General features: G+C 33.8%; 30 protein-coding genes, 1 long non-coding RNA gene and 2 other non-coding genes across 65 annotated transcripts; 18 read left to right on the top strand and 15 right to left on the bottom strand.

Moving 5' to 3' along the window:
* Window positions 1-5,615: 5,615 nt before the first annotated feature.
* On the top strand, window positions 5,616-7,006 carry LOC148209303 (AP2/ERF and B3 domain-containing transcription repressor RAV2-like). The gene has a single exon (XM_088128346.1). The coding sequence runs from the start codon at window positions 5,690-5,692 to the stop codon at window positions 6,755-6,757; it is 1,068 nt and encodes a 355-aa protein (XP_087984472.1). The 5' UTR covers window positions 5,616-5,689; the 3' UTR covers window positions 6,758-7,006.
* A 4,323-nt stretch (window positions 7,007-11,329) lies between these two features.
* LOC111018624 (transcription factor HHO2) lies at window positions 11,330-13,389 on the top strand. The gene is made up of 5 exons (XM_022294796.2): window positions 11,330-11,927; window positions 12,007-12,233; window positions 12,345-12,660; window positions 12,773-12,849; window positions 12,958-13,389. Exons 1-5 carry the CDS (start codon window positions 11,789-11,791, stop codon window positions 13,261-13,263), a joined length of 1,065 nt encoding a protein of 354 aa, XP_022150488.1. The 5' UTR covers window positions 11,330-11,788; the 3' UTR covers window positions 13,264-13,389.
* An 8,384-nt stretch (window positions 13,390-21,773) lies between these two features.
* Window positions 21,774-24,975, bottom strand: LOC111018763 (Metallo-hydrolase/oxidoreductase superfamily protein). 2 transcript variants are annotated; one of them, XM_022295001.2, is made up of 8 exons: window positions 24,714-24,975; window positions 24,543-24,636; window positions 24,318-24,443; window positions 24,073-24,231; window positions 23,100-23,218; window positions 22,792-22,983; window positions 22,437-22,494; window positions 21,774-21,957 (listed from the first exon to the last, which is right to left on the bottom strand). In XM_022295001.2, the coding sequence occupies exons 1-8, from the start codon at window positions 24,866-24,868 to the stop codon at window positions 21,877-21,879; spliced, it is 984 nt and encodes a 327-aa protein (XP_022150693.1). In that variant the 5' UTR covers window positions 24,869-24,975; the 3' UTR covers window positions 21,774-21,876. The 2 variants fall into 2 exon arrangements, with proteins under 2 accessions (XP_022150693.1, XP_022150692.1); XM_022295000.2 differs by having other exon boundaries at window positions 22,404-22,494; window positions 24,714-24,970.
* A 1,430-nt stretch (window positions 24,976-26,405) lies between these two features.
* On the bottom strand, window positions 26,406-29,874 carry LOC111018769 (Endosomal targeting BRO1-like domain-containing protein). Its single transcript, XM_022295015.2, has 6 exons — window positions 29,406-29,874; window positions 28,523-28,690; window positions 27,781-28,039; window positions 27,532-27,698; window positions 27,176-27,325; window positions 26,406-27,043 (listed from the first exon to the last, which is right to left on the bottom strand). Exons 1-6 carry the CDS (start codon window positions 29,448-29,450, stop codon window positions 26,696-26,698), a joined length of 1,137 nt encoding a protein of 378 aa, XP_022150707.1. The 5' UTR covers window positions 29,451-29,874; the 3' UTR covers window positions 26,406-26,695.
* Window positions 29,875-32,338: 2,464 nt separating this feature from the next.
* On the top strand, window positions 32,339-45,417 carry PFT1 (phytochrome and flowering time regulatory protein (PFT1)). 3 transcript variants are annotated; one of them, XM_088117295.1, is made up of 16 exons: window positions 32,574-32,676; window positions 34,291-34,321; window positions 34,440-34,519; window positions 35,593-35,656; window positions 35,918-36,048; window positions 37,380-37,589; window positions 37,681-37,746; window positions 38,313-38,523; window positions 39,053-39,123; window positions 39,226-40,050; window positions 40,667-40,720; window positions 40,956-40,984; window positions 41,703-41,771; window positions 41,876-41,960; window positions 42,829-42,915; window positions 44,560-45,417. In XM_088117295.1, the coding sequence occupies exons 3-16, from the start codon at window positions 34,499-34,501 to the stop codon at window positions 45,121-45,123; spliced, it is 2,487 nt and encodes an 828-aa protein (XP_087973421.1). In that variant the 5' UTR covers window positions 32,574-32,676; window positions 34,291-34,321; window positions 34,440-34,498; the 3' UTR covers window positions 45,124-45,417. The 3 variants fall into 3 exon arrangements, with proteins under 3 accessions (XP_022150501.1, XP_087973421.1, XP_087973422.1); XM_088117296.1 differs by having other exon boundaries at window positions 32,582-32,676; window positions 34,463-34,519; XM_022294809.2 differs by lacking the exon at window positions 34,440-34,519 and having other exon boundaries at window positions 32,339-32,676.
* Window positions 45,418-47,628: 2,211 nt separating this feature from the next.
* On the top strand, window positions 47,629-52,641 carry LOC111018623 (Transmembrane amino acid transporter family protein). Of its 2 annotated transcripts, XM_022294794.2 has the most exons (9): window positions 47,629-47,787; window positions 47,924-48,066; window positions 48,578-48,792; window positions 48,914-49,082; window positions 50,968-51,361; window positions 51,587-51,692; window positions 52,041-52,132; window positions 52,223-52,291; window positions 52,393-52,641. In XM_022294794.2, the coding sequence occupies exons 1-9, from the start codon at window positions 47,761-47,763 to the stop codon at window positions 52,489-52,491; spliced, it is 1,314 nt and encodes a 437-aa protein (XP_022150486.1). In that variant the 5' UTR covers window positions 47,629-47,760; the 3' UTR covers window positions 52,492-52,641. The 2 variants fall into 2 exon arrangements, with proteins under 2 accessions (XP_022150486.1, XP_022150487.1); XM_022294795.2 differs by lacking the exon at window positions 52,041-52,132.
* Window positions 52,642-54,354: 1,713 nt separating this feature from the next.
* Window positions 54,355-56,883, top strand: LOC111018609 (ATP-dependent Clp protease adapter protein CLPS1, chloroplastic). Its single transcript, XM_022294779.2, has 3 exons — window positions 54,355-54,560; window positions 55,499-55,649; window positions 56,388-56,883. Exons 1-3 carry the CDS (start codon window positions 54,497-54,499, stop codon window positions 56,650-56,652), a joined length of 480 nt encoding a protein of 159 aa, XP_022150471.1. The 5' UTR covers window positions 54,355-54,496; the 3' UTR covers window positions 56,653-56,883.
* Window positions 56,884-57,254: 371 nt separating this feature from the next.
* Window positions 57,255-59,206, top strand: LOC111018656 (Eukaryotic aspartyl protease family protein). Its single transcript, XM_088117876.1, has one exon. The coding sequence runs from the start codon at window positions 57,686-57,688 to the stop codon at window positions 59,141-59,143; it is 1,458 nt and encodes a 485-aa protein (XP_087974002.1). The 5' UTR covers window positions 57,255-57,685; the 3' UTR covers window positions 59,144-59,206.
* Window positions 59,207-62,593: 3,387 nt separating this feature from the next.
* On the top strand, window positions 62,594-65,497 carry LOC111018653 (Plasma-membrane choline transporter family protein). Its single transcript, XM_022294842.2, has 7 exons — window positions 62,594-62,974; window positions 63,138-63,598; window positions 63,853-64,036; window positions 64,154-64,378; window positions 64,471-64,587; window positions 64,734-64,967; window positions 65,117-65,497. Exons 1-7 carry the CDS (start codon window positions 62,903-62,905, stop codon window positions 65,330-65,332), a joined length of 1,509 nt encoding a protein of 502 aa, XP_022150534.1. The 5' UTR covers window positions 62,594-62,902; the 3' UTR covers window positions 65,333-65,497.
* Window positions 65,498-65,625: 128 nt separating this feature from the next.
* LOC148209302 (uncharacterized) lies at window positions 65,626-66,454 on the bottom strand. The gene is made up of 2 exons (XR_015793403.1): window positions 65,860-66,454; window positions 65,626-65,788 (listed from the first exon to the last, which is right to left on the bottom strand). It is a non-coding gene; the product is annotated as an uncharacterized LOC148209302 (long non-coding RNA).
* Window positions 66,455-66,615: 161 nt separating this feature from the next.
* On the top strand, window positions 66,616-67,909 carry PCR11 (PLANT CADMIUM RESISTANCE 11). Its single transcript, XM_022294804.2, has 4 exons — window positions 66,616-67,077; window positions 67,142-67,213; window positions 67,304-67,516; window positions 67,719-67,909. Exons 1-4 carry the CDS (start codon window positions 66,894-66,896, stop codon window positions 67,805-67,807), a joined length of 558 nt encoding a protein of 185 aa, XP_022150496.1. The 5' UTR covers window positions 66,616-66,893; the 3' UTR covers window positions 67,808-67,909.
* Window positions 67,910-71,798: 3,889 nt separating this feature from the next.
* LOC111018654 (alpha/beta-Hydrolases superfamily protein) lies at window positions 71,799-77,486 on the top strand. 5 transcript variants are annotated; one of them, XR_002602426.2, is made up of 3 exons: window positions 71,799-72,372; window positions 72,662-72,847; window positions 76,001-77,486. XR_002602426.2 is itself a non-coding variant. In XM_022294845.2 (3 exons), the coding sequence occupies exon 3, from the start codon at window positions 73,518-73,520 to the stop codon at window positions 74,658-74,660; it is 1,143 nt and encodes a 380-aa protein (XP_022150537.1). In that variant the 5' UTR covers window positions 71,799-72,166; window positions 72,265-72,372; window positions 72,662-73,517; the 3' UTR covers window positions 74,661-74,893. The 5 variants fall into 5 exon arrangements, 4 of the variants coding, with proteins under 4 accessions (XP_022150537.1, XP_022150536.1, XP_022150535.1 ...); XM_022294845.2 differs by lacking the exon at window positions 76,001-77,486 and having other exon boundaries at window positions 71,799-72,166; window positions 72,265-72,372; window positions 72,662-74,893; XM_022294844.2 differs by lacking the exon at window positions 76,001-77,486 and having other exon boundaries at window positions 71,799-72,166; window positions 72,254-72,372; window positions 72,662-74,893.
* Window positions 77,487-77,621: 135 nt separating this feature from the next.
* Window positions 77,622-85,774, bottom strand: LOC111018768 (uncharacterized). Of its 4 annotated transcripts, none has more exons than XM_022295011.2 (14): window positions 85,624-85,722; window positions 84,940-85,056; window positions 84,393-84,809; window positions 83,814-84,060; window positions 83,380-83,492; window positions 82,710-82,789; window positions 81,875-82,016; window positions 81,679-81,759; window positions 80,501-80,605; window positions 80,183-80,365; window positions 78,978-79,070; window positions 78,469-78,608; window positions 78,192-78,258; window positions 77,622-78,094 (listed from the first exon to the last, which is right to left on the bottom strand). In XM_022295011.2, exons 3-14 carry the CDS (start codon window positions 84,783-84,785, stop codon window positions 77,975-77,977), a joined length of 1,764 nt encoding a protein of 587 aa, XP_022150703.1. In that variant the 5' UTR covers window positions 84,786-84,809; window positions 84,940-85,056; window positions 85,624-85,722; the 3' UTR covers window positions 77,622-77,974. The 4 variants fall into 4 exon arrangements, with proteins under 4 accessions (XP_022150703.1, XP_022150705.1, XP_022150702.1 ...); XM_022295013.2 differs by having other exon boundaries at window positions 84,986-85,056; XM_022295010.2 differs by lacking the exon at window positions 84,940-85,056 and having other exon boundaries at window positions 85,624-85,774.
* Window positions 85,775-87,481: 1,707 nt separating this feature from the next.
* On the bottom strand, window positions 87,482-91,801 carry LOC111018731 (aluminum activated malate transporter family protein). The gene is given in 8 exon segments (XM_022294955.2): window positions 87,482-88,007; window positions 88,010-88,640; window positions 89,360-89,506; window positions 89,583-89,719; window positions 89,830-90,096; window positions 90,191-90,328; window positions 90,409-90,900; window positions 91,678-91,801. Coding segments are annotated over 7 exon segments (1,716 nt in total). The 5' UTR covers window positions 90,779-90,900; window positions 91,678-91,801; the 3' UTR covers window positions 87,482-87,981.
* Window positions 91,802-93,566: 1,765 nt separating this feature from the next.
* LOC111018732 (aluminum-activated malate transporter 4) lies at window positions 93,567-97,004 on the bottom strand. 3 transcript variants are annotated; one of them, XM_022294956.2, is made up of 6 exons: window positions 96,480-97,004; window positions 96,262-96,399; window positions 95,901-96,167; window positions 95,654-95,790; window positions 95,429-95,575; window positions 93,567-94,716 (listed from the first exon to the last, which is right to left on the bottom strand). In XM_022294956.2, exons 1-6 carry the CDS (start codon window positions 96,847-96,849, stop codon window positions 94,057-94,059), a joined length of 1,719 nt encoding a protein of 572 aa, XP_022150648.1. In that variant the 5' UTR covers window positions 96,850-97,004; the 3' UTR covers window positions 93,567-94,056. The 3 variants fall into 3 exon arrangements, with proteins under 3 accessions (XP_022150648.1, XP_022150649.1, XP_087973145.1); XM_022294957.2 differs by having other exon boundaries at window positions 95,901-95,960; window positions 96,480-97,003; XM_088117019.1 differs by lacking the exon at window positions 95,901-96,167 and having other exon boundaries at window positions 96,480-97,003.
* A 6,530-nt stretch (window positions 97,005-103,534) lies between these two features.
* Window positions 103,535-106,306, top strand: AHP2 (Tat-binding protein 1(Tbp-1)-interacting protein (TBPIP)). 2 transcript variants are annotated; one of them, XR_002602427.2, is made up of 7 exons: window positions 103,535-103,685; window positions 103,826-103,851; window positions 104,292-104,559; window positions 104,670-104,740; window positions 104,863-105,051; window positions 105,121-105,318; window positions 106,100-106,306. XR_002602427.2 is itself a non-coding variant. In XM_022294859.2 (6 exons), the coding sequence occupies exons 1-6, from the start codon at window positions 103,658-103,660 to the stop codon at window positions 105,217-105,219; spliced, it is 681 nt and encodes a 226-aa protein (XP_022150551.1). In that variant the 5' UTR covers window positions 103,535-103,657; the 3' UTR covers window positions 105,220-105,483. The 2 variants fall into 2 exon arrangements, 1 of the variants encoding a protein (XP_022150551.1); XM_022294859.2 differs by lacking the exon at window positions 106,100-106,306 and having other exon boundaries at window positions 105,121-105,483.
* Window positions 105,832-108,105, bottom strand: LOC111018665 (uncharacterized). The gene is made up of 5 exons (XM_022294858.2): window positions 107,503-108,105; window positions 107,314-107,417; window positions 107,052-107,223; window positions 106,811-106,933; window positions 105,832-106,712 (listed from the first exon to the last, which is right to left on the bottom strand). The coding sequence occupies exons 1-5, from the start codon at window positions 107,854-107,856 to the stop codon at window positions 105,987-105,989; spliced, it is 1,479 nt and encodes a 492-aa protein (XP_022150550.1). The 5' UTR covers window positions 107,857-108,105; the 3' UTR covers window positions 105,832-105,986.
* Window positions 108,106-109,284: 1,179 nt separating this feature from the next.
* Window positions 109,285-120,422, bottom strand: LOC111018688 (uncharacterized). Of its 7 annotated transcripts, none has more exons than XR_002602438.2 (17): window positions 119,969-120,422; window positions 117,932-119,433; window positions 117,665-117,843; window positions 116,777-116,967; window positions 116,528-116,596; window positions 116,379-116,451; window positions 115,504-115,660; window positions 115,117-115,408; window positions 114,929-115,043; window positions 114,625-114,788; window positions 114,427-114,501; window positions 113,928-114,108; window positions 113,715-113,826; window positions 113,225-113,289; window positions 112,672-112,724; window positions 112,524-112,554; window positions 109,285-109,605 (listed from the first exon to the last, which is right to left on the bottom strand). XR_002602438.2 is itself a non-coding variant. In XM_022294893.1 (13 exons), the coding sequence occupies exons 1-13, from the start codon at window positions 120,299-120,301 to the stop codon at window positions 113,807-113,809; spliced, it is 3,351 nt and encodes a 1,116-aa protein (XP_022150585.1). In that variant the 5' UTR covers window positions 120,302-120,422; the 3' UTR covers window positions 113,635-113,806. The 7 variants fall into 7 exon arrangements, 1 of the variants encoding a protein (XP_022150585.1); XR_015787293.1 differs by having other exon boundaries at window positions 112,672-112,709; XR_015787295.1 differs by lacking the exon at window positions 109,285-109,605 and having other exon boundaries at window positions 109,658-112,554; window positions 115,117-115,254; window positions 115,366-115,408.
* Window positions 120,423-124,154: 3,732 nt separating this feature from the next.
* Window positions 124,155-125,486, bottom strand: LOC111018707 (uncharacterized). The gene is made up of 3 exons (XM_022294920.2): window positions 125,109-125,486; window positions 124,910-124,991; window positions 124,155-124,655 (listed from the first exon to the last, which is right to left on the bottom strand). Exons 1-3 carry the CDS (start codon window positions 125,214-125,216, stop codon window positions 124,519-124,521), a joined length of 327 nt encoding a protein of 108 aa, XP_022150612.1. The 5' UTR covers window positions 125,217-125,486; the 3' UTR covers window positions 124,155-124,518.
* A 2,599-nt stretch (window positions 125,487-128,085) lies between these two features.
* On the top strand, window positions 128,086-132,299 carry LTA2 (2-oxoacid dehydrogenases acyltransferase family protein). The gene is made up of 6 exons (XM_022294850.2): window positions 128,086-129,163; window positions 129,257-129,448; window positions 129,551-129,638; window positions 129,761-129,831; window positions 129,927-130,010; window positions 131,857-132,299. The coding sequence occupies exons 1-6, from the start codon at window positions 128,231-128,233 to the stop codon at window positions 131,959-131,961; spliced, it is 1,473 nt and encodes a 490-aa protein (XP_022150542.1). The 5' UTR covers window positions 128,086-128,230; the 3' UTR covers window positions 131,962-132,299.
* Window positions 132,300-132,416: 117 nt separating this feature from the next.
* LOC111018661 (Glycolipid transfer protein (GLTP) family protein) lies at window positions 132,417-135,261 on the bottom strand. Its single transcript, XM_022294851.2, has 4 exons — window positions 134,638-135,261; window positions 134,168-134,340; window positions 132,929-133,074; window positions 132,417-132,833 (listed from the first exon to the last, which is right to left on the bottom strand). Exons 1-4 carry the CDS (start codon window positions 134,878-134,880, stop codon window positions 132,727-132,729), a joined length of 669 nt encoding a protein of 222 aa, XP_022150543.1. The 5' UTR covers window positions 134,881-135,261; the 3' UTR covers window positions 132,417-132,726.
* A 726-nt stretch (window positions 135,262-135,987) lies between these two features.
* On the bottom strand, window positions 135,988-141,814 carry LOC111018701 (ubiquitin receptor RAD23d). The gene is made up of 12 exons (XM_022294913.2): window positions 141,615-141,814; window positions 139,461-139,622; window positions 138,808-138,864; window positions 138,111-138,187; window positions 137,945-138,013; window positions 137,648-137,825; window positions 137,302-137,445; window positions 137,099-137,167; window positions 136,951-136,998; window positions 136,740-136,846; window positions 136,585-136,663; window positions 135,988-136,387 (listed from the first exon to the last, which is right to left on the bottom strand). The coding sequence occupies exons 1-12, from the start codon at window positions 141,678-141,680 to the stop codon at window positions 136,262-136,264; spliced, it is 1,182 nt and encodes a 393-aa protein (XP_022150605.1). The 5' UTR covers window positions 141,681-141,814; the 3' UTR covers window positions 135,988-136,261.
* Window positions 141,815-143,960: 2,146 nt separating this feature from the next.
* Window positions 143,961-144,811, bottom strand: LOC111018621 (uncharacterized). The gene has a single exon (XM_022294791.2). The coding sequence runs from the start codon at window positions 144,701-144,703 to the stop codon at window positions 144,140-144,142; it is 564 nt and encodes a 187-aa protein (XP_022150483.1). The 5' UTR covers window positions 144,704-144,811; the 3' UTR covers window positions 143,961-144,139.
* A 9,249-nt stretch (window positions 144,812-154,060) lies between these two features.
* Window positions 154,061-154,134, top strand: TRNAV-AAC (transfer RNA valine (anticodon AAC)). Its single transcript has one exon. It is a non-coding gene; the product is annotated as a tRNA-Val (tRNA).
* Window positions 154,135-159,058: 4,924 nt separating this feature from the next.
* NIMIN-2 (NIM1-interacting 2) lies at window positions 159,059-159,870 on the bottom strand. The gene has a single exon (XM_088117843.1). It carries the CDS (start codon window positions 159,801-159,803, stop codon window positions 159,372-159,374), a length of 432 nt encoding a protein of 143 aa, XP_087973969.1. The 5' UTR covers window positions 159,804-159,870; the 3' UTR covers window positions 159,059-159,371.
* Window positions 159,871-167,462: 7,592 nt separating this feature from the next.
* On the top strand, window positions 167,463-172,334 carry LOC111018729 (alpha-xylosidase 1). Its single transcript, XM_088118006.1, has 3 exons — window positions 167,463-167,754; window positions 167,833-168,512; window positions 170,261-172,334. Exons 1-3 carry the CDS (start codon window positions 167,546-167,548, stop codon window positions 172,135-172,137), a joined length of 2,766 nt encoding a protein of 921 aa, XP_087974132.1. The 5' UTR covers window positions 167,463-167,545; the 3' UTR covers window positions 172,138-172,334.
* A 6,775-nt stretch (window positions 172,335-179,109) lies between these two features.
* On the top strand, window positions 179,110-181,050 carry LOC111018612 (ethylene-responsive transcription factor ERF118). 3 transcript variants are annotated; one of them, XM_088116917.1, is made up of 3 exons: window positions 179,110-179,250; window positions 179,495-179,697; window positions 179,793-181,050. In XM_088116917.1, exon 3 carries the CDS (start codon window positions 179,966-179,968, stop codon window positions 180,839-180,841), a length of 876 nt encoding a protein of 291 aa, XP_087973043.1. In that variant the 5' UTR covers window positions 179,110-179,250; window positions 179,495-179,697; window positions 179,793-179,965; the 3' UTR covers window positions 180,842-181,050. The 3 variants fall into 3 exon arrangements, with proteins under 3 accessions (XP_087973043.1, XP_087973044.1, XP_022150475.1); XM_088116918.1 differs by having other exon boundaries at window positions 179,130-179,250; window positions 179,491-179,697; XM_022294783.2 differs by lacking the exon at window positions 179,110-179,250 and having other exon boundaries at window positions 179,259-179,697.
* Window positions 181,051-183,543: 2,493 nt separating this feature from the next.
* TKPR2 (NAD(P)-binding Rossmann-fold superfamily protein) lies at window positions 183,544-185,679 on the bottom strand. The gene is made up of 6 exons (XM_022294785.2): window positions 185,473-185,679; window positions 185,190-185,362; window positions 184,465-184,653; window positions 184,192-184,354; window positions 183,899-184,088; window positions 183,544-183,793 (listed from the first exon to the last, which is right to left on the bottom strand). Exons 1-6 carry the CDS (start codon window positions 185,576-185,578, stop codon window positions 183,652-183,654), a joined length of 963 nt encoding a protein of 320 aa, XP_022150477.1. The 5' UTR covers window positions 185,579-185,679; the 3' UTR covers window positions 183,544-183,651.
* A 922-nt stretch (window positions 185,680-186,601) lies between these two features.
* On the top strand, window positions 186,602-186,673 carry TRNAD-GUC (transfer RNA aspartic acid (anticodon GUC)). Its single transcript has one exon. It is a non-coding gene; the product is annotated as a tRNA-Asp (tRNA).
* Window positions 186,674-186,755: 82 nt separating this feature from the next.
* Window positions 186,756-195,939, top strand: LOC111018735 (DNA binding protein). Of its 2 annotated transcripts, XM_022294960.2 has the most exons (15): window positions 186,760-187,042; window positions 188,075-188,182; window positions 188,279-188,413; window positions 189,232-189,700; window positions 189,779-189,852; window positions 190,094-190,241; window positions 190,348-190,599; window positions 190,722-191,291; window positions 191,524-192,413; window positions 192,509-192,594; window positions 192,681-192,899; window positions 193,507-193,635; window positions 194,299-194,658; window positions 195,092-195,207; window positions 195,569-195,939. In XM_022294960.2, exons 1-15 carry the CDS (start codon window positions 186,935-186,937, stop codon window positions 195,676-195,678), a joined length of 3,774 nt encoding a protein of 1,257 aa, XP_022150652.1. In that variant the 5' UTR covers window positions 186,760-186,934; the 3' UTR covers window positions 195,679-195,939. The 2 variants fall into 2 exon arrangements, with proteins under 2 accessions (XP_022150653.1, XP_022150652.1); XM_022294961.2 differs by lacking the exons at window positions 195,092-195,207; window positions 195,569-195,939 and having other exon boundaries at window positions 186,756-187,042; window positions 194,424-194,578.
* A 1,731-nt stretch (window positions 195,940-197,670) lies between these two features.
* Window positions 197,671-203,016, top strand: LOC111018771 (Pentatricopeptide repeat (PPR) superfamily protein). Of its 7 annotated transcripts, none has more exons than XM_022295018.2 (5): window positions 197,671-199,862; window positions 200,672-200,758; window positions 201,657-201,733; window positions 202,177-202,287; window positions 202,629-203,016. In XM_022295018.2, exons 1-2 carry the CDS (start codon window positions 197,720-197,722, stop codon window positions 200,713-200,715), a joined length of 2,187 nt encoding a protein of 728 aa, XP_022150710.2. In that variant the 5' UTR covers window positions 197,671-197,719; the 3' UTR covers window positions 200,716-200,758; window positions 201,657-201,733; window positions 202,177-202,287; window positions 202,629-203,016. The 7 variants fall into 7 exon arrangements, with proteins under 7 accessions (XP_022150710.2, XP_022150709.2, XP_087974257.1 ...); XM_022295017.2 differs by having other exon boundaries at window positions 201,505-201,733; XM_088118131.1 differs by having other exon boundaries at window positions 197,671-200,359.
* Window positions 203,017-203,900: 884 nt separating this feature from the next.
* LOC111018761 (folate synthesis bifunctional protein, mitochondrial) lies at window positions 203,901-206,239 on the bottom strand. Of its 4 annotated transcripts, none has more exons than XM_022294996.2 (2): window positions 205,870-206,239; window positions 203,901-205,633 (listed from the first exon to the last, which is right to left on the bottom strand). In XM_022294996.2, exon 2 carries the CDS (start codon window positions 205,597-205,599, stop codon window positions 204,109-204,111), a length of 1,491 nt encoding a protein of 496 aa, XP_022150688.1. In that variant the 5' UTR covers window positions 205,600-205,633; window positions 205,870-206,239; the 3' UTR covers window positions 203,901-204,108. The 4 variants fall into 4 exon arrangements, with proteins under 4 accessions (XP_022150688.1, XP_022150689.1, XP_022150687.1 ...); XM_022294997.2 differs by having other exon boundaries at window positions 205,875-206,239; XM_022294995.2 differs by having other exon boundaries at window positions 203,901-205,577; window positions 205,875-206,239.
* A 10,819-nt stretch (window positions 206,240-217,058) lies between these two features.
* Window positions 217,059-219,068, top strand: KCS6 (3-ketoacyl-CoA synthase 6). The gene has a single exon (XM_088117747.1). The coding sequence runs from the start codon at window positions 217,186-217,188 to the stop codon at window positions 218,674-218,676; it is 1,491 nt and encodes a 496-aa protein (XP_087973873.1). The 5' UTR covers window positions 217,059-217,185; the 3' UTR covers window positions 218,677-219,068.
* Window positions 219,069-227,965: the final 8,897 nt, after the last annotated feature.

Here is a 227,965-nt window from a genome sequence, read left to right as displayed (position 1 = left end):
TAATAAAATAAATTCAAATGTTGAATTTGCGAATTGGAAGAATGGAACAAAAAAAATATATATATTGTATCTTATCCTCTCCGATCTCCACCAATGGGAGAGGCATGGTCTATGTGGTGTACAGGGTCCTTATGTGGGTCCCACTTGAATAAATAAATTATAATTAAAATATTTTTATAGTCAACAAAAGCAGCTACTCAATTTATCTCAAAAAAAAAAAAAAAAAAAAAAGCAGCTACTCATGCCTCATCTATTTGAATGACACCTCATCATTGGCTCCCTTTTTCACTGTTTTTTTTTCTTTTCCTTTTTTTCCACTTCGCTCCCTTCTCACTAAAATATTTTCACTTTCCTCCCATAACTTTTTAAAAATTTGAAATCACTTCTATTTTAAGAACTATTTAAATTTACAATTTTTTTTAAAGTAATTCAAATTGGTGTTAGTTAAGATAAAGGTAGAATTTGGTATGACTCACAACGTATAAAATAATAGTGTCTAGAGGAATTATTAGTTGATGAAGTGGCACATGAAAATAAAATAATAACATATTCCTCAAAAGGACGACAAGTTGGGCCAAATTGGTGCAGCATTAATTATTATTTTATGGTAAGATATTTTATTCAAAAGTTTAATATTTATTTACTATTAATATTGCATCGTGGAAAAAAAAGATAATAATAGAGGTTTTATTTATTTGTTTATAATTTGTTGTTATTGAGCTTAAGATGAGTGATGGGGATGTTTGTGAAAGTGATTGGACGATTTTATGTAGCCACTCAGGTAATTGAACAATTTTCATCCTTATTATAATTTTGGAATTAAAAGTCTTTTAAAAGAAATAAGAATTAATAAGTGTTTAGTTATCAATCCGCATGTCTTCACGCGCTTTGGACTCGAAACCCGCTTTTTTATTCAATGTCGTATTTTATTCTATTATTAATATCCTTGTACTTGGTATATTTTCTGTTTAGAATATTATAATTGGCACTTGCATGAAATTCAAAAATGATAAAATTATGAATATTGAAGACTCTAAAAATAAACTAGCTAGGTTTATTATTGTGGTGGAGAAATTTCAATACTCTCTCTATAAATCTATTTAATAACCACAATAATGATCCCATTTTAAATAGTTTTTGGACAAGATAGATTTATACGTAGAAAATTCATAAAGAATATGTTTTAAAAAGCGAGTACTTATTTTTCTTTTTGTATTTTCATGGATTGTTAAATAAAGTCAAAGATCTCGCTTAATTTCTAAAATAATGGCATTGTTGAGGTTTTCTTTTAGATATTTATAATTGCATTAATTACACGTTGAATATAGTTTGGAAGCAATTCATGGCTATATGTTCTATTAATGACTTATTTTTTCTTTAAAATTCTCACTAGGAAAAAATGATTTATTTTTTCTCTAATATATATTGATAATTTAAAAGAGTCAATCTTCATCAAACTACTATTCAGAAAAAGAAAAAAAAATCTATTAACTCCTATTTTTTTCCCATGTTGCTTAAATATACATCTAGTCCATATTTAGAAAGAAAAACAAAATTCAAAACTGAACTTATCAAGCAAGTTGAAAATTTTTAACAAAAATATATTTTTGGAACACTTGTTGTTATATATTATTGTGATATCATTTACACGATTTAAACGTACAGGGAAAAGTGTTTGGTAAAATCTGAGGTTTCAGAAGCTATTGGTCGAAAACAAGTTGGCCTCTCAACAAAATAAAGGCATCCAATAAAGTGTGCTGCTCGGGAAATCCCACTCAAAAGTTAGGCAATTGTGTTAAAAAAAAAAAAATTCCAAAGGAAAGAACGTACCTTTAAATGTGGGTTATATGTATTAATTGTTGGGGAATTAATGATCTAGTATAATTTTCCCTTTCACGGAATTATCCAAATATAAAAAAAAAATACAAATAGGAAGAAAATCGTAAAAGCACAAGAATAACGACACAGTTTCACTACTAAGGACTATGCGGTCTAGTCTTTCACTCAGATGTGGGTAATTCATGATTGAAATACAAAAGCCTCCAAAAAAATATCTCAAAGAGCTTCCAACAAAAGCCCCCTAATAACTTCTAAGTATTTTACACCATTAATACTCAGGAACAATAATGAAAAATTCACAAAAATCAAGATACAATTACCCCGATAATGTTGATGTGTTCATCAATCCCAAAGCCTCTGTCAATGCCCGAGTCGTTGCCATTGATTAGATGCCAAAACCCTCTGAAAAACGGCTGCTAAAAACCCCTTGTTCAGCTGGCAAACCCTAAAATCCGTAAAGCAGTATTTATAAACATCGAAACAGCGTCATGGTGCTACGGATGAAGAAACGTCCGCACACGCACAGCAGAACAATGTCGCAGCATTGCCTCCTTGGCTTGTGTGGCCTGCCGCGCCTCCTTCCCTATTTTCATCCCCGCTTCGACCCAGCATTAATTTTTAAAAAATAGACTTCTTAATGATAGTGCAATAAATTTTTTACAACTAAGAGAGGTAAATACAAAAACAAACACCTTTTTTTTTTTAATGAAATGAGTTGTTAAATTTTGTATGTTATCCTTGCCTTTGAGAAACAAAGTATTATTCTTCAACTTTTTACACTAATTATTAATTTATTTCTGAAATTTCAACTTTCTCGGCTTGAACACTACACTGAAACACGCTTCTACCTTCTAGTTAATTAGGCTCTTGGTCCAAAATAATTTTTAACAGCCATCCATTAATTTAAATTACTTTTTGGTCATTATATAGGAAAATATCAAATTTTCACAATAATATAATTAGCAACATGATTGATATATCAATAGATTTTTTTTTGGCACACATCATTATACTTTTAGAAAATGGTTAATTTTATCAACAGAGTAATTAAACTTATCTTAGTGCAAGAAGTGGAAATACATATTTTTACAATAACACAATTAATTAACTTTAACTATTTGTATATTAAGGAAGTACAGTTCATAATTTAACAGTAAAGATAACCTACTTTTTTCCCTCTCCGATCCCTCTCTCTCTCCTTTTTTTTTCCACTTTATATCAAAACACACAGAAAAGAAAAGTTTTATAAGTTTGATTATTAATTAAAAGAAACAAAATGCGCAAATAAAGACAATGATTCATGAGATGGAAAAAGTTGCAAGTAAAGTTACACCGAATCTTATTGATTTAGATTTAAGTGAGAGGCAGAATTGCTAATCGCGATTGGCTAATCAAGATAATTAATTTAATAAGCGCGGGTGGGATTATAGGACAAAGTGACGCAAATAAAAGTAATAAAAAGAAAAAGAGAAGATATTATAATTAAATAATCCAATGTTTATCTTGAAACTCAAAAGTAGTGAAAAGTATTGATCACAAAAGCCCAAAGATTGTAGGCAGACTTCAAAGTGATGTTCATCATTACTTTTTTGATTTCATTCAATCTCACTTGTTAGGTACATCCCAAGTTATCAATTACATTTTATTTTTCTTCCCTTCCGCTCAACAATATATTTTATTTCGACTTTTTTACTTCTCTATACATTATAAGATTTCGTTAACTATCTCAACACGCAACTTTTTTAATTAGATCCCGCTAAACCTACCTTTCGATCTTTATAAATCGTAGCTCACTTTAAAATATTTTAAACGAGTTTTATATTTAAGTGTAATATTTTAACATCAACATTTTAAAAGTTAATATATTTGTCGATAAGAAAATTTAAATTTGGGGTGTTGATGCCAAAATCTATCCAAGTCCTGCCAAACGACCTGTTTGGTCTGGGCAAGCTAGTTGGGAGTGTGCCTTTTCATGATATCTGTAAAGACAGGTAGGACACTCCGATGCTCAAGTTAATTAGGAATTCCGAGTTTAGATAAATCAACTTCAGACATATTCTCATGCCTGGTTTAATGGAGTGGGGTGTATTTATAATAGTAAAAATGGTAGCTATCCGTCCCATTAGGATATTGGACTGTTTCCGGGACCATCGGTCCGTAGCGATTCCCGAGTTTATCATTGTCTTTGGATGCAGCGTCTGAGGAATTCTTAGTCACATCCAAGTATTTGGAGCCGACTTGCCAGGTCGACCTAGTGATTTCTTAAGAACATGTCGGTGTTCGAGAGTTAGCTCCCAACATGGAGTTTGTTGATTGGTTCAACAAATTAATCTTGAACAGTTTTGGAAATAATATTGAGAGGAGTATTATCATAAAAAAGAGACAATCTATGAAGAAACAAAATATCAAATCAATACCTAAAAAAAAAATTAATAATAATAGGAGGTTAAATTTGGGTGAGAGACCCACCGGCCACCGTCAGTCACAACTCACAAGGGAGCCGGGATTTAATCAAAATTTCCAGGTGGGGCCCATTGGCAAACCCAGGACAATTTCCGTACATAAGTCGCCATATGTACATATTAAAACACTCGCGCGCCGGAGTGGGGCCCGCGAGACTCTATTGGGCCAAAACGGTGGAGGGCCGTCGATTGAGATCCACAATGGACGGCGGAGATTGGGAGGAGGGGGGGGGGGGGGGAATTATTGGACGCGATGCGAGAAATAAGAAAAAGGGGATAAGTTTAGTCGAGTCGAGCGCGATACATGTCAGCGTTGGTTGGGAAATAATAGAATCGTGATGTTTGGCTTTAGAGAAGAAAAAAATATATATAAATATAAATATTGTTTTTTGAGAAAAAAATAAATAAAAGAGGGAGGAATCTGGTGCGTGTGCAGAGATACTAAGGTGAACCTAGCCAATAAAGACAAACGAATCGAAGGATGCCACGGTGGAATTAGGGTTTAGTTTGGAGGTTAGTGCTTTTTTTAGGAGAGAGTCTATCCAAATCCAATCCCTGTGAAGCTCCAGGCCCACTTCCCCATCCTAGTGGGAACTAAATTTCTCAAATAAATAGTACCTTCCGGTACCGACACTTGGACACTTCTAATTTTTCTCTTTTTTCTTTACCAAAACAGGAAATTTTTAATTTAAAATAATATCACAAATTTTTGTATTTCAAAAACTCAATTGGCAACGAGTCCAGTACAATTTGGGTTGATTTTTTTGGGATAAGGTAATAAGTGGGAAAAATGGGTTAAAAGAGGTAAGATTCCGATTGGTTGATAATGATACCATGGTAAAGAAAAGCAAACACAACAAATAATAGAGCATATATTGATGAAAGAAGAAGAAGAAGAAGCAGGGCAGCAGTATCAGATAAGTTACATTCCACATGAAAAAAATATCATTTTTTTTTATTAGAAAAGAGAGAGAGAAGCAGCAAAATTCAGGGGGGATGAACTTAAAGAAAACACGGTCCAGGGTCATGTGAACCCCATCAACTTGCTTAAACCGTGGGGACCCACCTCACATACACAACCCACATCTCTCATCTCATCCTCGTAGAGTTGACCCATATTTTCTCTTTTCTTTTATATATATAATTATTTTCCAAAAATACGCATATTATTTTTATATATTCCATCATCTGCTAAATATGCGTTTCCGTGGATTCTTTTTTTATTAAAATTAAAATTAAAAAAAAAAAAACTCATAGACTTGGCCAAAACATAAGCTAAAGTCCACCCCCTCCTATATAAATCCATCCTGCCCTAACACGCCTTTCCAGTTCATTTCATACCCTCATTTTCTTTCTCTCTTTCAACCTTCTTTCTATTTTGCTCCATAATGGACGGAATTTGCATTGACGAAACCACTTCCACCGAGTCTCAATCCACCACCTCTAATAATGCTCCATTGGTTTTTCCGGCGGCGGTGCTGAAGTTATCTCCGCCGCCGCCGGAGACCAGCGTGGTTCTGGACTCGGAATCCAGCGGCGGATCAGTGGTGGAAGCGGAGTCACGAAAGCTTCCATCCTCTCGTTACAAAGGCGTGGTCCCACAGCCGAACGGCCGGTGGGGGGCGCAGATTTACGAGAAGCACCAGCGGGTGTGGCTGGGCACCTTCAACGAAGAGGACGAAGCCGCACGTGCCTACGACGTGGCCGCCCAGCGCTTCCGCGGACGCGACGCCGTAACTAATTTCAAACCCCTCTCACGCGCCCAACAAGACGATGTGGAATCCACCTTCCTCAATTCCCATTCCAAGGCCGAGATCGTCGACATGCTCCGTAAGCACACCTACCACGACGAGCTCCACCAGAGCAAGCGCAACGCCGGTTTACTACACCCCAACCGGAACCGGACCCTGACCGACCGCCACTCCGACCCGGCTCCGGCCCGAGAACTCCTTTTCGAAAAAGCCGTCACCCCGAGCGACGTCGGCAAACTCAACCGTCTCGTCATCCCGAAACAGCACGCCGAGAAGAACTTCCCTCTCCAGACCGGGTCCGCCTCGTCCAAAGGGCTGCTGCTCAACTTCGAAGACGGCGGAGGGAAAGTGTGGCGGTTCAGGTACTCGTACTGGAACAGTAGCCAGAGCTACGTGTTGACCAAAGGGTGGAGCCGGTTCGTGAAGGAAAAGAATCTGAAAGCCGGCGACATTGTCAGCTTCCTCAAGTCCACCGGACCGGACAAACAGCTCTACATCCAATGGAAGGCCAGGATGACCGGAACCAACCCCAACCCTGTTCAGACCGTCAGATTGTTCGGGGTCAACATTTTCAAGGTCTCCGCAACCGCTGCGGGAGGTGCGGAGAGTATAAATGGGTGCAGTGAGAAGAGGAGGACAGAAATGGAATTACTCTCATTACAATGCACCAAGAAGCAAAGAATAGTCGGAGTCGGAGCATTGTAACGTACATATTCCTTTTTTTTTTTCCTTTTTTACCCTTTTTTTTTGCTGGAATTTGTTCGAGGTGTTTTGGGAAAATTGACTGGAAATCAAATATTTAAGGAGGAGAATTGTATAAAAGAGGGGAAAAAATGCAGAAGAATGATAAAGAAAGGCTGAATTTTTAGATTGAAATTGAGCCTACAATTATATATACAAAACCAACTCAAGTTGTATGATCAAATTTTATTTTTTATTTTGTGTAATTTCCGAGATGTTATCTTATTCGGAAAGATCAAGCGATTTGGCCAAGCAATGACAAATCTATAAATTAGTTTATTTAAATAAAAACAAAGTTGTAGTTGGCCGGGTGTGACAATGATGAACTCAATGAATGTTATCTATCAATATTGAGTTGTCGTTAATGGACAAATATAAATCATAATTTATTGACCTATGCAAATTATAAAGCTACTTGTTTATCTTCTTCGTACGACTTTTAAGATTTTTTTTTTCTTTTTTGGGGTAGAATTAGTAGAATTGCAATATCATAGTTTGCGAAGATATACTCTAATTACTTCCATAGAAATTGATGGTTTGGAATCTTAATAAACTTCAAATCACCTTTTTTTTTGTTTTTGTTTTTATTTGTCGTTATCCTCTACAATACAAGGATTTGAAATCAACTATAGTTGTAAATCCTATTCAAATAGGCTGGCTTTTATTAAGATCTCTATTCGAGGGTATCAATCAATTTTGATTCTTCCTCTTCTTTATAATGAATTTTAGGGTTTTACTGCTAATTATCTTTCCAACTTGATGAAATTTTAGAAATATCATCTTATTTGATTCGTTTGAAATTTTCAAATCACATATATACTTAGGTTGAGAATAACTATCGATTAATACTTGAAATCATTATTTACGGGTTCATAACTTTCGAATAAATTGTAACATATTAGACACAAAATATCATCAAATGTTTAAAATCTAGTCAGCCTTTTCTATTAGCTGGTTGAATCAAATTTACTTTATTTGTCTAAGAAAAATATTGAGTCTAAATGGAGTAACTTTTCAAAAACTGAGAAAACATAGGAGTAAAAATAACATAGTACTTGGATCAAAATGATGAACAAGTTGAAAGAAGAATCATATATATAGCTTTAAATTTGTAAAGCAAATATGCAACATATATAAAAGAGTTCAAGTGGATAGCAAACTGACAAGGTCACTCTCAATCACAACTTTGCCCTTCCTTCAAAACGCGTTTGTCTTCGTCAAAATGGACCACTTCTCCACAACCCTTGATTTTTTCCATTTTTATTGCTACATTTTTTTCCTTCCCATCTTCATCTTTTGTTTTTGTTTTGTTTTTCGGGTCACCAGCAGTATAGTTAAATAGATAAGACATTTATTAACATTTAAAAAGTCGATATTTTGATTCGTTAAACTCAAAATAAGAGTCCGCTTTGAACATGTATAATATTATAAAGTTTTTTTCTCTTAGTAATTTTACTATGACAATTAAATGAGATGCATATCTCGTGAGCTATTTTTATGAGAATGACACATTCCAACCATTATCCTACATGAATTGATAAATATATCTAGTTGCGACTGAGAAGAGAACAAAATCACCAACAAGAAAAAAATTAAGAATACCCAGATTTTTTAGATCTAAACATCACTTAGTAGATAAAAACACTAGTTACCTTTCTTGAGGTACAAAATTTAAGCTCTCATCACAACATTTATTATTAATAAAAAAGAAAAAAGAAAAAAACACCTCAAATTTATAATGATATTGAATGGCAGCTTCTTTTTTTTTTTTTTCGAGAAAGCTTTTCCTTCTCTTTTTACCAAATGCATTATTTAATCTCTAATACATACTAGGTTTCAATTTTTGGTCTCCCTGTTTTAAACCCTTTTCCATTGAGACTCTCCTACTCTTGAAATCAACTTTACAATTATTATATGCTATATAAAAAAAAACTATAAAATTATTATGTGGCATTAAAAGTTATTAAGTAAAAAACTTCTCTTCATTTGCAATGTTTAAAATATTTTTAAATTTTTAAATGATGTTTTGGTCATGAGGTTAAAATCTCATTTTATGTAATATTATTATTTAAAAGAAAAAAAATGTTTAAAAAATTATTAGATTTTTAAATGATGTTTTAGTCATGAGTTTTAAATCTCATTTTATGTAACATTATTATTTAAAAAAAAAAAAAAACAAGTCTTCCCTTATCTTGTTTGACTGAAACATAGTAAAAGAAAAAGAGGAAGAAAATTGGTAGACGACTTTCAATGATGTTGATAGAACGAAACTTTACACTACATTCTTGTACTATCATAACCAATCAGAACTCTTTCATTAAGAAATTATAATAAATAAATAAAACCAGAATCCTAGCCTATCATAGGTTTTCTATTGGGCCGGCCGCTTTTATTAAAACATAACAATTTGAAATTAAATTTATTGTCAAAATGTTGAAGTAGATAATAGTATATATTGAGAAAATCAATTATTAAACATAGTAAATTGTTAATTTAACTATGCCAATTTTTTTATAAGTAAATTATAGACTTATTGACTGAATATTTTTAACCGTTCCTTGGCTATTCTAGATTACCATGTCACTTTATAATCAGCCACTAATTTATGATGTTAATTTACCTTGAAGTAGTAAGCTATTGGTTGCTTATGAAAATTTTAAAATCTCCAACGTCCATTTGCAAAATTTGTTTTATAATTGCCAACATTGGAAATCAAAATCAAAATTTAGATATGATTTGGTTTTTTTTCAAAGAGATGTTATTGGGCCAGCATAAATAAAGCCGAAATGGGCCTAACGCAAACCCATTTGGAGGTCGGCAATGGGCAATTCTCTGTAACCGTTACTGGGCCAGCAGAAAATTGACGCCAAGACCAGCTGATGATTTCTTGGGATATTAAAGGAGCCCAAAGTAATTTGGAAATTAAGGGCTCATTTGGTAACGTTACTATTTTTGTTTCAAGAATCAAGAAAAATGAATTGTATGGTCCCAATATTCATGAATTGAAGTGTGATAAAATAATTTTATTATTTATGTTTTGGAACAGATTGGAAATGGAAACAAGAAAAAAAAAACTTGTTTCGGTTGTTTCTAAAATTTCTATATAATTTTGAGAATGTTTCGGAACTCACAACCTCCTGGTTAGAGATATATGTCAATTACCACTGAACTATTTTTGTTTTGGCAAAATTCTTCAATTAAATCTACAACCAATCACATTTTGAAATTAAATGATAAAATAATTACGTGATACATACATACATGTGTGTATGTATGTGTAGGTTTTACATAAAATAACGTGGAGGCAGGTGTTATTCGCATATTGCATATATTTTTTAGCTTTATATATATATATTAAAAATTATATAATGGTAATGAGTGGTATTCTGCATTCATAGTGATATGGTATGCAGTACAAAGTGTGTGAAATTTGTACTACAACATACTTTGGATAAATTTCTTGCAAGTACATTAATGAAGTACTCCATACTTTATTCTTCATTATTTATGACATATCCATGCTCGAAGATTAAATAAAAAAAAATGATTAACTGGAGAAACATAATCTAACCATTCGATTCTATGTCGGATTCCATTTTAAAATTTAAAATAAAATATTATTATATATTATCTTCTCCCAATATATACTTCTAGATGCATTAAAGTACAATAAATTGCTTCGAATCACTCAACCAAACCAACATATTTTTATATCACTATCCAATTCACTAAGATGTCGATTTTTCATTATGTAAATTTAAAATCTGAACAACCATCATCTGGTACTTGGTCAATTTTAATGGATTTCCTCGGTTATTGAAAATAGTTAAAATAAAAAATCTTAATTCCAAACATTTTAATGGCTCAATTTAAAATTTAAAATGAGCTCTTTCATTTTAATTTTATGAAAATTTTTGGGACAATAGTTTAGGGAGATTCAAGCTCAATTTCTTTTAGTAAAAGATGAATATCTTAATAATTGAGGTATGATATTAATTTTATGAACTATTTTAATTTACTTAGTAAAATGTATTTTGACCCATCACTATTTTGTCAATCAATATGATAATTAGAAAATGCTTTAATTTTTCTTTTAATTACAAAACGAACTTAAAATTTTAAAAGATCAGAATAAGGAATGGATTATTTTATTTATCCCATTCTTTAAGAACCGTGTAACCAGGTTAGTTGGAGTAGCTATATCCCACCGCCATTGTTTTATTATTATTATTATTATTATTCAGTAAATTACTCTATTTATAAATAACAGAATCCATTCACCCATCACCAATTATATCTAAAAATTGTTTTACGATGTAAAATGAATACAAATACAAGTTTGGTTGGTCAATGGAGTCTTCGATCTTATCTACAAGTAACAAAAAGCTGTGAAGGTGACGTCATTGACAGACAGCCCACGGATAGCCAAAGAAAAGGGCAAAAAAGGAAAAAAGGAGAATCAAATTCCTCGAATATTCATTTTCATATTCTCTCTCTAAATTTCTGAATCTATTTACAAATTACAACAGCCAGAGCCAGAAATATGGTTTCATAAAATCTCCCCTCTTTCTCTCTCTAGAAATTATTTACAAAAACAAAACAAATCTCCAATCAAAAGATTCGATGTTATATTATTATATGCGACGCCACGACTTCGACGACTCTCTCTCCGAATCGCCGATTATTTCCCAATCAATTTTTCTCTCTCTCTCTAGAAACTCCATTATCTTCGCCTGGCCAGCTTCATCTTCTGCTCTCACGTAAATCTCTTATCCCCACTACCAATTTCTATATTGTTATTTCCAAGTTTATTCCTTTTCTTGATTCTACAGATTCCCGTATTCTTCTTTCAGCCCCTTCTTTCTCATTGGCCCTCTTCGGATTTTTCTATGTTTCGAAACCCACCGACTCATCCATAAATAAACCCACCCCCTCTGATTCTGATTCACCTCAATTCGAAATCAATCTGGGTTTTTTTCGTTTTTGCTTTTTGCAATGGATTTCGTTGATAACATTTTGGATATTCGAGTGGGAATGGATTTGAGGCACTATGCCGATGCTTTGGATCAGGAACGCCGCAAAATTCAGGTCTTTCAGCGGGAACTTCCTCTCTGTTTGGATCTCGTTACCAGAGGTGAGACCATAAATTAGGGATTTCCAGTTTATTTTTCTCTTCTCTGTTTCGATTTTAATTTTGTTTTTCTAATTTGCAGCCATTGAATCTTGCCGGCAGCAGTTTTCTGGGTTGTCGACGGAGAGCTCCGAGCATACGTCCAGCGACGGCCCTGTTTTGGAGGAGTTTATTCCGATTAATAAAATTCCGGTTACTTCTCATTCTGAAGATGAACAATCGGAACCGGATAAGAATGACGTAGGTCGATCCGATTGGCTTAAATCCGCTCAGCTTTGGAATCAAACTCCCGATCCTCCAATCACAGAGGTAACATTTCATCGTTTTTGTTATTGCTCTGTTTTACTCTGTTTTGGCAGCGGGGCAAATGAACGGGAAATTTCCGAGAAAGTTGTGTAATTTTTTGTTCCCTTCTTGCAGGATGTTTCCAAGAAAACGACTTCGGTTGTTGGTGAGGTAAAAAATAATGGCGGTGGCGGTGCTTTTCAGCCATTCCAGAAGGAGAAATCTCCGTTGAAAACAGAGGCGGCGCCGGTCGTCGGTAAAACGCTCGGTTCTTCTTCGGTGCCGGAGGCGACGACGAGTTCGACTGCGGAAACCGCCTCCAAAGGCAGCGGTGGAACCAGTAAACGGGAAGATAAGGAATCTCAGACTCAGAGAAAACAGAGGCGGTGCTGGTCGTCGGAGTTACACCGGCGATTCTTACACGCCCTACAACAACTCGGCGGCCCTCACGGTACAATCCAAATTCATCTTTTTTTCTTTTTTATTTTTTTCAATGGATGATTTATTGATATTATGAATTAACCAACTGGGTTTATTTATTTATTTTTCATATTTAATTTCAGTTGCTACACCGAAACAAATCAGGGAGTTGATGAAGGTGGAGGGCCTCACTAATGATGAAGTCAAAAGCCATTTACAGGTTCACACCGCAATTAATTTAAGTGAATTTTTTTGGGGGGGGAATTAAATTAAATATTGTAAATTAAAACTAAAATTTTCTATTGTTGGGTGCTTAATTTAATTTCAGAAATACCGATTGCACGCCAGAAGGCCAACAAATTCTGCAATGCAAGACAGCGGCAACTCATCGGCGCCGCCGCAATTCGTGGTGGTCGGGAGCATATGGGTGCCGCAGCCACCGAAATCCGCGGCGGTGGCGACACCGGAAGTAAGAAATGGAATTTACGCCCCGGTGGCGACGCCGGTGCCGTCTTCCGGCAAAACCCAAAGGCCACGGCAGAGGGCGTCGGACCACAGCGCCGGAGTGGCTCATTCGAATTCTCCGGCGACTTCGTCATCCACCCACACCACCACAGCCTCCCCGTCGGCGTAGATTCCTCTTTTTTTCCCCCCTTTTTTTATGTGTTCAGTTATTATTAGTTTCGAGAGGAGAGAAATATAAAAGTTTTGTAACTAAATGATACAGCCATGTGATATAAACACAAAATTTTCACGTGAAGTTTCTTCTTCCAACAATTTCATCTTCGCCTTGTCTTATTCGAATGATCGTGGGAATGTGAATCCAAATTTTTTTTTTCTCTATTTTTAATCCTATCAAGTTTTAATAACAGTTGTCAACTATCCGCCAGTTTGGCATCCTTTCTATTTTCTTTTATTAATCTTTTTAAAAAAATAATTGTAAAATATTTAAATTTCTTAAAAAAAATGAAAAATTGAAACATCAAACGGCCCTACCCGACCAAAAATGTGTTGATGGTAATAAATGTGATTAAAACTTCGCAAATCAATCTAATTAAATTTTATGGTCTCAACAATAACAATTAAGAACCTTTGTAACCATAATCATATTTGTTTCTTTGTATTTCTATAACTCATTTTGGTTGTTTTATTTTCATAATATCAACTGCTTTCCATTTTTGCGTTCTCCCCCCCATAATGATTGAATTATAGAAAACTAATTTCAATTTTGGTATGCCCATTTTGTATACTCTTATAAATTGAGCATACTGGTCTATTTAATTATTATCTTCTTTTTATCTCTTTCATTTTTTAGAATAAAAGTACGGCGAATTTGCATTAGGATTTCAGGAGCAATTCTACATCAATCACTTAAGTATATGAATGAAAATAGACTAAAATAAATAAAATAAAATTGATAAAAGTAGGCAAAAACTAGAAGGGTGCGTAAATTTTTACCAAAAAGAGATTTGAGCTTTCTTAAAGAATTTTGTTATTTTATTTTTACTTTTTTTTTTAAAAAAAATTGTTGGCAACAAAAAAATTGATTTTTTTTTTCTAGAAAGCATATTAAAATAGGTCTACAAAGACAGTAAAACTCTCATGAAAACTATAATCTAGTTATTAAATTGGAATGAAATAATTTAGTCTTTTAATATGTAATGATTTAGTTCAAATACTTTAAAACTTACTATCTTTTGGTTTCTAAAGTTTTTTCAAAAATTTTATTTCGATATTCATTAAATCTTATGTTACATGGTTATTAATTATACTATATCTCATAGTGTGGCATATGATATAAATTCACGTGGTGCCATGTAAATGCACTATAGAAGTTAAATGATAAAGATCAACATGGATTTTCAATCAAAATGTATGGAAAAGAATAAAATAAAACGTATAAAAGTACTAAAATGAATTCACAATAAATAAAAATGTAAAAAAAAAAAAATAGTTGGATTGTTTTTCATATTGAATAAAATAATATTTTATAATTGACAACGTGGATGTGGTTTGGAGGGCAAAATTTGAGTAAAAGATGACTATCAGTCTACATGGAACTAATAAAAGTGGTTAGTTAAAAAGTCTGAATTTTCAAACTTATCGATCTTATCTTTTCTTTTAAGACAAGATTTCCAACTTATTAATTACTCCATCACAAAACAAAATTAACATCGCACTAAACTCACCAAAATAATAATAATAATAATAAAAACAAAAGAAAGAAAAAAGTCCTCAATAATAATCCATAGACCACAGAAAGAGAAAGTTGTTGTTGTTTTTTCCAACGAGAGGGAGAAATTAAAACTTAAAAATTTCTCTTTCTACGGGAGATAAGGGGTTTCTTGGTCAAAAACTACCGACTAATATTATGATTCTAAATATCCGTTGATATGTCGACATTTTCATCGATATATTCATGTTTCTATAGGTTCAACATCGACATGAGGGGTAAATCGATATTTCAATCATAGTACAAGAAAATCGATAAAATATAAAAACTATCAACAAAATGTCACTAATATATACATAATATTAATATTAATTATTTTTAACTAATTTAGAAATAGAAAAATGGTTATTTTATTCATTTAAATATTCTTTATGATTTTTTTTAAAATTTTCTAACTTTTAGAGAAATATCCGTCGACATCAATATTTTATTGATATTTCCACGAAATTGAGATATCGACATTCCCATCGCCATCGACATCGACATTTAAAATCTTGATTACTATTGAGTTAAACTTATGTTGTTAAGCTCAAAGATTTCTTAAAGCTCTACATTTTAGTCTCTAATTAATAAAATCAATGAGAATGAAATTAACCATATAAATTTATTAGACACAAAATTAAAAGTTTAGATATATAATTATCTTTTTTTTTTTTAAATTTTAGAGACTGAACAAACACAATCATCAAAATTTAGAGATTAAACATAAATTTATCGTCATATCAATTAAAAATAAATATTTATATATATAAATATGAATTTACTTACAAATATATGAGTATGATATATTACAAAGGGTAAGTTCCAACCTCCTCTCATATATTTATAAATTTATGTTTTTATAAGAATATGAGAAATGATGTCGCCATGGTAGTGTAATTTGACCTAATCTAATTTTTCTCAAAATGACTCTGGTCACCTTTTTTTTTGGTTAATTTTTTAAATACCACCTACTACTTTTTTCGGTACTGAATTTTTTTTTTCAATCTCCTTTTTTTTTAGGTGGCAAAGGTACATATTCTGAAATTTGATTCTCTCAACTTCCATTCATAATACACTTACCTCTCTCTCTCTCTCTCTCTCTCTCTCTCTATATATATATATATATATAATAAATAAAGAATATATATCCCAACCAATTACTCAATAATTGACTATTCGGCCTTCCTATTGGACTTTTCACATGTGTGGTCTACATGTTTTTAATACTCAAAACTAATCTCTTTTCTCATGTTTATCTAAAATTTACTTGCACTATAATACTACCTGGTTTGATAATATCCTATTTTTCTTTAGTTATTCTAATCCATTAATTGTTAATTCCATTAATAAGTGTCAACATGAACTAACATGAACTAAGCTTAACGGTAATTGATATCCATCTCTGATCAAGGGTCACGAGTTCGAATTTCCCACCCCTATTTGTTGTATAAAAAAACAACTAAACTGACAAGTTAATTAGGGATCATTCGCACTATAAATAATATATTTGTAAAAGAAAATAAAATAAGCAACAATAAATTATATCAAATTCACAATTGTCCCCCTTTTCTTAGTAATTTTGTTTTGTGATGGGAATGATGTGAATCTTGGGGTGGAAACAGTAGAACGTATTATTGGATTTCTTTTGAAATTTAAAACACAAAAAAAAATATATATATATATAAAACAGGGAACAATGTCGTTGGATTTTACATTTGAAGACTCTCCGAATTGAGACAACACTACTTGATATTCCTCGCTAAGTCTTTGGGTCGAGAAATTAGAAAACAAGATTTTTCAAACAAGAGAGAAAATTACCAAACGGGGAAGAGCATCTTACCTAAAAATTGGCCCACATTATTCATTTTGACTAATTATCATTTTGAAGAACAAAGGTACTTTGAGCCATTTTGTATCTACACATCCATGAAAGGTCACCTATATCTCAAATCAAAATTTCACTTTAATTATTATGAATTTATTTCTTTTATATAAACAAATATATTTCACAATTGTGATCTAGTAAAGTCTGATAATTTATGTGGACCGACCATAAATATATTTATGAAGCGTGGATTCTGCTAAATTTATTTGCACATAAGTCTTCTAATATTATTCATGTGAAGTAATGGATTGTATTGTATAATAAAATATTATACCTAAAAAATGTTGATTCACAGGTTAGAAATATAATCTTCTTGATTTTCTAAATAAATCGTTGTTATTTTTCATATTGTTATAGTTGGATCGATAACTATAACATGATTAGATGCTAATTACTAATTATGTTAACAGCCATTGTTAGAGAAATAATAATAAGGAAATCCCAGATGGATAGATTTGCTTTTATAGATGACCTGTTTTCTCATAATAATTGAAGTTATGCTTAATATGTAATGATTTTTAAATTTTACAAGTTAGAGGTTTCTCTTGGTATTCACATGAAACCTATATGATAATAATAATAATTAATATACATATATAGTAGGTGGTTCGGTAGATTTTTCTTTCTTTCTTTTTTTTTTTTTTTGAAAGATGTAGGTTAAAAAAATCTTTATTTTTCTATTTTGAAGTCTGAATAATTATTTTTTGTTAGGTAAGGTTACATCAACCTGGAATGATTTTAAAAATATAAAATAAAAGAGTATTGGTACATATAAATATAATTCTTGATAATGAATTTGTAATTAATAAATTAAATTTAAACGAAAATTCTTAGTCAATCTAAACATAACTCAATGGATTAAAATACGTATTTTTAATTAGAAGATTGTGAATTCGATAGTACTAGAGAGAAATTGTTGGGTGAGTCACTGAAGTCGTTGTCAAAAATTAACTTTTCATATTAAAAATAATAATGTGGGTAGAGGTTATTAATGATTTTATGCATGATTGATATAAGTGGAGTGAAAGAAAAAGGAGAGAAAAAGAAATAAAAGATGTGGTTTGGATTTGTTTAAATTTAGAACGTGGTGTCTTCTGATTTTGGTCCCAAAGCCAACGCCAAACGACCAAAAGCCAATATCCCAAAAAGCTGAAAATGGTCTCATGAGTCATAAGTCACAACTTTTCCCTTTTTCTCCCATAAAAAATATATATATTCTATATTTATTTTCATTTTTCTGTCATTTTTATGTATGTAAAATGTAATAATTTCATTTGTTTACCAACATGATGATATTAGATTTGAAACTGCAGCCCACGACAATATGCTCTAACAATTGCTTGAGTTGTATTCAAGAAAAAGAATTTGGTTAATTTAGTATTATAACCCATTAATTAATGAATTATTCTTCCCCCTTAGATATTATTGGTTTAAATTTCTCCCTGTCACACCTCTTATTTGAGAAGAAGAATCTTAACAAATTATTGAAAGAGATTAAGGAATATACCCTCCTTCTTGGGATGAATAAATAAAATCAAATTGACCAAAGAGATCAACTTGAAAAATTTTATAGGTAGAAGACGAGGGCCGGAGAAGTAGATATGATATTGTGATATGCATTACATTAGTTTTTTCCTAGAGATTTTTTGATCGAAGGATAGATATTTTCGTATTTATAAAACGATATGATGTTGTCTATTTCAACCGATATCGATTTTTAATTCTAACTATTTAATGTTAGAAACTAAAATAATTCATATTAGTATATCATTAAAATGTCAAGACTATACTGCAAATGATTAAAAAGGTATCTTTCAACAAAAGGAAAAGAAATTAAAATTTCATAATATCCTTTGGTATATTTAACTAATTTGGAATATTCTCTCTCTCTCTTTAATTTATTACCTTATCTTTTGAATTCTGACCTGGCCCACAACTAACCTCAAGAATCTTGCCTTGTCTAAGATTCCCCACAATCAGATCTATATTAATAATAATCTTGGTCCCCTGGCCCACGCTTGTAGAATATGCAAGTTCCATCTGCACCGTAGATTGTTCATCTGACGGTTGGCGTTGCACGACCATGATATAATTAATGTCTCACACACACAGAAGCATTGCCCAGTTTGGCGAGAGAGATAGTGACTCTTGGAGTGAATAAAAGGCCAAACGACTTTTCGTTTTGGCGAGAGAAACCCGAAACAAAACGTAGGCTAAACGACGACGTTTCGTATGTGCATGAGAAACTTTGTGTTTCGGGAAAATTCTTGGAATATTCTTCTCTTAGCTTCTGTGTTGGCCTAACTTAATAAAGATTAATGTTTATAAATGTTATCTTTTATTTCTCTCAATTTTATTAATTCCCATCTTATGGTATTGTATAAACGTGTCACATGCAGAATATGTATATAAAAGAAATACTTCATCGGAAGTATCAAACGTAGTCAAAACAAGCATAGTTCAAAGGTAATTGATATATATTTTCAATTAAGAGGTTGTGAATCTGATTCCTCATCTAACATATTGTACTTTAAAAAATACCAATTGTAAATACTATTTAATCATCCATTAATTTGATTTGTTTTAGTCTTTAAATATTCAACATAATTAAAGAGAGAGAGAAATAAAGGCCTTGGATGGGAAACACTAGCAGAACTTAAATTGTGTCTTTGTGAATTGTAAGAAGAAAAAATTCAAAATGGAGACAAATTTAGAATAACATTCCATTTGTCATCAAAATATTTACTCACATATGGTATGGTTTGACTAAAATGGTATGATATTTAAATATGTATGGTATGACTAAAATAGTAAAAATTGAATTGGAACAAATATTATTATTTAAATTTGGATCTACCTTTCCAATTTAACAATTACAAGGTGGGAATTGAATTATTGATATTTAGGATCGTAGTTGTTTTATTTACTAAATTATGCTAGGGTGTAGTATGAGATTAGTGCATAAATAAGAAATACCTTAGCTACACATTAAATTAAATATATATTTAGGCAGGGATAATATAATTAACTAAAATCATTAAGGTCCGCGACCCAGTCATTTGTAGATGAGACCTGATTTTATTTCAATTTTATTTTTATTTTTTATTTTATATTGATTAAATAAATCTAAGTTAGTTTATATATTTTTTTAATACATGTGTGGAAGTAAAAATTCGAATTTATTTTTTAAACTTAAGTTAGTTGGATGTTATTCATGACACTCATGTGAAAGATTACCGTATTGAAGATACATTAACTTCTATTCTTAATTTATTTTTTTTTAATTTCTATTCTTAATTTTATATTTTTAAATAATAAGTTGTTAGTCTCGCTAACATTCATCTCTAAAATAAAAAATTTTAAAACTGAATAAATATAATTTACAAGCATAAAAAACCACAACATAGGAAGTACATAAATATTTTTTTTGGGATTTTCTTTAATCGTTTTCGGTTGGTTTATTTATTTTAATCTAAAGTCACGTTTCAATACAAGTTTTCTAAAGCGGTAATATACACTAAATGGAGATAATGTATATCATATAGTTTTCCCTAAGAAACAACCTATCTCAAATGCACATATATATCCAACACACCTACATTCAAATTTCAAGTCTTCCAATCCTAAATAACAAACATCTCTTGAAGTAAACAACAAGTTTATCTAGAGAGTGACGTGTCATAAATGTATAATGAAATCAAATTTCATCCGATCCAATGAGTTGTCAATAATGTCTGACGTATCACTCATGTGTATATATGATAATATTAACAATAATAGTTTAATCACTCAAGGACTAAGGCTAAAAAGGCATCACTACTGATATGAATAAGTTGAGGATGAAAGCTAATAGCATTCACAAATCCGTCCAAGTACATCCACCTCTCAGTTTGTTTGCATCTCTAAGACTGTCATTAGCCACTAAACAGAGGTTCTTCAAACTTCATTAGTGACATTATTAAAACAAATTAACTAAGCCTTAAAAGACTAAGTCTTAAAATGTCCTCATCACGATTCATTGAGCCGATCAAATCGAACAAAAACACCTAATTAACACTTTGTTTATGACCTAAATGTCATGTACTACACTACTCCCACAACTGGAATATTTTGAATCATATAATAAATTATATCTTCTCTTGATTCCTTCTCTCTAATGTACATTATATCGTCCAAGTTCATCTGAAACTATTGTTTAGTTTGCTTCGGAAGTTTGGGTGCCTAAGTTGTTGTAATCTCAAAGGACAGTTTTTGAATTTAAAGATGTGCAAGACAAGTAGACTTTCCATTCGTGATACATAAATTAATCTAAGGACTGAATCTGACCAGCAGACTTTCTCTGGCTCAATAACTACTGGAAGATTCATGATGAATGAATGTAAAAAGTGAATGTAGGTGGTCCTAGTTTGGACATGTAAGAAGAAGATATATTGGGCAGAGTTTGCTTTGGACTATATTTTGTATTTTCAATACTGAGCCCAATGGGCCATCATGTTTTCTAAAACCAAAAGGTGGGTTATCTCACATACACAGTTGAGGGAGGAGTCTCACTTCTTGAAAGACTAAGAAGCTATATTTGACACCAAGTAGCACTAAAACATAGACTATGACAAACTGCAAATGATCTATAAGAAGAATATTGTTGAGTTATCCCATGTAAGTTATGGAGGGAAATGGATATTAGCTCAGAAATGTGAAAATGGCAGGAATTTGTCTATCGGGTAATTAGGATTATTAAAAGAATAATAAGGGTACGTTAGTAATTAGATAAGAAATTAGTTAGCATGGATTGGTTATAAATAGAGCGAAGCAGAAAGGAGGAAGGTAGACAACTATGTAGTGTGGTTTAAACTTGAGTAAGAATTACTCAAGGGTCTAAGTCATTTGAATTACTCGGGAGTTATTGTGTTATTCTTTTATATTTCACTATATTTTAGTTGTTTCAAGTTCTATCAGAAAAACAACCATACTTGGCTTGGTATGATTCGGATAGCATCTTTCCTTAGTTATGACAAATTTGGAGGGGGTTGTTTATGTACCTGAATGATGCTGAAGAACACAGGCTTCATTAGATTCCTTCATCAATATAATTTATACATTTAAAAAAATGAGTTCTTACGACAACAAACCAAGCGCTCACGCTAGATCTACGGTGGGGAAACATTAAGCGGGACACCGGGAGTAGGCTCCAGGACCACTGCCTCTGGCAGCTCCTTTGATAACAGTTCCTGCATTGAATTGATAAGCATTAAATGGAGCTTCTTAGTGTTTCTTGTCATTAGCAGACTAGAAAGCAAACAAATTTGGCAAGAACTGACTCCCAAATTATCATTGAAATTTGAAACGGTTCAGGAACCACAAATTAAACATGCTCTGATTCTAACGAAGAAAAAGTTCGTCCCATGACAATGGAGTACGCATTTTGACCTTCAAATTTACTTGACCGTGTTATAAAATTGTGAAACCTACGTTCAAAGAATATATTTAATTATTACACTACTTGACTCTCATTAAACTTATCAGCTTCCATTATTTATCACGACTACATGATAAAAAGAAAATAAGGCAATATCAACTCACAACCTAAAGCCCCATCATGTAAAGTTCAAGTATGAATATAACCATCAGTTCTGACTTAAGCAGCATAACGACTATGGTTTAAGTAGATGTTAACCTTGAATGATCCAATAGTCCCTTCAGCACTTACTAAATTTGCAAGAAACCCTTTGCTATCCATATCTCCATTATTCATTGCCACGATGAACCTGAAAGATGACAAGGAAAGATAATTTGTTAGAATAAGTTAGAAATATTTTTAACTTTTAAGATATATGGGCATATTATTTATTACCTAGGGAGTTTATTAGAGTAAAGATTAGAAGTTAGGCATATTATAGTAATCTTGGAAGACAGGCCTCTGGAACGCTTAATATCCTTTATAATACATTTCAGCACCAATTTTCTTGATTTTCAACCTTAAGTCTGGGGTTTTGTCGTAATTATATAGAAATGAATAAATGCCTCCACCAAGTATTGGATATAAGGTTTTGGAAGCATCTTACTTTGCATGCAGCAGCTTTGCAAGTTGAACTGCATCTTCTTGTCCCGAAACCAGAGTAAAATTAGGCAGAAGCTGCTTTATCACTGGTGTGATGACAATATCAGCCCTTTCTTTCTCCAAATATTCCTTGTTGTAAGAGCAGTGAGGTTCATAATAAAGAGTCAGTTGGCCTTGGGGAGAAATAACAAGATACCTGTATCAGATTTTGAGAATGGAATCTAAATAACCAGGTTACAAAATACGATGTTCATAATGTAAACTGTCAGACTATTTAGTGGGGGTAGGAATGTAGAAGATCAACATTTTTACCCATTCTCAGGACGTTGCCATGGAGGACCTAGAACTGGTCCAGCAGTGGCTCTAATGACTACTTGAGAACCATTTCTTGCTTCAATAACTGAACTCTGACGAGGTTCTAGATAAGTGACCTGGATATAACTAAAACTGGCCTTAGAACATTAACATATGAGCACAAAGTGGCATATAGAATCCTTGCACAGTAATAATCTAATCAAATTTGGCATTAAAAAAACATTGAATTGAAAAGAAAAGTGGATACGCAAAGGTGGATACGAAAGGAAAGTGCCTCTATATGCAGGGAGGTTCTCATTTAAACAATTTAAGCGAGGAGGAGGGAGATGCTCCTATGTTATCCTTTATCACTCTTGATCTCGCTGGCTTCATGCCTTGAATCTTAATAGTCTATCCAAACAACAATCAGTGAACAAAATATAGTGGGAGATTCAGATAGAGCATGGTCTAAGGAATTCCTTCTAAGTTCTAACTACAGTAACATTTCTCTGAGGGAAGCTTTCCTGATCATGTAAATTGGGGAAGACCATCTTCTACTTTATTCAGCGAATAATTTGCCCAACAATTGGTCGTTTATGCCTATTCAGACTATATGACTGTTGAAAATTATGTACATAACAATAACAAAATGCTGCACTATAATTCTCTGAGCGCCATATGTACAATGTTGCAACATTTCTGTACTTCTTTATCCAGGGAATCGAAATCATGGGGTCATATGAACCATTATAAAATAATTGATACAATGTCTAACGATGTTATGATTACCCGATGACATTATATCCACCACTCCACAGATAAATACTCCAAATTCAAAAATGAGAAAAATCTCAAACGCCATCAGCTGGTTTAACCAATTTTCTTGACAAAATAAATAACAGCACATCAGCAAATAGAAACCTGATTATCAATTTAGCCTTGAATGGCGGCAGAAAGAAAAGTAAGACAATTCACACCAGAGTCTGCTTACATTGCTGAAAAGTGGATCCAACAATGTCTTTGCATTTGGAGTTGCTACGACCTTTAGATTTGGAGACTTCTTAGAGAGAGGCCTCAAGGTCTTCAAATGGCAGTGATCATCAAGGCTTTGTGTAATTAGTAAGCAGTCAACCTCAGGAAGTTCACTCAGCTGCATTAAAGTTGCTCAAGTATCAGATTAGTTTATTAATTGCAGCATCATAGAAACTAAATACTTAATAATTATTCTAAAATAACCTGGAAATTCTTCAATATCTTCTTGGAGGCCTCATACAGCCATGAGATACCAAAATCAAGATTGCCAACCAAAACTGGATCTACCAAAATGGTCAATCCGCCCACTTCCCACAACCAACTATTTCCCTAAAACAAAAAGGGGAAAGCGTGGAGATAAATTCTAAGTACGCTATTCAAAATCAACGAATAATTATCGAACCCAACTAGATAAAACTAAGAACCCGCCTCCAGATAAGTTAGATTAAACGCATCAGCGGTAGAAACAGTCGCCCCATCGGCACTCTCTTCGGTAATCACAGCCGGAACTACCCTATTCGACCTGTAACGAAGGCGTTAGTGCAACTACAGCTTCTAGTCTCCAACATGAGAAAAATCGAGGGAGTGAGAATAAAATACCTAGAAATCGAGACCGTCGGTAATAAGCTGGAAGTTCTGTAAGTGGAAAAACTCGTAGGTGAGATTGAAAGGGCGAGTGAAGAAGGGGAGAGAGGCAATTTGGAGCAAAAGGGTTTACAAGAGCTGTGCAGAGATATACACTGAACAGCAGCCATGGCTTCTCCACGTACACTGCCACAAAATTTTCCTATTTTCGCGCGAAATAGAGAAGACGAGTGTCTATTTATCTATTTATTTTTATGGGTTTCCACTTTCCAGTACGTTCATCAAGATTATGAACAGTTCGATCCACTCGGGGAACGTTGATTTGGTGTTCCTGATTTGGCCACTTGCCCGTTGGCTATTACCTCACACACAACACGCTCTACCAGTAACCTGTACGGATTATTTTTTGCTTTTTGAAGATGAAAAATTAGTGAAGACACTTTTGAATCAACCGTTTTTAACAGATTATTTTTTGCTTTTTGAAGATAAAAAATTAGTGTGGACACTTTTGAATCAACCGTTTTTTAAAAGCTGAAAATTTTCTATCCTTCCTTTGGGTTGGGTTTTTTGTTCCTCTGTTCTTCAACAAAGTGGAGAGATTGAACTTCGTACTTTTAGAGAATTCGAACTCACGATCTCTTAATTAAAAATAGATGTCTTAAGCTATGTTAAGTTTGACGTCTTGTTTAAATAATGATATATTAATTTGAATAATTAACATAATTTTTCATTAGATTATTAATTTTAGTATATCTAGTAGTGAAACTTTGAACCCATGATCTTTAGATTGGAGGGCGATGTTTTAATCATTTGAGCTATAATTTAACAATTCTTTAGTATATTAATAATTATGAATCATATAAATTAAATAATGATTGACACAATCATATATATATATATATATATATAGGAAAACAATCATGTAATTTTTGAAAACTATTTAACAAAAAAATGTATCAAACATGATGGGTAAGTTGAACTTAGGAGTCTTCATGAACTGTCTCGAATGAGGGAGATTTTATGTTTTAAATGAAGATAAAATAAGATGCAAGTTTGTAAGGATTACAATAACATATCCTTTAACCATCATGGGTGGTTCGTTGGTCCAAATGGACTATGGTTAATTAAAATGGAATAAGTTCAAATCCTATGATGACCACAAATTAGTAATTCCTATGTATTTCTTGACATCAAAGCAATTTTCACCTTTTATTCTCTAATAAGTTTTTGTTTGAAAGCTTATTGAAAAAAGTATTTAATATACGTCAAATGAATTATAAATAAGAGTTTAAGGGTAAAAAATGATTTATTTCCTAAAGAAATGCAAACTTTTCCACTTACAAATTCCTGAAGTCTATTTGTATGGTTTGTTTAGGATAGGTTTGCTATTAAGATTAAGGATATTGTTAGGGTATATTGGTAATTGGGTTAGGAGGTTTAGTTATAAATAGAGAAGAGGGGTAAAGGGTGAGGCAGACAATTAATAGTATGGTTTAGGCTTGAGTAAGAATATCCGAGAGAAGAAGAGAGGGTCGAAGTACCTCGAATTACAATAGTTTGTTATTTATTTTCCCAAAAAAGTAGTTCATCAAAATTTGATACTGCAACTTCTACAATCCTTGATTCTGAACATTCAAAGTGTGAATGTGATCATAATTCAACAACTCCCTTTCTCTTTGACGAGTCTACTCAACGAGAAATTCTATATCGATCAATAAGTTAATCTTATCTTCTCTCCTGCACAAATTACATGAGTTTATGAACGAAAATGCATCTAGAGACATAGTAAAATCAATCTTATGTTCAAGCAAACTTTACACATCTCATGACCATCCTATACAAATGCTTCACATTGTCACCAAAATGTCACTCTAACCAGCAGCACCATAACCAACCAGTTAAGAAGATAATTTAAAAGAAGGAACTGAAACGAGCATCAGATTCCTTATGCTCTGATAAAATGGGGTTGGGGGCAAAGAGATACCTCGAGTTTCAATTCATATCTTAAATGCAAGTTCTCTCTCCCATTTTCTTGGACGATAAGGTATGGAATGAACGATTTGGCTACCTTTAGGTGTTGGTAACTCATATGTCGAAGGAATTTTCACATGCCATACAATTTCATTCTCGTGTTCGAACTTCCTGAGCGTTTCAGCCACGACATCGGTCTCTCTTCCAAAAACAAGTTTCCATGAATTATCTTTTGGTATTTCCTTTTTCGCATCAGTTAATCCACGTCTAAGAACTCCAATAGCATCTCCAACTCGGCCATTAGTCTTCAGATCTTCTGCAAGGTTCTTCTGGCTTTTCAACTCATGTAGAGCTCTGCAGGCTGATACAAATTCCTAAACCGATGAAAAAGGATAAAGGTTATAACCGAGGTCATGTGGCTGATACTTAAGCACTAGATAACACATCCAACTAGCTCGACGTATGAACATTTAAAACCAGCACGAACATGCAAGAAGCATTCTTACCAGAAAGCTCGAAGACATATCTTTACATTCACCAGCAATTATGCGTATATGATTAGCTGCTTCATTGAGTAAGTCAACAATACCATAGTGTAGCTTTGACAACAGACCTGCAGTTGTTCCCTTTTCTTCGGCCCTCCTCGTCGTGACAGCCTATTAAAATTTTTAGGCCACAAGATAAGATCAATATAGATAACAATTATCGGGAATTACATTTAATAAAAAAATGGAACCTCCCAAATTCCCAACCCTGATCAATACCAACTATACTATTTAGTCTCACGAATTGCAGAATCAGCCTAGAGCCCATTTTTTTCAGATGAAGATCCAAGGTAGTTTGAGATGGCCAGAAAACCAACCTGAGCCTCAGCTAGACAAACAAGACTCATGGCAATTGAAGTAGATGGATTAACTTCTGGTGGCCTTTCAGATGGCAAACTGTGTTGGATGGATGGAAAAATCTCCTTAGCTAGATATTGATAAACCCCAGCAGCTTCCCTAAGATTTTTTGTAGATTGCACTAGATCTGTACAAGTGAAGAGTAAGTGATCAAGTAGATATAAATCCACGACTTCTGCAGGAAACTAGTTCATTGTCAGTACCCCCACCTTGTGACATGACTTCTAATGCCCTCTGCCTCAGAACAGCGCCATATAGGAAAAGGGTCATCCCTACCTCAAACCTCATGTTATCTATTTGGTAAAATTTTGGACCACGGTGAAAGAATGAAGATGCACTCAGACTACTCGACCATCGTATCTTTAGGTCTGAAGTCCATCGAATAATCTTGAATTTACTATCGACCTGATCAACATGGGAAATAAAATTTTCCAACAAGGGTAGGTACTGCTCTAGTTTGTGAATGACCTGGAAGTTTTAGAAGTGGCACAGAACAAAAAAGAATGAGCACACAGCATTAGTCGCATTTTAAACAAGGTTGTAGGCCATGAAAAAAGAGAAGATTAAATCATTGGTTCAAAAAACAGTTCCCCAGATAACTCAGTTGAAACTTCGGGCTAAAGTGTGTGTGTGTTGGGTGGGGAATCAGAACCGCTAAAGCAGTTGGGAAAATACTGTTAGGGGAGTGAATGGGCAAAAAAGCAACAGCCTTTCAAATGAAAGAGGAGAGATAGAGAGGCCATCGGTTTAAATCAAGTTACATATATCGTATTGACTAAAGAAAGAATATAGCTGAAATTGAAAGAAAAAAATCAAGACACATCCATTGACATATAAGAAAGAGGCATTACCAATACAACAGAAAACACATATGTCAGTATATTAGATTCGCAAATAAGTATTAACCGGTGGGCGACGAGGTTGGAAGATGCTTAATTGTCGACATATTACCTGTTGAGAATGAGATGACAACCCCCCAGACATTTCTCTTGCAATAGCCTCTGTGATGGAGCTAGTTTCATTAATGGACTCCTCAATAACTCTACGCCTAGAAGTCATCTCCTTCATTTGTTCAAGTGTACCAGAATCTCGGGCAATGAATTTTTCCTCAAACACACACTGCACGTATAGACAAATTATCACTACAGCCTCAAATTTATAATAAGGTAAATCCGTGTATTAAATTTTGAATAATGGAATGATGGTTCGATCAAATTTAAAACTAACTTGTACTTTAAATTCATAGTAGACAAAATAGTTTGATGAGCAAATAGGCTTCAGCCAAAAACCATCATCGTGTAAGACTTTGTTGTATCGCAAAATCACAAGCTAACTTGAAAATCTATAATATTTAATTTTAACCCAACGAATTAAAGTTCTATAAAAGTCACTATAATCTAATTTTGATACCTTAGCTATTCATAAAACCTATTGTTGCATTACAAGTCAGTTATTTATAAAACCATGTTACTAACTGATCAATGGAAACCAATTTATTAGTAATCATAATAAAGACTGCTCTCTCTGTTTGGGTATTTCCTATTTTCTTTAATCTAAACCTTAATTTGGATGCTGAATTGAGAACAGTTAAACCCAAGTCTTTTATGATTTCTCTTAGCTTGCCCTTCATGGTCAGCTGGTTATAGGACCTCTTCCAGAACTCTCACTACAATTGCAGATACAATTATATTCTCTCCTCTTTTTAGTTTGCAGAACTCAATTACACACACAGATTTAGCTCTTGAAACCTCCACTGTATCGCTATTCTAGTATTCTACACTCTAAAAAACTCAAATAGCAATTCAGATAAATACCCAGAAGAAGAGAAACATACCATCTTGGTCTTAAGCTTAGCTGGGTCTGGAAATTGCAGCATCATCTTTGACAAAATCAAGACTGGATCACCGGGTAAGTGTTTCGAGTAGGAAATCCAGAAGTAAAATCAAATAAGAAGCAAATATGATCAGAGGAGATCAATTTCGCATTAAATTCGGCTCCACAAAAGGAATTCATCAACTCAAACGGAGATCAACGAACCCATTTGAGTCCAAGCCACCGGTCGCCCAATCCCTTAACGATGAATCCCTTGGTAGAGACTGTATTCGTGTTTAACTCTACACGCTGTGGCTGATTTATATACTCATGGCTGGGTCAATGTCTCGATATTATTTGCAAATTGTTGTCCTCTGGTTCGTACTCCTCGTTCCTTCGCTCCCAAGATTCCAACTCGTCGGGAGCGGATTATGAACAAAACGGAACCGTCGTGGGGCAGGGGCTCTGCTTATCCTCCTGGGCTATATCGATATCGGGCTTTTTTTTCTTGCGAAATTTGTGAAAATAAAATGTCCAACCTAAAACAAAAGCAAAACAGTTTAATGGATTATTGAATAGATCCAACTTGAACTAACTTGAAAATCGAATCCGTTAATGAATTTAAATCAATGTATCTGTTTGATGAAATGTTTTATTTATATGATATGTGATTTTATTTTAGGAAAATCAATAAGGACCGATATTTTATTGTTAATTTAGTTATTTTTAATTTATTAAAAAACTCAATCGAATATCAATACATATATACATATTTTAGAAATATCAATATGCATGTTCAACAAAACATATGAAAATATTAGTATTTATGTCGATTAATGTTTTAAATTATATATCATTCCTAAGTTAATTGGGATGAAATAAACGGTGGCCTGCAAATATGGTAAAAGTACAATTATTTTTATGATTTGCAAAATATAGCGAAAATGTGGAGGTCAAACTCAAATATAAAAAAAAAAGAGGAAAAAGTCGGTTATACCTTTCAATTGGTGGTTTCATAAACGTATAAAAAATCTCACTTCGATATACCTAAAATGAAGTATGTCATTGATATATAGTATGAATGATATATTTGATACATCATTAAGAAACTTACAATGTTATTTAAACTAAAACCTTAAACTCGAATAAGATTTATCTATGATATATCTAATATGAATTATATAATTCATATATTTAGTGTGGCTGATATACTTCATATTAGTTATATGAGTTATACAACTTATATACTTGATATATCAATAAAAAACCTACAATATATAAGATTTATTAGTCTGATATACTTCATATTAGATATATTAGTTATATACTCAATATTGTGTATATTAGTTATATGGTTGTTATACCTAATATGAGTCTATAACTAATATATATACTTATATATCGATAAGAAACAAATATTATTACTTAAACTACGATATTCAACTTGAATATCATTTAATAATGAAGCATATCATTCATGTACCTAGTACGACAAATACAGACTTCATATTTGATATATAAGTTATATCATTGACATATTTTGAATTTGATATACTAGTTATGCAGGCAGATATATGATATACATGATATATCAATATGATGCAAACAATTATTTAACCTAAATATTCAACTCTAAGAAGATTTACAATGACATGTGTAATATAGAGTATGTTATTCATGTATTTGGTGAAAATGATATCGTTCCAAGATCAGACGAATCTGAACTAAGTTTGATAGCGAAGGTGATTTATAGAAATACCGATGGAAAAATAAGAATAACAAAACAACAGAAAAAATCTTATTTAAATTTAGTTGCCATGTTTATAAAAAAAAAATTGATATATTTACGCACATGACAAATTTCTGCTCCCTATTCAAAATTCCTGAAAATAAACCTCATCTTGTGATTTAAAAAATTAACTATTTTCAACCGCTATTTTCAAACAATGACAATGATTTTATATTTTTTTTGGTATAAAAATTAGGTGGAGGAGAGTTTGATCCTCCAAAATAAAAATGAGTAAATGTCAATTGTCGCATAATTATACTCATTTCGATGAAAAATAGTGAACGTTTATAATGTTTTTTTGAGATAAAAAACTATTTTGTATATGTGTACACCTGTCTCAAAATCTAAGGTTAAAAAAATTTATCTTGAAAGTAGGGACATCCAAAGTAAAAGTATTTAGCAAAATTGGCTATGAAGATTGAACTTGAAAACGATGGAAAAAAGAAAAAAAAACTATGAAGGTTACTGGACCACTGGTCTAGATTTTGATTAATCCCTAAAGAAAATTTCCAGCGTCGTTGGTTTTTCGTTGGCCTAATTTTATACCTTTTCTTTGAGCATATGATTGTTGAAAAAGTAAAGTCAACGTCAAAATTAAGATATTAAACTTCAATAGGTTTATTAGAATTCATTTTTTTTTCTGTCAAAAAAAAAAAAGAAAGCTGGTTGAAATTCCCATAAATGAAAAATGTAAGTTAATATTGTATAATTTGCCATCGTCAAATCTACTTCATAGCTATTATTTACCAGAATAACTAATCAATTTTGAAAGTTTAAAGGTTAAATTATAAGGTAGTATATATATATATATATATATATTTTTGCAAAGTATAAGGATAATATATTAACCTTCATAATTATATTAAATACGTATTTATATTTAGATAAGGTTTGATGGGTCTCTGCTCTTTAAACTTTCAATATATTTTATTTTTAAATAAGTAATATATGGTTGAGAATATGATTTTTTTTTTGACACTTTAATCAATATTATAATGTTGGAGCTATATTAAGTTAACTAAATTTTGAAATTGCATCTTATAGATATATGATATTTATTAAAGTTTTAAAACTTACCGGATACTTACAGAAGTTTGTCGACTTTATTATAAAAATTTTCTTTTGGTATAATTGGGGTTGGAACATCTAACTTTTTTATCAAAAATTTCCGTACACAATAGAAGAAGGAGATTCAAACTCAGAACAAGAGAGACGAAAACAGCATTAACACGGTGGGAGCGTTGGCTACGGAAGCCAGTTCAGGACTTTCTGCATCAGCTTCCAATATTACCATTTTCGCTCCGGAATTCATCAGGGGAACGGGAAAAATCACAGATTTTGAGACCAGGAAACCCCACATTTGACTGCGCTCTTCTCACCGGAAGCGCAGTAGAGATAGCTACACGATGGCAGAGAAGCAGTTGATAGTAGTCGTTGAAGGTACCGCAGCCATGGGTCCCTTCTGGCAAACTGTCGTATCTGATTACATTGAGAAGATCGTTAGGTATTCCCGTTATCTATCAGTTTTTCAATCTTCTCCCTGTTTATTTTATATTTTATTGTTTTAATGGGATACGAAAGTAGAATTATGCAACTCCTGTGTTTTCTAATGTTCTTGATTGTTTCGAGCTCCCCTTAGTCGATTTTAGTTTGTCCTTTCGGATTTTCTGGAATTCTCGAAAATTTCATCTGTTTCTGGACTTGTCAATAGGTTATAATTGTGATCGCGAACGGGTTGTTATCCGAGCGATCATAATCAGTGTGTTGTTCTTTCCCCAAATTCGAAAATCAGACTTAGAGCCCATGCGGAGTCACGGGCTGATTCTCCATTTTAAACTGGAACCATATCATTCTTGATGCTATAACCTGATTGTCTCGTGATTTCGATAATATTTTGATTATTGCCACTCGAGTCGCCTATTTATTTCGTATAACTCATGATTTGTTACCATATTACCTGGTGTGGAGGCATCGTATTTCATTGTTATTTCTTTACAGTTGCTAAGTGTTATTCTTGAAATCGAAAGTTTTGCTGGAGGTTCCATAAAAATGTTTTTGTTCATTAACTAAGACATCTATCTGTTTCATAATTGACATGCAATTTTTCTTCCATATTTCATTCATAAGAACTATCTCTTCCCTTTTTTATTCACACCAGCCTCTCTGTCTCCCTGTAATCACGCTGTATGTTATTCTCAAAAATCTGTATATAGTATAACACCAGGATTCCTTTTATTACCACCGGTCTCTCTTCCTCTATTTAATCACACTGTATATTGTTCCCCATACACCATGCTGTATATTACTAGAGATATCACTGTTTCGCTAAAAAAAAAAAAACAAGAGATATCACTGCTACTGTCATGGGTTTGTCGAGCCAGCATATCAAGAGTTGGTAAGCTTCTATCCAAGAATCATGCTCATGGTTAGGCATGAGAACTCCTCCCATACTTGTTCCCTCCCAATTAGCTGTTGGGTCAATGATGGAAAGTTCTGGACATTAGTTCTTCTATCCAGTCAGGTCTCCTTCCAGTTTGTGCTTTTCAAAGTGGGTATGCAATAGAAGGAGGTTGTTCCCATCAATTTTGGTTGATGTGACTTGATACAGTAAGCTAGCAAGAGGTAGATTCCCAATTGAGTAGTTACCAATGTAGGTCTCCACTTATCTTGTTTTGTATTTATAGGAGTTGCACTGGCCATAGTGTTGCTGATATCAAATAAATGTAAGAGAGTGGAACAGATTTCACATGTTTAAGTTATTCTGTTGTATATGAGCTCAAGGGTTTGCTCGCTATGAATACAAACAGGAGTTTCCAGAAAAAAAACTGAACAAGAGTACTCTAATAACTATAGCATTCAGGGATATCATTGTCTGTGTAACATGTACAATGTAATAAGCCATGTCGGATGTTATAGATACATACCGTCTGACCATCTACCATTGATCCAAATAATGCTGAAGATTATATCTTACCAATTTCATATGAAAATTTGTATATATCTCCATGTTTTAAATTTCCGTCGTTACTTTTTTATGTTAGATGCAACTCATGGATAATCACTTTGATGGTATTTCATATTAAGGATGTGTTAAAATTTTGACTTTCTATTTATGTAGGTGTTTCTGTGGAAATGAACTAACTGGGCAGGTACGCCTCTTTCTTTTTCGGAGGAATAAAATATTTTATCCCTAACATTTCATGTCTGGAATGATTCTATTTGTTCAGGTTTTGAAATTTGAGAATATCCAATACTTTTTGAATTCAGTTGTCAATCCAACTTCACAGCAGGTGATACTGTTGTAGGAATACAAGTGCAATTGATATATGGCCCTTCCATTTAGATTGGTACATGGCACCTCCACGTCAAATACTGGATGAAACTCTTGGTTCTTCCCAAGAAGACTTCAAAATTTAGGCCTTTATCACTTACAGGATTTAGAGTTAAAGGCTTAAAGCTGATGTTTCTATTGGGATGTGTGATGATTGATAATATTATGTTTAGTTAGTCGGTGAAATTGTTCGTAAAGGATTAAAATAGAGAAAAGAAGTAAGGGGCCATTTGGAAATTGTATCAAAATAGTTCTGTTTTTCAGAGCAAAAGTTGTGTAAAAATATATTTCAATAATTGGTTTATTTTATTTTTGTTTCCTTCTGTCTGTTCTCGTTTGTGAATGTGAGGTTGTTTCTTTTCAGATTCATGTCTTTGTGAATAGTGATTCTGCATAATATTAACTTTTACAAGTCATTCAATTATAGTTTTCATAAACACTTTTGAAAGCAGAAACAAAAAAATTATTTTCAAAATAGTTTGCCACACAAATCTTGTCCTATCAACTTTTAAGAAATCTAGTTATTTCAATTTTTAAGGTTACAAATCTAGCATAATGAGTTTTTAAGGTTACTCATCTATTCATTTCAATCGTCATAAGATTACCAATCTATCAACTTTTAAGTTTTCATTGATAAAAATATTAGCGAAATATTCATTTTTTTCTTTCACTTCTATGACAAAATATTTAAACACGTTGATTTCAAACCAGTTTCTGAAAATACTTACAAGTATCAAACTGTTTCTAGTTCTTTTTTTTCTTTTTTCTTTCTTCTTCTTCTTCTTTTTTATTTTTTTATTTATTTTTTATATGAAACACATATTTCATTGATGGTATGAAATATACTAAAGGCCATAAGGGCAATTACAAGAACGCCTTCCAATCTGTGATAAGGACATTTAGGGAGTAGCTATTGAAAGGAGAATAGAAAACCGTTTCTGGTTCTTATAATCATGTTATTTAATATCATTTCTTACACTTAGTTTCAAACGGAGTATATTATTGTGAATTTTCTAGTATTGAAACTTGGTAATCTCATCTTTCATTCTACCTCACCATGTAATGCTTGACTCTACTTTTGGAATGCAGAAACCACCAACCTCTAATGTTGAGTTCTCTCTGGTCACGTACTATACTCATGGATCATATTGTGGTTCGTAAGGAGCTCATTTTTCTGATCCATTATTTTTATGCTTTGATGTGGAGTATATATTTTCCAGCACCAGCATGTTCCCATGTTTGTCATCGTCGTTTTCTCATGTAGCTAAATGTGATCACAAAATGGTTAGAAGAATGAAACTAGTCACTTCACTTCCAGTAAACAAACTGTCGTGTGGCATCTTGATTAGTTTTGGTGGAGATTTATGATGTTGAATATGCCAATTCTCTTTTATCTTGACTTTGCTCTTTTCAGGCTGTCTAGTTCAGCGGACTGGGTGGACAAGAGATGTTGATAATTTCATACAATGGCTTTCAGCCATACCCTTTTCTGGTGGTGGTTTCAGTGATGCAGCAATAGCTGAAGGGCTTGCTGAAGCGCTTATGGTACATATTTTCTTGCACTCTGTTCTTGTTCTTGTTCTTATGAACTAACTTTATACTCTTCTCATCATTTTGTAATGACTTAATTTGAATTGTTCGGTTTTGGAATCTTGCCTTCTTCTTTTGAATGATTATTTTTGCATTAGAGAGTCCCCATCTTCTTTCTACAATACTGATGGTGTTCCAGATTGTTCCGCCTTTTGCTCTCTTCCCTCAATTACTTCATGAACGTAATCCTTCACATTGTAATTATATAATGAGATTTTGTTGTGCTGAAGCTCTCTGCCTTCTTTTCTTTTCTTATTTTCTTAAATAAAAACTACAATTTCATTGAAGAAAATAAAATTAACTAGAACTCGAAAAGTGATTACAAGAAGATCCTTGGAGGATTTAAAGAAAGGTGAGTTATTATTGAATTCTTCAGAACAAGCAAAATAATTTAACTTCTGAAATGCAAGCAAAGGCCAATTATCAAGAGCTTTGAAAGCTCCAAATCCTTATGTTTTTATTCTAGAGGAGTTTGATGACATGAATATTTTATGTTTCTCTTTATAACTGAAAGTGGAAACTTTTGTGTTGGTTCAATGCTTCTATATAATTTATAATCACTAGTTTTCTTTTTACGTAGGTTTGATTTGAAGTTTGTTTATGGGTGAAGCCTTATGCTATGAACTTTAATTAGTTAGGGTCAGGTTAAATATTTTTGTGATCCCTTTGCATAGGCTAACCCATTTTTATTTTAACGGGATTGTTTTTTCCTTATAAATAGTGGTGCTTGGAAATGACATACAGGACGATGCAAAAGTATAAAACTAAGTTTTGGGGAGGGTTATCTCTATCTTTCGCCTTTAGGCAGTCTCCCTTTTTTGTGTCTATTTGGTTTTGAATATATTCCTTGGTTTCTTATATTAAAAGGAAAAAAAAAAAACTAAGTTTTGGATCTGCTATGGCCAAAAATTAGTTTACTTCGTTTTGCTTTGTTTTATTTGTAAACCATTTGGGATAGTTCCTGTAGAAATTTTTTTTTAATGACTTATGGCTGGTATGATATTGTGCCTCTCTTTATACTTTAATCTCTCTCAGTCTCGTGTAACTCAAAAAAATGCTTTCTTCTTGTTAATTCATCAATGGGTTGAAGTAAACTTTTGAAGTTGTGGAGGATTTATGTTTTCTGTTGTAATAATTTTTTGCTACCATAATTTCTTGTTCTCATGAAAAAAAAATAGCATGACTTCATATCCAAATTTATTTATTTATTTTTTGAAACAAGACTTCATATCCAATTAACTACACTTGTTCGCATATGGTTTCTCCTGCACGATACGTTCTTTTAGATGTTCCCAACTCAGCAAAATGGTGGCCAAAATCAACAAACTATGGATTTGCAGAAGCACTGTATTCTTGTTGCTGCAAGTAATCCTTATCCCCTGCCAACACCAGTCTATCGACCAACAGTGCAAAATTTGGAGCAACATGACAATGTTGAACCACAGCCCGGGAGTTCTCAATCATATGCTGAGACAGTTGCTAAATCATTTGCTCAGGTTCACATAACTTTGATTATTTCAAGACGATAAATTTATTTTCCCGCAAAGTTTGCAGATAATAAGGTAACTAGACCATCTTTCCATGCAGTGCTTCATATCTCTGTCGGTTATTTGTCCCAAACAGCTTCCAAAAATAAGAGCAATTTACAATGCTGTAAGTACGGATGTTTACTCAAGCTCTCTCCCCCATTACACGTGCACATAACAGGGAGGCCTGTCCCTTGCAACTTACCTGAGTCTACCATTTATGCACGTACTATCCTGAATCAGATGATTCTAATTTTCTTTGATTAATTTTATCATGGCAAAATCTGGAGTTACTCTGGCATCCTTCCATTGCCTTTTCAATTTCTAACCCCTCAAATATTCTGGATCTAGCCAATTTTTCTCATTGTTTTATTCCCCCATAGACTCAAATAGCAACTTTTGAACGGCTAAATGATATGATTTTTTTTTTAAAATTTTTTATAACATGGAATGGCTTAACTCTATCATGGTTTACATTTTCTAATTCTTTTCATTATTTGAGTTTTCACTGAGGAGAATTATTAGTAAGTAATTATAGATCAACATCATGGATTGCAAATATTGAGGAGGGGTGCTTTCAGTAGCTTCTTCAGCACCTTATATTGTTGCAGTATAGTTAGTTTTATTATTAAGTGTTAATGATCTCATTTTTAGGTATATGCATCTATCTAACTGCTCCACTTTTTAATGAAGGGGAAGCGCAACCCACGGGCAGCGGATCCACCTATTGATAATGTTAAAACACCCCAATATCTTGTTTTGGTCTCTGAAAATTTTATGGAAGCCCGTGTAGCTTTAAGTCGTCCTGGAATTACTAGTTTGCCTGCAAACCAGAGTCCTGTGAAGATGGACATCGCTCCTGTTGCGCCTGTTACAGGACCACCTCCAACCACTATTCAATCAGGTCCACGCATTAATAGTTTTTTCTTGTCTGATCCCGGATATGACATCAAGATGCATTGCTTATGGAATGTATTAAACTAATTATTATGTATGTCCTAGGCTTTTGAAAGAAATATCATATTCTTAAACAGTTAATTTGAGATGTCTTGCTAGTCTCCTACCAATCTTCATGCTAGTGATATGGTTATCTGACTGCAGAGACTGAAGCTTCCAATTGGCATTTAGATGTAGTATTTAAAGTATAATTTGAACCAGGTAAATTGGATTCATATGAAAGACACGGCATTAAAGTAGGTTCTCTTAGATAGGCAATCATTGAAGATTTAAGTCGATTGTTAAAGTCAGGGCTCTTTTGTGTAAATATTTGTCTTGTGGTAGCCCTCCTGTGTTTGGAACTGAGTTTTTCAAGGCTAAGATTGGAGAGATTTTCATGTTGTTGAGTTGGCTGATCTCTGGCTATAAAAAAATATTCATATCTGACATTTGAGAGAAGTGATTGACACTTGCATATCTCTTTTGTCTATTCCCAGTAAATGCACCACCTATCATTAACCGGCAGCCAGTTTCTGTTGCTAATGTGCCTCCTGCTATTGTGAAAGTTGTAAGAGTCATTTCTTTTTATACTTAAATTTCTATGGAAGAAACTTGGCTGTGTTACAATATCCTTACAACCTGAATTACGTTATGCTATACTTTTGTTCAGGAACCGAATACTGTTACATCTATGGCAAACGGAACTGCATATCCACCACATATGCAATCTGTTGCTTGTGCAGCTTCACAGGGAGTCCCGAGCTTGCAGACTTCTTCACCACTTTCTTCTCAGGAGATGATCACAAATAATGAGAATACACAAGATCTTAAACCACTAGTGAATGGCGTCCCACAGCCTCTACGACCTGTGGGTCCTGATAATGTTAGCATTTTGAATAATCTTTCTCAAGCACGAGGGATCAGTTCAGCTATAAATGCAGGACCATCCAAAGGACTTGGGACTATGGTCCAAACCCCAATGGTCATGCATGTATCCAACATGATATCCAGTGGAATGGGATCATCTGTACCTGCTGCACAAAATGTATTTTCGTCCGGTCAATCTGGTATGACATCAATAAATGGGTCTACAGCTATTACCCAGGTTACACCGCATGCAGGTCTAAGTTCACTTACTTCATCAAATAATAATTCCGGAAATTCAAACATTGCCACTTCACAAGCAGTTGGAACTCTCCAAGGTGGTGTTAGTGTGAGTCAATCAGTACCTGGGATTAGCCAAGGAAATCTTGCAGGGACACAAGTGGTGCAAAGTGGAATTGGCATGAACCAAAGTGTGATGAGTAGCTTAAACCAATCAGGTGTATCTTCTGGAAATGGTACGATGATTCCTACTCCAGGAATGCCCCAACAAGTTCAAGCTGGAATGCATTCACTTGGTGTGAGCAACAATGCAGCAGCTAACATGCCATTATCACAGCATACAGCAGGTGCTTTGCAACAAGCACAATCCAAATACGTGAAATTTTGGGAGGTATGTTGAGAATGTGTCTCTGTGTGTGTTTACATGATAGTATAGCCATTGAAAAGGTGAAAAGGTGAAAAGCTCTCTCTTCTCTTTGAAGCGTGTAAATGAAGATTTTGAATCTTTTCGCTGACATCTACATTCTTTTATCTATATAAAAAGCCCATTACACCTAATTATTTGATTATTTTCTTAAATAATGTGTGCATGTGGTGTAAATGAAGTTCTAAATGAAATAATGTTGCCTTATTTAGGCTCATTTAATTGTGATGACTTACATAGACTTAAAATAGCAACCATAAAGTTTGTTTTAACTGATCGTACTTCAGATTGATTTGAAAATTTTTCATATTTACATTGGTTCTTGGTTTCAAAGTCAGAGAAACTTTGGGGTATTCAATAATATAGTAGCTTAGAAACTATCTTACCTGAAAAGTAGGAGTTACATACTCCCGTCTCCCATTGTCTTCCCTGTTATCTTGCATCGATTTTTTATAAAAAGAATTTGCTTCCTATGAATAGTTACTTGCTTATTACTATTCTTTGTAGGTAGAATTCAGACCTTTAATTAAGTATCTAGTGGAATGAAAATGATTTCAAACATTGCTTGTGCATGCCAATGCAGGGAAATCTATCGGGGCAGAGACAAGGCCAGCCTGTTTTTATTACAAGGATGGAAGTATGATTCTGATCATCCACTTGATAATTTTAATCAAGATGGATTTTTATCTTCTTTCTTTTTCTCTGGTTGTAGAAAATATGAGCTTTTATTATAGTTAAACCCTTTTGATCAATCCAGTTATATCAATGGATTATACATTGAAAGCTTTTATGCTGATTAGAAAATTATCTTTCCTCTCACCATCATGTAAAGTTATCCATTGATATATAACTGATTAAATTATTTGTGCCAGGGTTACAGGAGTGCTTCAGCATCTGATAAGTAAGTGGACCATGGTTCTGAGTTTTTACTTTTTCACAAATTTGACATTTCTTGGTAATTTGTATGATTCTTCTGCAGTTGATAACTTATAAAAAGTTGTAAAATTAAAAGATTTGGATTATAATGTACATGTAATCAACTTTATCGGTTGGCAAAGGTTCACTGGTATGTTTGGGCACAATGGCAGCATTTTTTACTCAACATTTCTCCTCTTTGAATTCTGGGGTCCGTCCCTTAAAATGGACAATTTGTATCTAAAACTTGAGATTCTTGGTTCTCTGATTAAGGTAAAAACTAAAGGGGCTCAAGAAACCTGTCAGTCGTTTTTCAATGCTCATGAATATTTTTGTTCATTAAAAAATTCTTTTGTAACTATTCCCTTTGTTCCTTCAGAATTGGAAGGCTTTCATGTCTTAGCTCCTTTTTGGGGAGGGGCTCTCTCAACCCTTGCCCTTAGGCTGTTCTCTTTTGTGATTAATACATTTTCTCTCTGTTTCTTATCAAAAAAAAAGAAAAAAAGAAAAAAAAACCTCCAAATATTGATTCTGACATCACCTCATTCAAAATATAGAAATTTATGGTCCATTTCTGCGTACTTTTTCCCTCCCTTCCTTTTGAGATTCAGTTGACTTTACCTACTTTACACAGCTAAACATGTGGATTAGTTCAATTTTTTTCGTTGTGGTGGGAATTATTTATCTATCTTTTATGTCTGTAGGCTTGCAGCAAACTGGCCGCAGACAATGCAAATAGTTCGGCTTATCTCACAAGATCACATGAATAACAAGTAAGTTGTTGCTCAGTGCGATGATTATTGTTTTTCTCATCTTCGGTGTCAAATTTTTTAAACTAGCTCGAGTTTTATTAGTTTTTATTGTATTTTGATTTTAGGCAATATGTTGGAAAAGCTGATTTTCTTGTTTTCCGAGCTATGAATCAGCATGGGTTCCTTGGCCAGCTTCAAGAAAAGAAACTTGTAAGTTGTCTACATTTATGCTCGTATTATTGGCCATTGATTATTTTTATGTGCTTCTTTGAGTTTAAAAGTCAGAGTCCTTGGTGCTCACTGGCCCAATGTAACTATACATCATTGTTCAAATCGGCTTCGATTTTATCTGGATGGCTAGTTAAACCCTGTCATCGATTAACGGACGTTTGTAGGACTGTGAAGATAAATTATTCCTAAAATGGAAATTTCTGAATGATTCTATATAATTGAAGTTTGGTCCTTTGAAAGGGTGAATTACAGTCATCAGGTTTATGATGGGCGCCCAAGACCTCCAATTCACCATACACACACAAGGAAGACGTTGGGTAATGTCGGTAACATAAGGGACAAAATGTTGGAGGGCAATGGGTGTACGGGTGTGAGTGTGTGCTGTTCGGTGGTCCCTCCCTGATTTTTGTAACGGGCATGTAGCCATGTAGGGAAGGGTATTTGACATGGGGTTGGAACCCTTTCATGGTATCGGATTATTTTGTGTTTTTGGCTTAGAATTCCCCTGTAAGGAAGAGAGCACCTGGCCTCTCTAAGAGCTTGGGGACTTGTTCTTGTTGATTTTGTTGTGTTAAAAGGGAATTTTTATCTATAGGCCTTTTAGTTCCTATCAGTTTACTGACAAGCTGATGCAAGTAATAAATTGAAAAATCAAATGAAAGATAGATATATTGACACTGTACTACCAAGCAGGATTGATGGTTCTAGTACTACATGCAAACTTTACTTTGGTGCTTGCAACTTTTTTAGTTCCTTTGGATTAGTAATCGGCATTTCTTATGTGAACCTACATCAAATTTTATTCCCTGAGTAGTATCCGATGGTTTAATTTCCTGCTTTGTTACAGTGTGCAGTCATTCAGTTACCATCCCAGACTTTACTGCTATCTGTTTCAGATAAAGCTTGCCGCTTGATAGGGATGCTTTTTCCTGGGGTAAGACATTTTTGAGTTAGAAAGATTAGTTTGTATTTATTTTGCTTTAAATAAATGGTGAGAACACTTTATTTTGAGGTCAATACATTCCCAACAATCTCAGATGTTCATTGAGAAGTATATTTCGGTTTTTGACTGCAACTTCGGTATCTACTTTTGTCTTTTGCAATCATCAACATTAAATTAAATGCTTGATGCTCATTACCTTGTTCTGCAATTCTAAATTAAACGGCAGCATTTGATTCCTCGAATTTTTGTGTTGCAATTGTAGGATGCAGCATATCATGGTGTGTATTAAGTGCGAATAACTTTGATCTAAAGGTTCAATTAATCATCTTCCGAAATATTTCTATGTGGAAGGTGTATCGGACAATAGTTGTTGACCTCTTAGCTTTCTAATTCTGAGTATGAAGCTTAAATAAAAGGTAGAAGTAAACATAGTCACACATATTTGGAAAAAATTGACACGAGCACGGGAGGACTCACACAATAAGAAATCTTATCTTCTTTTTTTTTTTTTCCTAACGTATCTAATTATTGAGAGGCTCATACTTTTGTACAAGAGACAAATAAATGTATTAAACCATCAAGGACAAAAGAAACAACTAAAGGCCTTAAGATGAGGCCAAAGACGAAGAGTCAAACAAAAGGCTTCTAATCTGTCTAAGCTAATGAGAAATGAGGGAGCATACAAAAAAAAATTGTGAAGAGTGCTCTAATTATTGAGATGCTTGTATTTTTGTTTGCTTATTCGAACCTTCAATTTTGTGGCTAATTGAAAGTAAAAACAAAATTTTGGAAGCTTCCCAAGACTCTGTTTATTTGGTAACTTTTTTTAATCAATATCCTTTATGTTTATTTCTTCAGTTCAAATGATTCTCTGTCCCCTTTGTCTATATTCAGCTGGCATGTTTAAATACTTTTCCTTTTATTTTCTTTAATTTAATTCTCTCTTACATTAATAGTCCTTCCATTTTGTTGATTTTCCTCCATGCACTGAAGTGTGTTTGATCATGTTTCAATGAGTCGGTGCAAAATCATGAGAAAAATAATAAGATCAATCGATCATCAATCTTTCTTCCCTAGCATACGTAAATAGTGTTGGTGCATGAACTGCATGTGATATGGAATTTCTTTTCAAGATTGTCATTGTTTTATAGAACATATTGTTGAATCTTGATGTTATTGATCTTAACCTTGACTTAAACGCAAATACAATGGCGACGCGGCACGGCACGTTAAACATCGAATGGCATAGTCTCGTATAATGTCACATATACAGAAAAAATAAACCTTTTTGTTTATAATTCTATATTTGAATTTAGGCTCATGTTCATAATTGTAAGCAAAAAACGGCTCTTGCTCCGTCTTCAAATTAATTATTTACTTTCCTCATTTGGTAGCTTCTTTAATTTCCCCATTTGGTAGCTTATTTACTTTTCTGACATTTCAGGACCCTTCTTGTCCAATAGTCTCTAATTGTAGCTGTTTTTGTTACTTCATCATTTTTATTTTTTAACGAAGAACTGTATGAAAAACTTTTGTGTTCGGTATATGTTGCGATCTTTCTGTGTTCCCAAATTTGTAGAGTGATATTAATAATGGATTCTTGATCTTTCATAGTCGTGAAACTTTTTGAATCAGGATATGGTTGTGTTTAAGCCCCAAATTCCCACTCAACAGCAACAACAGCAGCAAATGCAACAGCAACAGATGCAACAACAGCTACAACAACATCCGCAGCTGCAGCAACAGCATCAGCTTTCTCAGTTGCAACAACATCAGCAACTTCCTCAGCTGCAACAACAACAGCGGCAGCTTCCTCAGTTGCAACAGCAGCAGCAGCAGCAGCAGCTTCCTCAGCTACAACAACAGCAGCAACAGCAGCAGCTTCCTCAGCTGCAACAACAGCAGCAGCAGCAGCAGCAGCAGCTTCCTCAGCTGCAACAGCAGCAGCAGCAACATCCTCAAATACAGCAGCAGCAGCCGCAGCTTCCTCAACTACAACAACAGCAGCAGCAACCACAACTGTCACAGATGCGAACCCAGCAGCAGATTCCACAAATGCAGCAACAGCAGCAACAAATGGTTGCAGGTGGAATTGGTCAATCATACGTTCAAGGTCCAGGGCGGTCGCAACTAGTCTCACAGGGACAAGTTTCTTCCCAGGGTCAATCTAACATGTCTGGTGGAAGCTTTATGGGTTGATTAGATCATTCTAAATTATTCTCAAATCGCATGGCGAATGGGGATGCCCTTATTATTTTGTTGTGACCACGGCAATGCACGATTAATACCAGATGTTTAATTGATGCTAATAATAAATTTATGTGTGTATATATACCAGGATTGTTGTGGTAACTATAATGTTATAATATCCATTAGGTTTGGAAGAAATGGGAAGTTTTTCCTTTCCTCCATGTACATTAAGTTAGGAGATAATGAATCTGTTTGGAATTGAATTCATTGGACATTTCAATCGAATCCCATTTTGTTATGAGATATGGCGACTATTTCTGATATTGCTCTTGAGAGAGAGACTGTTGGACATTCTACCATTTCTTCAAGCCAAAAGGAAATTTTGAAATGCATTCAAAGTTATGATTCGCAGCAGATTTTAGAATTTTAGGGTTTTGATGGATGTTAACGTGACTAGGTACTTTCATGTTCAATTTGCACTTTTAATTGAATTCTGTGTGATTTATTGGCAAAATGAACTATGGTGAGTGGTACTTTTCGCAATTAAAATAGTACAATGTATCGACAATTTGAATGTTATTACGCTTCGTTATATTTTGTAATTATTTTTTTACTACTATTTTTGTCATGTTTTATCTCAGTAATGCTAGATTTGCAACGGTGTACTTTAAAGATCTATTAAAATTATACTAAATTTTAAAAAATAATTTACATTCATACTTGAATTTATTAAAAATACATTTATACCCTCATGTTAACAAGATTTCTTACTCTAATAATATATCCACTAAATCCAAACTCTCATTTAGATTAATTTCAAAATATTCCTTCACTCAATCCATTCCCACCAAATTTAACTCATTTATACAACCCCAACTGGTTATATTTAGAGACTCAACAAACATCTCACCAACATATAACAAAAAAAAAACATGAAAAAGAACTTAAACAACTATAAATCTTACTTTTAAGCCTCAAATAACCAAACAAACTATTAATAACAATGGTACCCTCGTACCCCAAGTATCTTCACATTAGTATGATATTGTCTGCTTTGAGCACAACCCTCATTGCTTTTGGTTTCACTCAAAATGATTCATAACGGACATAATTATCCTCATCTATATACTATAGATCACTCTCTACTCTAATCAATACGAGACTTTTGTTTGCACACCTTGCAACTTCAACACAAACCGCACCTTCCTTAAATTACAGGCAGATTCATTTCAATGTGACTTGCATTGGGTTGCAATATTGTGGAAACCCTTCTTAATACGTGATCTGTTGCAATTGTAAAGAAGAAGTATTTAACAAATGGGCTTTATATTTTTGTTGTGAGAACTGAGAAGTCTCCAAGAAGTCATCTTTGAGCCTCGAGGCTTTTGGAAATAAATTCAAAAGGGGAAAAATTTTAGACCCACTTCACTTCCATCTTTAAAACACAGCCACCATCTTCTAACCTTTAATCATACTTTCTTTCACTAATTGCTTCCCACTCCTCAAACTCCAATTATTGTCATGAGAGAATATACCATTTTCAACAACCATAAAATGGCCCTGCTTCTCATCATTCCTACGTCATCACCAGTTTAACTCGAACCTTCCATGGTAAAGGGAAAAAAAAGAAAAGCGAATATATCAAATCATGGTATCCTTTATAGATAATTCTCACTTTAGTCCTTAATCTCTTCAAATTCTCAACTTTACCTTAATATATTGGCCTCCACGAAAACATTTGGTTAGTTGAAAGTTGACGTAGTCATACTTGAATACGTCAAAGGTGAAATAAATTTTATTGATTGGTGGGTCTAATTTGCTAACATGCAGAGGTAGGAATTCAAAACTGTTTGGTCGAGATTCGAGAATATATACCTTAATCAATTGATCTATGGATTAGTTTCAAAATACTCTTTTTAATTTTTCATAGTACAAAATTTCCAACACATATTGTTCAAAATAATGGAGAGAGAGAGAGAGAGAGCAGAGAAGGAGTTTTGCAGTAGAATCTGACATGGGCCACTGAGTTCCTGTTTAGCAGGGCCTCTGTGTAATGTGTTTAAGAAAGACGAACGAGGTAGTTGAGTATCATTTTTTATTCCTTTTTTCGCCTCAATTTTCAAACAACACTTAATTTCATGTTTGTAAAACCCAAAAAAGAAGAGGCAAGGCGATTCTTCCATACGATTAAATAATTGTATGATCAAAGAGAAGCACATGTCTCTCCAAAAAAAAGGTAAAAAAAAACATTCAAATGAGTGAGATACTACGTGAGCATCGTACTCCCACCTATTTATACGATGAATGAAAGAAATTGACTCATGTTTGTTGACGTGGGCAACAGTAAATGGAAAGGAGTAGGTACTACTTGTAGTACTAGAAAATTTCTCGAATATTTAATGGAAAGTTCAATCTCTAAGTGAAATTGGCTTCCTTAAAACACCAACAAAGAATCGAGTAAATTAAAGCAAAATCACAAGTGGGTTAATTTAATTTAATTCAATTCATTAGTTTATTAATCTTTCTCTGTTCCACCCAACGATTGACTCCTCACCCACTACTTATATTTTTGGTTCCTCACTGAGAAAAAGAACTCATATTGAAGCTTCTCAACTCGTCTTTGTTTTTAGGTTCCATCTTATAAACATGGTTTCTGATTCTCAAGCTCCCAAGGTAAGAAGCTGCCATAACCATGGCTTATGGTTCTGGCTATGATCTTCTCTCTTACTTTTTTTTGTTCTAATTCCTCTCTTCTCCCCTGTCCACTCTTTAAAATAACTCTGGTTTTCATCTTTCATCTTTCTATCAGGGAGTTCATGCAGATGACCAGAAATGGAAGGTGGAGGACGCGTTGCGACGAGCCAAATGGTGGTACTCCACCTTCCACACAGTCACCGCCATGATAGGTGCAGGTGTCCTCAGCCTGCCCTATGCCATGGCTTATTTAGGATGGTAACCTTAAATTACCACTAAATTTAAAAATTTAAAATAGCGCTAAATTTATTGTTATTATTTTTTAAGTATATACCTAAAAAATAGTAAACTATTGCAAGACAAGGAGAAAATGATAGTGTAGAAGTTGAAACTGAAATTTTTCTATCATGCTGATGTATGTTAAATTTCTACTGGCCACACAGGACTTTTAAGTTAATAGAGTTGGATAAAAGTTTTTTTTTTTTTTTTTACATGCTTCGTTTCTTGTCAGCATTGAAAAATTTACGACTCATTTTTTTTTATAAAAATAATTATGATTTTTTGTATTTCTTTCGTTGATTGTCAAACATTTGAGAATGGTAAGGCAATATTAACCCTTACGAGTAAGAAGTCAAATATTTTCTTTTAAAAAATTTCATAATTTACCAAATACCGGTGACCATTGAAAATTAGTGAATAAAAATTTTGCTCTCTTTTTTGTTTTTCCTTCTTCCTTTTCATTTCTTGTGTTTTGTTTGCCATGGTTCAGGGGACCAGGAGCAATGGTTTTGTTTGTATCATGGTGCATGACTCTGAACACGATGTGGCAGATGATTCAACTCCACGAATGTGTACCCGGGACTCGTTTCGATCGGTACATCGACCTCGGCCGATACGCCTTCGGTGAAAAACTCGGCCCCTGGATCGTGCTGCCACAGCAGCTCATCGTCCAGGTCGGATGCGACATAGTGTATATTGTTACAGGCAAGGATTTATACATCAATATCAACCAAAATATAAATGTTTCAATTTAACAAAAATTAAATATCAATGAAAATATCGACACGTGAACGGATATGTAATACTCGGGTATTTCCGGTTACAGGAGGCAAGTGTATGAAGAAGTTCATGGAGATGGCTTGTGTGAACTGTGTCCAAATCAGACAATCCTACTGGATTGTGATGTTTGGTTCAATTCATTTTTTTCTTTCTCAACTTCCCAATTTCAATTCTGTTGCTGGGGTTTCTTTAGCAGCTGCAGTCATGTCTCTCAGGTAACTTATTTTCTTTACTTTTAAATTGTTTTTTTTTTTTTGCTCTTTTTTTAAGTCTAATTTAAACATCTTTTTTTAAAGACATTTCGCTGTAGAAAAAAGAAACCTTTTTTTTTTTTTTTAACAGATGGAATATGTTCGTTCCATTTAGTTGATCTGAATTTAGATCTACAGAATATTGTTTTTATAGCATAAGGAAGATTGTTTATCAAATGATGTGCTTGATCTGCTGCTTTATTCTTCATCTTTGAAACATGAGTTGTGAGTATAAGAATTTCTCATTTGGAAAGCAAAAAACTTTCTGATACCCTTTGAGAGAGCATAAAGTTGAAAAACATGGAGTATCTTTTGGTAGAATTGAACAACAAAAGTAAAGTTGGTGAAGGGACAAAAAAAGAAAAGAAACAAAATCTTTGCTACATAATAGTGTATATAGGTAAGCTACTTTGGAACCAATTAAGTCCGGACATTTTTGCCCTGTCATTTTGCAAGTTTCAATTTTACCTTCACCTTCGATCTTCTAATTTGTTTCATAAAGATCTTTCCATGTCTGATAAAAGAAAATTGAAAATTTCAAAATCTTTTGAAACAAGAGTATTATATATAATAATCATTTTATTTTTAAAAATTAAGTTTAAACCCTATTAACTCAGGTGTAACTTACCCCAGTTTTTCGAAATCTAAACAAAATTTCGAAAACTAAAAAGAAAAAGAAAATTAGTGTTAGAGAAGTTGTGAAACTTAATTAGAAAATTAAATGTGTTGTTAAGAATATCATGAAAAACATGAGAAAAATAAATTGCCAATAAATAAGTATAGATTTTAGAAACGTAAAACTTAAAAATGAAATTCTTAAGCTGATATGTTTGAGAAAGACATGTTCTATCTTCTAATAGAACAAATAGAGGATGGAAGGTCCTGTCATCTTGAAAGCAAGAAAAAGCAATAAAGACAAGAAAAAGCAATATTAGTTAGGCAGAGGGTAAAATAAAGTTTTAATCTTTTATTTGTATAATTCATTTAATTTTGGAATAGATTTCAATAATTAATAACACCGCTTCACCTATAAAAAAAAAGTTAGTAGATTTGGTTAAAGTAACTTTGCCAAAAATATTTGTTCAAATCAATTAAAGATATTTTCTTAAAGATTCGAATTTACTATTTTTTGGTCGAAAATAGGTATATCAGTTGAGCTGGATAATTAGAAAAATATTTTTATTCTTACAAAATTAAATAAATACTTATGTGAAACCAAGTATTATGGAACCATCCTTAACTACTTTTCAAGTTGGAGTTTTAAAATAATCTTCTTACTTTAGTTTTTTTTTTTCAAATTATATGTATAGGCATCTATTATTAATTTAAAGGTCTGTGGTTGGAATTTTGATAATATGAAAGTTGAATTTATTTGTAAAAAGAAAAACTTGTCAGTTTCACAATAGAAGCTCTATTTTGACATATAGAACTACTTTATCAAGATTCTTTTTTCTCTATATATATTTTCAAAGCTACTTAAAATTTTTAAGTTACCAAGGAAAGAAGACATTTTATAGAACAGAAAACATGAAGAATAAATTTTTATATAATTTTTTATTGAATATAAAAATTGGCTAAATTTAGTCCCCAAAGGATGAGATTTTTTTTTTTTTTTTGAATTCGGTCTCAACTCTTTTAGAATTTCCAAATTTCTTTTCTTATATGTACTGATTTTTTTTTCAATTAAATTTTTATTCTCATTATAGAAATTAAAATTGACCCCTCAAAAAGCTATCATTTTCTAAAATCACAGTCAATCGCTCTTATATCATTAAGTGATTATAATTATGTCAAGCTATAGTCATATTGTGACGAATAATTTTTATCAATGGAACTATCTTGGTTGCAGCTACTCGACAATTGCATGGGCGGGTAGCTTGAGTCGAGGGCGGATGGAAAACGTGAGCTACGCGTACAAGAAAACGAGCGTGGAAGATTCCATGTTCCGAGTGTTCAACGCGTTGGGCCAAATATCGTTCGCGTACGCCGGCCACGCCGTCGCTCTGGAGATTCAGGCCACCATTCCCTCCACTCCGGCCAAGCCCTCCAGAATTCCGATGTGGAAGGGCGCCGTCGCCGCCTATTTCATCAACGCCGTCTGCTATTTTCCGGTCGCCTTCATCGGATACTGGGCTTTCGGCCAAGACGTTGAAGATAATATTCTTTTGAACCTTCAGAGACCCGCCTGGCTCATTGCTTCTGCTAATCTCATGGTCGTTATCCACGTCATCGGCAGTTACCAAGTGAGTTTTCAAAATTAAATCATGTCTAATATATATATATTTTTATTTTATTCTTACCAGCATTAAAAGTGACAACTCGTTACTTTCAGGAAAAAAGTTCTATTTTCACATTTATTTCTTAGTCATCAAGTGTTCAAGATATGATTGGTCCTCACATGTTAGAGCTAAATATTTTTCTTTTCTTTTTTTTAATGTGATGATCCGAGACTTGGTTATGTACCGTAGGTCTACGCCATGCCTGTTTTTGACATGATGGAGAGGATGATGATGAAGAGATTCAACTTTCGTCAAGGATTTTGCCTAAGAATCATCACTAGATCAGCTTATGTTGGTAGGATTTTATATATTGTTAGATAGTTTTAATCGTATTTCATCTCCATAAACGTTTCAATTTGATTCTTATAGTTTAAATTTTGTTTCTCTTTAAAATTTTTAGGATCCCACTAAAACTAAGTCAAACCATAGACTATAGAGATAAAAATTGAAACTTTTGGAAAGTATCCAAATTATAAGTAATAGATTTCTAATTCAACCTAAAGTTGCATAACTTAGATCACTTCGTGCACTAAATTTATAATTTAATCCAAAGTTGAATATTTATGTTAGTTAATTAACTTTTTTTTTATTTATAATTTTAGTTAATTAACTTGATTTGGTGCGAATGTGTTTATTCTTTCAGTATTTACAATATTTGTTGGTGTCACCTTCCCTTTCTTCGGAGATCTTCTAGGTTTCTTCGGTGGTTTTGGTTTTGCTCCCACTTCATACTTCGTAAAAGCTCTCTCTTTTTGTCTCTAATATTTAGTTCATAATTATTATATGATACCAAAATTCCAAAAAAATTTGATCCAAAAATTGCAGCTTCCAAGTGTGATGTGGCTAGTGATCAAGAAGCCAAAGCGATTCAGTGGCAAATGGTTGATCAACTGGGTATTACTATATCTTATTAATTAATGATATTAACTATGGTCTATGAATTAAATACGATCCTAATTAACATTTTTTAATTTGGTGGTTACGTTGTTTTTCAGGCTAGCATATTTATTGGAGTGTTCATAATGTTGGCTTCCACTGTGGGAGGACTGCGAAATATAATAGCCGATGCTTCCACTTACACTTTCTACACCTAAAATTATTATATTAAATCAACTTTTCTTCTCCATCTTCCTTTGGTCATTCATGTCTTCAATTTTCGAGCTTAATTAACCTCAAATTTGTGAACTACTGGAACATGTTAACTACCCCATTTTATTTTTGAAAAATAAGCTTACGTTTATGTTTGAGATGCGTTATAGATAGGTTTATATATATATATTTAATGATTAATGTAGTTATATGACTCAACTTAAATGGTTTCAATTTTCAACACAGAAAAAAAAAAACCTTATATTGAAGATCTATGTATACCGAGATTATTAAAATACATAAACATAAGAAAGAAAATGGCAAGAGGTGATAAAATATTCATATTTTATTGTATAATTTAAGGTGGGGGAAACATAGATAGCGTTCTTCATCATTGCTCTTGAAATCAAAATTGAAAAAGACATATCCATATATCTCTATCGTTGACTCGAAAAGAGAATTACTCCAAATTGGAGAAAAACCATGATCTACCAAAGATATGTAAAAAAATTTTACAATTACACATATTTTCCGACTCTAATTACACAAACACTATTAAAACAAATATCACTCAGTTAATTGGAGCTAATATATAGATTTAAAGTATTCCAATTGGGAGGGGTAAAATTCAAAAGTATGAACTTTTTTTATGGTATATTTGGAGCCAACAACGTGACGTAAGTATGATTACCTCCGCTAATAAGAATTTAAGTTTGTACATTCATTGTGTTGATTAGAGGTGGTTTGGTAATTTCCACTATCAAACACCATTTTAATTAGTTCATTCAACTAATTACCCATCACATAATATAATTCTTTACGATATGTTAAAAGATTGTTCACAAAACACGTTCTATTTTTTCTTCAAAATTTGACAAAGATTTTAACAGTAATTCCAATAACTTCTAACATCCAATAATATAATCAAAAGGTTATATATCCAATAGGTCTAATATAATTATGACCCAATTTTTAATTGTTGAATTTGGTCAACGTGCAATTTACTTAAGCAACCAAGAAATAACATTGTAAGAAAACTTTATAAGTGGCTAAGATTTGTGTCATTATGGTGCTGTTTATACATATATAGTGATAAAGTGGGTGTCTAATCTATTAATTAGTGCTCAATTAGCCTGTAATAAAGAGATAATGCACATTTTACTTTAATTATTGATTCTTGATTATGCTGATGAACTACATGACGTTTTTTCCATTCAAAATGATCACTTGAATTTAGACTATACGGTTGGAAAAGTCTAATAAGACAAAATTCAACTAGTCTCCCAAAAAAAAAAAATTCACCTAAATCCCATATCCATTTGTATATTTATTAAAAATAAACAAATAGGATTTTTCTTCCTACCATTTATGTTGGACCATGACATTTTTAAACACTTCTAAATTAATAACCTTTGCTGAGGTGAATTAGTAATATCAAATAGTTTTTTTTTTTAAGGTAGTGAATTGTATTAATAAGAAAACGCCACTTGAGTTACATTTGATATCAACGTATCAATAAAATCATTAATAAGCTACTGAGGAAAACATCAATTCCAATTCCAAAAACAGATTGAAATCCATGGTCTATAATACACTAATTAAAATAGTTTACATAAACATTTCAATAATCTATTTTCGTTAACATTTTATTCACTCAAATCTAAATATATTGTTAACTATATTTATATTATTCTTTTAATTCACTATAAATCTCCCGAATTGGCCAACGGCCCAAGGCCCATGTTTTATGGGCTGTGTTGTAGAGGAAGTTGGGCACTAGCCTTGCGAAGTACAACAGTTTCAAGGTCCTGTTTGTGATCACCAAAACGACGTCGTCTCTTTAGTTTCTTTGTCTTCCTCCTCCGTTCCTACTCATAGGCCTCCCTCTGGAAACGAACCAGTCCACTGCGATTTTCTGTTTTCTCCTCCTTGAATCTTTTAAATCAGTAGAAGGAGAAGAATTTCCCATCGGAGCTGATTTTTCGTTTCAGATAGACAGGAGGAAAATTCATGGAGATTGCGATTTGCGGGAAATTAGCTCTCTCGCCCAACCACGTCTTCAACCCCCAACCAGGTACTAATTTTTTTCACTCTTTTTCTTCAGTGTTAACCATTAAATATTCTTCGGATTTACTTATTTCATTGTGTTTCTTCGTCCTTTCTGCTTTGATTTTGATTCGCCATTTCTGATTCCTCTTGAAAATTCTCATACATCGTCCTTCCTATGTATCTTATCTTCCAAGGGGGTTTGAATTAAATTCTCGGTTCTAATTTTTTAATCTCAACATCATATTGGCATCTGAACAAGTTTAGTAGCTTCTACTAAGTTATGTGATGATCTCAATTGATCTTTGAAGTTGTTATGCTCGTGCCCTCCTGCCATCATCATCTATTTGCACTGGACTGAACCGATTGTCATAATCTGATAGGGAGTGACTAACAGTTGTAAGGAATGTACCTTAAGACCAAAAAGTGCACTATATTTTTATGGAAAGAATTTTCCCTGTGTATGCAGATATCTTGAATGGATTATATCCTATTCTTCCAGAATCTTCTGTTCTGTGGCATCTTCCTTATGCTAGATTTATAGAAGAATCGATCTCCTTTTTTTCTCCTAGTGTGGTCAATAAGCTGTCTAGCATATGCTACCCCACTTCAATTTCCCATCCAATGGCTATTCTTCTATCATTCTTTATCTTTGTACTTTGCTTTACATGCTTTTTTATTTTTTGTTCCATATTCTCTTTTGCATATGGCTTAGTTGTCAATCACGTTGAAGCTTCATTGTTTCTGGCTATCAGTGACATTAATCTACTTTCTATTCTTTTGAAGATTAAGATTACTTTTCCTCACTTTATTGATTCCATTGCTTTGTTATATTTATATGACTATTGATTAGATTCTTCTCATTTTACAACTTTATCTAATTTATCAAAGTGCCGCACTATGACTGGATTAGCAATGGATAATATAGTATAGTTCTCATAGCTTCATATAAAAGTTTCATTTCAGGGGACAAAAACTGTGTGTGTAGAGGGCTATGCTCGAGCCTTGGTGCAGCGATTGTTAAATCAGCAACAACAGCAGGAAAAGGAGGAGGGTTGTTGGAGAGGCCTGTTATTGAAAAAGCCACTCCTGGAAGAGAATCCGAGTTTGATTTGAGGTATTAAATATTAGACCAGTTATGTATTCAAAAGACTACTATATACTGAACTAGAAAAGGGGACAAAGAGAGAATAAAGTATACCAGTTAAAGGCTTTAAAGAGATGGACAGATTCTGTTGTAGGGTCGTCCGAAGACCAATGGTTAGATAGTTTATCACTAATCTTTACAATTTGAATTCTAAACCAGGACTACTACTCTTACGCAATGCATCTTTTGCTAATAACTTTACATGTATGAATTACTTTGTGTTGTCCATCCTGTACTTTGGATGATTTTAGGGATAATGTTATTTTATCAGCTATGCTATGTTGAACTTTGTGTTGAAACTCCAAAAACAAAGCGTCTTTATTTATATGAAAATGGTATTCATTTTTTATGATAGCCTCTGTTCTTGTACCTTAACACAGAAACTAAATACATTGACTTTTGAAATTTGAATACATAAAATGAATGGCTTTAAAGAGTGGTATGAGCCTGAATTGCAAATGACGGAAATTAAATGGTATCATCTTTTTTGACTGCTTTAAAAAATGAAACCCAGTAGCTGAATTCTTGCTGCAACTTTGGCAGACTTTTGGTTATTAGCAGATGTTGAAGTGATTTTTTGAATGTTTGATTGTACAACTCGATTCTGAATGAATGCAATGATATCATTATTCTCTGTTGGATAATTCTTTTTCATAGAACGAAGCTTCAAATCTGAACTGGTCATTCTGTATCAATGAAAATTTTCAGGAGATCAAGGAAAACGACGCCACCATATCGTGTCATTCTGCATAATGATGACTTCAATAAACGAGAATACGTAGTCCAAGTCCTGATGAAAGTTATCCCTGGAATGACGCTCGACAATGCAGTTAACATCATGCAAGAAGCTCACTACAATGGCTTGTCACTGGTGATCATTTGTGCTCAGGCTGATGCTGAAGAACACTGCATGCAGCTCAGAGGCAATGGACTCTTAAGTTCAATTGAACCTGCAAGTGGTGGGTGCTGCTAAACCCTTTCATTGTAGGATTATATGTATTCAAGCCAGTCTACATTACTTAAGGCAGGGAGATAGGTTAGCATTGGAAAAGAAAAGGAAAAGGAAACTGGTACGTGAGTATTAGACAACTCCTATGATATTTTGTTTGTTTTGGGAGTAGAAAAACTCTTTTTTGTCTTCTTTATTATTATTTATTTTCAATTTGAAGTACATATATGAAAAATGAACTTCAGATTTCTGCTACTTTATTGTGTATATATATATATATATATATATATTAATACCAGAGAAAAATATGTAATTGTTGTGTTCAGATATTTTTGTTCTCCGAGGAGAAAACCATTAACATGATTTGATTTCAATCAACTGAAAACTAGAAATGCCACTGTTAGAAGCCCTTATACATACCAGATGGATTTGTTATTTTAAGCCACTCGAACTCAGTATTCAGGAAAGAAAACCAGCATAGGATAAGAGTTGAGTAAGAAAAAGAAAAAGAAGAAAGAAAAGTGAGACAGAATAATCACAGGAGCAGATGCTGGAGCATTAAGTGGCCACCCGGAGCTAGTTTTAGCAAAATGATAGCTCAAAAACTTTTAACACACTCGAATTAAAGCAGTGGGCTATTCAATTCACCCATTATTCTAAAGTGCATACTGTTTGTTGGTGTGAATAGTGCATTATTGAGCCCCGGCTTTTGACACACAAATCTTCCCTCTTCGGCCCCACCGCCCAAATAAAAATTGGTAATTTTTCAAAGTTCATCAGAAGAAGAGAAGAATTGGAATTGGAGTTATAATAAGATGGAAGATTTATTTGGTTACATTATTTTGGGGTCATGTCCCACCCGTGCGTTTGCTTCATTCATTCAAAGCATCTCTCTTTCTTTCTTTCTGTTCCGGCCATCAAGCGCGCTTGTCGTGAAACCAAGTAAATGACACTCGCGGCTTGTCTTCTTCTCCCGCCTTCCCTCTCTTAAATACTAAACCTCCCTCTGTTTTCCCTTCTCAACCACTCCTCTCTTTTTCTTTATCTTCCCACTTTAATGGCGGACTTTTCTCTGCTTCTTCTCCTCCTTGTTTTCTCCTCTTTTTCCGGCCTTCACTCCCGGAGCTTGCCCCTCACGCCTAAAACCTCCGTGCTTGATGTGGCGGCTTCCATTCAGAGGACGACAGAGATTTTTGCATTTCAGGCTGAATCTACTGTGCCAGAACGAGAACAAATCGTCTCCGATTCCTCTTCCTTGGCTCTCCAGCTGAATTCCAGGATTTCCATTCTGAAAACCTCGCATAGCGACTACAAATCCCTCACATTGGCCAGACTCGAGCGCGACTCTGCTCGAGTTAGATCTTTGACTGCGAGGATAGATCTAGCCGTTCGAGGCATCGGCGGAGCAGATCTTAAACCGTTCGGTAACGGCGGCGGTTCGCAATTTGGGGCTGAGGATTTCGAGAGTCCAATTGTGTCCGGGGCGAGTCAGGGGAGTGGAGAGTACTTCTCCCGAGTCGGAATCGGTAAACCGCCGAGTCCAGTTTACATGGTGCTCGATACTGGCAGTGATGTGAGCTGGGTACAATGCGCGCCTTGCGCCGATTGCTACGAGCAAACCGATCCAATCTTCGAACCGGCTTCCTCTGCTTCTTTCTCCTCTCTTTCCTGCCAAACAGAGCAGTGTAAATCGCTCGACGTTTCAGAGTGTCGGAATGGTACTTGTCTTTACGAGGTCTCCTATGGCGACGGCTCTTACACCGTCGGCGATTTCGTTACTGAAACCGTAACTCTCGGCTCGACTTCTCTCCGAAACATAGCCCTAGGGTGCGGCCACAACAATGAGGGTTTGTTCATCGGCGCCGCCGGCTTGCTCGGACTCGGCGGCGGCTCGCTTTCGTTTCCCTCACAGCTCAATGCCTCGTCGTTCTCATACTGTCTCGTGGACCGCGACTCTGACTCGGCTTCCACTCTCGATTTCAACTCCCCGATTCCTCCCGACGCCGTCACCGCGCCGCTACACCGTAACCCTAATTTGGACACATTCTTCTACCTCGGCGTGACGGGGCTCAGCGTCGGAGGCGAGACTCTCCCGATTCCCGAGTCGTCGTTCCAAATGAGCGCGGACGGAAACGGCGGCACCATCATCGACTCCGGCACCGCCGTGACTCGGTTGCAGACCACCATTTACAACCTACTGCGCGACGTGTTCGTTAAAAGGACGCACGATTTGAAGTCCGCACGCGGCGTCGCGTTGTTCGACACCTGTTACGACCTGTCGTCGAAGTCGAGAGTGGAAGTGCCGACGGTGTCGTTTCACTTCCCCGACGGGAAGGAGCTGCCGTTGCCGGCAAAAAACTACCTGATACCGGTTGACTCCGAGGGGACGTTTTGTTTCGCCTTCGCGCCTACGGATTCGGCGCTGTCAATCATCGGGAACGCCCAACAGCAAGGGACACGTGTCGGTTTCAACCTCGCTAATTCGCTCGTTGGCTTCTCTCCCAACAAATGTTAATTATTATATAGCTTTTTTCCTTAATAATAGAAGTTTCCGTCTTGCAATTTGCAAATTTCTTAATTCGTTTTTTAATTAAGCTAATCCTTTTTTTTTCTCTTTGAGATATTAATTTTTTTTGTCCTGATGGTGTGGTCCCTGTAATATAGTGATGAATGGACCACCCAGTAACGGTAAGTGGCAAGCATCGTAAATTTTTAGGTGGAGTGGGGGTATAACAGGCAAGGGAGATATGAATATATCCGTTGGGATTTACGGGGTCCAAATAAAAATACTTTTTCCTTTAGGGAATAGAATAATATATTGAAAATCAAAAACAGGAAACGGTCAACTGCAGGTCGCAGGTCAGTCGCAGGTTTAACATTGGATGCTGTGGCAGTGACGTTGATTGGTCTGTCCTTGAGGGTTCCAACCTCCGCAAATGGATGTTTCCTCCCTCCTTAAGTTTTGTCTCTTTTTTTCTTCTTTTGTTTATATTTTTAAATGTTCTAGAATTCTTCAATTTTTATTAATTTTTGTTTTTATTTTTATTGTTAAAATTTTATGTTGGGTATTTAGTAAAAGAAATAATCCTAACAATTTAACAATTTTCAAATACTACTATATCCGTGTGTGATATGTAAACTTTAATAGACATAATAGGTAAATTTAGAAATAATAATTAAAATATTTTTGAATAGCCAACTTGAATATAGTTACTAATTAAGGTATTTCTCTTTTATCAAACCATCCTAAATTCGAATTCACATAATACTCCAAAATAAATATAGATATATATTTGCATTAGTTGGGTTAATTTAAGAAATAAAAGAGCATTTTCCAAATTTCCGTAATACTATAGATCATGTGGTTTAATTTCTCCTTTCAATGCTTTATAGTTAGAAATTATGACAATTTAGTCAAATACTCGATTTTCGTAGGGTTCAATCAAATTTAACCTAAAAATTCATAGTATTTTGTTGCTATAAAAGTTTGATGTAATATTATATATCATGTAGATATATCATTTGCATGTTCATGTTGTTGTCCTACATTTTAGAGAAAAAATGAAGTCATATTTGTTTGATTCCGTCAGGTAAGTATATACATAAGTGATATATTATACAGTAGCATTCTAGATTATATTATACAAAATATTAATAATAATAGACTTACCGGCATAAAAGAATTTTGCTAAATTATTTATTTAATGGTTGTTTGGATTGTATTTAGAGATGCTTCATTTTCTATAATATATCACCTAAACTTAAAATATTTGATTTTTTTTAAAATATTTAAAGTATTATATAAGTGGCTTATTTCGAAAGTAGGTAAATATATAAAATATTAAGTTGTTAAAATTGATTCCTGAGAATGGGAGTGATTGTTGCTAGGTTAGGTGAAGAAGTAGAGGGTTTCTATAAAGACAAATTAGGAGATTTATTCAAAAATAAAAAATGAAAAATAAGAGATTTATTTTCTTGTTTTGACTTTAGACTTCATTTTAAATAAAGATTCTATACGGATTATTGTTAATTTGCTTAAACCGAAAAAGTTTGTCATGTCATTTTCCTAATCACTACAAATAAAATAGTTATACAAAATTGAAAAGGAAAAATATTTGTGTATCAATATTTTCAATTATTTGTAACCGTTAAGATCAAAATGGTGTCAAAACTATTTATTATTGTATATCTAAACACAATAAATTTTGAGTTAAAATAATCCACGAAATCCAAAGTATATGACATGTGTATAGTTCAACAATAAATTATTATCTATCCACTTTCTTGAAGATTTTTTTTAGTAAACAAACGTTGGGATGAAGGATTGAATCCTCTGACAAAGGAGCATGGTGTCTTTAACTTCCGAGCTAAACTCGTGTTGGGCATTTCAAAAGTTCAAATCTTCCTACTCTACAACCTCAAGAGAAAATGTTTAATTTTTTTTAATGTTTAATAATTATAGAGTTGGAAAATCAGTCGTACTTCAACTTTAGTTTGTCTCTTAAAACCGCTAAATTATTCTTATTAAGATAGCCTATTAATTAGTTTATTAATATTATGTTAGGTTCAAAGGAGCATGGTGTCTTAACTGTTGGGCTAAACTCGTTTTTTTTTTTTTTTGACATAAGCTAAACTCGTGTTGGACATTTAAAATTTTGAATCTTCATACCCTACCATCTCAAGGAATAAAAAGTTTATTTTTTTTAAAGTTTAATAATTGTAGAGTTGGAAAATCAATCCTCCTTCAACTTTAGTTTGTGTCTTAGCCATTAAATTATCCTCATTACGATAGCACATTAATTAGTTTATTAACATGCTGTTATAACAATAAGTTAGTGTTTGTAAAAGGAGGTTGGTGGCAATTCTCTATAATTAGGAAGATACAATTAAGAGTTTTTTACCTCTGTGTATAGAATACCTGCGAGCACTGTATTTTGAGCGCTATAAATACATGAGGTTGTCTCCTGTATTTCAATTATCTATTTAACTTAAAAGGTATTAGAGCCCGACAAGTTCAAATAATATTTCTATCTAAAATGGGATCCAGATCAAGATTGGTGCTCAAAAGAGTCACAATCTTAAGACACATGTTATAGATCTCGCTTAATTGACTTTTCAGAAGTAACATTCATAAATATTGATAATCTTCGAGTTGACTTTAAATATATACAATTTGAGTTTAAATGTTATCTTTAAAATATTAGAAAAAGGTATTTTATATCGTATGATTTCTTATTTTAGTTAAGGTTAGACTACAGTTAAGCTATCCATATAAGTATATTTAAAAGTAAATACATTATCATTTCCTTGAAGTCGGAATTTCAAATCTCAATTTTAAGTCGCCTTGTTTGAAAAAAACCACCAAAATATTAACGATAATTCATTGGTCAATATTTGTACTTGAAAAAAAAAGGTCATTGGTCAACATTGTCTCTATTTACATACGTCTTGTTTTATTATCATCTCTCCTCTTCTTTTTCTTTCTAATTCTCTGTCATCATAATCTTTCTTGTTTTATTTTTTTATTTTTGTGAAATGTAATTTTAATAACTTTATTTTTGTTACTTACTAACAAAAAACGGATACACAAAATACCAAAAAAAGAAAAAGAAACCGATGTGCTATTTTTCCCTTTTTTTTTAATACAACAACCGATGTATTAATTTTATACTACTGGCGAGGTAGAGGATTAAACCATCCTTTAATCTTAAAAAAAAAACATTTTTACCACTCAATTATGTCCAAAAAGATTAAACGACTCAAAAAATAAAAATAATAGTACCTCATCCTCTTTTTTCTCAATGGAAAAAAAAAACAATCACTTGAATTTATCCAATAAATAAATAAAGTCAGGCATTGACCGAAACTAATAACAGTAGACATCTTTGCAAAAGGAAAAAAATTTTAAAAAAAATTGTAGAACACATAATTCCTCCTTCACGCTAGCGGTGAGCGCGTGAGCTGAAATTTCCTTCATGAGTGGGAGTGTCCGGAAGCGAACAGGCACATTCGTCTCCAAGTTCCGGAGTGATTCTGTCAAATTTGTCCTCTTTCAGTTTTCGTTTTCTTTCTCAATCCATGAAAATTGAAATTTCTGATACTTGTTTTTCTGTAAAGAATCCCTAAAAAGTAACCCTTTGATCCACTCTCCCTATCGTTTTCTCACCCACTTTTCACGTTCTCCTCAATTTCACCTCATTATGATTCAGTCCCAAAGCTTCCAATTCTTCAACCCCTTCCAAAACAATGCTCCTTAGCTGTTAATCCTTTCACAATGGGCGACTCCGGCAGCGTCTCCTCCTCCTCCTTCGATTCCGCCTCCGTCGCCACCGCCGACCAGGTGCAGGTACCCGCCCTACCACAAATCTGTTTAAAGTTGGGCCTCCCTTTTTCTCGCTGGATTCCGTCTACTTTACTGATAACTTTTGATCAAATTCTCTTCCTTTTCTTCATGGCCGATCAATGTGATTTTTTTTTTTTTTGCCCCTTCTCTTTTGGTTTGACTACAGAATGCAGTTGGGGGTCGCATGAGTGGCGACGGAGGCCAAGCACTGTCGGCTGAATCATCTCGCCGTTGGCAAGATATTTTCTGGTCCATTGTGTTTATGATTCATTTGATCAGCGTGGGATTTGTTCTGGTGGTTCTGGGGCTTAATAGGTTCAAGAAGAGCAATAGATTACAAATCGATAAGTACACAAATACTATTATGGAGAATAGGGATGGATTGACAGAGGATTACTGGCCTCTGTATGCTTTAGCAGGTGGAGTTGGAACCTTGCTTGGGTGGACTTGGTTGTTCTTGCTTGGTTCTTTTGCAATTCATGTAATGAAGATTTCTGTGCACATTTTGACTACTTTTCTTGCTGTGATAAGTGTTTTGTGCTTCTGGGGCCAACTATTTTTCTGGGGTGTAGCATTTGGAATTGGTGCAGGGCTGCAGTTCCTCTATGTTATATCAGTTATAGACAGGTACGAGATTGAATTATGAAGAATTTCGATGTTCTCAATCTCAATTTACTGCCATGCTTCTGAAACTTTCCATGCTTTCATCATTTGAACTATAGTAGTGAAAGTAGCCTTTGGGTCCATATGTGTCTTTAACTATTTTTCAAAAAATTTCCCTTTAACTCAGCTCTCTTTGAGAATTAGAAATGTACATGAACAAAAAATTGGACTAGATGATAATTGCAGTCTTCTCTGACCATGCATTTTTCCTTCCATAGACTCCCATTTACACTGCTAGTGTTGCAAAAGGCTGTAAAGATGGTATCCGGGCTTCCTGAAGTTATAAGAGTTGCATTTGCTTTCATGATTGTCATGCTTTTGTGTATGGGAATTTGGTCTTTTGGAGTAGCTGGTATTGTGGCATCGAGTATGGGTGACGGTGGACGCTGGTGGCTACTTGTGGTGAGCTGGCAAGTTTGCTCTTTGTTATGTCACTTTATGCAAAGATGAGAAGTTTGACAGTTTAAAAAAGCCAGGAATGTTAGCTGAATTTGTATGATATGGAATTTCTGTTTGCAGGTTTTCTCGATAAGCTTATTTTGGGCTGGTGCTGTTTTGTGTAATACTCTACATGTTGTAGTTTCCGGAATGGTGTTTCTAGTTCTAATCCATGGCGGCAGAGAGGCTTCGTCTATGCCATCAAAGTCGTTGGTAAAGGTTTTACGATATTCTGTGACAACATCTTTTGGTAGCATTTGCTATGGATCACTTTTTACAGCTGCTATCCGGACACTGCGGTGGGAGGTATTCGTGCGAGAACTTTATTTCCTTTCCCACTTTTCATTGTTTCTTTCAATCTACACGTTTTTCTTAAAACTAAAATAGACATATTTCAGATCAGGGGAATCCGATCAAAGATTGGCAAGAACGAGTGTTTGCTTTGCTGTGTTGATTTTTTGTTTCATCTTGTCGAGACTCTTGTTTGTTTCTTCAACAAGTATGCTTATGTTCAGGTACTTTCTTTTACCTCGTTTTTTTTCCCTATTAAAGAAACAAGTGGAATAATTTATTTAGTTTGACTCTGTACTCTGAACTTTATGAACTGCTATTACAATTTCCCCGTGACTATTTCATAGTCTGCTGCATCTCTTTGCTTCAGATTGCAGTTTATGGTAAAAGCTTCAACCGTTCAGCCAGGGACGCCTGGGAATTATTCCAGTCAACTGGAGTTGAAGCTCTTGTTGCCTATGATTGTTCAGGATCTGTTCTGTTGATGAGCACCATCATGGGCGGGCTCACCGCTGGAACTTGCTCGGGCATTTGGACATGGATCAAGTGGAAGGATAAGGTGTCAATGGTGGCATGTACTGCAACATTGATGGGAATGGTCCTGGTAAATATGAATCTTTGTAGCTGGGTGTTTGGAAATATTGTTTCTCTAAATTTGTATTATATTTTGCTTGCTAATTATAATCTATGAATTGGAAACTTTTTAGTTTTTCAATTATAAAGTTGTCATTCTATCTATTTTGTAACTTTCAGGTAGGCCTTGCAATAGTCGTTGTGGAAAGTGCCGTTACATCCATATACATCTGTTATGCGGAAGATCCCTTGTTGATTCACAGATGGGATGCTGAATTCTTCAACCAGATGTCGGAGATGCTTCACCAGCGCCTTCAGCATCGGAGTTCACGAGCAAGGGAAGTGTTAACAGAGTATCGGTTTGACAGCCGCAGAGAAGACCTGGTACAGGCATGAACTCCGGTACCGTGCACAACCCAATTTGTTAACTTCATTCACTTGAATAAAACTATTTTTGTTTGAGTTGTGGAGTTTACTTTTGTTAATGTAACAATCAATCAACTGTATAATAGTTTAAGATTCCAAGAGTGAAATATATCAGTAGCTGAAAAATTTTGATGATTTTCAGTTTCCATGCTATGCTTTTGCTGTAGTATGGTATGATTCGATTTGATGCTGTGATGAATTGTGCTTGTTATGTCGAATTGTCAGTCACAAAGCGCGAAATGAAAGTTGATAAAAGTCCAAAAAGAACAGGGTGATGCTTTCATTATCCTTTTATTATTTGGAAGCTTCAATCTTTAGGATATGGGAATGTCAAAGATACATACAACTTTCAAAAACGTGAAGAATCCTGGGTTTTGTTGTCCTTTTGCCTGTTTTTTTCTTTTCTTTCATGCCTTCTTATTCTCCCTGCAACACAAAAAGTGATGTTAAAAGTTGCCTTCTCTTTACAAAACTTGAAAATCAAGACAGGTACATACTGAAAATACAATATCTTGTGTATTTGACTGCTTGAGGAATGAAAACCCCTGTTCCATTCCCATTTTCATGGCAAACACGTCCTTCAAAATCATCCCCATTTTGGCGCCTACTCAAATTTCTCTCCAGGTGCGGCTGATGATCGCTTTGTCAACCCGCTACACCCCGTTCCATCTCATCATCATCGTATGCTGTCAAAAGTAGAATGATCCGCTTCCTTATCTCAGCATAGAAACCATCTTCTTCTTCTACTACTTGTTTGTTGAGCTCTGCTTTGAAATCCATGGTTTTGGGGATTCTTCTGTGAAGAAGATAGATTGTGTTTGGAACTTTATACCGAAGTGAGAGCAAATGAAGTACTCTGTTTGGAGACAGAATTGTGACAGATACAGACAAAAAGGCCTAATTTTTTTAGCGTTAGTACACACGGCTCACGGCTATCGTCTAGATCTCAAGTACTTCATTAATTTCATATCTCAAGTACTTCATTAATTTCATAAACTTGTAGACTAAGATCAACTTGCCAAGTGAAATGGAACGAATTTGATTAATTAATTATTGGTTTATTTTTCCTTCTTTTTTTGTTTTTTGAAAGGAGATATCTCTCATGGAATGACAAATATTATGTGTTTCTGGACTATATGAGTGCTTTTTGTATTATATTCTAAACGAATAAGAATATTTTAAATATAAATTCTGCAGGGATCGAATTTGTTTCTATGAAAATTCTGGTGCTTGAATATTTGAGAGGAATATAAATTAAGTAAAGATATTGTTATTTTTGCAGCATCGAAACCTAACATAATTAAATTGATTAAAGCATATATATATTTGAGGAAAAGAAGTCATTATTTTAAAATCTTATATCTATCTATTTCTAGTAATGGATTAATCAAGTTGGAATGGTTTAAAAATTATGAAACGGTTATGTTGAAGAGGAGATTGCCGCGCCCTTTGGAACCGTCTCAGTTTTTCAAGTTTCATATAAAGAGAAGAGAAGCACAGCCCCCTTACATTTCTTCATTCCTCCAAGTATATGGACAATTTGCAGAAAGACGCCAATTTCTCTTCTGTGCCATCGGCGCCGCCGCCGCCGGCCTCGTTTTCTTCCAATTTGAACCACCCCCGAATGGCGGCGGCGGCGGCCAATCCTCCCCCACCCCACTCTCCAGTGGCGTGGTCCACCGGCCTCTGCGACTGTTGCAACGACATTAGTATCTGTTAAGTTCAATTATATTTTACTTGTTAGAAAATATTTGTGTTCTCATTGTTTTTTGTTTACAGGCTGCTTGACTTGTTGGTGCCCCTGCATCAGCTTCGGGCGCATAGCAGAGATATTGGACCGAGGATCACCATGTAATTAATTAATTAATTAATTAGTAATTAATGTGTTAATTGAAAGTTTTTTACAAAAATAATTAAAATGTTACAACTTTGCACTTGCAGCGTGTGGGGTTAGCGGCACACTTTATTTGGTGATACTGAGCCTGTCGGGTTGGTCGTGCCTCTACACTTGCCTTTATCGCTCAAAATTGAGGGGACAATTCTCGTTGGAGGAGACCCCTTGCTCTGATTGCTGCGTCCATTGCTTCTGCCAACAATGTGCCTTGTGCCAAGAGTACAGGCACCTTCAACACCATGGCTTCCACATGTCGTACGGTGAGTGGTTGTCACTTATCTGTATTAATTGAGAGGAAATGACATTACCTGACTACTTATCGAGTGAGTACATAATAATCTCCGATTCTTAATAATGTCTCGTTAAATTACTACTAAACGTCTTAATGGTATAATTCAAATTGGTATTAGTTCACTCAAAGAAAATGGTTGTTGTGGTGCTTATTTTAATGTATGGGCATAGGGTGGCATGGGAACGTGGAGAGGCAGAGACGGATTGCTGCTGCTCAAGCATTGTTGCCGCCGCCCAATGTGCAGGGAATGACCCGTTGAGTCAACCTTTGCTGCCTTTAAAACTATATATTTAAATGAACATTGTTATTTTTATTGTTGATTTTATGTAACTTTGATCCGATCAATAAAGACTATTGGAAATATTCTCTTCACATCCAATCTTCTTCTGAATTTTTATTAATTATTGGACTTAATTTTGTTAGACTCCTGTTTAATTTTTATAATATTGTCTACTTTTGACTTAAACATGCGTGTTGCTGTTTATAACATCATTTGCATTTTCAGTATTAAAATTGTTTAACTTTTAATTATGAAATGTGCTTTTTTTTCATCTAAAAAAAGTGGAAAACCCTTTACACATAAAAACCACGAAAGAATTGCAACAATTTTTGTTGCATATAATATTCAAACGTGACAAAAGCATGGAGACATAAATTAATGTGAATTTAAAATAATCTTAAACAATGCGATGAGTCTTCTCTTCTTTAGGAAGATTAGACCTTATTTCTATAATAATATTTGGTCAATTGCCGACCAATCCAATGGCCCATTATTCTGTATCATTTATTAGTTTAATAGGAAAAGCATGTCATTTTTGTAATAATTCAAATTCAGCTCATTTAACCGACAACTATTTGCATTGAGGTCCCCAAAATGGGGCATTGTGGCCTTTTTTTTAATAAAAAAAAAATCACAATCTCCATCATTTATGTCTTTTATGATTTTATCTTTTTGTTTGTATCATATATTATATTTTAGTCTTTATATTATAGTTTAGCTTTTGAGTTGTTATACTTCTAAATGCATAACCATTAAATTCTTGTGTTAAAAAATTGTTAATATTCATGAAACTGGACTAAAAATGAATTCTAGTTTAAACCAGTATTATCTAATTCGAAATAGATGTTTAACATGAATAACTTAATCTTTAAATTTAGTAAAAATATTAAGGGTTAGTTTTTTCCTTCCTGAACAATTAAAGGTGAATTTGTATCACTGGTAGTAAAATGAAAAGTGATTTTAGTGAATTAAAAGAACTTTTTAAATTTTTAGTATTTGGTTATATAGTTAAAGATAATTTTGGATTTTTTTTTTTCAAAAAGTAAAGCACTCCACTTTAAGATAAAAACAAAAACATCACAAACTCCTAATATGTTACAAAAATTGAAGTACAAGCCTTAGAAATGTATTTTAACCTCTCTCTTTTTTTATATATAATATAATGTTCGGTAAACATTCTTTTCTTTTCTACGTAGGAAAAAAAATATTTTTTTATAACATTTTCGCTTTTAATATTCATGAGATTCCATCTCAAAACCAATTGATGAGATGAGTAATCTATGTCTATTATAAACCATTGTTAGGTCTATTTTCTTTTCAATGTGAGATCCTTAATATTCACATAGGAAAGATTATTTGTCTGTTTGCCTTGATTTTGCCTCGTCTTGTGGAAATTAGTCTCATATATATATTTTTTATTTCAAATAACAATTTCAGGTCTTCCCCTTATGGATTGTATTTTATAGAAAATATATCCATTTCCATACCATATTGTTGCTTTTCCAAAAAAGATGGTGCTTCATTTCCAACCACCACCATTATCTCTTTTTTTTTCCCCTTTTTTTTAAGGGTACATTGAATCAATGAGGATAAAAAGATAATAGAAAGTGGGAATTAATGTCTGGGGAATGAACAAAGTTGGCTGCCCATTTGCTTGTATATGGAAGATTTTGTCCCTATCCAAATCTAAGCATTTCTTTTGAAACCATATACTTTAATTTTGTTCTATAAATTATATAGAAAACTGATCACCAAAATTATTGATTGTGATCAGTTTATCAACCATTTTGTTTCAATACTTTATTTTTTGAAATAAAATAAAGAAAAAGTTGTTTACTAAAGGAAGGTTCCATTGTGTTAACCTATACCCTACTTCCAAAATTCTAGTCAAATTAAAAAGAATATTTTGTTTTTAAAATTTGGCTAAATATAAAAATAATAATAGCGTAGAAAACAATTGAAAGAATAAATTATATCAATACACAATATTTTTTGACTGAAAATATTGAAAATAAAATTATCATCAAGGGTATAAAATAACTGTTTTGCGTTTCTAATTTTGCCACTTTTTAAGGCTCTTCCGAATATTCCCAAAATAAGACGTGGGTTAGTCCATAAATTGGAGAAGTTTTGTGGAGGGAAATGTAATTCATAGAAGTAGAGTCCATCATATAGAATTTGATATTGTTTACTGGTTGTTGTTGCTAGGGTACTTTCACTCATTCAAAGTGTGATCCTTCTAATTCAAGTGAATAAATTTCAAATAGGGATGTATTTGATCCCAATGTGCTAAATAGAGCTACTAAGAATTCTACGTTGAAAATATAAGATATATGATTATTCTTCTCATTGTCAATTAATTTTGAGATGAAATTCTATAAATAATGATGTAATTGACTTTAAGACTAATTTAAAAAAGAATCTCATTGATAATTGGTCAAAGGATGGTCAACAAATAGAAAAGTGGGTCGTTTGAGGGTCGAGAGAGAGCTAGTTAATAATAGTAAGGACAAATAAAAAATCAGGGAATATCTAAGGCATTAACAATAAGTAACAAAATTTTCAAACAGAGTATAACTCAATTGGTTTAAGTAGGTTTAAGCATAGATACTTAATGAGGTTTGAATTTTACCCATATTGTTAAATTGAAACAAATAAAAGTTGATTGCCTAGTGTTTTTTTTTTCAACAATTGAGAATTCAAACTTTTAGAAGTTCTTGGCCTAGAATTTCTATAAATATTAGTGTCAAGCTTTAATGAAATTGTTCCGGCAAGAGAACATTGTGTTTATAAGATGCTACAAATGAGGATGGAATTAATAATCTTTGAGATGGTAAACTACAAATATTAAATTATCTATTTAAAAGATATTTTATTTATCATATTAAATTGTCAAGAATTGTTTTTTATAATTAATTTAAAAGGTTTACTTCAAAGTTCAACCAGCTCAATTCTATGCAAAACACATCACTTTTCTAAAATGGAATAAGCTTAAATTTCATTCCTTAATGATAATTTTAAAATAAATAATATTAAAAATGTTGAATTACTTTTAAGTGGTCCTTTCAATGTGTACCTAATAGCTTTTTAAGCTTTAAGAATATTTTAAGAATTGGTAATCACCTTGAATTTTATATCTAACAAATTTCTAAATTTTAGAAGGTGCCGATAACCCATTTAAAGGTTAAAAAGTTTATGTTATCAAAAGAAGAAAGATTAAAATTTTATTATATACTGCAATGAATATCTCTAGTTTTATGTATTATTCTATTTCTTTCGATTTCTTGGTATTGTTCTATTTCCCTAGGATATATATTATATCTCTAGTTAAATGATACATAAAACAATAGAACCAGAGAAATCAGAACTATATACTCGTATATGCGAACTAATTTAAACAATAGAACCAGAGAGCAAGAGATGAACTTTCATTCTGTCCAAAACTGAAACCTAAATATAACATAAACTACGGTACAATGGGAACCGACATACTGAAATGCTCGTGCGACGGTGGCCGGAGATGAAATTAGATGATACCGTATAATGGAGCTGCCGGAGATGAAAGGAGGCAGCGACAATGTTACCGTATAATGGTAACCAACGGAGGCCAGCGATGAAATGTTCTGCAAACAAAAAAATCGGAGCTGCCAAAGACAGCGACAATATCGGAGAAATGATCGGATGCTTCAAAGGAAGAAGAAGCCCGACAGTCAGTGTAGTGAAAGAAAATCGAGGGAGAAGAAGGAGGTTACGGAATTTTTGGTTTTAGGATTTTCAATTTTGGAGAGTTGAATTAGCACGATTTAATATATTTTAATAATGATTTATCAATTTCATATTTTAATAATAATTTAATATTATGATGGATATATTAGTAATTTTGTTGCGGATAGATTTAAAAATTATTTTAGAAATTCTATATTCCTAAATACAGAATTTACTAATCCCTATATTATTTGGTAACTGTAAATGCCGGGTCTGACGGAGGGGACATCGTGACGTCGATTTCAGTAGGGTTTTTGATTCTCTTCTTTTCGCGCCCTAAGAGAAAGCAAAATGGAACCACTGAAGATTGAAATGGTGCAATTATGGTCCTCCTACGAACTACAGTCATGAATTAGAAGATTGACGAGCTAGCTAGAGCACTTTATTGGAAGTCAAATTCAATTTAGGCACCCATCAACGATTTGCCATTTGAACAACCATCTTTGGTGGCTACCATGAAAAGCAGCAGGGGCAACTGGAAGTGCTCTTAACTTAAGTTTCTGGACTAGCAATGGCATCTGAACCACAATTTGACCTCGATTTTCATGGTGGAAATTCTCGGTGGAAGTGGAAGTAATGTTATTTTGTCAAACACTTCGCTTGAGAAGGTGCAATCAAAAGTCCAAGGAAATTTTCTGACATGTTAAAATTTTTCTTTAGCAATTTCACAGTTGAGATTGGTTGGAGGATTGAACTTAATACGGATGCTTTTGAAATCAAATATCACTGTCAAGCAATCGCACATCCAGAATGGACATATGCTTGCTTGCGCACAATTGGTATGTCATTTTTGACCCTTGAAGCTGGCATTTACAACCACACATATTGATAGACCTAAATTATCTATAGTTCTTGAATTTCTATCTTGATTGGAAATCACTCTGGGACCTTCACCGTTTAACTACTACTGTTGCAAATTTTGGAATGTATGAATCTTGACAGAGATTGTAACATAGAAACGTTCTGTTTTTTTTTTTTTTCCCTTTCTTTCTTTCCCACCCAACAAATTTAATGGGGATAAAAGAATATTTATGATGGTCTTTTATCTTTTATCTTTTTCCCTCTTAGGTAAGGCGTCTATAAGGTGTTTGCAAAAAGTCCCCAAAGAGGGTAAACTAGATTGATGATGCATACCGAACTTCTTTTGGGAGGCAACAATTGTGATGGCTGCAGCATGTTCAGCAACAGCTCTTATAGCGTGTTGGCTGTGGTGGCTGCGCAACAGACACGACAATGCCGATAATTATGTTCCAGGTAAATTTTTATGAATTTTTAAACTGTGTAAAGCTGCAAGAGTCCTAACGTCACGATTAAAATTGAAGTGGGACAAGCAACATGACATGTTTCTCTTGTGCTTGAACTTTAAGCACATATTAATAATGGAGTTTTCCAATGGGGGTGGCAGTAGGCCATAACAAAACCCACCAATCCGAGAATACACCACTACAAGCTAATAAGTCAGACTTTGCTTTTCAGACAAAGCGCATTCAAAGTGAGCCATTTCAAAAAGTTGTAAGTGGGACTAAAAAAGCATTGCATTCTAGAACTGTAGGCCTCAATTGTCTTCTTTTGAATTTATATCTTTTCACACAACCTTTTCTTGTTGATTCATTACTAATATTTCTTTCTTTCTTTCTTTTTTCCTGTTATCGTAATTTGTATACAGCATATAATTATTTTTTATTTTTTGAGAGATAAATGCAGCATATACTAAAACATGTGAATCTCACCTTTTATATTACATTCCTATAAAATAAAGAAAAAATAGAGTAAGTCCCGACTCTATTTTATTGTGCTTGAATCAATGTAATGTCAACCCATGTGGCACTCAGCCAATTGCCCACCAACCCCAACTTGATGGAATAGCTGTCCACGTCCTGCCACGAGGCTTATCCTTTCATCATCTATATAAGGAACATCAGAAATGCATACTTCCGGCCATAACCAATTATACCCTCTCAAAATTCTCCGGCATAATTTCTGCATCTACCCTCATCTCCATCCCCATTCTATGAGGAGTAAAAGAATGCCTACCATTAACCTAGATCAGATTCAAAGTTTTGAAGAACATGATAATAGCCTTGATCAACATAATGTGTTGGTTGAGGAGATTGAAGGCCTAATTAGAGTTTACGGAAATGGGTATGTGGAAAGACCACATATAGTTCCCTGTGTCTCTAATGCATTGCCGCCAGAGCTCGGTGTTACTTCTTGGGATGTAGTTGTGGATAAGTTAAACAACATTTGGGCCCGTTTCTATATTCCACAAAAGTGCCAGGAGAAGCTGCCTTTGCTCGTGTATTTCCATGGTGGTGGGTTTTGTGTGGGCTCGGCCGCTTGGAGTTGCTACCATGAATTCCTTGCCAGGCTATCTGTAAAAGCAAACTGTATAATTATGTCCGTGAATTATCGTTTGGCTCCGGAAAACCCTCTTCCTGCTCCTTTTGAAGATGGATTGAAGACCCTTTTGTGGTTGAAACAAGTTGCTGTAGTTGGGGCCAAGCAGAATTGGTGGTCAAGATACTGCGACTTTACCAAAGTCTACCTTGGTGGTGATAGTGCTGGTGGCAACATAGCCTTCAATGTAGCCGCAAGGCTTGGTGGTAAGACGACTGCTTCCGGAGCAGTGGTCTTGAAACCATTAGTAATTAAAGGTAACATTTTGATACAGCCATTTTTTGGTGGGGAGTCAAGAACTAAGTCAGAGAAGTTTCTGGTCCAACCTCCTCGTTCACCGCTGACCATGGCGGTTTCTGATAAGTACTGGCGGTTGGCGTTGCCTTCCGGGGCAAACCGTGACCACCCATGGTGCAGCCCTTCAGTAAAAGGGTTGTTTAAGGTGGAGGATTTAAGGGTTTTGCCTAGTCTGATTTGTATATCAGAAATGGACATATTGAAAGATAGGAACTTGGAGTTTTGCTCTGCGTTACATACAGTGGGTAAGCTGGTCAATTATGTGGTTTATGAAGGAGTCGGCCATGCGTTTCAGATTCTGAACAAGTCACAGCTCTCACAGACCCGGACCCATGAAATGATTGATCATATCAAGGATTTCATTAGTGTGTAGCTCCAGTAGACTTTGTACAAAAACGAACACTTCTTTCAGATTTAGTTTTTTCCTCACAGAAGAGAGAAGAGAGAGAGAGAGAGAGTATTCTTATCAGACTTATCACTACAATTTCCCATTTAACTTATCTTTATTATATACTTCAATGGAGAGTACTGTACAAGTTGGAGTCCTATGCAAACTTGCATTTCGGAATGTCCTATATGAATATAGATTATATATCTTTTCTGACTCTTACTGTTGCCTTTTCAAATCTTTGCAATTTGTTGAAGATGGAAGTATAAGGAAAATACTAAAAGCTGCACTGTGTGGTGGGCCTCCACTCCACCCGTGAGATGCAGTTCCCATAAGAAGTAAGAAAGTGGAAGTTTAGCCTTAGCTAGGAGCAGATAACCAATTCAATTTTGTATGTCATCCATTTGTTCAGCATGTCCGTTTGTGGTCAAACCGAGGATATTGTGCACTCGCATGTGACATCTAAGCCACGTGACTGGTTCGTGATGAGTAAATTCTTCTATAGTATGTTTTTGTTTAATTTATATCCATCTTAGACATCTACACCTGGACTTAACACTCCAACATCCCTGCCTCCTATCAACTGCCATGATGTCCTAGCCATCTCATGGCAATCAGAACATGTTTTTCTATTGAGGAGCTTTCATTAAGAGATGAAAAAAATTCATGGACATACAAAAAAACAGTCTAAACGTAGAAAAAGGAACTCCAATCCAAAGGAACAACGTCTAACTGATAAGTACAAAAGTCTTTAGAAACCGACCCCACGAGGAAGTATTAAATCTAATAAGCTCCCTAACCATACTCCATAGATCTCCCACACCCTAAAGGTTCTATTGTTTCTCTCAAGTCATATTCTCCAAGAAGTAGCCAGGAAGAAGGTCTGCCACAAAAACCTTTTCCTGTTCCGAAAGGGGGACAACAATGCCTCATCCATCATCGTTGGCAATTGGAACATGTTACTCAAGCAACTTAACATGTCAAGGGACTAGATTTAATCATGATGACCGTCAATTTAGACCCTTCTCATTCCATCAGTTAAGCAAGTTGTAGGTTGACCAACTCGACTCCGGTTAGCTTTCAGACAAAAGTAGTTCCAAATAATCACTTTACTTCTTCAAAAGTAGTATAAGACTCCATTCTGAAAGAATCGAGTATGGGCGTATGATACTCAAAATTTTTGCTCACCGTTAACATTTCAACAGCACTCAAATTGCGAGTGAATGTCATCACTTTTGTACTTCTTTTAAGCTCTTGTCTTACAAGCTAGGCAGCAAACTTTGTCAGCAGCAATAATATTGTCTCCTTTTTCGTTTCGTCTCTAGTCTCTTCCTTTTTAGATGCACAACTGGAAAGAAACCTCACACTTAGTAGAGGGAGGGACTGACTCTACATTAGTGGATGGCTGATGCGACACCAAGGGTAAATGATGAAGTGAAGCCAATGACAAATTTAGGGCCCTCACTTCTCAAAAGGATGTGTATACCAAAACAGGTGCCAACTTTATGACAATGGATATTGGTTGGGGGGCCATATTCTCCATCCCCTGTACTCTTTGACGCTGCACATTGGTGATGACACGGTTTGCTTTTCCTTGTGCAGCCATTCCTGGGGTTCACGTCTCTATCTTTTTTTTTAGTTCATTTTACTAAATTTAATTTCTAAATTTTTATAATCGCATCTAATTAGTTCTTTAATTTTGAAAGGTTTTAATTATGTTCTTGAATTGATTTAACAGTCTATGAAATGTTGATGTGATATGTTTTATTAGATTAGTGTGGATTGATTTGGCATGATATGGCATACAAATAGTAGAAAAATAGGAATAATTGGGCATACTTAGTGGCGCATTTGCTAGTTACAAGTTGTATATAATATTAAATATAGCAAAAATTTTCACTTATATCAGTAGTATATCAAATACTCGTATCAATAGTATATCAGACACTCATATCGGTATTACATTAGATGTATATCATACATATTGCACAGACACTCATATCAGTAGTATATAAAATGTATATCACATACATATTGTAAGTATATCAAACATTCATATTAATAGTATACCAGATATATATCACATACATATATCAGTAGTCATATATATTACAAATGTATATCATTTAGGTAAAGTTGTTATTTTAAAGTTTGACTTCCATTTTTTTTAAGTGCTATATTTAAAAAACTAAATATAGTTGTTATTTTGCTAATTTTACTCATTATTTTTGTCATATTTGCTACTACCTTTTTTTACCATTGTAATGGATAAAACATTTTTCCCCATAATTGTGAGAGCTTACGATATTTTGAATATAGGCTATACGTAAACAACATTTCATAAATAGTATTGACAGTCTTGGACTTATTTTATGGTGGAGTGAGTTGGTTTAGCTCTAATCTATGATGCAACAGAGACCAATAATTAATCATTCCGACTAATCCATAAGGTGAGAAATGAAGAGATATGTGCTAAAAGAGCACAAGAGATTACGAAATTTGGGGCGATGGTTGGTCCATCCATGAATAAGACCTGCATCTATGGAGTTAAAACAAGATCTTGTGTTATCACAATACTCAGATTTTAATTCCACAAGTGCTGTAATGTTATTAATGTGTTCCAAAATTAACCTTTTGTTCCCAGGGGTCCATTTTACTTTTATTTGAAAATACGATATTGAATGAATCCAAATCTCCTTTATTTTCAATATTAATGCAAAAGCAATTATTTAAATTAAGGGTTGGAAATATTTTTTAATCATGAATTTACATTGTGCACTGTATGACGAGATTACTTGAAGATGATCAGTAGGCCCAATGAATCAGGAGAAAAAAATATCCATAACACAGAAATAAGACCTAGAAATTGATTTAGTTTTGGAATCTTAAGAGTATAGTCAATATAATTAATATAAATCGATAACAATTACAGTAGAGATTGAGGGATTGGAAATCAAAAAAGGTATAGATACAAACGGAGGCTTGAAAGCCCCACCGTTCATCAACATCCAACAAATTCTGAGTCAAGTGTTGAAAAAGACAAATGAAGAAAGAATATTAGATTTCTAGGATGCAGAAGAATAAAAGCATGAAGTCTTCTACTGAAGGGCAATTACCAAATGATCAACTGAGTAAACCCAGAGGTCGTCAATGCCTCGCTCTGCACGCTAGATGCATCATACAACTGCACTACAACAACGAACAGGGGGAAGAAACATACAGCTATTTCATTTAAAAACAATAGCAACTTCTGCAAAAGCATCCTCATACAGATGTTCGTGATGGAGATGGAATCCCATCTAACTAGACATCATCACATGATCGATTGATTGAAGAGCTTGGTTGGCAAAGAACCGGACATCTACATCTGGATCCTCACTGAGTTCAACTAGACTAGGGCGGATCGTCTTTTCCACCACCTGCATCGTAAGTGTTATCCAATGTTAATGCGGAAGCACTGAGAACCAATGAAAAAGAAAATATGTAAATGTACAAATGTATTATCAAACTACTCACAGGCTGGTCAACTATGGGAATGAGAGACTGCAACACCTTTGCCACATTAAACTTGATATTTGGAACCCTGCAAACACGAAATTAGCAACAGAAAAAGAGCCTAGACCTAGATATTGCCTGTCGGGTTGTCCAATTAACAATTAGGCACAAGCCAAATGGGTTAACTCCCATCCATTAATCAATTTTATAAAGTTGATTTCCCCCTTCCCACTTGAGGGAGAAACGAGTTTAACAGGAATTCATAACATCAGTTATCAACAAAATTTATGTCATGCACCTGTCCTTGGAAGAACTGATAACCACTGGCAAAAGCTTTGAACATGTGATTTCTGAGCCCATGACTGGGGCAAGAAGGGAGACCGCACGAAGCACAGTCATTCGATACAAATAGTGTGGGTTGTTAATCATGTCAAGAACCTGTTTGTGAAACACCATTTCAGTAGCTGGAGTACAAAGTGCATATATTGTGTGTGCATGCAGGCAGGGTGAAGGGATTTCTAGAAATGTTGATTAACGTTATACTTCTTTTCATAACCTCTGGATGATGTCCTTGATCTAAAACTTTTTACACTTATTTCATTTGTGATTCAAACCAACTGGAGAAATTTTTATATCCTCTCTCTGGACTGCTCATATTTTTTTTCTTATCCAAAAAAATTGCTATGATCACACTTCCAAGTTTCTAGGATGCAAACAAAAGTGACATAAATCAAGTAAATTGTTCAAAATACAATGTATGGCTAACATCTCAGTGGGCTTGAAGTGACTGAAATGTTATAAACAAACCTGTGGGACAATATGCTGCATTGCCCACTCAGGACCAAATTCTTCTGCAAGGCGCTTCAAATTGTTAGCAGCTGCATCACGGATTGAGTAAACCTGTAAAGAAGCAAACGTTGCAATAAAAATAAAGAATAAGAACCTGCCTTATATATAATAAGCTTTAAAATTATCCCCTTGTATCATTTTTTCTTGCATCAGAGCTTACGTTGTTGTAGAAGGATTAAGGAATATGTGCACTTTCAGTACTTTGTTGACTATTTAGATTGAAAGAATCAAGCATATTTTCGAAGACCAGACATCAGATTGAGAAGTTTGGAATAAAAATAGTATTTGTAACTTTTTGGTCCCTTGGTACATTTCTTTAGTGTTTTCTGTCAAAAAGAATTGTTATAGCTGCATCACAGATTGAGTAAACCTACAAAAAGTAACCATAGCAATAAAAACAAACCAGAAGTGGCCTCTCCAACCTAACTAGGAAGGATAAATTTCCCAAGCAACTAGAGTTGGCTTTCGGGCCCTAGATGTCTGAAGCTATATTGAAAAGATACAAAGTAGTTATTTTTCCACTGCCTACTGCTTAATGGCATCTCTAATAAATTTATTAAAAAAATATATAAAAAATAAAAAAAGGACCTCCAACGTAATTAATGCTTTTTGCTTCTCTTTTCCTTTCTCATTCAGCCCCCACTACCAACTTTCTTCCTCTATTTCCATTCATACTGTGTTTCTTAAAAACACACCATTTCTTTACGTTCATGCACATTGCTTAACCTAGACACGCTCAAAATCCCAATAAAACTTACACTGAACATTTTCTGACTAATTTACATGTACACACGCAAAGGTTCCACTGAAGCATGTCTAAGTATTTGGTCTTTATGCTTTGTACTGAGGATGGCATCTCTAATAAATTTATTAAAAATATATATAAAAAATAAAAAAAGGACCTCCAACGCAATTAGTTCAGATACAACTTTGGTTCAGTTGCACAGTGATTATAATTGACGATGTCAGTTTAATTTAGCATCCCTTCAGAAACCAATCAAATGATCTGATGAACAGCAAGGCACCTTATTCAAACCAAAAGCATACGTTATTTTCTCATAAACTGAAGCAACATTCACTCAGAATCACGCCTTTCACGTTAAAATTGATTTTCTAGCATTCTTAGATCATAAAAGTCTTATTTAAGCTCAGAAAACACAAACCTTATCCTGTAACCACTGCATGCAAAGAGCACCAAGCTTATCGTCAAAAAACCCTACACCCAGCTGACTTGCCAGTAAAGGAATATATTCTATAATTGCTAATCTAACCCTCCAATGTCTATCCTCAGCAAGCTCAACTATGGCAGGTAACAATGATTGAGACAGGAGATCAATTCCAATAACCTGCACAACAGGTTTATCGTGAGATGGCAGTAAAAATGTTTTAGAGAGATGGAGAGTACAGCAAGTATAAAACAGCAAAATTATAATGTTAGTCAATAACTTTCCATTTCAGTTTCAAGGTCAATTGTAACAAACCTGATTTACTTGATCAAGCTTGCTAATGATATTGAGGCGCACGTCAGGAAATTCATCCTTAAGCAGAGAAAGAAATATAGGAAGCAGTTGTTCAATAGTTGCATCCTGCACAAGCCATCTGAGTGAGCTATTTGATGTCCAATACAAGCAACTAAGCAAGAATATACCATTAAAACAAGACTATAGAACTGGTTCAATCATCAAACTTCATAGCAGATGGAGACAAGATTAATTAAAAAAACCGTATTTATCCACTTTCAAGTGGCATGGAGTATGAAGTAAAATGGAGGCTTCAAGGAAAAGATAAGTCTACCATCCTACAACACCATATGTATCAATCACTCAAGCACACAAATAAAGACAGCATACTTTTTTATGAGAACACAAGGAGAAAATAAAAATCGTAACCAGTCATGGTAATTTTAAAAAATAAATAATTAAAGAAAGGATTTAAGGTAATTTTTAAGGAAAAAGAGTCCCGGAAACCTAGATTCAAAGATGAAAGTTAATTATTCCACTACATAACCCCCACAAGAATGTTCCTACAGAAACATGTGTGAAGTAGTCATTCCAAGACTAAGAGTGTACAGAGTTGTAAGACCCAGCACAACAATCCCCAAATGATTTTAATTTTTAATTCATCTCGCTTCTCGGCCTTCAAAGTTCAGAAATACAAAAGAGGATCCAGGTCCCAATTCCTTACTGATTTTCATGAACTTTCATACAGACATGTCAAATATTAGCAAACTAACCATTCGTCTAACAGGAATATTAACCAGCAAACTATTTTTAATTCACACCACTTTTTGGCCTTCAAAATTCAGAAAAAATAAACACCATCCAGTTCCCAACTCCTCACTGTTTTTCATAAAATTCCAATTACGTCAATACAGATGTGTCCAAAATGACTAGGAACTTATATTAAACAGAAATATATTTATCAGCAAGCTATGTAATTCACATCACTTCATGGTCTTCAAATTTCAGAAATATTAAGCAGCATCCCGTTTGAAAGACAATTTAAAGAACAGCCATGGTTTCCTTTACATTTGCCACACAAAGATCTGTTCATCGACAACAATCTAATCATCATCATGCATAGCAACAACAATAATTAGTTTTAGTAATTGCCATTCACGAGCAGGACATTTGTGAAAACCAAAATAAAGAATTTGTACCTTTCCCAACACAGGAGCCATTCCCATAATAACTGAAGCCAAAGCTGAACGGACATGCTGAGAGGAATCTGATGACAATTCCTGTAATCATTATTGCTTAGAACTTGGTGGAAATATGAGATAAACAAAATAGTGGTATAGAATGTAACGGTGCAATATGAAAAGGAAATTTTAACTTTTAAAATAGCATATGCACCTTCACACAGGGAAGGATATGCTGAATAGCCAGTTCCGGACTTAAAATTCGGCAAAACTTGGTGACTTTGCCAGCAGCTGCTATACGAACTTCAGCTTCATTGTCTCGAAGCAAGCGCACATAAGCAGGTACCAAGTCCGTTCTTACCACCCAACAATCAGTTCATGCAATATATAAAAACTCAATATACGGAACAATTCGCGTGATGTTCACAGAACTTTTTAATATAAGAAATATTTACCATGTTTCTAGTACAAGCAGAAAAGTATATTTGTGCTCATATATTCTTATAGAAAATTGGATTTCATTAAGATAAGTAAAATTAAAAGAACAAGGCCATCATTCACATAGGCCAAGGGCAAAGAAGAGGAACCACCAAATATAACAAAAAAGAAAAAATAAAGTACCTCTAATCGTTAACAACAAAGAGGAAAGGCTCCTTATTAAAGCAAAAAGGAGCCAAAAAAACTAAAGCTAATAAAAAACAAAAGGAGTAAAGAGCAACAAAGGGAATTCAGAAGAACTAAGCAAAATAGCCCTAAGAAAAAGTAACCTCTTTCTGAGATCCCCCTATATCCAGAAAAAGGATGGAGGAGTCAGGATCCTATTTATTTAGCCAAATAAATCAAATGATGGCCAAAAAAACTTGTCAGCCAAAGGAGTCCCCCTATCTCAAAAAGAAGGGTCATACTAAATTACATGTCATGGGTATCCATAACACAATTGGTCCACAAGAAAAAGTATCATCTACAAGATAGCATTCCATCTTTCCACATATATCTATAACCAACTTTCTATACAACCAAACCCTTTCCAGAGATTAATAAGAAATTACCTAGTAGGTTCAGGTCCAACTGCTTCACACAACTCATATAACTGGTTGGCAACCATGTAACGCACACGCCAAGACTTATCCTATATAAAAGGAAATGCAGGCAGGGAATCAGAAAGAAATTAGGGCTTGCATAAATTGGGCCAATGTCATATAAAGCATATAAATACCACTTTTACCTTCAGTTATATGACAAGAGGTACTCAGCATTAAGAACTAATAAAATAAAATGCGGATATATAGATTATACCCCATTAATATTCTACATTACCTAGAAGTGAAAAGGTTTGAGAACAAATAAATTTAACTAAATGCTGTGCTTTCTTTGAAGTTGATTAGGGACAGCTCAAACCCTCAAAAAACTTCAGTAGCAACTTAAAGGAATTTGGGCGTTTTTGCAGTGCATCTATGTCATACATACTAATAACCAAATCATAGGAGCGCAAATGAAACATAATTCCATACATTCAAACGTTCATCACTAAGACCTGGGAGTGGAAACCACTAGATTACTAGATGTAATTGCACGATAACGCTTGATATTTGTTCCAAAAAATATAATGCTTGATCTGATCAATGAAGACAATTCTCAACAACATTTATGATATAACTAAAAATTTGCCCAGGCATACATTTCAAATTGTGAAAAACAAAAAATTGTGCAAAATCATACCTGAGAGAAGTTAACAATAACTGGAAGAATATGTAATACACAATCTTGGGGTTCCAACAACTTGCCCAAAGCAGCACAACCCTCAACGGCCAGCAATCTTACAGAATCTTGATCTGTGAAAGACATGGTGTAAGAACACAAAATGTACCATTCAAAACAGAAAACTGTATCGTTAAAAAAGAGTTCTTAAGAAAATTTTCCATGTTTTTGCTGCAAAAGAAAGATCCATCTCACTTCCCTGTTAACGTCTCTGATGCTAAATCTTAAAATGAAACATAGTAACACTTGTAGAAACAGTGATCTCAGTTTATTAGGCAGTGGTGCAATACACTCCAAAAATGATTCGAAGACTTAAACAGTAGTCTAGACTGTCCACATGAATTCAATGTCAGCACGAAAAGTAAATCACTCAGGTAACATATACAGATAATTACCATCTTGTGTAAGATCCTCAAATATGGTCATGATATCAGTCTTCAGATGAGCAGGTTCAATAGTTGCAGCAAATTTTCCTAGATTTGTTGCAGCAGATCTCCTAACCATGGGCATGTCGTCTTGACACAATTGGCCATATATTGACCGCAACTCAGTCTTCAACATCTCTGGAGCACTAGGGTAGGCAATATGAAACAGCCCACATGCAGAAACTCTAGCTGTAAACCATTCGCCAGCTGCTAATCTCTGGATATGTGCGAGAGCACATACACACAAAACCCTTAGAAAACATTGGATTTAAAGCTATCAAGGTTGAAAACTAAAAAGAGTATTTTAAAAAAATTAAAAATTAAAAGGGTAAGAACTAGCCATTCTCAAATTCTTTTGAAGGGAAGGGGAAGCTACATTGAACCGGGGGAGGGGGTATATCATTGGACGCAATCTTTAGCACAAGACATCATATATTTATGGATACGTTTCTCAATATTACCACTTGTCGGAAGTGCCAGATAAAGTAATGGAATGATGTACCAGAGTAAAGATGGAAAGAGAAAAAGGAAGTGAAGGAAAATACTAACCTTAACGAGAGGAATGAACCAATCAACTAAATCACTCTCTCTCATCTGGGATCCAATTCTGCACAATGATTCCACAGCTTTGTCCCTCACACATGTTTCCTCAACAGTGCACAGGGTTTCAAGAGGTGGAAGTAAAACATGGGCATGCTCAACACCACCGACATATGGGATAAACACTCCCAATTCCTCAGCCATAGCAAGAAGCACCTCATCATCGTCGTCATTGTTTTCACTTAGAAATGGGATCAATTCCTTACGGGTCCGCTCCTCTCCAAGAGCACGAGCAATTGTAGAAAGTCTACGAATTGAGTTCAACCTCAGTTGGATGTCATCATTTTTCAGCTCGTCAATAAGAATGGCTATTGGATATAGTGGCTCGTCAACCATAGACATCTTATTCAGTGCTTTCCTGTAAAACTAAAGACGTGATAGAGATAATAATCGGCTCACATCTACAAAAAAAAAACAACTTCCAAATAACACACGCATAGACGATGTTGGGAAAACAATAATAAAGATATTGAAAAACAATTTTATTCTTATATACCACATAGAACGAAAAATGAACCACCGCACCAAAAATGGACTTAAACCTTGACGTAGATGGAAAATACCCAAGCGCAACTCTACCGCTTATGTTAAACTCGTGCCTTCCGCCTCCCGCCTTCAGGACGTTCAAAATAAAAAGTGGATAAAATCAATGCTCCAAAATGATCTCTAATAACTCGATGGAAAACACTAATTACACTAGAGATCGAGTAATTCCTTGTTGATTTATAATCCTCGACTTCCAAGAAAAGGTAGCACGAATAAACGGACAAATCAGATCCGCAATCGAAGATCTGAGAGCCGTAAAGGATAAGGCTAAAATACCATAGAGAGACGACAAAAAAAAACAAACAAACAAACAAAACAAAAAACAAAACAAGAAAAAGAACAAATAGAGAAAGAGAGTGCAGATTTGAAGGTCTGAACCCTAAGTTCGGTGTTGTGCGGCCACAAAGGTGAGAATTGAAGAACAACCACCAAAGTATGGACAGCGCGGTCGAATTATTGCCTCATTCCATAAAACTGAAGGTACCGCGACGCATAGAATTCAATCTCACTAATCCTTAAACTCGACGACGAAGTAAAATAAGTAAAATCCAGATTAAACAAAACACTGCTCGGACGTCGATCGGAAAATTGAACAAAAAGGCATACAAAAGTGGAAAGGTGAAAGGGGACTCACGTAGATCAATGCCCTTGGCTGGCTGAGCTTCAGGAACCTGTCGTCGGGGTGAGAGAGGGAGAGAGAGACCAGGAGAAGAGAACGAAGACAATCAAGGCTTTTGTTACAATGCTTCCCTGATCTGAAATTCTATAATAACAGAAATGTAAAATTGTATGAGCCGGCCCATCAACCAAGAGCCTAATACATTGGGCTTCTTTCTTGGCAGAGAACCAAGTCCAATAAGGATTCAAGTCCAAATAAGGAGTTCACTTGTTAATGGGCCTTTATATCCTTTTAGGCCCAAATGGTGTCTTGTTCAACGGTCATGAGCTTTCGTTGATAACAATGCGATGTATGACTGATGAATATATTTTTACAATAATAGCTATTTTTAAAATTGCCAATATTAGAACCTAAGGTCTTTATTTTTTATTTTTAATATTAAATTTATAAAGATTAGTTAGGCAGATCTATTCCTTTATTTTGTTATATACTTTTTATAAACATTATCTAAATTTTGAAAACAAGCAAAGTACTTCAAAAACCTGTTTTAATTTTTTAAATCTGACTAATAATTTAAATATATTTTTAAGAGAGGTTAAAAACATGTTAATAAAATTTTACAAAAACAAGCATGATTCTAAAATACTAAAAATGATAGTTATTAAACCACGTCTAAACTTTTATTATTTACATAACAACATAAAACTCTCTTCTTTGTAATATTATAACATAATAATTCAATTATTGACTACTAAAGTTACACTAAATAGCATGCAAACAAATATGTATTTATAAAAATATTATTAATTTGGTTTTTTTCAAAAAGGTCACGAACAACTTTTGAATGATTTCACGTGATTGTATAATTTTTTAAAATTTTAAACCTAGTGCTGTATATCCTCTTTTGTTTTTTTTTCCTATTATTTATCAATTGGTTATGCATTCAACTATTTAAAAATAATAATAATAATAATAATAATAATAATTAATTCAATTAAAAAATGTTTGTTATTTGCTGCAAATCACAATTTCTCCAACTTTATTTGTTTTTTTAAACATTTTATTTTAGATCGAAATTAAAGAATACGTAGAATAGTTCTTAAAATATAATAATTCCACCATTTCAAATACATAATAATCTTGATTTATGTGGTTTAATTTTTTTCTTGGTACAACATACATAATAATCTTGATTTATGTGATTTATTTTTTTTCTTAGTACAACATGTAACAATTAACATGTAGGAGTGAGATGCAACTTTTGTTCCATTGGAATTATAGTTTACTTTTGCCAACATGATTTATCAAATAATTATTGGTAATATAATATCATTTACATGTCAAATAAATTAAATAAATAAGACGTGATCCTTCACGGGAAAATACGCACCCCTTCCTTCACGGGAGAGTTAACCAAAATGATCAATTACCAGTTAGGTGAATACTGAAAAACCACTCAAGTGACTACTAGCCGATTTGAAGAGTTTGAAAGAGTCACCTTTATGCTCATTACACACCACCTTTATGTTTAAATTTATTTACCAAGTAATCACATGGATGGAACCGACAAATTTACAACGACCAATTGAACTGATCGAAACTGACAAGATCGATTGCAGAACTAATCAAAATGAATCAACTGAAATGGTTACAGTTTGAAAATCATACAAAGCCGAACAAACCAACATCTCTGGTTCAAAATGACCAATCTGTAGAGGTCTGTTTGGTTCAAATTGTACTTCTTGTTTTGTATGTGTTTGGCTTCCATCCTATATGGACCGACTTCCCTAGAGAATGGGGTATGAAACTTTAGCTATAAAACATTCTCAAACCATATCTCACGGGCACATCACAGGATTGAAGAGACAATAAGTACAAAGAACAGTATACTAATCATATACAGCGGGCTTGAGTTTGCAAAAATATTAAATAACACGGTGTGAAGCATCATAAATATTGTGTAAGTACACAATCTTTCTAATGACATCACATCTGGAGGCAAAATAAATGTAATATCAAACTAGAGGCTTAGTAAACTTGTAATCCTCTAGGCATAATAAAAGAATCATAACGTTAAAGGATCGCTCCCTCCCGCATATGGCCCCGACAGGTTGATGAACAGATTCTAGTGTCCTCCCAAGACTCTTCTGTATTAATATGTGATGACCTGGATCCACCTAGGACGGACCCGTTTAAGTTACCTGCCACGGAAGAATATAATAGGATGCAGGTTAACGAGACTGAGATTTCAACCCTTTTTTGAAAACCTGTGGCAAACTCAACCATTACTGTATAATGATGAGCCAACTGTAGAGAGGTGTGGTATCAGATAATCCAGTGCACTCAAACTTTGGCATGGCATCATATCAAGTCTCAGTTCTTGATGCCAACGAACCTAACAATCTAGTCCAAAATCCAAAATGCTCCTTTTTAACTGCAAAGTTCTCTGCTGCCTTGAAATTTGCCTTCTCGCTGAGCTCTTCAAATGCATTCAAGAGATTTTGAAGTCTTGCAACAAATTCAATGAGAAGCGAGGCAAATGTTGCCAAAGACAAGGAGCTTGCACTTTCGTATACTTTCGCCTCACGTTCATTAGGCATGGCATCCATCGATAACGAAAGACGTGGCCATGAAATAAGGTTTTTGTTAAAGACACTTTCTGTGGATACCCATTCTGTAATGGAAGGGTTCATTCCGATGCACGAGTGATGAGCATCCAGTGTCTCATTCAGGGATTCAATTACCACCTGTTTGTTATGATCATCCTTGCCATCGATAAAATGTTGAAAATCTTCGTGTTCCTTTTGCTGTATTCCAGCTCCCCAACTTGCTGAATTGACCAGCACATATGATCGCGCATCAATCTTCATTTGTAATGCTTCTGCTGCATCGTGAACTTCATAAAGCATGTCGACTGAACTTAGTCTCTCCATCTTTTCTACTTTGCTTCCAAGCTCATGTAAGAATTTTGCTCCCTCAACGCCAACCCTCTGAAGCTCCTTTGCAAAGACCTTTCTCTTCTCCGGTGGAGCCTGTAATATAAACTTGCAAGATCTAATCATCTATATATTGGTTCGAAGAGTTGCCAAACATTACTTAATTATTGCCAATATAACACCCAGCAACTAAATCAACAGCTTAAAGTCATCAATAGTATAGCTATCAAATTATTTCTATTTAAAATTTCAAATCTGAATCGCCATGCTTTCTCTGCCATATAACAGGTAAATATGGCAGTTCCGTGCATTCAGAGCAAAGCTATAATACCAGTTCCCTCTCCCATCTTCCAGAGCAAAGAAAGCCGATGAACTTGCAAATGGCATCATCAAACAAATTTAAAGGTGAAGGAATTCAAAATGCTTTGTGAACTTCACCCCATTTACACGTTCATACAAAATGTTTCAATAGGCCTATAATTTTAAATCCATAACATGTTCAGCGTCCCTGGCTATCATAATGACCACAATCATCTAAACAACCAGATTGAGACGTCGCATTTTTCCCTGTCAAGAATGCAGATATCACTAAGCTAGATATATAGGCTGGTTCCTTCTTACAGCTAAATTCAGGTCAGTGAAGAGAAGTGATAAAATTTAGAATTTTAAGCTCGTTTAAAGTTGATGTTATCAGGAAATTAACCTTCACAGGAATCAGTTTCAACAAAGAACAACGGCCAACAAATATTGGCGATGTGATGGTAAACTTTGAAAATCTAGCTATTAAATGTAGTGCAAAAAGAAGGTCTAATCACCTGGATTTCTGAAAGAATACATCCGTGCATTGCCATGACCATAAAAGCACAATGCCTAAGAGCACCGCTCACTCTGACATAGTTATGCCATGGATAATTGAATGTCCTGTAAGGGCCATGCGGTGGCTCCCAGGAGGCAAAGTCCAACTACAAAAACAACTCCTTAAGTAAAACCGTGTTCATAACACATCATCTAATAAAAAAAGCAAGCAAGAATCGATACCAAGGTGTCCTCCTGGCTTGAGGACTGTACAGCCGATCTATAAGCATTATATACAGGATTATCAGAGGCCTGGTATGTAAGAATTTTTGAGGAAACTCTCTCATATTCCACACATTGAAGATATTCGTTAACAACGCCTGAACAAGGTTTTGAAGAAAGTAACAAGATGAGCATGTTATTGCTAATTAAAAACACAAGAAAGTGCGCAGAATATGCTTTATAAAAGAGTTTATAGAATTGGTCTTACCTTCCAAAGAAGTAGCAACATTTTTGAAATTTTTCACAACCAACTTGTGCAGATCCTCCCCTGCCCAAATGGGGAATATACATATATTAACTACCAAGCACATGCAAGCACCGATGGCAATAAGCAGTAATCGGTACAAAGCCGTTTCGAAAAATGACGATGTACTTCCAGATACCAACACGATGCAAAATGTCAACAAGAATACCCGGAACCCGTATTCATATGTCTTCATCGGCGGATACAATTTAGTATAGCTTGCGAAAAATCCTAAGATAACGAATTGGAAATTTTTAATTTAAGAATCCCTCGTATTATAATCTCATAATATACAGATTAATCATTGTCTGCTAAAAACTAGTACCTGCAATGAATATACTGATTACGATTATAACTTCATTAAACGCGCCGGCTGAACTAGATAGTTCTGCAATACCTAGAGCAAGGCCTCCGGCTGAAAACGTCCCCAGGGCACGATTAAACCCTTTATTCAGTGTTGCCCCTACAAAAATTAATATAATTAGGCTCATCAAATTTGAAACAATTGGATGTAAATTGGGGGGGTGAGAATCATTCACCTACCGACGCTAAACTCGAAAACGACCACAACAGTAAGAATAGCCCAGATTGAGTATTGCCCTACGTCTTTTAAAGGTTCTCGAAAGAAGATGACCAGCGAAGCGAGCGAAAGCGAAAGCCCCATTTTCGCAGCGAATAAGAACTTGCGGGGATCGGAGCGGCCCATTTGGTACAACTTGCCGGTAGTATCTTGTAAACCGTTCCAGAAGTTGTTGATCGCATCGGAAACTGTACGGAAACAGCGGCATTTGACGTTCTCTCCGCCGCCATCGTGGCTGTTGAAGCCGAAATCAGAGTAGCCCTTCCGAGATAACAGCCTTTCCCTGTTCTGATCGAGAAAACTCTGCCGGATTGATCCATACTTTGCCGCCATCTGTTCGTCAGCAATCGAAACAGGAACGCAGATTTTGAAGAATCAGGATCTCGCTAATACCAGGACAAAATTCATCAGCCCTGATTTGGAGAAGGCACGGAATTTGGTGATGGTGAGACTGGCTGTGCCACCGTAAGAAATTTACTTGCTTAAAATAAATAAATAATATATATAATACGGCGGGTATGGTAACTGATAACATTTAACTAACTCACTATGTGTACAACCCAATAGTGACACCTCACGCTTTTTTTCATCTACCATTTTTTTTCCTTTTTTCTTTTGTCCCAAAAGAAAATTTTACTTTGCGAAAATTGTCCAGAATTATCTTATATGGATACATGTATATGTAATAAAATATGCCAAGCTGTCCAAATCACCTATTTATTACGATACTTTATCAAATTGGAATAAAGAATCCCAAAAAGCAACCTCGATAAAATTTTGTCGTATAATTGATAAAGGAAGCACGAATAAATGGACAAATCAGATCCGCAATCGAAGATCTGAGAGCCGTAATGGATAAGGCTAAAAAACCATAGAGGAACGACAAAAAAAAAAAAAAAAAACAACAACAAACAAAAAGGAGGACAAGAACAAGAACAAATAGAGAAAAAGAGAATGCAGATTTGAAGGTCTGAACCCTAAGTTCGGTGTTGTGCGGCCACAAAGGTGAGAATTGAAGAACAACCACCAAAGTATGGACAGCGCGGTCGAATTATTGCCTCATTCCATAAAACTGAAGGTACCGCGACGCATAGAATTCAATCTCACTAATCCTTAAACTCGACGACGAAGTAAAATAAGTAAAATCCAGATTAAACAAAACACTGCTCGGACGTCGATCGGAAAATTGAACAAAAAGGCATACAAAAGTGGAAAGGTGAAAGGGGACTCACGTAGATCAATGCCCTTGGCTGGCTGAGCTTCAGGAACCTGTCGTCGGGGTGAGAGAGGGAGAGAGAGACCAGGAGAAGAGAACGAAGACAATCAAGGCTTTTGTTACAATGCTTCCCTGATCTGAAATTCTATAATAACAGAAATGTAAAATTGTATGGGCCGGCCCATCAACCAAGAGCCTAATACATTGGGCTTCTTTCTTGGCAGAGAACCAAGTCCAATAAGGATTCAAGTCCAAATAAGGAGTTCACTTGTTAATGGGCCTTTATATCCTTTTAGGCCCAAATGGTGTCTTGTTCAACGGTTCATGAGCTTTCGTTGATAACAACCCGATGTATGACTGATGAATATATTTTTACAATAATAGCTATTTTTAAAATTGCCAATATTAGAACCTAAGGTCTATATTTTTTATTTTTAATATTAAATTTATAAAGATTACTTACGCAGATGTATTCTTTTATTTTGTTATATACTTTTTATAAACATTCTCTAAATTTTGAAAACAAACAAAATGTACTTCAAAAATTTGTTTTAGTTTTTTAAATCTAACTAATCATTTAAATATGTTATTAAGAGAAGTTAAAAACATATTAAATTGTAAAAAACAAGTCTGATTTTCAAAAACTAGAAAGGAGGTTATCAAAGCACGCCTAAACTTTTATTATTTGCATACAAACATAAAACTCTCTTTCTTGTAATATTATAATTTATAACATAATAATTCAATAATTGGTTACAAAAAATTACACTAAATAGCATAAAAACAAATTTGTATTTATAAAAATATCATTTCAAAAAGGTCACAAATGGTTTTTGAATTGTTTCGTGTCATGGTATAGATTTGCAATTTATGTTTTTTTTTTTTTGTAAAATTCTAAACCAAGTGCTGTACATCCTCTTTTGTGTGTGTGTGTTTTTTTTCATCCATTGGTTATGCATTCAACTATTTAAAAAAATAATAATAATAACTTATTTAATTCAATTAAAAAAATGTTTGTTATTTGCTGCAAATCACAATTACTCCAACTTTATTTGTTTTTTTAAACATTATATTTTACATCGAACTTAAAGAATCGGTAAAATAATTCTTAAAATATAATAATTCCACCGTTCTTTCTTTTTTTTTTTTGTATAAAATAATTCCACCCTTCTAAATCAGTAAAATAATTCTTAAAATATAATAATTCCACCGTTCTTTCTTTTTTTTTTTTTTGTATAAAATAATTCCACCCTTCTAAATAGTAAATACATAATAATCTCGATTTATGTGGCTTCATAGTACAAAGCGAGGATTCAGCAATTTTGTTTATTTTTCGTTGGAATAATTGTTTACATTTTTTGCCAGCATGATTTATTTAATAATTATTGGTAATATAATATCAATTACGTGTCAAATTAAATTAATAAGACATGTGATCCTCCACCGGAAAATACGCATTCCTTCACGTGAGAGGTCACCAAAATGATCAATTACCAGTTAGGTGAATACTGAAAAATCCCGCCAATCTGAAGAGTTTGAAAGAGTCACCTTTATGCTCATTACATACTACCTTTGTGTTTAAATTTATTTACCAAGTACTCACGTGGATGGAACCGTCTGTTTTACAACGATCAGTTGAACCAATCCAAACTGTCAAAATCAATTGCAGAACTAATCAAAATGAATCAACTGAAATGGTTATAGTTCGAAAATCGTACAAAACCGAACAAACCAACATCTCCTTGTAGGTCTGTTTGGTTCAAATTGTACTTCTTGTTTTGTTTAGGGTTTGGCTTCCATCCTATATGGACCGACCTCCCTAAAGAATGGGGTATGAACTTTTATCTACAAAACATTCTCAAACCATATCTCACAGTCGCAGCAAAGAATTGAAGAGATAATAAGTTCAAAGAACAGTATACCAATCATATACAACGGGCTTGAGTTTGCAAAAATATTAAATAACACGGTGTGACGCATCATAAATATTGTGTAAGTACACAATCTTTCTAATGACATCACATCTAGAGGCAAAATTAAACTAGAGGCATAGTAAACTTGTAATCCTCTAGGCATAATAACAAAATCATAACATTAAAGGATCGCTCCCTCCCGCATATGGCCCGACAGGTTGATGAACAGATTCTAGTGTCCTCCTAAGACTCTTCTGTATCATATCTGACGACCTGGATCCACCTAGGACGGACCCGTTTAAGTTACCTGCCACAGAAGAATATAAAAGGAAGCAGGTTAACCAGACTGAGATTTCAACCCTTTTTCTTTAAAACTTGCGGCAAACTCAACCATCGCTGTATAATGATGACCCAACTGCAGAGAGGTGTGGTATCAAATACTCCAGTGGACTCAAAACTTTGGCATGACATCATATCAAGTCTCAGTTCTTGATGCCAACGAGTCTTAACAATCTAGTCCAAAATCCAACATGTTCCTTTTTAACTGCAAAGTTCTCTGGTGCCTTGAAATTTGCCTTCTCGCTGAGCTCTTCAAATGCATTCAAGAGATTTTGAAGCCTTGCAACAAATTCAATGAGAAGCGAGGCAAATGTTGCCAAAGACAAGGAGCTTGCACTTTCGTATACTTTCGCCTCACGTTCATTAGGCATGGCATCCATCGATAACGAAAGACGTGGCCATGAAATAAGGTTTTTGTTATAGACGCTTTCTGTAGATACCCATTCTGTAATGGAAGGGTTCATTCCAATGCACGAGTGTTGAGCATCCAGTGTCTCATTCAGGGATTCAATTACCACCTGTTTGTTATGATCATCCTTGCCATCGATAAAATGTTGAAAATCTTCGTGTTCCTTTTGCTGTATTCCAGCTCCCCAACTTGCTGAATTGACCAGCACATATGATCGCGCATCAATCTTCATTTGTAATGCTTCTGCTGCATCGTGAACTTCATAAAGCATGTCGACTGAACTTAGTCTCTCCATCTTTTCTACTTTGCTTCCAAGCTCATGTAAGAATTTTGCTCCCTCAATGCCAACCCTCTGAAGCTCCTTTGCAAAAACCTTTCTCTTATCCGGTGGAGCCTGTAATATAAACTTGCAAGATCTCATCATCTATATATTGGTTCGAAGAGTTGCCAAACATTACTTAATTATTGCCAATATAACACCCAGCAACTAAATCAATAGCTTAAAATCATCAAGCTATCAAATTATTTCTATTTAAAATTTCAAATCCGAATAGCCAAACTTTCTCAGCCATATAACAGGTAAATATGGCAGTTCTGTGCATTCAGAGCGAAGCTATAATACCATTTCCCTCCTCCATCTTCCAGAGCAAAGAAAGCAGATGAACTTGCAAATGACATCATTAAACAAACTTACAGGTGAAGGAATACAAAATGCTTTGTGAACTTCACCCCATTTACACGTTCATACAAAATTTTTCAATAAGCCTATAATTTTAAATCCATAACATGTTCAGCGTCCCTGGCTCTCATAATGACCACAATCATCTAAACAACCAGATTGAGACGTCGGATTTTTCCCTGTCAAGAATTTAGCTATCACTAAGCTAGATATATACACTGATTCCTTCTTACAGCTAAATTCAGGTCAGTGCAGAGAAGTGATAAAATTTAGAATTTTAGGCTCCTTTAAAGTTGATGTAATCAGGAAATTAACCTTCACAGGAATCAGTTTCAACAAAGAACAACGGCCCACAAATATCGGCGATGTGATGGTAAACTTTGAAAATCTAGCTATTAAATGTAGTGCAAAAAGAAGGTCTAATCACCTGGATTTCTGAAAGAATACATCCGTGCATTGCCATGACCATAAAAGCACAATGCCTAAGAGCACCACTCACTCTGACATAGTTATGCCATGGATAATTGAATGTCCTGTAAGGGCCATGAGGTGGCTCCCAGGAGGCAAAGTCCAACTACAAAAACAACTCCTTAAGTAAAACCGTGTTCATAACACATCATCTAATAAGAAAAAGGCAAGCAAGAATCGATACCAAGGTGTCCTCCTGGCTCGAGGACTGTACAGCCGATCTATAAGCATTATATACAGGATTATCAGAGGCCTGGTATGTAAGAATTTTTGAGGAAACTCTCTCATATTCCACACATTGAAGATATTCGTTAACAACGCCTGAACAAGGTTTTGAAGAAAGTAACAAGATGAGCATGTTATTGCTAATTAAAAACACAAGAAAGTTCGCAGAATATACTTTATAAAAGAGTTTATAGAATTGGTCTTGCCTTCCAAAGAAGTAGCAACGTTTTTGAAATTTTTCACAACCAACTTGTGCAGATCCTCCCCTGCCCAAATGGGGAATATACATATATTAACTACCAAGCACATGCAAGCACCGATGGCAATAAGCAGTAATCGGTACAAAGCCGTTTCGAAAAATGACGATGTACTTCCAGATACCAACACGATGCAAAATGTCAACAAGAATACCCGGAACCCGTATTCATATGTCTTCATCGGCGGATACAATTTAGTATAGCTTGCGAAAAATCCTAAGATAACGAATTGGAAATTTTTAATTTAAGAATTCCTCGTATTATAATCTCATAATATACAGATTAATCGTTGTCTGCTAAAAACTAGTACCTGCAATGAATATACTGATTACGATTACGACTTCTTTAAACGCGCCGGCTGAACTAGATAGCTCTGCAATACCTAGAGCAAGGCCTCCAGCTGAAAACGTCCCCAGGGCACGATTAAACCCTTTATTCAGTGTTGCCCCTGCAAAAATTGATATAATTAGGCTCATCAAATTTGAAACAATTGGATGTAAATTGGGGGGGTGAGAATCATTCACCTACCGACGCTAAACTCGAAAACGACCACAACAGTAAGAATAGCCCAGATTGAGTATTGCCCTACGTCTTTTAAAGGTTCTCGAAAGAAGATGACCAGCGAAGCGAGCGAAAGCGAAAGCCCCATTTTCGCAGCGAATAAGAACTTGCGGGGATCGGAGCGGCCCATTTGGTACAACTTGCCGGTAGTATCTTGTAAACCGTTCCAGAAATTGTTGATCGCATCGGAAACTGTACGGAAACAGCGGCATTTGACGTTCTCTCCGCCGCCATCGTGGCTGTTGAAGCCGAAATCAGAGTAGCCCTTCCGAGATAACAGCCTTTCTCTGTTCTGATCGAGAAAACTCTGCCGGATTGATCCATACTTTGCCGCCATCTGTTCGTCAACAATCGAAACAAGAACGCAGATTTTGAAGAATCAGGATCTCGCTAATACCAGGACAAAATTCATCAGTCCTGATTTGGAGAAGGCACAGAATTTGGTGATGGTGAGGCTGGCTGTGCCACCGTAAGGTATTACATAAATATGTATTTTTTAAATATAGCAAGCTTAAAATTCTGCGCTTTATTTTAATTCAAACAAAAAAAAAATCATCACATTAAAATAAAGAAAGTCAAATTTGTGACTTTTTATTTTTAATAAAATTACTGATTTTTAAAAAATATATACAACATTTTCCTCATTAAATTAATACCCATCTCTCCAAATGGCTTTTTTTTTTTTTGTCAACTCTACTATTTGTAAAATGAGGGGAGGAAAATTTTGCTCTCCTTTTTCTTTTTTACATCTTATATGGATAACGTAATAAAATATTTCAAGCTGTCCAAATCACTTATTTTTATGATAATTTATCAAATTGAAAGAATGAATCCCAAAAAGCTACATCGATAAAACTTTGTCGTATAATTGATAAAGGAAGAAGTTTTATCCAAATGCAAACACAACTTTCAAATTTGTACTGTAGTAAAGATTTATTTATAGGATAGTTTATATCCTCGTGTAACTTTCATACTGATTAATTTAATAAAGTGCATATATAACGAAAATAAAATTGTACCAACAAAAAAAAATGAAAATTTAACTTTGTGACCTCTTTTTTTTTTTAACCAATTTGTGTGCTAAAAGGTGCTTTGTTGGAAAGTTTAAATGTTAAGGGAATATTTGTATTTTGATAATATTGATGGCATCTACATTTTTTTGTCTTGTTTGCATAAAATATATATTAATGTAAAATATCTATAGATTTGATGACAAGCATGTGCGTATAAGACATAAATAAATAAAGTTATTTGTTTAAAAATAAATAAATAAAATTTATGTAATAATCATCTCCTCGCTATGTGGATTTCTACGATTCTTTGGTCTATGAATATTTTCCCTTCCTTTTGTTTTGGTTTTGTTTTCCATTTTGTTCAATTCATCTAAATCTAAATCTAAATGCTGTCTTACCGTTAAATCGAAAAGCCTACTCAACAACTATACTTATTGCAAATAACAATAGATACACAGTATGGTTACAGCCAAATTAACAATTAAAAGGCAGACTTGATATTTTATACATGGTCACGTTACAATTAAACCTTCACTTTATTTAGAAAAAAAAAAACATCTGTCACTGTTTATACTGCAATTTGACCACTTAGTGGGCACGTACAAAATTTTGGACGGATGAACTATTGCGGAGCCAGGTATATGAAAAAATATATATATAAAAAAAACACTTCGATACTGATAAGTCAGAATCTGACCTATAACTCTTAAGACGAATAATTCGAATTGCTTACTTGCGTACGGAAATGAATCTCTATTTATATGAGTAGGTTGGGTACATCCCACATCGCCAATATGTTAAGCTGTTTCAACATTTGGTTATACAGTTACAGATGGTTGTGCGAGACTCATTGATGTCTGATTTTTTTCTGAAGCATCATGGTTTAACCGAACTGTTTGGTATCACTTTGGTCAAGTTTTAATGGATTGGCCAACCACATATTTTAGATGTATAATCTTGATCGTTCATAAATGATATATTTTTCTTTTGCCACGTGGTAGGTCGTGCGATAGGTTGTATTTTTTTCCCCAATAATCACAACAACATTCATCTCATCCAATAGACACGTCAATATCAAGTTTTAAAAATTAGTTTCCAATTTTAATATCATCATCGTCCAGTTATTTTTCTGAAACACACAAAAATTTGTCAAATCCACGTCGATAAAGTTAGAGATAGTACGATGACATAACAACGATAACTAAGCCCTCGATATTAAATATTAAGTTGAAATATTACTTTGGTTTCAATATAATTTCCAATTTTATATACTTTCAAAACGTCCATTTAAACATCTATACATTTAACGTTTGTTCATTTTAGTCCAATATTTTAGAAAGGTTCGTTTTGGCCCTTAAATATTTTAAAGGCGATAATTTTTGTTAATTCGCTTTTATTTATATCTCATTTATTTTGATCAAAATTATTTTACGATATTTCACCTATCAAATTTTTTGAATCGTATTCATATAAAATCTTTGTTAAAATTTTATCAATAAATACTAAAATTGTTATTTTTAGAAATATATGGATCAAAACAGATATTTTGAAAATATATAGACTAAAATGAGGCAAAGTTAAAATTATATTACTAAAAATTCACATTTTAGAAGCACAAATATAAAATAAAAAAATAGAAATTATTATTTAAATATAAATATTAACACCGCAATTGTAAAGATGTAATAAAGATTACAACGAGGGGATTATAAAAGAAAAAATGATCAATAATGGAGGGGCGTATAATGAGTGGCACGTCATGACTTAAACAGTTAACGTCAGAGATTAAACGACGTGTCGTAGATAAATGATATCGACGGAGGCGGGGATTAGACATGGGCATGTGAGTGTGAGGGGCGGTAGAAGCAGCAATAATTTTGCAATATTCTAAAATTCCAAATTGGGCGCGGCAGCGGGCGGGACATCGTCGTTGGTTCCTCGTTCCGCAACAGGAACAAATGAACAAGGCAAACACCGCACGTATCTCCGGATCGCAACCATTATTGTCGGACGAGATATGGTCGGCTGACTGGAAATTACCGTTTGCCCCATTCAATTCATGTTATCGTATTCCTATTCCCATCCCTTTCTTCCTCCACATGTCCATTGCATGCTGTTTTTCAAGTGGATGTATGTCGCCATTCAACATTTACTTTTGCCTTATGTGCTGCCGTGCTGGCCATCACTTTTGCCATCAAATTTTTCAGAGTTGATTTCGTAATTTTAAATATTTATAAATTAAGTCAGAATGATTCATTATCCTTTTTTCTTTCTAATGTTTTAAGTATTCTTTAATTTAGCTTTTAATATTTTAAAAATTAAATTATGTATTCAAATTTTCTAATATCTTTTGATAAAGTTGGCATGGAAAATGATTTATCAAATAGTTTCTGTACCAGGTCAATAAAAGCCAGTTTATTTGGGAGGAAGGTAAACTATCTGAGTATCTTGAGATGTCCGTACGGCAAGTAAATGAGGTATTTTAGATGTTTTTTGTTTTAAACCCTACATAAAAGAATGTAGTATTAAATATTAATAAGAGTAATGTAAACGTCTTGTGATTCTAATCTACACCACACATCTCTCTTTTTATTTCTTTTCTTGTTTAGCGGTCAATAGTATTTGTAAAGTTTGAAAATCAAAACTTCATTTACCTTGTAAGGTAGATCATAATCTTTCACTCGCTAACGTCTAATTAATAAATATGTTACTGTGTTATTTGGTTAACATTATCCACAGTATGCACTCCTTAGAATCATAGATAAACAATTATATACATAAGTTTTTTTTTCAAGTTCGTTAAGTAAACAATAATAATAATAATGAACTGAATAATTGAATCTTTATTTTTCTTTCCCTCCTTATTTATAGGCAAGAGTTCATGCTCTTCGTGCTCATATACGTCATTCACCAAACTGCCTGTCTATGTCAAAATTAAAGAAAATAATTAAGAAGAAGAAGAACAACAAACAGATATAATATCTTATCCTTCGGCCCCTCGTAATTCATCTGTTTAAATCATTTAGTTTAACATCATTTATGGCATGATGGATTGATTTTCCTGTCAATTAATTTGGCCCCGATTTTCCCACCGCCAAAATGGACTGCTTTTTCTGTGGCCATTTTTATGCCAATTATTATTCTGAAACGCCCTCTCGACGCAATCTCAATTATCAAACAAATATTCTGCATCGGAGAAGGAAATTACACATTGCAAACCACAAAATAATATAATTTTTTGCATCCAAAGTTATTAAAAACAATATAATTCTCTGTCAATAACAACTAATTAAATTTTGTTTTCTAACCTACAGTGTTATAGATTCGAACATGACGTCACAAATTAAAAAACATCAAATTATGGAGAGAGCAAAATAATTATGGAATGAGCTCTGGTGTTTCCATTAAATCAAGGGCGTTTGAATAATCTCGAAGACATAACAAAACACTAGTAAGCTTACTAATAATCAAAGGCAGCCTAATTTAAGACTTAACAACGTCTAAAGACAAGCTCAAAATTAGATATAATTTATAAAAAAAACATTTTGTATAAAGTTAAAAGATAAAACTAAGTGATCTTACAAGGAAATTTGGGACAAGGAGAGTGTGGTTTCATAAATAAATTAAAAAATGGGTGTATCAGTATTTAGAAGCTAGCAAGTGTTAAAAGAACGGAGTCAAATAACATATAGATAAGTGGATCACATCAGAATTATACCAAATTAAAAAATTCAGTTATTTATATGTTATTGGATCACGTATAAATTCAGGAAGAGCTTCATTATGGATCTTCACGGGGAAAGTTTTATCCTGTTAACAATCCAAGAGAGATAGTGTTTTGAGTGATATTTTTATACAGAGGTAATCTTCTTTGCGGGGTTTCTGTGAGGGTTTTATTAAGAATTATGTGAGTGAAATTTTTGTGAGAAATTTTATGTTGAATCTCCCTTGAAGAGTTTCAAAAGTTTGTAAGAGTGATTTGTGAGCATTTTTTTTGAGAAAAAAGTGAGAGAAATCATTGTAGAGTGTTTGTAGTGGAACCTGCAACGGTAACAGAGAACCAGACGTAGCCCACATTGGGTGAACCGGTATAAATCTGGTGTCGATTTCTTTTCCCTATATTTTATTGTTCTTGTTGCTTGAGGTTTACATTGGTTTATCTACTTTTTGAGCATAGTTCCAATTTGATTTATTTTTGTTTTAATTGGAACAAGAAATTAGTTAGCATATATTGTCTGGTATTGTGATTGAGATAATATTTAGCTTGTATTATTCGTGAGGGACGAAACGATTAAGAGATTCCCTTTATTAGGATCCTTGCATGATCCGATTCAACTAGGTTCGATAATATATGCGTAATATCATCTTTAGGATCGGTTACTAAAAAATGAAGTGAATGATCGATTCCGCTCGTGCAACGTGACACGGCTCACTTCTGACTATTGACAACTTTTTTTATATATTTAAATTAATCCAAGAGTAACACGTCTTCGAAAGAGACACATTCCCTGCCTCTTAATTATTTTTAAAATTTAATTCAACTTAAATTGAGTTGTTTTATTTTATTTTATTTCGAGTTTTAATAAAGGTTTGTATTTGGTTTTTTTAATTTTATTTGTAGAGATCATAACAAATTGTTTTATTGCATTTTATACAAATAGGCATATATTAATAACCATTGTTAAATTATTTTGACAGGAGATCCGAGTACTAAAACCAATCATATAAAAGTTTTCGGTGATCCAATCTGATTGATAATTGATTTAATTGTGTGGAAAAGTACCAAGTATAGAGTTGTTAATCAATACTTAATAGCAGGTTATATAGATGGTTTTTTCGTTGCATGTGGAGTTGATTCGCAGTTCAGATTTCATGGATTTATTTTTTGGCAACTTTCTGCCAGTGATTGCTAATACATTTGTTAAAAAAAAAACTATTAAATTAACTTGAAATAAACAAAATTTTAGGAAGTACACACGATTGAGAGCTGAATGTAATTATGGGGTATCTGGACAAATTTTGTTTAAAAACAAACATTGCATGACAACGGTTTGTCATGCAATATTTGATGTTGGAAAATTGAAGGTAGTTGGTCGTTATGGAGTTTAAACTAATTCTCGCAATTAACCCAAGTTCCTTTGGATCAATGAGCCACTTGTGATGATTAGTAATAATATAATTTAAAACCATTATGGGTGGCTCGTTGGTCTTTAATTAAGAGGGAATGAGTTAAAATCCTAGGATGATCGAATTAATAATTCTTATGTGTTTTTCAACACGTTAGTTGAGGTGCACTGAGTTGGCCTGAACACTCACGAATATCAATGAAATAATTTAAAATTTTTTGAAATTTTGATACAGTTAAATAATTTTTTTTTTTTAAATCTTGAATCAATAATGTAAATTGTTATAATATGAAAATGTTAAATACAAACAAATTTAGCAACTTACTTACAGACATTAATTATAACATTTATGACATTACTTCCGATTTAAATAATTAAATTTGAAAAATTTGAAAATTTTATTAATTTTAATAATTTCACAACATTCTTAATTCATACAACTATAAATTTATAAAACTATTTATTCTATTTTGTATACAAAATTGTTGTTGTTTATTATATTAATTTGTTTATTCGTCTTATCTCAATTACATTTTTCTAAATATTATATATTGTGTAATAGAGCATAATAGCTATTTATTTTTCTTGCAGATGTTTCAAGTTCTTTTATGAAAAGAAAATGTTATTGTATAATTAAAATTGCTACAATTTTTCTATGATTGGAATTCTTTAATTTAATTTTTATTTATTTATTATAATTGGAGTAAATTCACAAATTATTTTAATTCATATTAAAAAAAAAATATATAACGTAGAAACAGAATTCGACTATTTTTAGATAAAATTTAATCACGATGATACAGATATTTTTATTATTAAATAATTAAATAAACATATTCTGATTGATTTTTGTTCTGGAAAAACAAAATATTTTTTAAATACAATTTGAAACCGCGGGCTGTGAACCAAAAAAATTCATTTACATATTTTACACTTAGCTTCCTCAAGAAACGAGGGAAAACCCTGAGCAAAGTTTCCCGCTCATTTCTCGGCACTTTACCGATCAATGGCTCCCAAGTCCGACAGCGCAGAAGGTGAAAACTCGTCTCGATCTTCTAAAATTTTTGCTAAAATGAATTCGTGATTGTGATTTTGGTTTCAATTTTGAATTTATGATGTATTCAGCGTAGAAATTAAGTTCTAACCTGATTTTATCCGTTTCTAAAATTTGCAGCGATCGTGCTCAACTTCGTAAATGAGGTATTTGTTTCATCACTGCGCTTCACTGATTTGATTGTTCATATATTATCCGTTTGCACTAAAGCCGGATTCACTGGTTTAATTCCCATTCTTCGAATTAGTGGAGTTTAGTTTTCCCCCTTTCTCGATAACTGCAGTGAAGATTGTAGGCTTTTACGCTGTGTTGTACTTCTAAGTTCTACCTTCCTGTTGTTTAGCTGTAATCAAATTATTATTTGTATATAGAAGAACATCCGTCTTCGTCATTTGTGTGCTCGGCAAATATACACCGTTAAGAACTTTGTATTTGTTTCGGTGGACCTCCATTTCGCTGTCGTGTGCGTTTGCAATTGCACTTCATTATGCAACTCTCATGCAGCCCTACTATCACTTTTATCCTCTGGAGAGCTATTTTGGGCTTTTCTGTTTAACGGCATTTGGCGCATTTCTCTTCTGTTCAGCAAAATCGTCCACTAAACGTTCAAAATGTCGCTGATTCGTTACAAAAGTTCAACCTCAAGAAGACCGCGGTGCAGAAGGCACTGGATACTCTTGCCGATAGTGGACGGATTTCTTTCAAGGAGTATGGGAAGCAGAAGATATATCTCGCCCGGCAAGACCAATTCAAGATCCCAAACGGCGAGGAACTTACTCAGATGAAGGAAGCAAACGCCAAACTGCAGCAACATCTGGACGAGCAAAAAAGAGCTATTGGCCAGGTTGAGGAAGGTAATCCCACATGTGAAGTTCAAAGAAATCAGTATCACTTGAGCCTTTTGAATTGCGGTATAGGAATTTGGAGAATGTCAAAATGATAGTGCCATGAACTTCTGTAACAGAAATTCGAACATTGCAGTCAAATTTAACGCTGGAACAGATGCGAGAAAAAGAAGCCATGCTTAGAAAGGAGGTATATAGATGCTAAATCAGATAGTTGTAACTGAACTTTGTGCTGATTAGTGATTCAAAATGTTACCTTCTCTATCTGTTGTTAATGTTTCATAAAATAGCTTTTCTGAAACATGTTATTAGGTTAAGGAATTGGAAGACAAATTGAAAATATTACGCGGAGGTGTTACACTGGTGAGACCAGAAGAGCGAAAAGCAATCGAGCATATATACTCGGAGAAATTAAGCCAGTGGCGAAAGCGAAAAAAGATGTTCAAAGATATATGGGATGCTATCACTGAGAACTCACCTAAGGATCTCAAAGAATTCAAGGTTCTCTCTGATTATTTGGCTCTGCCTGATTTTATTGAAGTTGTGGTTAAATTCTTTGTATTCTTGCAGGAAGAACTTGGCATCGAATATGATGAAGATGTAGGCGTGAATTTTCAGTCATTCAGCGACATGTTACCACAAAATCGAAAACGGCCCAGGGGAAAGTGAGTGATGCCATGAAGTGGGGCGTCCAACAAAAGATAAAAGAAGAAGAATTATTTGCTTATATTTCTTTTCTTTATTCAGTCCTGCATAAAGGCAATACAGGTAGATTCTGTCCGCTTAGTTCTTGGCTTTTGTATCATGAATACTTACCAAGTTTCTTTTCGTCAATTAATGCTAAGTTGAAGGTACCATTTATTTACTGTAATGCTCAGTAAAAGAAATTGCCATGCTTGACACTCATAAATTTTCTTGAATGGCCTTTTACCATATTTTCATATTTACTTGGTTAGTGAGGTTCTTGAATTGTTAAATCAGGAAACCACGGAGATCTTTCCCAAAATTGGTTGAACTGTGAACTAAACGAATAATGTTTGTTCAATGAAAGTGGTAATGGTTTCTCCTGTTGTATATGAACTATAAGAGAAATATTCATAATCTGAACTAGGTTTATGCATTAGCCTTTAGCTTCATCTGATGCCTAACAAAGGTTTCATAATCTGAAACTTTATGTTCTATGCTTGAGATGGATAAGCTGAAGATCGTACAAATATAATTGAGATGAATAGATGCATCAGAAAAAGGTGTAGTATGCCTTCAGGGAAGGGACAGAGAAAATAAATGCCAAATATTTCAATACATTAAGAATCAATACTCTGCAACTTAAATGTCTACACACTAGATCAGCTCAAGGTTCTTCAAATAAATAATTCCTACACTCCCAAAATTTATTAGCTTTAAACAGGCGCCAAGATACAAAAGATTCAAGCTCTTCAGTGTCCACGCACTTCTATGGTCCTTAAAACAGCCTCATTCCCCCCTATGCTTAGATTTTGTGTAGTATTCTTGTTATCAGATTCCTCAATGTGTGTTGTGATCTCTGCAGACTCTGATTCCATCTTCTCACGACACTGGATGCTCGAATTTATCTCCTCAAATGTTGGACTGATGCTTTCTCCATTCCCAGTATCAACATCACTCTCGTCAAAAACCAAATCCTTCTCCAGCAGTTCGATTACATTTATTGCTTCAATTGGAATCTCATTTTCCTTTGAACTAGCATCCCCTGATTCCGAACTAGAAGATGACACTGGCTGCTTCAATTCTATTGCATTTTCACTCTCCTCTACTTCTATAGAAGTGCTTCCACCGAGTGTTTCCTTGTTTTCTGATTCTAATTCAATCTCAGTGTTCTTGGATTCTTGAGTTTCAGATGATCTTCTTGGTCGTGGACTCAGACTACTCGGATCATCACGATCGAGTGATTTAGATTGAGCGAGTTCCACGGCAGCTCTCGCCGCAACCGCCGCATAAGCAGCTGACTCGAAAGCTGCCTGAGCAGCGTCTGCCACGTCCTTGTACTTCTTTCTTCCTCTCATTGAATCAGCGTACCGATCGTCTTTCTCTATCTCTTCAGGTAAACTCTGCAACACCCCTTCCTCTTTGGTTTCCTGCTGTGGCTGTTCCTGCTTCTCTTCTACCTCAACTTTTTTCTGCACCTATTTTGTAGGCAGGCCATAACTCAAACATGTAAATTTTCAAAAATTTCCCAACATAATGGACGAGCTACCATCTCATTGATTATTATATGGCGTACCTCAGTTGGAACTCCATAATCTTCCAAATTTTTCAAAGTAATGCCGTTCTCAGAAGCAATTTGTTTTAGTAACTTCAATTTAATCTCCAAGCTTGGTGGCCTCACTGATAGCTTCTGCACTATCTGAAAAACCCAAGGTTTTACCCCATCATACAGTGAAAACAGTAAGGGAAAATGGGCCATGTAAAAGCAAGCTCCACTGCTTAAAGTGAAATGATCGAAGCATAAAGCATAGCCATACCATTGGACTCACAGCACAATTGTTGCGTAACTCAATAGCTCGAGCAGTAAACTCCTTGCCAAAACGACTGGTAATGACTGAACGAATCTCAAGAAGCTCTGGGAAATCCCCACATCTAGAAGATGCAAAGATCAAACCAGATATTGGCTCCTTCAGTTCCTCTGGACATTCTCTACATGGTCAAAACAAAACCATCAGAATCAAGATCCGTCTGTCTTTACAGGCAAGAAACCAAAGGGTGTAAACGTTTGCAAGTTCCAACCTCTCTTTTTCAAGGAGCTTGATTCTTTCTGCTACAACCTCGCAGTAACTCTCTATTATGGCATAAGCATCCAGCAGTTTCTGCTCCTTGATCACCTGCTCGACCTGTCAAAAGACAACAACAGCTCTTAGTTTGTGAAGAGCAAGTTATGAAGCCCAAACCAGAAGAATGAAGAGGAATTGATCTTACACGAAAGAGGGCTCTCTCCTGGTGGCCGAGCTTTAGTAACTGAATAACATCAGAGTGAGCCTGAGAGGACCTCACCTGGCGCTGGTTTGCAAGCACAGCGAGGCGAGAGATGGCCAAATTGACAAGAGCTCTGCACCTGGTGGTCTTGAAGCTTCTTCCAAGCAACGCATCAAGCTTCTTTCCCATCTGAACAATTTCTTCTTCTGATGACAAAGCTTTGATATGGAGGAGCAATGGGGGGAGAGAACGCTGGCTACTTCTCTGAGGGACAGAGGGCTTAAAATACACAGCCACGTCAAAATGGGATATATGGTGTGAGCCACGTGGACGCCAGGTGGAACGCAAAAGGACCATTAAAGTACAGGTCTTGACTTTAGGCCGTGAAAAGATGCAATTTTTATAATCTACTCAACTACCATGTTGCCTTATTTTGAATTGGTTCATAATTTATGGTTTTCTAGATAGTCATTTTTCATGTGCGGAGAAAATACGTTTAAAACTTAAAATTACTCTTTTGCTTTATTGTAATTGGTTAATGCGTGAGATTTTCCCATCAGTCAATAAAATCTAAATGATCAACCATCAAGTTTATAATGGTCAAACGACTTTAACCTTTTTTGTTTTTTTTTTTAAATTTTATTTTATAAGAAGCATCAATTTCAGATGTAGAAAGAAGCATGGACAAAATTATGATACAAAAAAGTCGTAATAATTACAAGTGAATGAAACGTGTAAGAAAAAAAGGGAAGATTTGACGCGGTTGTCGTGTATAAAAAAGCCCAACATCAACGTAAACATCGGGCGGAAACCGGTCCTTCCAATCTACTGCTACTTTTTGTTTAGCACGTATATTAGGAACCAATTGGAGAGTTTCCGATTTTCTACTTTTCCAAGAAAATTGTCCAAACCTATACTAAATATTGAAAAGAATGGATGCTATGCTATTCCGGTAACTTTAGAAAATGAAGAAAAATAGGGCCAACTTTCTCATCCACTTTTATGACAAGTGAAAGAGCTCAACTTGTCAAACAAGCCATCAATACTACGATGTAGACTAAAAGATACCTAAATTACATTATTCCTTGATCCAATATTTCAAGAAAAATGTTTAAATATGTTCTCCACACGTCCATTTTAATTTCTCTACTTTTAACTTTTGTTAATACTTCCAAAACATTATTTCTTTATCCTTGTACTCAATACAAAGTGACCATTTTGACTTATTCAATTTAATTTTTATCTTATTTATTTCGATCAAAATTTTAATAACAATATTTCACTAACTAATTTTGTTAAAATATAGTCATAATTTTGTAAATGTATAAAATTTGTATTAAAAATTTGAAAAAAGAAACAAATGATCAGTTTGTAAAATTACAAGAACCAAATGGCTGATCTGAAAGTACAAAAGATTTCGGACTGAAACGAACAAAAAATGAAAGCACAGTAATCAAAATGAACATTCTAAAAGTATAAGAATGAAAATAAATCAATATAGGAACTAAAACAGCATTTAAAACCTTCTGGTTGAGAACATGTAGGCTTTTCCAAGACGGCGTATGAGTTCACATATCCCAGGTGGAAAACTAAGCTCAATTAGTGGGAACGATTAAAATAATTATACACAAACCATTCGCTTTTGGCGACAGATTTCTCACTTTTTATTTTTCAAGGATCAGATGATTGATTAAGTATACCAACCAGTCTTCCTGTAAATGCAATTCTGAGTGTGTAACCCAAGTTTCAGGAATTTTCTCAACGACTTTTCTGACAACTAACGCATAACAGTAAATTTCTTGGATATTGCCCCTTGCTTTAAACCACCAAAAAAATCAACGTACACAAAAGACCTAAAGCTTGATGGGAGCCCATGTCATTGTCATTGATGACGAAGGGCAAATCCATCACAGATTGACCAGAAAACTGCAGCAATTAGATTGCTTCAAATTCACTCGATTGAACATATTTCTCTCCCATGACTTTCGTAGATGTACCAAAATATGAAATATCATCACAATATCATTTGATCTCGCCAATTTTTTTTCCCTTTTTTTGAAGTTATGGTCTCTACGTTTAATCAAGCTCGTTCAGCAGTTCACTGTTCTGGAATAAGACATAACGAGATTGGTGCACAAAGAACAATCTAGGCCAAATAAAATCTTTAGAAATTGAAATCCATTCTATTGAACAAAGACTGATCAAGATTATGCTGGGTAGAATCGCACAGTTCCTTGCATCAGGAAATTTATTTCTACACAAAATGGCTCCAAGAAATGCTTCTGATTGCACTCAGTCATAAGACGCATCATCTTTGGAGAAAAAAAGTGGGAAGACAGACAACTCATACTCAATGAACACTTGACTAAGATGAAGAGACATTATCTTTAAGATGTAAAACAACAGGGGAACAGTGACTTAGGCTTCAGGCTGCCAACAAAACAACTAAGCAAAGATGATTCTTGATGAAAGGAAACACAGCCACTGATACAAGTTGGCCTGTATAACTCTGACATTAATCACACCAGAAACTATTTATAGTGCACGTGTATCCACTCAGCTTAAATGCAATCCAATATAGATGTAACCATAATACGAGTACAAGTATTTTGAAGATGCAAATATTAATAACAAACAAATTTTCAAGGAAAAGCTCACACAACATGAAAGCAAATAGAACTTGATAATCATATATATCGAAATAGGACGAAAATGGAAATCCATATGTCAAGTCATATTGGCAACACATCCTGAAGAAGTTCAAACAGTCATGCAGTGAAACATTAAGACCAATGTTCACATAAAAACTTCAAATTTATGACCAGGAAATTCCTTTGAAATCAAATTTGGTTACGTGATTCTAAAAAGCAAAAGGCCATTAGACTTGATTGTAAAGAAACACATAGAACACATTTGAAAGAACACGAATAACAATATCAAGATGCTTGTTCTTAAATTCTGCCAATAAATCCACCCGACCTCAAGCCTTGTTTATGAATAGACATGAAGCAAGTCTTCAACACATGAACAAAATATTATGTGTGTTCTTATCCAAAAAAGTTTTAAAAAATAATAATAAATAAGGTGACGCCCATATCCTACCAAGAATACAGACAGAATTATGGATCAAATTACAATTTCATTGTGTGATTACAAGTATAAATATGAGAATAAACAAATCAATCCCAGCTAGAGGGACAGGGAGCTAGATTTTAAATGGAACCTATGTTTTTAAATTAAATACTCTAAAACAGGTTTTCTAATAATATAACAATTTATAATAAACTTTGCAAACATCTAATGGAAAACTTTACTGGCCCATAATGTGAGAAAATTCCAGGAAATGCAATAACAATGATTAGTGGCTTCTAACTCATTCTATTCCAAGAAGTGCTATAACAATGATTAGTGCAGTATATTTGGGTTCTAACTCCTATTCAAATGCTAAAACTATTATTAGTGCAGTATATTGGCTTCTAATTCATCCTATTCCAAAAAAAAAGTTATAACAGCGATTAGTGCAGTATATTGGCTTCTAACTCATTCTATTCCAAAGAAATGTCATAAGAATTGATTAATGCAGTATATTGGCTTCTAACTCATCCTATTCCAAGAAATGGCTTATGCTCGTTCAGCATCCCTCTTTACAATTACCTGTATATTGGGAGGGGGTTATCTTTTCCCCTGCCTGTAGCTTGTTCCTTCTTGTGATTTGTACAGGTCTTAAAAAAAAAGGAATAGAGAGAAAAGTAAAATACACTTTCAGTCTATAGGACTTGATTTCTATTTCATCCCGAGTTTTAAAACATCATTTTTGGTCCTTGAAGATTGGATTTTTTTCATTAAGTTTCAAAAAAGACACGTTTGGCCCTAAAGTTAAATTGATTTCTAATTGCTCCTTGAGTTGAATTCACTCCTAATAATGTGACAATTAACATGTGTATAGTTTAAACGAGTTGGAAAATTTTACTACTTTTAGCTTAAGTAGCATTTCTCTCTCCTCTTTCTCTCTTCCTCCTCTCCAAATACCCCCCCAAAAAAATGATGGCAATAGACGTGAATCCATTGAGTGGATTTGAATATAATCTACCTAACTAAACCAAATAGTGAAATGAACAGGATGTAAACCTTTAGTGGCACATACCATGAGGTAATCATCAATGACCACTAGAAAGACTCTCCAGCAAAGGAACAGACTTTAATTGGATTGTGTTCATAAATCATAACTTTAATATTTCACAATCAAACAAACTTCAAAACAGACACAAAGGCATATAGTCGCAAGATCCATTTGATTTTCAGTCTTCTACTCTTCTCCGAAATGTTGAATCGCTAAGAACTTGCTTATTTAGAATGGGCCTTTCTTCAAGTGTCTTATTTTATCCAATGAATATTTCATTCATTATTTTTTATTGTATTTTAAATGATATTAAACATAATCAAAAAATAAAACTTCTCAAGTACAAGCATAAGCTTCTTAGCATCCTTCTGCAAATTTGCATCTCTAATTGAAAGTTTTTTCTTCTACAGATATACATATGGCCTCTTAATTCTTTTACTTATATATCTTATTTCTAATTAAATATTGTTTTAGAAGAATGATCAATAATTTTAATGATAAATACATGGAAGTAATATAATTTGAAACCAAAATCATTGTAACACTTCCACAGATATTTCAAAGGCCCACATAAATATTAATGCAAAAATCATAAGATAAAATAAGAACTTCCATACATAAGTCGGACAGAAATAGAATGCATTTTTTGCTTTTCAGATTCATGCAATTTTTTTCGGATCAGGACCTCTGCTAGTTTAATGGTTTCATTATCTTCAAATTATTGTGCAACGACAAAAGGAAACTGCATGTACTATCCTAAATACTTCCATAAATTTGAATCATTGCATTCTTTCTATAGAACAGATCCTGTTCAAGTAAGGTTATGAATCATTGCATTCTTTCTAAAAAAATAATAAGAAAGAATATGACCGTGCAATAGTTATATGGAATTGGAAATACTTACAAGAGACAGGATGGATGATAGGAAGTTTGCCCTACAAAAAGAGAACAAAATCGTATCAAGACAACAAACCGTTTGAAAAGCAAACTTCTAGGCTCTAATCTCACATATATAAGAATAAAAAAACAACATATATAACTGCATCACTCACTGCAACACTACTTCATATGGTGCCACAGCAGTTAACCTCTGCAATGCAAGTGCCTCCATAAACGACCATAGCATGGATCAGCACAATGTAATTCATTAGGTTTCAATCAAACAACTTAAGACATCAGATAAATTTTGAAAACTACTATAGTTTAGTATGATATCAATAATGCCAAGCAACATTCAAAGATGTTGCGCAATCATCAATGGTTCAAAATATTCTAGAAAACATATAACAATTGCATGCACATTAAAGATACCTTTATGAATGGATTAATATAAAGAGGTGATTCTGCTCTAATATAAAATATATATATATATAGAGATGGTAAATAACAATTCCCATTGTACTGAAAATAAAGATTCCCTTATGAATTGCTAGCATATCCTCCTCCCCCGAGAAACCTCCACTTGCTAGATTTTGAATAATAAAACAGACAATAGTCATTCATAAACATGAATCTGACCTATGTCTAAATAAGGCAAATGTGGACATTTACAGTAGCATTAATGGATTAGAACTGGATCACTATACTCATTTAACAATAAGGTACCTTCTCCTGAGTGCCTCTAAATCACTTAAGCACTGGAAGGTTCTCTCAGGGCAGAAGCAGACATCCTGAAGGAAAAACTGTATTAGACACTTGAGAACCTGAAAGTGAGAAACAAAATGGCTCGAGAGAAAGAGATGGGGAAGAGAGAAACTGCAGAGGATAATATCTTGCCAGCCCTCATATTGGTAAGAAAAACCACACAAAAAAAATGTACTAAAGTAAAAATCAAAATGAAAATTAATCACTGCACATAATCCACAAACCATCTTCCAAAAAAAAAAAAAGAACAAATTTTATTTACAAAAGAAATAATAAAACTTAATAGATTTTTTTTTCTTACTAATTTCCCTGCAACCACAACTCCAGACACGGTATTTGAAGTACAAAATGAAAGAAATAATGGGGAAAACTAGTATGAACAAAATTTTCATAATAGCCATAATCAAGAATGATTACAAGGGGAAGAAACGCTTTCAGCAAGTTGTCTTACAATAGAAACAGTACATTCCACTGAAAGAACCCGCCACTCCTGACCAATATGACCCCTTCTGAATTCAATCATCCCATAATTGTGCCAGAAGCTTAGGTCATCATAAAGAAGACTGGAAATACCAAGTGATTAGAAACTTTATGAATTAGGTCATAATTTACAAGAAATCTACTGAGCTCTGGTGTCATAAAAGCAGCAACATTGATCACTTGCCAGTGATGAATGGATGATTTAATGCTTGTGATACTGTCATCCTTTTTTCTGGATCCAACACAAAAATTTTGTCCAGAAGATCCTTAAAATTGGCTAACATCTTTGGATCTTCACCAGGAGATCCCCTAATAATTGATCCAATATCTTTAGGCTTTATATTGACTATTATTCGCTTTATGGTCTGCAAAAAGTAGAATTCAAACCTCAGTCAGTATCGATGAAATAACTGCCTTAGGTGGCAAGCATGGTATTAAAATGTAATACCATTTACACAAAAAAACACACACACACACACACACAAAATCCAGCATTTAAAAATCTTTAAACTGACGACATTTTCTATAAAAGCAGCAAAAATAAACTTTGATGTCCAGAAAATATAAGAAAATTGTGATCATTTATAGCAGCAAATTAGCAATATATAATAAAAGTTTTGTGACACAACACTCATAAATGTGTGGATTTGGGCTCCAAAATCAGGAAAGGGGCTAACAACTACCTTTTTGGTTACAGGATCCTCCTCAGAAGCATGGAAGTTCAGGTCCTGGTCAAAATGTTGGTCAGTAAATGCTCCCTGTAAATACCAGATGGAGGGAATAAATCATCAGGAGCAAGAAACATGTTATAACTTTAAATTGTAACTTACAGATACATTGCTATATAAAAATTTTCCGTCTTGTGAACAAAAACTACGTACCTTACGAAGCATCTTCTTCGGAAAAGGGCCCTTTAGTTCCATGTGTAGCCGCAGCATGTCATTATTAGAAGGACCTGGAAAAAGAACTTTTCCTGTAGAAAGCTCGTACAAACAGCAACCCACAGACCAAATATCCATTGGATGATCATATGACAGCCCTAGAACTTCAACATGTAAAGTAAAATCAGTAAAGTAATAACTTGTATTACTTGGGAGTAAAAAAGACACAACAAAAAATAAAAATAGGTTTGCTATTTCCATTGCCAGATTCAACAGATATGGAAAAAGTACTAAAATAACTTACTTATTTCTGGGGCACGATAGAACCGGCTAACAAGGTATGGGGTGATTTCATTTTTACCAGCAAACATGGCATTACCAAAATCACAAAGCTTCAGCACATTTTTTCCCTCATTAACCTGAAAGTTTTATCAAACATTGTGAGAAACATAAGATCAACCAGTTCAACAGAATTAAAACTTAACAACCTACCAGCATATTATCCGGCTTTATGTCACAGTGTAGAACACCACAGTTTCTCAAATGCTTCAGGGCAATAAAAAGCTGCTTAGCGTATGCCCTCACAGCAGTTAGCTTAAGGCCAATATTGCGCCCAAATTTCTTCAAGACCTCACGGAGATTCATATGAAGAGATTCAAAAACTAAACAAAGATGATTCCTATATTTGAAACTTGAAAGAAAACGAACACAGTGACGCTTGTCATCTGGATCTGCACCTACTAGCTTTTTCAATATGACCAACTCCTCCAGACCAGCCTTGTACCTGTATATCACGGTATGCTCAGCATCAAGTACTTGTACATGCAACAAAATGAACACCGGCATAGCATCACTAGAAATAAAGCAAGGAAGACATACATTGTTTCATTACTACGCAAAATTTTGATTGCCACTTCTTCTGGTTCATCATGACCAGCTTTGAGATCCTTTGCACGGACTACAGTTGAAAAGACACCTTTGCCATGGGCAGCAGCAACTTCATACCGACCGTCAAGTACTTCACCAAATCGATAGTCTATATTCAACACAAAAGTTAAATAAGCAATGACTATATGAATTAAATACATTTTTCAAGTGCAAAAAATGTATAGGACCCAAAACTTTGAAACAAATTCATAAAAATAAATAATTAGTTTCATCTGCTGCTCAATACATAATTGAGGTCAGCATTGAGCTAGGCCACAACAATCCAGTAAAAAAGTCACACAAACAATGCAACAACCCATTTTCTGCAAACCCTCCAAGCATTAATGGCAAAAGTAACAGGAAAAAGAACAAAACTAACCAGTCAACAACTTCAAAAGAATACCAGAAGACCTAATACGGATCCCAGCAAGATTTTCAGATATCCATATATTTACATCAGCCACTCATTTTAATGGGCAGCACCGAGTAGGAGGCACAAATAATGTAAATATAACAATTTTCTATTGGAGGCCCAAATGCAAACTTGAAATAAGCTAAAGGCATTGAGATTCTAAATAAACTAGAATTTAAAAAGCAAGACCAAGGATCCCACTCCTGCGATTGTCTATAATTTTTGCATTAAATAAGATGTATGGTCGAAATTTAAACATACCATAATGTAATCTGTGACATCCATTTTAACTATAAATCACACTGTACACATCTCAGTTGTCATGAATATTTAGACATATCATTCTATAACATGTGAATACCATTTCATTTAAAAATCTCAGCCATACAGGTGAGATGGATATTGATATACTTACTATAATATCCATCTGCATCATCCCAATTGTCATGAAGACCACTCCTTTCTATCCGCAAACCATCTCCTTTACCCTGCCAACAAGGAAAGAAAATATCCTAAGGCCCTTATACAATAGGACACAAGCCAAACTGCAAAAATTTCTCATACCATTTTACGAACTGCAGCAGGTGTTTCTCCAAAAATATCATCACAGAATAATCCATCCGACCCCTCAGCCTGCACTAATTAATGTTAATAAATTTAAAAATAAAATGACCCATCTGCTAAAAATAAAGAACATAACTGAGCAAGCAAGAAATGCAGAATATTGAGCTCAGAGAAGTCTTGAAGTTTCAAAAAGTAATTCAGAAAAAAGAGAGGAATCTACCCTACTATACAAGAGAGCATTCTGCGCACCTTTGGAGTACCCTCTCCAAGTCCTTTAGTACCAGCAGTTTTATCAGATGCAGCAACTCCATTTTGTTGTGGTGATTTCTCCACAACAAAAGATGAGTCGGCAACACTGTCATCCACCCCATCAACCAATTCTGGAATAGCAGTATGAGCAGCAGCTTCTGATTGAGAAGAATCGTTTGCAGAATCCTTATCTGGTCAAGATGAATTGTTGTACTTACATGAGACGGAGGAAGTTACTATATCGTCAATCTAAGTTGCTATATCGTCAATCTAAGTTGCTGACCTACCAAAATCCCTATCAGCATTTTTTAACTCAACTCTCGAAGGAAAAAAAAAGTACCAAACTCAGTTGCTCCGGATTGCAGACAAAGAATGATACCGTAACCAGAAAATGAAACCAAAGTTTCATTAAATTTCTCTGAAGGTTCTTCAATATGCTACAACAACATTGCATACCAACCATGCAGGCAGGACTAAAAAATTAACCTAATCCTTAAAATAAACAAGACTACTTGTGGAAAGATAAAACTCCCTATCAATAGATGGTTTGACATTGGTTGGGGGGACAGTATAAGATCTAAGACACACTATATTCAAAGAAATATAGTGATTAACAAACATAGTGAACAAAGAACTCGGCAATATACAACACAATTCCATTGATAAAATGTAATTACAAAGTAGGAAATGTCTATATATCAAGAGCTACGGCTATGCAGTAGGAAACTAAGTACCAGATAAGAACTCAAGTCCATGGATAGAAAGTTGGCAAGGATAAGTCCATACGTATTGGATGCTCTGCTAATTGATCATAATTTCTTAATTGAAAATAAATATAGTCCAAGTAAATACAGAACTTTCTAAATTCAAGGTTAAATTGAAAATTACCTTTCTCAGGTTCCTTCAAAGAAGGCTCTACTTTTTTATCTGACTGCTGGCATTTGTATTTTTCTAAGATTGCTTGCCTTCTTCTTCTACTCTCCTCCTTGATTCTGTTTAGATCCTCCTCTTCTTGATCAGCTAATTGAAATGACATGTCCTCATCATCTTCCTCCTCATCATGACCACTATGAAAAAAGAGAAGTTGAGCCATAAAATAAGAAGATAAAAGCTCCAAACTAGACAAAGAAATCCAGAAAAGTGTTTAAAGTTTACCTCATTAGTTTGTCTTCACCTCCTTCAAGAGCATTTCTCTTCGAACTACCATGCTTTTCCGTAGCATTAATTCTTCCTCCATTCAGACCAGATTCATTCTCATTATGTCTAGACTGCTTACTAGAAGTTTTTACATAGTCATGATCAAGATTCCCGTACTTATCCTTACTACTTAAAATGTCACTGGATTTATTCTTGTTTCTATCGTCTCGTCTCTCCCTATCCAATTCCTTATCCCTAAATCGGTTTTTTTGCATCTCTCTCGCCCTTTCACTGTCTCTATTTCTATCATTATATTCAACCTTATCATCATTCCGAGCTCTGTCCCTATCCCTTCTCCCATCCCAGTCCACCTCTCTATCCTTGCTCCTATCTCTTTCCCTTTCTCTTCTTCTATCTCTATTAGCCTCTCTATCTGTGCTCCTACATCTTTCCTTTTCTACTCTTCTATCCCTATCCACCTCTCTTTCCCTGCTCCAACCCCTTTCCTTGTCCATTCTTCTATCCCTTTCTACCTCTCTTTCCCTACTCCAACCTCTTTCCTTCTCCACTCTCCTATCTCTTTCCACCTCCCTTTCCCTCCTCCTATCCCTATCCAACTCTCTTTCCCTGCTCCTATTTCGCTCCACCTCCCTCCTTCTTTCTCGACTCCTTCCTTTCTCTCTCTCATCAAACCTGTGCTTATCTATCCCCCTATCTTTCTCTTTTCTCTTTTCCCATTCAATTTCCTTTGACCAGTCCCTATCCAGCTCCATCTTACTTCTCCCTCTGTCTTTTGTATCTCTGCTTCGCTGCCTTTCCTCTACCCTTGCATATTCAGTATAACCATCATCCAGGTCATGTTGGATTTTACTTTTATCATCCAATATTGAGTGGTCCCAACCATGATGATGTCTCCTCTTTGACTCTGCCTCCTCGTCAACTGTTTCATGAGAATGAGATTGCCCTCTAGAGTGACAATTTGACCTTGATCTACTCCTACAATCTGATGCATCAACAAGTCGATCATGAGATGTTGATGGTGTAAAATCCTGGGATTTGTCTTCAGTCCTTTCCAACTGTCGCCTTTTTAAATTCCCCAAGGTGATTCCATCTGTCCCCGCCTTTCCATTGTCAATGTCACTTATTTTCTTACTACCCCCTGTGGAAGGAGATAACATTTGTTTCTGCCGCCTCTCATCTAACTCTAGATATTCTTGATCAAAATTCCCTTTCCTATGACCCTCTAGGCTACATTCACGATCATTGTATTTAGTTCCAAAAGCTTCATTTCTGGAAAAGCTAACATCATTGCCATGCTTACGGCCAAGGTCAGTTTGACAGAGCATAATATTTTCCTTGTCGAAGTCTTTTTTTAGATAAGATCCATCTTTGCCCTTATCTGAATTAGAGAACTTATCATCCTCTTTTGAAGTCTTCAGATCTCGAAGACTATTTCCAGCTCCCTCTTTCACAGTTAAATTAGCCTCAATATTAGATAATTCATCCACCGAATGACATTCCTGCACGATATAGATTAAATGATTAGTGCAGATGCTTGTATTGCAAAGTCCCTATGAAATTACAGTCAGACAGTATAGATGCATAGTAGGAAACACGTAACCAGATCTTACAAATTAAATGCAAGCCTGAATCTTCATTGAAACGCCTACTGAAACTTCTTTTGCATTTCACTTGTGTTCGTGAGGTGCAATCAGATTCTTACATGTGCAAGAAACACTGAGTAAATCTAACAAAACGTCACCATGAAAGCTCCATCATAGTCTAAAATTAAATACAAAAAAGGAAACCACAATTGGCAACGACACGAGCGGATAAAAGTATCTATACCTGTATAAGGTCCTTGTTCATTATTTACAAACGGTTAAAAATGCAATCGTTTTCTAAACGAATCTAACCCTTAGAATTACCTTTGATTTTTCAAACGTTAACTCCCCTAGTCTTTTCTCAAAAATTCAGGGCAATCACACATAATGATGGGTGGAGCAACAAGCAACTTGTCAAACTGACATACAATTGTGTTAGTTGGAACCTTACCATAGAGGGTTCGTCAGTTCTATCGGAAATTCCATCAGCTTCAACTTTCCCAAATTCCGCATCCGCCTCCTTCATCGCGCGAACGCCAGAGTCATCCTCTTCGAGAATTTCACCTTCCTCCACGTCATCCTCAACCCGAGATCTACGATTAGAAACAGGAGGAAGACTATCCTCCTGGTCACGGTAGCTTTCTTCTTCGTTCTTGCTGCTGCTGCTGTGACGATGGCGGTGGTGGCGGCGATGGTGACGGTGTTTGTGACGCTTCGAAGACTTATCATCCTCTTCATCGGAGGCAGATCGGCGGTGCTTCCGGTGAGCAGTGTCGTTGGCCATTGACGTCGCAAGAAATCTAGGGTTTCTCTCTCACCCTTTCCGCTGTGCACGCGTTTTAGGCCTTCAGAGAACAGAGCGTCGCAAGAGAGAGTTGTGGCCTCCGCTATACGATGATTATTCTATTGTTATTTTATTTAAATAATGTCCATTATACGAATTTTACATCGACCGGTAACCGGAGTTACGTACTACGGTTCGGACTATGGCGCAGAGTGATAAACCCGTATAATGTACGGGACGTTTATTTCGTGGTAATCCAAAATTTTCATTAGGTATCTTGATTTTATTGTTTATAGGATACTTAACCATCTTAATATATTTGGAGATCCTAAGACTCCCATATATGAGATATTTAATGAGTTTTGGACGTCGAAACACAAGTTTTTAAGATTTTTTAACATCCAATATTTATATCTTTTTTTCTTTCACGTAATTTTAAACTTTGAATCGATTATATTATTAATATATTTATTATCATAAATATATAATTTTAAAACAACATTTTTTATTTACAAACATGCATGTGAAATTTGTTCATCTTAAAAATACATAATATGATGATAAAGATAAATAAATTTCATAAAAAATAACTTTAATTGTATTAAGCTTAAAATAAAATTTATACTAAATTAATATGAATTAATTTTGTTCCACGTAACATATAAAAATTAATTAAAAATATTGAATTAATACAAATAATTCTATTATATTAAATGAATATTTGGACATTTTTTAAAACTTCTATAAATTTAATACATCCAAAAAATAAATCATTCAAGACAAATGTGACTATCCAAATATTATCGAACATATTAACAAATTTTCTACCAAACAAACATGACTATCAAAATATGTCATACATCTAAAATTTCAAACATCTGAAATTTCAAGCATACAGATGTTGGACATCCACATTTTCGGAAAAAATAAACGGTTCATAAGAATCTGGTGTGAATTATAATAGATTTTTTTATTATTTTACCGATTTTTATTTTCTGGCCCATTTTCATAAATAATATCGATATGTAGCTGAAGTCTAGGACAAAAAATATGCTTTTGTAACGATAATTTAATAAATCAATAAACTATATGCTTAGCCTACTAACAAAATTTGATGTGCACCAATGTATTTATAGCAATTTTATGTTTTGTTTAAAAAGTTGTTTTTATAATATCAGTTAGTTTAGTTATAAATAAAAAAAAACCAAAAACATTTTTTGTATTGATTGATATTTTAATAACACTTTGTATTGCTTATGTATGTTTTAAGTTCAAAATGTAGATATTGTTTTTATTTTAATAAATTGATGGAATAAAATATATAGATAGAGAGTGTATAAAATTTTTAAAATTATATAAATAAATAAAACTCAACTAGCTCTCCTTTAAAGAGTAAAAATAAATATAGAGAATAAAAATATTACATTTTAAATTAATTTAAATCATTATTTTTATGTCTCGTACTTCAATATATAATTTAATTTAAATTTGCTAATTGTACCCTTCTTTTTTTACTGGCTAACTGTACTTTTAAAAGTATTGCCCTAGTGTAGGGATGGCAGCGGGCGAGGAGTTTTTTTCCCATCCCAATCCCCGTTCAGTTGGGGATTTTTTTTCCCATCCCCATCCTCGTCCGAGAAGTTTTGAGGGCGGGAACGGGACTTGATTCCCCAATAGAATACGGGTTCTTCGTGGGTCTTCGTTATAAATATATTTTTAAAATTTTTTAATTTAATTTTTTAATTTTTAAATTGATTTTTGTTATTATTAGTATAAAAAGTGAAAAAAAAAACTTGTTAAATGAGAGGTTAGTTTGAGTTTTTTTTTAATTAGAAAGTATTTATAAAATTAATATATATTACTATTATTATATAAAAAATAGAAAAAGTAATAAAAAATTAAACGGGACAGGGTCGGGATGGGGACGGGACGGGGACCGTCAGGGAACCCGATTGAGATCCCCAATTTGACCTCGTCCCCGATCAAACCGGGGAATCTCCGATCCGATCGGATCGGATCCTACGCGTATTTTAAATTATAAACAATTTTATTTTTTTGCAAAGGCAAACACGCAAACAAATTTATTTTGCTCTGTTACATCTAAATTGTTAACTGTTTTTTTTTTTAGAAAATTATTACTGGGATTAATAATTATGTAAAACCCTACTCCATATTGTATCTTAAAAAATGTCGCATTTTTTCTTTCTTTTTTTTTTTCTTTTTCAATAGAGCTTTATTAGTGTAGTTTACATTACATTCCTACTTGACTTGATTACGTAACTTTTGTAAAATTATAAATTCTGTAACAATCCGAATTTTCCAATACAATCAGACTAACAATAATGCAGGAACGTAGTTTTCAATAAACTTTTAAGAACTAAAATTATTCAACAGAAGCTTCTAAGATTACTTTCAAATTCATACCAGTACTCTAAAACTTCAAAGAATTTTCCATAAAACAATTAATAATTTACTGGAAATATTCTGAAAACGGTATAGAAAACCTAAAATATTTAGTACAATTTTCAAAACTTTCAAAATAAACTAGATTTTCATAAACAAAGTCTTAAGATAAAATTTCCGGTCAATCAAAACAAACCTCCATTCATTCAATTTTTAATGATTCAAAACAATATTTGATTCATTCAAAACAAACTTTATTAAATCATACCAAACATAATTTCAAATAATATTTCATAAATAAGCAAAATATCAAATTCAAAGTTTTAAATAATTTCAAACAAGGCTTTATCATTTCATACAAAACATGCTTCAAATATTTTTACAAATAACCATAATATCAATTAGCAAAATATTTATCAAATCCATAATAAAACTTCAATTTCATAGGCAATATATCAAATCCAAAATAAATTTTAGTTTTGGAAGGGATATGGTAACTTATTTACAATACTGTTTAAATGGATATGACAAATCACTTACAAATACTTTTAGGGATATGATAAATTAATGTGTGGTTAAATTATTAGTTTGTTGGTATGTTTGGACCTGTTTTCCTTTTTTCCCAGCACCATATATTTTTTATTTTATTATATATATATATATATATATATATATATATATATATAAAACTCGAACGAAGCTTCTAATTATAATTAGGTATTTTTCCTTCCTAGACATCTTCTATAATATGTTTGGACCTGTTTTAATTCCATAAATTGAGCTTCATGTTTCTAGTAAATTCAAGTGGAATGTTATAATATGTGAAATATTTTGATAGGATAATAATTTAGTGATACATTCAACTTTTTGCAAACAAAATTTTATTTTTATATTAATTTATGTGGTTGCTGAAATCCAGTTTATTGATGTGATCTCTCATTCACATGCGGTTATCATGCCATATCTAACTCAACATCCGTGTGGTGTTTTGTCTAATACAATTCAAAACTTAAAAACTTAAGTCGATGCTTAGTTCGAAATAGTTAATAAAATATAGTTAAATATTGGGTGAAAGGTATTGCGTACCTTTATGATAGGGATTTGATTCCTACATTTTAGGGGAGTGGTCTCTAGTGTTCATAATATTACGATGCACCGAATCACATATTTGCTGACTATCAACCAATACCCCCATCAACCCCACTCTATCCAAAAAGGGGATGAGCTACAACTTCATCCCCTTCGAGCTAGGATTAGACCCTGCCTCGTCGATTGGTTTTTACCCTCAACAATCAATATTTTTCTTCAGAAGTGAATGGAGACATATTTTAGCCCAAAACCAACCCATATACACTAGCTGTAGCATATTGAAAGAAGTCGATTGGCTACATTATCTCAAATTTTAATCAAAACTAATTCCACCTTCAGACGATGAAATTATTGCAGAGACTTAACAAATATACAATTGTTATAATAAAACTTCTCAAAATACAAACACAAAAAACTGATACAAACCGACAAAGCAGAATTCTTCAAAAAAGAAAAAAAAAAAAAAGTGCCAAAACCATGTTTCCAGCTAAAACAACCCTTCAAACTGTGCTAAACTCGGACAAAAATCATCTTTTGAAGTACTACGATCGCATCTAAAAAGAAAGGCATATATTCATTCCACTTGAAAAAAAAAAAAAAAAGGCAATGGATCTGAACATTTTCTTTGAAGCTAAACAACAAATTAAACAAACAGCGTGGTCGTTTATCTTTATGTAATGGAAATATTCCTTTATGTATCGCAATATCTTCACAATATTTCGCAGTTATCTGAAGGATGAACCAAGCAATCTCTTGATTGTTGCAACTTTACTCGAAGAATTGCTGCACGTGGACGGAACTTGCAATCTTCGAGTTAATATCACTTTCTTCTCCAACAAATTCACCACCACAGACTCTGTATCTGTACCCAAACAAAAAGTGCTCGAATCAGAACAAGTTTGGCATCAATTTAATTTCAATAACCTTGTTTAGTTAACAAACTACCCTTTTCCGTGCATTACCCAAAAAAAATAACCAATTCTATTAAGTATTAATGGAAAATTTTCTTATTGTGGTATGAACCAGGGAAGGGAAATTTGTTACCATTAAAATTGAAGGATGGAATCAAATTCCCCAGAGGCAGAGACCAAAAAAATCCCCAAAACAGAAACTCACCGTTAATTTTGGAGAGTATATTCGCCAATTTGTTTTGGCATTCAGGGCATCGAATATCGGCTGTCAAGACGATTTCCTGGACCTGGAAATCAGAGCATGGACCATAACAAAAAATCAATTAATTTCAGTCACGAGACTTCAAAATAAATGCTAGAGAGAGAGAGAGAGAGAGAGAGAGAGAGAGAGAGAGAGCAGAGACAAGAGGCAGAGATAAGGATTCGATGGAGGCAAGGCTAGAAGCATGGGGGAAAATCCTTGGCTTCCGAACTCCGATCACCGCCGCCTTCTTTTTTGCCCGCTCCGCCATAGCCGCCGCCGCCGATCAAAGACGAAGGGCAACCAAAAAGTGGGATGATTTCATCTTCTGCGTCTGAATTTGTTTAAGACGATTTATATCCCGTCTGCCATGGATGATGGCTGTGAAAACTGAAAGGTTTTAGTGGTTGGGAGAAAGGGGGAAGGGGAGATAATGGACGGTAAGTAAAAGTCTAAAGGAGGTGAGCCGTGAGAGTGAAATGATGATGAGAAAGAGTTGACAAAGATGGTTTGTTTCACAATGACAGCTGCTTCCCTCGCGGAATTGGGAAGGCTACAGTTAAAATAGTGATACAGTTATCTCGACAAAAGACACTTAACTTTGCATTGTTGAGCCGTACAAATATATGAAGTAATTTTATAATGGTATGATATTATCTACATTATAATTTTAACTTTACTTTTGGTTTTACCAAAAAATTCTTATACGAATGAAGATAATTGTCCTTAAATTCAACACGTTTACCGTAACGCCTACTGCTCATGAAAAATTAGACAAGTCAAAGTTAAGATAGTGATAAACTTATTTCGACAATATTTGAGAAGAATCTATCTCCACATTTTAATTTTTGACGTGTAAATGTCATTTATTATTGAATTATACCGTAACAGGATTATGACTTGAATACTTTTTTCTCGTAAGAATAATTAAGGTTGCTTGTGTGACCAAACACCGCCTTTCTCACTTTGCAAATTTTCTTGATGTCGCATCTTTCCCACACGACTGCGACTCGGGGCGAATGGTGTCCGATGGAGATAACGACGTCGTACAGCACAGGGGAAATAGGAAAGCTGCTACGGGGTAAACGACAGCAGAGCCCACGCCAAGCTCCCAACGGCTCCAACATTTCACGATACGGCGCCGTATCGGCCTTTTTCTTCTTATCTTTGTTTAATTAGCTTGTAACTAAAGCTTTGATGGGTAGTGACGTGGATTGTGATATTAATCATGGGCGCTCCACTACCAACAAACAAGAAAATTACATTCCTACCCATGTATATAGTTTCAACCTTGTAGTTCTTGGATCCTAGGGCCTAAGAAACTAATTTGTAGTTCTTGGATTATAGGACCTATTTTGGCCGTCTTATAAAGCTACCTTTTTTTAAAAATTACATCGAAAAACTTGACCTCCAAATAGCAGCTTACTTGGCGAAGACTTTGGATCTAGATCAATTGTGAAAGTTACCTAAATAAAGTTAATATTTTATTTTATCTTAATTTACTTGTTAAGTCACACAATTGTTTAATTACAAAAATGAATAATATATGATAATAGATTAAGAAATACTAATATTCGAAAGAACAATTATTTAAATATATTTGATATCTAAAAATATAAAATATTCATAGAGACCAACTTACAAACTAAGATCTCTTAGCTTCTAAAGTTTTGTATCTTTTAATTTTAAGTTTCTTAGTTGAAAGTGAAGCCTAATAGAATTTGAATGATCAAAATATAGTTAAATTAGATAAGAAAATAGGACAAATTTTAGAGACGAAATAAATATATCAAAAAAGGAAAATAGAAGCATGGTAATTAGTTACCGAAATGGGCCACAAACTATTCCTATGTACTCATGAATGAAACGTTCTGTTCTACTGGAGCAAACAACCGAAATAAACCAATAAAAAAAGAACGTGGACAGGACAGGAGTCCGGATTATTAATATTTTAGCGATATGTCGACTAAGTCCGTGCCGCGGTGTCGCTTTGCCAGTAGACTGTTACAAAAACAGAACAACAAACTTTATTCTCATGCAATTATGGATTTTATTTCATTCGTCTTTTTTTCCCTCAATTTTTTAAGCACGGGATATTTCTTATAAAAAAAAAAAAGGCAGAAATTGTCTCATGAATCTGCACTACGTTTAAAATTAAAAGGAATAGTATTTCCGAGTTGCATATTTTTTGGGGGTGCAAAAATTATTGCATTGTAATTCATATTTCCAACTACCACTTATTTTCACTATTTTTGGCTTGGTCTTCCATTTTTCAGTTTCAAACATTTTACTGTTGTTCTAAACTTAGGTTACAGATATTGTGATGGATAATCTGTCAAAAAGCACAAATCCATCAAGGGTACGTCCCATTATAGATTCGGGCCCAAATACGAGTATGTGGGCCAAAATTTAAGCCCAGTGTCAAATGAAATACACGTGGCAAAGTCCAAGTTCTGAAAGTAAGGTAGGGTAGGCCCTATTATACCTATCTCGCTCCCAAGTTCGAGAGAGAGAACGACGACAGCCGAATCGACAACAGCTGGATGTCTCTTTAGTACTGGTCATTTTTATTTATATCTAAAAGTTATGAATTGTTTGGGAGAAAAAAGTTACCCAAATAAATCGATTTTCATCTGAAAATTGTTACCTTAGTTCAGTTTTAGCTAATTTTTTTAAGGTAAAAATATCTCGAAATTAAATTAGGTTAATGCACGATGATCACAAAAAAAAATCTCTAGACACCCACAAATTTCAAGAAAATTATTTTTTTAGGATTAATATAAACTTAACTTAGCAACTTACTATTTTTCAACAGATGGAAAGTTGAATCTTCATCTCTACTTTGGTGAAAAAAGTTCAATTATTTCATATTAATCGATTTATAATATATTAAATGCCATAACATATATTTTTTTTTTCACAAAAGTTAGTATATTAAAAGGTAAAAAGTTATAACACCACTTGAAGTTTTAAATAAATATTTGCTACACCGATCCATCCATCGAAAGTTTAGTATGAAAATTAATACAAACGGGTAAATTTTCTCATCGTTTTTATTATGCTCTGCTACGACTTCTAGAGAATAAAGATTAAGAGAAAAAAAGAAAAAGAAAAAGAAAAAGAAAAAGAAAAAGAAAAGAACAGTGCCAAAATGTAAGCGATGGAAACACAGTTGAGGTAGCTCAAATCCTCCAACGAACGCCTCGTCGTCTCCGCCCTCCTTTATTATACTTCTCTGCCATTTTCTTCACTGTTTCTCTCTAACAGATCCTCTTCCTTTCTCCAATGGCTTCCCCGTTCCTCTCTCGCGTTGCTCTTTCCAGCAATACCACTGCTTCATTTTCCTTCTCTTCCTCCGTCTCTCCTGTCCTCCCATGGAACTCCTCTCGCTCATACACCTCGTTTCCCGCTAAATCCCGCCGGAGGATCCCAGTCGTCCAATCTAAGATCCGTGAGATTTTCATGCCCGCACTCAGTTCCACCATGACTGAGGGCAAGATCGTTTCGTGGGTCAAATCCGAAGGGGACGTCCTCTCCAAAGGCGAGAGCGTCGTTGTCGTGGAGTCTGATAAAGCCGACATGGATGTGGAGACTTTCTATGATGGAATTCTCGCCGCCATCGTTGTTGGAGAGGGCGAAACTGCTCCTGTTGGAGCTCCGATTGGTTTATTGGCCGAGACTGAAGAGGAAGTCGCCGAGGCCAAGGCCAAAGCCGCATCTAAATCCGCTTCTTCTCCGGCTCCTGCTGTTATTTCTCCCTCTCCTCCGCCTCCCACTTCCAGTCCTGCTCCCGCAATTTCTCAGCCATCGCCTCCGCCGCCCAAGCCAGTGTCAGATGGACCGGGGAAGATTGTGGCGACTCCTCAGGCGAAGAAGTTAGCGAAACAGCACAAGGTGGATATTGCATCGATAACTGGTACTGGACCATTCGGTCGGATTACTCCGGCTGATGTGGAGGCCGCAGCAGGAATTGTCCCTTCGAAGCCTGTTGTAAGCAATGTAGCTTCTTCACCTGTGGCTCCAGTGACTACCGCTGCCCCATCTAAAACTGCTGCAGCTCCTTCCAACTTGCCACCCCCAGTTCCAGGCTCAACGGTTGTGCCATTCACGACGATGCAGGCGGTGGTGTCTAAGAACATGGTGGAAAGCCTCTCCGTTCCTACATTCCGAGTTGGTTATCCGGTGACCACTGATGCTCTTGATGCGCTCTATGAGAAGGTACATTTGAGCATGTTTTACAATTTAGAAGGATTTTGTGCCTTCTTTTATACTCGTCTTGACCTATTAGATGGGCAATTGCAACAATTTCAGGTGAAACCAAAGGGCGTCACAATGACTGCCCTCTTGGCCAAGGCTGCTGCAATGGCCCTCGCTCAGCATTCGGTTGTAAATGCAAGCTGTAAAGACGGGAAGAGCTTTACATATAACGACAATGTAAATATTGCAGTAGCCGTGGCTATCAATGGTGGGTTGATAACGCCTGTTCTTCAGGATGCAGATAAGGCAAGTTGATAACATTATAGAATGATATGGTTTGATATACCGTAACACATTGTAGATATTGCTTTTGTTGGTATCTTGTTATTTATTTATTCTTCAATGCAGTTGGACCTCTACCTTCTGTCTCAAAAATGGAAAGAGTTGGTCGAGAAAGCTAGAGCCAAGCAGCTTCAGCCGCATGAATACAATTCAGGTTCCAACACTTCCTTCTCTTTTTGTTTGAATGCAGTGCTTCTGGGAGCATTTGAATGCATTTATTGTAGTACTTAATCCTTGGGTCTTGAGGGTAATAAAATTGAATTATAATGCCTGTAGGAACTTTCACGCTCTCCAATCTGGGCATGTTTGGAGTGGACAGGTTTGATGCTATACTTCCTCCTGGCCAGGTGAGTAGTGAGAATTAGGCTTATGCCCGGGCAACATTTTTTTCTGGTCCTTTTGTTTCTTTACGTTAGTGGTTGAATTTTCCGAACCATGGCAGGGGGCCATCATGGCCGTTGGAGCATCGAAACCAACTGTTGTCACTGACGCCGATGGCTTTTTCAGCGTGAAGAGTAAAATGTTGGTGAGTTCTGTTTCTTCTGAATCTTGTATCATATTCACCCCCCTTTAATATTGATGCTAAATTTCTAAGGTATGTTACTTTTCAGTCTTTAATCACTAGAAGAACTGATTAGAGCCAATAATCCGTTTGAATTACATTAAACTGTATTCATGAGCCATTGGCATCTTGAAACTTATCTAATTTAAGGGGTGTTCGGGTTAAGCTTTGTGAAGGTCTATAAGACAAAAAATTCTGAAAAGGAATGCCCATATTGGAATTACACAGGAATAAGTTTATTTGCTCGATAATGAAAGATAAGTGTTTGGTTGGTAGGAAAGGAATGAGATTTGTATGATGTGATTTTGATTTGTTCCTATTTGTTATCTAATATCAAATTAAGTGTTATAGATCAATCAAGTGTGCCGAGTTAGATTAAAATCTTTTGGATTCGAAGTTGGATTAAATTTTTTAGTACCCCAACTTGGAGAAAAAGCAGTGTTAGGAATTCTGGCTTGGAATTTTTCTCAAGTGTTGATATCACCAAGAACAAGCTCCCAAATGAGAACCTTTATTTTTTAGGGGGCATTCTATATTCCAGATGCAATTGTTAGTAAAGCTATGAAGAGAGGGAGGAGCCTTTTTGGGATCACCGCTGAGAGGTTTGGTAGGGAAGAAGTCAGATCTGTACTTGCGCCTTATCCAAGAGGTCAAGTCACACCAGTAGTGCCCTAGTATAAGTCATTTATAATCTTCAAAAAGTTTAATTAATCCTGTTCTTCTTGATCGTTGAGATTGCTTCTGAAGTCAAGGTCTCAGCCGGAAGAGGGAATCTGGCACTGGCTATGAAGTATTTTCCTTTGCCAAGAAAGTTGAGTCCAGGAAAACGAGAGGAGAAAGCCACTTTACCTTTTTATAGGTCTTCCTAAAAAACGGGTATTATTGCCCTTGTGAACAATAATTTTGATCCTCTTGACTGTAAGTTGCTCGAGATTAGGATGAGCTTGGTAACACAGGCTTGTGACCCAAGTGGGTGCACCAAGTTGGTTGAAGGATTGGTTCTTTCCATTGAGGCGAGCCTTTGGAGGATATCTACTGGTTTGCCCATTTCAAGATTCGAATTGGGCGTTGTATCTTGGACGAAAACAAACTTGCTCGAGATTAGATATCTAACCTTTACCACTTAGGATTGACAGCACTGCTTATTTCCTTTAGATGGAACCAAACCTGGTGGAAGGGTCATTGGTGTTTAGTCCTATTATCATTCTGTTTGTAATTGCTAGGTTCGGTTCGACGGTTTTGAAGCCACTGGACATATTATTTTATGTTGGTTGATCAACCAAGGACCTAAGGTGGGTAACCTGCCGGGCCAATGTGTGATGGTTGACATCCTACACTCTTTCCCCTAAACCCATGTAACCACAACCATCCACTCCTTTATTTCCAAAAATTGCACTTTCATGTTATAGAGGCAAAAGCTTCTTGAATCGTCAAATTTCTCCAAGCTAGATTAAAATATCCTGATTTTATGTCACTTGTCACCACAAGACCTGAAAGAAGGTAAACTTAAACGGTGGAAACCTAGTAGTCAAACTTGTCTCTCCGAAAATTACTAGGGGCAGTTACATACTTTACGTTGTTTCATACTATCTCCACAATGCAGAGGTTGGTTAACTATTTCTTTACTTCTGGTAGCAGTTTCTTGTATAAGTCTTCTTCAATTCTTGATGTTCATTCCATAGTTTTTTCTTTTGGTGTGATTATGTGCAACAAATTCTTGTCTAGTGAATGCTCGCAGTAGCAGATATCCTTTCTAGTCTATACACGCTTCTGTGAACCTGAACTGACTGCCAAATTCTGCATTTTGCAGGTGAATGTGACTGCTGATCACCGAATAGTTTACGGTGCTGAGCTGGCTGCCTTCCTTCAGACCTTCGCAAAGATAGTTGAGAATCCAGAAAGCCTGACCTTGTAGAAGTCTTCACGTTGCAAGTTTGAACATTGGTTAAGACTTGACTGCAAGAAGAAGGGAAAAACAGAATCTTTCTTTCGGCTGCGGAATGATGAAAGTTTAAGTTAAACAGAGTCCCAGAGGAATCCTTTTTGTGCAGGAGGTCCCACCGATACTTTTATTTGTTACACTTAATTTAGTTCTATTTCTAAAAGATTTGAAGAGCAATAATGAGCTGATTTTTGTTTCCAAGTTATTGCGTACGGGAAATGTATTAGTAGAAACTCTGTGGATGAAAAGGGATGGTCTCATTCAATTGACGAAGGTATTTTATTTAAGACAGAGTTTGTGTTGGTTTGTCATTCAAGGGTTTCCCAAAGGAACTCAAGTTTCTTAAATAACTTTTACCCTTCAAACCTGTGCTTCTGTTTTCATGTTTGACATAGTGCTTCCTATGACTTGTTCAATAATCACAATGGTTTATGTTGAAATCATGCCTTTCCATTGACAAAATATTCACCATGTTTCCCTTTTGATTTTTACTCGAATCATCACCATGATTCATCAGTTATACTCAGATACAATCTGATATATGTTATGAATTCAAATATATACACTAAACATAATGAGGATTACAAAGAAACTGTCATGGAACTGTTAAGTTTATGTTGTAATATATTCGAAAGCATCCATGGAGAGCTTCTTTCTGTGTTACTAACTCTGTTGAAATGACCTGCTACTCAGACAAGATTGGAGCAGAATCTGGATGTCGAAAGGAGGAGGTGAAAGTCACCAGTCCAAGCTGATTTTCCTAGAAATGTAAAGCTTGTCGATATATTCTATAACCGGAGACGAGGCATCGATATACCTTTTCATTTTCTTCTCTGCTGACTGATCTGAAGTGGGGGAAAGAAGTGCTGTAAATTTGGCAGTACAAACTACAACAAAATTGACTACTTATAATTGGGAAGAGTATATAAAATGAGCATACTGGTCTCGTTGAGCTTTAGCAGAAGCTGCTCCCTTGTTGGAAGAGTATACATTCCAGCAGAAACTGCTGTTCTGACTGTCCAGGTGTGGTAGGGCGCACAAACTTGTGTATAAGCTGTTGAAGCAGCTTCCCTTAACGAGTAATCACTAAAAGAATAACACAAACGAGAAGTAAGTAATCTCACCCCTAATCAATTTTCAAAGAAGTTTTTGCCTTCGTCTTATTTACCATCCTAGAGATCTAACAACGAATAAATGACAATGTAGGGCACGTTTAGTAACATTCTTGTCTTGTTTTTCATTTCATGTTTTATTGCTTCTGGTTTCCTCCTTTTTAATTTATTCTTTCTATTTCTATTGGAAAAAGAGACACGGATATGTTTGTTAATAATTTATTTGTTTCTCTTCTTTAAAATTTTAGATTAAAAAAAATACAAGTTTTATATGAAATCTAACTTTCAAATTAAATATTTAAAATTTTGTGTTAATTTTTTTTATTATGCATTTTAAAATAAAAATATAAAATAATGCTTTTATCTATCTTTGGGAAAAAAAAAACCTGGAAACAAAAGCGAGAATTATTTTCAAAATATTTTATGTAGAAATCGGTTGTTTTCAAAATTTCTACATGATTTTTAAAATGTTTCTTCAAAACAAGAAACCAGTAAGAAAAACAATAATCAAACACTTGTTTTCTAAAAATTTGGAAACTAGAAACAAAAATGTTAAACAGTAGAATTTGAACATTGAATCGAATGCTCTTATACCATGTAAATGACAATTTGTAGTCGAAAATATTACATAATAAAAGAGGGGAAGAATTCAAACCATTGACTCAAATAGGATACTATTTCAACTATGCTTATGAAACTGACAAGTTATAATATATTTAATCTTTGATACATATTCTTAGCATGCTTCCGATAGTTTGATAGAAAAATAATTGGAGAACAAGCCAAAGAGTCAAAGACGACCCAAGAATCAGAAAATACTTTCCAGACTTTCAGTAGTCCACAAAAGCAATTTTCTCGGAAAAGGGCAAGAAAGTTCCTCTCATAATTGATGATTTCATGAAGAAGAAATATGCAACAAGTTTTTGATAAAGGCACATCAGATTCGAAATGAACACAACCAAACCAACCAGCAGAAGAAATTGCAGGCAGATCTACATCTATCATCTATCAGTAAACTGCTGTTTCTGTATTAAAAGTTGGAGAAATGGAAGGAACAGAGAACTTACTCGGTGGACATGAACTGTTGAAACAGAGCTCTAACGAGGTCCAGACCTTGTCTGACTCGACGCAGATTCCGCGTATGGCTTCCAGGTGTTTTCACTGTGTCGTTTGCAATATCATCATCAAGTATTTTGTGCAGCGTCTCGTGCTTCTTCGACGCTTCCGCAAGATCACGCACCTGCAAAATCCATCAATGGCATTAGCTTGCCAAAAAAACCTGTCAAATCGGGACTAAAACCAAACGCTTAAAGCAGCATTCCTCTTCATCCACAGAATTGGAAATTAGTACACAATTAGGGCTCAACAATGACCATCAATACAATATGGGGAGAAAATGACACAAACTCCAATACTAAATTGGATGGATTGCAGTTTATATAATGTTTTATGATTCGATTCCTAAGATCGATCCTTCATCTTGTTTGATATTAACGAAGAGAAAGGAAGGAGAAGAGGAAGAAAAGAGAAATATGACCTTGGAGACGTACTCTAACTCGGCGAATTTGAAGGCGAGGCCGAGGGAACCGAAGAGTACAGAGACGAGAGAGCAAGCGTCGCAGAGCGCATCCAATCGGAGTTCTTGAGAGGGTTCCTTCAACGAACCTACCAATTTCGCAAGCCCTTCGAAGGAGTCGGCAATGGCGGTGAGAGGGCTCGACGACGCCATCACTATTCGCGCACAAAGTCCACCGCCACAATCACCACCACCATTATACATAATAATCCTCACCAAATCATCGGAAATTCAACAGCAATCAAGAAAGTAACGGGAGACCTGTGTGAAATTTGCAAGTATTCTGACCTCTTCTGCTTCTTCTTCGGCTATTTGATTTTTCTACCACTGAAACGGGAGATTTGAAGGAACGTTCCGTTTTATTTCTGCATCGTGATTGTGGGATTGGGAAGTTGGCAAGTTCGCTACGGATGCGGTTTGTCAAACAGAAATTGTAAATTTTGAAAAGCGGAGAGAGAAAGTCGTGGTACGGTCTATGTCTATGAAGGCGTGCCACTACTTTCGCGCCATTTCAATTTTCAAGGGCCTTGTAAATCAGCGACACGTCCCACTGCCATAAACAAAATTATTCTTTCCTTCCACTTTTCAGTTACCCAAATTATTCTTTAAACAAATCTCGACCCGTAAATATAATCGTTTCTGTTTCTCCTTCTTTCTTATTCTAAATTTGAATCCTGTCGCTCTCGCTGTCAGTTCAGTTGCATTCTCGGAGGAAAAATCAACTGGGATGGAAAGAATTTCTAAATTCTAGAACTAATGATGACATCGACCGGATCACATTACCAAAATTTTAAACATATATTTATTATGAATAGGAGCCTCTCTTTGGTGACAAATATTAAATTTTTGTTTTGATGAGTAGAAAAGAGAGATACAAAATAAAAAGAAATTTCTATATTTTATAAAGTAAAATATTATCAAAAAGAAAGTTCTGAAATTTTCAAGGAGATCCATTCTAATACGCATTACGTACTACACTATATTTATAAAATTGACAATCTAACTTTTGCAAAAAAGAAAAAAAAATGATAAAGAAAAAGAAAAAAGGACAAAGAGAAGAAAGATATTCTACGTATAAATTTGAGGACATAATCCATTGATTTTTCAACCACAACAAACCTTAAAATTTCAATTTTCAATAATCCTATAAGCATTGCTACTATTGTAAGCATTTCGAACTTCCATAACAAATCAATGGCGTTTGTTGAATCTATATGGGTAGAAAATCTGCATGAAATTTGGTGCCCATCTTCCCTTAGAAGTGCCTAACAAAAATAGGCGAAGAAATAGGATACCACAAAGGAAAAAAAATGGTAATCAAATAAAGTATACTTATAACATTGACAGAAGGGCTCGAAGTATGAGTTGCGAATTTTTTAAAAAAAAAAGATAAAAAAAAAAAAGATAAACGCATCTTCACATCTATGTTCACAACACGCATAATTCACAGTACACAGCAGAAAGGGGCACAACGAATAAATACAGATTCTTCTTGTTTGTTGGATTGGATTGCCTGTCTTCTTTCTTTTTTTTTCTCTTTTTTTTTTCCTTTTTGGGAATTATTAAAATCGGCAGGAGAAATGGACTAATTCTGATTACCCTCAAATTCATGAATATGATCTAAAAGATAGTTGGCAGCCATTTCCTCGTTCTTGTTGCAGGCGAAGAAAACCTCAACTACAAGAGCTCTGTCGAAACCCAACTCCTCGAGCTGTTGGGAAGAAAGACAGATATCCCAAATATGGTAAACAATAAACAGGACCAAAAACAAATTATAAAGGATCGATTATGAAACTAGATGAGTTCAATTGTTTTTATCTCTAATTAAATGAAAACACACGGGTCTTATATCCTACTGAGTTCTCTTCAAACAGTTTCCTCATATAATAATGAAAAGGGTGAACTAACCCGTTGAATGGCTTCACGCTCCTCTGGGGTTACGGTTATAGCCTGCGGCATAGCATCAGCAAGCTGCCCAAGTATATTCCTGAACAAGTTTTTAGATATTAATCCATAAGCTCCAACTATCATTTCAGAGTTATAAGTGGGGGAAAATGATTTACCCTTCCCCTTCAAGGGGCTCATTAATCAAGCGAAGGAAGTCAGGTTGATGATCTTGAATAAGCCTTATCAGCTGAGGATTTTGTTTACCCAACTCTTGAAGCATGGGCTGAAACAAATCAAGGAAAAGAAACCTTGTATAAAATGAAGTAGTGAACCTCGCATACAAAAAGAAAGAAGCGAGAATATCTTGTCATGCAGTAGATGAAGAACCTGCAGAATCTGAGGGTTGGCTCGCACCATTGCTCGCAAAGCTTGGAACTGAGATGGGAAAGAATATATTTTCAGAGGCAGGCAATACATGATGTGAATGGGTCGGTTTGTATGTCGAGAGAGGGAGAGGGAGAGGGAGAGAGAGGACCTGAGGACTATTACGTAGAAAATCAAGACTGCCAGAACCAACAGCTCCAGAAGCTAAATTAGGCACACCCTGAGGTAAAAATATAGATCCATCAACTTGCAAGTTTGAAAACAACCTATCAAATTGCCCGATCTTTCCTTTTCCAACCAAACTTGTAAGCCTATAAGGAATCAATAGAGTCACTTAATTTTTCTTTTCCTTACCTGGGGAAAGAGATCTAATGGATTAGCATTTGGACCAGTTGGTGGCACAGATGCAGGTTGGGCTGGTTGAGCAGAAGGGTTTGTCGCTTGAACAGTAGAAGGAATTTGAGCAGCAGGAGGAACTTCAGTTTGTTCAGGTATGCCCTGTGCATGAGATATTTTGTTCAAATAATACATTATAAAAAAACTAAACTTGCGAAGATAAAAGTATGACCATTCATCATTTCATTCACCAAACAGGAACATCAAGGTGAAGGAAAACCTTAAAATAGACCTACTAAAACACAGTGTGAGACGAGAATAATGGTAGAACAGAACAAATATAAACACCTGCAAATAGACTTACAGAATAAAGGTAATCAACAGCCCTTTCTGGATTATTGAAAGCAGCACGAAGAGCTCGGACAACAGTGTCCCTATCCCAAGTCCCTCCACCCATGAGAAGAATCTGTTGGATAGTCTCCTCCAAGTTACTACCAGCAACCAGGTTAGAAGCTGCTTGGCTGTAGACATCAGATTCTGGCCTGTTTTTTACAAAGTGTTATTGAGGAGGTTTAGAGAACTTGAAGTCTAAAAATAAAGCAAAGAAACCCTAGAATTATTGAATATATAAAAGCACCACGGGAAGGGCAGTATTTCTCACAATACAGTGGGAGCAGGAGTGGGGGCGGGAGCGGGAGCGGGAGGAGAAGAGTCAATAATAGTAGCAGGCCTGAAAAATGAAAGATAATTGTCGCAATCGTAAATGCTCCAAAATAACTGTTCGGGAAAAATATAGTGAAAGACAAAGCAATAAAGTCTAAACTCACGGTGCTGAGGTTGCCAGAGGAACTTCAGATGTTGACATTGGGGTAGCAGCGGGTGCAGGGGCAGTGTTCTGTGGTGCCTGCATGGAGGAGGTCATTATCATACTATATCTCCAATTTTATTTTAATTCCATTTTCTCAAGAAATTAGTAGAAAATGAACAATACTACGGGGACAATCCTAACCACAATAATCGAACACTTCAATTACTCCAAAGGAGATTGGCAAGGAAACACCAAATATTATCATGCGTGGTTTCTATATAATTATTTAGAGATAATCACATGTAGAACTATTTCTGGTACATCAGTATGATGAACAAATAAAAAATCATGCGTCAATAATTTAAATATTGTAAGAAAAATGTATGCACCCACAATTTGAAGCAATAATAATGAATGGAAAAAACACCTAATTAAAATTAACCTAGAGTATTTGATAAATTTATTCAATCATGTGAAAATTACCAGGACAGGTATAACTATATAAAGTTACAAAAAGAACTTAAAAAAAGTGAAAACAACAAAACTTAAGTATCGACATGCTTATGCTAGAATTTGATATTAGTATTCAACAAATTCAATGGAAAAAAGAAAAAAAATGAAATCCACCGGGAAAAAAGTGAATGACAACATTTATAACATTCAAAGACTCGCTGAGAATACCACCACCATTACCAAAGGCCAGTAGAATTCCTTACCTTCGACACTGGAGCAGCTTGTGTGGCCGAAGATGCCCCACCCGATGAACTTTTATTCTACAAACAAATGGGAAGTAAAAAAAAAATCATTTGAGCAGTACAAAACAGAGAAAAAAGATAATGAAGATAAAAATAAGAAGGGTTCACACTTTAACTAATCAGTAAAAGCCACAACTAAACATATCAAGTTTTTTTGTCAGTTAATATAAGTTCAAGAACAAAACAGAGTAACAGTGCTACAGAACTTCATAGCAGCTAATGCAAAAGCTCTTGTTAAAGCCAACCTCAATTGACAACAGAAAACACATATCTGAGTGCAATTCCACAATCTCCAACATCGTTGACTGATTGAACTATAAAACTTTAGTGTGGTTCAGCCTATAACCCCCACTAATGCAGAATCCTAAAATACAAATGAAAGTGCAAGCCTGCAGGGTAGGGGCTTCCGAGATGTCCCTGATGATGTGGCACATGGTAATCTAATTTTTTATCACTCGCTAAATCTCTCTTTTCATTTAAAAAGAAGAAATCAAGCTTTTATTTTTTAGTAATAATAATATCATCTATGTATGCCTTTTATCTCCCAAGAATATGTTTTTTATACACTCCTTCCAAACAGATACAAAACATTTAAAATGAATTAACCTCGTTACCTTTGTTAACATTATTACAATAAAACTATTTTCTGCAACTTTATTTTCATCCAGTGTTGTGCCATCTTTAAGGACTTTTCCTTGATGGATTAGCATCTGTTGTGAAGCAGGGTAAACATCGGCACCCTGAACAGTCTGTATGTTGTTCTTCACAGCAGCAACCTGCAAACCAACAAAAATCAGTTTATATCACACTCAAATATCAGAAGGTAAACCATAATAGGATTGTGTTGAAAAGCTAGTGCAAAATTGAAATATAAACATGGTGTCACAACAGATGAAGGAAGTTAGAATATAACCATGTGTTCTAAAAATATATCAAAAGTTGGTATAAACTTCTTGTGTTTGAAAAATCTTGTAGCAAATGAAGGTGTCAACAACAGTGATAATTATTAATGTGAAAATTTACTTAATAGGTACCTTGCAGATGTTTGATAACGGCAAGCAGCATGACTACTGCAGTCATACCCAAATTTTGAAGCACTAATGTCATGATGTTCTTGAATAGTTTAGTTGTTAGTGGTGTTTGCTTATCTATTGCCCTTGACTTTACAATGTGATTCTGGCACATTCAAAGTCGTATCATTCTACTATGTTGATATTGGTCAGGTTGGGTTAAAAGACTCAATTTAATTATATAAATATTTTTAAAAATTTTGAATTTTACTCTATAAAGTCTTATCCAGGAGTTCAGGACATTTGCAATTTATTATATACACAAAATTAGTATCACAATGGGAAAAGGTGGTAGACAAGCAACACGGATTTGGCAATGTACAGGAGAAACTGCAAAAGATTCACATCATGGAAAATAACATTTCAAAGGTATATAAACCAAAAGGACTTGATAGGCCAAAGTCAACAATTACCCGACCATAGGTGTCAGAAGTACTAGAAAAGGTGGAACAACTCCTTGATCAAGTTCGAGGATAATACGGAAGAACAGTGAAACAATTTGGGAGGTGAATAAACCAAAAGACTCAATATATGAGAAGTTGGAGTTTCCAATGTTTAATACAAAGAACCCACATGGTATAAATTTTCAAGTTGAACAAATATTCTATGATTACTCGAAAGACTAAGAAGGCGAAGATGGAGGGAGCTATCTTCAATTTATCTAGCATGCATTGGCTTGGTTCTGATGGACTAAAGTCAACTTGATATGATCGTGGACAATTTCAATCATGATTTTGAGCTTCACAAGAGGGTAGGTAATATGAGTTCTTGGCTCTATAGACAAGACAGAATCATTAGAGACTATTGAAATCAATTAGAATACCAATTTCATATGAAGATCACGATATGAAATGAATTCGTCGTCTTATAAGGGACCCATCTGTAACTTAAAAGACTACAAGGACAGTATATTTATACTCAATTTAGACTTCTAGGAACAGTAGGTTAGTAGCCTAGAAGTGAATTCAACAATTTGTTTAAAAAAAAATTGTGGTTGTTTTCTAATTTTCTTCAAACTTGGAGGGACTTGATGCCTTATCCGTCCTTTCCTTGACAGACTATTTGGGTTACTAATGAGATTGTTCTTATCCACACAAAGTTTATCTTCCGTATTTATTCAATCCATCTTGAACCCAACCTTCTTTGTCTTACTTATCGTTTTGAATTGAATATATCATGCACAACTACGTACACAAAATATGATCACCGAGATCAGCTGTGGTCTAGGTCTCCACCCCAGGGGAAGAGATGACATCAGTTGTAAAGTCAGCTATAAGATTGAATTAGTAGGCACGCAAGTATTACATTAACTACGCAACTTAATATTAATGACAACGCATAACAGTCCAAACCTCCTGTAGCTACAAATAACGGATATAACACAGAAGAAAAAAGGACTTAATGCTTTACTATAAAAAAAACAACAAATGAAACATAAATCGAATACACAAGTAGTATAATAACCACGATGAACAAGATGCAAATTACAAACTACAATACAATTTGATCGGTACAGCAATCAGCAATTCAACAAAGAAAACAACGAACTGCCACCGCATAAACCCTAATTACACTTCAATTGGAAGTAACACACACCCGAATCCAAAATCTAGCTGAAAATCCTAGATTCCGAGTAACAGTCCTAATGCGAACGATTTAAATGGAAAAGGAAAACTAACACCGATGAAGTAAACTGACCGTATCTTGAGGCTGAACTTCGATTTCGAAGTGCGAGCCCTTGAGAGTCTTGACAAAAATCTTCATCTTCCGAACTCGATCGCTGCCTTCGCGAAGATGCAAGACCGGAGCAGCGGTTCCGACGCCGGGTTATTCTTATACCCTAGAGGGAGCAAAGCCTTCGAAGGACGGTAACCGAAAGCGCAAGTAAAGAGAGCAAGAAGGATTGGATCAGAATTCCGTGTTTTTATATAATAGGGGTATAATTCATGATCACGCGCTTCACGGCGATTGTAACAAACGCTCTGCGAAAATTATACTTGAAGGGAGCGCGTGAGAGAGCGTGTGTTTGAAGGTTGGGGTTATGGGTTGGTGATGAAAGCTGGAAGCATGAGTAGATTTTCCATTTTGTATCCGACGTGGCCTTCGACTTCGAACTGTGCATTTCTGTAGTCTGATATCACCGCTTGATTCGTTGGATATATTAATTTCACAAAATTGGTACTACCAATTTTATTAATTTCTCTTCTTTTTTTTTTCTTTTTAATATTTTTTCCTATTTTTCCAAATGGGTTTGAGAATTGTAATTTAATTTATGGGTTTTTTGATTCGGAATCTAGAGGGATTTTAAATTCAACTTTTTTTTCAAATTAATTCATTCGTAAAACTTGTTTTAATTGATAACTAATACCCAAATGAGTTTGAGAATTAATTCATTCATTCGTAAATGTTGTTTTTACTTGCAAGATTTTCCGGCTACACTTGTTGAAGAATTTTAAAGTAAATTATTAAAATTTGTTATATATATTTTTTAATTAATAAATCAAGATCAAAAGACCACATTAATAATTTGTTAGATAATTAGGTATATTATGAGTATTGTGAGTTGTTATTTGTTTGTGTAGATTTAGTTATTTTGTTAAGCTTTTGTTAAGATTTTTGTTATTCTTGTTTGCTACTAACTATTTTACATGCTTTCTATCTTACTCTTTTCAACTCAAATGGCATAAAATAAATATTTCTTTTAAAATATAATGGTGTTTGAAAATTTTAAGAAATAGCATATTTCAAATTAAAAATAAGTTAAACTACCGGAAAAGTCAAATTAATGTTATTTTTTTAAAAATGATATGTCACTACATTTTCTAAAATACCTATTAAATTTGTCACCAATAAAAAAAATGTTCATCAACTTTTTGTTTTGTTTTCACAGTGCAGGAGTTCGAATACAACTCAACCCAAAAGTTTAAGTGGATATTATCTCAAACTGTGAAGCTATGATTTCGATCTCCCGCCTCCACTTGTTGTCCTAAAAAAAACATATATATATATATATATATATATTCAATTAAATTTACCTAATCCATCAACTTAAACGTTTGGGTCGAGGGAGTGGTTTAAAATATTATAAATCATATATCAATCATATTAATCTCACGTTTTCAGAACAACCAATTTTCTTTAAAATATTATAAACACGTTGTATTTAGTCAAATGAGTTGTGTTAGGATGGTTGTTATTTTATCTTTTCAGAATAGCGACGCGTTGGACGAATATGTTTTGAGTTGAAACTGGACCAAAATCCGTTGGACCGCAGCAGTGGGCTTCAAATCAATGCAGGTACATTTTCTCACAGCCCACTTGTTTTAGTGTTTGGTTTTATCTCATAACCATCCGTCTAAAAAGGAGAAAAAGAAAAAAAAATATATTTATACAAAATTAACCCTTTTTTTATAAAAAATTAACCCATTTATATATATATATATATATATATAGAAATATTGAGACTTTATCTTTTGCAACAAATCATGTTAGAACCCAACCTTACATTTTTGTTAAATTGAGCCTAAGTTTAAAGATATATAATTTAAGGGAGAAAAAAAAAAAGCAATGTCACATATGCACGTTGTCTCTTGTTGGAGATGGAAGAATTTTTAAAGCATTACTTTTTGATAAGTTTTTAATTATTATTCTTTTAAAAATAAATTTAAACGCTAAATTATATTGTAAATTAACGCTGAATTATATTCAAACATATATTTTCAGTTAATTCGAAATCCCACCATTAAAAAAATTATAGATTAGTATTTGATTATATATTTTTGTCAGTACAGTAGGTTTGGGAGGGGATTGGCTATATTTAACTCCTCCCGTAAAAGTAAAAACGTTGGGTGCCACACGCCTTCATTCGTCTTTTTTTTTTTCTTTTTTAAATCCCCACATAAATCGCTCGACGGAGAATCTTATGTTTAGGGCATCGAAAAATATATTTTCAAGGTTCCAAATCGTTTCCGCTTTCCAGTCCAGAAGAACTAAAATTAAATTTCTTCCAAACCACTCAGATCACAGATTTAGATTCTGGCGACGAGTCATAATTCCACTGTATAAAATTATGTGTAATTGCAGTCCTGTGTATTCAAAAGAAAAAAAAAACGAACCAATTTCTATATTCATCAGCGGCGCTGCATCAGTCTAGTCCTACAGTTCCTTCCATCTTCATCTTCAATAAATCTAAATGAAAATTTACAGATCGGCGACGTTTCTACCTACTGCGCCGGCAGAGATTCTTGCCGCCAAAGAAAGTCCAAGTTATCCGACGCATCGAAACATAGATTCGCGTACTCGAAGAGGCCATCGAAAGCCACATACTCGGCTTCGGCCGAATCGCCGCTGTACACATCCCTGGCTTCCAGTTCGAAAGCGTCATAGTTCGGGATCTGATTCTCAAACCTCCATAAATCGCCGATTTCAGACGAGTCAGTCGATAATCGAACCAACTCGGCCGGTTCGTCCAACTCCTGGCTATTTGAAGTAATAGAACTAGACGAAGGCGGCAGGCCAAGCTCGTCGTCGGAGGCTTCCAAAAGATAACCTAACTCCGGCTGAGACTCGCCGGGATCCAACGTCAAATCAACCACCGGCACCGTGGAAGACGGGGCGGTGGCGATTTCTTCCTCGAAACTCCTCATCAAAGAGTCGAGGTCCTGAGTCGCCGGCTCAGGATCTGACTCGTCGAAGAAACCAAGGAGGTCGTCTCTGAGTCGCTTCACCTCTGGTGAACCGGCGTCCGAGTCGACTCGCTCCCGCTTCTTCGTATTTTGATTCTCCATAAAGAAAAGAAATGGCGCGGCAATTAAAACAAGAGAGAGAGAGGCGTAGGGTTTTTTCTTTGTGAAGTTCAGACGCGGAGAAGAACGTGAGACAATTTTGGGGGAAATGAGGGCTGGGGATTTATATAAGGGGGGCAAAGCAGAGAGAGGAGATACGGCGCGTGGATAATGATGTGACGCAGGCGCGTGGGAGCGCATACCTAGGGGCTAGGCTAATCACAGACTGCTTTGCCTTTATTTATTTTATTTTGTTTTGTTTTTCTTCCCCCGAAAAAGAAAAATTGCTTCCTACGGAAAATTCTACCCACCTCCTTTTCATTTTCATAACTGGTCCGGTTTCTGTTCAGAAATTTTATTTTTTTTTCAAAAGAGGAAATTAATTCATTTCAATTCCATGTACAAGTCCGCGAGAGTGGGGCCCGCTATCCGGGTCAATGACGGTTCCGTTTTTGTTTAAATTGTTGGATGTTGGCTACTTTTCGGTGGCTCGGCTCAGCTGCCTCAAACTGGGGCCGCGTGTAATTATTGGTGGGGGAAAAATATATATATATTAAAATTTGCGTTTAGATCGGGGGAGGGTATTTTAGTAATTTGAACTCCATGTTTCCTTTTGGTCAAGGTCAGACAAACAATTGGGATTAGAATATCCAGAATATGGTTTTTTCTTCCCTCTTTTTGTGAAGGACGGAATGCGGATTTGATACGAAGCCACTTGCAAGAAAAGAAACAAAACATTATAGTAGTAAAGTTTATAAGTGCCAACTAAATAATTGGTATATATGTGAAGACTTATACTAGATTTCTTTTCTAGAATCAGAGGGAAAATTATTATATTATAAAATACTAAAAAGCATTTCAGACATAAGCTTGGGTTCTTATCATAACATGAATATAAGGTTTAAAATTCAATCTTATTAGTCAAAATAGACCGGTGTAAATCAAAATGATTTGGAGGAATTGGTTCCAACTCCATGATAGCTACCCACTTAATTATTAATTTTATAGGTATGATTAAATGTAGTAGGATTAAATAATTGTTATGCAAGATTAGTCGATGTACGTGCAAATGGGTCCAAACACTCGCATATATATAAAAAAAAAAATCTTGAAATTTGATATTCATTTTAAGTATAGCGAGGAATACAAGTAACAACTTAATAACAAAGAAGCACGAAGATTGTTCTGGGAAGATAAAATGGCAGGCAGCTGAGAGACAGAAGGCGGAAGGGGAGTCGAAACAGGGCACGAACTAGGAGAAGAAGTCAACACCCGGCGACCTGGGTCGGCCCCAGCCGACCAGAGGTTGGCACTGAGCAGTTCTCGACCCCTGGCCGAGAGCTGTAACGGTTCTCCTCAACCTTTGTGCACCTCGATCTGATCCTATCTTGTCTCAATCCTCGATCCGACATTGGGCCCACTACGAAACGCAAGTCCATATCTTCTGGACTTATGTACTTATTAAAGGTATTAGGATTCGATTTCTATAAATAGGAGGGTAAACCAAATTTTAGGGGTAGGCTGAAATACCCTACTCTCCATACACAACTACTCTGATTCTAACTTAAGCATCGGAGCCTGTATAGGTCTTCACCTCAGGGAAAGAGATGACATCAGTTGTAAAGTCAGCTACACTGATGTCACACTGGTCTATACTGCTACTTGATTTTGCAAGTTTTATCGATCATTTTTATTCTAGATATTGGTGCGAATTTGACGGAAATACATCATGCAAATTTCTCCATCAACCAAGATTATTATTTCCTTAAAAAGGATGGAGTCAAATAAAATAAATTTGGAGTGTTCAAATGTATTTAAAATAAAATATCTTTTACAATAACGTAATAACTAATAGGGGGGTTGGGAGACGTAGGGTACCCAAAGATGTGGTGTAAAGGATGCAATCAAGAAGGTGGTGAGTTGGATTTTGCCCAAAAAAGGACGATTTTGGGAACGCAATAATCAAGTGATTGATTGTGCACTTTTCTAGAAAATCTCCAAATTGGTGATGACGTGGATGCCCACTTAACCTTAAAAAAATGAAATGGGAATATTTTCTAAAGGTAGAAAATCTTGTGGTGGGGTCAACTAATGGGATTTTTTCAGAAAAAGAAACAAATAATTAAAAAATTCACACATTGAGAATCTTTTTCTGCTGTTTAATAAGCCATAAAAGGAAAAAAGGAAAATAGTAACTTATTTAGTTTTGAGAATGGTGTGGAAGGGAAGGATTTTCACAGGCTGTATTTTGACTGATGGTTTTTTTATGGTGCCCTAAGAAAATTAGATAAACTCCTTCATGTTGACCATCTATAATTGAATTTGATACAGGTCACTTTATACTAATAATTGAATTTGAGACATGTCACTTTATACTAACCATTAAATGGTCTAATCAAAAGGTTAGAAATTTCAATCATCGTTGAATCCAAATAAAAAAGAAAATCTAATATTTCGATAATGAGATGTTTGAAAATATTGATAAAGATACTTTTAGGTGTAGAGCTCTTCTAAGCCGATTAAGGGGAAAATCAATTTTCTATTTAATTAAAACGATTTTTTAGCTTTATGTGCCTTAAATTAATACTTAATTGTTTTGGTTTATGAATTTTCTACAAAAATTGTTTGGTAATCAAACGTCATATTTCTATAAAGTTGCTAGTGTGTTTAATACATAAAAAATTTAATATTATAAGTTAAAATTACAATTTTAGCCTTAAACAATTGAGGTTATGTTTATTTTTATTTAAATCAATATTTGGTCGGGATTAAACCTTCAACTTTAAAAAATATACATGAATCATTAACTATTAAACTATATCCAAATTTATATTTATTTAGTTTTTGAACCACAAAAGTCAGTTTTTTTGTGTTTGTTCGAAACACAATTGGATGCCGTTCACATCACTAGCATTGTGGCCTATTAGATAAATATTGAGTTATTTCCACACAAAAAAACATATAATTAAACAAAACGTTAAAGATCCCAGATTAAAACAATAAGAAACATAATAAGACTTTATAATACAAATAAATTACTTCTCTCATTGTCAGTTAGTTTTGAGATAAACTCCCGTGAATGTTAATAAAGCATAAGAGTCCAGAAGTTTGAACGAATGAGTTGGACCATCTAATGCAATCCAAATTATTATTATTTTTTTTAATAAACTCAAGAATATTAATACAAAATGAAATAGGATCTTTTATAAAAGATATTTGATAAATTGTTTGATAAATAGTTGTAAATAATATATGGTAATGACTTATTAAAGTCACACATTTTCATTTAGAAATATATATCAATTATCGTTGAATTAACGATATTTACGGCTTTCGCATGGAGTTTGGTGAGGGGATATTGAAGTGAGAAAAATGGAGAGGTGGTGAAAATCACGTGATCGGGGAGTGCGTTGAACCACCCACTGGGGGATGGGTGGCTGTCGTGGGCATTGATTCTAGCCAAAAATATCTGCAAGTGGCCGACACCCTCATCGAACAGTTGCAGCCACTTTCCTAAATATGTACCGCTGGCCCCACACCACACCCTTTATCAAGTACATTTTTGGAATTTAATTTATATATTCTTAAAAAAATAAAATTGAAATTTTTGTTATATTATAAAAAAGGATCCATTATTTATTTGATAGTATGATTCATCACCGATCTTCGATAATAGGGTGCATTATCTTACGTTGCTACTTGTTGGGCTACTCGTAGGAATTTAAACTGTAAGATGTAAATAAATTATATAATTAATATTTATCCTTAATTTAATTGAGTTGCTAGGTTGGCTATGATGGAGTTGTGGGTGTTGGGTGTCGGTTTCTCTCTCTCTCTCTCTCTCTCTCTCTCTCTCTCTCTCTCTCTCTCTCTCTCTCTCTCTCTCTCTCTCTCTCTCTCTCCTTTCTTCAACAGTTTTGAGTATTTAATTTTTTTGAATTTAGATATTTTAATGTTGGTTGGATGTCATTTTGGTTGTTTGATAGTGTAGTTGAATGAAGTGTTTGACAGTTTTTCAGGTTGGAGTTTCCAATGGTTTTTTTTGACACGTATTAGGTTATCTATTATTAGTTTTTTTTTTTTTTTTAGTTTAGGTCATCTCAACCCTTAACATTTGAAAAAAGTAGGTAACATTTTCAATCTTCACTAATTAAATTTTTTAGGACATAGCGAAGAAGGAATAAATTAAATGATAAAGGCTCATTCAGTAATATTTTCTGTTTTTTTTTCTTCATTTTTAATAAAGAACAATGAATTGTATGATCCACCATCCATGAATTCTAACTATTTATCATATAATAATTTTATTTTCCAACTATTTATCCTCTAATGAGTAAAAGACAATATATTTGTTAATATGTGATATTTTTAGATAAAATCTAAAAGCAAATTACCAATAAAGAAAAAACAATAGGCCTATTCGGGAAAATAAAAAGAGACCGATGGCCAAAATATAAAAATGTAGAATCAACGTGTTGCTTTTGTTATTTAATAATATTGTCCTTTGAGAAAACAAAATCATAGCTGGTGTCTGTCTAATCATGTGGATAAATTATTTTAAATTTGACAACTTTCTTTTACATACAATTTAAAATTAAGTACATAGTTGGTGTCTATCTAATTAGGACAACTTTTTTTTTACACACAATTATAAAATATATCACTAAACACCTCAACTAAATATACTTTTATTTTCTGAAAGAGACATTATACTACACAATATATATGAGTCATTTTGGCACTGGATAGTTCGGTTTGTAGTATCATACATTTCTTTAAAAAAAATATATTATACTATAAATACAAAATCAACCTCAAAACCTACAATATTATTGAACCAATAAATTTGTACTAAAAAACAAATAAATATAAGAGGTTGGAATCTTTCAATTTGACCGGATAAAAAAAAGTAAGCTTGAAAGAGAGAATTACTTTCTAGACTCTTTTTATTTTTTGTTTCAATATAACATGTGGGGTAGAAGTTCAAATTTACAACCTTTTAATTAGATATGAGTGACTTGGTTTGAATTAAATTCTTAGACGATTATATAAAAGAAAGTTAAAATTTAAAAGAAAATTATCTAATTTATTCTTCTCAAATTTGAAGATACTAGAAAGTGCAATTTATATATGTAAAAAATATATTACTCTACCATGACGTATTAACCACTTAATTATTATTTACAGTAGTACAAATAAATTAATTACTCGTGAACATGATTTTTTCCCTCCAGTATCTCACCTTTTTTCTTTTTAATAATTCATTTTCAGATATTTTTTTGGGAGTTATTTGTCTTATTTGAATCTGGCATGAATTATGTGAAATATTTCAATGGACAATTTTTTCTTTGCACGGATCTTTAAATAAAGTTTAAAAATAAATTTACTTATAATTTATGCAATCCAGTGAATTATATCGTTCGTGCTCCAATCTGGTCGAGTTGAATTACGAAAAAAAAAACCTTCTAATATTTTAGCCAAAGAAATATTAGTTATGTTTAAATTGCTTTTTTTTTTAATACAGATGGGAACCAATAAAGAAATTGAAAATGATGTAATATAATAAATTCAGGAAAAAGAAAAGAATATAATATAAGAAAAAAATATTCGAAGATTGTAGTTGTAGCCGTGGTTAAGTAATTGAGCGGGAAGGGGATATGGTCAGCCCGTGGTGTGGCCGTGGGTGTGGTTCTTAGTTCTTCCCTGTCGCCCACGTTTCCTTCCACGTGGCGTAATCATCACATTAGGTTTGACGAGTGTCGTGTCGTGTGACCCGTTCCGTTAAAACGGCAAACCGTGTTGGGCTTCCCCGTTACGGCCGTCGTTTCGCTGTCCGCACATCAATTTGTCGTGTTTTTATTTCTTTTCAATTAATTTATGGTGCCGCTTTGGTTTCTTTTCTTGTGCACCAATTCAATTTGCTTCCACACATTTTTTTTATTCTTTTTCTTTTTTCCTAAAAGTAACACTGTTGATTTATTTATTTACACATTTGTCCTTCAAATGTCTGGTCTATGTTCTAGACTAAGCTATCTGTATTTACTTATCGGCTTTGAATAGAATTTCAATTTATTTATTTAATTTCTGCGGTGGCCTTTTGAATCTGAACGTTTCCTTGTCCAAGTGGCTTAAAAAAATTGCACCTTATTTCAAATCTCACTGCGCATGAATATTCAAATTCATAAATGCTACTGTTCTGACAAATATACAAATGTTCATGGATTAATCCAAGTCAATTCCTATATGTCTCTTCTTCCAAGTCAAGGTACCCATGAAAAATATTGCACCCAATAGAAAAGAGGTACTTTGAGACAACGGCCCATAAACATAGTTAGCTGGAAAAAATATTTCTACCAGGTCGGATATTCAAATTTTCACTTCATTATTGTGCTGAAAAAACAATGAGTGAACATATTCAAAATTTTTATTTAACATGATCATATGAATCATTAAAATTTTTAAATTTCTTAACCACATAAAATTTTATGGATAAATACCATCTATTTGTTGTATCAGTCAATGTTGACCTGGTCAAAGTAGGTTGATTGGGAGAGCTTGGAGTAGGAAAGAGTTGAAAAGTCGTTTGAAAATAAATGACTTACACAAAAAAAATAAACACTTTGAAGCTCAAGTCCCTATTAGTTTGACCTTAGTATATAGATCGAGTTATAATGTGTTACCTGACTGAAGAGTGAAATGCCTTATTTGGAATTTGACCTACGATTGCACATGTCGAGCAGAAGATCGGCCTATCAATCATGCACAATCTGTATAGGGAGACCTTCATCCGACATCGATGTCTTCTTATCTAATATATGACCAAGTGTTGAGCGAATGATCACTCTAATTCTATCCACTCTAGCCTCTATATGGTAATGCCTCTGACACTCTCATTATTCTAAAATATATATATCATTATTCAGAAACATATTAAAATTTTTGAATTTTTAACCGCTTAAAAAATAATGATAAGAAACATATTGCTATTTAAAAGTTGGATTTCCACTTACCACTTTTGAACTAAAAAAACTAGTCCCACAGAATATAAAATTTAAAAACATCAATCAATTATATCCTTTATAAACCTTTATTTGTTAAAAAATACTGTTAAGAGCAATTTCAAAGTAATTATAATTCAGTTGACATAATTAATTACCTATTACATGTTTAGATTGTGTAATTAATTTCATAAAGATCCGATCTTATAAGATCTTTTATGTATATATACATGAGAGTAACCTAATTAAATGCGTAAGTTGAATAGAAGTAAAGCATTGAACACGTGGTGACAAGAGCGATGTACCTTAAATGTCTAAAAAGAAAAAATAAAAGTTGGATTAAAGTTATAATCTTCCTATGTTTTCCACTGACGGGACTTTAGGCTGTGGATTTTGACTTTTAGAACGAATCCACATTTTCGGCATGAAATTTTCAAAATACTTGCTTCTAAGAAGGACCAATTGAATATGTATTATATATATAAAGGAGCCAATTGGATAAAAAAAGAAAAAGAAAAAGAAAAAGAAAAGATTGATGGCAATAAGTCCGGTACCAACCAAGTGTGTTTTTTTTTTTCATTCTACAAACCAAGATTTTAAAGGTTAGTATGGATGAAAATGTCGATGTCTTAATTTTATAAAAATATCGATAGATGTTTAGGTAAAATTTAGAGATTTAAAAAAAATATAAAAAATATTTAAATTAATAAATAAACATTTTTCAAGTGATTAATATTAATATTATGTATATAATAATGACACTCTATTGATATTTTTTCATATTTTATCGACTTTTTTTGTATTATTATGAAATGTCGATTTGTCCTTCGTGTCGATGTTGAATCTATAGATACATGAACATGTCAATACAAATATCGATGTGTCAATCAATATTTAATATGATGCTACCGATCAAGAAAAGTAAGATTCAAACAAAAAAAAAAAAGAATCCAAAAAGTTGACAAACAAGTTTGATAAAAGACCATCAGTTCCCAACTTTTTTTCCCCTCCACGCCCAAAAAGGTGTATGGTGTTAGAAATAGAATTTCGTTTGCTAATATCAACATAGTTTAATTGTAAATTAAATTTTTTATTTTTTATTCTGTTGGTAATAAAGTGCGTTTTACCCAATTAAAATCAAATATTTTTTTTTTTGGATGATTTCGAGTAGTTTTGAAAAAAATTCAAGAAGCAGCATTTAAATAAAAATGTTTATAGAAAAAGTGTTTTACTTGAAAAACACAATTTCTTTGTCAAAGAATATGTATAAAAACATATTTATAACTCACTAGAAGTCAGTTTGTGCCCCTAGGTTCTTATTGTATCATCCCGATCAAATTTAGCTTCTAAAATTTATTTACTAGTTTTTTTATACAATAAAAATGAGGAATGAGAGTTTGAATATCGAATTTAAAAAAAAGAAGTAGGTGTTAATTACGAGATCCTCAACCAAAATCCTTGTGAAAAGATTGTAAAATTCAAGTAAGGTCATCGATTGAATTTTTCTTGCAATATTTATTGTTTATAGGTTAGGTTATATTAAATATGTTTGTTTAGGTTAAAATGTCAAATCTCAATATTTGTAGTGCTATAGTCTATACAATCTTCAAAACATAATTTATTTTTATAATATAAAAATTATGATTGGACGGTCATCTTTATCTTTTAATCTTTTAATTATTTTAAAGATTCAGTGTAATTTTGAGAGTATTCCTTCACTTAAGAAGGCTTTACAAAGAAAGAGCGTCGCCAATAGTATATAAACTCGTGAACAGTGTAAAAATTCCTTTGATTCAGGGGATTATATAATTAGGCTACAAGTAGATAATTAAATATATATGAAGTTTCTTATTAATTAATTATCAGAATTTTGGCAATGTAACCTTTTTTTCATACACATTAATTGATCTCTTCAGTACTAAAAATAAATAAATAAATAATTGATCTCTTCAAATATTCCATGTTTTTCACATCAAGTTTGTTCGAATTGTTTTAATTAGTGCATGTTAATAAGTTCTTTCAACATAATAATGTTAAAGAAAGTAAGATATCCACCACTATTGAATATACATGTTATTTTTTTATTTTGTACAATTGAGAGAAAAACATATATACAAAATTATTTGTTAATTTAATTTTACAAATTTGTTGTCATGTGTAATGCAGGTGAAGTTTTTAGAGCATACAGATGCTTATATTCTATACCTCTGCATGTAATATACTATAATTTTCTAAAAACCAACTAATTTAATGACAGTAATATTTTTAATCATAGCATGTAAACTTATGTGGAATTGTCTATGATTAAGAGTTTTAACCCAAATTATTTGTTATCATTTAATGGGAGCTATTAAGACATAGTGGTGTCGTGGTGTAGTTGGTTATCACGTCAGTCTAACACACTGAAGGTCTCCGGTTCGAGTCCGGGCGACGCCAATTTTTATACATAGTATTTTTTATATATATTATAAAATAAAGAGGCTCCAGGTGATTTCCGGAAGAAATGCAGTAGAAGATATGCCTTTTTTGTTAATTAAGAGTCTTGGCCCAATCTGTTAATTATCGCATGTAAATTTGTGGAATTGTCCATGATTAAGACTTTTAACCCATAAATAATAATTAAAAAAAGGAGTAACCTAAATTTTAAGCATTTTTTTTTAGTAAATCATGTTGGAGATAGGACTCGAACTCATTTTAGCAATTTCAAGCGATTTTTTAAACTAATGGAACCAACAAAGCATATCTAATAGTATTGTTGTACAGTTGGTTATCACGTTAATCTAACACATTGAAGGGCTCATCACGTTAATCTAACACATTGAAGGGCTCTGCTTTAAGTCGTCGAAAGCATTTTTCATTTTTCATTTGGGATCAAAATCACAGTTGGTGTCTAATCAAGTCAATACATTCTTTGAAATACGGCAACTTTCTTTTAAATATTATTAATTTTTTTGTAGCTGTATTATTAAAAATTATGATACACGGTCTAGTAATTTTTAAAACTTAAATTAAATTAATTTAAGGTGGGAAGAAACACAAGATCAAAGTTGTTTTTTTCTTTTTTAATTTTTAATTTTTTTTTTTTGAAGATCAAAGTTGTTTATTTCTTAAAACCGTTATTTAAGTACACAATATGTATGAGCCATATCCCATATATAAATACCAATATATATGGGAATAATACCAATATATTTTCTTAAATGATCTCGATATATATATATATATATATATATATACATTTTTTTCCTTAAGTTGTTGTAACTTTTACCATAACCCTTCCGAATCTTATGAAAAAAAAAAAGGAAAACTTTCCAATCTAAATGGGCCACTGGCCCTTACCCAATTTTCTCTGCCAGCCCACGAAACACCACCAAGCCCAAACACCAATTTGGTAAAAAAATTCAGACCACCATCCCACCAAAGAAAAGCAAAGTTTTTTAGAAAAGCAAAGTTACTAAAGTTTTTATTCGATAACCAACGTGAACTAAAACCAATTATGAAACCTGTGTGGTATAAAATTCATAGAATTTTAGAGGAAAACAGTATTAGAGTTAGTTTTATTTGAAATTTATAAATTTTAATAATGTTGTTTACGTTGGTCAAATTTAATTTTTTACAAAACTTAATTTTATTTTCTTAAAAAAAGGCATAATTTTAATTGAATAAAAACAATTAAGGTTTTTTAATAAAAATTTTAATAGAATTTTAGTAAGTTTTTTTTTTTTTTTTTAAATAGAGATTCTTACACTGTTTATTGTTGATATTAGTGGGTTGACGACAATTGAAAGTAAAAAATTACAACATTTAGTGTAGGAGGAAAAATTGAATTTTTTCGGCATAACATACCATCTCTCTCTGGTTCTCTTTTAATAAAAATAATAGACCTATGTGGTAATTGATTTTTTCAAATTCTCAATTTTATCATTGATTTATTAAACCTTTGAAAAAAAAATATCATTGATTTATTAAAAATTCCAAAAAGTACTTTTGTTTTTAAAAAAGCCGAGCATTGGTTATTAATATTAATATAATATAATAGAACAACAAAGTATAAAATTGTTTGGTTAATATTATTATTGAATTTCTAAAAATGAAAACTAGTTTTACCTAGCTATAAAATAAAAAATTCCAGTTACCAAAAATTTTAAACTAAAATTAAATACCAAAATTTTAAGGATAAAATCAAATACCATTAAAATTACACTTAGGTCCCGTTTACTTACCCGCAATCGTAATCAATGAATCGAGAATATTGATTCTATTTGGTGGTGTTTACCAATTTGTAGGAATGTAATCAAATGGTGGAACCCACCTCAAAACTTTGTAATCCCATATATGAACCGTGGACCTTACATATATATGCACCACTTTAACCATTTTTCTCTCATCTATGGATTTGATCCATATAATTTTTAATTAGTTTTTTTTTTATATATTTTTATAATTTCTTCTCCATTTATACTTCAATTTTTATTAGTTGATGTGATTTTAGTTGATGTGATTTTATTACATAGTATGATAAATTATATTAATTAATATCAATAAATTTTTTAAATAGATATTATTATTATTTTTAACTCATATATTATTACTTTTAAATATTGAATAATAAAATTTAATAATATGTTATATTAAAGTTTGGTTTTTCTATTAAAAAAATATTTTATTTGATGTAATTTTATTTTAATTATTCATTATGTATTAATATTAGATCAATTGTTATAATAAAAAATATTTATTATCAATAATATAGTAAATAAATAAATTAAAATTTATTATTATTGTAATTTTTAAAAAAATTAGCATAATAATATATTTGTAATTAGCTAAAAATGAGAAAGAGGTATATTAGTAATTGTTACATTTCTGATTTTGATTCCAAACAGTTTTAGTAAACAACATCTTGATTACGATTGCAGAAAATTTCTGGTAAAACAACATCAATGAATAACATTACGATTAATTTTCATTACGATTGTGGATAGGTAAACGTGGTCTTGAATAAAAACATTACTAATAGTTCAAAACCATATTAAATCTAGATTATAAATTTCATTTTTGTCTGAAAAAAAGATTATAAATTTCATTCTCTTTTACCATAAAGTTTTTTGTGTACAATACGTCCCAAAATATATATTTATTTATACAAGCATTACCAAAATTAATTAAATATTATTTACAATTAAAATCTATTCCCGAATTGATATTTTTGTTTTACAATAAATTAAAAAGCTGTACAATTTCATAAGCATTAAATCTAATAGAACAATATCACAAATTGAGCACATTAAAGATAACGAATATAAAAGCAATGTAACATAAAAAATGAAACTATCAAATGTAATAAAACGTTAAAATTCACAAACTTCGTATTACTTTACAAGTGTCAAATAAGTCTATCAACTATCAATTTTCTGTCTAAGACATATTTTAACTTATTTGATACTTTTCAAAATTCACAAATTTTATACACAAAATTGATTTGTCAAGATTTATTAGATATAAAGGATAAAATTTATCACAGAGGACAAGATGAATCATTTATTAACATTAAAAACAAAGACCAGCAAATTTATACAAAATATTAAGGAGTTCCTCTCTCTTTTTTTTATTTCTCAAATTTAGCGGACTTAAAAAATATCTTGACAAAGTAATTAAAAAAAAATAAAGAAAACATAATCCAAAAACAATAAAATATACTCATTAATTCTAAGTTAATTTATTAAAAATTTCTATTAAGAAAAAATTAATCCATACAAAACTTGAAATTCAAAATGGGTTCCTCTTTTTTCTTTTTCTCTTTTTAGGACTTCCAAAAATATGTTAACGAAGTAGAAAAGAAATAAATTTAAGCCAGAAAAGACGGCAAATAACTTTAAACAAACAAGTGAAAATGTAATCCGATACAGCAAATTATTTATATTAAAATATAATCATTAAGTTCATTTACTACAAAAATTTATCTATTTTCGAATCTACCATTAAAAAAAATCAGATTTACACAAAATTTTAAAATTCCAAATGAGTAGTTTCTCTTAATTTTTTTCTTTATTTGCCCCTTCTTCTTCTTTTTTTTTTTTTTTTTCAAATTTAGCAAAGACTTGAAAAATGTTTTGACAGAGTAGAAAACAAAGAAGTTTAACAGCAAATAACTTAAAAAAAATAAAAATGAAAACATAATTCAATAGAGCCTAAACTATTATTTAAATTAGTATTATTATATAATAACCACGAGATAAGAAACGGAGCGCAAGATATCATGTCAACCAAATGTAGTAGATTCAGGCAGTGACTCGTGATTAGTCGAGGTGCCACAAACTGGTCCGAACACACGAATATAAACAAAAAAGAAAAACGGAGTGCAAGAAATGTGCATGTTTCAAACTTAGCTTTGCAGCTCTTTTTGTACTGAAAATGATGCTGAAGGAATCAACTCTTCTGCCCCCTCATTCTATGAAGATTGTTGAGTGAAAAAATTAGTACATAAAATTGGTCCTCTCCACTCCATTGTTTAAGCTACCAAAGATGGAATACATACCAGTAATTGTGTGAACAGTGATCATCAAACTTCCAGCAATGCCAAACATTTCTGAATTACCCGAACATTTTTTATGTCAAATTCTGATGAATTCACCTGGGCCTGCCATGCCAGGTGTTGTTAAAGACAATATTGATATGATATTGTCCGCTTTGGACATAGTCCTTACAACTTTACTTTTGATTTCACCCAAAAGGCCTCGTATAAATAGAGAATAATTGTCATCTCCTATATACTCTGATCATTCATTTTCCTAACCGGTTGAATTCTAAACTTTTTTCTAATGTAAGCTTGACAAATTTATGGATGTATTAGGTATATGAACACAGTTTTATAAAACTGCAAAATTTTTACTTCGTTTTTCTTTCTTAGTTTTGTTCCTTTTCATTTTCAATATTGATCAAATCAACTAAAATGTTTTCCATTTTTTAATTGTATGAAACTAAATTGCAAAAGACTACTTTGCTAAATTCATTAAACTTATTAATTTATTCCTTTGTTTATAATTATCATTTATAATATTGTCCCATTAAGAAGAAATACAGTACTTTTATCTACTCCTTCGAAACATTTTTTTATTTTTTATTTTTTTCTTTACGGTGAGTTAGATTTTTATTGATTTATTATTGAAAAATAATTGGTTAATATGTTATCTAATAATTTATCAATATGCTAAATATTTGACATGAATAAGTTAGGCTATATAATATAGAAAGGTTATTAATATTCTGAGTTTGAAATTCGAACTTCTCATCTTAATGATTTATGTCTGAAATAATGGAGATATATTTAGATTCCGGCTATAATAGAAAGATCAATTACTTCAAGGGAAACAAAATTTCTATTTGAAATGTATTTATAAAGTAATCTACGAAATTAGAGATTAAAATCCCCAATTAATGAGCTTTCATCCAAACGGAACCAGTTAAGAGGATTACAATCAAATTCTCCCCACGAATCGACAAACTGAAAAACAAAACAACTGATATATGATCATCCATCCATATATATTTTTGATACATTAGAAAAAAAAAAAAAAAAACAAGCGAATAAAACTCCGGATCGGGTCACTCTTACCCTGATCCGCCACGGACGATCGGAGCCGTCGATTTTTTTTCTCAGTTGCCGGAAATTTCTACTTCCGCGAATCGGCGGAGGACGGCTTCGGATGCTTGCTCCGGATTCTCCTGTCTTTAGCATCCGATTTAACGGACGCAGGTTCTAAGTTCAGATCCAGGTCCAAACTTCTATCCAAATCCACTTCGTGCTCTGGAATTTTTTCTCCCCTAATTCCAATTTCATCGGCTTCTTCGGCGGACGGCTTCGATCTCTTTCCCATCAACAGATGGCTCGCACCGTCGATCTTCTCTATGTATTTCGTCGCCGCGTGTAATCTCCTCAGAATGGCGAAGAACTCCTCCACCTCTTCGTCCGTCGCCATCGCCGCCGCTCCTTTTCCTTCGTCCGCCGCCAAGTCCTTCCGGTTTTCGGCGGCGTCTTCGTCATCGCCACGCTTTCTTTTCCCCCTTTCCGAATTTCGGCTCGCCGGAAACAACTCAAACGGCATCGTGTGATGGTGGGAGAGAATCTTTTCGGGTTTTTATGTGAGAGATAGTGCATCATTTCTTAACAAAAATATATATAATACGCAATGGGATTAACATTGTTTTGAAAAGAACGAGGAAGAAAATATTTTTTTTTGCCGCACGGTGAAATTCCGCATTTTATAGAAGTGAATTTTCTGTTTATAATTTTTGCTACTTAATATTATATTCGAAGGAATACGTTTCAATTATTACTCAATTACGTTACCAATTTTCAAGTAAAAAATTCACTCAATGTAGTAATTTGTTTTAACGGATATATATATGTCAATTATTGCTGAATTATGTTTATTTTGACATTCACAATAGTGATTTTATTGGGAATGATTTTAAATTTCATGCCTCAAAATTATACTTTCATATTAAAAGAAATGGGGTCAAAACGATCTAATTCATAGAATCATGCGTATTTGAAATTACATGATTTAAAATCATCCAATAGCTTTTTTTATTTCAAAGGGTAAATCTTTTTAAAAGGTAAGAGGGTAAATTTTTTTCCCTTTTTTTATTTTACACTGTCTATTTATAATATCGAAGAAAAAAATTGATTAAGCTGACTTTTCCTGAGTTTAATAATACGATGTGGGGAGGAATTAGAACCTCCCAACTTTAGTAAGTGATATATGTCTTCTAATCAATTAGATTATACTCGAATTGATCATTTAGGTAACATTTAACTTATTTTCAATACGTGCAACTCACATCCAATATAATACATGTCATTTTCTTTTTCTAATGAATTCAATTTTATATTGCTTGTGTAAATTATATATATATATATATATATATATATATATATATATAAAATAATTGTACAAAAATTCAATTCAAAATTTGATTGGTTCTTCGCATTCTTTCTTCCTAAAGGGTTATTTACAACAACTTTCCCTAATTCAATGGCCATTGAGCGACACTTTTAAATAAAGTTAAACATGTTATTATTTTATAAGAGGAACAGAATTTAAGGATTGAAGTCAGAGATTAATTATTTAAATATTCACAATAGGAATAGGGTCTTCTTTTCTGGGTATAAAAGAAAAGGGACTATTGGCTGGAAAGTGGGGACATTCTTTTTTATTTTATTTTACTTTTATATTATTTATATATGTGTTGGAATAAAGTATGACTATATAAGATTATTTGAATAGCATAAATAATTGTTGTAAATTGAAAGTTATTATGAGGGTGACGTGGCAAGATGAGAGGGTGTTGCGTCGTGAGAGTGACGTCAGCGATAGAAGGAAACGTGTGGTCTTTGTATTCCGTTTCCAGGATTTTTCCTTTTTACGCATCACATGACCTTAAAAAGTTTCCACGTTTTGAAAGAAAAATTACAAATTTCTTTTAATAAACAAATATATAAAATATAGGTTGAATTACAATTTTCTGAACTTGGCATTATTATTTCCTCCCATTTATTATTATTTTTACTTGTTGGAGGAGGCTAACTATTGAAATATCTATATTTAATTAAACTTACCTACTCGCGAGATTTTAAAGTTGATGTTGTTGAAATTTAAAATGTAGCTTAGAGGAACTAAAAGATACATGAATTTTGTTGTTTTGTTTCTAATTGGGTAGGTACGTATCTTTAACTACCCGACAATGTTCAAGTTGCGAATTTAGTTTTCATTAAAAAAATACTCGCAATTAACATTTTAATACCTTAACGTGAAGTTACATATTAAATACTAATTCGATAGAATGTAATAATAAGAAGTACGGCCTAATAAGTCAGTTAAATAAAATAAAAGTTGATTGGTAACAAAATTTAAAAGTTATCATACGCGGAGAGAATTCAAACTCACAACCTTTTGGTTGGAGGTATATGTCAATTACCACTAAGTTATATTTGCTTTGGGTAAAAGTTATCCTACTTAATCGTTCAATAGAAATTTGTGTCAGCATATACTTATTTTTATTTAACATAGTCCATTGTTTTTAAATTACAACAAAACATCATTTTTTGTAAGTACACCAAAACGTCATTTGTTAGGAATATAATTCCATTTAGGACGAGCGCCAAAAAAAAAAAAATCATTCAATAATTCATTGAATGAAAAATTAAAGACAGTAAATAGATGTTGGGTATTGGCGTCATTTTGAGGTCCAACCATATTCAATACATTAGAGGGAGAACGAAAACGTATGGTTTGAAGTTAAATTAAGTCATATATATTATATATCGAAAAAAAATTAATTCATTATATATTAAATAAAAAAGGGGGTTAATTTGAAATTGATGATAAAAGTGCATTGGAAAAATTAAAGGGTGACTAATTATGACACGCAATACAACGAGGCATCCTAGGTGGAGTGGGTCCACGTCCACCAAAATTCAAAAGCCACCATCAGAGCTTTCGAATAGGTGAGTGATAGTGGGAGAGGGAATTGTGTTTTCTTGATACTAGTGTATTACCGCGTGCAATGCACGTATAAATTTTTTTTAATTATAAGGTAACTTAAATTTTATATAATTTCATGTAAAATATTTTAAGTATAATTATTTTAAAAAATAATTAAGATTAATTTTTATATATATTTATTATTATTGTCAGCTAATTACTAATAATAAAATGTACTATTTATAATTATTTTTAAAATATACTATTATAGTTAATTGTTAATGATATATTTTGTAAATAAATAAATTAAAAGTAAAGGAAAAAATTATATATTAATAAAAAAGTAAATAGGTATTTTAATATTTTTATTTTTAAATTATTTCAACCTAATATGGGTCCTTTATTTTATTTTTTAATATTTTGTTTGTTTATTAAATATTTGTTTAGGGCTGACATGTTGTTGTATATGTTGAATTTTTTAACTAAAACTAAATTATTTTATTGATTTAATTTTATATTATAATTAAAATTATTAAAGAAAAATTCTTCAAATTATATTATTAGAAAATAAAATGACCAAAAGTTTTATATTCCACCTTTTACGATTCTATACAAATTATTGTTTATAATTAATTTATTAATTAAACATTTTTTATATACTGACTTCTATGATTGTTTTTTTTTTCAACAATAAGAACATGAGCTTGTAATTATCTATATTTTAAACAAATATTCTAAATAAAATTGCTAAAAAAAACATTCCAAATAAAAAAAATACACTAAACAATAAAAAACATTAGTAACAAAAAAAAAGTCCAAATCCTAAACTAAATAAAATTGCTAAAAAAAGAAACATTCCAAATAAAAAACACACTAATTAGAAAAATAACAATAGTAACAAAAAAAATCCAAGTACTCCCTATACACTCATCTTTAGAGTAAATATGCTCATTCTTGAAGATTGCTTGACAGATACTATTATTCAACTTTGTAAAATTGTGGAATGGTAATGTTACAAACCTAGTATTCGAGATATGTAGATTCAACATATGCCTCTCTTGCAACTTGATGAATATGTCACAAATATCTCGAGATGTTTTCAAGATTGAATCATCTTTGAGAGATGTTTCAAGAAACTAAGAATAAAAAAGTATTGAAACTTGTGAAAAACATGTAGAAGAAAACCTATTTTTATAGTAGTAGAGGATAAAACGTTACAAAAGCTTTTCAAGGTCGTTGGTCCTCAATTAAAGAAAAAATTAATTTTATGTTGTTGGAAAACTTTTTGCATTCTAACCTTTTATATTCCATGCATTTATAGTATTGATAATTAATAATTAATAATTAATTTAATATTTGTAATAATATATTAAAGGCATAATTTGTAAATTTGTAAATTTAGTAAAGGACAAAAGTGTCCAAAAATGTTTTTCCTACCTTCTACCTTTTTAATATAGTATAGATATAGATATAGATGTATATACACATTTATGAAAATGATAACAAGAAAGATGATTAAATAAACAAATAAATTCGCCATCTCCTCCTTCATCGTCGTTGGTCCTTCGTTCGTAGTGGTCATTGTATAGTGAAAAAGCTCACCCGTCTTTTAGACGAGAAAGCCCCGAGGACCTTTAGTATCGTACCTTACCCCCAAACCAGCCGCCTTCGCGCCAAGCAAGACCACCCTTGTCCCTTTCTTTTCTCCGCGGCTGTTGAAAGAGCTGCTTGAAAGCTTGACGAACAAGCCAAAAAAGAAAGCCCTAACTATTTATTTGAGTAAAGGGCTTTTCCCTTACTAGTCAAGTGGTAAGGTAGGACGTATTCTTTGAAGAAAACAGACTTTAGGAAAGTGATTCTGGTAGCTCAGCTGGTTAGAACAAAGGACTGAAAATTCTTGTGTCAGTGGTTCGAATCCACTTCTAAGCAAAGGGTCTAAAGGACACGTTGCTGACGAGAAATCACTTACGACGGACAATAGGTGTCGATAACGTGGGCTTTATTGCCTAACTTTCGACCTTCTTTCTTGATCCAACTTTATGACTCTTTGAGACCTACTTACTGCTTGTGCTTGGCTCAGGATATCCTCCTTACTTCAAAGCTTTCTACTCAAGTGAGGAAAAGTGCAAACCTTCCCGGCCTTTTTTTTGCCCTATTTATTTTATTAAAATATCTTGGCTGATTTACGATTCTATTTAAATTTTAAAATAAAAACTTGACTGTACTATATTTTTAGACAACCTAGGAGGCTGGTATCACTTACAATAGTAAATTTAAGATATTAAATTTAGAAACACATGCATTTAAATGTTTTAAATTCACATTAAACAAATTAAAAAAAAAACAATGAACTCATATTATATATAAGAAACTTAAAAAGATTAATAAACAATTGCCACGTAGACTACTTAAAATATTTTAAATAAGAAAATGTTACATATTAGAAGTATGGGAAGAAGAGTAAATATGTTCTTTCCAGTAAATTTACAAGCTAAAGAAAATTCTTCCCAACCTACCTTTCCATGAAAAAAAAAAATAATAGTAATATAATAAAAAGCATCAGTGTCAAGTACAGCCACCGATAATAATGGAAAAAACATTTCTGAGATTGAAACAACCTACTAATCATTTAAATTACATGCATAAGAGATAAATTTAAAACTCTTTGATTATCAAATGGTTTGGTGGGTGACAGGTACTGCCACTGCCACGAGCAAACTCACTCGTGATAAATCCAGAATCTTTTTTATTTAAAATTCAGTAAAAATAATTTACAAAACCTGTAATGTCAAAAATTTCATAAATAAAATCAACTATAATTTAAAATTGGTGACAACAATTAGACATTTTCAAAAATAAATTAGGTTGGAGACGATAGGATAGGAATTAACACTACAAAGAAAAGAATATACACTACTTAAAATTCAATAAAAATAATTTATATGTACGTAATAGTAAGAATTTATAAATGGAATCAACATATATTATAAGTGGCAGACAACCAATATACCAAAATAGATTAAAAATGTATACATGAATTTTTTAAAAATTAGGTTCAAAACCATAAGATAGGAATGAACATTATGCGGAAAAGAATCTACACTAAACACAAATTTATCTACAATCCTCTACGGTCGAGGCACATGATCCACGAAAATAAGAGAGAATACTAGTAATGAAATGAACCTTTTATTAATCTTATTGACCATTTGACCAACATATGGCAGTTACCAAAATAATTATATTATGAAAAATAGTGCACATTTAGATATCGACTCAATTGGCCACTTTTTGTTACAACTATTTGTAGCCAAAATTAATAAAACTGTAGTTAAATTTCAATGTCGTGTTTAACTATATTTTTTAATTTTAAATTTTGTGTCTAATAGATGTTTGAACGTTAGAAGTGTCTAATAAATTTTGAACTTTCAATTTTGTGTATATCAAAGCTCTGACATTAAATATATATATTTTTTTAAATTATAGATCTATTAGAAAATGAATCTACCCATCTGTAAAATAGTAAAGATGTTATGAGTGCAATATATAATAGAGTTGGGTTGGAGCTCGATAGTTTCTTGAGCTGAGGTATAGAGGTCATGTCACATGTCGAGCAGGTCAGCTCGGTCCCTTCCTCAAGTAGAGTTTGTCAGCGAGATAAATACTTACATAATGGGAAATACGATAGTTTTGTCCGAATATCCATTATGCTCGTGGAAGATCCTCTCACTAACAAGTACAAACTCTGACCTCCTAAACTCGCTTCCCAGATCTTCCTCCTACATAAAAGATGAGTCAAACATTTATCAAAAGTATACAATATCTTTCACCCAACTTCTAATTCTCAATTTTTGTTTTTCCAATATGAGTCTTTAACTTAAATTTTAGAGTTCATTTGGTAAAGCACCACATCAATCATTGGTCTTGACATACGGTATTATTTTAGGCAAGTGATGCTCTTCGACATCAACTCGAATCATCGAAGCTCCTCAATCAGTTGCGGCTTGCAACGTCACCTCGATCAAAATTCAGCAACAACAAAAATAATACTGCAAAGAGTGTCACAACTATACGAGCTAGATTTCATTTTACATCTTGTTTCCCATTCCCATCAGTTGTGTTATATTACAAGGAAACGTTTTGGTCTGTTTTATTATTTATTAAAATATATGGGCATATATTTAGTAAATAAAATAAACTATTTAAGTAGAGTGAATAGACCAGGCCCATGTATGTATGGGCTTGAAATAACCTAGCCCATTTAGACTAACCAAAACAGTTGGGCCATAAACTCTTAAGACCAATGCAAATTGAGACTACTTCAACCTATTTTGTCATCTTATTTAGCTTGTGAGTATCATTAAAATATAAATATATGTATGTACGTCTTTATACATTATATTATTTTTCACACACTACATGTTCAATTAGGCCATGACCTGAGTTGTTAACTTAAATATTGTTGTTTCTCAATCCTCATTAATCTTGGCCAAATTTAAAAATCAATTCATCTGTAAATCCAATTTTTTAACCAAATTTGATCATAAGGGTGGATTTGTGAGATTGGAGAAGTGAACCAACCCTCTCTCTTGGGCAAGATGAGGTTGAAAATTATTTTATGCAATATCAACAAAGTTCAAGATGGTTGAAATAGGGCGAGTTGATTTTAGCGTACCGTAATTATGATATAATGTTCTTAAAATTAATATTGATATTATTAAATTAAATAGATTATTGAGACTAGCTGCTGTAGGATTTGAAAAAAAAATGTTTATAGAGATTTCGAACCGGTTTTCTACTATTGTTAAAAAGACTATTTAAATATTAGTATATTTTGAACATTAAATAATGAAAATCCAAGTTGTCTTAGGGGTGATTCAAATCTTGAGTTTTGAAACCAGTTTTATCTACTCTTGATATTGATCATCAAGTAAATTCGTTCTAACTTCTCGTTGGGTTGACATCATCTTGATTTGGAGTTTTAACATTTGTGATTTAGGTATTTGCATAATATAAAGGTCCTTAGATCCAATTGGTTATTGTTTTCTACACAAATTGATTTTGAAAATCAAATATGCTAACTGAATTCAGTTACAATTTTACAATCAACTTGCCAAATAAACTCCCTGTTTTGTTTTTGTTTTTAGAAAAAAAAAAGAAGAAGAAACTACAATTTGAGATAAATATCTCAATGTCACGGGCAGCTCTAAAAAAATAATAATAAAAAAATAATTACCATCATAAATTTTTAGAAAAATCCATTTTTTCACAAATTTTTCCGTCATCCTCTTCTTCCTCTACCCTCCTTATATAATTCACAGTCCCAAGTCGCAGCACAGTCATCTATTCTCCAAGCTCCCATGGCGGCATTTCCCACCCCATTTCAGGCTCTGTTTATTTCTTCCCTTTTCCTCTTCCTCCTCCCCATTCCGGCCTATAAAATCGGCAATGGCTACCGTCTCATTTCCGTCAACAAGGCACCCGCCGGCGGCATTCTCGCCTTCCTCCAACTCAACACCCCATCCCAAATTTACGGCTCCGATATCCCTTTCTTACAGCTCTTCGTCAAGTATACACCCACCCACAAAACCCAATTCCACTTAATTCATTCATTCATTTTCATGATTTGATTTTATCGATTTTTCAGGCACGAGACAGACGACCGTCTTAGAGTCCACATCACCGATGCCAAGAAAAAACGATGGGAAGTTCCGTACAATTTATTACCGAGACAACCCCCGCCGGCGCCGAGGCGGGCCATCGTTTTCCCCAAAAATAACATAACAATTTCAGAGTACGCCGGCTCGGAGCTCGTCTTCAGCTACACGGCGGACCCGTTTAGCTTTACGGTGAGGAGAAAATCAAACGGGCAGACCCTGTTCGATTCGGGTTCGGGAGAGTCCGACCCGTATAACAGCCTGGTGTTTAAAGACCAGTATCTGGAAATCTCGACAAAATTGCCGGAATCCGCGACGGTGTACGGGCTGGGGGAGAACACGCAGCCGAAGGGGATGAAACTGCAGCCGGACGAGCCGTACACTCTATACACGACGGACGTGGCGGCGGTGACTCTGAACACCGACCTGTACGGGGCCCACCCGGTGTATATGGACCTGAGAAACGAGGGCGGTGAGGCCCACGCGCACGGGGTTCTGCTTCTGAACAGTAATGGGATGGACGTGTTTTACAGGGGAGGTTCGTTGACGTATAAGGTGATCGGCGGCGTGCTTGATTTCTACTTCTTCGCCGGGCCGTCGCCGCTGGACGTGGTGGATCAGTACACGGCGCTTGTCGGCCGCCCGGCTCCCATGCCTTATTGGGCACTCGGTACGTCCCATTAATTACGCAATTTTGCAGTTTTTCCCATCTTAAGTGGATGGAAGGAATTAAATTTTTAAACGTAAAAAATATATATCTATATATTTTTTTTCTGCTTTTTAAATAATTAAGAAGTTAACACAAAGATAGTGTTCACCTTAGGCTTTAACTATAGTTTTGCTTATTGATAGATCTAGTTAGATTATTTCTATTAGGGTCGTAGGGAGAATGGAAACAAAATCTGACATTGTCGAATGATAATAAGGATAATTATTTCTATTGGTTTGTAATTTTTTGGGTACAACAAAAGTAAAAGTCGTGAGAATTATACTTTAGGGTACGCGTGGTCTTTAACAAATTTTATGCTGATCATTATTAAAAAATTTACCATTTATTTTAAAAAATCATCTTTTTTTTTCACATTCCTAATTGTAAAGAAAATGATAAAACTTGGCTTCTTTGTCAACACCACTATTAAATATTTGACAACTCATTATTTTTTAAGTTAAATTTTTGTTTTTGCATTTCTGTCTCTGAGTTGTTGAATATTTAAAGGTGATGTGGAGAAGATTACTCTTCAGCAGTAAGAGCCAAATTTTATCCTAAACAAAATGTATATGTTTTTGTTAGTTAGTGACCAATCATTTTCTAATTATCACTGAAAATTGGACGATATTTTTTTTATAGAGACTGAAATATCTTTTTCCTCCCTTTATTCATTCCCCTCTCAAAGTCCTACCCAACTAAGTATTTTCCACACTTCCATTTAATAGGAAATTTTATTTATTTTTTATAAATAAGAAGTTTTTTTTTCTCTCTCTCCTTCCATGCATTTCCACTTGTCGCAAAAAATTATTGGTGGGGAATAGGAATCTCCCACCGACCAGTTAGCAAGATTTTTGGGATAAAAATGATGAGTTTTGTTGGGATGAAGAAGAAAAGAAAGTGATTGGGTTTTGTTTGATATGTCATGTGGATGAGGGAAGGAGTGGGTTTGGTTTGGAGGTTAATGGGAAAGGGAAAGGGAAAGGGAATGGTCCTTAGTGGATTTTATTTATTTATCTTTTTGGATGGAATCATAGCAACATGTGAAGGGAATAAATGTTGTAGGCCAATACCTACAAATATACTGTGGCTTAGTTTACACATTTATTGAACGAAATGCTGAGTTTCTACACTCGAAGTGTGATGCCATCAAAATAATAATAATAAAAAGAGTGAGTAAGAAATTTAGACCTTGATATTTCTATTGAAGAAGGCAGAAATTGAATATCGGTTGGGAATTTGAATTTACAATCTATACATGTTTTTAAATAAAAAATATTTTACTACTCATTAGTGAGTCTTCTTACCGTTGACCTATTATTATTATTATTTTAAAACCGATTTTACATTTATCTCTTTTATTAGTAAAGATAGTCCCTCACAGTCTAGTACTTCTATTTTTAAATTTAGATAATAAGGTTAACAGGGTGAACCTCACAATCTGTTCTAGAAGTTTAGAACCCTGCTACATATTTTCCAATAAATAATATTTTTAAAACAAGCCCCGACCCCAAGGTCCCCAACCAATAATTGCGGATGAACATTCATATTTCTCAGCGTTGTGTACTTCCTCCATTTATCAATTATCATACAACTTTATTTTAAAAATAAAAACTGTAGAGAGAAATGATTTATTTACCAGTGAAGTGACCGACACAGTACGAGGAAACAAAATCTTTAATGTTGTTTGGTTGGAATAATTTGAATTGCAGGGTTTCACCAGTGCCGCTGGGGCTACCGGAATCTGTCCGTCGTGGAAGACGTGGTCGAGAATTACAAAAAGGCCAAAATCCCTCTGGACGTGATCTGGAACGACGACGATCACATGGACGGCCACAAAGATTTCACTCTCAGTCCCATCAGCTACCCTCGTCCTGCCCTTCTGTCATTTCTCAACAAAATCCACAGTTCCGGCATGAAGTACATTGTCCTAATTGACCCTGGCATCGCCGTTAATTCCACCTACGCCGTCTACCAGAGAGCCGCCGCAAAAGACGTCTTCATCAAACACGATGGGCAGCCTTACTTGGCCCAAGTCTGGCCCGGCGCCGTCCACTTCCCGGACTTCCTCAATCCGGCCACCGTCTCCTGGTGGGCCGACGAGATTCGCCGCTTCCACCAGCTCGTTCCGGTCAACGGACTTTGGATCGACATGAACGAAGCTTCCAATTTCTGTACCGGAAAATGCACGATTCCGGCCGGGAGACAGTGCCCCAACGCCACCGGACCCGGCTGGATCTGCTGCTTGGATTGTAAGAACATCACCGACACGAGATGGGATGATCCGCCGTACAAAATCAACGCCTCCGGATTGCAAGCGCCGATCGGATACAAAACAATCGCCACCAGCGCGGTTCATTACGGCGGCGTTTTGGAGTACGACGCCCACAGTCTATACGGATTCTCCCAAGCCATCGCCACGCACAGGGCCCTCCAATCGCTCGAAGGAAAACGACCCTTTGTTCTGTCCCGCTCCACGTTCGTCGGCTCCGGCAAATACGCCGCCCATTGGACCGGCGACAACCAGGGGACGTGGCAGGATTTGAAGTATTCAATTTCCACCGTCCTCAATTTTGGCATTTTCGGTATCCCAATGGTGGGGTCCGACATTTGTGGGTTCTACCCAGCTCCAACTGAAGAGCTCTGTAACCGTTGGATCGAATTGGGCGGTTTTTACCCATTTTCTAGAGATCACGCCAATTTCTATTCTCCTCGGCAGGAGCTTTATCAATGGGAATCGGTGGCCGTTTCGGCTCGAAATGCTTTGGGAATGAGGTACAAGATTTTGCCTTATCTCTACACGCTGACGTATGAAGCTCATGTAAGTGGGGCCCCAATTGCGAGGCCGTTATTTTTCTCGTTTCCGAATTTCGCGGATTGTTATGGGGTGAGCACGCAGTTTTTGTTGGGAAGAAGTTTAATGGTGTCGCCGGTGCTGGAGCAGAGTAAAACAGAGGTTGCGGCTCTGTTTCCGCCGGGGACTTGGTACGATATGTTCAATATGACGCGAGTGATTGCGTCGAAACGGGGCCGTTTCGTGACGCTTGATGCGCCTCTTCATGTGATTAATGTCCATTTGTATCAGAATGCGATATTGCCGATGCAGCAGGGTGGGGTGATTTCTAAGGAGGCGCGGAAGACGCCGTTTACGCTCGTAGTCGCTTTCCCCGCCGGAGAGAGGGACGGCGAGGCCAGAGGGAATCTGTTTCTCGACGACGATGAGTTGCCGGAGATGAAAATTGCCGAGGGTACTTCCACGTATGTTGAATTTTATGGTGTGAAGAGTAAGGGGCGTGTGAAGATTTGGTCGGAAGTTGTGGAGGGGCAGTTTGCTATGGACAAGGGGTTGATCGTTGAGAAGGTTATCGTTTTGGGATTGGACGGAAGTGGGAAGGCGAATGGGTTGGTTGTTAATGGAGGTCCGGCGGCGGCCGGAGTTTCGGCCTGCACGGTGGAGCAAAATTACCAGCGGGAGCCGTTGGATGGAGATGATGAAAGAAAAGCGAGTTCGATGGTTGACGTTAGCGGTTTATCGCTGCCGATTGGGAGAAACTTCAGTCTCTCTTGGCAAATGGGTTCTGAAATTTGAAGGGTAAAACTCCAGATTTTTTGCCACTTATTGGGTAATGGCTTGGTTAAGTGAACCCGGCGCCGGCGCAGTAGCCAAAATTTAAGGCAAAAATATATATATTTAATCCTTGTACTTTTATTAATGTAACGAGTTAATCCTAAGTTTTAATAACTATTTAGTCTTAAATGAAAAATTAGGTTAATATTTATAGCAAATGTGATGCATGTGTACAAATCAAATGGACATATGCAAAATTATGGATCTGGTAAGTTTTAATAACTATTTAGTCTTAAATGAAAAATTAGGTTAATATTTATAGCAAATGTGATGCATGTGTACAAATCAAATGGACATATGCAAAATCATGGATCTGGTTCAACTTTAGGTCGTTTAAACTCGATTTAGGGCTTTTTAAAAGAAAAAAAGAGATCATAGCAGTTAGTACCGGCTGGTAAACTCTATTGCTAACCGAAATATTAAGCACAATTCAGATCCATGTTGTGAATAAAAAAATCTATTGTTTTCCATTTCATATTCCCATCTGTACTAAAAAAAATAAAGAAAAAATATGTGTTGTGTACTGTTCCTTTGCATTGATTTTGTAATTTTGGGCCAGTAGTTGGGCCTCGGAAATCTTGCGCAAAAGTTTTAATTTGGGCCTGACTAAGCTTTGTGGTAGGACTAAAACGCAGAGGAAAGTGACCTATTGCCACCTCATCAGATACTCAAAGAAAAAGAAATATTGTTGGAATATAAATTATAAACAACATTTTTCTCAGAAGAAAATAACAAAAAAGTGGACACCACTTTCCGCAGTTACGGACTGAGACTGAGTAGCAGCCAGCCGCATTGGCCTCGTCATCATAACGATAGGTGCTACAGCTGGCGGATCGGGTCCCGAGTACACGTGTCGCGCATCTAGTGGAGCACCAACGGTATAACGGAAGATTCTGGCGGGAAAAGCTAAGGCGGTGGATTCCACGTCGGCGCAATTGGCGGGAAAAACGTAAGCCCGTTTCATTGATCATTTTGTCCTCATGTGCATCAGCATCATCCATGCATGGCAATGGGATGCACATCATGAGGGCATGATGATTGGTTGATGGGTGGGATTATGGAATCGCACATGATGAGAGAGAAAGGGACAGCATTAATTAATAATTATAATGTCTGTGGCTTTTTAGTGGAAGTTAAATAGTGGATCGGGGCATTTTTTGTACGGGTCGGGTTGCGAAATGGCAGTCTCATCTCCTAGCTGCTGGCCATTTTGAGCCGTTGGATCTGTATTTTGCTAATATTGATACAGACACAAGCACGTGCGTAGCATTGCCCTCTCTTATTTTTGCTCACTTCTCCGATCCCTCACTTTTTCATTTTGTCTCCTCTTTCCTCTCTTTCTTATAATATGGTTCACGTTTGCAAAATTAATACAATATTTAGATATTGTTTGATCAGGAAAATTATCAAGTCCACAAATCTCGACTTGGATGAAAGATGACTTGAAGGACGAGTAGAAACTTGTTGGGTAGGAAACTTGAAAAACATAAGACACTCCAATGCTCAAGTCGGTAGATGGTAGAGCTATATTCGAGATAGAATATAGTATTTGTGTACTTGCGATAGATGCAGATGGTCTCTATTTATAGGCAGAATCTCCGACATGGCTCTAACAACTCTTTAAGTTAACCGATAAATGCGGCGTGCTGTCGTGAAATGTGTTGAAGAGTGAGGCTGAACAGAACATCTTCAGGGCGGTTCGATCAAAGAATGAGAAGAAGACCAAGGGGATATCAGGTTGACTTGGTCGCTTATAGAGTCGGCTCGATCGCTTACAACATCAACTCGAAAACAACTATGAAGACTAAGGTGACGAATCTTCAGTGTGTATATTCAGTGCCACGTGTAATTCTCGTCATATCAAGAATTGCCACGTTTCAGGTGAAAGTTGACCTCCAACAGATATAACGAAAATCCTTTAATTACAAATTTATCATTGTAAGAAAGTTAGTTAGTAAAATGTCTATGTTAAAATTGTGATGAAGAGAAAATTAGATAAAAAAAATGAAAATTAACAAACTGAAATGATATTTTTTTAAGTGGAATAATAAAAACAACTTGAACTAAACTAAAGTTGAAATGGTCTAAAAAAATAATTGATATTTTAAAATTACCATAATAAAAATGAACGAAAAAATTTAAATAAACCATCCCAAATCTAACCAAAATAATATTTGACCTTTTGGTTTATTTTCATTAGATTTAATAACTAATGGACTCGGCTTTACATGTTTACTTGCTTCTTATAGTTAATATTTTAAACTTTAATAACTAATGGACTCGGTGAAATTTTAATTTGTCGCTTACATCTATATTGTAATGAGAATTTTTTCCAAAGACGATTTTTTTAATAATTATTTATAATTTAACTAATTCATATATACTAGACGATGTGGAAAGAATAAATGGTTCTTTTTTTCGTTCTATAAAAACTTATTATATTTGATGTGTGATTGATTCTTATAATAAAAATATATATATGTTTAAATGGGAGCGGGAGCCATAATTAAAGGTGGATGGAGGCATGCATATATATTATTAATCTGATTTATTTTGTGGGGCTTTTATGTTAGGGATATGATTGGGGCGTGCACAAATACAAATCTTTGTGGGAGTGATGATCACGTGCATCCATGGCTGAGACTGCATTAACCAAATGTAGGTCACGTGTTAGTGCGACTTAAGTCAACAGTCACATCACATGCCACAATAACCGACTTAATTGTTATGCTGATGCATGCCTATTATTATTTATTTCTAATTTTTTTCTTTTTAAGTATTAAAAACCTCCGATCAAAAATTCGTGAATTCGATCCCCCAATCCATCCAATGTTTAATTTGGGAGAGTAATTATATTATCTATTCAAGAGTTTAATTATACCACTTATTTAAGTTCAAAGTTTTAATTTATGAAATTAAAAAAATAATAATATTTTATATACTTTAAATCTTATAAATTACCCGTTTTCTAATTAATATGATTTTATTTCATGCGACAATCAATTTGAATGAACTATAATTTTTGTATTTAATATAAACCATACATTTTGATTTACATATTTGTTGATGTAATTTTTGGGAACTCGGGTCGAGTCGAGCAAACCAAGTAATCCGGGGAATTGACCGTCGAACTTTTGGCTAAAGATTTGATTCGAAAATTTGGAGGAGCTTGGATCTGCAATAAGAGAGAAAATAAGAAAACACCGGTGTGGTGTCGGCCGACCACACTCCGATGCTTAAGTCGGGTGATGAGCTTTAAGCGTGGAAGAGAGGAAAATGAGCAAGTCTCGAGTGAATTGCTTGAAAGAGAATGACATACCTCCCTTCTATTTATAGGTTTTGATGGCAGTGTGAACAGGTGTTGAAAAGTCAAAGAGGATTTTTCTAAGTCAACTGCCGCTCTATAATTGGCTCTATAATGAGACCAATAGATGCGCAAAGAAAATCGGTGGGCATTTTGCGTCAAATATCCGCGCTATGCTGGCGGCTTTGTTGGCGGTGGTCAAAGAAAGTGGTTGAAAAAGGGGTGCATCCTAATAGGCCGCACAAAATCGAGGTTTACTGCCACAAGGCGGCGGCTCTACTCAACTTTCCCTCTCTCAGTGTTTTATTGTGCGGCTGGGAGGGGGTGCCGCACAATGCATGATAATGTCATGCATTGTGCCATGTATTATGCATCCCATTGTGCATCTGACTGATTTTTTCTTTAATAGGTTGGGTTCTCTTGAGCCCAATTCCTTTCTCACTTTAGTGCTAAATCTCTTTTAATTCCTCCAACAATATTCTAATTTTTACTATAGTTATTTTCACTATTTGTTTTAATGATGATATATCACAGCTCTTCCTACCTTTTTAGAGTTGATACAATAAAATATTATCAACCAATATGCGATGATCTTTTAATTGGAGATACATATATTAACCAATTGAGTTAGGTCTAGATTGATGGTTAGTTATGTCAACTAATTGAGATATTTTGATACGCACATACTAATTCCTATGCTCTAATAACATTTTTATTATATTTGCATAATTTAATTTGTTGGCCATTAACAATTTGGACCCAAAATATGTTTTCTACGCTCACACGATCCTATTCGAGGTGTGGGCTTGGTCTGATGTCACTGTGACAAACAAATGGGTATAAATTTTTATGCAACATTAATTTGTTATTATCAAGTTAAGAAATAAAACTAAATAATCGATAGAAATGTTGTCGTAACTGTTAAAGAGAAAACACTTAAATAAGAAACAAAAGGCCAATAAATTAAGGTACCTATTCTCGACTAAAAAGTTATGAGTTCGAATTTTCACTCCACATGTTGTATTAGAAAATAATGAAAAGTAAAACGTGAAAATGGAGAAGAGAAGTATCTATGTAAATACAATATATATATATATATAAACAAGCAAGAGTATTCACAAGCAAGAGTATTCTCAAGCTCGAGGTTTTAATTTTTTCACAGTAGTACTTTTGTTGACTTCCGCTTTATTAATGACTAAATTTCTTTCGTTGAAACCCATATTGTGACTAGCATTTGCTGCTGCCGACTGGCTTTTTGAGAAGTCCGTTCCCACCGCGCTCACGGCCCGATTGGCCTGCCAACGGTAGTTTTTATCTATTTCACCTACTTAATAGTATGAAAATGCATTCATTTCCTCTGCATTTGACTCGATTTATTATACTATAAGTGAAACAAGGGATCTAAAAGAAAAACACAGGCGAGACTCTATTAGTAACAAGTAAATCCTGTGTATGTAAAAAGTATCAATATTTTTGGGGTTAAAGAGAGAATTCCTATCAATAATAAAGAAAACAAGAGTAAAATTGCATTACACACAAATCAAAGAAAAATAATAGGTAAATTGAAGATCCAAGACGCCCCTAATGATCAATATAAGTACGAATGAGTCATATTATTATTTTTAGATCAATTTAGTTTGTTTTCTATATTTTGATGGATATATTTAAAAATTTGACTAAAATTTGAAAACTTAAACAAGTTCTAAAAACTCTCTTAATTCATAAAATTTTGATATAAATTACGAATATTAAATTATTATTGAAATAAGTAATAAGAAAAAGCCATTAATGGATTATGTTGCACTTTATAGATTATCTCTATATATAAATTGCAAATATACAGATTACCATTCAGGAGACGGTTTTGAAGCAACTATTTGTAGAATAAAACATATTTTAAATTCGAAAACAAAATATCTTTTGGTATGCAAGATCACGTAAAAACAATATAATTTTGAAAAATTTAATATGAATATTAAAATTGATTCATAAAACTACAATTTAAACTAACGATTAAATGAATTATTCAAAATTTTAAAACTTTATTATATTTTTAATATTAAATAGAGAAATAGAGAGAACAATCTTATATCATATAACTAAATATTGTCATTGTGATACATCATATATATATTTTTAAAGAATAGATATAAAAAATTGTAATTGTTACATTTAAAAAATTATTCAATTGAATATATAAAAGATAGTAAACATGGTTTTAAAATGGTACTGATAAGTAATTTTTTAAATTAAGTATTTTTATTGTATGTTAGAATTATTTATTTCAATAAGAAAGACATTATAATATTTCAAATAAAAAATAAATCAGTGAAAGAGAAATTTAAAAGCTTATTCATTCCACTTAGATTGAAAAATTAAAAACTTTTCAATATTTCAAATACAATGTAGATACTAAGTCATCATTGAAAAAACTCAACTTGTTTATCTTATCAAGAGTATTGATTTCATTACTTGGTCGGGAAGTAAAAGGCTCATCTAAATTTGAAAAAGAACCCAATAATTTTCTAAAAGAATATGTAAAATATATAACTATGTCTATTAAAACAATACCGTTTAATTAAAAAACGATATTTTGATTTTAAAGAAATACAAGATAAAATATGAATAATATAAAAAATCCAAAATAGGAGTATAATATTCATTATCTCTCCGCCACCATTTTTGCTTTTCCCAAAAGAAAAAGATATTTATTTATTTAAGGAAACAAAGCGGGGAAGGAAGAACAAATCTAAAAAACCATTAATATAAAACAAGAAAGGAACAAAAATGTTATCTCCCAATAATATAAAGGTTAAAAAATACATTTCATCCCTATACTCAATTTAGTTTCCCAATTTTAATCTGTAACGATTTAGTCCATGCATTTTCACTAAAGTAATAATTTAATCATTGAATTTTAACTTATAACGATTTAGTCCCTATAGTTTAAAATTTATAACATTTTAGTCCCCAAAGTAATAAATTTTATTAAAATTAAGCGTCAAATTTTATCACATAACAATTTATTCTTTATAATTTATAAATATTCAATCCCTCCTTAGTTTATCAATATATATATATATATATATATATATGAAAAACTTAAGAAAAAATTTCACGATAAGGACTAAATCGTTTTTAAATTACAAGAACTAAATTGTTACATATTAAAGTTGAATGACTAAATTATTACCAATTTAAAAGTACATAGACTAACTCGTTATAAACTAAAGTTTAGATATTAAATTATTACTTTTGTGAGGGTAGGAGGACCAAAAAGTGTGTTTAACTTAATATAAAATATGGATGGGAAGAAGAAAAAACAACAACCTTAAGTATTATAGCAGGAGAATTTAATTAAAAAAAAGATTATTACCTATTAGGAGAGTTTAAATTGAGAAAAAGATTTTAATTTTAATATATGTAAATACAAAAAATATCAAATCCACCAAATCCCGTATTCAAACAAATTGTAAGATCCGTGGGAATTTGCGGCGAAACGATAGACACGTGCCAGTACGAAAGTTTCAGAATCCGAGTTCAATAAATCATAATATGGATGTGATGTACATGGTTCCGATGGCCATACATGGCCATCATCATTCATCAACCATCCCTTATTAAGCAAATTCCACTCTCCGGCTCCCTCATTTACTTCTGTAAAATTTGACCGCTCCTCTGAAGAATTGCAGGCGCAACCGACTGTGAAAGCTTAGAATAATTTCACGAAAAAGGAACCGCAGAGAGACAGAGAAAGAAGGGAATCAGAGGTCCAAACTTTTTGCCTTTTCTTTTTTTTTTTTCCTTCTTTTTAAACATCGGATTCAATGTTCGTTCGTGTTGTTACATCTCACTGTTACTGTTCTTTATCATATTTTCTCGATTTCTGATGGTTTCTATAGAGATTTGTGATTCAATTCTGCGTTCTCCAAAATCGATGGCTATAGATTGGTGATCTGTTATGGGTTTACTCTATTGGGTTGTTTAGCGTTTTCTTTGAATTTTTGAAGGCAGGGCTCAGAGTTTTGTCCATCTGGGTCTGTGGTTTTGAAGTGGGAAAGAAGTTCGAAGAGGAGTAGATTTATGTCGGCTTTGTTCATACTGGCAGTCATTGGGGCTCTGTTGAAGCTCTTGTTTTCTCCTTCGTTTCTCTGCTGGTTCTGGCAGAGGTTGAATCTCGTGCAACAATCGTTTTCAATGCGTTTGAGATCGAAAAGGCAAGACTAGTTTCAAATTTCAAGTTCATCCATCATTCTTTTGGCCTCAGTTGGGTTTTCGTTTTTTAAATTGGGTTTCGTTTTTCTTTTTGCAGGACTTGTTCTGGAGTGAAGTTCTGGGATTTTCGTATAAAACAATATTTACTCCCTTTCATCTCAAAGGGGATAAGCTTACAATTACACTGCTGCTCTGATTCTCAGAGATCTTGTTTTTCTTCCGCTTGATTATACATTTATTCTCGTTCCTTTTGTTCCTGATTTAATCAAAATGCTACAAAAAATTGTTAGCAGAAAGTCCAAACTGCTAGCAAATTCCTCTGGAAATCCCAAAATGACGAGAAAAGTTCGGGTAATTTGTTACGATCCTGATGCAACGGATTCGTCTTCAAGCGAAGACGAGGGAGAAAAATTCGCAGGAGGAAGGAAGAAAAAGCGAATCGTACACGAAATCCACCTCCCTTTACTCCGTCATTCGCCAAAAACGGGTATTGAATCTGAGGGTTCTCAGAACAGCAACAACAAGATCAAGAAAAATTCGTCCACTCGAAAACCCATTCGTCCGTCTTCTTCGAAATACAGAGGAGTGAGGCAGCGGACTTGGGGGAAATGGGCGGCGGAGATTCGAGATCCCTTTAAGAAAGCTCGTGTTTGGCTTGGCACTTACGATACTGCTGAAGAAGCTTCCCAAGCTTACGAGTTGAAGAGGCTGGAGTTTGAAGCTATGGCGGCGGCCGCGGCGGATTCCCAAACGGAGCTGCCGGTCTGTTCGGCGGAGACCACCGTCTCCCACACATCGCCGTCGTCGGTTCTCGAATGGGAAGATTCAACTTCCAACACCAGAGATTCTTCTTCAACCCAAGAAGAAACAGACACCAATTTGAACTATGTCCAGGAGGTCGAATTGATGAACACTGTGGACGAAGGATTGGTCCGAGGGCCATTTATGGACAATATAAACATTGGGAATGAATTCGATTCGATTCTGGAGGATGGAATCGGGATGTTCTTGGAGGATTTTGCGAATTTGGAGGATACCCAGATTTTTGGTGAAATCAGCGGCCTTCCGAATTGGGATTTTGGGGATTTTGGGAACGATGACATCTCTTTTTGGTTTGATGAACCCATCAACATAACCTGCCCTTAGATTTTTGCAGCTTAGGAATTTTGCTTCTTGCAAATTCAAATTTACATTTTGAGAGTGAAAAGAGAGAGAGGCCTTTTGGGTTTTCTTGTTCTGTAAGAGCCGTCCATGAGGTGTTCTTCTCTTGTTTACAATTTTCCATTTTAAGTGAAATTGAGATTGGCTTGTTTGTAAGTTATAGTTTATGGAATATGATATGCATATTCACAACACTTCCAACCATAAAAGGATTTGGCTAAAAATCTCAATCATCTAAAATTGCATTTACAATTAAAAGTTTGATTGATTCGATGTTGAATGCAAAATTGTGTTTTTTAATGGAAACTTTTAATAAAATGGGGTAGTCTTAGACTAATGCTAAATTTGTTACCTTTTATTTTTGATAAATGACTTTTATTATGAGTTGTTTCCTATTGTTAGGTCTAAAATTTAAAATAAAATATAATTTAAAATTTGTGACCATAAATTCTTTTTACCCCTTTTATAGGATTGGAAATATCGCTTTATCATTAAAAGAATATTTATTTTGTTCAGTGACCTTATTTAAAAAATATTTATTTTGATCTCTAAAATTTTAATATATTATTTGTGTTCGAATTTTAAACAATACTAACTTTTTTTTCTTTTTTCTTTTATTATTCTACCATTTAATATCAACCCACCTTAGCCAATCTGATATAATATATACTTACATATATGTATGTTAATATGCTATTTGAAAGTCAAATGACATGACTAAAATGACTATTTCATTAAAATTTAGAGACTAAAATAAAAGAAAAAACGTATGAATTAAAATAGATTGGATAGTGATTTTGAAAGTTTAAATAATAATGCATTATTATTTTTTCCTTAAAAAAAAGAAATTTTTTTAGTACAGTGAATTTTATCTTGAGAGTCAAGTTTCCAAATAAAATTTAAACTTTCAATATATATTTCAGAAAGATAAATCTTCATTGGAAAGATGAATAAAGAAAGAGAGAGAGAGATCTTTTTTTTCTCAAATTTATTTTTTATTTATTTCTCAACCTATCCCTTAAAAGTAATGATATACGGTCTCTAAAGACGAGAAATAATGACGACCAAAAATTAAAATTTTATCTACTTATCAATAATTGGTTAATAATGAAATAATAATAATTATAATAATAAGGACAAAACGTAATTTTAGAGTTCATGCAGTGGGATAGGCCAGTCACTACCTGAGAGTTGTTGTTTGAGTTATGATTTTATGCTATGTGTCTTGCCCCTTATTTTGTGTGTTATCATTTGGGGTTGTTTTTTTTTATCTCGACTGTGATATCGTCTAATTTTTGTTTAATATATTTATCTTTGTAAAAAAAATATAATAATATTGAAAATTTAGATTTGTTGTGGAAAATTCTAAAATAAGTTAGAGCTTGTATTTGAAGATGGTGGAGGTAGAGTATGGAGCCTTATATAAGAAGTTATATTTGTTACAATTTTCGAAAAAACCAGATCATCATATTTGAGTCTAACTAAAAATGTTGTAATTAAATTTGAGAATCTTAATTATTCCTAATTTATATGAATATAGAATCTAATTTAGAATAAATATCGAATATTAACATAATAATTAATATCACGATTAATAGAAAATAGTGATAGTAAATTTTTATCTATTTATCAAATGTATGTGTATCAATAATTAATGTGTTAATCTCAATTAGATAGTAAATTTACGGTTTTTTTAATTCAAATAATATTTAAAATTATAGTCATTTTAAAAAGAAAATATTGAAAATACATGTTTTAAGCATTTGATTATAAAATTACTTTCCTATCAATCTCCCCTCTCTCCTCCCTCTCTCCTCCTTCCCCTCCTCAATCTTCCTCCCTCCTCCTTCCTCGAAAATTTTCCTTTTTCTTCCCCTTTTCATCTTCTCCCCTCAATTGCGTTGGAGGGAGGAGATTGATGCGGCGGCTCGGAGAGGTCACATGACTGGACCATGTCTCCAACAAATTGCTGAATCTGAAATCTATTTTCACCTAAATCTATTTGGATTTCAGGTTTATTTTCGCCCAAATCTATCAGAGTTTTCCCCCAAATCTCTCACCAAAATCTCTCCGATCTCTCTCGTTTCTCTCGTTCTGGAGACGGCTGGTAGGGTTTTTACTTTTTAGAGGGAGAACCAAGATAAAAACCCTATTTTAAGTCTAGGATCTATGATTGTTTTTTTATTAATTTTATAGACAGAGGGGGTATTGGATAGGTTAAGGAAGAAAGATAAAAAAATTTCTTTGTTGGAAAGATTTTCCTTCTCAGCGTGATTATAAAGGAAATTGTCACATTAATTTTGTACTTTTTGTTAATAAGTTTGGAAAATTTTATAAGGGATAACAAGAAATTTGAACGTTTTCAAGAACAACAGAAAACAAAAATGGAGAGAGGATGAGAGAGAAAAGATGAAAAATGGGTGGAAAGGGAAGAAGAGAGATATTTTTTTGGGAGTTGTGTTGGGAAGAGTCAGAGAAAGAAAGGGAGGAAGGAGGAGGGAGAAAGGAGGGATATGGTGGTCTGATGTCAGCAAATATCTAAGAAAATTTATGTTTTGAAAATGGCGATTAAAAAACAAAAAAAAAAAGGTTGTGAAGAACCCTATTTCCTCAAATTTCCTACGTTGAGATTTCTTATATTTATTTTATATTTATATTATAAAATTGCGACAGTTGCTCATAAACCATAAATCGAAACGGAGTTCAGATTCAAATTGGTAAAACCACAGGCCAGAAGTTCAATTGTTTCATTTTGAAAGAAGTTAAAATCATTGTGTCGTAAACTCTCGATGGAATCAAAGAAACCCTTTGTGTCGGAAACTCTCGATGGAATCGTCAAACATTTGCTCTAGCGTCTTGAAAGCGGGGAATCCCAATTCAGAGATCTTGCTTGTGTCCATGGTGTGATGGTTGTTCTCTCCTTTCTGGTCGCTGCACCTGTTAGCGTTTTCAAACAGGAGAACGTTCACGCAGACGAAGTGTTCGACGAAAAGACTAAGAGAAAAACAACTATGGAATTCCGTCGAGATTTTTCAGACTAACTTGTTCTCGAATGGGTAGGATGGATACTTAGCCCTCAGCATTTCAATGATCTCCGACCAGTGAGCCACTGAGCTCGAACATATGATCCTGCCCGATGCTTTTGGTTCTTCCATAGCCAAGATGTGCGCTGCTACCACATCATCTATGTGCACAAACCCCACTGTACAGTTTGGATATTCGCCCATTTCACCTGATGGAACAACCCATCTGTTTGATGTTTGTTTTTTTTCCATCAAAGAGAAAACTGAGAAAGAAATTTTGGGATTGTGTAAAGAAGATGGGGAGATTTAAACCTTTGATAATGTTGAGTAGGAGACGCTGTGTGCTGGTTGGCCGTGGAGTAAGCAGAGGACCAACAACAAAAGATGGGTTCACCACGACTAGATCCATCACATGTTCTTCTGCCAAACGCCATGCCTCTTTCTCTGCCAATGTCTTTGCAAACGCATACCAAAGCTGCAAAAATACCCAAATGGAAGAAAAGTAAAAGAGCATCAACTTTCTTGAGCAATTGAGTTTGAGTCTAATCTTGGAAATGGAACAGAGGAAGTGCAGTTTGTTCTGACGTTGTAGCTCTTGCAATAGTCCGGATCTGTCCAATGGGATTCATTGAGAGGACAAAGTTGTTGGACATCATAGCGGTATCTAATTGCAGAGCAGGAAGAGGTGAGGACTACTCGTTTCACACTGTTTCCTTTTAAACAGGAATTTAGTACATTCATTGTACCCTTTATACATGGATCAATAAGAGTTTCCTGTTTCATATTTGCCACATTAATTAAAATACACAACATAACGTAATGGCTTATTTGTATTTTACACATGCATAAAATGATAGTTTGTATGAGGATTCAACAGCAATAGTACATGAGTACTCCATCCTAATGTTTGGGGCAGGTTTGGTAACATTATTGTTTATGTTTCATTTCTCATATTTCTTTTTAATATAAACTTTTGGTAATGATTCTTCTGGTTTCTCATTTCTTATTTTTAAGAAACAATAAATAATAACTAAATTTCTTCAATAAAAAAGAAGAAAATAATTACTATTAGGAAAGATAAAACTGGAAACAGAGCAAACAAAAACTGAGAAACAAGAAAAGAGGTGTTATCAAATCGATCTGAGATAACATTTGGTTCATGAGAAGACTGAATTTGTATAGCATGGAGTTCAGGTTTTAGGTTGAATAAGACTAAGTTTATGTAACTTCTGCTTGAAAGTTATAATGTAAGGCTGAGGCCGAGAATTAGCTTTTAGCCTTTGAAATCAATTGAAGAATTGGGATCGTGCCTTGATGTTGCTGTTGAAGGGAACAACAACAGGTGAAGCAGTGTGGAAGACCCCATCCACTCCTTGAATTGCCTCATCAAAGCTACCTTCTTCTAATAAATCAGCTTTTACTATCTTCAGCCTCTCCTTGGCTCCATTAAACTCCCACAGAAATCCAACGTTTGCATCATCCCCTGTCCAGGAAAAAGGTAAGGTAATCGTTAAAATCTATATCGAACCCATCAACTTAAGTTTCAAAGTAGAGGAACGAGCATATGGAAGATGAAGAGGGCAAGTTGAGAACCTGGGTTTCGAACGGTGGCGCGAACGCGGTGACCATTCTCGAGCAGTGTCTTGACCAAGTTGGAGGCTATGAAGCCAGTGCTGCCGGTTACGCAGTACTCGGGCATGGCTTCTTCGGCTGTGCGTGTATGCGGCTGTATGCGTTGATGGATGGGGTTTATACGGTGGCCATGCTTGCAGTTATTTCTTATTATATTTATATTGATTTGATGGAATACAATTACAAGAGAGGAAGATGACTCATCCATTTTGTAAGGTGGAGTTTTCTAAAATAAACATGAAGCGTGCTTTGATTTCTACCCTTTTTTAGGTGTAACTTGTCATGTGTTGCCATACAAAGGTTGTTGCTTGCTCTAGTGACATGGTTGCATACGATAGGTGCTTTAACTTTCGGAGAATATGATGATTAGTGGAAAATGCTCAAAGTCGGCACAATCAAACTTACAAATTAATCTAAACATATTTTTAGGGCTATCTAAATTTCTATGTTTGTTTGACAGTATAGTAGGATCTAACTCGATGGTGGAATACTCGATGGTGGCTTTGGAACATGGCACATCATTCTACCATAATGAAATTCTAATATGGGGTTGTTGTCGGCTAAAAATGAAACGAATCACGTTCTATTTCACCAATCTCGATGTATTTAATTGGGAGAGGTGTTTTTAGTTGTATTGCTTGATTATGGAGTCCTACAAGATGAATTTGACATTAATCTGCAGAACATTGTAGATGTTATTGAGCTCACAAAATAAGAACTTGAGTTTTGTCGTGGGATCAAATCATAAGATACTATTTATACTAATAGTTTAATTGAAAACGTCAAATCCGTAATAGATTTAACTTAATATATGAGGATGATTGAAAATTAGATTTTTGTAGTCTGTGAAATTTGTAAATTGCTTCCCCATTTTTGGAATATGATCCTATACTTATGGTTGTATAAATGTGAAAATTGAACGCTTTAAGGATTGTGGTGTGCGAAATTCGGCAGAGGCTGTATAAATGTGAAAATTTAACGCTTTAAGGAATTTAGATTTAATTAAATCGAATAGTACAAAAATAAGATTTAATTAACTCCATGTTAATACATAGAATGAAATTAATTTATTGACACTTTCTAACGTCAAGTCGTTGTAGTTTAGTGGTGAGTATTCCCGCCTGTCACGCGGGTGACCCGGGTTCGATCCCCGGCAACGGCGTTTTGTTTTTATTTTTATTTTTCCTTTCCGGGAATATTTCCCCTACGGGGCCTACTTAGCGATGGAGGCAAAAAAATACGAACCCGCCATAAAAACGTCCTGCAATTTTCCTTCCCGCGCTCACTCTCTCTCTCGGTCGACTAATCTCTCTGTCAACTGAGGATTTTCAGAAAAACAACATCTTTCATACCTCGTTCTTCATCTACTGTTGTCTTTTATTCTTAATCTCATGCGCGTTCCTTGATTTGTTTTTCCATTTCAATGACGAGAGCTCAAATAAAAGAACAGGCAGACGCTAGTCTTGAAATAATTTCCATCGGATCCTTGTACAGTGGACTATGGGACAAGAAGTACTGGAGCAGCTCTAGGGTTCGATTCCTATTTATTTTCTCCATGTATCTTTTGATTTATTTATCTGTAATTGATTTCATGTATCGCGGTGATAATGTTGAAGTCGTCGATGATATTTGTCTATGTTTATTTAATCATTTGTTTATCTCCTCTAGATGCGAGCATGTTGTGCTTGTAACATGAGTTGTTCCCTATGGAATTCTGTATTTTCCGACTAGGTTGCTTTGAAACGGTTTCTTTTATGATAATTGGCTCGATATAAATCGAACCTTCGGATTAGCATTTCATGCAAAGTTGATTTTTCTTGTTAACATTTCAAACTTAAATGGACTGCAATTGAAGTTTACTCTATGAAGACTGGCATGGTAAAAAATGAAAGGACTTCTAAGAGCTATTTAAGCCAGTTGTCTGAAGTGATGGCAGCAATATAAAATCATATCTAACAGTAACTGCAATTTCTGAAATAGACCGTAAAGTTTAGTTGATCACTACTTGCAAGTACGATCGGATTCTACTTTATGAAGTTCCACTGACAAGTTAATTTTATGTAGTGCGAATTTAGAGTAAGTTGGCTTCAGTAATCAATGTCCAGTAAATCCTCAGGAGGTTCAACTATCAACAATTCGAATATCTAGACTAGAAAATTAGGATCAAATTGGTAAATTTGTGAATTCATACTGCTTGGTAAACTATTACTTATAATGCAGGTTGTAGCTACGATTCTGTCAGGTATTTTAGATCCAAGAACAGTAGATGTCAAACAGAGCTGGAAAAATTGATTTCGGAGTTGCATGTGGTAGTTTAAACGCGTTCTATTAATTATTTACTGATGAGACATTATCGTGTCACAGAGTGGCTATGTAGGGTGTATGTCTTTTTCTACTCTTGCAATGTAAATAAGATATATATTTGAGAATGATGATTCTCCCCTTATGTTATATAGGAGATTCCCGGATTAGAGCTTTAAGAAGTCGAGAGAAGATGAATTTACATAATTATAGATAAAAAATGCTACTGACTATCTACTGTAATTATTAAATTGTTGTGTAGGGTAAAGATCGATATCCCTATCCAGTTGGATATCAGGCTATTCGCGCTTACAATGGGATCAAATATAAAATGGAAATCCATGAGGGTCCGAAAGGGCCTTTATTTATGGTGTGTATGACCTCTCCATTAAATACTCAATATCTGTGTTTCTCAGATGCTGTCTCATAAGCAAATATTTATTGAAAGGTTAAATCTTCCTTACAGATTTTGTCCATGGATGGAGGTTCATTTTCTGGGCAAACCCCTGATATTGCGTGGGAAAAGTTTCAGAGGAAAGGTTGCCTCCACAATAAAATTTGGCACGGGAAAAGGTCTTCATGCAAGGTTGATGGTGTTGAGGTATAATTTTTCTCTTTCCACCTGCAGTTTGTTTGCTTCTTAGATTTGCTTTTTTTCAACGGAACTCTGAACCAGTGAGACAACCACGAATTAATTAGTCCCTATCATACTGTAACCTCTAATTTCTTGCACTTCCTACAGCCCCTTTCTATGATTTTCTTCACCATGTTAACTCAAAATTCTTGAGGCAAATTTAGCTTTGAGTTACTCCGGTCAAATTGGTGGGTTAAATTTCAGAGTTACTAATATCTCCGTAGTTTGAAAATATCACCATTGAGCAACTTCAGTTTCACTCATGAAGTGAAATCCTTGTGGATTTGCACTCGGGGAGTTGATTTCATGCAATCATAAGAGCAATGATTAACTTTCTACCTTTCGTATATATCTATGCAAATATTTGAGGTCAAGTAAAAAACCAGACGATGTTAGTGCAATGAGACAGAGAAGGCATAAAGTTATCTTTTCTGTTGTTGTTGTTTTTTGTTTGTTTGTTTGTTGAGAAGTTAAATCATCTTCTTGGAAAACATAACTAATACAAATATCAAGCATAAGCAGATAGAGTAACCTTTTCTTTCACCTTTTTGATATATTTTTTCTTTGTTTCGCTCAGGAATGAGGTTAATTAGCTATTATACTTCATTAAAATGTCTATGAGCTAATGGATTTATCTTCTGATGATTAACAAGCATAATATTATTCTCTCTCGCCCACAGGCGCGCACACATCCGGCAGACAATCAAATGTAGAAAATTTAATTTTAATCGCAGAATATAAAACATTTGGTGACATTTTATTTATTTATTTTTTGTTGTATGTAGTTTTTTGGGTTAAAAAACCCATTTATTCAGAGGTTACTTAGGGAGCTAGTGGCAAATATCAGTGGAACAGCAGAAGTAAATCTGCTTCCTTCAAACTTATGCAATAATGCTTCTGGATCTGCACAGACTAAAGTTGAGCATCATTCTGCTGATGAATGTGAAAAGGCTGAATTGATTCCTTGCCCTGAAAGATCAAAGATTATAAGAAAGAGAAGCAGGAACCATGGAATTGAAATTGCAAAGTCACCGGGTGGGGCTAAGCTAAAAAAAGTACGAAATCATTGTCCAAAAATTAAATCCATGACTGCAAAACTGTCAAGTTCAGTGTCTGTTAATGAAGAAAATCAAAGTTTTTGTGGTAAGTATGAAAAGGAACAAATTAAAGGGATTTCCTTGACTGTTCCGAAAAATGATGACATCAGTAATAGGCCAACAACATTTTTGGCAGCAGTACCTGCATCAGCTATAGGTGAGGATAAAAACTTTATGAGTTGTTAGCTAAATATTCATCTCCATTGTATTTTTAACTTATTTGTTCATGCCTCAGAGAAAGCTATGCGCGAAGATGGCATCTCTGCAACCACTGAAGTAGCTCATAACTTGCCCAATGATGAAAAGCTTGTGAGATTATATTTTTTTTTATTCACAATTAGCTTGTAATTGTAGACATGTAAACTTCCTTCAAGTTTATGATTTTCTAGTGTTTGCTTTTGAAATATATCACAGTTTACATTTAGGCTCTTGTTCATTTATATTAAACAGATAGATTGTTTAGAGGAATATGTTTTAATTCTTTTTTTGTTAGATTTAAAAATTGTGATTGTTATATATTGGTATGAGAAACACTCTTAACTTCTTACAGCATGATAGGTTGTCAATGGACAAGTTGGAAGGTATTAATCGAGAAATGGAAACGGATGATAACAGTGGAGTTGCTTCTTTCCAAAAAGATTGTCCAGATACTGAAGATGATCATCATCATGCTTCAGATACTTCAGATCTAAAGCAAGGTTTTTTATGACTATTGCGTGTTTACAACAAAGCATGGGTTATACGTATTTCTTTTTTATTTTAAATTTTAATAATTGAATGCAGTTATTTTTGTGTCTGCTCCAGATAGCTTGGGAAAGAATAACCTCAATCAGCCTGATATTGTCGTACCGGAAGAGTTGGTGATGGACTCCCATCCAGAAGAAATCTGCTCATTGAACATAAATTCAGGCTCTGAAAGAAATGATTTTGATTCAGTAGGTCAAGATATGGTGAAGTCAATGATGACATTTTTGCTTCCACAAGCAATTCCTTTGCTTAAGAAGACTTCTGGAAGGAAAAAGGCCTCCACTTCTACTTTGGAAAGTTTGCCTTGTGGTAATATATGAACAACTTGTACCTTTTGTGATTAAAATTTGACAAATGCAAAGATATACTCAATATGTGCATGTGGAAAAAATTATAGTTTTATTAAAATATAAATTTTGGTTCATCTGCAGATGGAAATACAAAAGATATATTGCCTATGGAGAAAGAAGATAGAGAAAAGCAGGAACACATGGTCACCCAACATGGGGATTACCAATCTACTGTCCCAAGTCTTGAACTTTCCAGACCTTCTCTTCACAATCTAGAGGGTGAGCAACATTACGACCATGTGGACATTAATGGCAGCTTCTCTTCTATTGCTGATGATGGCAGAGCTAAGGAGGATCTGAAACCTATTAATTCTTGTGGATTTGAATTGTCTGGTCGCATGAATGATGAGTCATTGGTAAATCATCATGAAACCACCGGAAGCAAGAAGTCCTGTGACAGTGAAATTGGTGAAAATTTGCATGGAACATGTCAGGAGGGTAATTTGTATGTTCCAGAATGTCTTCCCAGCTGGACTTCTTCTGGTATAGCTCTTTTTGATGAAACTATGCACAATAATATAAGGATGGAAGAATGTCCGTTAAATCTTCAAATAAATTCCGGGAAAGTGGACCTGAGAACTCCTAAAGATTATGTAGAAAGCAATGGTGATGAGCAACCTTGTCTGAGTGTATCCTTCTCTCAACTCCACGGTAAGAATTTGTTATAATGGACACATGCTTCTTTACTCTAGAAATTTAGTTAGTACCAATCGTTCACTAATGATAATACCAATCACTATCATTAAACTTCATTTGTACTGTAAACATTTCCTTGAAATACTTTCGTGTTAGTTAAACTTGGTAGTGAAGTACAAAACTCCCTTATGACCAATTTATCAACTATGATAATCTATTAATTGATGTTATGCTATCTCCTTTTCAGCTCAGAATGCCTATGATTCAAGTACCTCATCATTTTCAGAGGCACTAAATAAGGAAGTCCTTGCAGGAAAAAAGGCAGCGGGGATTGACACTTTGCCATCTTCTCAAGTTCCAAGCATTGTCTACAGTAGGAGAAAAGCTCAAAATGTGTCTCATTTGACTAAGGAACACAATTCCCCACCCAATGAAGCTTACCGCACTAATTGCCTTGGAAAACATTTTGGTGCCGAAATATCATCCACTAGATCTCCACATTCTTCTGATACCAAAATTAACATTCTACCTAGAAACCAACAAAGAGAAGATTTTCTTTCTGAACCTACACCTGGAGAACAATCCCCCATCAATTGCAGTTATAAAATTACTATGAAGTCTGAAGCAGGATTAGAAAAAATATGTTCTCTCAGTCCTACATTAGACCAAGAAGAGGCTTCACTGAGAGCGAGAGCCAACATGAATGACCATAATTCAGAACTTCTAGGTAAACCTGTTTGGAAGGAAGATTTGGAAGGTTGTGTTGACGAGGAGATGATTGAACATAACAACGTTTTTAGTACAAATAAATACGAGTTATCTCATGATATGGGGGCGACCTTCAGGCACAATAATAAGGATTCTTATCCTCATTGCAACGTGGAGCTCTATCGTGAGGCAGAAGGAATGTCAAAGATAGTGGGATCTTATTTGCACCCCATGCCTGTATTATCAGTATTTCTCATCAACGTTGAGAACTTAATCCACATTTGTGTTTTGTGTGGTCTCCCAGTGGACAAGAACAGAACACTCATGACTTACACGGTGGAAATGGGAGAACCAAGGTTGGGATACCCATCTTTGGTTGGTCACACGACAGTAACGTTGCCAACTCTAAACGATTATTTGGGCAAAGAAGTGAGTTCTCATTTCTGTAACTCAAGTTTATTACTGTGTTAGGCTTCCCTTCACATGCTGGATTAATTCCATGAATCTATATTACCCTTGGCTAGATCGCAGTTGAACGAACTGGTTTCCAGTTAACTCCAGATGGGAAATATATTGTTTTGATCGGTGGCGTTAGAACTCCTTTTTGCAGGTTGTAAACATTTTATGAATTTTAAATATTTATAATTTTAAACAACAATAATATTATGAGAACTAATTTTATAAAGATATTCTCAGGACAGGGAATATTAATTGTTCATGCTCTACATGTACATCTGGCAAGTTTGAAGAGAATGTCGTGAATATTGTGCAAGTTAAATATGGCTACGTGTCAATCATGGCAAGCTTGAAAAGTGCTGACTGTGCACATTGTATATTGGTTTGTGAACCTGACCAGCTTGTTGCTGTTGGGAGGGGTGGACGTCTGCATCTTTGGGTCATGGACTCAACTTGGGGGTGTGTTTCATTGAAATTAATTATTCTTGAATTTTTTGTTATTCATATAAACTTCATGTTTGATAATAATTGAACGTGCAGTTAATTCTTCGTTTCAATCAATTTTGATATAATGTTAATATGCATCATAATCAGTCTACTCAAAATATTGATTTACAATCCATTAGATTCAAGCTCTTCAATCAAGGTGCACCCCTCTTTTTGTGATTACTTTTTGGTACTGCTTCAGTAATTTTTTGAGAATGTAGAATGTTGATGAAATGCTTCAATGGAATATTTGAATATGAGTATGTGGTTAGAATTTCAGCTGCAATCTAAATGATAACATGTTTGAATACCGCATTTTAGTAAGCTTTCATGGTTTTTAAGCTCTTTTTTTCCTTTAGTGGTTTCTTGTTATTAATAAGGAATACTTTTGGATAAAAATATGATGAGGTGGTCCTTTGGGCTCTCATTTTTTTGTTCGTTTGGCAGTTTAAATGGAATTTAATGTACCCATGCAAAATAATGGGCCCTTCCTATATTATTCTTCCATTGATTGCTTGGCTTTTCTTAAACCTAATTCTCCATACACAAGCTGATTTGGGCCTAACCTCTGCTTTTGCAGCAAACAGATAGAAAGTCATACCATACCGTCCGGGGATCACATATCTCCTAACTTGGTGGACCTTAAAAGGATCCCAAAGTTTGCCAATCTGGTTGTAGGCCACAATGGAGTTGGTGAATTCAGTTTATGGTATGTCTTTGCTTAACAGTTTCTTATCAAACTTCAAACTGTTAAGCCTTGTATTTTCTTATCAAACTTCCTATATTATCTACATCAAGTACAGAATATTTTTACTTTCTTATCAATGGTGGAATGTCTCTAATAAGCCTTGTATTTTCTTATTGTTAAACTGAACTACTGTTATATGAACTAATCTGGTATATAGGTATTGATGTAGATTTTTGAAGCAAATGGAGTGAAGTAAAATTGGGTTTTTAACTGGAAAAATGTTAAACATGTGTTCTACGACATTGAAACTCAGCCACGTGGGAGTTTAATGTGTCTTCAGATAAAATTGACAAAATCTCATCGACAAATCAAAGTGAAATTTAAGCCTATGAAACCTAGGGAAGGTCATGATCACCCTTATCTGCAGTGAAATGCATATTGGCAATGATTTAGGAACAAAATTTCGTTGGTTTTATATTATTATTGTTTTTCAAAAATTTCCCCTACAAGGACAGCTATTTCTTTGTGCTGGTAGTGGTAGTTAAACAGGCCTAAGATATGGATTTGAATGGATTTACTGCTTTCATGCTATCTTTAAATGATCACTTGAGAAACCAATTAGATATTATAATTTTCTTTGTATATTGACTAGCCTCTAAAAAGTTTCATTTATATTTGTTTTAGGGATATCTCAAAACGCACTCTAATGTCTAGGTTCTTTACACCAAGTGCCTCAGTTAATCAATTCCTTCCAATTAGTTTGTTTGGTTGGAAAAGTACGGAAAAATTTATCAGCAACTCTAATTCAGGGGACTATGTTAAAGATCTGTCGTATGCAACGAATCCAAGCTCAAAGAACACTGAGGAACATTCGTCCCTTCAGCCAAAGGACACTGCCATATGGCTTTTAGCCTCGACCATATCAGATTCTTATGATTCACATGACTATCTACCGAATGATTGTCAGATAAATCATGAAGGATTGTGGAAGCTAGCTCTACTTGCCAACAGCACTGTTACATTTGGTACAGAGATGGACTTGAGGTAGAGTGCTATCTCAATTTCTAACTTGGCACAGTTTTTGAGATTTCTTAATTTTTGGATGTCAATTTTATTCTGAAGATCATACAAAATATGTAGTTTGCTTTTCAACTGAGTATCATCGGATAAAATAATGATTTAATGACTGTAAAGTATTCCATAATTATATACAAACGATGTTAGTTTTAAGTTTATAATGGCACAAGATAATTGTTTTGTTTTGCTAAATGCTCGTTAATTTCCAGGAAGTGCTAAAAAGAGTTTACCAATAGTAAAACTAGAAGTGGATATTTGGAATTTAATTATTATATAGTCTGTAAAGAGAATGCAACAACGTGATTATTTCAGCCTTACCGAGAATTCATCTCATTCATTTATTTTGTTAATAGCACGATTAAATGTTTTAGTGTTTTATATTCTTGTTTTAACTCGGCAGGGCTTCTGCCATTGGAGCATCATCTGGTCGAGGTATCATTGGGACTCGGGACGGCCTTGTTTACATATGGGAATTATCTACAGGAAATAAACTGGGCACTCTTCTTCGTTTCAAAGGTATGTATCGCAGCATTGGTGACAAAAGCTTTCCCTTAATTTGCACTATTTCTTTACACGACGCTCAAAAAATGTTTCCATAATTCTTACAACTCATCAATAGAAGAAATGAAGAAACAAGGAGTTGATCCTCTCATACTTCTTTTGATAGTTAATGTGGAAACATACAAACAAATAAGAGACAAGCTTTAAAAGTTGAAAGTGGAAAGATAGAATCTGAATGATGCTATGATATCTGTTTATTTGAACATCATAGGGTGCTCTGGGAGATCACCATATAATATCTTTTAAAAGAAGGGTTCATTTTTGGTGCAAATTTTTTTGATTTATTCAGTTTCTCATATGTTTTCTCCCGTCATAGGTGCAAGTGTTTTTTGTATTGCGACTGATGATAGAGAGACAGGTGTTGTGGCTGTGGCGGCTGATGGTAGGCTTCTGGTTTATCTACTTTCGTCAGATGGGAAAAGATAACCATAAATGCACAACCAACAAAGAAAATTCATTACTTGTAGATTCTGCACACCCCACCAGCAAAATGTTTCAGTTTTAGTTGGTGTCTGCCGTGATTTTGATATGATAATGTAGGATTTATTTTGACATGGTTGCATCTCAGCTGACAATGAATGTAAATAATCATTCATTATGAAATAAAACAAATCATACCTAGGAAGCGTGTATTGTTGTATATAAACCTTACAAAAGTGACTAGTGAATTAGTATTCCTTTCTTTAAGGTTTGAATTTAAATTTTTATTTGTTGTACTAATCAAAATTGTAATATGTTAGGTTAAATAGATATAATTTTCATGTACAATTTAAACTGCATACCTAATTCTTTTCAAATTTTTAGTTTTTTTTTATTTTACTCTTGATTAAGGTGTGTACGATTTGTTTTAATATAATAAAGGTGAGATGTGAAGACTTGAGTTTGACTTCAAGTGTGCATGAAGCTTGTATAGGTGGTTTAATATAATTTTGTAACATTATATTAGTGAATTTTGATGTTTAGTGATAGACAGGATTTAATTATAGAAAAATAATTCAAAGGCGATTACAATTCGAACTTTTAATTTTAAAGTATAAAAATTGAAATATAAAAATAAAATAAAAGTAATTTCACGAAGAGGCTAATCATCTATGTTATTTTATTGCATGCTAATTGTTTAACGTCCAACACTTTGCTTGTCAACAAAAGCACATGCCAAATTATCCAACATAATATGTTGAAAATAAATTTTATTTTGAGAAGACTGAATTTGTATAGCATGGTGGTGAAGTTTTAAAAGTTTCATTTTAATCCTTGACCTTTGAAATTATTTCTAAACAATCTCATTAGCTTTCTCATTAAAATGAAGACGAAAAATAGTGTAGTGAATAGTTGAAAAATAAAATTTATATGTAAATTAAGAGTTTTTAAGAGGTTCATTACTTAGTGGAACTGCGTTTCATGCGACTTGAATCCAAAACTTTAAAGATATTCCTTGAGGTGCTAAACCATCCAAACTATCCCTTGAGAACAAGGGGAAAACATATTTAGGAGATAGAATTTGGTTTAAATGACGAGAAGCCACATATTGTGGGAAAAATCATGCAACTTAGGAAAAGTTACATGTTTGACTCAAACATGGAAAAGTTGAAGAGAAAGGAATTAAGAGAGAAAGCTTCACAGTTCCTAAGAGAAATATGTTTATGAGAGAAAAATTGTGAAAGAGTGGGGTTGATGTAAAGCTGAGTATAATATGGAAGCTAGGAGAACAAGATTGATCGGGGGGAAAGGAGATGATTTTTACCCTCAAATATAAGAAGTCTACTAAGAAACGATGGTCTTTAGATTTGATTGTCTTGGATTTCTTTGTGTGTATTCCTCTCCTATGTTCACGATCTAAAATTAATTTTCGTCAATTGATCGTGAGATAAATACCCCAAATTTTATATGTCCTTTATGGTTTACTTATATTTTTTCATCGTGAGCGGAGAAAATAATATTTTACCCTAATTCGCAAATTCATTCTCCTATCCCAAATCATATTAATGTAATATCAAATGTGATTAAGACTCTTTGATTTTTTTTTACAGCATACCTTGGCGTCATGTTTGCATCGAAAGCTAATGAAATGATTGTTTTGAAACAATTTTGATGCTTAATAGTTTAAATTAAAATTTTAAAATGATAAAGGTATAATTGAAACATATGGTCCAAAAGGTATAAATAAAACATGTAACATTTGCCACATGTACTATAATTTTACAAGTCAATAAAACATGTAACCTTTGCCACGTGTACTGTAATTTTACAAGTCACCATCATATCACTTTTGTCTTCGTTTAAACGAGAAGGTTAAAATGAAACAAATTTGAATTTCAAGATAAAAATGAAACTTTTGAAAATTTAAAGACACGGTTGCAAATTTACCTTTCATCAAAATTTTTTTGTTTCTCATTTTTATTTTATTTTAATTAAAAACGGAAAAGACGTTTCCGTCCTCGCTCGCTACGCTGCGAAGTATGGCGGCATGATGGCTGGAGTGGCGGGAACGCCTTCAACCGTATTCAAAGTTAAGATGTTGCAACGCTTCCTTAGCCTCCGGCGAAGCTTCTCTCGCCTCGCAGGATCCTTAATTGAACTGGGGAATATGTATTGTTCCACATATCCTCCACAGCCCCAACTCTCAGAGCTCGACCAGACCATGGCTTCCGTGCAGTTTATTTCATTAAACTCGAGCTTTTATCTCATGGGTCTTTGCAGGAACATAGATACCCTTATCAAGTTCCACGGGTTGCTTATAGTCCACGGCCTTGTCGGCAATCTTCTCTGTGATACAAAGTTGGTCGGTGTTTATGGCGCACTTGGGGACGTGGACTCTGCTCGATTGGTGTTCGATCAAATGCCGGACCGAGACTTTTATGCATGGAAGGTGATGATCAGGTGGTATTTCTTGAATGATATGTTCGCGGATATTATTCCGTTCTATAATAGCATGAGAATGTCTTTCACAGAGAGTGACAACATTATTTTTTCGATTATCTTGAAAGCTTGTAGTGAATTGCGTGAAATTGTTGAAGGGAGGAAAGTCCACGGCCAGATTGTGAAGGTGGGGGGTCCGGATAGTTTTGTATTGACTGGTTTGGTAGATATGTATGCAAAATGTGGGCAAATTGAGTGCTCATGCGCAGTGTTTGAAGGAATTATTGATAAGAACGTGGTTTCTTGGACTTCAATGATTGCTGGGTATGTACAAAATGATTGCGCAGAGGAGGGTCTGGTTTTATTCAATCGGATGAGAGCAGCATTGGTTGAGAGCAACCAATTTACTTTAGGGAGCATAATCACTGCGTGTACAAAATTAAGAGCTCTGCATCAGGGGAAATGGGTCCATGGCTATGCCATTAAGAATGTTGTTAAACTTAGCGCTTTCTTAACGACGACTTTTTTGGACATGTATGTCAAATGCGGGCAAACTAGAGATGCACGTATTATGTTTGATGAACTTCCTACTATTGATCGTGTTTCATGGACTGCAATGATTGTTGGATATACCCAAGCTGGCCAACCCAATGAAGCATTGAGGCTATTCGCTGGTGAAATAAGGTCTGATCTTTTACCCAATTCAGTCACTGCAGCCACTGTTCTTTCATCGTGTTCGGTCTCTGGTAATTTAAATTTAGGAATGTCAGTTCATGGACTTGGGATTAAACTTGGGCTGGAAGAGTGTGGAGTGAAGAATGCTCTCATTGACATGTATGCTAAATGCCATATGATAGATGAGGCTTATGTTATATTTCATGGGGTTTTGGAAAAAGATGTGATTACTTGGAACTCAATGATATCTGGGTATGCTCAGAATGGAACTGCAAATGAAGCCCTTTTGCTCTTTAATCAAATGAGATCAAGCTCCGCAGCACCCGATGCAATAACACTAGTGAGCGCCCTTTCTGCATCTGCCACTCTAGGTGCTGTACATGTTGGTTCATCGCTTCATGCTTACTCGATAAAAGTAGGCCTCTTTTCATTGAATCTTTACATTGGCACAACGCTTTTGAACTTTTATGCCAAATGTGGCGATGCTAAATCAGCACGTATGGTGTTCGACAGTATGGGAGATAAGAACATTATCACGTGGAGTGCGATGATAGGTGGTTATGGGGTGCAGGGTGATGGAAGTGGATCCCTTGCAATTTTCTCTGACATGTTGAAGGAGGATGTGAAACCCAATGAAGTTATTTTCACGACAGTATTATCTGCTTGTAGCTATTCAGGAATGGTCGCTGAGGGATGGAGGTATTTCAAATCTATGAGTCAGGATTATAACTTTATGCCTTCCATGAAACACTATGCCTGTATGGTCGATCTTTTGGCCCGATCTGGCAGACTGGATGAAGCATTGGACTTTATTAAGAAAATGCCAGTTCAACCAGATATTAGTTTGTATGGAGCTTTTCTTCATGGATGTGGATTATACTCGAGGTTTGATCTCGGAGAGGTGGTAGTCAAGGAAATGTTACAGCTTCATCCGGATGAAGCTTGCTATTATGTGCTTTTATCTAACCTGTATGCTTCAGATGGGAGATGGGGTCAAGTTAATCAGGTGAGAGAGTTGATGCAACAGAGAGGATTGAACAAAGACCCAGGGTATAGCCTAGTAGAAACGGATGCTGGTATGCTGTTTCATTAGCTAAAGCATTACTTGTGTGGTTCATATCTTCATGTTTTGACCATATTCCGAGAAGCTCTAAGGTTTTGTCACTAGATCTATTAGGAAAATTGTTGCCATGAGCCCTATTAGAACCATCCTGATATTGACTGGTATATTCCACCTGTAACGATCAAAAGAGACGGTTCTCCTCTGCAAGTCATAGGAAATTGCATACTCCTCTGAGTACAAGGAATTGCATACTCAATGATTGTTCAGGATTGCAGGAGTAAAGAACACGAAATTGAATTCTTACTGAGAAGATTGGATTCTTTTCTGCAACCACAACTGACACTTATGCTGATACACATCTGAGGACTTGAGCTAAAATGGATTTTAACCAATTATGTCAAGCTAAGTAGAGCATCATCCTCAAGAACTATGGTAAACTGCAAAGTTCTACGGGAACTGCCATGTTTTGTTGGGTTGGGCCATACGACAGCGACATTTCCAATTCTAGGAGTGAGATCTGGTTTGCATGATTTTTAGCTTTTCACAACATTAAGCTTCTTCTGATGTGTTGGATAGTTTTTCTGACCTATTTGCAGGAGCTGCCATGTATATTGCTTCCCAATTTTTAAAATATGTTCACAAGTACATGGTTTATGCAATGTTGTTACAATGGGATCAAATGTAAAATGGAAATTCATGAGGGGTCCAAAAGGGCCTTTATTTATGGCGTGCATGACCTCTCCATTAAATACCGAATATCTCTATTTCTGAGATGCTGTCTCATTGGCAAATATTTATTAAAGGTTATATCTTCCCTTACAGATTTTGTCCACGGATGGTGGTTCATTTTCTGGGAAAACCCCTGATATTGCATTGGGAAATGTTTCATGCAAGGTTGATGGCGTTGAGGTAGAATTCTTCTCTTTCCGCCTGTAGTTTGTTTGCTTCTTAGATTTGCTTTTTTCTACAGAACTCTTAAACAGTAGAGACAACCACTAATTAATGAGTCCCTAATACTGTAACCTCTAATTTCTTGCACTTCCAATGATTCGAATTTTAATCAACATCCCCTTTCCATAATTTTCTTCAACCATGTAATTAACTTGTTCATTCTTGATTGCAAATTTAGCTTTGAGTTAATGCTCCAGTCAAATTGGTGTGTAAAATTGCAGAGCTTCTACTATCTCCGCATTATGAAAATATCACCACCATTAAGGAACTTCAGTTTCACTCGTGAAATGGAACCCTTGTGGATTTGCACTTGAGGAGTTGATTTCATGCAATCTTAAGACTTAAGAGCAATGATTAACTTTCTACCCTTTGTATATATCTATGCAAATATTTGAGGTCAAGTAAAAAAACCAGACGATGTTAGAGCAATGAGGCACAAAAGGATTCTGTTAAAATTATCTTCTTGGAAAACATAACTAATAACAAATCTCAAGCATAAGCAGTTATAGGAACCTTTACTTTCACCTTTTTAATATATTGTTTCTTTGTTTAGGAATGAGGTCAGTTAACAATTTTACTTCATTGAAATGTCTATGAGCTAATGGATTTATCTTCTGTAGATTAACAAGCAGAATATTACTCACTCGCCACAGGCGCACACACAATCAAATGTATAAAATTTAATTTAATTTCATCTTTATCAGCAACTCAAGGGACTATCTTAAAAAGTTGTCGAAGCTCAAAAAACACTGAGGAACATTGGTCACTTCAGTCAAAGGACAATGCCATATGGCTTTTAGCCTTAACCATATCTGATTCTTATGATTCGCATGACTATCCACCAAATGATTGTCAGATAAATCATGAAGGATTATGGAAACTAGCTCTACTTGTTAACAACACGGTTACATTTGGTGCAGAGCTGGATTTGAGGTAGATTGCTATATCTCAAATTTCAAACTTGGCAGTCTTTGACATTTCTTTATTTGTGGATGTCAATTTTATTTTGGATATCGTACAAATATGTACTTTGCTTATCAACTGAGCACCATCGGATAAAATATTTATTTAATTACTGCAAAGTATTCCATAAGTATATACAAAGAGTCTACGACAGTAAAACCACAAGTGGAATTTTTTTTGCAACATGTGAGGGTGGGTTCGAACTCACAACCTCTTGATTGGAGATATGTGTCAATTACCGCTGAATCATTTTGGCTTTTGAATTTAATTGTTACGTAGTCTTGAATTAAACAACATGATTATTTCAACCTAACTGAATTCGTCGCATTCATTTATTTTGTTAATAGCCCGATTAGATGTTTTGGTGTTTATAATTCTTTATTTATTTATTTATTTTTTCTTTCACTCGGCAGGGATTCTGCATTGGGGCATCAGGTCGAGATATCATTGGGACTCGGGACGGCCTCGTTTACATGTGGAATCATCTACAGGAAATAAAATGGGCACTCTTCTTCATTTCAAAGGTATGTATCGCAGCATTGGTGACAAAAGATTTCTCTTAATTTGCACTATTTATTTACACAATGCCGAAAAAGTTCATCACTTCGCTATACTGAAATGTTACCATAATTCTTACAATACAACTCATGAAGAGAAGAAATAAAGAAACAAGGAGTTGATCCTCTCATACTTCTTTTGATACTTAAAGTGGAAACATATTAACAAATAAGAGACGAGCTTTAAAAGTTGAAAGTGGAAAGGTAGAATCTGAATGATGCTATCATATCTTTTAAAAGAAGTGTCCATTTTTGGTGCAAAATTTTTTGATTTATTCAGTTTCTCATATGTTTTTTCTTCGTCTTAGGTGCAAGTGTTTTTTGTATTGCGATTGATTATAGAGAGACAGGTGTCGTGGCTGTGGCGGCTAGGCTTCTGGTTTATCTACTTTCGGCAGATGAACCATAAATGCACAACCAACAAAGGAAATTCGTTACTTGTAGATTCTGCACACCCCACCAGCGAAATGATTAGTTTTAGTTGGTGTCTGCCGTGACGTTGATATGATAAAGGATTTACTGTGACGTGGCTGCATTCGAGACCACGATGAATGTAAATAATCATTCATTATGACATAAACAAATCATACTTTCATGTAGACAACCGAATTACTTTTCCTTCCTTTGTGCTCGGAGTTTAAGATCGTAAAAAAATTGTGCTCTCAAATTAGATCAATAGAATTATTATATACAATATTTTGAATTGCATACTTAACCTGCCCAAACCGGTCGATTTCACCTTCGGTGTGCTGCCTGTGTTTGAGGGAAGCAGAATCCTTAGATCATCTGTTTCTTCACTGCACTTTTGCTTCTAAAGGCTAGCAGGTTTTGTTTGATATTTTTGGGATAGTAAGCTGTATGCGGATTGGATGATGGAAAACTTTTCTTGGATGGCATTTGAAAGGAAAGACGTATTTTTTGTGGAAGTGTGAGTTCCGAGCACTTCTCTGGAATCTATGGATGGAAAGGAATCTCCACTCTTTTGATGATAAGTCAAAGTCTTTTGATTCTTTTTGTAATAGCGTATATATTACAACCTCTTGGTAGTGCCATAGAAATACGAAATTCTTTTGTAACTACAGCCTCTCTAGGATCCTACAAGATTGGAGAGAGTTGTTTCATTAATTCCTTTTTGGGAGGGGGTCTTCTCATCCCCTGTCCTTTAGGTTGTTTTTTGCGGTAAGTGAGAATTTGAACCTCTAATTTCAATACATGAAACTTGTATTTTTCAACATTATATCATTAGTGAAATTCTATGTTTAGTGATTTACGGGATTTAATAAAAAAATGTTACTACACATGTGACTGCAATTCAAATTTTTAATTTTAAAGCATCGAAAATAATATTTAAAATAATATTAATTTTTTTCGAACCGAAAAATAATATTAATTTAAAAGAGTCAAATCAACCATGTTATAAATGCATCAACCGAAACAGAACTCAATTAGTTAAGACATCTATTTTCGATTAAAAAATCGAAAATCCCTACGTGCACATATGTACCCCAGAAGGAAAAAAAAAAAAAAAAAACCTGTGTTATGCATGCTAATTGTTAAGCGAGTGAAGATTCTTGTAGGAGTTATGTTAACGTCCAACACTTCCATTCTCAAACCATTCATGCTTTTATGATTACAGGAAGCTTTATTCCTTCAGTCTCTCAACAAAAGCAGATGCCAAATTATCCAAAAATAGTAATTTGACAGAAAATGAGAATGAAAAGGTGTAACGGTAAGCATACATCATTTTTTGAAAATAAATTATCGAAACAAAAGTTTGTGTTTCTAAGATCACGCTTCAGCTCTTTTCTCCTTCACCATCGCATCACATAGACTCACTGCATCTGCATTATCTCTCACATTATGAACTCTAACGATGTTTGCACCACCGAGAACCCCTATGGTAATTGCAGCAACCGTTGCAGGATCTCGCTCTGTTGCAACAGATCGCGAACACACTTCACCGAGGAACTTCTTTCTTGAAGGTCCAAACAACATAGGAGCATGAGACAATCCCAAACTTCTCCTTGCAATCTCTGCTCGGATCTTTGGTAGACCTGTAAGAATTTCCAAGTTTTGCTTGGTATTCTTCGAAAACCCAATCCCGGGATCAACGATTATCCTCCAGGCTGGGATGCCTGACGATTCTGCATCTCTAATCCTCAAGTGTAGCTCAGAGGCAATCTGATTACAGACATCATCATACTGTAAATTCTGAGTGTTTTGCATTGTATATGGGTCTCCTCTCATGTGCATTGCAATATAAGGCACGTCAAGATCAGAAACAACACTATGCATTTGAGGATCCAACTGCCCAGCAGATACATCATTTACAATATGAGCCCCTTTTTTGACAGCTTCTAAAGCGACTTCCGAATAAAACGTATCTACAGATATGAGCTTGCCACTCATCTCTGGCATTCCTGTCACAGCTTCCAAAACAGGAACCAATCTATCTAATTCTTCTTCAACAGAAATCCTAGGTGCCATGGGCCGTGTTGATTGAGCACCAATGTCAATCATATCAGCACCATCCGAAACCATTGAACGCACCTGAGAAACTGCAGCTTCAACGGATTGGAACTTGCCTCCGTCACTAAAACTATCAGGTGTCAAATTAAGGATCCCCATGATGGAAGTCTTGCAGGACCAGTCCCATAAGCTGTTTCCAATGGGCAAAACCCTTCGCATTCCTTCTTTACCAATAAGAGATTCACCACCCAATTTCTCCCAGGATTCAAAAAGCCCACCATGATCAGGAGCTAAAGAATGCCATCCAGAAACAACATCTGTATCAACATCTGAACCCAGCAAATCAATCAAAGGAGCCAGTACAAATGGCCTTTCCCAAATTCTTTCATGAGGGACAGTGAGAACATCCGAGTGTACTCTATATCTTCCATACAACAAAATATCCAAGTCAATCGGCCTCGGGCCATACCGTATACCAGCAGTACGACCCAGCTCCTTCTCTATTCTCTTAACTGTGCTCAATAGTTCATGTGGCCCAAGCTTTGTGAAAGCTCTAACGGCAGAGTTGAGAAATTGAGGTTGATCGGTGACATAGGCTGGTGCTGTCTCATATAAACAAGCATGTCTTGTAATATGTATCCCTTCCCTTTTCATTAATTTCAAAGCCTCATTGAAATTATACAATCTATCACCCACATTGCTTCCTAAAGCAATCACAACTTCTTGCTCTTGAGAACAAACTTCCAACAACGGATCTTGCAGTGAGTGAATAAAGGAAATTTGCGATGCTGAAATGGAGAAATGATTCATCAACGAACTCAGATGCTAATGCGAGAATTAAGAGCTTCAACAAAAACAAAAAAACTCAGTGTACAAGTAAGTAAAACCCTAAAGTCAAAATTAAGAAGGCAGAGAACAAATTTGGCCAATCGATTCCAAGAGAGTTCAAATTTCAGGAAGGTAAATCAAGCAAATACATGAAGTAAGCAGATAAGATAATGGTAATAAACACGAATATTTGAATGAGAATCCAAAATCGGGGATCGGAATTTGAAATAGTCGACCAGGGGATCTACTTACAGTACCTCCGCCATATCTGGTGACGCGAGAAAATCGTCGTCTGCTGATAATTCCATGCTTCAAAATGTTCATGTGAGGAATCACACTCGAAGAAGTCCAGTAGACGAATTGAGCGTTGGCAAAAAAATTACCCCTTCCCACAAATTTATGGTTTCTCCTTCACATCAGGAGCTGACGAAAAGTTAACGACGAGATCTACACACGTTTTAATTAATTTTTTTTTTCTTCATTGTGAATGATTCGGGTCTTGAAAGGATGGGAATAAGTGGTTTTCACGGGGTCGGGTCGGATTCGATGGATTTTTTGATCGATCCGAAACCCGAGAGACCCGAGGAACTGACGAGACGACACGCGAAAAGAGGAAGGGGAAGAAGACGAGCGCGAGGGAAGGGAGGCAGCTGAGAAGTGAGAACAAACAAGTAACACTAATCTTTTTTTTTTAATTTAATATTAAGTTCGGTTCGGATTGGATCGACAAAAAAAACCTTTCAAATTATGAACCGAATTGAATTTTCGGTTCTAAAAAAACCAATTCAACCTTTTTTTTATTTGAATTGGATTGTCCGGATTGTTCGAGTCACTTAGTACGTTTAGTTGGAGATAATCTGAAAATTATTAATTCCATTCAAATATGGTTGTTTTACGTATTTTTAAATAATATCGCATAGATTTGGAAAGAGAATCAAATTGATGTATTTAATAGTATATTTGTAAACTAGTTACAACTAAATATTTAGTTAAATCTAAAATAATATTAATAAATTTTATAGAATTATTATTATATTATATTATATATATTTATTTTATTTGAGAAATGAAATGAATTTATAATTTGATCAAAGTTTTTATATTTCTAAATGTAATTATTCATTTTAAGGTTTCAAATTCAGAATTTGAAAATACTAAAAACATATAAATATTGTTATCAAGATCTTCACGGTTTGAATCATAGAATTCAAAAATAGTTTTAAAAAAGAAATCTACTAATATTCATTAAATTCATTTTATTTAATGAATTTGAAAATAGAAACCAAATCTAGATGGCATACCAAACAAATCTATAACTTTTGAACATCTTTTGATGTAAAAGTTTAGCTGCTAATTCATTCATTATCTAGATGAGTGGTTTTAATTTAATCACATATTAATACACTTATTTTATTTTATTTTAATATTAAATAGTTTTTTTTCTCCACAGATATTATAGTCATATAATTAGTATAAATCGTAAAAATAATATTTAAGAAAATTTTATAAAAAAAATGTTAAGTTAATTTTTTTAACAAAAATGTAAAGTTAATTTAAACATTGAGAACCGTTTCCTGATTAAAAACAATTATTTTTCTAAGCCTATTATTTTTAGTTAATTATTTTATATTTTGATAATGAAACTTATAAATACCATCGTAGAAGGCTAAGTTGAAAAATTAATATTTAAGAAAAATTATATTGTTAGCCGAAAACTTTTTCTTAGATTTTCAATGATCATGGAAAATAGCTTAAACTAGACCGTTGGTTACTAATTATCAACCCAAATGAAGAATGTTGTTATGGGATAGAGTGAAGAGCGACACGTGGACCACACCTGTGAGGGCACATGTGGTTTGAGTTGGAGCTCAGGTGTGTCCAAGTCGAGGAGGAGAGGTTCGCGTGGCGTTGAGAGGAAGTTAGCTCGGTTCCTATTTCGGGAGAGTCGATCAGCAAAGTATCCTCTTCTTGACAAGTGCAGACTCTCACCACCAAGACTCTCTTGCACTAAACTTATAGCTCGCACGCTCTTCAACTTAAATCTTAACTTGAGTTTTAAAGTGGATTTTTCCGAACACCACACCAGTACTCGATTCTGATATGTAGGTACTAGCTCGGAGTAGTGAGATTCCTAATACTAGTTCCGATTAGTGAGACTCTTCAACCAGACTCATCCTACCATGTCATTTCATCAAGAATTTATCATCAATAAATCCTTGGATGACCCAGTGAAGCTCCTAATTTTTTTTAGTTTAATAATTGTGAGATTGAAAATTGATTTTTTAAACTTAAAAAAAATAATTTGTGTCTTTTCTACTCAGCTATGTCTATTTATTATCCCAACCAACGTTATCCTCGATATTTCATCAACATAACAAAACAATACTTAAAAAAAGGTGGTTACACCAATGCACGAAAAATTAATTAATAGGAAAAAACAGTTGTTCCAAGTTGCTAATAATTGACACATATTCTAATTCCAATTACACACATGTTCAAATTCTAAAATTTCATTTGCATAAATAATATATATTTTTAAAATATCACAACTTTTTTGTTTTTTAAAAAATATGATATAATTTTGACTTTTCTTAATACACTTTACACCTTTGAATTTGACTTTGATTGAATGATGTTATTTTTGTAAATTTTAAACTTTATGATATAATTATCTTATGCTATTTATGTAATTATCTCTTAATTTTTCTTGTCATTTTAATTTGGTCTTTAATATCTTCTAATTTTTTATTTTATCTTAATATATTAAAAATTCTCATTTTTTAAAAATAAATCTGTTAATCACAAGTTTATGTATTATATATTAAACTATTATTTTATTAATATATTGAGACACATAACATGCCACTCAGATGATACAGTTTTTCTTCTTTTCTAGTACAATATACGGGGTGAGAGATTCGAACTTACGACATTTTGGTTAGACATAAATATCTTAATCCGTTGAGTTGTGTTCAAGTTGACCATTTAGATGTTACTTAACCTACAAACTCAACTTGTTCAACAAATTTTACTCGCTGATCAACAAACATATATTTTTTAAGTGATAAACCATATCAATAAAATAATAATTCAATGACATGTCAAATTTTTTGTTGGTAATTTTAGTAGAATTTTTTATATATGGAAATAATTGATAAAAAGTGGCTTTCCTAATAGTGATGGATAGCTGTTAATAATTACCAAAAAAAAATTAGAGAACATTTCATATTTTAGCCTTAACCAAATGACTTTCCTATTCCCAAGTTATAATTCAAACTATATGGGATAATAGATGGACTAAAAGGCGGGTTTGGTTTTCCAAGTTCAACGAACCATTGAAATGAAGAATTTTCAAATTCGTATTTAATTAGATAAATCGATGAACTTGAACAATAATCCACTATTCAAACTTCCCACACACATCTTCCCTCCAAATATAATTTTAAATTCAGACATTTTATATCCATAAATTAAATCCTCTAAAGTTACTAAACTCTGTGGTATTAAACATCTTTCAACATATCGATATTTCTATTGACATTTTTATGTATTTGTATTATTTTAAAAAATCGACAAAATATTCACCGTATAAAAAAATATCAATAATATACTAATTACAAAGTTGATATGCTTATAATAATTTTAAAAATATCCATCAAAATCAATATTTTGTCCCCTCTTTGTGTCTGGAAATTTATTTTTTTTTTAAAACCCCCGGGGAATTTTGACTCTGGCGCTGGAGAGACGTGACTGCTGACTGAGCTTGGTGCAATAATTACAATAATAAATATTTAATGAGCAAAATAGCGTCTATGCTGGAGCCGAGTGGGCTGCGGGATGACCTTTCGGATCGGGTTGGTAGTTGGCCGCTGGTTGGTCCAACTCCTCCAAATTATGGATCTTTTTATTTATTGCTTTGCTCATGTGGACCAACCAGTTTTCGCCACGTCTTCTCTACTCTGTTTGTATTAAATTTTCGCGAACTAACGAACGAACTCTACTATATTTCTTTCTCATTAACTTTTCAGACTTCCTTTTTATTGTCTGGCTGTACAACGCGTGAGGCCGACACGTGTTCCCTTCTGTTGGTGATTTTAAATACTGTTTTCAGAAAAATTAATGCAAGAATAGTCATTTAATTAATTAATATATGAATAATTACAAATGGGTTGTATAGTAAGTAATATGGTAATGAAACTTTTTTTTTCGACCTAAACTTTTTTGTTGCGGCTAACATTGCCAACTGCTGTGCCTACTTATAATAACTTACAAAATGGTTTGATGTTTTTTGGGCATGGTTTCTTTAAATTAAAAAAAAAAAAGTAAAACTTTGATGTCTAAATTATCTTGAGTGGGTGCCTAAATTTGCAAATATTCACATTACTGCTCACGTCTTTTTAAATAATTTTACTTAGAGTGACATATAATTACAAAATTTAAGATGGAGCTTGGGTAAGTCAACTGTTAGGCAAACATAGTTTGTAAATAATTAAAGTGATAGTAAATAGGTTTTTTCTTTTTTTTTTTTTGAGAAATTAGTAAATAAGAAATTGATTTTTTTTTACCACAGGTCACTTTTTAGAAATTTACTTAAACGTCAATACTTTCGTCATAAAATATTTTGAAAGTATTGTTTTGGAGTAAACTTTTACCATGCAAAACTTGAAAAAATATTTTTAATTAACTATAAATATTTCTATCCATTTAAAAATAGCGTCAAAACCACCTTAGTCTAGTCATTTATATATGGCTTTATGTGATGGTAGAGTTTTTAAATTATAGATTTCTCTTTACTTTTATGTTAAATATTAAATAAAATTACATGAACCAGTGATAAAAATGTTGATATGCTTATAAATTAACCTATAATACGCTTTACTTCATTGAAACAAATTCTATTAATTCGGAATCGAAAGGTTTAAAAAAAACAACGGAATCAAAAGGTTTTAAAAAAACAAACAAAATTCTATTGATTTTTTGCTGTTTTTTCTGATGGATTTATGCACAGGAATAGAAAAGGCTAAAAAGTTTTTTTCTTTTTGTTTTCTTTCTGTGTTTTTTGATACACCAAACAATTGGAGGACATGTTTCTGATGCCACGTAGGATTTAATAATTATTTTGTGGAAAAAAAAAAGAAAAAATCTACTATTTTTCATCTAACATTTATGTGATTTGTGATTCCCTATTGGCTTCAGTTTCACATTTAATATTTGGCTGTTCTTTTGGTTGTATATCTTAAATAATGCAATAAAATGCCAGCAGAAAGTCAACTGTTTTAAAATCCAAAATTACCTTCATAAGTTTGTTTTATTAAGATATATTTTTAGCTGTTTCCGGAAATAATATTGGACTCTTAATTTATAAATAAATAAGGGGGTTTGATAAATATATCGTTTCTTTTTCTTTTTACTTTTAATTTTTTGTTTTTAAAATAACCCATTCAATTTTATGAGGTCTTTAAAAAGGTTTTCAAAAACAGATTTCTATATTTTAAAATCTATTTTTTATTTTTTTCACATATTTTTCTCTAATAAATTTATTTTTCACTCTAAAATATTTTTGGGTCTGATTTTTTTCTCTTTGCAAAATTTATGTTTCTCTAATATTTTCATTGTTAGAATATTTTCCATTTTTTATCTCTTTGAAATTTTCATCTTTATATATTTTTATTTCTGTTTTTTCTCACATATCATTCTAATTTTTCTCTCTCTAAAATTTGGTCTTTTATATTTTCTTTTTTTTTTTTCTATTCTATTTTCTACATAGCAAATATATCTCAAACTTTTCTCTATCTAATTTTTTTATCTTTCAACTTTCGTTCACTATAATTTTTTTCAATAATTTATTTTTCTTTAACGAATATATCTCAATTTTTTTTGTCTAATTTTTTTTCTCAATATAATTTTTATTTCTTTTGTTATTTCTTTCTCTAAATATTTTTGGCTCTCAACTTTACTATTTTTTTCTAAAATTTTCTCTGTTTGTATTTAACTTTTCTCTCACAACATTTGCTCTCTACCTTTTTTTTTTCTAAATCTTTTTATCTATCTCTTAAAATTTACTATATCTTAATTTTCTCTTTAAAAGTGTTTGGGGAAGGGTATACTCGGGACACGTGGAAGACCCCTATTGGTGCCCCAAGATAACTCATGAATCACGCCCAGCTCGGAAGGCCGAGATGGCCGCCACCAACGCCGACAAATGCCAAGTGTGAGGGCCGAGGTGAGCCCGGCTCAGGTCCGACCCACCGGGGAGCCCGGTATGGGCCGACGCAACTGTCTGCGGCGTGATTATCGGGCGTAACCGTCGGTCCCGAGATTACCGAATGTAACGGTCGCTAGATTAGCGGGACCACCACCCATAAGTAGGGGACCTCACTCCCCGATCAGGTACGATGATTTCTGGCTTCGAACTAGACTTGGAATCCGACCTATACTAACTTGATCGTCGGAGTGCTCATCTTTTTGTGCAGGTCCGCCCAAGTGTTCAGGTCGGTCCGGAGGCCGGGTTCGAGCTACAACCAGGAACACACTGTTGTGCAAATCTTTGCATAAACAAAAAATTTTTTTTATCTCTCTAAATTTTTATTTTTCATGTTTATACATGAGGATGACAAAAATCTCCATAGGGTTGGGTATCGGCTCTAAGAACATCAAATGTATTTTCCACCATGCCTTGACCCCTTCCCCATTTCCATTTTTAAATAATAAATATTTCTCAACTCTTTTACTAAATTATGAATAAAATATTAAATATATTTTTAAAACTAATTATTTATACTAGTAAATAATATTTTTTCAATAAATAGATATAATTTTTTTTATTTTTTATTTTTAATTTTAAAGTCTAAAAATAATTAAAACTAATCAATAAATTGATAAATTTTCCTTCAAATCTTCTTCCTGCCTCGCGCCCCATCCCATTTCCATCTCTCTTTTACATTTTTCTCTTTATAGCGTATCTCTAGCGTATCTATCTACCTGTTTAATTTTTTAAAATTAGAAAACCATATATGTGTTCACTTATTGTTTTTTGTTTTTCAAAGTTGAATTCTTTAACAAAATCATGATTCTAAAGGACCATGGTAAATTCTAAAGAATTTAGAGGGAATGAGTTCAAACCATGATGGTCGCTCACTTAGAATTTAATATTCTACGAGTTTCAATCCCTTGACAATCAAATTTAGTAAAGTTAAGTGATTGTTATATGAGATTAGTTGAGGTGCACGTAAGTTCGTCAGACACTCACGTATATGAAAAAAAATAAGTCTAATCATGACTTTTAAAATTTTTATTGTGGTAAAACTAGTCAGAGAAAATAGAAATTTGAATTTTGAATAGAAGGGATAAATTTGAGGGAGGTAAAAGTCTTCCCATGAGAAAATATCACTCATTCAAAATAATGTTGAGAATGAAAATAATTATTTTTATTTAAATTAATAAATAATAAATAAAATTGGACATCAAAGAAATATATAGAGAGTAACCTAAGTTTGTTACCACACAAAACTAGAAAAAAAAAAGCTCAAAACTTGTCTTATTCAATCGTTCTCAAATTGTTGAGTCGAAGAATGAAAATAAAATTCTTTGTAATTTTCAAAAATTAACAATTCTTCTTGTCCTTACTATAATCTTTGACTCACACGTAAATGTAAATCCTCTCTCTCAAACTCACCACAAAAATGTAAAAGAAAAATGAAAAGAAAAAAAAAACAAGAGGTCAAACCATGCTGTATAACGTCGTTTTATGGTATTTGTAATGTATAAATTCATGTCACATACAGTTGGCCACTTATTAAAATTGTCGGTTTATATTCAAATATATTTGTTAAAACAATTTTCGATAAAATATAATGAGTATTTTTCAGAAGATAATTAAATCTGCAAATTGAATATTGTCTAATGGTTGGTGGACAGTATTTTTAATGTCTAATGCCATTTATCATGAAAAGGACAAGGAACAAATATTTTCTAACATCAATCTTTTCACATTATGATTTATAACCATATAAAAAAAATGAAATAACATATTATTTCACAAAAAATTAAAATGGCCCATATTATTGAAGAAATATAAAAAACATTTCGTGATTGATGGAATTGAAATATTAATAAGTAGGAAATATCTCTCAAATAAAATTTGTGATATATATTTTTTCTTTTACTAGATATTGTTATATATTAATAATACATCATATTTATTCTTTCTCTAGGTCGATCACCAGAAGAATCGTTATTTTCTGTCGAGGAATTAATTTCCAACAAAATTCAGTTGTGTTGATAAAAATAACTTAAGACCGAAATTCGTCTCCATAACTCACAACGATAAAGCAAATTCTATCGATAAAAGTGACTTCTACCAATAAAATTCACTTTTGTTACTAATTATGATGATAATGTCGTTGGCAACAGTGATTTTTTGCCAGTAAAATTAAAAATTAATTTTATCAATATAGACACTTTTGTAAAAGGCAGGATTTCCATGCATCAATTTTCTTGGTAAAAATTAATTCGGATGAAATTAGAGACACTTTTGGACGAATTTTTTTTCATCAAAAGAGACGTTTAATAAAATGTAATGTTTCAGCTTGGAGGTTTTTCCTCAACGCATTCATGAGAAATTATAGTTTAGCCGTAATTTTTCATTTCCCTTTCTATTTTATATGCAAGGATCTTAACTTTTGTGGACAAAAAATTCTTGACGAAAGTCATAAACTTTAACAAAAGTAATTTATGGCGACTTTTTACTGGATATTGTAATAAAGACTTATATATTAATAATACATCATATTTATTCTTTTTTTTTCCCAAGTCATCACTACAATAATTTTTATTTTTGCCGATGAATTAATTTCTGACTAAATTCAATTGTGTTAGCAAAAGTGACTTTTGGCGAAATTTTATCACCATTACTCACGACGAAATCAAAATTTGTCCGACAAAAGTAACTTCTGGAATAAAATTCATATTTTGTCAACGTAAATCATGTAGTTAGCAATAAAAGTTAATTATTGTCCACAGTTTTTTTTGGTTTGGAATACGATTTGACGTTGTTATTTTTGTTTAATAGTGACAAAAATTTGTATGGACAAAAATCAAATGATTTATTCTACAATTTTGATATTTAGAATATTTTACGAATAATTTTGATTAAGAATCGAACAATTATGTTTCGAAATTAGTCAAGGTATACCAAAATTTATTATTATTGTTGTAATTTTGAGTACACCAAATTAAAAGATGAGAATTTAAATCTCGTACACCAAAAACTTATTTAAACATTGGATATCACCATGCCTAAGTTATAAAGTAGCAAAAGAGATCAAATGAACAAAAATAACCATAATAAATAGGAATTGCGAAATGAGAATGACGGAAGTCTAAAAGAAGAAAAAATGACGGAAGTAATCCACCTTTAGAAGCCATTTACTATGAAGTCAAACAAAACATTTATATATATATATTTGAGACCCAGTCAAACTATATTAGCAGTATTATTTTTATCATAAAAAATAATATCTCACACTTCAATTAAAAAAGAAATTAAAGATGTTACTTCAGGATTATCCATGCGTACAAAACTATATGTATAATAATTAAAAATAATATTACCAGCCCATCAAGTGGCATCTCTGTATGCCTTCCATTGAGAGAGAGTCCGACAAATAAATTTTTAAAACTCAAATTACTATATAATATAACGATTAGAAACGTGGCAAATTTTAATCGGTAACTTTTTTTTTTTTTTTATGGAACTGTCTTTCATGTTATGAATGTAATCGTTGTAAGTCGATTTGTAATATTATAATACATAGTAATGATTAATGAACTAAGGAGAAAAAAATATATATAAATAGATATATATATCGAAATGAAGTCTAATTATTATTTCTTTTCATGCAATTAATAATGAAGGTTAAAGCAGACCAACGAGAAAAAAAAGGAAAAAGGAAAATACAATTAGGAAAAGCTACAACTAATTAATTAGTAGGCTAGAGGTTTTTAATACCGCGATAACTAAAAGTAGTTAGTTAAAGCGGAAAAATGGGAAAAGAAAAAGTAAATCATACGCACTGTTGAAAGGAGAGGGCAAAAAAAAAAAAAAACATGGAAGTAGAAATATTAGAAAAAATGAAGAAGAAAAAAGGTCCATAATTGGGCAATAAAATAGAAGTTAATTACGCAAAAAATAGAACTACTTGAAACAAGTTAAATTAATTGCAAACATAATAGTAATATTTTGAATTTAGAAATCTAGCAAAAAAACAAAACAAAAAATAAAACAGAAAAGGCCAAGACTCACTTATGGAGAAAATACTAAAATAGGATTGAAATATCTATCAATGTGTTGGTGATAGATGTCTATCATCAATAGAATGTATTGTATTAATATTAGAAGTTTGATAGGCTTATATTGTGGTAGATTATAATTTATAGTGTTGAGATATCTATATATGAATTCAATTTACTGTAAACCATCATTTTAAGCTTTTGGGTTCATTGATAATTTAATTATATTTAGATTGTATTAGAGTCATACTAAAATCTTGTGTTAGAAACTCCATATTGTTGTAACTCCTATATTACGTAAAATTAAAAAAATTGTCATATTTGTAAAATTAGAATTTGCTATATTTATAAATATGGCAATCACTATTGAAACTTTATGTAGAAATATTATAAAGTAGAAAATGCAATTGAATTATATCATAGGGTAGCCGTCACCTTTATAATCCATATGTTACATGGAAGTTAATTGGGCAATAAAATAGAAGTTAATTATGCAAAAATAGGACTACTTGAAACAAGTTAAATTAATTGCAAATGTAGTACTAATATTATGAATATGCAAATATAGCAGAATGAAAAAAGAGAAAGAAGGAAAATTAACAAGAGACTCACCCATACAAAAAGAGTAAAATAATCTTGAAGTATCTTTCCGTCAATAATAACAGAAATGTGTATCACTAATAGACTATATTAATAATAGACATTAGACCTACTTATATTACTGATAAACTATATTAGTGATAGATAAGATAATATAGTCTATAACTAATAAATTGATAGGTGTAAGTGAGCATTAGATTAATCTTTGACTGTTGAGAATGACGATGTAAATTGTGATCGCTTTGTGAAAAAAAAAATTATAAGTAGAGGATGCAATTTAATTAGAGTGTAGCCGTCACTTTTATAATCCATATGTTAATTGATGTATCATCTATTAATATATTCAGCCTTTTTTAAAAAAATTATTATTATTATTATTATTATGTTTTTGAAATTCAGAGGCATAAAAGTTTGATTTTAATAGAAAGTTAAGTGGGCGTTGAGTGACGTGCAGTCGTTCATTTAATCCCCTCATCTGCCTCCTTCATTGCCCTACTCCCTCCTCTTTATATCTCTCATCTTCTCCCTCCCCACGCAATTACCTCTCAAACTCCCTTCTCTCTCTCTCTCTCTCTCTCTCTCTCTCTCTCTCTCTCTCTCTCTCTCTCTCTCTCTCTCTCTCTCTCTCTCTATTGTCTGTCTTTTTTTTAGAGAAACTAAAAAAAAAAAAAGGAAAACATGCCCCCGATGTTGCCGGATTTCTCCAGCTCCGTTAAGCTCAAGTACGTGAAACTTGGTTACCAGTATCTGGTGAACCACATTCTAACTCTGACCTTGATTCCGGTGATGGTGGCCATCTCCGTGGAGGTTCTCCGGATGGGCCCCGGCGAGATTCTGAACCTCTGGAGATCTCTCCACCTGGATCTGGTCCAAATCCTGTGCTCCTCCTTCTTCATCATCTTCGTCGCCACCGTCTACTTCATGTCCAAGCCCCGAACCATCTTCCTCGTCGACTACGCCTGCTTCAAGCCCCCTGTCACCTGCCGCGTCCCCTTCTCCACTTTCATGGAGCACTCCCGCCTCATCCTCACCAACAACCCCAAGAGCGTCGAGTTCCAGATGCGGATTCTCGAGCGCTCCGGCCTCGGCGAGGAGACCTGTTTGCCCCCCGCCATTCATTACATTCCCCCCAATCCCACCATGGACGCCGCCAGAGCCGAGGCCGAGCTCGTCATTTTCTCCGCCATGGACGCCCTCTTCCTCAAGACCGGACTCAAGCCCAAGGACATCGATATTCTCATCGTCAATTGCAGCCTCTTCTCCCCCACGCCCTCTCTGTCCGCGATGGTCATCAATAAGTACAAGCTCCGGAGCAATATCAAGAGCTTTAATCTGTCCGGTATGGGGTGTAGCGCGGGGCTGATTTCTATCGATTTGGCTCGCGATTTGCTTCAGGTGCATCCCAATTCCAACGCTGTGGTTGTCAGTACGGAGATTATTACGCCCAATTATTACCAAGGCAACGAGAGAGCCATGCTTCTCCCCAACTGCCTTTTCCGTATGGGTGGGGCCGCGATTCTGCTCTCCAACCGTACCTCCGAACGACGCCGCGCCAAGTATCGGTTGGTTCACGTCGTCCGCACCCACAAAGGCGCGGACGACAAGGCGTTCCGGTGCGTGTTCGAGGAGCAGGACAAGGAGGGCAAAGTCGGGATTTCGCTCTCCAAAGATCTGATGGCCATAGCCGGAGAGGCTCTGAAATCCAACATCACCACCATCGGACCTCTGGTTCTGCCGGCGTCGGAGCAGTTGCTGTTCCTTCTGACGCTGATCGGCCGGAAAATCTTCAACCCGAAGTGGAAGCCGTACATTCCGGATTTCAAGCAGGCGTTCGAGCACTTCTGCATCCACGCCGGGGGGCGGGCGGTGATCGACGAGCTGCAGAAGAATCTGCAGCTGTCGACGGAGCACGTGGAGGCGTCGAGAATGACGCTGCACCGGTGGGGGAATACGTCGTCGTCTTCGCTGTGGTACGAATTGGCGTACATCGAAGCGAAGGGGAGGATGAAGAAAGGTGACAGGATTTGGCAAATAGCGTTCGGGAGTGGGTTCAAGTGTAACAGTGCCGTTTGGAAATGCAACAAAACAATCAAAACCCCAACGGATGGGCCGTGGGCCGATTGCATCGATAGGTATCCAGTTCACATTCCTGAAGTAGTCAAGCTCTAGAAATATTGCCGGAAATTAAAACACAAGGAAAAAAAAGAAAACATAAAAAAATAATAAACAAAAACAAAACCAAGGAATGTGGGTTTCAGTATAATCTGCAAATTTACTTCCTTGTGATGTATCTACCCATATGAAACTCTCATTTGTCTGTGGCTGCGACTGTGACATCATATATTTCCACTTGGTTTTTTTTTTCCTCTCTTTTTTTACATTTTTTTTCTCAATCCGAATGGATTTGCATAGATGGAATATTGTGTTTGTGTTAAGGTAAGATTCCATGTAAGGAACAGATATCTGCAGATTAATCCTGCGGTTTGGTTTGGGGTTTCACAAAACCAGAAATTTCAAAGCAGAAGAAAAAAAGAAGTATAAAATTGCTGGTTCTTGCTTTATATATATTGTCTGGATTTTGATTTTAATTTCCTCTCTGTTACAATTTAAAGCCCATTTTCGGTTATTTAATTATATGAATTCGTATATCTTTCGATTCATCCTTTAATTTCATTAATTGGTTTTTAGATTTTGTGATGAATTTCGAAACTTCCAAGTTCCAACCATTGAATAATTTAAAAACCAAAAAAGGAAGAAAAACTACTTTATACGAATTGTAACTACGAGTGATTTAAATTCTCTATGGTTCAACATTTAAAATTGAAGCCCATAATTTGACTTCTATCATTGAAAGCTAGCTATCATCTCCAATTTTGACTTTAATGTCATTTGATGTAAATTTTTAGCCTTTATGAAGAAGATTACGTTTACAGGTTGTGTGAGTTCTCCTTTTTATTGGTGTTTTCGTTTATTTATGGAAATATTTTTTTGAAATTGAATGCCAGTAAAGAACATATACATGAACTGCTATCATTATAGCAAAAGCATGAGGGCCACATAACATATGAGCTTTAGTTCAATACTAATTGGTGCTTATTTCCGAAGAAATTATGAATTCGAATCTCTCAGCCTCAATCTTATACCAAAATAAAAGTATGGAAGAGCAGAGTTTTCCATAACAAGTCTATTTGAAAGTATTTTTTAAATTTCTTTTTTCAATAATAAAACGTCATGAATATGGGGATTTGTGAGCATGTAAAAACAAAAAGAACCTTTTCAATCTCATGATGAAGCAACGGTTTAATAAAATTCATATGATGATTGGTTGATTGCAATCTTTCACTTATAGGGATGTGTCTAGTTTTTCAAGAAATTTGATTTTCGATCACTGAGGGTAAAAAAATCAAATCAACCCCACCCATCCCATCAAATTTATTATTATATTGATTAATCAACGACACACAAACATAACTTTAAAGTACAATTTATTTAAGAATCTATCTCAATCGCAAACTAAATTTAGTTTATCTTTAAAATATTATTAAAGATAACATAAAAGATGTCTTTACAAATATCATTTATAAGAAAAAAAGTAAAAAAAAAAAAAAAAACACCACTATTATACCCAAGGAAATAATATGCATGAACATAATTTAGTTAGGAAAATTTACGACTTATTTATATAAAATTAAAAACAAAAAGAAAAAGAAGACTCCTAGAAGTTAAATATGGGAATGCCCTTTTTTCTTTCTTTCATTGTGTCCATGTTAGTTTGCGGACCTCAAACTTTTCCACGATCAATAAATAACTGCAGATTTATATCTCAATCAAACGTGCAAGTTGGCTGCAAAACGTAGATATATATCCATAAAACAGACTAAATATTTAATGTAACGGCCAACTACACAAAAATAAGAGCATATCAGCACCACTTTATATTCATGGTCATGGCATGTCTTTTGAAAATTACACAATTAATTCATAACTTCTTCTTCCCAACTATATTTTTGGTGCCAAATTAAGGGTTATTACTCCTTCCATGTTTGTTTTCGGAAAATATAATAAAAAGGGTTATTTATTAAAAACAACAACTTTTAATTGCAAGTTTGTTTTACAAATAAACAGAAAATACATAATACTTATAAAACTTTAAAGCATAACATTTTTAGAAAATGTGAGCTAACTGGTCTGTAACTTTTTATTTTTTTATTTTTTTAAAAGTAGTTATAAATTTGTATTAAATGATTTCCATTAACAAATAGAAATAGAAATAAAAATGGTTACTTTAAAAGGGGATCAAATGTCGTTTTAAAAGTATAAAAGCTAATATGAAAAAAGTTGAAAGTGACAGTATCCATAGAGAGAAGAAACTCAAAGGCCTTGAATTACTACCGATCAACAATGTGAGTTATCGAGTCCTCAAACAACCTAGGTTGTACTTGAAGTTTCACATGGATCTCTTGCCTTGTTTGAGTGCTTTTCTGATAAGCCAGCCTTCACCAGGACATTTTGCATTATTTCTAAAGAAGATTTGATCGGTGTACCAAGAAAGGTGGTAGGAAAGTGTACAGTACCCCCATAACATTTAGGGATGGATTGTAGACCCATCGAAGCCAAACTTCTTAACACTTCTAACTGTTCACCCGCTCCCATAGAACAATATCGTGGCAATTTAGATTTAAGTGGTCAAATTGGATCCTTAAGAACCATTACTAGTAGTGCTAACCTATATTTGAATGAAAATGTTGTGTCATCCAACAAAGTTGTAGAAAAATGTGACTTGCACAAACAACTGACTCATTTTCAATAAAAAGAAATAGTCAAACCAACTCTCTTGGCTAACTATAATAGACGTTTTAAAAGTATATGACCCAAAATGAACTAAAGAAAATAGATCAAAATAGAGAGTTACTTGGGAATAATGTTGGTATAAATTAGTTAAACATAGCATCACTTGCACCTTTATTCACTGAGTTTGTGCTAAAAAGATCATAAACACTAACTTTCTACATTTTAGTATTGTCAATTGCAATTGAGCTAATTTTGGTGCATTTTGCTATAGCTTTGACGATGCTACAACATCAGATCCAGATTCAGAAAGCAGCAGAAAACGACAAACTGACAGTGAAAGGACTGCTCAATGGGATTTACCACACAATAACTCGAAGAAATATCTGGAATTTAGAGCTGGGGCCCACTTTATCTTTTGTGTTGTCCTAAAATTAAGGATAGGTATAAAAGTACCCTTTAAGGCAGCCTCCAGGACTTCCCCACTCCATTTTGGAATCATCCATCCCACTCTCCAAGAAAATCTCTCCAGTTGCTCGTGGAAGAAGAAGAAGAAGCCCAGAAATCTGCTGCTGAAACAGAGAACAAGAGGATTCTTCTCTTCATCTTTGAATCTCTTTGTTTTATTTTCATTCTAGTTTTTATTTGATTTTCTTGTATGGCTTTGCGTAACTAATCTAATTTGTGAGGGGGAGGTTGTTGTGAACCCTTGTGGCTGTAGACTTTGTTACTATTTTTAAATGATGAAGAACATTGAGTTGGAGTTGTTTTTTAAATTCATTTTCAATATGATTGATCACCATGTTGGAATGCCTTCTTGTTAACTTTTGGAAAATCGTAATAGGAAAATCGTAATAGAGTCCACTTGAGTTTAGCGTGCGGTGACTTAGGGATAAGCATCACCTAGCTTGGTCATGAAAACTGTGAATATATGCTGTTATTGTTTATCTATGAATGTTAACAGTAGAAAATCTGGGAAATCTGAGAAGATTCCATGTCTGTTTGGTCAATACTCTAGCTGATTATTGAAGTGTTTAACCATCAATCCATGTGGATACGATATCTTTTTATCACTTGCTACATCGATTGTGTACACTTGCACAAGGGGACAAAGATCGAACCCAACACATTTAATTTGGTTGGTGATCTCAAAACAGAAATATGAAAACAACATATTTAATAAAAAATAAAGTTTTATTTTCATGTCTTTAATGTATTATGATAGGTGTGTTTGTCAGTAGATTTGAAAATTGAATCTCAATTTAAAAAATTGTTCAACGTGTATAGTAATATACCTTGGTAGTAAGCAATACTAAATTTTTAGTTCTAATCTAAAATAATATTAATTAATTTATTAACCCATATCTTATAAATTTAGAATTATTATTTTCAATATGATAAATTATATTTTACATTTTTTAATTTTAATAAAAGTAAAATGTATTTATAATATAATTAGTATATTTATCGAAGTTTTTATCATTTTTTAATGTAATTCTACCTTTTAAGTTTAAATTCAAAAACTAAAAACGATGTAAAATATAAAAGAGTTATTTTAAAAATTTCGACTCTTTAGATTACAAAATATGGAATATATATTTTAACAAACAAACAGGATGCCTAATTTACTATTCATTTCCTATGATTAAAGCCCTCCTTTTATTATTTATCTTTATTATCTAAAATCTCAGGTTAACACTTAGTTCAACTATTAAAATATATATCTTCGATTAAAATGTTTGTATTCAAATTTCCACCCTACATTGTTGTATAGAAAAAAAAAATTTATCTAAAAACTCATGCATAAATAATAATTTTCAATTGTAACAATTGATTCGAGACTAAATTATAAAAAAAAAAATGTCATTGATTTATGTTAGGTGGTTTCAAGTCTATTCCAAAGTTTACACTGACAATTTCCGTTACGTTGAAACTTTTAAAATGTTTAAGGTAAAGTTGAAACAAATTATTGAGGACAAACTTAAACCAAATAAATTATACAAAATGACCCCTAACAATTAACATTAAATTATACAAAATGACCCGTAACAATTAACATGTGTGCAAGGTTTCAATTTAATTTTCACCTACTTTACCATCAATTTTTTAATTAGACATTTTAATGAAAATTATTAATTAATAGTTTAGAAAAATTAAACGATTGAGGCGAAAATTGAAATCAACCACATACATTAGGATAGCATGACTTATGTGGTAACTTAATCGGACAATCTATTTATCTAAAATATTTATAAATTTTTATTTTGTTATAAATAATTACAAGTACGACATTAGTTTTAAGAGCCTACAAATAATTACTTGAACTTTTTATTTTAGTTGAATAATTAAGGAGGACGTGGATTCTAACATTTAACATTTTGCTCGAAAATACTCATTTTTAGATTATGGTCAATTATTCTATTCTGTATGAAATTTGGGATGTGTTTTACCATTCAATTTCTTGTTTATATATAGTTATCTTTCCATTCTTCCAATTTATTTGTTAGAAATAATAAAGTGTTTTGGAAAATGGAAATATGTTATATATTTTTTTTAGATGTGAGCATTTATTTTATTTTTTATTTTGTCAAAATGCAATATTATTTTCCTTTTTCTTATTACAAGGGCCCATAATTAATGAGACCAATAAACCGTTGCAAAGACATAAAACTCCATTTGGTTTGGTTCGCATTGGGCCAATCTCTTGATCTTTGTTTAGTCTCTCTCGCAATCATAAATTAACACAACCAATACCATTTTCTTTTTCTCTAGAACAAATCTATCATAATTTCAACTTCTAATTTTAAAGAAAAGAAATAGATATCTTTATTATTAAACTATTTTTATATTGATAGATATCCATGATCCAACAACATATAAGACGAAAGATTAACCTAAATAAGTCTATTAATATAACACTAAGCAAGTAATTTCATTCACAAATTTTGATCTATTAATATCGATGGAAGAGACATGATATTTTAAAATTTTGAACTCAACACATCCTACTTTAATACTATGCTAAACTACTCATAAATCTAAAAATTTTAATTGATAGTTAAGATATATTAGCACATATTTGGGAGTGATTGTGACATATAGTTTAGAATTACTTTTAACTTAAGTCAAAATCACTTATATTTTAAAATAGAATGTTTGGCTAGGATTCCTAAGTGATTTTTGTAAATTCGAAATCACTTCAAGTGATTCCCGGTCAATTATCTGGGGATGATTCTCCAATTGAATTTTGAACAAAAAAATTAATAAAAAATTAGTTTTTATAATAGTTATTGTTTTAATTTTCAAAATTATCTTTCTAGTAACCCTATTTTAATTTTAAATCTTGAGAAATCTTTTTTCTTTTCTAAAATTTTTGTCTCTCTCTAACTTTATTTATCTCTAATTTTATTTATTGTCTAATTTTTTTCTAAAAACTTTTATAATCTCTCTAAATCTTTAGTTCCTATCCATTTTCTGAGTTTATTTTTATATCTAAAATGGTTGTCTCTTACTCTCTAAAATTTCTCTCCAAAATTTTCGTTTCTCCCCGACTTTTCTCTCTACAAGTTTTATCAAATTTTTTCTTTCACTTTAAATATTAATCATTGAAACTCAATTTTAATTATATAAAAATCACTTGAAAAGTGTGTAATAAAACGTTCAAATAATTATATAAGCATGACTTTCACAATATCAATTACCATTAAATCTTTTTTTTTTTTTTTGCTAAAATCACTCGTTCTAAAAGCATTCCTAAATAGGTGCTTATTCTCATTGTTAACCATTTTTTATTTATTAAGTATTATGGTCAAAATCTCACCTGTCATGTGGTCATACTCCATGAGGCCACGTAAGCCATGGGCTCTGTCTGATCATAAGTAAAGCACGAGGGATAAAGGCCGTGCAGTCGACCCATAGGCATATAACAGCTCGTCTTAAAACCTCGGATAGAGGATCCCAGACTGTAAGTCGACTGGTGGCGAAAAAATGATTCTACCGCCTGACGATCTTTACGGACTCTCTAATAACACTCTGGCTGACGATTTGACCTAGACACGGGAAGATACGTAGTCGAGTATCTTTCGCCCATAAAAGGAGAATGAAAACCCATATAACAAGGATACACTCACCTCTAGCACACAATTCTCTTGCTCTCCTATCCCTTTTCACTCTATTATTTCAAGCACTGACTATGGTCACATGTCGATCAAGTTGACAACTACCATAATATGAACTCAACAGTTTTATAAAAATTCTTACTCAATGTTTAATACTAGGTAAATAAAGAGATATTGTAAATCAAAAGTATTTAGAGGAAATGAGTTCAAACCCCATGACGACAGCCTACTTTAAGAATTAATTTTCTCTGTGTTTTCTTGAAATATCGTAGGATCAGACGGTTGTCTTGTGAGGTTAGTTGAAGTGCGTTCACATTGGTTTGGAATTAAAAAAAAAAGTGTGAACTAAGATGGGTACAATACTAGCTCATTGAATACAATGATACAAATCCAACAACCGCCTTTACAATTTGCTGCCATCGCTGGCGCTGGGGAAGCAAAATTAGCAGCTCAACACCATCTGACTTTCCTTGAAACTCATTATTAACACCATCCCTCCACACTCCTATGGCTATATAAGGTTACAATAAAGGCCTTTGTACCACAAAGGGCTAAAAATTGATGGCAAAGAGCTCCAAAAGTTTGGGCAGCACATCCCACCACCACGTTTAAAAATCGTTTTTGCATAAGGCATGATTTAATATAACACATGCATTCACGCCTACCCATTATAACATTATTATTCATCATGAGGAGTAGTTAATTTTAGTCCATTTTTGTGTAAGACGTATCTGGCCACAACCACCAATGCTGTGGCGCACGTACGAATAGGAAAGGAAATCGCTTGGGTTTTTAATGACTTGTCTTGCTGAACTCAGGCCACTGAATTTGCCCTTTATCTCAGCCTACTATATTTGCTTCATCAATTAATTATTCTATATTCAGTCCTTTGAGTTCTATACATCTTTTGGGTCACTGTAATATCAACAAATTTACCGTTTGATTCATCCTCATTTGGTGTTGTCAAAACAAACTCTCGGGGTCAAATATGAATAGATAACTCAAAATAATTCATTAACGGCCCATTTGATAACCATTTTAGTTTTTGGTTTTGGTTTTTTTTTGTTTTTAAAAAACAAAAATCATATATGTTTGATAACCATTTTTTGTTCTTATTTTTAAAAAACAAAAAACCAAAACATGTTGGCAACCATTTTTAGTTTTTTGTTTTTAAAAATTTAGAAAATTGAAAATACATATTAGAGATAGAAAATTTTATGTAAAGTAGAGATGGTGTAAGTGCGAGTGAGGATGCTCTCCTCCATTATCAGGCTCGTGAAAATTTTAGTCTCCGTCTCTACCTCGTTCTTGGGTTCGAGAGATGTTCTCGAGAAAAATTATCGGTTTTATAATTGTTTTTAATTATTTTTAGAATTTAAATATAAAAAACTGTAATAAATATATATTAATTATTTAAAAAATGGAATGGGGGATGGGGACGAGGTCGGGACATGTATTTTCTATTTTTGGGACCCAACCCTGCGGAAATCTTTGTCTTCCGCTAATGTAGAAACATGAAAATGTAAATAAACTTTTGGAAGATAAATTTTAGATAGATAAATAAAAATATTTAGAAAAAAAATAGGTTGAGAAAAGTTAAAGACAAAAAGAGAAAAATTTTGGAGAAAAATAAAGTCGATAAGAAAAGATATGTTAAAGAAAATAAAAGAAATTATAAAGAAAGAGAAAAATTACGGTGGAAACAAATTTAAAGATAAAAACAAGATTCAAAATATAATTTTTATATAAAATAAATAAAAACAAAGATAAATAAAAGTTACAGTGAAAGAAAATTGAACGAGAAAATAAAATATAATTTTTAGAAGAAAAAATAGATTACAGATAAACATAAAGTTATAAAATATGAAACTTTCGAGTGAAAAAAGTTACAAAAATATTAATATTTTAGAGGGAGAAATGAAATTGGTCTGTTAGAAAAAAAACAAAAATACAGAAAATGTTAGAGAAAGACAAATAACAATAAATATTCAAAATATGAAAATTTTAAAGAGAAAAAATATAGTTCGTAGGGAGAAATTTAGAAATAAAAAAAATTTAAAGTGAAAAATAAATTTTTAGAGATAAACATGAGAAAGAAAAGAAAAAGTTGAGTATTATAAAAAGAAATGAGATTTTGAAAAAAAAATTATTTTTGAAAACTACTTTTTTGTTTTTGAAATTTACGTAAAATTTCAAAATGGTTTTTGAAAAACAAAAAACAGAAAATTGAATTAGTTATAAACAATCCTGTTTTTGAAAAACTAAAAACCAGAAACTAAAAATCAAAATAGTTATGAAATGGATCCTAAAAGATCAAGATAAGTTGTTATTACACTGAAAAATATGTAATCGTCAGTTGAATGACTCGTGACATTGATATTTATTGAGTTGAGGTAGATATTAATACTCAAGACATATGGTATAAACACTTTAATTTATATATGTATATATATTTTTTTTCCACTGCAACATAAGAGTGTAATTTTTCATCGTCCAGACTTTAAGTTCGATTTAAATTATGTTATTATTGTTATGGTTTTTCGTTTATGTTA

This window comes from Momordica charantia (genome assembly GCF_013281855.1).
Source record: "Momordica charantia cultivar OHB3-1 chromosome 9 unlocalized genomic scaffold, Mcharantia_2.0 BLBB01000009.1, whole genome shotgun sequence".
NCBI classification, from domain to species: domain Eukaryota; kingdom Viridiplantae; phylum Streptophyta; class Magnoliopsida; order Cucurbitales; family Cucurbitaceae; genus Momordica; species Momordica charantia.
The sequence above is the reverse complement of the archived record's forward strand: the minus strand, read 5'-3'. Positions and strand labels throughout refer to the sequence as shown.

Excerpts from the sequence above, each read along its gene's own strand:
- LOC148209303 (XM_088128346.1), top strand. The coding sequence starts at position 5,690 with ATGGACGGAATTTGCATTGACGAAACCACTTCCACCGAGTCTCAATCC.
- LOC111018624 (XM_022294796.2), top strand. The coding sequence starts at position 11,789 with ATGGATTTCGTTGATAACATTTTGGATATTCGAGTGGGAATGGATTTG. Across the intron at positions 12,234-12,344 it reads CCGATCCTCCAATCACAGAG|GATGTTTCCAAGAAAACGAC; the intron begins GTAACATTTCAT and ends CCCTTCTTGCAG. Across the intron at positions 12,850-12,957 it reads AAGTCAAAAGCCATTTACAG|AAATACCGATTGCACGCCAG; the intron begins GTTCACACCGCA and ends ATTTAATTTCAG.
- LOC111018763 (XM_022295000.2), bottom strand. The coding sequence starts at position 24,868 with ATGGCTGCTGTTCAGTGTATATCTCTGCACAGCTCTTGTAAACCCTTT. Across the intron at positions 22,984-23,099 it reads TGGCAACGTCCTGAGAATGG|GTATCTTGTTATTTCTCCCC; the intron begins GTAAAAATGTTG and ends AATCTGATACAG. Across the intron at positions 21,958-22,403 it reads GGACTATTGGATCATTCAAG|GAACTGTTATCAAAGGAGCT; the intron begins GTTAACATCTAC and ends AATTCAATGCAG.
- LOC111018769 (XM_022295015.2), bottom strand. The coding sequence starts at position 29,450 with ATGATGCTGCAATTTCCAGACCCAGCTAAGCTTAAGACCAAGATG. Across the intron at positions 28,040-28,522 it reads TGTCATCTCATTCTCAACAG|GTCATTCACAAACTAGAGCA; the intron begins GTAATATGTCGA and ends TAAAACTTCCAG. Across the intron at positions 27,326-27,531 it reads TTTGTCTAGCTGAGGCTCAG|GCTGTCACGACGAGGAGGGC; the intron begins GTTGGTTTTCTG and ends AAATTTTAATAG.
- PFT1 (XM_022294809.2), top strand. The coding sequence starts at position 32,579 with ATGGCAGAGAAGCAGTTGATAGTAGTCGTTGAAGGTACCGCAGCCATG. Across the intron at positions 35,657-35,917 it reads TACTCATGGATCATATTGTG|GCTGTCTAGTTCAGCGGACT; the intron begins GTTCGTAAGGAG and ends TGCTCTTTTCAG. Across the intron at positions 39,124-39,225 it reads CTCCTGCTATTGTGAAAGTT|GAACCGAATACTGTTACATC; the intron begins GTAAGAGTCATT and ends ACTTTTGTTCAG.
- LOC111018623 (XM_022294794.2), top strand. The coding sequence starts at position 47,761 with ATGGTTTCTGATTCTCAAGCTCCCAAG. Across the intron at positions 51,693-52,040 it reads CACTAGATCAGCTTATGTTG|TATTTACAATATTTGTTGGT; the intron begins GTAGGATTTTAT and ends TTATTCTTTCAG. Across the intron at positions 52,292-52,392 it reads GCAAATGGTTGATCAACTGG|GCTAGCATATTTATTGGAGT; the intron begins GTATTACTATAT and ends GTTGTTTTTCAG.
- LOC111018609 (XM_022294779.2), top strand. The coding sequence starts at position 54,497 with ATGGAGATTGCGATTTGCGGGAAATTAGCTCTCTCGCCCAACCACGTC. Across the intron at positions 54,561-55,498 it reads CGTCTTCAACCCCCAACCAG|GGGACAAAAACTGTGTGTGT; the intron begins GTACTAATTTTT and ends GTTTCATTTCAG. Across the intron at positions 55,650-56,387 it reads GAATCCGAGTTTGATTTGAG|GAGATCAAGGAAAACGACGC; the intron begins GTATTAAATATT and ends GAAAATTTTCAG.
- LOC111018656 (XM_088117876.1), top strand. The coding sequence starts at position 57,686 with ATGGCGGACTTTTCTCTGCTTCTTCTCCTCCTTGTTTTCTCCTCTTTT.
- LOC111018653 (XM_022294842.2), top strand. The coding sequence starts at position 62,903 with ATGGGCGACTCCGGCAGCGTCTCCTCCTCCTCCTTCGATTCCGCCTCC. Across the intron at positions 64,037-64,153 it reads GACGCTGGTGGCTACTTGTG|GTTTTCTCGATAAGCTTATT; the intron begins GTGAGCTGGCAA and ends TTCTGTTTGCAG. Across the intron at positions 64,379-64,470 it reads TCCGGACACTGCGGTGGGAG|ATCAGGGGAATCCGATCAAA; the intron begins GTATTCGTGCGA and ends GACATATTTCAG.
- PCR11 (XM_022294804.2), top strand. The coding sequence starts at position 66,894 with ATGGACAATTTGCAGAAAGACGCCAATTTCTCTTCTGTGCCATCGGCG. Across the intron at positions 67,214-67,303 it reads ATTGGACCGAGGATCACCAT|CGTGTGGGGTTAGCGGCACA; the intron begins GTAATTAATTAA and ends TTGCACTTGCAG. Across the intron at positions 67,517-67,718 it reads TGGCTTCCACATGTCGTACG|GGTGGCATGGGAACGTGGAG; the intron begins GTGAGTGGTTGT and ends GTATGGGCATAG.
- LOC111018654 (XM_022294845.2), top strand. The coding sequence starts at position 73,518 with ATGCATACTTCCGGCCATAACCAATTATACCCTCTCAAAATTCTCCGG.
- LOC111018768 (XM_022295010.2), bottom strand. The coding sequence starts at position 84,785 with ATGTCTATGGTTGACGAGCCACTATATCCAATAGCCATTCTTATTGAC. Across the intron at positions 84,061-84,392 it reads GGTTCATTCCTCTCGTTAAG|AGATTAGCAGCTGGCGAATG; the intron begins GTTAGTATTTTC and ends GCACATATCCAG. Across the intron at positions 82,017-82,709 it reads GTTGGACCTGAACCTACTAG|AACGGACTTGGTACCTGCTT; the intron begins GTAATTTCTTAT and ends TTGGGTGGTAAG.
- LOC111018732 (XM_022294956.2), bottom strand. The coding sequence starts at position 96,849 with ATGGCGGCAAAGTATGGATCAATCCGGCAGAGTTTTCTCGATCAGAAC. Across the intron at positions 95,791-95,900 it reads CGTTGCTACTTCTTTGGAAG|GCGTTGTTAACGAATATCTT; the intron begins GCAAGACCAATT and ends AACCTTGTTCAG. Across the intron at positions 94,717-95,428 it reads GTATTCTTTCAGAAATCCAG|GCTCCACCGGATAAGAGAAA; the intron begins GTGATTAGACCT and ends TTTATATTACAG.
- AHP2 (XM_022294859.2), top strand. The coding sequence starts at position 103,658 with ATGGCTCCCAAGTCCGACAGCGCAGAAG. Across the intron at positions 103,686-103,825 it reads CAAGTCCGACAGCGCAGAAG|CGATCGTGCTCAACTTCGTA; the intron begins GTGAAAACTCGT and ends TAAAATTTGCAG. Across the intron at positions 105,052-105,120 it reads AGGATCTCAAAGAATTCAAG|GAAGAACTTGGCATCGAATA; the intron begins GTTCTCTCTGAT and ends GTATTCTTGCAG.
- LOC111018665 (XM_022294858.2), bottom strand. The coding sequence starts at position 107,856 with ATGGTCCTTTTGCGTTCCACCTGGCGTCCACGTGGCTCACACCATATA. Across the intron at positions 107,418-107,502 it reads AGGAGAGAGCCCTCTTTCGT|GTCGAGCAGGTGATCAAGGA; the intron begins GTAAGATCAATT and ends GTCTTTTGACAG. Across the intron at positions 106,713-106,810 it reads ATTATGGAGTTCCAACTGAG|GTGCAGAAAAAAGTTGAGGT; the intron begins GTACGCCATATA and ends CCTACAAAATAG.
- LOC111018688 (XM_022294893.1), bottom strand. The coding sequence starts at position 120,301 with ATGGCCAACGACACTGCTCACCGGAAGCACCGCCGATCTGCCTCCGAT. Across the intron at positions 115,661-116,378 it reads TGATGCAGATGGATATTATA|ACTATCGATTTGGTGAAGTA; the intron begins GTAAGTATATCA and ends TGTTGAATATAG. Across the intron at positions 115,044-115,116 it reads TAAAGCCGGATAATATGCTG|GTTAATGAGGGAAAAAATGT; the intron begins GTAGGTTGTTAA and ends TAAAACTTTCAG.
- LOC111018707 (XM_022294920.2), bottom strand. The coding sequence starts at position 125,216 with ATGGCGGAGCGGGCAAAAAAGAAGGCGGCGGTGATCGGAGTTCGGAAG. Across the intron at positions 124,992-125,108 it reads AATCCTTATCTCTGCCTCTT|GTCCAGGAAATCGTCTTGAC; the intron begins GTCTCTGCTCTC and ends TCTGATTTCCAG. Across the intron at positions 124,656-124,909 it reads TATACTCTCCAAAATTAACG|ATACAGAGTCTGTGGTGGTG; the intron begins GTGAGTTTCTGT and ends GTTTGGGTACAG.
- LTA2 (XM_022294850.2), top strand. The coding sequence starts at position 128,231 with ATGGCTTCCCCGTTCCTCTCTCGCGTTGCTCTTTCCAGCAATACCACT. Across the intron at positions 129,164-129,256 it reads TTGATGCGCTCTATGAGAAG|GTGAAACCAAAGGGCGTCAC; the intron begins GTACATTTGAGC and ends CAACAATTTCAG. Across the intron at positions 130,011-131,856 it reads GCGTGAAGAGTAAAATGTTG|GTGAATGTGACTGCTGATCA; the intron begins GTGAGTTCTGTT and ends TGCATTTTGCAG.
- LOC111018661 (XM_022294851.2), bottom strand. The coding sequence starts at position 134,880 with ATGTATAATGGTGGTGGTGATTGTGGCGGTGGACTTTGTGCGCGAATA. Across the intron at positions 134,341-134,637 it reads AGTTAGAGTACGTCTCCAAG|GTGCGTGATCTTGCGGAAGC; the intron begins GTCATATTTCTC and ends TGGATTTTGCAG. Across the intron at positions 133,075-134,167 it reads CAACAGTTCATGTCCACCGA|TGATTACTCGTTAAGGGAAG; the intron begins GTAAGTTCTCTG and ends TTATTCTTTTAG.
- LOC111018701 (XM_022294913.2), bottom strand. The coding sequence starts at position 141,680 with ATGAAGATTTTTGTCAAGACTCTCAAGGGCTCGCACTTCGAAATCGAA. Across the intron at positions 138,865-139,460 it reads TTGTAATAATGTTAACAAAG|AATAAAAGTTCATCGGGTGG; the intron begins GTAACGAGGTTA and ends ATTTGTTTGTAG. Across the intron at positions 136,999-137,098 it reads TTCTACGTAATAGTCCTCAG|TTCCAAGCTTTGCGAGCAAT; the intron begins GTCCTCTCTCTC and ends TTCCCATCTCAG.
- LOC111018621 (XM_022294791.2), bottom strand. The coding sequence starts at position 144,703 with ATGGAGAATCAAAATACGAAGAAGCGGGAGCGAGTCGACTCGGACGCC.
- NIMIN-2 (XM_088117843.1), bottom strand. The coding sequence starts at position 159,803 with ATGCCGTTTGAGTTGTTTCCGGCGAGCCGAAATTCGGAAAGGGGGAAA.
- LOC111018729 (XM_088118006.1), top strand. The coding sequence starts at position 167,546 with ATGGCGGCATTTCCCACCCCATTTCAGGCTCTGTTTATTTCTTCCCTT. Across the intron at positions 167,755-167,832 it reads TTCTTACAGCTCTTCGTCAA|GCACGAGACAGACGACCGTC; the intron begins GTATACACCCAC and ends TCGATTTTTCAG. Across the intron at positions 168,513-170,260 it reads CATGCCTTATTGGGCACTCG|GGTTTCACCAGTGCCGCTGG; the intron begins GTACGTCCCATT and ends TTTGAATTGCAG.
- LOC111018612 (XM_088116917.1), top strand. The coding sequence starts at position 179,966 with ATGCTACAAAAAATTGTTAGCAGAAAGTCCAAACTGCTAGCAAATTCC.
- TKPR2 (XM_022294785.2), bottom strand. The coding sequence starts at position 185,578 with ATGCCCGAGTACTGCGTAACCGGCAGCACTGGCTTCATAGCCTCCAAC. Across the intron at positions 184,355-184,464 it reads ACTATTGCAAGAGCTACAAC|CTTTGGTATGCGTTTGCAAA; the intron begins GTCAGAACAAAC and ends GTATTTTTGCAG. Across the intron at positions 183,794-183,898 it reads TCCTACCCATTCGAGAACAA|GTGCAGCGACCAGAAAGGAG; the intron begins GTTAGTCTGAAA and ends AAACGCTAACAG.
- LOC111018735 (XM_022294960.2), top strand. The coding sequence starts at position 186,935 with ATGACGAGAGCTCAAATAAAAGAACAGGCAGACGCTAGTCTTGAAATA. Across the intron at positions 187,043-188,074 it reads AGTACTGGAGCAGCTCTAGG|GGTAAAGATCGATATCCCTA; the intron begins GTTCGATTCCTA and ends ATTGTTGTGTAG. Across the intron at positions 189,701-189,778 it reads AGTACCTGCATCAGCTATAG|AGAAAGCTATGCGCGAAGAT; the intron begins GTGAGGATAAAA and ends TTCATGCCTCAG.
- LOC111018771 (XM_022295018.2), top strand. The coding sequence starts at position 197,720 with ATGATGGCTGGAGTGGCGGGAACGCCTTCAACCGTATTCAAAGTTAAG. Across the intron at positions 199,863-200,671 it reads CCTAGTAGAAACGGATGCTG|ATTTTGTCCACGGATGGTGG; the intron begins GTATGCTGTTTC and ends CTTCCCTTACAG.
- LOC111018761 (XM_022294995.2), bottom strand. The coding sequence starts at position 205,941 with ATGAACATTTTGAAGCATGGAATTATCAGCAGACGACGATTTTCTCGC. Across the intron at positions 205,578-205,874 it reads CGTCACCAGATATGGCGGAG|CATCGCAAATTTCCTTTATT; the intron begins GTACTGTAAGTA and ends TCTCCATTTCAG.
- KCS6 (XM_088117747.1), top strand. The coding sequence starts at position 217,186 with ATGCCCCCGATGTTGCCGGATTTCTCCAGCTCCGTTAAGCTCAAGTAC.